This window comes from Stylophora pistillata, chromosome 2, assembly GCF_964205215.1.
Source record: "Stylophora pistillata chromosome 2, jaStyPist1.2, whole genome shotgun sequence".
Classification (NCBI taxonomy): domain Eukaryota; kingdom Metazoa; phylum Cnidaria; class Anthozoa; order Scleractinia; family Pocilloporidae; genus Stylophora; species Stylophora pistillata.
In genome coordinates, this window is record NC_142520.1 from 20,838,128 (window position 1) to 21,126,485 (window position 288,358).

At 38.3% G+C, this 288,358-nt stretch overlaps 9 protein-coding genes, 2 long non-coding RNA genes and 6 pseudogenes across 13 annotated transcripts; 7 read left to right on the forward strand and 10 right to left on the reverse strand.

Annotated features, from left to right (window-relative positions):
- Nucleotides 1-79,768, reverse strand: part of LOC148737703 (uncharacterized) — a 90,415-nt pseudogene extending 10,647 nt beyond the window's left edge.
- Nucleotides 21,601-24,796, forward strand: LOC148737704 (uncharacterized; annotated as a pseudogene).
- Nucleotides 25,643-27,947, forward strand: LOC148737705 (uncharacterized; annotated as a pseudogene).
- Nucleotides 55,406-56,158, reverse strand: LOC148737706 (uncharacterized; annotated as a pseudogene).
- Nucleotides 68,705-69,790, reverse strand: LOC148737707 (uncharacterized; annotated as a pseudogene).
- Nucleotides 79,769-95,800: 16,032 nt separating the features above from the next.
- LOC111346618 (uncharacterized) lies at nt 95,801-114,820 on the reverse strand. The gene is made up of 15 exons (XM_088747367.1): nt 114,695-114,820; nt 114,271-114,393; nt 113,901-114,023; nt 113,306-113,431; nt 112,737-112,862; nt 112,273-112,398; nt 111,520-111,639; nt 111,079-111,204; nt 107,346-107,465; nt 103,475-103,600; nt 102,309-102,434; nt 101,917-102,045; nt 100,395-100,517; nt 98,937-99,311; nt 95,801-98,696 (listed from the first exon to the last, which is right to left on the reverse strand). The coding sequence occupies exons 1-15, from the start codon at nt 114,801-114,803 to the stop codon at nt 98,506-98,508; spliced, it is 2,169 nt and encodes a 722-aa protein (XP_088603493.1). The 5' UTR covers nt 114,804-114,820; the 3' UTR covers nt 95,801-98,505.
- A 1,155-nt stretch (nt 114,821-115,975) lies between these two features.
- LOC148737708 (uncharacterized) lies at nt 115,976-120,110 on the reverse strand. The gene is made up of 3 exons (XM_088747409.1): nt 119,954-120,110; nt 117,263-117,525; nt 115,976-116,579 (listed from the first exon to the last, which is right to left on the reverse strand). Exons 1-3 carry the CDS (start codon nt 120,024-120,026, stop codon nt 116,454-116,456), a joined length of 462 nt encoding a protein of 153 aa, XP_088603535.1. The 5' UTR covers nt 120,027-120,110; the 3' UTR covers nt 115,976-116,453.
- Nucleotides 120,111-126,239: 6,129 nt separating this feature from the next.
- On the reverse strand, nt 126,240-127,554 carry LOC148737709 (uncharacterized; annotated as a pseudogene).
- A 4,441-nt stretch (nt 127,555-131,995) lies between these two features.
- On the forward strand, nt 131,996-143,534 carry LOC148737710 (tetratricopeptide repeat protein 38-like). The gene is made up of 15 exons (XM_088748764.1): nt 131,996-132,152; nt 132,620-132,701; nt 133,428-133,599; nt 134,536-134,709; nt 135,129-135,204; nt 135,532-135,651; nt 136,499-136,558; nt 136,704-136,742; nt 136,924-137,002; nt 137,368-137,438; nt 138,843-138,937; nt 139,623-139,701; nt 140,725-140,802; nt 140,883-140,956; nt 142,082-143,534. Exons 1-15 carry the CDS (start codon nt 132,129-132,131, stop codon nt 142,167-142,169), a joined length of 1,311 nt encoding a protein of 436 aa, XP_088604890.1. The 5' UTR covers nt 131,996-132,128; the 3' UTR covers nt 142,170-143,534.
- LOC148737711 (uncharacterized) lies at nt 142,322-153,929 on the reverse strand. Its single transcript, XM_088748763.1, has 6 exons — nt 153,603-153,929; nt 147,051-148,006; nt 145,814-146,315; nt 144,627-144,820; nt 143,786-144,130; nt 142,322-143,017 (listed from the first exon to the last, which is right to left on the reverse strand). Exons 2-6 carry the CDS (start codon nt 147,971-147,973, stop codon nt 142,576-142,578), a joined length of 2,406 nt encoding a protein of 801 aa, XP_088604889.1. The 5' UTR covers nt 147,974-148,006; nt 153,603-153,929; the 3' UTR covers nt 142,322-142,575.
- An 8,494-nt stretch (nt 153,930-162,423) lies between these two features.
- Nucleotides 162,424-178,232, reverse strand: LOC148737712 (tetratricopeptide repeat protein 38-like). 3 transcript variants are annotated; one of them, XM_088749724.1, is made up of 16 exons: nt 177,952-178,232; nt 175,639-175,716; nt 175,300-175,381; nt 174,475-174,670; nt 172,573-172,746; nt 171,800-171,875; nt 170,738-170,857; nt 169,720-169,779; nt 168,197-168,235; nt 167,866-167,944; nt 165,934-166,004; nt 165,745-165,839; nt 165,413-165,491; nt 165,248-165,325; nt 164,574-164,647; nt 162,424-163,739 (listed from the first exon to the last, which is right to left on the reverse strand). In XM_088749724.1, the coding sequence occupies exons 1-16, from the start codon at nt 177,985-177,987 to the stop codon at nt 163,649-163,651; spliced, it is 1,428 nt and encodes a 475-aa protein (XP_088605850.1). In that variant the 5' UTR covers nt 177,988-178,232; the 3' UTR covers nt 162,424-163,648. The 3 variants fall into 3 exon arrangements, with proteins under 3 accessions (XP_088605850.1, XP_088605851.1, XP_088605852.1); XM_088749725.1 differs by having other exon boundaries at nt 174,475-174,610; nt 177,952-178,230; XM_088749726.1 differs by lacking the exon at nt 169,720-169,779 and having other exon boundaries at nt 177,952-178,231.
- Nucleotides 178,233-178,672: 440 nt separating this feature from the next.
- Nucleotides 178,673-180,942, forward strand: LOC148737713 (uncharacterized). Its single transcript, XR_015996062.1, has 2 exons — nt 178,673-179,140; nt 180,303-180,942. It is a non-coding gene; the product is annotated as an uncharacterized LOC148737713 (long non-coding RNA).
- Nucleotides 180,943-192,412: 11,470 nt separating this feature from the next.
- Nucleotides 192,413-203,925, reverse strand: LOC148737714 (tetratricopeptide repeat protein 38-like). The gene is made up of 13 exons (XM_088748223.1): nt 203,579-203,925; nt 202,374-202,547; nt 201,446-201,521; nt 199,990-200,109; nt 199,198-199,257; nt 197,970-198,008; nt 197,580-197,658; nt 197,179-197,249; nt 196,985-197,079; nt 195,501-195,579; nt 195,100-195,177; nt 194,550-194,623; nt 192,413-193,915 (listed from the first exon to the last, which is right to left on the reverse strand). Exons 1-13 carry the CDS (start codon nt 203,707-203,709, stop codon nt 193,825-193,827), a joined length of 1,167 nt encoding a protein of 388 aa, XP_088604349.1. The 5' UTR covers nt 203,710-203,925; the 3' UTR covers nt 192,413-193,824.
- Nucleotides 203,926-218,633: 14,708 nt separating this feature from the next.
- LOC148737715 (uncharacterized) lies at nt 218,634-220,335 on the forward strand. The gene is made up of 3 exons (XM_088749334.1): nt 218,634-218,819; nt 218,939-219,419; nt 219,701-220,335. Exons 1-3 carry the CDS (start codon nt 218,634-218,636, stop codon nt 220,333-220,335), a joined length of 1,302 nt encoding a protein of 433 aa, XP_088605460.1.
- A 41-nt stretch (nt 220,336-220,376) lies between these two features.
- LOC148737716 (uncharacterized) lies at nt 220,377-221,963 on the forward strand. The gene is made up of 3 exons (XM_088749335.1): nt 220,377-220,496; nt 220,599-220,744; nt 221,075-221,963. The coding sequence occupies exons 1-3, from the start codon at nt 220,377-220,379 to the stop codon at nt 221,961-221,963; spliced, it is 1,155 nt and encodes a 384-aa protein (XP_088605461.1).
- On the forward strand, nt 221,272-228,388 carry LOC148737717 (uncharacterized). Its single transcript, XM_088748662.1, has 2 exons — nt 221,272-226,146; nt 227,828-228,388. Exon 1 carries the CDS (start codon nt 222,797-222,799, stop codon nt 223,826-223,828), a length of 1,032 nt encoding a protein of 343 aa, XP_088604788.1. The 5' UTR covers nt 221,272-222,796; the 3' UTR covers nt 223,829-226,146; nt 227,828-228,388.
- On the reverse strand, nt 228,032-229,911 carry LOC148737718 (uncharacterized). The gene is made up of 3 exons (XR_015996607.1): nt 229,818-229,911; nt 228,415-228,658; nt 228,032-228,129 (listed from the first exon to the last, which is right to left on the reverse strand). It is a non-coding gene; the product is annotated as an uncharacterized LOC148737718 (long non-coding RNA).
- Between the last annotated feature and the right edge of the window lie 58,447 nt (nt 229,912-288,358).

The window sequence follows — 288,358 nt, forward strand, 5'->3', positions numbered from 1 at the left end:
TTCCATGCAGTTTTAGTGATGTTTCCACCTCTTAATTTTCTTTTGACTGTATATGTTTCATGAACTTATTCAATTGTTATTTATAATTGCTCTCCTTGACATGGGCATTTGTATGAGAATTTCCTTATTCCCTTTTATGCCCCATGTAAGGAATGCCTGGAGGGTTAGGAAACCTTCACCTCGCATCTTTTATGACACAATTGGGCATCTTTTCCCGCGCTGCATTAACTTAGTCCCCAAGTTCCACTTTTCTGGCCTCGTAAACAGGGTCTTTCCAGAGCCCACACTTCTTTAGAGATCTCCAGTAAGTCTTATAATCTTTGCGACATCGCAAGTGATTTTCTATGTGCGCTTCTCTATACTAAAGAGCTTTTTTCAGTCGTTTATTTCACATTGGATAAAGCTTTCCAACCTTTTTTTTTTTTGTATTGAGTGGCTATGGCCTTTCACTTCCATGGCAGAAGAAAGAAAAATCAGGCTTTTCGACTGACTGCTCCATGAAACGACTTGTCTACGATAGGTAGGCTATTGTATGGGGCATGGGATTTTTTGGCTGCCAATGCAAGCTATGAAACCGTTCACCACTTTCGTAAATGGCTGCTGGATTAATATTCTTTTGTTTAAATTTAGATTAGCCTTTCTGGCCTCGCTTGAGATAATGTATTCTTTTGAATTTTGTACTGGAGAACGAGGCCAGAAAGGCTAATTTAAAATTTAAACAAAAGAATATTAATCTGACAGCCATTTATAAAAGTAGTCTATGAGGGGCCAATTTCTTCAGGGTATTTCTGAGAGAGCCACTAATGATTATCAATATTCAGAAGATGTACTGAAACAGTCCGTGCCACTTAAATATACAAATCTTGTCTGTAAAACACGAAGTTCATTTTTTTAATACTGAAAAAGAAGTCTGGCTGCTATGTAACATTAAATGTATTGGAGTTGACTTATGTAAGCCCCTCCACTGGTAAATTGTGGCAAGTAATGCGAAGTAATTATGTTCGCTCATTTTACCTCCTAGAACATCAAGCAATACCCTCTTCTTATACCTCACACTACCAATGACGTTCTCCACCACACTGCTACCAACCAAATGTTTGCAATTGTGGTGGAAATAAAGAGAATGATTTGCTCAGTTGTCAAGTTTGTTTGTCTAGTATTGACCTGGTGACTTGTGTAAGCAGCAGAGGCGCGACAGAATCAGTGTTGTGTGCACTAAAACCCATTGTCTGTAAACAGTGCAATACTCGCTTTGCTGATAACTTATCACTGTCGTCTCATTTAGAGTTCTGCAATGCTACTGAGGTAAGAAGTCTAGCTATCAATCCAACTTTGATGACAGTACCTGGTTTAAAGGAAGCTTTACATAGTGGAGGATTAAGCACTGCAGGTAATAAGGAAATTCTGGTTAAGCGCCTTGAAGGTGCATTGGCTTGGGAAGGGTAGTTGAATTATTTTTTAATCAACAGTTTAAATCTCCCAAAATATTTGATGTGAAGTGTATTTTTCTTGGTCAAGTTGGTGCACAATAAGGCATACTTGCTATGAGAATGATAACTAAGCTCTCAACAAATTCTGTGTACCAGTAATGTGAGTAATATGCCTACTTAATAAGCAAAATATTTCAAAATTGGTGCAAAATTGTTTAAATTAGCTATGTTTGCTAGATAGGTTAAACCTGTCGGAATACAAAAGTACTGTTGTCACTGATATCACTTGGTATGCACTGATATATTACATAGAAAACTTTATAAACCCATTTCTTTTTTAACTCACTTCCATTTTAGAGGCAGGGTTTCTGCTCTAATGTATTTATGGAATTTTGTACATAAAGGTTTGACCACTAAACCCTTTACATGCTAGTATGAATATTCAGTATGAATATTCTCCATACTGTTCACAATACATTTTTCAAGGTGCTGACAAGGAGAATTTGTTTAACAATCAAGAGCTTCTTTAGTTAGTAATTATTTCCTTCATTCTTGTGAAATTAGCTGCTGGTCAATGTTAGGGGTCAAAGGGTTAATAACTAATGACTCAGCAGTTTGCTTGTTATGTTGACAAAATGCATGTATTTTAGTAATGAATTTGTCTTAAATTGTCTTAAATAAAAGCTACAAAAGGTTGCAGCTTGATAGTTTTAAGAGCAGGATGAAGTCTTCATAGATAAATGAAATTTCTATTTAAAAGGAGTATAATTCTCTATACTGATAGGATAATTGCATAGATGAATCAGACATACTGTTAGTCAAATAGTTAACAAGCTTTTAGCTATGTTTACGTAAAACCATACTTCTATTTATTTACTTCAGTGTATTTCTTTCTACAAGATATAAAGATTACATTTTAAAATATATACTTGTATTAATAAACATATTTCCTTCAGAACTTTGTTTCAGATTACATTCAGGGTTGTCATTCTTTTGCTATATGAAAGTTTCGTGACAAGGTCTTACCAAACTTTAGCAAGTCTTGCTGTTACCTAATTAATTGTCAAGCTAGATCGTATTCAAATTCAGTAGCTTTTGTAAATTTGAGTCTTTTCCAAATCCTTCTCGATCATAGCGCAGCACGTAAAATGAGGTTGTTACCCTTTGATGTTTTACTGAATATATAATTTGAAGCGGCGTAGTTTGCGTGACAACAATAATTGACTCGCCGCCGTGACTTTGGAGCACGGGACCATCTTCTGGAATTTTCTCGAAGTGCCGCTTCTTGAGAAATTTCTCTCCTTTAAATCTCGCCGGAGACCAAATTTTCTCTGCTGTGTCGAGCTTTTGGAAACTGAGCGTGATTTTCTCACCATTCTTGGTCTCTCATCCCGTAGGTAGGTTTATTTTCTGTAAAACGAACCCTCCTTACGCATTGTTTCTCCGGAGAATACTTCATCTTGGTATTCCAAAACCGGTCTCCTCTCTCTGCATCCTCCATGCCGAAATGCCTTAAACACAGTTTGTTTGATGTGTTCACGCGGTCATTATTTGCCGCCACTTTTGAAAAGGACTTTACTTTTCGTGCCAACTGCCTGCTGACGATTTCTGCGCCAGCGCGCATCAGAGTTGCGGGAGGGATACCCTTGGCAACTGACCATCATTTGCTTGGGTGCTAGGAATTCATCTACAATGACTGATCTGCGGCTCCATATTCATAATTTTCATGCCCCATATCCTGAGCCATCTCTGCCGGATCTGCTATAATTCCAATGTGTTCTCCAATTTTAAATTTGTCTTCTAGGAAGGCCTTCTGGTTAGCACTAAAATGGGAAGCGTTTCTCGAAGATCGCAATGCCCAGCTCTGCGGTAACGCCTGAATTCTTTACTCTGCAATCGCAGAAGTGGCAATATAGGGCTGTGCACTAGATGTTTCCTGATATTTTTCAAAGGCATCTTTGCCTTGTCGAGAAGCGAGTGCCTTTCCTCTGTAAATATGCACTTGCCGTACTGTAGACGCCGCAACACTTTGCAGTGGTGCTGAAAAGTACTCACGCATCCTTCAACTCAAAAAGAAAAAAAGATCGGCGTGTTTGTTGGCAATGGATGCAACTTCTCTTCTTAAACGGTATCTTCTGTCTTGAAGAGGAGACTGCTTTTTGTCAAACAAAAGGATGTCTTAGAATTCTCCAAAAGAAAAAGTAACCGTCGGGAAAGACTGAATCCCTCTCTGAACCATCAGTTTGAACAAAAAAAATAAAGAGAGGATAAAAAGATGGCCGTAAAAAATGACTATAAATAACGCGGGTGAGAAATTAACATTTGGTAAAAGTGAGCCAGAATTATAAGGAAAGAATGCCAGTGTTTGTGGTAATTGACGTTTGCTTTGCACTTGTGGCCCAGGACATAGGGGTCCCCATGTCTGAGAGAAGCGGAAGGCAGTTCACGACAGCATATCGTGAAGCGAATGCGCCATCTATGTTTGGCGCCTACGCATGGTATGTACAAATTCATTAACAATACTCAAATAAAAGTGTAAATATGGCAAACATATTGATTTTATGGCTCGTTACCAGGTTCAAATTGTATCCGTATCGTACAGGACGCTTTTGCATTTTGGCTTGTTTTGTTTGTAAAATAACCGCTAACATTTTAAATATCAGGTAACCTGAGCAACAGAAACGACGAAAGTTGAACTAAATTAGCTTTCTATCCAGTGTAGAAACGATTTTTCGCCCCAAAACGACCTGGTGTATTTTCAACGTGCGTATTGTTGATTTTTCACCTCCGTTGCGTGACTAGGAATGGTGTATTTTGACCTCCGTGTCAGTTTTATTTGGGGTCCTAAAATTTCGTAGTCTTGAGTAGCCCAAAAATTCTATTGAATTTTTGTGAATAAGAAGCCTTGTTCTTCGCTGGATTAACTTGGTTTAACCCCATGCCATGTACCAAGGTGCGATTTGACCCTCTCAATTTTGCCATTTCTTTGTACGCCTAAATGAGTGGAATAATGAAAAAAACAAAAATTGCCCAAAAACTTAGTTCGCGATAGATTTGGACAAATAACGCTTCAGACTGTTCGTAAATACGCGTTCATTCCATTGAGAAAATCATTGGTCACATTTATTGTTTGGTTTATTCTCAAGAGACGTTCAATTTATTGGTTATCTAGACCTAGTGAAGCTGACATGAGAGCCACCAAATCGATTTTACCGCCGTTCGCGTAAAATCAAAATGCAATGGAACTTAAAGTATTTTGTCTAAAAATAATTCATCTAGACGTATATTCTGCCAAAGCTAGGGGATTTTCAATTTTTTCATATTGCACACCTCCAGGCGCTATTTAGGGAGCGCCGTTCTTAAGTAATTAAGTTGAATTTGATCTACGAAAAAATTCAGCCAAAGTCGCTCACCATGTAAAAGTTTGTTTAGAATGATGCTATTTTATTACTTTCTTTGTATTTATAACCGAAATTATCACCTCAAATTTCTGAAAAAAGGAGCTTCTTCCTGTTCAATGTTGTACACCTTTCTCATCCACAAAATATTTCTATCAGATTTTAAAAACAATTTTCAACAAAAAGACTTGAAAAAAGGACAAAATGGAAACAACACACCAGACCCCTATTGCACCCTAATTCTAGCCCACCCTTAATCCAGTTTAACAGAAATATAAACAACAGTAAATGATAAAATTCAAGTACGGTTTTAAGGAACCGGATTTCCTCTATAAAGGCCTTAGAGAATCCGTGGGGGTTCGTGAGTTATCTAATATCGTCCTGTATTTTGTGATAATGTGCAGAGAAAAGAGCTGAGGTGTTCACCACTGGTATTTTGTTACTTAATTGAGATAAAGAAACGTGGTTCAGAGACACTAGAATATGGGGTTTGGATTTAGGAAGGACTACTACACGGGATTCGTACCTCCTCCAAAGTCTTGAACATTTTTTTCAGATCAACAAAATTTCTAAATTTCGCGTAGACCGTGGCAATGTCTACAGTTATTGCACTGTAAGTTTAAATGACTGGCTCATTTAAATTGAATTGTCACTATAGGTGTCACCAAGCTGTTTTCTGTTTTTTTGTGTTTTTTTGTTTCTTTGTTTGTTTGTTTTTATCATTCGTTCGTTCGTGCAACGAAGAATAATCAGAAGAAGACTGAAACATAGCCTTAAACACTGAACTACATAGAACATTCTTGACTTGATATCGAGACTATTTAAGGAAGAGGGGAGGGGTCTAACAAATTCCTTTGCAAATTTTTCTTTGATAATCCATTTTTGCGAACGAATACAATGCATGTTTTAGAGGAAATTTCTTAGTCTATGTTTTAGTGCGGCTTTATTGGGACATAAGCAATGATATACATGAAATATGCAATATAATCCGCGCATTCAAATTTCTGTTTTCAAGGTGGGATTTGACTTGTTCCTCTTACACCAATATTAAGAAAGACTCCAAACTTACAGCACCATCAGCTGGGTATTGTTACTGAAAATGCTAGATGGTAATTTCTTCAACTGGTTGTTGTGCAGCCACCTGCCAAAGTTTAATATATTTAGTATAAATTACATAGTATTTGACAACAAAGGTCGGAGAATAAATATGCTTGAATCTATTCCTCATGTACTGATACGAGGGCCTAAAATATAGACTTCATCAAACCAATGTTGTCAATGATGTGATATCTCCATTTTAGTCTAACATCTCAAGGCACCAGAGAGGATAACAAGTTATAACCTGTGACAATATGAATTGAGATAAATTGGGTTTTTTTAGCTCTGAAAACAACTTGATTCATTCAAATGCTTTTTCACCCTCTTTCTATTACCTATTCTTGTAATACACAAGGCTTGACATTACACACTGTCATGTATTGTAGTCCTCATAATAATCCAAGCAACACGGAGTTGGGGATTAGGGGTGATTAAATTAACAGCAATGGTTTAGAGCGGGAAATATTGGATTAGTCATAATAAACGTATATTGATAATAGTTTGTTGAAGATTACATAAACCCTGTTTCATTGTGCACGCGCAGATCCATATGATACGATCAGGCTTATTTCGCGAGACAGGGAGGCCGGAATAAAATCTGTATCTCTGCTGAGAAATCAGCTGAAGCTTTTAAAAATCAAAAGAAACCTGACATAGTAGTCTTGCATTCAAGCTTTATTAGACAAACTTTGCATATTTTATGATTAGTGATGTTCGCTCCTTAGAGCGGACAAGAAGGATTATTCGCACACGGATTTGTCTAAATCAGAATAAGCAGAAAGTTTGAATGTTTAAAATAAGGCTGCTATCATATTCTGTTCTATCCTGGGTTTTTTTCCGCTATTGGTTTTGAACAATTTTCTTTAAATTTACACCTGAATCTTAACAAAATATTTCTGGTTCAATATTGAACACCTTTTTAATACGTTGAATGTTTCCACCGCCCCGCGCAAAATTAAAACTTAAAAGTAAAAGGCTTGGAAAACAACAAAATAACTTATAATAAAAGGAAACAAGATAACCAAGTTCTTCTTACACTGTTAGCGAAGAGTCTGAAAAAAATGTAATCAAGAAGCTCTCCTTTTGCCTGCTATCGTTTTTTCTTGACCAAGCATTATCGGGGCCACTATATTGGACTCTTTTTTTAAAACAAGTCACCTTTTTCTGCTCTGCCAACCGCAAAACTTCCCTCCTCCACCCCTTTCGAGTTTCTCGAGCCCAAATGATTGATAATATTTTTTTCCGTGTCTTCCGGAAACTCTGATACCAAAAACAACTAATCTTCTCACGCTGTATTTTTTTTGTCATCACTTTAAATATTTTTTTCAGCAAGTAAGGAACTATTATTGGAAAAATTGTTCGCAATGTAACCAAAACAAAATATCCCACGCGGTATCACGGCTCTAATATTTTATGAAAGTTGTAACATTTGATGATATTCTACTAGATATATACACTGTATGTGTCATTCTCCCTGATTATATACCATAGTCACCTTATTTCTTGTAGAATTGAAAGACTCAAGTACTTCTTACGTATATATTTCGTCACAATATATCTGAAGCGTTATTGATTAGCGTAATTTATTTTTTATTGGTAAGGATATCGGGCTACAGCCTCTTTTCCTTTCAACTTTCCGCCCATGCCCCCTACAAAATACTTTGCATCCACAGCAGAAAGAAGATTATCGTTCAATTCGTCTCTTGTCCTGGTAACACGTAAAGCTTTTTACCGCGAAAAGGACGCTAGGGAGTTCATGCCGGCACAATCAAGCGGAAGTGGACGAGCTTCCTTCCCCCTAGGATGGAAGAAATAAGCCTCCAGTGGCTACGCAACTTTCCATATCCCGCCTCCTTCCTCCCACCCTAAAACTCGAAGCTTATAACTAGGCTAAGAACCTATGGACTGGGTTGATATACATATCTTAACTATTGCCTGACTGACGACTACAAAGTGTGGCCTTGTCTATTAATATTCTATTTTAAAAAATAGTACATTTTTTTTTAACTTTAGTGAATATGTCTGACCATTTTAGTGTAGTAACTATTACAACTTCGTTTTCCCTGTGCATTGTCCTTTTACATTCCCTGCAGGATTAAAATTAGGATGAATAGGCTTCATTTTTTACTTACAGGTTCAGTAGGTTGGTATTGTTCATTAATATCTCTTTTGGCAAGCCCTCCAACTGGTTTTTGTCCAAGAACCTGTTAACAAATGATGGCAGTTAGTTTGAGTGTAACAAGCGTTCAGCTGCATTGCTGATATAAATGCATTATCGTTATCATCAATACCTTCAAGTGGTGAGAAATGTTTTGGTTAAGAAGCAAAGCTACTGATACTGCAAGAGATTCATATTTTGAGCCAGACGTGTCCACTGCATTATTACATTTCGTTGATCGCGCGGAGCCGATGTATCAGACATCCATGTAACATGTATTAGCCACTGGCTAATCCTATTTATGAGAATCCACAAAGCGTTCGTGCTTTCTTTGGTGGCATTTTCTTTACCATTAAGAAATAAACTGAGAACACAGTCGTTTTCTCAAGGAGCATTTGAAACAGTGTATCAATTTTTCGTAATAAGGTGCTGTGCAGTAATGCAAAATTAAAAGCCTAACTTTGTGGAAAGGAAGCTTTTTCTTTGCCATTATGAAATGTAAGGAGAGATAATTTTCTCGCAATTTTTGTAATTTTTGCAATTAATTTACAAATGTGATTATGGGCCAGCCAAAGACCAGCGCGTGGTATCGAGGACTGAAACCAGATCAGGTAGAACCTGTGAATACATCACAGTGTCGATGTGTTCATAATATATTTTTGTTTTGACATTTCGTTTAAGCCAATTTTTATCCCATAATTTAGAACATTAAGAAGTTTTCGGGGTTTTCATTTAAGCCGAATGATTTGGTTACTTTACTAATCGCTTTTTGGGCTCTTGATAGTCTGGTTAGATTGACGTCTCCGTGTTTAGTTAGTGCCTTTTAGATAGAAAATTATAGTTAGAGTTTGAGTCCAGGATAAGACACCATGTAATCATGATCCTTTTTGGAATGAAAGACAAGTCTAGATCGTAATTCTTGATAAAGTAATCACGATCCGCGAGCGACAGTTGACTTTTAGTAGGAAGATATCAAAACTCTCTGTTTTTTAACATAAATAATTTCTCCAGTGATTTTCAGATCAAGTATTTCTCTGGAGAAATGCATTGAGGCCTAAGTCGAAGACCTTCGACAATTGTTAGATCCAAACAATATATTAATTCCCGAAAGCATAGTCACAGAATCAGGTGACGAAAGAGATTAAAAAGCTGCGGAGGATTACCGTACGTGAACACAGGCTCGCGCCTGCACTCTCCTGCTCAAAAATTAATGGAAAATTAATGAGAGGGTTGAAAAATAAATAAAACCCGTTCTGGCTTCCTGGTATGTCGGATGATAATGTCCTTGGCTGAGAGATTATCCTCAAAATTTGATATTTGCTCTCGAAGCTTCGCTTCTCGGCTAAATATTCATTTTTCGGACAATCTCTCAGTCGCGGACATTATCAGCCGACATACCAGCCGCCGGCCGGAAGAGTTTATTTACTAAAAACCACGGGGATTTTTAAAATGAAGAATACAATGAGGGACGGTGAACGGTGTACATTTATGATAAATTCTGGAAAGAAAATGCATAAATGTTTCATATTTCGCGCACCGTGCACTCTCGTACTATCCCGGTGTCTATTTTATTCGTGAGCTTTTGTGCTTAAAAGATATTGGTGTGAAAAAAAAAATGGAATAGTTTTCAGAATCTGCAGCGGAAATATTGTAATCGTTGAAGACATAAAGTAGTAAACAATAGATATCTCATTAGCTCCTTTTGCTCGTCTACCAGCATTTAAATTTAACCCGCACACGTCAACGATGAGGGACAAATGAGCCTAGGTCTTCCCAGATAAGACTTCCTTATATAGCGCGCCTTCGTGTTTAAAAGGCCTTCACTTTTCGTGCCAACTGCCGCTAACGATTTCTGCGCGCATCAGAGTTGCGGAAGGAAAACCCCAGGCAACCGACCATCATTTGCTTGGTTGCTAGGAATTCATCTACAATGAGTGATCCGCGGATTCATATTCATGATTTCCATGCCCCATATCTTGGGGCACCTGTGCCGGATCTGCTTTGAATCCAGTGTGTTCTCCTATTTAAATCTCTCTTCTAGGAAGGCCTTCTGCTTAGCGCAAAAACGGGGAGTCTTTCTCGAAGATCGCAATTCCCAGCTCTGCGGTAACGCCTGAACACTTTACTCTGCAATCTCAGAACGTGCGATATACGGCTGTGCACTAGATCCTTCCTGATTTTTTTCAATGTAAAGCATCTTTGCCCTCTCGAGAAGCGAGTGCTTTTAATTTCCTCTATAAATATGCACTTTCCATACTGTTTACGTCGCTACACCGTGCAGTAGTGCTGAAAAGTACTCACGCATCCTTCAACTTAAAAAGAAAAAAAAGATAGATGGGTTTGTTGTCAATGGATGCAACTTTACTTCTACTTAAACGATGTCTTCTCTCTTTTCTTGAAGAGGAGGCTGCTTTTTGTCAAACAAAAGGATGTCTTAGAATTCTCCAGAAGAAAAGTAACTTTCGGGAAAAATGAATAAAGGCTGATAGTTTCGAAAGAAACTGTTTGGGGCTGCGTCGGTGGGGGTAACGAAATAATTTGGATATATCAACAAAGTTGAAATGGTAAATTGGCCACCGTAACGATTACAAAAGCTGACGTTTCGAGCCTTAGCCCTTCGTCGGAGCGAATAGAGGAATTGTGGATTGTGTGTGCTTTTAAAGGCAGAAAATGGAGCTACGTTAGTGGTGGGAACATGGCAACGAGAAAAACAAGAATAAATTAGTGGAATGAAAAGCGTTCGTTAATCCCTGTGGGATTTAGAATTCCGGTTTGAAAGATGAGCTTTTGTTCAAGATTTTTACGGTTTTCCGTGCTACCTAAGCGTAAGGAAATACCGCAGATTGCCATATGTTGCTTAGAATGATTGGGTAAGTTAAAATGCCTAGCGACTGGTTTCGATGTGTCCTTGTCATTCCTTTCCACGTCTCGAAGGTGTTCTCGGAATCGGTCACCTAGTCTTCTGCATGTTTCGCCGATGTACATCTTTTTGCAATAAGTGCAAGTTATGCAATAGATTACATTGGCGGAGGTGCACGTGAAGTGATCGGTGATCTTAATGGATCGTTTAGGTTCCGATATTTTATCAGTGTTGTGAATGAAAGGACACGTTTTGCATTGTGCACGAGCGCATTTAATGGGGCCCTCTGATTGAAATCCAACAATAAAGTAGGTCATAACTAGAACAGTCACAGGATCATAACCATCTCTGGTAAACTGCTGAAAATTGGTAGGAGGCAAGTACTCGACCCTACGTACCAGCCCACAGGTAGAGTTGACCAGATTTGTTTATTCCTAGCTAATAATTAACAAGCACAAAGACTCTATCACTTTAAACTGTTGTTCTGCCCCCTCAAATTTAAAACAAAATACATCCAATTGAGCTGGTTTTAAGAATCATGAATCTAATTAAAAAGCACTACAAACCTAGTGAGCGAAATCGGGTTTCAATCATTAATGTTGCCATGGCAACTAATTTATTCCAAGAAAAGATTAACTCCTCAAAACTTCAACACTTTTCAGTCAAACTGAGTTTTGCTCAATAGGTTTTTAGTATGTCATGTCTCAAACAACTGTGGCAAATTTGGTGTTGTTAGCTCAAATACATCCTGAGAAATATAAGGGGGCAGCACGATTTTCATGAAAAATCCACATTTGCGGGAAATGTTATTTAAAGGAAAAAGTGTATGGAAATATGGGCCCAAGATGGCTTTTAAAATAAAAACACAGTATGTTGGTAGAAATGTTTCAAAACAAATATGCTCAAAGTTATTTTTTGGTCTTCTTAGTATTTTTCCTCTTTTTGAGTGCATTCCAAGGTTCTGCTTCTTCAAAAGCCCCGGCTGCATGTTACAACCTTGCCATGGATCCTCAGATCTTCATTACACTATTTAGCCTGTCTCCTGGCAACTCTGTATTTCTTGTGCTGATGTTGCACTCTCTTCTCTGTTTGTTAAATCCTCTCTGAATCCCTTCTCCTGGCTTCCATCTTAGCAGTATCACTAATAGTGAGCCCAACCTTCTCCATGACAGCGTGCTTCGAAGAGGCAGCACCACTGTAATGTAAGGAAGCTGACGAAGCAGCCAGCTGCACTCTCCTTTTGCCATGCCACTTGTGTTTGGGACATTTGTTCCCCACCAGGGAGTTGATGAACTCATTAGCATTTTGGGAATAACCAGGCAAGCATCTTGCAAGAATTATTCTTGGAGTGGTATCATTGGGGGGGGGGGGGGAGGTAATGACCTGTAGCAATGAACTCTGTCATGCCACAGACTGCCACTTGACAAAGAATGAACTGCTTATTCCCATTCTGTTTACAGTGCTCTCTCACACTTCAACTTTACCTTGATGAGAAATTAAAGGAAACAATCTATTAATTTTCTAGTTTAAATCCAAATAAATTAGTGAATCATGGATTTGATTTCAAATTTTCCGGCATAATAAGTAACACTATGCAAAAATTTCACCAGGCTCACCTGAGGCACACGGTCCATGAGTATGTATTCTGTTTACAAACTTCCTTAGACTTTCCATTGTTATCCTTGAGTAATTTCCAGGTCATCTGAAATAATTTCATCCGAGGAAGACGTATCAACAGCACAAGCGCCAAGTTTTCGCGAAGAAACCGGGATTGCTGGCGTTGGAATAATTTCGCTGACCACATCATCTTCACCAACGAACGTGATACTTACACTTCGTTCTCTCGCTGCGCTTACCGCTGTTCTCGCTTGTTTTTGGACACCCTTTACACTTATTTGAAATACCTTGCTTTAAAAAAGACTGTTTTTCTCCAGCTTCGGCATAATTTACCTCGATGAGAACGGAATTTCTAAACTGCGAACTGAAACGCATAGATCAAAAATGGTGACTGTGTTGTAGCTCCTTGTAGCTTGTGTAGCCAGGCTTCTAAAGCAACTTTTAGAAATCTCGAATGAACTACGAGATGTTTCGGAACTCGGAACCGTGGAACAGGGTATTACTTTACGTTAACGCCTTGTAAATTCGGAAAAATCTTTTGTTTTGAACTGGTTACCATGGCAACGGAAAAACAACCTTAAAGACAAAGCCATTTTTTGACTATGTAAAATAATTAATGTAAAAAAAAAAACAATATATTCAAAACCTAGATAGATTCAGTAAATATTTTTCCAAAAGAGAAATTGGGGTGAAAAATTTTCCAATTTTACTAAATTTCAACCAGAGGGCCCCTTAAAAGTGCCTGGTTGGTCATAAGCCTGAGAAGAACTTCTGACCAAGAGATTGCCTATGTTTTTGTCGCGTTTGAAGGAAATAAGCGTAGGCTTCGAAAAGATAGTGCTTGTCTCTGGATCGTTTTGAAGTAATTTGAGGATTTTAAGAATGATGGATTTAACTGAGTGGTTGTGAGGGTGAAACGAGAGTGAATGGAATGCGGTCGGAATGTTCTTTATGCGACGTTTGGGGTGCTGAATGGCGATCAATAAGTTGGGCGCGGTGGTAACCCGCTTGAACGACAGAAACCACGTTTATCGAAAAACTGGCACATTGACTCTGATTTCTGGTTTAAATCAGAGTCATCACTACGTAAACGACGAAGTCTTAGAAACTGAGGAAAAGGAATGGAATTCTTAACGTGAGATGGATGCGAAGACGAATATAACAAGTAATTATGCGAGTCTGTAGGTTTGTAACACACAATAGTACATAAACCGTTACCTTCAATTGAAACTTTGATGTCTAAAAAGGATAAAGAATTGTCAGAAATTTCCGAGGTATATTTCAGAGCCGGGTGAAAAGAATTGACTACGGTTATGAATTGAGTGAGCTCCTCTCTAGTAGAGGAGGTAGCGCCGATACAGTCGTCGATGTAGCGACCGTAGAGTTCAGGTTTGGACCCGTTGTATTGGCTGAAAAATTGATTTTCGACAACTTTCGGGAAAGACTGAATCCCTCACTGAACCCATCAGTTTCAACAAAAAATAGAGAGCAGAAAGAGATGGCTATAAAAGATGACTATAAATAACGCGCGTGAGAAATTAACATTTGGTAAAAGTGTAAATATGGCAAGCATATTGATTTGATGGTTGGTTACCAGTTTCCAATTGTATCCGTATCGTACAGGACGATTTTGCATTTTGGCTTGTTTTGTTTGTGAAATAACCGCTAACATTTTAAATATCAGGTAACCTGAGCAACAAAACAACGAAAGTTGAACTAAATTAGCTTTCTATCCAGTGTTAAAACGAGTTTTCGCCCCACAACGGCCTAATGTCTTTTCAACGTGCGGATTGTTGATTTTTCAGATCCAATTGCGTGACAAGGAATGGTGTATTTTGACCTCTGTGTTACTTTTGTTTGGGGTCGTAAAATTCGTAGTCTTTAGTTGTCCAAATATTTTATTGGATCTTTATGAATAAGAAGCCTTGTTCTTTGCTGGATTAACTTGGTCTAACCCCATGCCATGTCCCAAGATGCGATTTTACCCTCTCAATTTTCCCAATTCTTTGTCCGCCTAAACGAGTGGAATAATGAAAATAACAAAAATTGCGCAAAAACTTAGTTCCCGACAATTGGGCAGATAACGCTTCAGAACGTTCGTAAATACGTGTTGTGTCCATTGAGAAAATCGTTGGTCACATTTACCGGTTTTTTTATTCTCAATGGACGTTCAAATTATGGGTTGTCTGGACCTATACTAGGGAACCTGACATGAAAGCCACCAAACCGACTTTCCCGCCGTTCGCGTAAACAAAAATGCAATGGAACTTAAAGCATTTTGTCTAAAAATAGTTCATCCAGTCCTATATTCTGGCAAAGCTTGGGGATTTTCGACTTTTTCATATTGCACACCTCCAGACGATATCTAGGGATGCCGCTCTTAGGTAATTAAGTTGAATTTGAACTGCGAAAAAATTCGGCCAAAGTCGCTCACCATGTAAAATTTTGTTTTGAATGATGCCATTGTATTATTTTCTTTGTATTTATATCCGAAGTTATAGCCTCAAATTTCTAAAAAGAAAGAGCCTCTTCCTGTTCAATGTTGTACACTTTTCTCGTCCACGAAACATTTCTATCAGACTTAAAAAAAAAATTTTCAACTAAGACTTGGAAAAAGGACGAAGTGGAAACAACACACCAGACCCCCATTGCACCATAATTCTAGCGCATCCCTTAATCCAGTTTAACAGAAATGTAGACAACAGTACGTAAATAGTCAAATTCAAGTACGGTTATAAGAAACCGGATGTCTCTATAAAGGCCTTAAAGAATCAGTGGGGTTTCGTGAGGTATCTAACACCGTCAAGTAGTTTGTGATAATGTGCAGAGAAAAGAGCTGAGGTGTTCAGCACTGGTATTTTGTTACTTTATTGAGCTGAAGAAACGTGGTTCGGAGACACTAGAATGTGGGGTCTGGATTTAGGAATGACTAGTACATGGGATTCGTACACCCTCCAAAGTCTTGAACATTTTTTTCACATCTACAAAATTTGTAAATTTCGCGTATACCGCGATAATGTTTCATAGACGCTTGGAGAGAAATTAAGGGAAATGACAAATTTTCGATTAGTCGTTTGCACCTATTCCACTGTAAGTTTAAATAACTGGTTCATTTAAACTGGGTCTTCACTATTGGTGTTCCTAAGCTGTTTTTTCTTTTTGTTTTTACATTCATTCTTCGTGCAAAGAAGAATAAACAGAAGAAGACTGAAACGCAGCCTTGAACACTGAACTACATAGAATATTGTTGACTTGATAGCGAGACTATTTAAGAAAGAGAGGAAGGGTCTAACGGTAAATTTGACCCTATAATGATCCCTCAACAAATTCTCTTACAAATTGTTCTGCGATAATCCATATTTGCAAACGAATACAATGCATGTTTTAGAGGAAATTTCTTAGTCTGTGTTTTAGTGCGGCTTTATTGGGACATGAGCAGTGATATACATGAAATATGCACCATAACCCACACATTCAAATGTCTGTGTTGAAGGTGGGATTTGACTTGTTCCTCTTACACCAATATTAAAAAAGACTCCAAACTTACAGCGTGTTTAGCTGGGTATTGTTACCGAAAATGCCTGATGGTAAATTCTTCAACTGGTTGTTGCTCAGGGACCTGTTAAAATTTAGTAAATGTAGTGTCAATTACATAGTATTTGACAACAAAGTTCAATCAAAGTAATTGTGCTTGAATCTATTCCTGATGTACTGATACGAGGGTCTAAAACATACACTTCGTTATCAAATCAATATTGTCATTGATCTGATATCTCCATTTTAGTCTGACATCTCAAGGCACCAGAGAAGATAACAAACTATAATCTGTGTCAATATAAATTGAGACAAACTCGATCTTTTTAGCTCTGAAAACAACTTGATTCTTTACAAATGTTTTAAACACCCTCCTCCTATTACCTTTTTTTTTTTATATAAAAAGAAGGCTTGACATTACACACTGTCATGTATCGTAGTCGTCATAATAATCCAAGTGAAACTGAGTAGGGGATAAGGGTGAGTAAATTAACAGCAATGGGTTGAGAGCGGGAAACATTGGAATACTCATATTTTGTAAAAATTCTTTTAAAGATTGCATAAAACCTATGTTGTTGTGCACGCAAAGATTCATATACGATCAGGCCAGGAGCTCATTACCCAGATCAGGCTTATTTCGCAAGATAGAGACAGGAAATAAAATCGGTATCTCTGCTAAGGAATCAGCTCAAGGTTTTAATTTAAAAATCGAAAGAAACCTGACATAGTAGTCTTGCATTCAAGCTGTATTAGACAAACCTTGCATATTTTATGATTAATAATGTCCACTCTTAAGGGTAGATAAGTAGGATTATTCGCACACAGATTTGTTGAAATCGGAATAAGCAGAAAGTTTGAATGTTTTAGATAAGGCTAGCTCCGCTGTTGGTTTTAAACAATTTTCTTTAAATTTACACCTAAATCTTAACAAAATATTTCTGGTTCAATTTTAAACACCTTTTAAATATGTTGAATGATCCCATCTTCCCACGCAAAATCAAAGCTTAAAAGTGAAAGGCGTGGAAAACATCACAATAACTTATAATAAAAGGAAACAAGGCAACCAAGTTCTTCTTACACTGTAACCGAAGAGTCAGGAAAAAAAACTGTTATTCAGAAGCTTTTCTTTTACCTACTATCGTTTCTTTTGCCCAAGTACTATCGGGGCCACTATATTACATTCTTTTTTTGAAAATCACACTTTTCTGCTCTGCCAACCTGAAAACTCCCCTCCCCACCCCTTACGAATTTATCTACCCAAATAATTGGTGATCTTCTTTTTCGCGTCTTCTGAAAACTCCGATACCAAAAACAACTAACCTTGTTACGCTGTAATTTTTTTGTCATCACTTTTAATATTTTTTTTAGCAATTAAGTAAATATTATTCGAAAAATTGTTCGCATTGTAACCAAAACAAAATATCCCACGCGGTATAACGGCTCTAATATGAAAGTTGTAACATTTGATGATATTCTACTAGATATATACACTGTAAGTGTCATTGTCCCTAATTATATGTGTTTAGGCTGACTTTAAGTTGACAAATGAAAATGTTATTATACAATATCTCTAATATTACTAATTATATTCTTCTCATGCGAGTCTCAGATAGGTTTATTCAATTTAAATTGATTCTCTTTCTACCATCGTCACCTTACTTCTTGTAGAATTGAAAGATTCAAGTACTTCTTTTGTATATATCTCGTCACAATATATCTGAAGCGTTATTGATTAGAGTAATTTATATTTTATTACTAGAGATATTGGACTACAGCCCCTTTTCCTTTCAACCTTCCCCCCATGGCCCCTACAAAATACTTTGAATCCACAGCAAGCGAAAGAAGATTGTCATTCGTTTTATGTCTTGTCCTGGTAACCCGTCAAGCTTTTTACCGCGAAAAGGACGCTAGGGATTTCACGCTGGCAGAATCGAACGGAAGGGGACGAGTTTCCTCCCCCAAGGATGGAAGTAAATAAGCCTCCAGTGGCTACGCAACTTTCCTCCCCGCCTCCTTCCTCCCACCCTAAAACTCGAAGGGTAACTAGGCTAAGAACCTCTGAACTGGGTTGATATACATATATCATAACGATTGTCTGATTGACGACTATAAAGTGTGGCCTTGTCTATCAATATTCTATTTTAAACAATAATACATTTTTTTTTAACTTTGGTGAATATGTCTGATCATTTCAGTGTAATAACTGTTACAACTATCTGTTCAACACTTTCGTTTTCCCTGTGCATTGTTCTTTTACATTGCCTGCAAGATTAAAATTAGGAGGAATAGTCTTTACTTTGACTTACAGATAACTTAGGTTGGTATTCTTCATGAATATCTCTTTTGGTAAGTCCTCCAACTGGTTGTTGGACAAGTACCTGTCAACAAATGATGGCAGTTACTTTTTGTAACGGGCGTTCAGCAGCATTACTGATATAAATGCATTATCGTTATCATCAATACCTTCAAGCGGTGAGAAATGTTTTGGGTAAGAAGCAAAGCTACTGATACTGCAAGAGATTCATATTTTGAGAATGTGTCCACTGCATTATTACATTTCGTTGATCGTGCGGAGCCGATATATCAGACATCCATCCATGTAACATGTATTAGCCATTAGCCAATCCTATTTCTGAGAATCCACAGGGCGTTCGTGCTTTCTTTGGTGGCATTTCCTTTACCATTAAGAACTTTTAACCTTGTGGAAAGGAAGCTTTTTCTTTGCCATTATGAAATGTACGGAGAGATAATTTTTTCGCAATTTTTGTAATTTTTGCAATTAATTTACAAATGTCATTATGAGCCAGCCAAAGGCCAGCGCGTGGTAACGATGACTGAAACCAGATCAGGTAGAACCTGTGAATACATCACAGTGTCGGTGAGTTGATAATATATTTTTGTTTTGACATTTCGGTCACGCCAATTTGTTATCCCTTATTTAGAACTTTAAGAAGTTTTCGGGGTTTTCATTTAGGCCGAATGATCTGATTACTTCACTAATCGCTTTTTGGTTTCTTGATAGTTTGGTTAGATTGACGTCTTCGTGATTAGTTAGTGCTTTTTAGATAGAAAATTATAGTTAGAGTTTTAGTCCAGGATAAGACACCGTGTAATCATGATCCTTTTTGGAATAAAAGACAAGTCTAGATCGTAATTCTCGATAAAGTAATCACGATCCCCGAGCAACAGTAAGCAACAACTTGTAATACACTCAGGACCTATGGATTTGCATGCATCTCTATCGCATGTATTTAATTTATCCTAGGATATGCAGTTCTTTTCTCGGTTAAGAGCAAGTGTGTAACGGACGCGAGTAAACGCTTTTCAATTTAAACGCGGTGTACTACACTTTGTTCGCACAATACTTTGGTAATTTCTTCAAGTATAGATTCCAGTTCTCCGCTTTTATATAAAAACGCTCCAAAGAACAGGATAAAAAAAGAAAGAGAGAAAGATTCTTTGTTTGACGGTCTATCGCATATGCGTGTATCAACCCAGGAATCGAGATTCAATTCTAGCTTGAAAAGAAACATTTGCAGCAAAAATGATTTTTCTTTTAACTTTTGTATGATATTTTCTTGATATATAAATCCGGAAAGTATTGAAACTACAGTGAATTTTATTTCAGGCCTACATGTATCTAGAATATAAATTTTCCTTTCGTCGGAGGGCTCATTTATGCAAGTGTATTTTCTTATATTTCCTGACGAGAATTTATTACACATTCTAAACTAGATGAAGAGATCATGTGCAAGAGTGTTCACTCCAGGTTTGCAGATTTAAGATAGCGCATACGGTTACGATAATTTCTACCCTTGTAATATGAACCCAGCTGCTGGCGATACATCTGGAGGTGAGCACATTCGAATAATCCCGCAGAGAAGCTCTTACGGTTCAGAACTTATCGCCGATCTTGTAGATCGAGTCTTTGACAAGTTAAAAAGCATTATTGATACTAAACTTGGTGCCTTTAAGAGAAGTATTCATTTCCAAAGTATCATTTCTGGATAAGGATATCGTATCCTTTCCGGATACCTGTGGACATTCCTTTATTTTTTCCTAAGGATTTATGATTGCTTGACCCGTAATTGATTTAGACAAACTTTATTACTTTGCGTCATGATAGACAACCAAAGTCTGTGGAATCCTGTCGTCTTTGTAGTACAAATGGAAATATCTCACCGAGTTTTTCTTTGGGCGACAAATTGTATCAAAGTGTTGTACTTAAGGGAGGGGGTGGGGAGACGATGTTAACTTTGACAATTTACGATGAATCGTTCTCGATTTTGATGGTTTATTTTTTAATTCTAGGTCCTTGACAGTTGACTTTTAGTAGGAAGATATCAAAACTCTCTGTTTTTTAACATAAATAATTTCTCCAGTGATTTTCAGATCAAAGACCTTTGACAATTGTTAGATCCAAACAATATCTTAATTCCCGAAAGCATAGTCACAGAATCAGATGACGAAAGAGATTAAAAAGCTGCGGATGATTACCGTACGTGAACACAGGCTCGCGCCTGCGCTCTCCTGCTCAAAAATTAATGGAAAATTAATGAGAGGGTTGAAAAATAAATAAACCCCGTTCTGGCTTGCTGGTATATCGGATGATAGTGTCCTTGGCTGAGAGATTATCCTCAAAATTTGATATTTGCCCTCGAAGCTTCGCTTCTCGGCTAAATGTTCATTTTTTCGAACAGTCTCTCAGCCGCGGACATTATCAGCCGACATACCAGCCGCCCGAAGGGGTTTATTTACTAAATACCACAGGGATTTTTAAAATGAAGAATTCGATGAGGGACGGTGAACGGTGTACAATTATGATCAATTCTGGAAAGAAAATACATAAATGTTTCATATTTCGCGCACCTTGCACTCTCGTACTATCCTGGTATCTATTTTATTCGTGAGCTTTTGTACTTAAAAGATATTGGTGCGGAAAAAAAAAAAAAAGATTGGAATAGTTTTCAGAATCTGCACCCGGAAATATTGTAATCGTTGCAGATGTAAGGTAGTAAATATCGTTTTTGTTCAATCAATTAATTAATTGATTATATAAGTGCGATGACCGGTTGCTACGTAAATTCCTCCCGTTACTATCTTAGAGGTCACGTGACGACGCGTTCGTGGCTTGAGCAGATTTAAACACTAAGGCGCGCTATAAATAGTTTGGCTCCGCCCCTTGATTTCAGCTCAAATAAAAGAAGCATCCAATGTTGCGACCAACGGTCGGACCATAAGTGAAACGGTGTGCATGGAAGACCCAGCAAAAGTATTATTTTGGATCAAAAATTAGAAGATAGTGATGAGTCTTGTTGACTCTCATTCCCATAATTTAGCTTCTATGGATTTTATTTGGCACCAAAACATTGTTCGGCCATTCAAAGTGCGATCTACGGTCGACTATGCAGTCGTACAGTTTTCTTTTCAAAACTCGCGCCGTGTAAATTCGGCTTACATCCCCAAGCCCCTTATACACATCGGTTGGCTGAGCCTTCAGATTATTCTTATTGAAACTAGCGGCGTCATAGATACTGCATGCGCAATATTATCGTTAACGATGCCTCTAAGTAAGTGCGATTATCAGCCAGAATTTCATAACTCTAGTGGTTGTTTCTTAGCTGTCTCTGCTCCAAAAATATTTATTGTGGAATTTGTGCGTTATGGCGGACGGAAATAACCCATAACCCAAGAAAAAGCGTCCAACAGATCGAGGTATTCAGTTTTCTTTCAATAGAGAGCTTCCTCGAGGTCAAGAGAGCAGGCCTCTTGGCATCAAAGACAGCGTCAAAATGGCAAAAGGCCCGTTAAATCTAACAAAAGCGACCTGAAGTACACATTGTGTGGATCTGATGGAGGCTCTTCTGTTAGCCTTTAAGGAGAAAATGGAGAGGAAAGGACTGACATCCAGCCAACTGAGCTTATCATCAACTGGAAGCACAGCTAGTTCGGACCCCTCTCTTGTTTCGACACCATCTACCACACGGTTTTCTTTTCCTTCACAGTCTTCCACTATATCTGCGCGTATTTCTTTGCCTTTCTCTGATCCTGTTTCTCTAATTTCCCTTCCACATGCAGAACATACACCACAAAGAATGCAGATCACTGCGCCTTCAGCAGAGAACGACCCCATATAATTTATCTCTGCAGCGGGGGAGCTTTCGGAACTCTGTATTCTTTTTTTTGTAGCACTCTCTCCACCGCATGCTGTTATTATGGAAAACTTGACGTTTGCGATGTACAAATCTTTAATCGACAAAGTCATTTTGTGTCCGTAACAGTTTCATGTGTATGTGGAGATTCATTCAAGTGGCTCTCCTCCTCTATCATGGGAGGATCTCCTCCAAAGTACTATGTAAATTTGAGGTAAGTACCTTTTCGTTTTCAGCATGAAATTTTCTTAAATTCGCCCTCTCAATATTCTTGAGTTTTGTTGTAACTGGTCACTTATCTGCCTCTCTTTTTCACAGATTGATTCGTGGAGCATTGTTTTGTGGCGTCATAGAGACACAGTACACAAGTTTCTCTGAAGCAGCCAACATTGCGTGAGAGGGAGAAAAAACCTTTAACGCAGGTTAGCAATGTGCTTTCTCTAATGCTCCTAAAATCATGTTGTATTTCTTCTTGCAAGCAAATGGCTGTCAACAACAAGCCAAATGATGATCTCTCCACCAAAATACCTCAAATGGACTGAACAGTTTCTTATTTGGTTTCTCCCTTACCTGAGTTCTAAAATAACTTTTTTTTTAAATACTTCAACAGTCTTGAAAAAGCATTGTTATGCAACCATTGTGAATAGGGTTTGCAATGAGTCCATGTCTGCTGCCCAGGAAGAAGTGAAAAGCACCCCTTGTTATGTTGTAAATGGAGAGGTACAGGTTGATTTCAATTTTATTTTGTCTTTGGCCACATACTTATACACCAGTCTTAGAGTATGGGAGGTGCATGCATGAGTTTTGTTCAATTATTCCTTTTTGCAAGCCAGGATCTCTGCAAGCAGTCCGTTTGATGCATGAGATCTTGTAGACCTCTGCAAAGTTCTGCTGACTAGCACATCTAAGCATAGTACAATACCTAATATCAAATTGTAAACCCTGAGAAATTTGTGAGTACAGAAAGGGGTTCAATGTTATGTTTTGATTTCTACAATTTCTTCCTGTAGTATGTTATTACAGATGCAACGCATGATTTGAGTAGATCAGCGGCACACACGACGGTGTCAGTCCTTTCTTTCTCGTAAGATGCTTTTGAACTCTTTGTATGATATGTTGAACCTAGATACACTCAATGCTATTCCTAAAAATATTTTTATTTTTACTGCTTCTGATTAGAACCAAAAAAGTTTTAGGAGTCGTAAACTGGAGTAGGGCTAGTGAAACTTCAGCAGTGAGCCGTGAAGTCCCTATGACAAAAGAGCTGCTGACTTTCTAACAGATAACCAAGATATGATACATTAATGTTGCATCCTCGATAATATCCTACCATTGATGTAATATGAGTATGGAGGGCAGAAAATTCCTTTATAGTGTGACTAACGTAATTCTTTTTTTTTTTTTGTTTATTTATTTTTTACGTGTACTTCTGCATGAAGAACAGTCCACTCAGTGAGCAAGAATTTCAGGCTAACCTGCTGATTGTTGCTGACCATTATCAGGTAATTTGAATGACTGTTTATTGAGAGAATGCGTAGCAGTCATAAAGTACAAAGAGTTTTTCTCAGGTTACTCCTTCAAAAGAACGATTTCATGAAACCAAAATTATTATTATTAATTTTTGTTGTTATGAACACATTGTGTTATGTAATTCCAACAACACATAGCATAATTCATGAACTCAAAGATTACACAATTTTTTTGTAAAATTGGAAAACCAGAAGCATTATACTTATTATTATTGATACTGATCTATTAATTTGTTTTTCCCTAATTTTCTTTATTTATGACTCAGGGAAATCGTGTCAATTGCCATTAAGAGTCATGGTGCAAGTAGAATGGCTACCTAATGAGCAAAAGGTTTTAATTAAACCTGAAGCTGTAGCTGCATATAGGAAAGCCATTATGGGCACCTCAAGATATAGACATGCATATGATTACATGCGGGTAATTAATTGGCACATGCTACTGTATGTTTTTGTTTCTTTGCGTGAAAAAGTTTGCCTTTCCCAAATTAGTGATGTTCCAGTAAAGGCCTTGAAAGAGTTGCAAAAAACTCATGTTCCAGTTACAGAAAAAGCCACTCAAAATCTGTTAACTTCTGCAGTGTAGGAAAACGTACTGGACTGAATCTCTCCATTCAGTCATGCTCATTTATGCTGCTAAGTGGATCCATTATGGGGATGACACCTACAACATGTACATGGAACTAGTCATTCTTGACTGGGTAAAAGACTTATGCTGTTGTTAACTCTGCACAATTGCTTTGGCACTTTTCGAATGCTATGCTTACTCTTTCTTATTGACTTATTTCTCTTGCAGAGTGAAAACGTGAATAGAGAAGTGTAATGTCTCTGGAGATGTACTAACATGCCAGGCATCCGAATCGTCCAGCAGAGATCAGGGTGCTTACTGCAAAAACATTCAAATTCAGGGAATTAAACCATCTGGTCTACCTTTTTTAATCTAAATAACTGATGTCCATTCTGCTTACCAGTGATTCTGACTTCTTGCGATAACTTTAAATGGGAGCCCAAATGTCTTGTAAAAGATGTGAGGTAACCAGCAAAGAATAAATACAGCAACTGCTGGTACTAAGTAGTGAAACTTTCATGAGTATTAGGTATTACTCAAGGGATTTTCCATGCAGTTTTATTGATGTTTCCACCTCTTAATTTTCTTTTGACTGTATATGTTTCATGAACTTATTCAATTGTTATTTATAATTGCTCTCTTTTACATGGGCATTTGTATGAGAATCTGCTTATTTCCTTTTATGCCCCATGTAAGGAATGCCTGGAGGGTTAGGAAACCTTGACCTCACATCTTTTATAACACAACTGGGCATCTTTTCCCGCACTTCATTAGCTTAGTCTCCAAGTTTCACTTTTCTGACCTGGTAAACAGGGTCTTTCCAGAGCTCACACTTCTTTAGAGATCTCTAATAAGTCTTACAATCTTTACAACATCGCACGTGATTTTCTATGTGCGCGTCTCTATACTAAAGAGTTTTTTTGTAGTCGCTTATTTCACGTAGGATAAAGCTTCCCAACCTTTTTTTTTTAATATTGAGTGACAATGGCCTTTTACATCCATGGCAGAAGAAAGAAAAATCAGGCTTTTCGACTGACTGCTCCATGAAACGACTCGTCTAAGATAAGTATGCGATTAGATGGGGCATGGGATTTTTTGGCTGCGAATGCAAGCTACGAAACGTTTGACCACTTTCATAGATGGCTGCTGGATTAATATTCTTTTGTTTAAATTTAGATTAGCCTTTCTGGCCTCGCTTCAGGTAATGTACTATTCTTTTGAATTTTGTACTGGAGAATAAGGCCAGAAAGGCTAATTTAAATTTAAACAAAATAATATTAATCTAACAGCCATTAATGAAAGTGGTCTATGAGGGGCCAATTTCTTCAGGGAATTTCTGAGAGAGCCATTAATGATTATCAATATTCAGAAGATGTACTGAAACAGTCCGTGCCACTTAAATATATAAATCTTGTGTGTAAAACTCAAAGTTAATTTTTTTTAATACAGAAAAAGAAGTCTGGTTGCTACATAATGTTAAATGTCTTGGAGTTGACTTAAGGTTAACCATGCTCAGTTTCTCAGATGATAATGTTGACAAGTTTGTTAAAAGTTTAGACATTGGTCCTGTCACACAGATCCCAGGGGCATCAGGTGTTTCTCGCACAGTCACTGGCCTGGTGTTTATGATTATTGATTTGCACACAAGAGTTCCCCATCTTCCTTGTAAACTTGTCTGGTTCAATGAAAATGAAAATCATTTAATATTTCAGTTGTCAGATGATGGAGCTCCAGAAACAAATGAGCTGACAATGTCAATTGGAAGTATGGTGTGCTGGAACTTTGGTGATCAGGTGTAAGTGTAAAAGTGAAAGATCAAATAATGCATAACCTCTGGAAGCAGCTCACTGAAGAGATGAAAATGTTTGAAGGTAATGTTTTGACTGTTTGTGATAAAGGGTGCACTATTGAATTTCAGCCAGGAGCAGGCATGTCCTGACAGAGCTAGGCTGCCAATGAACTCAACCGGGCAGCTACATATCCTTCCCCAAATGCAAATGTTCATAAAGGAAACATGAACACTATGGGGGGGTAGTTTTAGAATGGGTAAAGATGATACCTGGAAACCTTACACTAATGAAATGAGAACCTCTAATACTGAAAAGGTAAACAATTTTCTTGCCTCTCTTCCCCCAAACCTTTCAGAAAAAGATTGAAATTCCAGAAAGTTACAGTTCACGGCTGAAAATGGCATCCGCCAGTTTGGTCTTCCTAGGATTGGGCATTTTCCAGACAGGTTAAGGCCAGAACCCATGCATTGTAAGATCAATGCCTGGCAACATTATATTGATCTCCTGTACTTAGCGGCAGTGGGAAGAGGAGAGTTTGAAAGTAATACTTGCAAAAGAGAAGTTTTCCTCATGTAAGGCATGCATCAGGTGGGGGGGGGGGGGTGAGGTGTGGACTGGCATACTTGGCTTCAAGAGTAAAAGAAAATTTTAGTGATAAAGCTAACAGGTATAACAAGTTACCAGTTAGGCTTATTGGCAATCAAGCCATTGCATTGGCTTGATATTACCATTGTTTAGTTGACACTTAAGAAAGTGAAGATGAAACAGAGGCATAAACAATCCAACGACTGGCTCTTAGCAAGATAGGTGAGTATCTGAGGAATGCAGGGGGACTTTTTAATAGAATAAAGACCAATTTTGCCCAGGTTGCAGTAGGTATTTTAACTTGATGTCTTTGCTTTTTTCATCCAGTTGAACGGAAGTTGCGTAAACACACAGGAGACGCTTTTAGAGATGTTGCAATGCGAAAGTTGCATAAACACGTGTAGGCTGGATCACGAGGTTTTAACAGGAAATGCGTGGGAGATGATGAAATTAGTTTTTGTGTGTGAGAGCAGAAATTAAGAGAGACGTTGTGAAAACAAGGAGAATAAAACAAGATTTTTAAGGACAATTTTTGAGTACGTGAGTTAGAGTGTACCCCATAAGTTTGGTACATTTGTGTGAATGTCACAACATGGACAGTTGGATATGCCATTCCCTATCATGCAAATTTGCTGTTTACAAGGTATAGGGTGGGTTATGGGATTGTCTCTTTGCAAGCTAAAGAGGCCAAACATTTTGTGGTGAGGGAGGATTTGACCTTAACTAACCGGTCAAATGTAAGCACCACCACTGGTAAATGGTGGCAAGTAATGCGAGGCAATTATGTTTACTCATTTTACCTCCCAGAACATCAACCAATGCCCTCTTCTTATATCTCACACTACGAATGACGTTCTCACCACACTGTTACCAACCAAATGTTTGCAATTGTGGTGGAAATAAAGAAAATGATTTGCTCAGCTGTCAAGTTTGTTTGTCTAGTATTGACCTGGTGACTTGTGTAAGCAGCAGAGGTGCGACAGAATCAGTGTTGTGTGCACTAAAACCCATTGTCTGTAAACAGTGCAATACTCGCTTTGCTGATAACTTATCACTGTGGTCTCATCTAAAGTTCTGCAATGCCACTGAGGAAAGAAGTATAGCTATGAATCCAAGTTTGATGACAGTACCTGGTTTAAAGGAAGCTTTACATAGTAGAGGATTAAGCACTGCAGTTAATAAGGAGATTCTAGTTAAGCGCCTTGAAGGTGCATTGGCTTGGGAAGGGTAGTTGAATTATTTTTTTATAAACAGTTTAAATCTCTCAAAATATTGGATGTGAAGTGATTGTTTTTGGTCAAGTTGGTGCACAATAAGGCACTTACTATGAGAATGATAACTAAGCTCTCAACAAATTCTGTGTACCAGTAATGTGAGTAATATGCCTACTTAATAAGAAAAATATTTTAAAATTGGTGCAAAATTGTTTAAATTAGCTATGTTTGCTAGACAGGTTAAACCTGTCGGAATGCAAAAGTACTGTTGTCACTGATATCACTTGGTTTGCACTGATATAATTATTACATAGAAAACTTTACAAACCCATTTTTTTTTTTAACTGACTTCCATTTTAGTGGCAGGGTTTCCGCTCTATTGTATTTATGGAATTTTGTACATAAAGGTTTGACGACTAAACCCTTTACATGCTAACAACAGTATGAATATTCTCCATACTGTTCTCAATACATTTTCAAGGTGCTGACAAGGAGAATTTGTTTAACAATCAAGAGCTTCTTTATTTAGTTATCATTTCCTTTATTCTTGTGACTTTGTTTAATTTGGGGTTAATATTGGATTTGATAATAAAAATTAACGGTAAAAAACTACGACGTTTCGAAGTCTGCATGACCTCATTATCAAGTAAAATGTTAAAACTGATGTAAAATTGTAGCTCAGAGATTATATACAAATAAAATGTGATAAATTCATTAGAATAATGAGCGTTGATTGTTATTGGTGTTTAGCATGTCAGATCGTGCAGTATATGTTTAAATAAATACTTTTGCACGTATTGAGTCAGACTGCGTGTTTAGCTTTGGTTTTTGTTCGCGAATGAATAACATTTCGTGAATTAGGCAGTCCATTTTCCCGCGGCATTTCTTGAGAACGGAAAACATTTCTTCTAGGCTAGTGGACGCTACACTGTGGGCTTCTTTCAGATGCTTGCCAATGACAGAGGCTTTATGTTCTTCTATGCGTTGATGAAGATGGCGTGTGGTATAACCGATATAATCCGCATCGCACAAATCACATTTAAAAGTGTAAACAACGCATTGGTGGTTAATTAAAGCGGGCTTCTCTTCTTGTATCTTGAGCTTTCCCTCGATCTTACGACTCGTGAAAACTGGTTGTAGGTCAGTTCCGATTTTCCGGCCAAGATCTTTCAGCTGATGTCTTACTGTGTCGGCCGATTTTTGGTCTTTAAATGGTAAAGTTATTCTGACAGGTTTTTGTGTAGCCGCGTCAAGTTCAGTTGGGGTTTCGTGACGGCTTTGGATCGTAGAATTCGTGTACCAGTCGATAGCTGAGTTGATGAGTTTCACTGGGTACTTAAGCTTAGTAAACATCCGCTTGAGATGCTGGCATTCCTTCGTAAAAGATTCTTTCGTTGATGACAGGCGGTAAGCTCGGTTCAGCATTGTATTCAGCAGAGATCTTTTGTAACGCTGATCGACATGGCTCTGGTAATGTAAGAGCAGTCCTGTATCAGTTGGTTTATGATATACGCTTGTTGTCAGGTGGCAACCGTTTTTCTCAATCATAATACCGAGGAATGGAAGCTTGTTGTTTTCAGCAATTTCCATTGTGAACTGTATGGCAGGATGGCATTCGTTCAATGTTGAAAGGAAAGCTGTTGCGGCTTGAATATTTGGCATCGTGGCTAATGTGTCATCGACGTACCTTTTGTAGAAACTTGGTAACTTGTTGTTGCGATCCAGTTGTTCTTCAATGGAGCACAGGAAAACGTTTGCCATAAGGGGTCCCAGGGGCGAGCCCATGGCCACACCGTCCACCTGCTCATAAAGTTGACCGTCGAACTTAAATAGCTGATCTTTGGTTGCTATTCTTAAAAGTTCGGTAAGACCTGTCTTTGTGAGGTTGAGACCATGCGTTTCATTAAACCAGTTGTTTTTAAAGGCTTTTTCAGCGATGATCTCAATAGCCTCGTCGAGTGGCACGTTGGTAAATAAAGCACATACGTCATACGACACGAGAATGTCATTCGGGTTGAGTGGTGTTTCCCTTATCACTTCGGCGAAGGAGAAGATATCACAGATAGTGTGCTGATGAACTTCGTTGTGTCTTTGATGGAAGCATCACTTAGTAGACGGATGTACTCTGTCTTGCCCATTACTACTACGCCAGATCCTTTGTCGGGTTTTGTAATGACAATGTCTTCCCTTCGTCTAAGTTGATTTATGGCTTGTTGCAGTGCTTTGGGTGGTCTTGGGCCTCTCCTTTGAATATAATTCAGGGCAGTCGAGCGAAGAGTCGCGGCGGCTAATTCTTTTTGGTCCTCCGGTAATGTGGGTTCAAGTCGCCAGTAAGCTTTTTCAAAGCTGGCTTTTACATCACGAGCTGGCACAGGTTGAGCGATGGAGAATTTCAAACCACGGCAGAGAACTAACTTTTCAAAGAATGACAGTCGGTACGATGAGATGTTTGTAATGTGTGCGTCAACGTCAAATTCCTTGTTAATTAACCTTGCAATCTTGCTCGTGTGGTTGGTCATTACGTCTTCGTAAAATTTCTTTCGAAGATCTGTCATAACGCGTAAGGTAAGCATGTACTGTAGCGGTGAACATTGTTGGCGGATTTCGTCATAGATGGTGTTCATTTCCATCTTTAACATAGCATTCTGTTTCACTTTTGATCTTAGCTCCTCGGCGATGACAATTGTTGAGAACGCTTTCGATGATTGTTGCCAGTTCTTCGACTTCGTCTGGTCGACTTTGGCGAAGGTTGGTGTAAGATCTACATTCTGGCAAAGGCGAAGAAATTCAATGGCTCCATCACATTTGATTTGCTTACTGCTTAACTGTTCAAGACGCCTGAACAAGTGCAGTCGATTCTCCCGTTTTAGAATTCTAATCAGAGAATGTTTAGAAATACATTTGATAATAAAATCGAGGGAATAACATTTCGTAAGATCGAGGGAAAGCTCAAGATACAAGAAGAGAAGCCCGCTTTAATTAACCACCAATGCGTTGTTTACACTTTTAAATGTGATTCGTGCGATGCGGATTATATCGGTTATACCACACGCCATCTTCATCAACGCATAGAAGAACATAAAGCCTCTGTCATTGGCAAGCATCTGAAAGAAGCCCACAGTGTAGCGTCCACTAGCCTAGAAGAAATGTTTTCCGTTCTCAAGAAATGCCGCGGGAAAATGGACTGCCTAATTCACGAAATGTTATTCATTCGCGAACAAAAACCAAAGCTAAACACGCAGTCTGACTCAATACGTGCAAAAGTATTTATTTAAACATATACTGCACGATCTGACATGCTAAACACCAATAACAATCAACGCTCATTATTCTAATGAAGTTATCACATTTTATTTGTATATAATCTCTGAGCTACAATTTTACATCAGTTTTAACATTTTACTTGATAATGAGGTCATGCAGACTTCGAAACGTCGTAGTTTTTTACCGTTAATTTTTATTATCAAATGTATTTCTAAACATTCTCTGGTTAATATTGTAAGAAGAAATTAGATGCTGGTCACTGTTAGGAGTCAAAGGGTTAATAACTAATCACTCAGGATTTTGCTTGTTATGTTGACACAATGCATTTGTTTTAGTAATGGATTTGTCTTAAAAAAAGTTACAAAAGTTTGCAGCTTGATAGTTTTAAGAGCAGGATGAAGTATACATAGATAAATGAAATTGCATTTAAAAGGAATAATTCTCTATACTCATTTATGATTTTGTAGAGATCGTTGAAGTCAGACCACAGCTGAATTACAACATCTTTCGTTTCAGGGAAGAGGATATCTTTTTGTTGCAGTTATGCTGGCAGAAAGTCCATAAGCTTTTCTTTATCTGATCCAATTAAACTTGTCCAGTCATAAGATCCACTTCCTTTCCCATCTGCATTCTTCTTTTCCCAGATGGAGAAAGGAATTCCAATATTATTTATAGCCTCGACAAGGGACTCTAGGTACACACCTTTCTTCTCTCCCCTTCCCTTTCTGAGGTCACCATTGCTGTCCCTTTCCATAACTTCAGTCATTAAGTTTTCAAGTAGGAGGTCTGTTATTCTCATCATCAGGTGGAGTTCATCCAAAATGACATGGTCTAGTTCGATATTTAAAAGGGGCTGGTTTATAACAAAATTTCCGAAGGAGTAGCATAGATTTAATATTGGACAGAGTCCTTTTCATTTCTGTAGAGAGGTAGTACTCGACTGGTTTTTCAGTGTTCCATCTATCCAACTTGTGAATAAGTCATCAAAGACAAGCATAAGTAGATGTGGCACCACTAAGACCCATGGCCATTAGAAGAAACTTATAATCTCCCAGAAACATTTCAATTTTCACTCCTCTTCCATCAACCTCAATTGAGCCAGCTTCCAAAGTAGCGTTGATTTCATCGATGGCTGATCTGAAAGAGTTTACCGTGGTTTCATACTTTTCTGGGCCATTGACAATTGCTATGGTTCTGTTGCCTTTAGAGGACATCACCTTTTCACCAGTTTGAAGAAGACAGAAGGAGAGGATCATGAAATTAGTGCTCTTGGACATTTTTGCCCCATCACCACTGATCTTGACTTTCACAGGTTCATTTAAGTCATAATGTGGATCTTTTTTTAAAAGTTCTCTCACATGTTCAATCAGTGTCTCAGAGAAAGATATCTGGGCACCTGGGTACTGGCCTGGAACAGGTTGAATTGTGCAAATCTTGGAGCTCATCACACATCATTGTAAGTTCGTGATAAAGTTCATCACTTACACAGAATTTATCTAAGAGAAAGAGGACTTGTTCCAGTTTTTCATCTTCCTCATCTGTAATGCTGGTTGGTGTGAGTGTGGGTACGGCAGACTTTTTACTGTCAAAATGAAGCGTATATGGTGTGCCATGTTTGGCATCCGCACCTTTGAGGCAACTCAATTCCAATCCATATGACTTCATGAACCAGAGTGCCACTTCTGCTCTACTTTTTAGTGCTTTTAGTTGCCTGGACTTCTGCCTTTGGCAAAGATCACCCAGCTTCTTCCCAGTGCACCCTACCTCCCCCAGCCTCTCCTCGAGCTTATTTATGTGCTGAAACAACTCATCGTTTTGTCCTCTTAATTGAGCTATTTCCTCATCTTTTTCCTTCAGGTGTTCGTCCGTTTCTTTCAGAGCTTCATTTATTTCTCTCACTAGTTCTTTCTTTTGATCTTCCAGGTCTTCATTTTTTCCTTCTACTCCTGAATGTCTTGTATTGAGCCTATAAGTTCTTCTTCAACACCTTTGAGTGATACAAGTTCATGTTCAAAACTGCTAACTTTAAGACTTTTTTGATCGAGTTGATTCCTTCCTCGACTATTCTTAGCATTTCTGTACTTGCTTCTCACTGACCCGGCTTGTTTTGACAAGTTGTTATTGATTCGTTGCCCTGACTCTTGGTTTATTCGAGCGCAATGCCCGAGGATCAAATCATTAACAAGAGTGATGTAGTTACGAGTGTTCACTTCAGGATCGCTCTTGTCAACGTTGTCATGCCATTCTTTTAGGAGAAAATACGGTATTTCGACTGACAAGGCAATCTGAGATTCGTCACCATCCTCTCGGCTGCGATATTATTTTTTGCTGGGCTGCTAATTCGAAGATTGGCAGCAGCTTTTTGTTGCTCACGATCGCTTAATAAATCATACATGGTTTGAACTTAAAACAAGTAAATAAATGCGCTGCAGATGCTATAGCGATGTCGTAATATTTAAATATTAATTTCCAAGCAGAAATACAATCACGCACGCGACCCACGTGCGAACGGACTGAGATGGGAGCTTGGGTATTGTAAATAGTGGACTGCTGTTTTTAAGACCAGCGTACTTCCACATGAAAATGCCTCGCTATCGCTATATTCCTAAAATGGCTTCCAAAACAACGAAGGAAAAGTGCCGATACGGCGGACGTTTTCTATATTTTTTGCATTGTTATGACGCGTCTCTTCTTAGGGACATGTTGCATAAATAACTGGATTATCACTCTTCTTATGCGTTGATTTGTCCGAACTATTTAGTCGATCTACAGGAAATTTCTGGTGGTTATTGAAAGTTTGTTCTTAGACGATGACGTGGAGAGCAATGGAAAATGAATTCATTCAAGCTTTGATGTCCAAATTTGAACATGCCTCAGGTAATATTTGACGACATTTGAGAACTTATGAGACATTTTGGGTCTCTTTTAGGTCAAATCTTGAATCATCATTTGTCCGAACGTTTCTTTTAAAAATCAACCACTGGACAATATTTTAGTATCACAAGGATGTCCTCTTTGTTTTAGGAGCAATGGAAGATGGTCATCTTCTTTTACAGGTCAGCAATTCGGATATATATTTTTTATCCTATACATTTCTTTGTAATCGTTTCTCCGCCATCTTTAAAGGCTTGGTGAGGTGAAATATGATCGATCGATGTCTCCGATTTCTGGTAATGATGTAAAAGTTTGTTTTAAATGATGCTATTTTATTACTTTCTTTGTATTTATATCCGAAGTTATAACCTCAAATTTCTAAAAAAAAAAAAGAGCTTCTTCCTGTTCAATGTTGTACACTTTTCTCATCCACTAAATCTTTCTATCAGATTTAAAAAACAATCTTCAACTAAAAGACTTTGAAAAAGGACAAAGTGGAAACAACACACCAGACCCCCATTGCACGCTAATTCTAGAGCATCCCTTAATCCAGTTTAACAGAAATATAAACAACAGTAAACAGTCAAATTGAAGTACGGTTATAAGAAACCGGATGTCTCTATAAAGGCCTTAAAGAATCCGTGGGGGTTCGTGAGTTATCTAACAGCGTCGAGTAGTTTGTGATAATGTGCAGAGATATGAGGTGTTCACCACTGGTATTTTGTTACTTCATTGAGCTGAAGAAACGCGGTTCGTGGTTCCAAAGTCTTGAACATCTTTTTCAGATCAACAAAATTTGTAAATTTCGCGTATACCGTGATAATGTTTTATAGACGCTTGGAGAGAAGTTCAGAGAAATGACACATTTTCAATTAGTCGTTTACACCTTTTGCACTGTAAGTTTAAATGACTGGCTCATTTAAACTGGGTTTTCACTATAGGTGTCACTAAGCTGTTTTTTCTTTTTGGTTTTTCATTCATTCTTCGTGCAAAGAAGTATAAACACAAGAAGAATGAAACACAGCCTTGAACACTGAACTACATAGAATATTCTTGACTTGATAGCGAGAATATTTAAAGAAGAGGGAAGGGTCTAACGGTAAATTTGACCCTAGAATGATCCCTCAACAAATTCCCTGACATTTTTTTCTTCGATAATCCATTTTTGCGAACGAATACAATGCATGTTTAAGAGGAAATTTCTTAGTCTGTGTTTTAGTGCAGCTTTATTGGGACATGACCAATGATATGCATGAAACATGCAATATAATATAACCCACGCACTTAAATGTCTGTTTTGAGGGTGGGATTTGACTTGTTCCTCTTATACACCAATATTTAGAAAGACTCCAAACTTACAGCACTTCCAGGTGGGTATTGTTACTGAAAATGCCTGATGGTAATTTCTTCAACTGGTTGTTGCTCAGGGACCTGTCAAAATTTAGTAAATGTAGTGTCAATTACATAGTACTTGACAACAAAGTTCAATCAGAGTAAATGTGCTTCAAGCTATTCCTGATGTAATGACACGAGGGTCTAAACCATACACTTCGTTATCAAACCAATGTTGTCATTGATCTGATATCTCCAGTTTAGTCTGACATCTCAAGGCAGGATAACAAGAGAGGATAACAAACTATAATCTGGGACATTATTAATTGAGACAAATTTGAACTTTTTTAGCTCTGAAAACAACTTGATTCTTTACAAATGCTTTTTCACCCTCCTCCTATTACCCATTGTTGTACTACACAAGGCTTGACATTACACACTGTCATGTATTGTAGTCCTCATAATAATCCAAGCAACAGTGAGTAGGGGATAAGGAGTGAGTAAATTAACAGCAATGGTTTGGAGCGGGAAATATTGGAATAGTCATATTATGAAAATAGTTTGTTGAAGATTACATACAACGTTTTTTGTTGCACATGCACAGATTCATATGGTACGATCGGGCTTATTTTCGCAAGACAGAGACAGGGAATAAAATTTGTATCTCTGCTGAGGATTAATCAGCTGAAGCTTTTAAAAATCAAAAGAAACCTGACATAGTAGTCTTGCATTCAAGCTGTATTTGACAAACTTTGCATATTTTATGATTAATAATGTCCACTCTTAAGGGTGGATAAGTGGGATTATTTGCACACAGATTTGTCTAAATCGGAATAAGCAGAAAGTTTGAAAGTTTTAGATAAGGCTTCTATTATATTCTATTCTATCCTATTCTTTCCACTATTTGTTTTAAACAACTTTCTTGAACTTTACACGTAAATCTTAACAAAATACTTCTTGTTCAATATTGAACACCTTTTTAATACGTTGAATCTTCCTACTGTCCCACGCAAGATGAAAACTTAAAATTGAAAGGCTTACAAAACGATTATAAAAGCTGACGTTTCGAGCGTTAGCCCTCCGACGAAGGGCTAACGCTCGAAACGTCACCTTTTGGAATCGTTACGGTGGCCAATTTACCACTTCAACTTTGTTGATATATCCAAGTTATATCAGTCTGATAGTTGCCCCTTGGAAATTTGATGTTCTTAAAACTAGCATATTTGTTTTAAGAACATCAAATTTCCGCGAGGCAACTATCAGCCGATAGTTCCTCGACAGAAACACTCTATTGTTTAAATATATTTCGTTACAATATCTCTGAAGCGTTATTGATTTGCGTAATTTATATTTTATTGCAGTAAATGGTTTGCGTAATTCATGGCAATTAATTTATTGCAGTAAATAGTTTGCGTAATTTATTTTTTATTGCAGTAAACTGGGTAAGTAACATTTCTTCTCGTTCCTTAGACAAGACTGAAACTCAGGTACTATCATACGGACTAAAACACTCAGTAACACCTAAACGCATACCGACCGAGGCTATTGTATCTAGTGTTGAGGCGGCCCTGTCTCGGCAACGAGAGCTATCTGAGCCGACCAAGGATAACATCAGAAGCAGAATTGCCTCCGCTATACAATGAACGTCACTAAATGACAGCAACTTGAATAAAGACGAACAACGCGCACTGAAACGACTGAGAAACGACGAGAACATAGTCATCCTACCAGCCGACAAAGGACGAGTTACTGTTGTTATGGACAAAACTGACTATCACGACAAAATGGACGCACTAGTTAACGACAAACGAACCTACGAAGAACTCAAACGTGACCCAACTTCTGCACTTCAACGTAAACTCAACAGTAAACCACTGACACTCAAGAAAATGAACGCCTTTGACACACAACGGTACTATCGACTGAGGTGCTCGGTACCACAGCCACCGGAATTCTACGGTTTGCCGAAACTACACAAACTTGGTTTCCCGATGCGACCTATTGTTTCTTTCTGTGGCTCTCCCACATACCAACTATCCAAGTACCTGACGACAATACTACAACCGCTAACCGACAAATCCAGACATAAACTACAATCCACTGAAGACTTCATTTACGCTACCAAGACTGTTCAGATACCTGACGACTACAAAGTAGTGTCATTTGATGTGAAATCACTGTTCACAAGTATTCCACTTCAATTGGCATTACAATGCACTGAGACTGCAATCTGACAATCTACCGACCCACTACCGCTACCGACAGACGACATTATGGACTTGCTAAAGATTTGCCTAACGTCTACTTACTTTCAGTACAACGCTAAACACTACAAACAGTTACACGGCACTGCCATGGGGTCTCCAGTTTCTGTTGTTATAGCAGAAATTGTGATGCAGAACATCGAGGAACGCGCCCTTTCGACTTGCCGACAAACGATACCGCTTTGGTTACGTTACGTTGACGACACCTTCACCGCTGTTCGACACGACGAAATTGACGCATTCCACCGCCACCTTAATGAACAAAACACTGACATACAGTTTACCAGAGAGGTCGAAGAAAATGGCAAACTTCCTTTTCTAGACTGCCTGGTAAGCCACAACGACAACTCATTACGGACGACAGTTTACAGGAAACCGACATACACCGACAGATTACTAGACGAGTCATCCTACAACCCTACATCACACAAAGCCACAACTATCAGAACTCTAACACGACGCGCACAACTAGTATGCGACTCGACAGACAGCCTATCCGACGAGAACAAATACCTTCACCGTGTTTTTACGAAGAACAACTACTACAACGACTTCATCCGACGAAACACACACGGACCCACTACCACTACCGAAACAAACGACACCGCAACCCTTACGACTACAGCAACCATATCGTACATAAAAGGCATGTCTGAAAACATCTTGCGCATCTTACTACCCTTCAATATCCGCATCGCCCACAAACCCATTACCACACCACGTCAGTCACTAACCAACGTTAAAGACAAAGACGAACCGAGGAACAGACAGGGAACGATTTATAAGATCAATTGTTCCGACTGCCAAGCCTTCTACATCGGTGAGACTGGCAGAAACCTCACAACAAGACTGACTAAACACAGACGGGCGACGAGGAAAGGTGATCTCAGCAATCATATTGCTGAGCACCATCGACTTACCAACCACAACATTGACTGGGACTCTGCGCAATGCCTAACCTACAGCACTGACTATTTTCAACGACTGACTCTGGAAAGCTGGTTTACTAACTTAGAACAGACTCCCCTAAACAGATGTCAACAACTATCCGCTCCATATAAACGACTCATTCACGACATAAACATCACAAACGACCGAAAAAGAACGACCTAACTTTACCGACAGATCGAAACATAACAATCACGACCGACTTACGTCACTCGAGTCTTACAGCCAATAACATCACGGCAAAACCAACCGATCATTTCACACGAACTGAAATAAGAACATTCTACTGACAACAATCATTCACTTGACTCTGATGATGACTTCCGCACAGGTTGTCGAAACGTTAGTCACTTCGCAAGACTACACTCACCCGGACGATCAGACTACACCTTATTTTTTATTGGTAGAGATATTGGGCTACAGCCCCTTTCCTTTCAACCTTCCGCCCGTGCCCCCTACAAAATACTTTAAATTCACAGCAAAAAAAAAGATTGTCATTCATTTTATGTCTTGTCGTGGTAACCCGTAAAGCTTTTACCGCGAAAGGACGCTAGGGAGTTCACGCCGGCAGAATCAAGCGGAAGTGGACGAGTTTCCTCCTCCCTAGGATGGAAGAAATAACCCTCCAGTGGCTACGAAACTTTCCTTCCCACCTCCTTCCTTCTCTCCTAAAACTCGAAGGGTAACTAGGCTAAGAACCTGTGGATTGGGTCGATATACATATATCATAACGATTGTCTGATTGACGACTACAAAGTGTTGCCTTATCTATCAATATTTTATTTTAAACAATAGTACATTTTTTTTAACTTTGGTGAATATGTCTGATCATTTCAGTGTAGTAACTGTTACAACTATCTCTTCAACACTTTTGGTTTCCCTGTGCATTGTCCTTTTAAATTACCTGCAAGATTAGAATTAGGAGGAATAGACTTCATTTTTGACTTACAGAAATCTTAGGTTGGTATTGTTCATGAATATCTCTTTTGGTAAGTCCTCCAACCGGTTGTTGTCCAAGTACCTGTCAACAAATGATGGCAGTTAGTTTGTGTAACGAGCGTTCAGCTGCATTGCTGATATAAATGCATTATTGTTATCATCAATACCTTCAAGTGGTGTTTGGGTAAGAAGCAAAGCTACTGACACTGAAAGAGATTCATATTTGAGCCAAGCGTGTCCAATGCATGATTACATTTCGTGGATCGCGCGTAGCCGATATATCAGACATCTATCCATGTAACATGTATTAGCCATTGGCCAATCCTATTTTGGGGAGTCCACTGAGCGTTCGTGCTTTCTTTGGTGGCATTTCCTTTACCATTAAGAAATAGACTGAGGACACATTCATTTTGTCAAGGAGCATTTGAAATAGCGTATCAATTTTTCGTAAAAAGGAACTGCGCAGTAATGCAAAATTAAAAGTTTGACCCTGTGGAAAGTAAGCTTTTTCTTTGCCATCATGAAATGTAAGGAGAGATGATTTTTTCGCAATTTTGGCAATTAATTTACAAATGTCTTTCACATGATTTCATGATGATATTTTGGCTAATTTACGGTTAACAGATACATATTATTTTTATTGTCGGCATAGGAATCAACTGATTCGCATAATTGAGTTGCAAAGCACGAAATAAGAACCTAAGCCTTCGATCTTTCTTTTGGAAGTACGGAATGTGTATTTTTTTTCTTTTTTCCGCGAGCTTTGAAAATCGTGATGAATCTATTACAGTCAATCTCAAGTCTCTGCATCTACGATGATTTCCTTGCTCTATTCGGCTACGTTTATAGTATTTTCGACAATTTGAATATTTTCCTAAATGTCATCTCTCGAACCTTACTAAGGCGTAAATCTTCAGAAATGATATTTACTTTCTTAGCACACCGCACCAAGAGATGATAAACTGAGAAAACTTATCCCCGTGACCCATGATGTATTTGAAATGTCGCGCCATGCTGGTAAGTTGAAATGTCGCGCCATGCTGGTAAGTTGAAATGTCGCGCCATGCTGGTAAGTTATTCTTATTTATACGTCCATGATAGCGCGGTGAACGATCTCGCTATAATCTTTCGTTGCGGTTTTCGGTGTTTTAAAAACTGTAACTGAGCACTGTGATAACAAATTTAAAAATGCTTGTCTCACCGTTCGAATAATTATTCATTATTGACCAAATCTGTTCGTTCAAGATGGCTGGATATTGTCCTCGTCCTTTTTTAACTTTTGCGTTTTTGTGGACCGAGACAAAATTGAAATCCATAAAAACGCGAAAAAAAAAAATAAAATAAGGCCAATATCCAGCCATCTTGACCGCACAGATTTGGTCAATAACGAATTTGTTAAGTTGCAAAAAATGTTCGATATAATAAGAATAAGCAATGTCGTGTTTATTTCGAGAGCCGGAAAAGAAATCAAACAGTGTTTGTATCGCAATAAACCCATGAGAGTCGTTTAATGTTTTCTTTCTTCTTCACCTTTTTTGCACTCTCCAAGGTCGTCATTGTGAAAAAAAATTCATGAACTTTGTAGGTCCACTCCACGCAATCCTTTTCTTGAGCTGGACCATGGCAGGTGTAGACAATCTCTTTTGTTTTTAAATTTCAAATTCCGTATTCATGCATGGTGCATGTGATTTTAAAAATTAACCAATTACTTTAAGAGGTAGACATTGGGGTTTGCGGTATTGCGGTGTTGCGGTGTTGCGGTCTTGACCCTTTTTTAATGCTGTATTGCTGAGAAGAACAACTCACATTTCGGTTTTGCGGTGATCTCAAAGCTTACGATGTTCAATGTTTTTAATTTTAGATTCACGGTGTTAGGTAAAATAGAACATTTCCAGTGTTGCAATTTATTCTTCATTAGATTTTGACCCATAGTTAATTGTCGAACAAAACGGGATAATCTTTAACAAACGTTAATCGTCGGCTGATTAACCCCCGGGTTGTGTTCGTTAATATTTTACTTGACCTCTGGACCACTACAACACGCATGGCCACCAAAAGAGCAGCACGTGGTAACGATGAGTGAGACCGGATCAGGTAAAACCTGTGACTACATCATAGTGTCGGCGTGTTAATGACATCCCTTGCGGAGATGGGAGTTGTGAATACCGCAAACAGAATAGAGTCTATTTTGTTTGCGGTCTGGTGGTATTAAGAGCCCCACATTAAAATTAAAAACTGACGTGGACGTTTGCCGTGTTTCTTGATTATTGTTATTGTTGTTGTTTTTTTTTTATCACTGTTATTACGGAGTTGGTTTGGTTTCTTTTTCTCCTTTTGGCTTTTCGTTTACGCCAATTTGTTATCCCTTAATTTAGAACTTTAAGAGGTCTTCTGGATTTTTATTGAAGCCAAATGAACTGGTTACTTTACTAGTCGGGTATTTGTCTCTTGATGGTTTGGTTGGATTGACGCCTCCGTCTTCAGTCAGTGCTTTTTAGATAGATAATTATAGTTAAAGTTTTAATTCAAGATAAGACCCCCTGTAATCAAGTTCCTTTTTGAAATAAAAGAGAAGAGTAGACCGTAATTCTCGATAAAGTAGTCAAGACCCGTGGGCAACAGTAAGCAATAACTTAGTTTATGATTATGTCACATAGCTGTGATTCAAAGCGACACTTTAAGTTTCTTTTGGTTCCTTTAATTGTCACGTGTTCTTTTCCAAAATTGAGACTATTTTTAAATCTATGTGTAGTGTAGTCTGGAAAAAGCCGGAATTCCGCCGGAATATTTCAACGTAAATTTTTTGAATTCAAAACGACTCCGATGATTTTCCAAAGAGTATACGAGATTCGAATATACTCCGATGATTATCACGAAGATTATTCGATGATTTCCGAAATTACCCAGAGAGCCCTGAATTTTTGAAGGCTTGTTTTTTCAATTCTGCTCTTTTCTTTTTTCAAGATTTTTCCGGAGAGTGTACGAGCTCCGAATATATACTCCGAGGATTAACCGAAAAACTATCCGAGGGTCTCCGAAGTTACCCGGAGGTCCTCGAGGAACAATCGAGCCCCAGGCTTCATTTGTTTTTTATCGACTTTTTTTATTACATCTTTTGTTTATTTTTAATTATTAACTTATCTATTTTTTAACGGCCGTGAAACTAAACAGTAAACAGCAAATCATTAATCAAATTATAGTTTAACATGGTTAGCGTCCCTTTAATCGCATCTCGATTATTCATTAAAAGGGTACAAAGAAAATATAGCAATGCCCTAGTCAGTCTGCCATTTACAGAATTTCAATTCCGGGAAAGCACTGCTTAACGAAGCGATAAGCTCTTCCGTTAGAGACATAGAGACAGGCCTCCCTTATTCCTCCTCGACAGACCTAGCAGGTTTTCCAGCTTACCTCTCCGAAGAGCGTACGGGCTCCGAATAAACTTGAAGATTAACCAAAGATTTTCTGAAGGTTTTTGAAGTTACCCGAACATCCCTGAAGTTTTCAAGGCCAGTCTTTAATTTAAAACAATTCCGAAGATTTTCCGAGTGGTTTACGAGCTGTGCACATACTCCGAAGTTACTCGAGGATCCGGCCTGAGGAATAATGGAACCCCCATGAACATGGTCGAACACCTATGAGGAATTAAGAAAACGCTGAAGAATCTATTTTTATGTTAGTTACACGGAATTTTTTATAGTGAATTTTGTCTTAGCCACGTGAAAAGTGCTTGGATATTGGGTAAATTCAAATCAGTTTGTTACCGGTTGGACAGTTAACCACCCGATATCCCACTCCTTTTTCCTCGTCCGAAGAACAAAGAAAGATCGAAAACGCAGGCCTTGTGAAGACTTGGAATGCAGTAAAATACGTTAGTGACGCCATTGTCTAAAAATTGATCGCGAAATTATTTTTTTGAGTTCAACTTGAATTAATAACTTGAATTTTGAAAAAAAATATCAAATCTACAGCCACAGCATCAGACTTTTTCCCTGACCAGCAAGGTGTCTCACGTGGCTACAGCAATGGGAGGTGCTGGCCAAAATCATCCTTTTGGATACCCAGGGCCGTTACCAAGTCATTTAGGACATCTATGTTTAGCCAAAGGCTGTCGCCGGCGATGTCTTCTACCGGCAGCAGCATTCGTTTAGCGGTATGCGTCCACTCCAACCATCCATGCCCTAAGGTTTTCCTTTACTGCCGAAACCCATCATTTCTGAATCTTCTAATCCTTTCTTCTAAATGAAGCTAAAAGGAAATATCTCAAAATGTAACGGATGTGAAGGAAACTTTCAAAAAGACTCTCAACCTGTTGATAGCATGCCAGTCATAGGACGTTTAGAGGTGGACTGGTATCCAAGTCTCTACTTAGATGGCACAAAGTGCTGGAAGTTAGCAAGAGCACAAAGAAGATACTACCATATTAACACAGCTTGTCTGTGCATTCGTCGTTCCTGTTTCCATACAGGCCACTTGCAAGGACAGTTGAGGAGAACTGTGGGAGGCCTGTCTCTAACGGAAGACCTTGTCGCTTTCGTTAAGTAGTGCTTTCTCGGAATTATAATTGAATAAATGGTAGACTGACTAAGGCATTGCAATATTTTCTTTGCACCCTTTTAATGAATAATCAAGATCCGATTAAGGGGACGCTGACCATGTTAACCTATAATTTGACGAATAATTTGCTGTTCATTATTTATTTTCACGGCCGTTAAAAGATAGATAAGTTAATAATTAAAATTAGAACATAGCTAGCAGAACCGCGCAATGAAATTCAATATTTGTAAGCGTGCTCAAAATCCCGATAGTGCACGCTGACAGCGTCAGCAAATCGCTTCGCCAGAAATTTTTTTTTCGCGCGAGCGGCCGATTGTTAGCGCGGGAAAAATAATATATTTCGCGACAATAATGGATACAAACAGAAACTCGGCCTGCTAGTCCGAAAACGAAGACAATGTTTCGACCTTTTCCCTTGGGCTAGAGTTCTTAAATGAGGCAGAAAAAGAGAAAAACAAAGGAAAAGGGCACTCGGCATCAGCGCCGTCACGATTCGCTTCAACTGATATTGTTGTCCATTTTTCCCGTCGGATTTGATGCATAATTCTACCGGCTATGTTCTAAAACAATTGGTTCATGCTTTCAGCTGTGCACTATCGAGTTATCGAGCACGTGGGAAGTTTGGAGAGCACGAAAGAAGCTAGAGTTACCCTCGGCTATCGCCTCGGGCAACTCTTACGCTTCTTTCGTGCTCTCCAAACTTCCCGCGTGCTCCATAACTCGATAGTGCACGCTAAAGCATGAACCAATTGTTAAATAAACAAAAGATGAAATAAAAAAAGTCGATAAAAAACAAATGAAGCTGGGGTTCGATTGTTCCCAGAGGATCTCCAAGTAACTTCGGAGACCCTCGGATAGTTTTCGGTTAATCATCGAAGTATATTCGGAGCTCGTACACTCTTCGGGAAATCATCGGAGTCGTTTTGAATTAAAAAGAAAACAGATGTTGAAATATTCCGGTCGAATTCCGGCAGAATTCCGGATTCCGGCTTTTCCAGACTACCCTATAAGTAGTGTATAGAAGTACCCACGTGTGGAAAGGGATGTAATACACTTGGGACCTACGAATTTGCATGCATATATGTAGCATGTAGTTCTTTATTGGTAAAGAGTAAGTGTGTAAAGGACGTGAGTAAACGGTTTTCAATTTAACCGCGGTGTATTACAATATATATGTTCGCACAATACTCTGGTAATTTCTTCTGGCACAGTGCGACCGGAGTTTGAAAACTGGTAACGAGTGCATCAAAACAAAAATCTTTCACGTGGAGAGCGTTTATCTTGTCAAAGTTTGGAACTTTTATTATTACATCCTTTATAGCGCTTTGAATTTGAAAAAATCCACGCTGAAAGACTGAATCACAATGTTAACAACTCAATGTTTCCATTGATTGGAAAATGGTGATTGTTTCGTCGAAGCAATGCCTACGCAATACTGTGTTCCCGGCTGCACCAAGAAAGGCTATCTTGAAGAGTGTAAAAAAATTTCATATTTTTTTTCCCTACTGATAAGTCTTTACGAAAACAATGGACTCATGCTATAAAGAGAGATGAAGGGAAAAAATTCGTATAAGTAAATCCACTAAGGTATGCTCGAGGCATTTTAAAACGGAGGACTTTCAGAGATCGCTAGGTGGAAGTAAGATAAATCTGAAGCCTGGAGTCGTTCCTACAGTATTTTCGTGGCGCACGTCTCCTCGCAGACGAAAGCCCCCGCCATTCAGACATTTAACAGCAACAGGTTTTGACGATATCTCAGAGGCTGTTAGCGAGAATGAAGATAATTTGGAATTGATTAAACAGCCACCATATCAAGAGAGATCAACTCGAACGGACGAGACTTCGGTCATTGAAAATACAACTCAGACTGAAGACAAAGTATTCGAAGACAAAGAATCTCAAACATAACATAACGAGTTAATTGTAAGAATGGAAAAAGAGATTTCTGGATTGAAAGCCGAGATTGATAAACTTATGAAACAGACTGATGCACTGAAAGCTAGACTATTCAGCTTTGATAGATCGCATTCCAAGTCATCGTCGATCAGCTTTTACACAGATTTCCGGACTTTGAGGTGTTTAAAGCAGTATTTGACTTTCTTGATCCTGACGAATGTGGTCAAAACATTAGGTATTGGACACTTTTAAATACCGAGGAGCCATCACTTGATATTTACGACAACGAACACTACAGTAAATCAGAAAAAGGACGACCAAGAACTCTTAAGGCAAATGATGAGTTTTTCTTAGGGATGTGTAGTCTGTAAGACAAGACTTTGCTGAAGAGTACCTGAGTTATCTGTTCCATATTTCACTATCAACAGTAAGCTGTAGTGTTATATCCTGGGTCAATTTTATGTACCTTAATTTGCTAAGATTATATGGCCCTCAAGAACAGTAACTAACAACACCATGCCAGAAGCTTTTAAAGCAAAATACTCAGCAATAAGGGTTATTATTGACTGCACTGAGGTACGATGCCATTAAATGCCAAGCACTTTACAGCTTAATGGGGAACTATTTAGCAATTACAAAAATCACACAACACTGAAAGGTTTAGTTGGCATCTCACCAGGCGGTGCAATGGATTTTGTGAGTGAGCTTTACACTGGCTCAATATCTGACAGAGAAATTGTTGTTCGCAGTGGCTTTCTGGACTTGCCATTTTGATGACAAAGATCTTGTTATGGCCGATAAAGGATTGATGACCTAATGTTACTTCCAGGTGTGCATGTGAAACTGCCTCCATTTCTTGGTGGTTCAGACCAGATGGCTACAGAAGATGTTGTGGCAACACAAGAAATTTCCAGTCTTTGCATCAATGTTGAGCGGGCAATTGACAAGATTAAGAACGCTCACAGATGGGATGGTGTTGTCCCTGTTCATCAGATTGGCCTGGCAAATCAAATGTGGGCTGTTTGTGCATTTCTGTGCAATATACAGCCCAACATAATTTCAGTTTAACAAAATAAACCACTAAAGCACCTTAAAATTGCATTTTAAAAGGAATAATTACAGTTCTTAATATGACAAAATTGTTTTATACATTGTTACGATTTACAAAATTTAATAATGATAATAAAATATTTATAAATAACTGCAACCATTTGTTTCAAATTTAACTCATTTACATCATTATGTAGTACAATATTTCTGCTATTATGTTATCATATATTTATAATCAAGTTATATACAACTCAGTGTAAAGAGATTTAAGTCACAAATTGCTGGTTAATGTTAAAACTACTCACTCATTAGAAGTATTTTCATTTACTTCACTGTTGTTGTTTGTAGATGCTTCTTCAATAGCATACTTAATAAAGTTGTTAAAATAATATGATGTGAGTTCCTGTCTTAAATTTTTCCAAAAATCTGCATCAAAAGCCATTCGTTGTATGTATATGCCTTTTCTTGTGTAGAGTATAAAATCACACCATCTACAGCCCGTAACACCCATCTTCCCTTGTACTTGTGCATACTATTCATGATTTTTCTTTACTTGGCAGGTATCTGTGCCTGTTTTTCCATACAAAACTTTGTATCAGAGCAAACATCAATTGGAGCAGCATTGGCTACCTTATAAAGGCATTTTACTTGAGCTAGACCAAAAGTTTGTAAACAGCTAGGATCAATAACTTTTGCATCAGGAGTGGCACCAAGAATAGGGTGAGATTTGGAAATTACAAATCCAGAGGGAAAAAATTTAACTGGGGTTCTAGTATTTTTCATGTATTTTTGATACTCCATCAATGCGACCGGCTCAAAATTTCTTCCATGATCTACAGCTCTGTTGAGAAACTTCTCTGGATGCATCAGTGTTTCTGCCAATGTATTGTAGTTTCCCCAAGCTTTTTCTGTGGCTGATCAGATGAAATTTAGATGCCGTAAAACGATGAAATCGCTGTTTGTTCCATTCCTCACAATTAGCCTGGGCCCTGGTGTTAACTTAAATGTCATTGATTTAATTTTCATCCTTTTTAAGAGATGTGATATTTTTTTGTTCTTCAGTGGAAAGTGTATCTGGAATATTCATATTTTCTTCTTCAATGTGGGGAAATCTTGGAAATTTCTCACAATTGAGTGCTTCAATCCTACGTGGCACTATACTCAAGTCAGCTTTGGCTGAAAAATTAGATTCAGCTAATAAAAGCTGATAGGATCCAAAGGAACCTACTGGGCATTTACCAAATTTGGTGTCCACCATGTTGTGTTGTGTAGTATCTGATGCAATCTGAGATAGTCCCATGTTTGCATAAATTGTATTCAAATCTTGCTTAAAATGTTCAATTTTGTTCTTCATGATAAACTGCACTTATCCTTGCTTCATAAAGAAGTGACTTCACTCCTCCATCTTTAGAAGTTCTTGTAGAAGTAGTTTCCCATTTAGTTTTATATACGACCACATTGGAGATGGGCTGTGGAGATATATTAGAGCCTCCTCTTTTTCTCGCTGTGCCATTTTTGTAGTTCTGAAGTACAAGCTAGACCTTCAGTCTCATCTTTATCTTTACAAAGATCCTTCGTCGACTTAGTCATACAAGTATACTTGCAAAGTTTTAGCATTAAAGTTAAGATGTGATTGCAATATCCAACACTGCCAGCGACACAACTACAAAATTCATGCAATACTTTTCCAGATATAATGCATATTGCAAGTTTAAGGTCATGAGGGGCATCATTCTTTTTTTTTTCTTTTTTTTTCTTTTAGTACAAATTCACTCCACAAGAATACACAAACAGTTAGTATTAACTACAATTAAGGTTATTAAAACCATAATAGGAAAAATTATGGAGGAGACAACCAAAAGCGCTGACGCACCATACAAGGGATGCCCCCCCTCTAGTTAAAAAATTTAATATAGCAAAACTATATAGAAATATAAAAATAGATGCCCTAATTATCCTTATCCTTAATAAAACTTAAAACATTATTTTTAAAAGTCTCAATACTATCTGATTCTCTTATGCGATTAGGTAAGCTATTCCATTCACCAATGATACGGTTAAAAAAACTGTATTTGAGACCGTTAGTTCTGCTAAAAATTTGGGACAAGGTCCTGTGTGTCATTTTTCCTCAGATTATAAGCCATGCTTCTGTCCTTACAAAATATGAGCTTATCGGAAATGTCTATGTCATAATGGCCATGAATTACTTTGAACAAAAACGCAACATCCCTAATGAACCTCCTATCCGATAATAACAACAATTTCAATTTAGATAGTCTAGTACCATAATCACCATCAGACCTAGTGATCCATCTGGTAGCTCTTCGCTGAACAGCCTCCTATTTGTCAATGTTACGTTTAGTATAAGGGTTCCAAGTTTCACATGAATAATCCAGTAAGGGTCTCACAAGACTACAATAAAGTGTTCTCATGGTTTCAACATCATTTAAGTGCCTACAAGTCCTTTTTACCAACCCTAAAACCCTATTGGCCTTACCACTTATTCTATCTATATGCTGGTTTCACGAGAGACCACTATTAGTAAACAATCCTAAATCTTTATAAACATTAACACATTCCAAGGGTTGACCCTCAATGTTATACTCCCCAACTAAGGGTGCCTTTTTCCTGGTTATTCGCATGATCTTACATTTCTTAGAATTATTTGTCATCTTGTTCATCTCACACCAATCTGATATTTTATCTATGTCACTTTGAAAAGAGGACAGATCTTCTTGAGTATTAATAACCCCATAAATTTTGCTATCATCAGCACGTAATGCAATTGAGCTGTTCTTACTAATTACCCCTGGTAAATCATTGATGTTTTTTGTGAAGAATAATGGTCCCAACAAAGAACCCTGTGGGACACCAGAGGTTACGGTTAACCAATCGGAAGTCTTCTCTGAATACTAAACGCTGCTGACGTTCTGTTAAATAATGCCTACACCACTTGAGCAAGTCCCCGTGGACACCATATTTGTAAAGCTTGGCTCAAAGAATGTCATGACAGACAAGGTCAAAGGCCTTTGAAAAGTCTATAAACACTTGGCCACTCTTATCCAAAACCTTGAACAAATCATGATGTCCCAAGAGTAGTTGAGTGGTGCAGCTAAGACCAGTGAGGAATCCGTGATGGGAATCGTGCACAAAACTGATAACTTGATTGTAAATAGCATTATACACAATTCTTTCCTGGCATTTCCCAATGATGGATAGAAGCGAAATGCCTCTATAATTTTCTACAGGCTCACGATCACCACCCTTATGAATAGGTGTGATATTAGCTGATTTACATAATTTAGGTAGACAGCACTGTTTGAAAGACAGATTGAAAAGCATACTCAGAGAAACTGCAGATGTATCAGCAGTCTCTTTAAGTAAACGAGCAGGTATATCGTCAATCCCACAAGACTTATTAGCATTACGACCTTTGAGAAGTTTTCCAACTTCTTTAGTGTCACAAGCCACATAGTTGGTAATGACATCAGTACTTTAAAACTGTGAGAGCATTTGGCTTTAAGATGGAACCCTCGTTGATCCCGTGTTGCTATAATTTCGTGGAGATATTCACCTTGAAGAAAAGTCTGTGCCTTCCTCAAGTTGGTAGGAACGCTTGTGCTCTCTTTGTTAGCGATTTTATCAGAATTTACAATATACACGTCCATTTCAGCCTTTGTAAACAGTAGCATTTTCTCAAGAGAAGCACCCCAGTTTTCTTCAGGATATTTTAGCGATGGAACTTGAGGCTCGCTGGAATAGTTCTTAGCAGTAGACTTGGTCAAAGAAATTTTTCTTCGCGTGTACTGTCGATTTGGATCGGGATCCACGATTTGTTTATCTTTACCATTCTTGATGAATTCTTGGACTCTGTAATAAAATATTGAACCGTTTTAATTGCACTTACATCAACTACATTGAAGAGTGAAGCTAGAACTTGATTTTCAGGAGGCAGGCATACTATTTCACTAATCGAGCTCTTTGTGTATGTTACCTTTTCATGAGTTCTGCGTTTTTTTAAAGTCTTTTCCCAGAGTCGCCTCGACATTTCAACCAAACTTTTAGTTCATGGTTTTTTAATTCCGAAGCATTTCGACCTTTAAGGGAGGCAAAGGGATGTCATCTTCGTTTACGCTGATACTAGTTGTCATTTCTTAGCATTTTCACGATGTAAAGCAGATAAAAAGACACTAAAAACAGTACATATTACAGCCATGCTGAAGAGAACGGAGTGACGCAAAACAAAGACAACAAAACTTTATAAACAATAGCGTACAGCAAAACAATACCTCATGAAACAAAGAAAACCTCGATCGCCAGGTTCTTAAACCGAGGATCACGCAGCTTTTCAAGCAACGCTGCCATCGCCTTCCCACACTTGAAGGTTCACCATGTGGATCGAAGGGTTTCACACTCGTTAAATCGTCTATCTTTATTGACGCCATGGTCTGGGCACCTGCAACTTCTATCCTCGTCGCCAGATGTCACGTTCTGCAGTCAATGGAAATGGATATTCGCGAAGAGAGGACACAACACGCGAATCTAATCTAAACGGAAACCGCACTCCAAAATCCGTCAGATGGATGTCATCTCGGGCAGATTTCCAATTACGAAATCCGAGCTCCCCCGATGTTGTCTTCGTGATGAAGTCCCTATTTAGCATTTTTAGACCCACGATACAGAGTAGAAAGGAACATGTACTTCGTTTTTGGTTCTGACTTCGTATTTGTGTTAAGATATTTGAATTTTTTTCGTTTCAAACCTATATTACAGATGCCTCCTTTTCACGGATGGCCGATCACAACTACAACATAGTGAAACATCCACGATATCTGTCAAAAGGAGGATGCGAAAACACCAGAGGTCATATCGGGTAGATTACTTATGACGAAATCCGAGCTCGCCCGATGTTGTCTTCGTGATGAAGACCCTATTTAGCATTTTAGAGCCACTAAATAAAACAGAAAGGAACACTTACTTCGCTTCCGCTCATGACTTTTTATTAGCGGTAAGATTTTGAATTTAATTTATCGTTGCTAACCTACATGGCAGATTCCACAAAATACATTTCACGCCTCCTTTTCACGGATAGCCGATCACAACTACAACGTAATGAATCTCGACGAAATCTGTCAAAAAGAGAATGTTAAAACACCGGAGATGATGTTTTGAATACGAACTATCTATGCATGAAATAAGGCATTGTGAACAGAAAAAACCTTTTCTTAAACAAAGCTTTTCAGATAAAACATTTAGGTGTAATTATGGTAAAATCAGTAAAAGCAACAACGCCCAAAAGTACTAAAAATCTTCTGGATTTCCGATGAAATGAATTTAACGCAATTACGTTCAGGGCTTAAGCGAAATATTGTTATTTCTAATACGGCAATTGATTAAAAAATTGAACATTACCTCGATTGGACGGAGATTAAAAATCAATATAATGTAGCAGGCAATATTACTTTTGTCGACTGGGATAATCCGTGACTTGTCTCACCTATTACATGTTCTCTTTCGGCGTTGTGCCATGATATCATTGAAAATATTTTAACGCTACATTGCAGTGATGACAATACTTAGATGAGGATTTTCAATTCTAAACGCAAGAGCGTACTTAGGGAAAGATCTACAAGAAACAGTTTCTAATTAATACGTTTCAACAATTCTTTTCGCTAACTTGTACATGGATAATTATTACATACTTAGATTTAATTTACTTCGAAGATTATCTTAACAAACGGGAAGTTCTGAGAATCAGTTTTTTATGCTACATGTTCAATGAATGGTTATTTTTCTCTTCCTGCTTAAGGGCTCTTTCGCAGTTTGGACAACGCCAGTTTGCATTTGAACCTTCCAAAATAGTTGTTGAAATGCATTTCCTGTGAAAAAACTCCTTGTAGCTACAACATTTCACATAACGAGGAGACTTCGAGTCTGACTGTTCCCTCGGCATTCTAAACTCGCACATTACCGAGACCTCCTGAACCTGACCTTTCAGACAACCTTCTCTCGAACAATGAACTCACTTCTTGAAGTTAGTTTACGTGCCATCATAGAATTTGAAATTTTGTTTAGAAAGCGAAATTATCGATTGGGATACGGCCGGACGCTGAATACGAATTGAGTGAGCAAACAGATACTTTGATATCTCAGACGATAACAATGTTCAATATGTAGGTTCTACAAGTAATGAGTTTAAATTTCGTTTTCGCAACCACAAGTCTTCCATGACCACCAAAAAACGGACTTGTGAAGTTGCTATTCATTACAACCAAGAATCTCATATTTTAGCAGATTTCGAATTTTTAATCATCGAACAGTTGCATAACTCTAATGCTAGTAATAATAGCATGGATGAGCGTCTGCACACTAGAGAGGCATTTTGGTGTGCCCAACTGTGTACCCTCACACCACATGGTCTCAATAAAAGGTGTAAGTTCAATTCTAGGAAGAGAATTCGGTATAATTAATATCACCTCATCACCGGATTTCATTATTTTATTGTTAAATTTTAGCGTGTAACTTTAATTTCTATTATCCTTATCGTTGTATTACTCTTATAGGATTTTATGTCAAACATTTTTATTCCACGTATTTAAGACTTTTGCATTGCTTGAAAATTTTACTCCATATTGATAGTTAGTGCTGAAGAAGCCCGAATAAGCGAAACGTACACATGTTAAAGGCCACAAAAGAACAGTTTGCTTTTTCTTCTGTTTATTCCACTTGTATAGCTATATATTATGTATATATATATATATTTTTTTTTTTACCATCTCCGCTAATGCTTTCAACCTACTAGCTAGAGACAACAATAAGAACATATTTGTGGGGTAAAGGGGTAGGGGATTAAGCCCTCCAGTCACAAAATAGCTGACATAACATGCAGGTCAGAAGCTAGTTAATTATGCGACAAAGAGATAATAATTCTCTATCAAGGGTGATAATCCCTTGGCCGCCAGAGGGGTAGTAATCTCCTCTTGGAGGTGATAATCCTCCGGGATCCCCCAAGTTCCCATGGCAACATGTAGTGGCTAAGTGTACCGATGCCCAAAATAAATAGCTGTCATTAGTCTATGGGTGAAAGTGTGACCAGCATGGGAGCACTTAATTCCCACAAATACACAGGGTGTATTCCCCATAGACAGATACAAACAATGGTATAATATACTTCTATGACATGTTTGATAAATATCCTGCTTTAAAAACAGTACATAAACAGAGTGAAGACACAATGATACAGGGAAAAACCTATTTTTTTTTTTAAGCAATTGTAATAAAATTGGAATGCTCTACTTTCAAACAATATTATGAAACCACTTTATGAGTTCCTGTCTTCACTCTATGTCAGCAACCGTATTGGGTATAATATCAACCATGGTAAAGAACAACTAATTTAAATTTTTAAGTAGCTTGAAAGCAACCTCAGATAAAGTAGATTGAGGGCATTGAATATATCTCTCGTAACAGTCAGATGACCATCTTCCTAATGTTTTAACTTACCATAGGAGAAGACCTACTAATGCCGCGGCGGTGGCCGCACCAATTCTATAGCTGTGCCCTGCACAATCTGACGCCTTGAAACCCAGGAAGGAAAGAAGTTGCCTTTTCTCGGCAGTTAGGGCATCCTTTGTCAATGGACTTCCCGAAGCAAATTGAAAAAGTGATCCCTGTCTAGTTCCCCTTTTCTGTAGGTAACACCTCATTGCATTTACAGGACAGATACTCTGATTAGTTTTTCCAATAACAAGGGTATGCTCCACCCTGAAGGGATCTGTAATCGAAACCTTAACCCTTACTGAGATGTAACTAGGATTTGACTGGGATGGGTGAAAGATGACATCATGAGGGGTAAGATGAGTGTCTGGGCTAAACTTAGAGTTGCAGGTCAATTCTCTTAACCGCATGAAACCAAAGAAAGCCAACGTCATAGCAGCCCAGATCATCAGAGAGTCAAAGTTATATGTATATTCAATTGCTAAAATAGAATAGAAAAGATTGAGGTGAGTTACCGTAACTAACAACCGAGTTCTAATTGAGCTACCTTGAAATCGCTTAATGCCATGGCATACAAGATGTAAACGAAGGAATTTTCTAAGGTTAAGTTGATGGCCGCAACGAATGTGAGGGTGGCATACAGCTGCCAAGTAGCCCTTGATAGTGGAATGTTTGACAGATTTTGCCAGATACGCAGCATACTGTATCAAAGTATCTTCGTCTGTAGGTAGAGACTGAGCATTTAAAGGCCTGTAGAGGAAGAGGAACTCAATAAAACTTTTTTTTTCAGTACTATAGGTCTGCTTTGTAGATTCAGCAATTGACAGATTGAGATTAACGCTGAATATCAGCTCTTAGATAGTCAGGAGAGCTGGGGGGACCAGAAAGGGATCTCGATCTGCATGCGGCGCTAGCTCTCTGAACCGGTCCATCTGAAAGCGAGAGAGGGAGTCAGCTATGTCATCCCTCTTACCCTCTATATGCTTTGCTCTTATGTAGAAATTAAACTTTGGAGTCAAAAGAGTCAAATGACGCACTAGGTCCATAACCCTTGGAATACGGGACCTTTTTGTGTTAACAATACTGACTGATTCGTTGTCACAGAAAAACCTTATTCGTTTGTTAGAAAAAGAGTTAGCCCACAGATGACATGCAACCATAAAGGCAAACAGTTCTTGCCATGCAATGGAGATGCCGGGCTGTCCTAACATTTGGGTAGGTCCCCATGAACCCTAAAACCAGTGAGTTTTAAAAATCCCACCATAACCAGAGGAATTTGTGTAGAGACATAGGACGTCCGATGTAATCCAAGAGGAGAGCAGAAAAAAGCTTGCCCCGTTCCAATTGCAAATGAAATCCTCCCACATCTCCAGGTCTTTAAAGAAACCCTGGGTTAACTTAATATGATGGTGAGGTAAAAAAAAAACTCCTAGTGAGACTGATCATACTTTGCAAGTAGGGCCGGCCCGGAGGGATAACTTTCCGGGAAAATTCAAAGTGCCAATGAGCGACTGTAACTTTTGTAAAGTACAGGACTTCCTGCCTATAAATGTTGTAAAGCATGATGCAAGGCGTTTTACCTTGTCAGGGGGAAGCCGAGCCTCCATGCGCTCTGAGTCTAAAACAATCCCCATGAACTCGAGGGTTGTAGAGGGACCCTGTGTTTTATGGGGTGCAGTAGGAATTCCCAAATTTTTTAATGCCAATAGCATGCTAGACAGGCTCTGTTACCAGGACATGTGTTTGCGAAAAGTAGGGGACGGGGGCTCAATAACAAGAAAATCATCTCAAATGTGACAGACAAAGGAAATGCCACAATGATTTAGAAGGATCCACTCGACTGCATCTGACAGCTGATTAAACAAAAATGGTGCACTTCTCAAACCGAATGGCAGAACCTTATCAGAGTATAATTTTCCTTCCCATTGCATACCAAATAGCTCGTAGTCACAAGGTCTAAGGGGTATCAAACGAAAGGCAGAGTCTACATTGGTTTTTGCAAGGAAGTAGCCCGGAAAATTTGCTATAACTCCCTCTATAGCAGTGTCAATGGTTATATAATTGGGACTGAAATCTTCCTTATTTATGGCATAATTAATGCTAGATATACCCGACTTTGGGAAGGAGAGGTGGAAAATAGTGCGAAACCTATCAGAGTACTTTTTAGGTACCAAGCCAATAGGGGAGACTTGGAAGTTTAGAGGGGGGGGGGAGGGGGTGCTGAAAGTGGACCTGCTACCCGCCCCAGGGATACCTCTTTATCCAGATTGGCCTTCACGACGTCAGGCTGTGCCAAGGCAGTAGGTAAATTTTTTGAGAATCGAGCACAGCGTTGTCCGAAGAAACTAATATTTGCTCCCTGACGTAAATTTTGTGGTGAATTTGAAACAAAAATCCTGTCTGGGTTATCACCTAAAGCCATCTCAAGTCTATTTACATTAATAGGGGTGGGGAGGGACCCCTTGGACTCCTTAATTGTGTCGGCTGGAGGAGTTACTTGATTTTGAGTGGTGGGGAGGTGCTGCATTTTGTTTGGAGTGTCCCCCCTGTCCTGACTTCTGTTATAGAGAAGGGATGGGCAATCAAGCCCTTGGTGGGGGCCCTTGCATCTGTTACAGATGTGTTGGTATTCGCATGGATCCCTGGTACATTGCGCGACTCTGTTATATTGATGGCAGGTGCCTCTAACGCCCCCCTTTGAGGCACTGCTGTGGGGTCCATGTTTGAAAAGAGGATATTCCTCACTGAGTGCCATAGTGGATACAGTAAAAGTTGTAAGCCATAAATGCTGGTCAATCTGGGACCAGACCAGTGACTTATCCAAGCTGGCCTTTCGGCGGAATTTATGGTCATAAATCGCCCATCCCAACCCTGTTTGGACTCTAGTGGCATATCGAATAAGACTAAGATACTGAAGTAATTCCTGTGCCCTTAAGGGGTATTTGTGAGTAAATGCACTCATGTAAATCGAGAATGCTGTGGTCCATTGTTCAATCTCTGTAATTTGTTTCTCATTATTTTTTTCTTGGAAACTTTAATCACTGAAAATATCCTCGTCATCATAAACACTCAGATTTTTAGGTAGAAGCCTCGATAGGTAAAAAACTAACCGGTTTGAATTTCCTTCATGTAGGAGGCAGGTATGTCCTGATGAGGGACTATAGATGTCAGTTGTTCTGATTCTTGGGCTGGTGGTGGATCTCTATGAGGTGGAATTTCATGATAAGTAATCATAGTAGGTTCTCGACTTTGAATGGCATTTACAGCGGCACGAGCTGCTTCGTAGCGACGTCCCGACATGACTCGGCGACTGTTGTTTGAACGATGGTCCGTATCGTAGCCATCCTCGGAGACCCAGGGGTTGTGGGTCGATTTCAAGTTAGGGCATGAAGAGCCCCTGGGGACATTGTCTTACAAGACTAGTTCCAAACGATCGTAGTCATTCTGCCATGTGATTGGTACCAGAAAATCTTTGTTTTTCTGCCCAATCAGAGTGAAGTGTGCTTTGGAGTCCTTTCGTGTGTTGTAACACAGACAAACACTAGTTGCTCAGTTGCTCGCTATGTTTGTTTTGGGCCGTGCGACAGAGATTTGCTTGAGGTGAAAAGTTTCAGTCTCAGCACACAATGTAAGAGAAATCGATCAGATTGTCCGCGAAAATCTTACCGGAAATTATACTGAATACTTTCGCAGGTATCACTAGAGAACGTGTTCTAAATTTTGCGAGGTTTGTATACAACACGATGGTTGCAGTCATTGATATGTCGCTTTAAACGTTAAACGAGATTTAAGCTTAAATCTTTCTAGTTTATTTGCATAATTTGCTATGACTGAAACTTTGTCAATCCCGCAAAGTTATTTCGTCGCACGGGCCACGCAGGTATTTCGAGCAACTGGTACTTGCGCAACTTTCTGTGCGTGCTAAAATCTAATCTCATCTTCGCTTGAAAAAAAAGAAAAGCTAAGCGTGGAAACTTTTGCTTATTAGACGTGGGTAGATGACCCTGTACTATTAAGCTGACATTTGCAATAAAGCACTTCCGATGCCGGATACATTGTGGAAACCCACCCTTTCCATCCAATATTTCTTGGTCTTTGGTTTTGTTTTCCCATTGAAAGCAGCAACGGATCGATTCCCAATGTTCAAAGGTATTTAACTTGTTCTTCGACAATCGACAGAAGAGGTGAAATGACAATGACCAAGGGACTAAAAGAGAATCCGTGGCCTGCCTAGCTCAAGAATTTCAACACTTTAAGCAGCAGTTGAAGGATTAAACTCTTTCCAAACCCCTTCGATAACTCCCCGAATAAATCTCTCCTTCCCACGATGTTTTTGTTAATAAGTTTTTGTTCAGATTTTAATTAGCTAACCGGAAACACAGCTAAGCTCTCTGTAAACGCTTGCTGGAGATCGTCCACGAACTTAAGCCGTATTGTGAACGACTTTACTACAAAGCGAAGATTAGATTTTGCACGCACAGAGAGCAGAAAGCTACGTAGGCGAAAGCGCCAGTTGCTCGACATACCTGCGTGGCCCATGCGACGAAATAACTTCACGGGATTGTCAAAGTTTCAGTCACAGCAAATTATGCAAATAATCTAGAAAGATATAAGCTTAAATCTCGTTTAGCGGCTAAAGCGAAATATCAATGACTGCAACCATCATGTTGTATAAAAACCTCGCAAACTTTAAAGCACGTTCTCTAGTGATACCTGCGAAAGTATTCAGTATAATTTCCGGTAAGATTTTAGCGGACAATCTGATCGATTTTCTCTTACATTGTGTGCTGAGACTGAAACTTTTCACCTCAGGCAAATCTCTGTCGCACCGCCCAAGCAAACATAGCGAGTATTTGAGCAATTAGTATTTGTCCGTGTTACAACATGCTTCACTCTGATTGGGCAGAAAAACAAAGACTTTCTGGCACTAATCAGATGGCAGAATGACTACGACCGTTTGGAACTAGTCTTGTAAGACAATGTCGCCAGGGGCTCTTCATGCCCCAACTTGAAATCGACCCACAGCCCCTGGGTCTCCGAGGATGTATCGTAGCTAGTTGATCCTCCGAAAAAAGTTGAGCCGTCGGTTCTGATTCATGATTATAGTTTTCGAGGTCCTGGTCTTGTTGTTGATCGTTATTTTGGATATGTTGAGGCAGAGAATCGGCAGTACGTTACTCTTCACTTCGAGTTTGCCGTCGTCTCGATGGTCGTCCTCGTGGTCGTGGTATCGCTTGCGCTTGGCTGCGTTTCTTCGTTCTCGTCGAAGGCATCGCTTGGAACAAGCGTACTTAGAGGGATGTTAATATTTTGTGTTCACCAAGAACTCTTTGAAGCGTTAAACAGTGAAGGAACAACCAAGGCAAAGCAAATGATTTATCCTTGTGATCTTAGTTACTGTAATAAATCACTGAACCGAAGCAGGCATGCTAAGCACAGTTTGATTGACACAGAGAAAGAACAGTTGTGATTGGACAATAGTTGGCTGCACGTGCAATCAATGCAAGCTTATCTGACCTTTGTGCTCTTACTATTATTAGCACTTGACAATTGTTTTCTGTTTACTTTGCCCTTATATGCTAGTAGTTTCATCATTACTATAGTTTATAATTTATAAATTCGTGTTAAGCGCGGTGAGCGAAAAAAAAAGAAGTAACCATCACCCATAAGAAAGGTCAAATGGTAGCCGTAAAAGCTATCTCCCTGTTAAGACCTTCTTAGGTGAATCTGTCAACAATTATTCAATTTTGCTCATCTTTCATTTTCTTCTATTAAATCAGTAAGCCATTGGTCAACCCATTTCTAATGTTCAGCTGAAAGGACTTCAAGATCGTAATGAATTTTGCGAAACCATCTTATTGGAGATGATAGATTTTTTTTGCTGACACAAAATAAAACTATTTTTTAAAGATAAAGTGCATAATCGTATGTAGATAGGAATTTGAAATAGTATCCACTGCAAGAGGAGTGTTTGTGGAGGTCACCATTGCATCCGATACACTTATACTTTTGTTTTACAAAATGCTTAAGGATACAACTGTGACCTTCTAGAGCGAACAGCATCGCAGAGAGCTATACCTCTAGTGCCCGAAGATAATACATGCATCATATGTAGAGCTTCGAACAAAGTCCTCTTGTCCCTACTAGCTGCATAGAATATTCGATAAAAGATTCAGTTTATTGAAAATATCAATTTTCTCTGATCTTTTCTCTTAAAATTCAGGTTATTAATGAGCGGTGGTAACTTACAGGCCCTTGAGCTTGGTAAACTTGCCACTGAAAATGCCTCGTGGTGGGCTCTTTAGCTTGTTTTTGCTTAAGTATCTACCATAAAAAATCGTGGGATTTTATAGTATTGAAAAAAATTAATAAGAAGATAAAAGAGGAAAGAAAATAATTTTTGAGCAAGACCTACTTCTTATAAAAGAATAGATATAACGAAGCATTGCAACGCCATTGAAAAATCTTTCCCGAAGAATAACGGAAGGGAGGAAGCGTCTACGAAACCTGGCCATTGACACAAATCATGTTCTGTAACGTCAATCTAATCTATACAAAATTATGTACTACATAATTTTGCATAGATTAGACATGAGTAATTTGATAACATTTTTTACGAAGTGGCACGTTCTAGAGTGAAAGGTAATCCAGGTAATCAACAACACTGAAATGAAGTAATTTTCCATTATTTTTGGGGTGAATTTACGATTCAGTCCTTGCGTTCATGGACTTTGCTTTAAGGATATAGAAAAAGATTATGAGTGATTTTGGTACAGAGAAAGAAAAGACCAATGTTCGATTGGCTTCGCACTTACGCATAAAGATTTCAAAGTTCACGCAGTCTCTGCTTACATTTATGGTTGGTGTCATGGTTGGTGTCACGGTTGTTGAGAAACGCTGGACTATTTTCCGCAGAATCTCTTGAAAAGCAAGTGTTTAGAAAGAGCGACTCGTGTTTCGGTCTAAAGGATCGCTGCAAGTAACAACTAGCTTTATTAGCTTTGCATTGCTGTTCGCAAAGAGACCAACAGTAGAAGGCAAACAATTCTCTTGACCCAGGTCTATTGGGATAGTACAACTGGTCTTCTACGAGAGCTTTAACGGGTGGCGCAGGAAATATGGTGAATCGTTTCTTCCAGAAAAGAGAGGCGATCGGTTATTAGCGCGGCCTGATATATTGAAGATGTTCCATAGCTAGATGGCAGCAAAACGGAGACATCGTTACCTTCGAAAAATATACATATGGCTTTCTGCTTTCTTCTTGAAAGTTCTCTTTCCCGAAAGTCGCACAACATTTTCTTAAAAAACTCGTCGTCGATGGCTATTGTCAGTAAAGTTTATAACGAAGGCTTTCTGTTTACAATATCATTCGTCAGTATGGAAGAAAACTACCAACTTTAGCCAATTAGAATTCACGAAAGTATTGAACGATCAGGTTAACCAATAAAAAAAGAATCATTATACACTTTCTTTCAAAAGAGTCACATCACAGAACACGATTTGTGTCAGGTTTACGAGGGAGGGGGAAGGAGGGTACGGCTACACGTGGGCTCTTCTTTGACGCCCACAACTACTTTGATGTCTTCTTGAGACTAGACGCATGGTTGAACATCAGTTTGGAAATGATAACTTTCAGAAATAAATACTCTCAGCGTGTGTAACTCTTGAAAAAAAAATTGACTTGTTTAAACCCCAACCTCCAGTTTATTGAGCTGAGATATGTCTATATGAAACTTGTACAGCTGATGGTGTACTCAACACCACTTCAAGAAATGTTTCAACCGTGTTTAACACGTACGGGTTATAATGCTGATGAAGTATGATTGTAAGAATCAATGGATTAAAAAAGAGCGTCTTAGAACAATCACAATTGATTACTGTTCCTGGATATTTCCAACGGAAAGTCCCTTAGTTAGTTGTCACTCAAGTCCTAATTCCGAATTTGCCACACGTGTATTCAGTAGGCACAGTTTGTAATGCGAAGCTGATCACAATTAATGAAATATGGAAAGGAATCCCAGCTTACAGCCATTGCAGGTGAATATCATCCGAGTTCTTCCTGAAAATGTCTGATGACAATTCGTTCAACTGATTGTCTCTCAAGTCCCTAATAAGAAATCATTACAACTGTGTTGAATAGGCACGGTTTACAAAGCTAATGAGATATATGTTATTTATTTATTAGTAAACATAATATATAGATTTAGCCAAGCCTAAAAGCGTGTAACACATGCCTGTGAAAAGTCAAAATTTTTGCAGAAACCAAGAAGGTAAACGCAATTCGCAGTAAATTTTTAAAAATCATCTTTTCCAAAAAATAAGCTCCAGTGAAAGAAGACTGATTAAAGAACTTATTTCCGACGAAAAAAGCGATAGGTGCCTATTACCTTTTAACTAAAAAATCAAGATGAACAATAAAAATCGCTAAATATTTTCGCATGTGTGCAATTGTGCATATGGATCATATTTCAAAAGGGAATATGCGAATTTGTCCGTGATTGAAGAGATCTCAAGTTCCATGAAATCTATCAACCGGAAGCAATATCAAAATGGCCAAGAAACATTTCATAACGACAGATTTATTCAAAACAGTTCTTTATTTGCTGTTATAAGCGAAAACGGACGAATTTCTTACGTGTACAAAGCCCACGCGGTAAAATGCATGATGCTTAGATCGTTGTTTACCTGCCTTCAAGGCCAGAAATTGCGCAGCGATATGTTGAAAATTCTGAAAAAAACTTCAATTTGACGCAAAATGCTCTATTAAACAATACTTTTTGAACACATTGCTACTCGAACATAATATTTACCGGGCCATCGAATCGTCAAATTGTCGCTAGGCCCTGCTTGAAGTCCGAATGTTCGGTTTTCACTTTACGTCCATAATTCGCAACGTCTTAGAGAATCGTAGTGTCGTTGACTCGAGAGCTTATTATGTCACCTTTAAGACCTTGATATTCATTCTTTTCCCAGCAGAGTATTCTACAGCATTGTTAATTTACATTCTGAGTTCCACAAGGTCTAACTCGATCGCAAATGAACGAAAAATCCGACTTGGAAATTTTGAGGGTCGGCCACGCGGACGCCATATTTCAAATCTGATCATATAGTATTTTCGTGATAGCATACATGACAGAGGACACGTACGTACGTACGTACGCACGTTGGCTCGGTCAGTCACATGACAACAAAAAAAAAGAGGTTGACCATGTTTTATGGGAATGGGGCTCTGCTCCACGCGCGCTTCGCGCGCGTGGGAGCCCCGCTATCATTGTTACTCCGCCCTGTTACCATATCGTTGTGCCTAGTAAAGTATGCACAACATGAGATTTGTTTAATATCAGCTTATAGCTGCGCAGTTGAGTATTGTTCCTTGAAACATCTGGTGACAAGTGGTTCAGCTGATTGTTACTCAAGTCTTTGTTACGAAATTATGGTTTTCAAAGCTGATTACAAATACTGCTATTTGTTATTCAAAATATCATTTTGTTATTCAAAATATCATTGCCAGTACCTATTACAATATCGTTACACTTAGACTTATACACAATAGAGATGTGTTTATTCTTAGCTCGCAGCCAACCCAGGTGAGTATTATTCCTGAAAATGTCTTGAGACAAGTCGTTCAGCTGGTTGTCACTCAAGTCCATGTTTAGATATCATTACAACTGTGTTTGATAAGTACAGTTTTCAAAACTGATGACAATATAGTCTTTTTTTTTATCCATTGTACAAGTCATTATCGGTACCTATTACAATGCAGTTACAACTATGCGAAACAGATTTATTTAAACTGATCTAGAAATAGTTTCCACGCAGTTAAATGAAGAATGACACTCACTTGCTCCATAATCTACACTTCACTCTACAACTAACAAGCCACCTAAACATTCGATATCTCTCATTTATACTCACAAGTTTGCTGTGGCGAGGGGAATTTTCCATGGAAATGACATTAATTCTTTCCCTTTACAGTTCACCCGCAGCAGATTGTTGTTCGTTCCCTTTAAAACATTGCACTCACAAGGGCCTGGGCACTCTGGAATTTAGACATAAAGGACCCTTCAATAAATTTGACGGCTTAAGAAAGCATGACTAACATAATCAAAGAGTTTGCATTGCAATGGAAAAGGAATTATTTTAAAATCGAGGAAAACTTGATCCTGGACAAAAGGGAGATAGTCTACAAAGAAATACAAACACTACGAAAATGTTGCCCTAAAAATTAAACAACCAAAACAGTCGATGATTCATGATGGAGAAGAACGAGAGAAGAAGATTGAAAATTTTAGCAAGCTTAAAGTTGCGAGATCCCTTAAGGTGGCTGGTACCAGTTTCCTCGCGCGGGGAACAGGTCACTCTTGCGTGAAGCGCGAGAGAAACGTGCGAAAGAAGCGCGAGATCAAAGGATGAAAATTAAAAACAAAGATGGCGGCGCGTGGTTTCTTTTCTGCTTATGTGAGAAGTTTAAATAAGAGCGTGTATTTGATGTTTTGAGCGGCCACAGTGATGGCAGGAGATAAAAACTAAGATAAAGAAGACGATTTTCGGCGAAGCAAAGGTTGCTTCACTTCATATCTAAAAGAAATATTCAACCGAAAAAAGAAGAACTCAAGTGAAGGATAATCTACCTGAAGTGAAAGAAGACCTTGAAACTTCAAGGAAAATAATATGATGTAGCCAGAGGTCGTGTGTAGAATCTTTAAGATGAGCCCAGGAGGCTTTCTTTGCCAGCTGTTTAATCATTTTCTTAGCAGTAAACGCGAATTTACGCCTGTAAACATCAGATCGTAGGCGCTCGCGCGAGCACAAGCAACCGTCAGCAGTAGCTATAACAGATTATGAGCAAATGTCGATCTTATAGAATCCAGATTTTTAAATGCGCGAGGACGCGCGTGGAAATTCCTAAACTCACGAAAGCTATTGCATGAAAACAAGTCCGGTGACCCCTTCTTTTTATTGTTCCAATATGACAATAACGTCGTAAGGAATCATCAGAAATAAAACTAGAAAATTCTATGGAATAAAATTTGCGATGTGTGAAAATTGCCTTTTTTTTACATTTTCTGAAATTGTGCTTTGTTGAATTTTTTAAAAACGTTTGTGCATTTTCCTTTTCAAGTGCCAAAAGCAATCACTGAAAAAAAAAAAAAAAAAAAAAAAACGGGGTCACCGAGTTACTCTTCGAATGATTTAAGCCACAAGCTACAAAATGCGTCTGAATAAATGTCTCCTATGAAAGCGTTGCCATGGAAACTACTAGTGACCAAATGACAGTTATTTTTGAATAACCAATTATTATATAATTCAACCCTGTAAAAGTGTTCAACTGGCCTTGCTCAGTGTTTTTGTTGTATTCTTTTAAAGTTACAAACTATCAAAAAGATGAAAACTGGTACCAGCCACCTTAAACGTGAAGTATCCGCTTCATAATAGGTACGGGTTAATCATATAGGTACGGATTAATCATATGGGAAAAACAGATAGGCCTATAACTAAGGGAATTTTGTTTGTTTTTACTCGGTTTCCCTTTCCTCCTTGTTCGAGAAAACAATCTCTTAATTAATTAGCCTTTAGGGTAGACAGACTTCAAAACAGCATTCTCCTTAAAGTATATGGCAATACAGAGAGGTTCTTAAGAGACAAATGAACATCGAATGACTATGATAAACAGGTCTCAGGCTCAGCTCGTGAGATGTGGATGCGATAAAATCAGTGCCTTTAAAACATCTGATCCCAACTGATTGGAGGCAGGCCAGTTGGCAATATAATGCCATAATAAACTAAGGGGCAACCAAGAACAAATTTAATCAAAGAAAGTATGATCCTATCGAATAACTAATTAACATAATGTCATTTACAGGTTCCTGATTTATCGTAGTCTGGAGGACCAGGGTAGCTTGAGGCCGAGAGCGACTACATCACTGGAAACGACCCAGGGAGGAGAGATAATTAGAAATTTAACACGATGCTAATAAATTAAACAAGATGTTAAGAAATGAATTAAACAATACAGGTCAAGGTAATACAATCAATAGTTTATATGTTTCTATCACACTGGTGTACGAAAAATGCTTACTTTCAATGCTGAGGCTGATTTCTCTCGTTGATATCTTTTCATTTCTTCGCATCTCGCACCTGTAATTCACGTTATTTTCTGCAGCTACAAGAAACTGATATCTTACACTGGTACTATTTTGTATAACAACACCATTTTTCTTCCATACAACGTATGGAGCCGGCGCACCTTTCACCGGGCACCACAAGGTGGAAGTTCTGTTCAAAAATACAACCTGTGTCTTGAGTACCTCTCTCATGGTTGGTGTGACTGCATAAAGTAATTGATAAAAAAAATGTTTTAGGGCTAGTAACTGTTAGATTAATCTGTACGTACAGAATAAGCAAACTGTAGGCATGATACGTAAATTAAAAACATCGTGCGTGCAATTTTGAAAATGTCATTGCAATTTGAGAACAATTCATTATTCTCTTTCTTTTTTTTTTAATTAGTCTTTATTTTTTGACGGCAGTCTCGAAGAACTTTTGTCGTTCTCTTCCTCTGTCTATTTCTCCGTGTCTATCTATGGCTGTTTGTCTGTCTATTTTGATTGAACAAATAGAAAACTCCTGACTGTACTTTGTTCTGTTTTAGAGCACACAGGAAGCGGCTAGAGCACGAAAGAAGTGTAGGGAGAAACACGAGACATAATAAGCTAAGGATTAAAATGTTGGCAATTTTATTATGCTAATGCTTAATTTTTTACGGTTAGCTTCTCTTTTTTATGACTTGCGGTTAAAATATGTCAATTTTTACACCTAACGGCTGATTTTTTTTGCCGATTTACGGCTAACAGTTAACCTCATTGAGACCCACAAAAACTGGCACTTGGGAAGGGCAGTTGAACGTGATTTTGTCCCAGTGGGGCGGGAACCAATCTTCAAAAGTTAAATTCCCGGGGGAAGGCCGTGTCGATGCTTTTCCATTTAATTAATCGGCGCATTATTTTTTATTCTAGCGTAAAAGTTTCAGTATCCCTCCGTCTAACGATGTCATCTTTAGTCACCGAAAAAACCCGTGCCACAGTGTCTTCATTCACTCACAACGAGTTTAATAATTTTCCATCAAAAATAGTTATCAGAGGGGTTTTCAAGGAGTTGGGGGTGGGTCCTCCTACAGTTGTACAATGGATTTCAAAGTTTTTCAAACACGGCCGGCAGTAGATCGAATTGAAGCGTTAGTCGGAAACAACCTGTTACGGCTTCTCCTATTAGTTGACAGCAATGAGAACGCGGAAGCGTGGACTTCTCATTTTCGATTTAACTTCGAAACTTGACTTTGCACCCATGTGCTAATGGCCTGCTGACTACTCTGTCGTCACAAATTTGATTTTATACTTAAGAGACAGATATTCGAATAGAATCACACATTATGCTTACTACAAATACAGCATCAGTCTGATGGAGAATTCGCCGAGCAGTCATGTTGCCTCGCCAATCTAGCGCGTAACGGTAGTGATTTCTCGCCGACCGCAAATGATATATCGCCCAGTGTAAACGAGATATCGTTAGGCGGCAGCATCTCGTTGAATGTAAACGTTGAATGTAAACGATGTATCAGGGAGGCGAAAACTGCAGAGAATTATCTCGCCCCATGTAAGGTAATCCAAGAGAGTCTTGGATTCCGGATTCCACACTGTGGATTTCGGATTCCCTGTATGTGGATTCCGGATTCCACATTTGTGGATTTCGGATTCCATAAGTGGCTGGATTCTAGATTTCAAAATTCTATTTTCCCTTTGTTCTTGGTTTTCCCAAAAATAGCTTTTTCTTTTTTTTACCCGAAGTGTACATTGTGTTATATAAAATATAAGTATAAAATATAAATATTTTCCCAACCCGAGAGGATTGTGAATATATGAGCAGTTTCTGAAGTCCATTGAGTCAATATCGTTGTGGAAATACTAACGTGGAAGGGGTATTCTAATTTTAATAATAACAACAGCGTTAAAAAGAAAAAAATAGACACGGCACACATTGCCAAAATCAGTGCTTTTCATGTTGAAACATAATTCGTTTCCGAATAGTTTAATTGCCACACAGAAATGTAACACTTCAGTTACAGCTTACCAACAAATAGCGTGAAGATAGTCCAATTATGTTACTATAATACCAGCTACGCACGCGACAGAAAACATTTGTCTTGGAATAAACCGTGTCGTTCTCCGTCCTGATAAACTAACTCCCGGCAGTCTTATCGGGAGGGATACTTCTCCCTCATCCTGCAGTTTCATTCTCATTGTCATGAACGTCACCATAGTCTCCATTAGCAATTCTACAGCTTGTTATCCTCCTCCGTTGTTAAAATTATGTCTGATCCATGGAAAGAAAAGTCGAGTACTCGGGTTAGAATGCACTTGGGGGAATTCCCATTACAGGAATCACCGGAGGTGTATGTTAGTGAACCACTTGTCTGGTTTAGCCACTTTAGGAATACTCTTTGGTGCACAAAATTTACACCATTCACTTTTATTTGTACATCCTCCAGAAGAACTGCTAGCCAGAAAGGTGAGATCTCTCTTCACGGTTGTGTCTTACTGCCAATATGTTGTCTTTCTGGTAAATGGTTTGCACCCGTACAGCCGTACTCCGCAGTGCCATATTAGCATCCACGACTCGGCAGGCTGTTGTTACGTCTTCGCTTCCCTCTAATGAGACTATGATGGCAGTGGGACTCATACTAGGTGCATAAGGAAGGGTGCCAGTTAGCTCTTTCGTTTTTGAACGGATATTTTCCTGTCTTACGCCTCTTTCATACTCCCCAGCAAATTCTCGCATCACAGTTTCTCACCTTGAGTCTTCTTCTTTCCTACCTGTTCCTTCAGTGATTGCTGACTTCTTGTTTGGTCATTTCTTGATATTTGGCGGTTCGCCTTTGATAATTTTCTCTGGATAAAATAAATTGGGCCCAGCGAAGTATAAGAAATCCTTCTGATAAATACGCGGGATATCGTCTTCCACGCAGCGCGCTCTTCTGTAGGCGTAGTTAGCCACTGTAGGCATGTCGTGGTCTACTTGTATCCTTTTGAAGTAGCATTCCATGCCCAAAGTTGTCATGCTTTGGAAACAGATCCTGTCCAGAAGGTGACTACTGACCCAATCTCCGTTAGCGTGTTGGTAAGGCTGGTCAGCGATTCCAGCACTATGAGGAAGGACTGTCGGGTGCATCGAGGTATGGTCATGTCGGGACCGTTGGAATTCCACTTTCCCGTCCTCTCCAGGGCCTCCTCTTTGTTGTTAGAGAGAAATGCAACCAACTCCTCGACAAACTTCACATGATCTTCAAATGTGCTTGGTAAGTCATCTTCTTTGGCTTTCTTCTCGAGTCAGAACACTTTTGCATATTGGGACATCTTACTTTGCAGGGGGATCAGTCCCTTTGCTGTCGTCAACACTTTTACTGCTTTGTTACCGGTATCGCATACGAAAACAGTGTTTCGATATACGCACAAAGCAGTAGGCTTGTTCCATCAACTTTGGAAACCATCACAATGGCCTGCAGTTTCTCCAAGAACTTTTGTTAGGGTTTCTGTACCCCCAAGCATCTCCTCTTCCTTCAAGCTGAACATTGAGTGTTCTTTGCTGGAGGACAAGAGCACGGTTCCACCATCTGTCACTGCAATACCCATGAGGCCTGAAGTTACCGACACTGGAAATCGCCACCAAGATTTGTATTCCAATTTTCCCAAGCCGGTTCCAATCACTTCTTTCGTAAAAACTTACGAAGCCTGCAAAGTGGAGCGGAACTATGGTGCCTACTTTTGCTTGCCGATATTATCTGTCGTTTTACTTAGAAGTCAGTAGATGTGACCAATTCTGCCGGGGGAGAATTTATTGTCTGGAGCTTGGATATGATGTCAGGAGAGTTTTCTTGAAAGCTGGATTGCTTCCCATGTTGTGAAACCAATTATAAAGACGTCACGCTTTTTCTTCGCTTTTTTAGACACGTTAGTTCGCTTCCTGATGTTACAGTTACAGGTAAAATCTAACCAGATTTATGATCAAATATGAGCTTTATGTGGGTTCTTAATTTGATTCTTTGAAAACTGATCAGGTTTTTAAAAAGGAACTGGAATGTCCACGAGCTATTCACTACCTCACCCTTCCCCCCTCGATATATTTTTGAGGCAGTCGGTATCTTAAAAAAATGTTTTTTTTTTTAATCGTTTTAATATATTTTAGTTGAACTCGGTTTAATTTCTCTTTATCAAACAAAAAAAAAAGGTACTCGCCACCCTCGACAATTTTACCCTCGCGCTCGACATGAATCCCTCGAGCCTCGAGCCTCGACAAAAAGTTAGACATTATGTTCGTTTCATTGATGAACTGCTCGATTTCATGGCTAATTACTGAGGCATATGGCATTATGAGAAATATTGCGGCAAGCTGAGGGCGAAGGCCGAAGCTGGCTTCAATATTTCTCATAATGCCATATGCCTCAGTAATTATCTATTATAATTATTGATCCCCATAGAATCCTATTGTTCTGTGTCTGTGTTGGATCTTCGATTTTAGTCGCACCTATGTGTGATAATTGCAATATTTTTCATATTGCAACCTGGACACTCCAATATTTTTTACATTGCAGCATGCTTATTCAGCGCGTTTAGTTATATTACCCCTGATAATTTCCCTGCCAACAGAAGGGACCGCCTCCGTTTTCGTCATACAGTTGTTTTGTCATCTTAAAGACTACAATCGTTGACTTAATGCAGAGAGAGAACAATAGAATTTCATGAGGATCAGTAGTTATTTAATTATAATTTCTGTAAAAGGTATGGAAACGCTGTCACCTTCGAATACAATTTTGATCACAGAAGCGCTTCAGTAATAAGTGTTCGCACAACAAGTGTTGCTTGTTGAGCAGAGAACACGAACAGAACAAACAACGACAACTCCACAGACCTGGAACTTTTCTTTTCTTTCTCTACTTTTCTCTCTTTCTTTCTTGGACTCCTATACCGTAAATCTGTAACATCGTTGGCTCATGATTCTGATCATGATTGAAACAGACAGATAAGAGCTGCTCGAAGTTATTTCTGTTTCACACGCGCTGATCTATTCAAATCCACGCCGCCAAAAGATTTCGATCAAAGTCCCAAAAACAGAATTTATAGACGTACGTACCTTTCCGGCCCATGAATTTTCTTGCGCTACTCTACGCTGATAAAGATTGATAACGATCGATTAAGAAAATATCCCATGTGATCTCTCGAGATGCCTCATTTTGACTGATTGAATCTGGACTGAATGAAAAAGAGACCACGTCGACACCACGTGCAACATGTGATTCTTTGAGTGATAGTAATGACATGTGCCTGAAAGAAGCCAGTAACTGCAACCACCGCGACTATTGACACTACTATTCGCTCCGACGAAGGGCTAACGCTCGAAACGTCAGCTTTTGTAATTGTTACGGTGGTCAATTTACCATTTCAACTTTGTTGATATATCCAAATTATATTGACACTACGGCCAAAAATAAAGATACTTTATATTATTATTCTTTGAGTTACCTAAAATCCAAAAATTAATTCCAATTGAGCCCAAGCAGGAAAAGAATCCAAACCTCCGACTACAAAAGCGCAACGGGGAAAAAAGTCGAAAAGCCCGGTCGAAATGGTGTCTGACAAAGACCAATAAGAGGCCCTGGAACCATCACAACAGACTGAATTACAGCAACGGCCGTTTTTATACTAGAGGACGCATTATCCGTCCAGACGGATAATGCGTCTCTTGTGGTATGCGTCTAGTGTAAAGACGGGACGAATAAAAAGACGAACTACGAAAGACGAACGAGATATTCCGCGCGGCGAAAAAAAAAAGAATGGGCACTAGTGTGCCTTGTTTGGCGGTAAAATTTAAAGATGGCGGCCGCGCTTGAACTTCTCAAATTTTTTTCCCGTAAGAGAAAGGCAGAACAAGAGTTTTTAGGTGACCAATATAGGTTAAAGGAAGAAATGGCAAAGAAACGTTTTCGTAGGGAGATGGAGTTCGAAACTGAAGCTTCACAGCCCGCTGTTATGTCAGCAATCGTGATTACAAAAAGCGACAGAAACGAGCGTGGTCATGATAAGTTGAGGAACGGAAATTGGTGGACAAACGGATATCAAAACTGGGATGAAGAATCTTTCAAGAAAAGGTTAAGGGTGTCTCGAGACACTTCTGAATTTATTCTAAGCGAAATTAAAGACCTTATCGTGAAGGAGCCCACTCGCATGAAGCCTCACCCTACTCCGCCTGCTACCCAGTTGGCTTTATGTCTATACAGACTAGCACACGGGTGCACGTTTTTGACCGTTGGAGACCTCTTTGGGGTTGCAGAATCAACTGCTCACATCATTTTCCAAGACGTTTGTAAGGCCATTGTGGGATGTTTGTATGACAGATTCGTTTACCTGCCAAGAAATCTACAAGAGTGGAGTCAAGAACTGGAAAATTTTCTGGGAAATTGGGAGTTTCCTTGTGTTGGGGCGTGGGATGGGTTTCATGTTTACGTAAGCACTAAACTTAAGAACTTTTACAGTTACAAGAAGAGGTATTCAGTTACAAACATGGGATTCATTGGTTATAACAAGCGTTTTATGTGGGCTGCAGTGGGCGCCCCAGGATCCACACATGACTCTAGGCTTTTAAGAAGTTGTGGTATTTATTCTGACATCGAATCTGGTCACGTGCTTCCTAACAGGTCTTTGAATCTTGACCCTCATGGGGAGATTCCGTTTACCACTGTGGGTGATTCAGCCTTTCCCAACCATTCCTGGCTTCTAAAACCATACAAAGATGGGACAAGGGTACCTAAGCAAAGGTATTTTAACAGGAGACTTTGCTCTGCAAGGGTAGTTTCTGAACATGCTTATGGAATGTTAAAGGGGCGGTGGAGAATTCTCTACAAAAAGACAGAATGTCATTTAGACAACATTTCCCTCATCATCATGACCTGCATTGCTCTCCATAATCTTTGCATCCACCGAAGTGATCCCTGTAACCCCAGGTGGAGACTTCAGGTCAATGAACTTAATCTGATTCGAAATGGAGATGCCCAAGCTGATGATGGAAATACAACAAGAGAAGCCGTTGCCAATTGGTTGTGGGATATCAGAGAGGAAAGAAATGCAGCCCCTTGATTCTGTATTCAAATTAATAACAAAGGCAAAAACTGAGAAACTGAACTTTACTTGATCCTTAGCAGATTTGATGGAAAACAGGTTTTGTTACATGTAAATAGATTCAAATTTGATATTCAAAATATTTTTCAAACATTTTCCCTTCACAATAGATATAGCAAATAATATTTGTTGATACATTAAGTATGAACCAGAAGTTTTGCTTTCCTTTCATCCATCAGTGTAAAAATTACTGCTATTTCAAGTTATTTTAAGTAATCTGGAAGTAAAATACTCTTTGCTAAAGCAACCAAACAACTAGATAAACTGGTAAAAAGGGGGGAGTAGGACAAAATCATAGGGAGGGGGGTCAGGTTTATTTTTTTATATGAAAGGAGATGGAATATTCTTGAAGGCAGTATAAAATGACATGTATTAAGGCAAAAATAGGAGGACAAACAACAACAACAAAAATGAACATGAAGTTCTTATATCAACTAAACAAAAACAGCACAAAAGAAATACTTAATTGTCATTCTCAAAAACCGAGGTTGGTTAAAAGCTTGAGACTGCTTAACAGTCTGATATGAATTATTGGCTTGAAATATTATGATGAAAGACTTGAACTGGTATTTTTACCTACTTGACATAAGTTTTTACATAATTTCAAGTCTTTCAATGGTATTTCCAACCAATTCATGACAGTCCAAAGCAAAACAGCCTTGGTTTCAAAGAATAACAAGTATTTTTGCTGCTGTTTTCTTGTTTATTTGTTGTTGGAACTTCTTGTTAACCTCATCCTCATAGAGGGCATACTGGGGCGGGGGGTGGGGGGGGGGGGAGTCATAGCCTAAAAAATAACATTTATTTGAGGGGTGAGTCAAACAGTAAATGAAAAATTTTCAGGGGTGGGTCAAGAATAAAACTTATTGCTTAAAAAAAATTCCCTCCCCCACCCTTTACATAAATAATGACCAGTCCCTAACCAATACATCCAATTCTATAGAAGTGTTATAAAGTTGTACTTCCGTTAAACTTTGTAACAATGGTTTGTTTCAATTACAGAACAGTAATGATGTTAGTGTCTGGATTACTGGTTACATTTTGGTACCTTTATCACAACTGACAATAAATGGATTACAAGTAAACACAACTGCCTGTAATAACATGTCTGAGGTTTCAATACGCAAGAGGGAAGCTCATGCCCCCTTAAATTCACAGTATTGCTCAATAAAGATAAGTGTGATAGAGGACCCTGTCTATAGAAAAGAAAAGTCCCCCACCAACTCCTCCATAAACATGAGTCCCCCACCCTTAATGGAACTCTTGCTAATACCAACGCATGGATCTTTGATCATTCTGGCTATCCATGTCTAAAATGTGGCTATCTTGGCTATCACTTGCCACTTGATTGGTTGGAGGGGTATGGCTATATGGCATTGGATTGTAATAAGGTACAAGAGGCTGCACAGGTATTGTTTGTTGTTGGAGATGCTGCTGTGCTCCTTGGGGTGGAGGATTTGAATATTTCATGATGATTTGAAGCATCTTTAGCTCATGCTGCCTATTCAATTCGGCTTGCTCTTTCTGAAAAGCAAGAAATTCAGCATGCCTTTCTTTGTCTGCTTCCATCATCTTTTCACAACGCTTTTGCTGTGATTCTCCAAGTGCGTGAAAACTCTTTGCGATCTCATTTATGGCCTGGGACTGACTTCTTACTCGTTTGTTACGACCTAATGGTTTTACGTGCAATGAATTTTTTAAAACTTTCCTTTTAACACCTTCGGTTCCACTCTCACTTGCGGAGGTTAACTCTTCCTCACCATCATCTTCCTGATAACTGCTATGACTTGTTTCTGCCTGCTCTTCGTCACTGTCTGTGTCTGAATTCTCATGAGACAAAACATCTCTTGCTTTGGAAGCAATTTCCAGGTTACCATGGGTGTCCGAAAAAATTGGATTTATGATTTTGTACCACTCAGGCTCTTTTATTGGTGACTTACCACTACCTTTCTTGATGCGATCCGTGTATTTACGCCATTGATCTTTTATCCACTTAAATTTCACTCGAAGCTTTTCAACATCAATTCTCAGATGAGTTAAAGCCTTTTTCGATTTAGACTGACGATGTTCTCTGTCATTTTCTTCTTTAAATTCTTCGGAGGATATGCGCTCCTCAAAGGCTTTCTTTATATCCTCGAAGACAGGTTTGTTTGCAGTCTTCTTCAACGCAAGCGTGTCCAGTTTGTAAGCAAATTTGTTTGTTTCGTCTGCCAGAACAAGGGCGAAGTACTTGAGCTCTGTTTCTGTCCATGGTCGACTTCGCTCTTTTGCACTTGACTCCGCCATGTTGTTTTCTTGGGCGGATAACCGCTGGCTTTTTTCCGACACGGTCTCATTTCTTAACGTTATTCGTCCGTTGCCCGTCTTTACACACAAAGACGCATTATGCGTCCAGACGAACTACCTTTCGAAGTGCGTCGTTCAAGACGCACTTCAAATGAAAGTTCGTCTAGACGTATAATGCGTCTTATGCCCGTCTTTACACGAGAGACGCATAACCGGACGAACTACAAATGTTTGCCCAAGTTCGTCCAGACGGATAATGCGTCTCTAGTATAAAACCTGGATTGTGGATTACAATGATGGTTGGATTCCGGATACCATCAGCTGGATTCTGGATTCCAAAGCCATGGATTCCGGATTCCACAGACCAAAATTACCTGGATTCCGGATTCCGGATTACCTTACATGGAGCGATATATCGCTGAGCTCAAACCATATAACACTCAAGGAAACGATGATTCGCGAGGAGCTGAACGATTTATCGCCGATGTTAAAATAATACCACAGGATATAACGCCGATGTATCGTTTGAAACACTCTTCCAAGAAACATATTCTATACTATCTAATCAGCAAGTTAATCAAAAGTGTTATTTTCTTGGCCGAAAACAATAAAACGTGTTTTTGCGACTGAAATAGTGTCTGTCTTCCGTGACAAACGCTTGGGTATGTTAAATCTGGAGTAGTGTCAGACGCTTCCCGTCTTCGACTTCTTCGACGTCCTCGAATAAGAACATTCTACCCATTGGTATAAATGATTGAGTTGTCGTGAAATTGTCACGTGACACGAACGTAACGCAAAACCGGAAATAGAATTGAAACGGAAATGAAACGATAGTCACACGGATAAAAACCAATCTGCCGTCGTTAGCTATGCGAGGTTATCCTATTAATCAAACACGTGCTAACCGCTAAAACTTGCTTAGAAATCTGGAATTAACCACGGGTTACCCAATGAGATTATGTCGTAACATAAATAACGATGTTACGATTTTCAAAAAGTTCAGACTGGTTTTTCCGTACGGAAATGAAAAGCGGTAAACTGATTTTACATCCCTAAAACAAAACAATTTCCACTTATTATGAGCCGAACATGCATTGACTCTAAGTTATACCGCATAGGGAAAACGACTTTTGAAAGTCTGCTGGAATATAATGGTGAAATATTGAAGTATTGATGATTTTAAAAAGCGTTCCATGAGTTCCAAATTAAATGAAATGGTCCCGTTCAAGACTTGAGTCACACCTCAATCCTTCCTATACAAAAATATCAAACTGGTACGAGCTTGCTTTCTTTAATCTGCGTTTATTATGAACAAAGCTCATTTGCTTATATCCGAGGCACTGATTTCCGCCATTTTACGGCTACCCACGCTCATTTCAGTTTTCGTGAATAATCTTGAAAGAAGCAAGTCTAAATTTCTAAGTTCACTTTAAGGTATCTCTGCGAAAAATATCAAGGTTCTCGATTTTCGACTGTGTGCAACATTTTTCGATTTTCTCTCGGTCAACTCAAAACTCGGTCATAAGCTGTCAAAATGTCAAACCATCAAAGCTCACCATCTGCAAAAGTTCACAACCTGAAATAGTTTGGCAAGTCTATTGGTGAACGGCAGCTGAATTCACAGGAACATGAAGATTCTTCGGGATGACAGTGCCATAAAACTCAGCTACTGAGACCGATGTGGCCTTCCACTCATACACGTAGCAGCAAAAACGATATCAGAGCAAGCTCTTAGCTCAATTCACGCGAAGGGCGGACGACATATTTTCTGAGGCTTGCTACACTGCGATGATCAGAGACTGCCGTGATGAGGTAGCCGCGATAAACCTCAGCATGATCGCAGTCGCTCGAGATTGACGCCGACATGGTTTGCATGAATTTTAACGTTTCTGCGAGTTTGTTTATATTTTTCATCATTCCAGTTTTGTTCTTTTCTTTTTTTTCTAACACGAAGCTATCTATATTACTTGGGTGTTAGCTGTGTTTGATTTTTATTCCCGCACATTAGCTTAGGATCGAACTGAGCGTGAACATCTTCAAAACTCGGACTGTCCATTTCGTTTTCTCTTTGAGGATTTGCGTCTCCACTGACGTTATAAGAATGCAAATTATTGCGCATGGCATGTTTACAACCTCTTTTTGGCTCTTCTATTGCTACTCGCCGGCTCGCTTGTTCCGAAAAATTACTTTCATTTAATGAAATAAAAAACAAGACAGTACAAATTGGCAGGTGGCGAGACAACTTTTGCTCTGCTTCGTGTTTTAATCACAGAAAGAGCACGCTTTTTCAACCAAGGAGAGCGCGCGTTGCATCTGAACTTAATCATAAATATAAAGCTACTTGATTAGCTAATAGATACTACAACATGCTGCTAGGCCATCGTTGCATTTCCTGAATACAATTTGATCTATATCGCGACGTTCCAGTTGAATCTAGAGCTTTTGACCGTGTGCCTTATAGAGGAAATAAGCAAAAGAACATCATACCTGTTTGATTGAAGGATCTTGCCATGTAGTATGCTCGAAAATAATACCGGTCAGAAGGAAAAAATCTTAACCACATGTGTCGTCCACTAGATCGCACTACAGCGGTTTTTTGATCTCCACAAAGCACATCAAGAACACTGGCCGACTGACTAATGCCATCACGGATCTCAAGATAATAACCCTGAATACAAGGTTCCAAAACCCCTAGCCAGCTGTGTATGGTAAAGTTTAGTTCCACGTATTTTCCTTTTGGAACTGAAAGACCATGTGAATCCGGAAACCAGGGAACTCTTTTCCATCCTTGGGCTTCTTGAGGATACTTCAACAAAACTGTATCAAATGCGACAAGTAAATTTCTCAGTTTACAACAACAGAAAAGTGATAGACACCATAAATAAATGTTAAATGATATCAGCCCACAAGAAGAGAAAGTCTAAAGAGGAGGTCTACATGTCAAGTTCCGCCATGTTATTCCCAAGGTCTTCTGTCAGTGTACAAGCACTCTAAAACCACTAGTTAGACCCCACTATATTGAAAATATCTTATGTTACAATACTCTGCACAGTCCACTCCATACGTACGCAAACTAGCAGGAAAAGAACCTCCCCCATATGCCCTGACGATTCCAAACATTAACAGCAATCATTACTGTACCATTCCCAAACATACTACGAGGGTAGCCGTACAAATTAAATATTTAATACAGGACAAAATTAAATAAAATTCTCAAGTTGGTCGCTCCTTGGAGCATTTACCCAAAAGCCGAAAAGAATTCCTCTTTCAGTGTTCGAGTTCAACAATCTGATTAAGATTCAGCAAGCTTCTGCAGAATCGGGTTTCCCCTTCCAATTAGGAAACTTCGGAATTATTTTCGTTTAAAAGTAAGTTTCCTTAAGTGAAGTGTTTTAGAGGATAAAGGAAAGTGGTTTATTGATGAACATAACATAATAATTGAATGTCATACCCTTGAGTCCCCACTCCGTCCCACTCTTCTCTCTTCCTTTCCTCTTTTCCTTCTTTCGCTCGCCCTTTTCCTAACCTCTCAAAACATCTTACCCTTCCTCCACTCCCACGCTACTCATGGGCTCCTTTCCGTCCCATTAGACAACAGATTCAAATGCTCATTACTTTAGCTAAAACTGTAGACAACAGTCGTATATAGCTGTGGTTCTTACAGAAAAAGAGGATGAAACTCCACTTAGCCACTGAAGTTACCATCGTCACGTGTTTCAGTTTGCTTTCTGTAGAAGTAAAGTTAGTGTGTTTAGTTTTGTCTCGCTTTGCATTCAGGATTCAAATTCAAATTAAATTTCAAAACAATCAGGTTTTTTCAAGCTCTCTCGTATATTTATAGCGGAGATGATTTCATCACAAATAAACTGCCTCTCACTTTCCGTCTGTTGTTTAGCGGCCTCTAGACAAGAAATATAGTGTTGCATTTAGAGTTTTTGGAACACTCAACAAATGTCATATAGCTTTTTTTCTTGCTCTCATACGATAAGTCCCTCATCCTGCAATTATATTTTTCAACGTTCACAAACTGGCTGCTTCTTGTCTCCGACTGATAGTTGTCATTTAATTAACTTTCAAATTCTTGGTTCAAGGAGTTAGCCGTCAATGTTTCCTCTATTTTCTGTAGTTACAGCGTACGTTTTAAATGCAAAACACTTATTCAGAGAAGACGCTCTTCTGCACTCTAGAGACCAAAGATCTTACCGCTAAATTTCCATGCCTTTTGAAATTTTAACGATTTGAATGTGGTTCTTAATTCTCGCAAGTGGTCAACAAAACAATGTAGCAATGTTCATGGAGAGAAATGAAATTTTAATCAGTTTTACAGAAGTGCTATATTTCACTAATTTCATACCTTTTTTTGAAACCATGTAGGTAAATGCACAGTAGAGTAAATTTCTCTGTGATTTTATTGAACGGACACTAAACGGATCGAATATTAACGGACTATACGTTCCACAGATAACTAGCAAAGAATAAATATTCCGTTAGAGTACTAAACAGACACGTATTCACAAACAGGATCGACATTTGCGGCAGCAATGGAGTTTTTTGACAATACACAGAGTAAATTACTCGAATTTCGTTGCCAGTGGGATCAAATAATCAAGTACCTAGCGTAGACGGGAAAGGTATAAAGCTATTATATTAAGTGCCTGAGATTGAATATTGATTTTCCCTCTCCACTTAAAGAGTCTTATCGCATTTGTCCACCTAAGCAGCGGAGAATAAATGGAGAGAAAGGTAAATGTTTTTACAGCTTTTGTTAATTGTTTTTCGCGTTTTGTTTTGCTGTTTTATTTAATCAATTCAAAGTGAACACAAGAATTTCCATCTCGTGACTCGTTAAACTCATACGTCCAACTAAAATAGAAAGAAACTTTGCCTTTGAAAGAAGCGCTAATTATCACATGGAAAAATCACTGAAATAAATGGACAATTGATGGGATGATGCAGAAAAATGAAGACGTTTGAACCCAAATTTGATCCTCAATGACCGTATTGACAAATAAATATTATTCAGCAACAGACGTCTTCCTTAGTTAACACCAGAACTCAATTTACAAATATAGATGATCCCATCATTGAAGCACAATCTTTGTTTATTTCATTTTTTTAGACGTATCTCAAAAGTAAATGATATTTTCGTTTGGTTGAATATAATTTTGTATATAGATGAATACCCCCTCAATAATTTAGAATATATTGAAAACTTCCCCATTGGGTGCAAAGTGTAACCTAGTATGTTGTTCTATCGGAATTTAACACTGAAAAATTGTTAATGTCCCAACTCTTGGCTCACTATAAGAATCTTTAAAAGAAAGGGAAAAAAATCCTACTATCAAACCGTTACATCTCGCGTCTTAATTAATTGTTCGCCGCTTTTTTTGAATCAATGTATAAATGTAAAAAGATCAATTGCAATACAATGAACACAGTCTCATGTAGAGTTTTTCCTGAGTCCGACGATCTTACCACTAGTATTATGTGTATCTAAGCATTTGAACATTTTAACGAGTTTCTCGTCAGTAATTTAAGCAACATTGTGGTAATTTTCGTGGAGAACAATTAAATTCTGATCACTTTTACAGAAATACCATGTTGCACTCATTTCGTTATCCTTTGTTTAGTGAAACCACGTCGCAGCAAATGCATAATAGAGAAAATAAAACGAATCGTACAACAAACTATACCTTTCAGAAATAAATAGTGTATAATAAATATTCGGTTAGAATATAAAACAGACACAACATCATCAACAGGATCGACAGCTGCAACGGCAAGAATATTATTTTGCAATACACAGAAAAATTAAACATTTTTACCGCAAGAGGGATAAAATAATCAACTAAAAAGGAAAGAAGGGAAAGCAGAGAAGCTACTACATTAATTAAGTACCTGAAAATCGATTGTCCCTTTTCACTTTTACTCTTCGCCTGATCGAATTTATCCACGTAAGCAGCAGAAAATTAATCTGCAGAAAAGTTAAGGTTTTTACAGCTGTTGTTGAATTGTAGTTTTTAATACTAAATTCAAAGTTAAGACAAGAATTTCCGTCACGTAATTTGTTTGAGACACACGTCCAACAAAAATGGAAGAGAGAATTTACTTTAGTTTAGAAGTAAACGCTGATGACCACATAGAAAAATAACTGGAATGTCTGGACAATCGATAAAATGCTACATTAAAAATTAAGATTTTTTAACCCAAATTTGATCCCTAAAGACCATATTGAAAGATGACTATTATTCAGCAACGGACATTTTCATTTGGTTGGCACGAGTACCCAATTTATAAACGCAGAGTATCCCATCATTAACGTACAAGTTTTCCACATGAAATATTTCTGTAGCATTTAGCTGTTTTTATTTTTTAAAACAGATCTCAAATTAAAATAAAAATAAATAATATATTTCTGTGGTTGAAAAGATTTTTATACAGCAGTTACCTCTTCAATGATACAGAAAATTGAAACGACAGCGGACTGAGTTTGAATAATTACATCATTACCATTCTCATTATCATTTACGTTACTACTCCTTTGTTACTCTCTGCAGCGTACCACGTATTTTAAAATGCTTTTAAAAATTGCCACATTGGGTGCAAAGTGTAACCTATGTTGATCTATAGGAGTTAAACGCTGAAAAAGTTGTTGTCTTAATTAACTCTTGGCTAGCTAGAACCATCTTAAGAAAAAAAAAAATCCCCTCAGTCACACCTTTACGTTTCGCACTTTAATTTATCGATAGCCGAGGTGACATGCCTGTCACGCAGCGAAGATAAGCTTCACCAGCCAACCAATAAGAGATAAAAACAAACAATCAAACGCACAAACGAACAAAAACCTTAAGGGCCTTTTCATACAAAGGGATGCTGTTTGTATTTTTATAATGCGGTCAAGAACCTCAACAAAAAGTAAAACAGAAAGTATTTCAGGAAGTTAAAAAGGTATTCATTTACATTTGAATTAATCGATGGAACTTTCACTTATTTAATACCTGAACTCAATTATCTCTATCAATTTGTTCGTTGTAAAACAGTGAGCAAGTTTTCTCCGGAAATTCACTTTCGGTAGGCCTTTTGGAAAAACTGTACCCTCTGTCTTCGAGTGTCGCCCTCGGGCAAAAACCTCGACCTCTCCTTGGGAATAACCCTAACGATTCGATACTTTGTACAAAGCCATCATCATTCGAGTTTCCACCAGTTAAACCGGAGCAATCTACGCCACTGCAATGAAAGCCTTCTCTCAATCCAGTTTGTTTTTCGTGGGTTCCACGACCTCCCCTGAGCACCCAACACCTACGGGGAAAGGCCAAAAATATTCATTGCCTCACTACCTCCCCTCTCCTTTTGACCACCACTCGCCCGCCCCCTTTGTAAATATTTATTGTCTGCCCAGGCTTCCGATGCTATAAAAAAATCAAAGATGGCAGCAATAACTTTCACCTGGATAACACTGAGCACTCGTCCGCCAAAATTACGCCTGTTCTGCTAGCTAAATAAAATAAAACAGTGTGAGCACATTTCGTTGCTCTTTCTTCGCGCTTTCCGACTCCTGATATCTAGATCTAGATTTAATTCCCTGCCATGTACCGCTGACTTCATTACAATGGGCCGCAATTTTTCCGTTGTCTTGTGCAGTCATTACAAGTGTAACAGTTAAAGGAACCTAGCACACTAAAACTGCTTTTTTTTTTCTCCTGGAATGTCTTATTTGCACAGTAAAGGGAGGGATCTTGACGTAAGTGAAGAATGTTAGGTTTTATCGAGATTTTGTTCACACGTCAGTCAACGTTATGCACAGTCATGGTACACTAAATAGCTTTCCAGCGGTCATTTGATGTAGGTAACTTTTATAAGTGTGTCCTACCTCGTTTATCATTGGTTGGAAGATTTTGGTAGGAACAAATTGACGACAAGTTGAATAGACCTAAACTGAATGCGTTATTGAATCCCCGGTTCAGCGTGACCTAGCTCCCCTAGGAACTCGGAGCGAATATTTTTTGTTTTTGTTTTTGTTTTTAAAGCGGCACCTGTTTGGTTAAAAGTGTTGTTCAAATTCTACCCTTCGATATATATATCTTATTGCATCTTACCCTTCACAGTTTCACTATAATTTATTTTACAATGTGCTTATCATGATGTCCATTCTAATTTCCGAAAACTTCTTTCAAACTCCTTGAGAGACTTGATCAGATGGCTGTCTTAAGAAGTCAAGGGATCCCAAAAATCTTATTCGGTGTTTTTAGCTCAAGAAATGTCACAATTTGGGCATACCATACAACCACTGATGTTAACTTGCCTAGTTTTCCGTGCGTGAAGAATTTGGGAAAATTTGTCCTCTGATATAGTTTTTAGAATCCCCTTGCATAATTTAAACAAACATGGAATACTATTATTAGGTTTGCAGTTACAGGCATGTAGCCTTTTAGGACTATTTGTTACACCAATGCCTTATGTAATCATTTCAAAAGCACCTTGTTCATGTTATTTTATTATTTTTTTTTTTTTTTTGGATACAGACAGGCAACTGTTCACTGCATTAGTATTGCCCACTTAAATGATTGACTACTAATCTGACCTGCTCCATTGGCTTGTGAAGTTCAATTACAATACTCATAGTTTTTATTAGTTTAGCATTTTGATGGAGTGTCCAGATAACAAAATCAAAATAATCATAACAGAAAATCAGAATATTCAGTTAAATGATTTAAAATAGACCATTTTTCAGTTGGGTACTTAGCTGCCAAGCCTTTGATTTGTGATAGAGACCAGTATCTAGTTGGCATGACAACAAAGTAATTTCCATTTGAAAAGCAACAATGTCTGTATCATGACAAGGTCACCCTTAGCCTCATGACTATTATAAGTTAAACATAACCACAGTAAAGTGCGCGCTCTGATTGGTCAACTAGGTATGCACCATTTGCGGGTACACTGCTAACGTGAGCAAATGCAAAGACCAGTTTTCCGCACACACTTGTTAATTTTTGGGCTACACAAGATTTGCTAGCTGAAAGGAGACTCTTTGCTGAAATGTATCAATTTTATGCTATAAATTAAACAAATAGTAAACACCACTGTGTACATACATACATACATACATAAACTTTATTTATCCTCGGATTTTAGATTAGCTTATAAGCTAGTATCTCCGATCCTAATTACTACTTTAAAATTACAGCAAGAACAGGTTAAAAGATAAAAATAATTCATAATATAATAATATAATAATCGTTAATATAATGATATGTGATATAAATGTAATATTAACAGAATTTGTGCGCTGACAGTTTGCTCTTAAATTCGCTATAGTCTACAGTTTTCCTAAAGTGGTCAGGGAGGGAGTTCCAATACTTAACAGATGAATAGCTAAAAGAATTTAGACCATATGTGGTTGTAAACGGCTTAGGAAGTGATAAAATACTGTGTGCATGTTGGAGGTTTGCCTAGCACTCAAGAGCCCAGAGTCTCTCTCAGCTATCACCTCTCGTGACTCTTATGCTTCTTTTGCGCTTAGCAATCTCCTGTATGCATCAATAACGAGAGTGTATGCTGTGGTGTTTACCATTTGTTAAAGGGAAACCAACTATTAGCTAAGAGTCGATGAGAGCTCAAAGTAAAAAAAAAGTCAGTTTCCTTGAGGGCATGGAAATGGGAGTGGCTGAGTTGTGAATGCTTTTGTTTATTTTTTTTAATTCTCGTTGGTGGAGAACATGGAACAAGTCTCTAAGCGAAATCAAAGTGATAGTAGATTGAAACTCGACACTCACTTGAAAACTGCCCCATTTTTATGTATCACTTTTTAAAATAATTTCTGGGAGGAGGTGTGTTTCCTTACCACTGAAAATCATGGAGTGGTTACTAAGAATGAAGATGTTGGTCACCGAAAAAAATAGACAGTACTTGAAAACTGAGCCACACTGCTAATAGCCTCGAGTGAGTTAAGTGTGGCTGGGATTTTGAAACTTGGAATTAGGAAGGCTTGAGTAGTGAATTATGAGCATGGAGATAATAATGAATTGTTTGTTCTCTGTTTTTGTAGGCTTGGAGAAATGAAGGATTACCTCTGACAACAACTAGCAATGATGCAGCAGAGATGTTTGATGCTACCCTAACGCAGGTTGGCTTCGGTTAAAAATTTAATATACAGATATCAGGGCTAAAGTGAAATATCATAACAATCCAATTGTTAATTTTAGCTGATACAGATATCTTGTTATTTATTGTGCACAATTCTAGTGTGGCAAGATATGAATTTTTTTTTATGATCAACTTGAAAAACTCTTAGTTATGTATGATTATCAAAGTGAGAGTAATCTAGCTTCACCCTGCCTGCTACCAGTAGTTTATAGCTACAAAACATATGTATTTCATATGTTTGTTGTTTAAAATGAATGACAAGGAAAATCATTATGAAGATATGAGCAATAATCTGTTCATGCAGCATTCTTGAAATATATACAAATAAATCGAATGAAGCCTTACACTGCTGTAAAAAGTAAAATGTTTCATAAATCCGAGCTTTCGCCAATCAATGGCCGTTGATCAGCGAAAGCTCGGATTTATGAAACATTTTACTTTTTACAGCAGTGTAAGGCTTCATTCGATTTATTTGTATATATTTTAAGATACGAGCAACTCTATTATTGTTAAGATAAATTAAGTTTAAATTGGGTGAAAGTCTGAAAATTAAAGCCCCTCCATGTATAAGCTCCTCCGTGTCGAAGTCCCCAAATCTGAAATGCAAAAATACCTCCTATAATAAGCCCCTCCAAATATAAGCCCCTCCAAATATAAGCCCCTCCAAATATAAGCCCCTCCAAATATAAGCCCTTCCAAATATGAGCCCCCAGGACTTGTATTTGGAAATTATCCTTGATAATATAAACCAAAAGCAAACGGCACATAATCACCATTATCAGGAAGCCTTCTTTAGTCATAAAAGAATGATTTCGAGCACTAAAGCATTGTTTATTGTCTTTCATGCAGTTCGCTCTTCACTCACGCCTTGAATTCATTTGGTCCATGCATAGACAAAGTATTCGCAAGAAAGTTCAATCTTGCCACCCTGAGCTCAAACTCCCTCTGGTGCTCCTCACTTTTCATAGTTATCTTGAACTTTGAGCCTCAGGAGCTACATTACTCTTTTCACCGTATTTCCATTCTAAGAAAGTTTACTGCCGTTGACTGTTTGAACTTGGCATTTTCAATGTTATTAATTTGTTATGAATTCCTAGCCAAAACCCTTATATTACCAGTTGCACATTCAAAAATTTTGACACAAATCTCCCTCCAATTATAAGCCCAGCCAACTTTGAAATGCAAATTTTCCTTCCATAATAAGCCCCTCTGAATATAAGCCCCTTCCAAAAAGAAACTCTTTAAAAGCTGTCCTTTGAAAAATATAAGCTCAAGGGCTAATTTTCGGAATTTTACAGTACTGTAATTCTCATAACCATGCATTGCTGAATAGCAGTGATGAGTTTGTAAATAGTTCATGGTGCTCTTTTGGTGGCGGCTTAAAATTACGAGATAGATTGGTTTTATCAACTGAGTTAATCACAAAAGGTAACTAATGACTGGGGTCATACCATAACTTCCTTGTAGCTTTTTCGTGTGAGATATGATAATTAAGTTTAGTGACAACTAATGTCCTTGTACGAAAAATAGTATCTGGTTTATTTGTTCGCTTGTTTGTTTGTTTGTTTATTTTAGTACACGGTAGGGTATGATGACAGCAGTGTAAATGCAATTGAGGGCTCTGTATCGAAGATGTTAGCAGCAGATTCCAACTTTGGTGAGAAGTTTTCTTTTCAACATTTTATTGGCATTGACTGCAGACAATTCTGGGCAGAATAGTCTATTGTTTATTGAAGGTAGATACACTTGTCGAGGACATTGAATGTAAAAAGAAATGTGAATAATTATCATAATCATTTAAAAAATATTGAGTGGAGTTCTTGAAAACTAATACCTCATAGGCAAAACACTCTTCCTTGGATCGCCCCCCCTGCCATTCTAGGGATTAAGTCTTTGCACTCGTTTTAGTTCCTATCAATACATTTGACTGCTTGACCAAAGTCACTATTCTTTTCCAAAAATTTGAACAGCTTAGATTGTCTATTACCATATTAGTGACTGGGTGAGTTAAAAGTGACTTGTGGTGACTTCTAGAGAACAGGAGAGCTTGGTTATAAAGGAAGATCTTCCTTATTTTTTCCTTATGAGGGTGCTTATAAATTTGATGATCCTAATCGGCTAGCAATATGCTCGGTGGATGTCATATGTGAACCCAGAAATAGCGTAAGATATTAGAGAAAGTTTCTGTGGTTCAATGGTAGAGAGGTATTTGATAATCTGGCTTGTCCAGACCTTCATTCTGAAAGAGTATAATAGTATCATTTTTGTGGAGTGCCCCATTTGATTGACATCACCTATTTTTGTTTCCGTAATGGGTCATGTGATCTTGTATGGCTTACACCTTATCTCATCTGGAAAAAGGAATCCACATAGATCAAGAGCTGAAGAGCAGCGTGCTGTTCCTTGAAGGGTTAGCTGCCAAGAGTAACATCACAAACAGAGAGAGACTGCATGTCAAGGCAGTCAAAGAATGGGCACAAGGGTGAGTGTTACCAAGATGTCATGTCAATCACTGAAGACAAAATTTTGACCTGTACTAAGTATTTTTCTGTTCCTATAAGGCGCGTCTATTTAAATGGGAGACTAATCATTTTTAATGACTGTGAGAAGAAAATCTTTTTGCGAAATTTTTTTTTCAATATGAGATGAAAATCATATGCTTGAAATGCGGATAAGTGTATATGTGCCCTAACTCGTTTATCATTAGTTGGAAGATTTTGGGAGGAGCAAACTGACGACAAGTTGAATAGACCTAAACTAAATGCATTATTACTCGTTCAGCGTGATCTCCCCCAGGAATTCGGAGCAAATATTAATTGTTTTTGTTTTTGTCTAAAAGCGGCACCTGCTTGGCTAAAAGTGGAGTTCAAATTATAAAACTTCAGAAACTTGTATGTCAACAAGCACGCGGCATTTGAATTTAAAATATCCTCTCCTGTTACAATCTCTTGATTGTAAACTGTGATAAGAAACAATCAAATTAACGACAAATAAATGTTTACTGCCGTAATCAAGCCATATTTGCCTATTTTTAGCAAATCTCCAAAGTAAGCGACAGAAGGGAGAAACGTACGATTCTGCCATCAATAAATCTTTCTAAACGTGAATTTCCAATTTCTACCAAGATATGGAAAAGTGCTAACATTTCTTACCTTCCTTGATTAATTATCCTGTTTAACGAGCTATAAAATGATGGTTTACTTGCCTTAAGAACTTCTTACAGCTAGAATTGCGTGACAGGTGTAGTTGAAAGAAGCTTTCAAAGTCGCAGATTTCAAAAGGCATCCCAGACAAAAATATAGCTGTGGCCAAAGTTTTTTATTTTGTTATTTTTTTTTTTTATGATTTTCATAGATGAAATAATGGACTAGAAAGGGGTACTCAAATTAGTGTTGTAGCTTTCTGGCAAGGGGAGATATTTGACCTCAAAGTTACCAAATATTTGAGTGAATTGAAAAGTTTAAAAACACAAGTACTAATTTATTCACCTCTGTTTATTCACAAGCTGTCAATCAAATCGATTGAAACTTGTATCGTATGGTTATTAAGGATGTACCAATATGTATGCGAGCCGTCACAGTAATTTGTTAAATACAGTTGCAGTAAGAGCTTCTTACATTTTTACTTATTTTAAGGCCACTTCTTAGTGAAAACCTAGAAAATCTTGGGGGGGTGGTCTATCTCCCCCCCGGAAATAACCAAAATAACCAAAGCAGAAACCAGTTTGTCATTTTGAGTTTTGGGGTAGATCCTTTGAACTGGCAAAGTTTTATTGAAATCGGTGAGATGGGATGTATCACGAGTGCCTGGTGCTCTCGTGGACACGTTTTTAACACCTTACTTCTGATTGCGATTACTTTGTTTTTTGTTCACGACACTTAATCGAGAATTGCTCTCTTTTCTTAGGTGGTCTTGCACTGTGAATCTTACAGACAATTGCTTTCGCCTGGAGCTCTTTTCACCCGGAGTCTAGGTCGTTGACCAAGTGCCAATCCACTTCCTTCATTTATCCGTTGATTATTGAGATATTTAATATTTATTGAATTATTTATTTTCATCTCAGGTTTTCAATGAAGTTCATATGTTAATGTGTACACTGGGAGCTAGGAAGGAAGATGCTACACTAAATATAATGATGTCACTCAGAGACTTTGGTAGGTAATATGGAAAAAGCGTGCCAGAACACTCAGACCGAAACACTGCCAATCAGTAAAAAAGTGTTTAATGATCTCTCAAGCGTTGGTGGATTTGTGGCATCACTTATTAGCTCCTTCTTTGTCTTCAGAGACGGCTCAGGAAAAAATTGCGAAGTATCTAGAGAGATTGGTTTCAGTGAAGCATTTGAACAGGCTGACAAGGTAGATTCACCTCCATTACGGTCTCCTAACCTCACTTCATTAAACACTTAACGGACTAATGATTGGAACAATGAAATTCTTCAGGTTTAATTTTGTGATTTTTTTAAAAAATTATTTTGAGAGGGAAACTTCGACAAAGCCATGGACATTTTAAAACCCCTACGTTATGACTGGAACAATGAAATTCTTGACGTTTAATTTTTTTTTTTTTTTTTCAAAAGGGAACCTCGACTAAGCTGTGGACATATTAAAACCTATCCATTATGAAGTTGTCAACATACAGGTTTGTGTATTTTATTGCAAATTCATTGTCATTAATGAATGCAACTTGTGGTAACATCCCTTTGGTTTCTTTCTTTTTACACAGCGGGACATATTCAACTTGTTCCTTATTCACGCTGCTCTGCATTCCTCACGTAAAGAGCATCATCATTTGGTAAGGTAAAGTGCACTTTCTTTCTTTTGAACCTATATCCTCTCCATATATAAATAAGATATCTATTTATCCCAGTAGAAGAGACGACGACATATATTATAGGTTTTTTTTATATCCTGAAGAATTTGGTAGCCTGTTATTCGCCCCAGACCTGTTTGAGTCAGTGCCTTTAAATTGTAAAACCCCACTCAGAGCTCGACACTAACTTTTCAACTTACTAGTCAAGTGGCTAATAACAGGGTAGATGTCACAAACTGGTCAGTGGAAATTGAAAACCACTAGCCAAAACTGAATTTCTACTAGTCTGTGGCTATTTGGCTACCGTTAGTATTGAGCCCTACCATTGAAGCCAGTTAGAGTAAGGTCGACACGTAGGAGTGACATGTAAAAGATACCACTTCTTTGTAAAATTCACATTTTATGCGTGAAATTTAACCCATAACTGAATACTATTAAGCAATATCTAGGCTGGGTCTTCTGCAAAGTGAGGTAATGTTTGTTGACATAAACGTCAAGCTGTACGTCCTTGTTGAGACCCTTGGGCTAAAAACAACCCTTTACATAAAGATTCCCCGGCAATAATAATTGTGTCCATTCAGATGAACACGACCCAGCTCCCATTTCAAAATCGTTGGCTAAAGCTGAGAATGTGACTGTGTACATATCTAGAATCAATTAAGAAAGACGGGGGATCAATTGTACGCGGTCACGGGGTGAAGGGTGGGGCACCATTTGTGTCTCAATTCCTGACCTCGCTGAGAATGTGATTTTTCCCATATCTATAATCAATAAATAAAGATGGAGGAAGGGGGGATTAATTGCATGGGGTCATGGGGAGGAGGGGTGGGGCACCATTTGTATCTCAGTTTCTGACCTCGCTAGTGCATTTTCAATAGTTTACTTTTTCATCTTAAAACTCAAAGACAATTTTTTTTTCACCCATGCTAGCGTTTTGTTTAGCTCTAGACAGCTCTTCTCACTGGATTTGCAATTGATAACGCATACATTTTGGAGTGTTATTGCTTATCGTTCCAAAAAACAAAATGAAGAACGTCCGAGAACGCAGGGGGGCAGCCATACGATATGTTTGGGACCTTTCGTCAACGTGTTCAAATGCCGACTTGTGTACTTGTTATTTTTCCCTTGTGTTGATGCATCCATGGTCACGAAACATCCGAATATTCCAGAAGTATGACTTTTCTAAATAAAAGCCTGCAACATTAACCCGCGAGAGGCCCTTGTTTTACATGTGGAGTAAGGTCGGAAACAGATTCATAGAAATTCAAAGTCGGATGGATAACACCAACAAAGTCTGCCTCAAGATAATGACGCCATATTAAACGTTTCAGGAATCCAATTCACAATAGCAATTCACCAGCTGGCCTGTAAATTCGCTCTACGTTCACTCATGTGTAGGAATTCTCGATTGAGTAAGTCGAAATTGGTCCAGCGTTGGGATTGGTTCCCACGATTCTCAGCTCATTGTTTGCCTCTCATTGGTTCTCAATGGTTTCCTCGTGGTCACTTTCCTTCCCAGGATACTCTATCTCACCAGATGACCCTGGTAACAGGTTTGCTCTTGGATTTGATTTCTCGAAATTCAGTCGAAAAGTACTCTTACGTCATAGCTCAAACTTTGTCGCACAACCACAACTATCTGACACATTGTGTAGTTTCCTGAGACAAAGAGAAGTTAGGTTTTGGTTGTGAAATCAGTAAAATCGTCGTATAAAGATGATTAGACTAAAAGGAAACAACACCTCTAACTCTGCCAACATATGATAATTGGCTGGGTAAACCAGAGAATTAAACCCGAAAGTTCCCATGCGTCCCATGGAGCGTCGTTTCAAGATATTTTGAGCACCTGTTAATGGAGGTCTTCAGCCAAAGTCTAAAACTTGACTTGCTTAGCTATGGTTTTATTGAGACCTTATAACAAGGATTTTACAACTTTGAAAGGGATAATAATGCTAAAGGTAAAATTCCAAGGTGCGTTCAAGTTCCGCATTTAATTAGCATCATGTGAGAAACTTCTCTGTAATGCAGTTTTATTAACTGTTCGCCACTGTAGTTGATTTAGCTAGGTTACTTATTTACTTATTGAGAGACATAGCGTCACTGATATCCTCATGAAAACATCATAGTGCTTCTTAAGACGACTATGGCTAGTTTTCTTTTTTTCGGTGAGGAAAAACAATGAACCCTTGATAAGTGTAATTTAAAAATTCCACTGTGGTTTAGCGTGGGCTGTACTCTTACCGACTACGATATTGGTCATCACAGCACAATGTTGTGGACTCACGAGGCACAATCAAGTAGGTCCGCAACAAATTTTGACCACTGTGATTACGAATAACGCTATCGACAAGAGTACAGACCACTCTAAACCACTGTAGATTTGCTTTTTACCACAATGTCCACTTCAAATAAAACAATTCTATCACTGCGCGACATGTTGCAGCATCAGGTCGCGACATCACTCTCAAGTGTGGTAAACATTTGTCGTTTTCAGTCACGTGACCAAATTTTGTTACTTAGGTCGCGTCCGCCATGCTGGTGGACATTCATTTAGTTAACATATATGGCTTCGGCAGACGCGCCTTCGAGTGAAAGTGTTTTTTTGTTTTTGGAGTATTATGGTCGTCTTACCGGTTCTGCTAAGGCGAGGTATCGAGAAAAAGTTTTTATCTGATCCAAATACGTTAAAAAAATCGGGGTGTGGCGAGAGTTTAGTGGATTATCCTAGCGTGGAATATCCTGGGATTATAAGTTATCTGGTAATCCAGACCTCGCGGATTACCGGGCAGAAAATGAAAGCGTATAACTCTATGGACGCATACAACCTTTTCATTTCTGGTCGGGTCAATACAATACCCAGCAAACCAGTAGCTGGTACGGAAAAATCTTTATTACAGCGAGAGTAATCACTCACAACGAGCCAGAGAAACCCCATTGAGGACATAATTCCTTGCTGAAAATAACGGTAACGTATGCATGGCGCACTAATTGCATGACAGAAATTTGCGACGCCTGCTCACACTAGGGGCGATTCTTGAAGCAAGAGGTAGAATGCGAGATTCAGATACGTATACCAATGAAAAAAAGAAATGGGTAATGCCTTCATACGTAAAGGAAACTCCTTACCTTCCACTTGGCGAAATGGATCTCCCTTCCACAAAGAAGCGGCACGGTACATTGGGTGAACAAGCATATGCCACGCCGCGTCGTAATAGAGCGAATGTCCCAGAAACATCTGAAGAAGAACAAGCTAACTTTTTCATAAACGTCTCCAACTATAGGATTCAACCTACCATTCTCTCCTTAAAAGCACCTCATAATGCTGCATTTTATCTCGAGACCAGATCCCTACCAAAGCCCCTAACAGAGCTACACAATGATGAGAATTTGGAGAATGACTTGGAGGAACTACTCCAAAGGTCAAAACAGTTTATTGAGTGAGCTGCTTATAAGTGCTGAAGAAGCAGAAAACATTGAAGAATCAACGAGAGGCCAGTGGAATAGTAAAGTTTTTTTCGACAGAGGACAGGACGAGTGACTACTTCAAAGTTTAAAGCTGCTTGCTTAGCAAATCAAGAGAAACCATCAAAGAGTCTCATGAAGACGATATGCTATTCCAGTTCGCACCGCTTTTCGAATGCGGCAACTACATGGGGCATATCAAATGAAAGTAAAGCCCAAAAAGCTTATGAATTCTCAATTGCCAACCACCGTTCATATTTTCTCCATGGTACCTGATGGAGTATTGATATAACCCGAAAGGGTCCAAATACTTTGATGAAGAGGCACAATAGACTGATAAAGTATTAAGTGCACAACAAATTATTGCAATTTTATCAACTGGAGCCAGGTCATCATTTTTCCGGGCTGTCACTAGCTGAATAGGGAGTACTCCTTGCAATCTAGTGTACTTTCTGCGGACAAGACATGTCACTCTTTCTACATGGACTCGGACATCGGTAATTTTTTCTGGTTCCCTCCACTTCTTCTGCAGACAATTTATTTTTACCCCTAGTAAATGCTGGTATATGAAAGCGGGCTTAATGAAAACCAACCTTGTCGGCAACATCGAAGCCCCTGTCTGCGAGTACTATGTCCCCAGGTAAAAGCTTCCTCAAAAAAACAGACTTGTCTATAAGATATTTTCCACTCGCCCTCCCACTCTATGCCTTAGAAATAAACGAGATAACACCTTGTGGTGTTACATCGATAAGAAACTTTAAGGTATTGTAATGTTTATAATTAGCAATTAGGCCAGATGGTCTTCCATAAAGATCTCCAAGCAGTCAGTTATGATTGAAACTTTCTGCCAAAATTGCGTTGGAAAACTGCAGGCATGGCGGCTTGCAGTTCCTCATGTTCTGGCAACTGGATTAAAAATGTTAGTCTGATAGACATTACATGTGTCCACCCGTCAAAAATTTTAGATGTGGTTGACACAGAAAACGAAAACGAAAACGTAAACCCTGCAATGTGGAATTAAGTTAAAGTCTAATTAAAATTAAAAGAAACTCCTGAAACTGACCAAGTGCATTTTGGGTGGTATTTTTTTTATGTGAGGAGTATTAAGATTAAAACTTGGTTTTTTGATTTACTCTTACCATAAATACTGTTTGCAAAAAGAGATAAAGGGAATTACTGATTTATTTACAGTTCTACTTATCTCCGTAATGGATGGTTTTCCATTTTGAGACGCCAATAAAAGATAAAAAGTTGACATCTCAAAATCGTAATTAGTTTGTGGAGCCCTAATTAATCTTAAGGTTAGGCTGTCGATTTAGGATGAAAAACTTCAGATTGCCTTATTGCAGACTCCCTTTCTTCGTCAGACTTTTCTACATTAGTTAGAAAAATAGAAAATACCGATATCATATAAATCTTAGATTTATTTATTTATCTATTTATTGTTTCCGCTTTCAAGGTTTTTGAAATAAAGTACTTAAAAACTTGGAGGTGTAAAAGATCGATGTCTAGACACTTAAAAAAGCAAGTTTGCAACAAAATGTGGCTGATTTATTACAACGTTCGTTATGTTATTCTCGCATAGGAGAGTTAATGATCACCTTTATGTCAACATCCAATTAAAGCTTGTTTCTTCAATGGTTCGTACTTTCCACCCCTTGTTAACTATCTAGCAACTGGTTTTGCAATATGTTGACATCATTTATATATATTACATATAAGGTGACTATGGCAATATCAGAGCCTCTTGGAAAAACCATTACTTTTATAGCTTATGGTTACCTTATTATTTTGGGAAAATTTCAAGTGTAAAAGTATCGAGCCACCAAACATTGGTGGTTAGAACACAATAAACCATCAATTCAATTTATAGCCTCCTTTACTGATTAAGCGCTCGATGTATTGAAACACAAACAATGTTTTTGGGACCTTAATCACTCTCAAAACCGTGATATATACTAATACGTAAACAATTACAAGAGTAGTTCAAATGGCCAATAAATACCATCACAGCCACGCAATACTACTGTAACTTGAGGGAGAACTCCTGCTTCAATCCATTTATTATTATTGTTATTATTATTATTATTATTGTTATTAATATTATTATTATTATTATTATTATTAATATCTGTTTTATTTATATATTTATATATCTATTTATTGTAATTTTTTTTACATCAGCTCAATTAACCTCAACCAAAATACCAAAATTCTAGGCTAATCAGACAAATTGCCGTGACACAAAAATTAATCGCTCTGAAAACTGCATTATATTAAACACACTACATATCTAGTTGTTCTTTCGAATGGCCAGTACAATTGTGACTAAACAACATAGAATTGAATGAAGAACCTATCAGGCCTATTCGCCTTCTTTAACTACACTTGAGTATACGTATTTTTGTTAAGCTATCAATGGCCTGCATCTATTACAATGTCGAAATACAGAACCATTTTGATATAAATCGAGACCCTAGTTTAGTTATAGTATTTTCTCCCTAAAACCACAGAGACGTAAAAAGCAAAGTTTTGGGCTTTTATCGTAAGGAAAATGTGTATCGTAGTGAAGCTAAGCTGTAAGGGACTAAAAAAAGACGTAAGAAGGAGGGGACAATTACCTTAGCCCTGCGACAAAATAATTAAAATGTCTATCCTTTAAAAAGCCAAGATACAGGGAAAATACTAATCTCATGTCGTGGAGGTTTTTGTTTGGCAAGAAGAAGTTTTTTAAGCATACCTGTACTTTTCAGAGAACTCGATCTATTTAATGTCCCATTATGTTTGAAAAAACAAAGAGAAACAAACGAGAATACCTTAGGGTACTACAAGGTCACTTTTACTGAGATTCCCCTTTTTATCAGCCAAAAGAGAAATATCATACTGATCTTAGGTGATAGGGCAAATTTATAAGTAAAGTTCGTCATAAAAACAAACGTTTGTTCTGTTTGCACTTTGGCTGACCGCTGTGGTGAAACAGCTCTAGGCTCGAGATCCTGTGTCACAGCGGATTTCGACCCTCGGTCCAAATCCGCAGGCGGATTTGGACCCTCCCCGTTCCAAATGTGCCAGCGGATATGGACCCCGGCCTGTTCTTAGATTTAGCCCCCCCCCCCCTACCAAATTTTCCTGTTAAACATCGTTTGTATCATATAAGGTAACTAAATCTAGGATGACCGTTTCTCTGACCAGTGAAAAAGAGTGCAGCATCTTTATGAACGAGTTTTTAAGCTTTCTCACGTAAATTTCTTTTCTGATATTTCAAAAACTCGATCAGATACCTTGTATCGCGGACAGTAAAAAACTTCGTTGTACACTTTCGTTTCGGCCATGGTTGACGGAAGGAATCACGAGGGTTATGATAAAGGAGAATAATACCTTTGCAGCAGGCAGAGCAGCTCTACTTTATTGCGGAACACAGTAGCAATAAGATAAATTACTCAGTGCTGATAACGAGTTCCACGCACATGAACTTTTCTCTATCCGGACGATTATTAAGCGCGTCAAAGCGACTCAGTGTATATTACGTATTTATCCCTTTATCACACTTCATAGCAATCATTTGTCAGGGGTAAAAAAGCAGTATTGGTAAATTAGTTTAACGGGCTTACGCTGCTTATGGTGTTGCTTTTATCAAAAAGAAAGAACGGACCAAGCACAACAATAACTGTGATATTTACACTTTGAGCGTCGTGAAAACCTCTCATTGAAAGTTTCAAACATAGTTTTTGCATAGCAATGGACTTGCGGTAGATACTTTTGGCGAAAAGTGCTCGATTTCAAGTTCTCACATAGCTGAGCTCAGTTTTGTTGGGGTTTCCATATCCGCGGAGAGGGGTCCAAAACCGCTAGTGGATTTGGACGGGGGGATCCATATCCGCTAACAGATTTGGACCGGGGGGTGCAAATCTAGAGGAGTCCAAATCTGCTAGGACACCAGCATGGATAAAAACATTATGACTTCATCAATCATTGTTTTGAACGTGGTTTTGAGCATCTGGGAGGCCATTGGTGGAGAAGCGCACTTATTTTTTTTTAATCTTCATTTCAACTCTTTTAGTCGAGTTATCCTTTCCTATGGGGCAGTCAGTATCAGGAATACAATCGTCTGTGTACCACCACCCCATCTTGCAGACCTCTGCACACTTTCCTTTATCTTTCCTATCTCTTGTTCTGAAGTCATGTTCGCCATTTTTCAAGGGATCCCAGTGGTCTCCTATACAAATAATAAGACAGGATTACTATGGACAAAAGAGTAGATGAATGAAGCAATGCTTGTAAAAGTGATCAGACAGATAAAGTCACAAAAACAAACATAAATTACAAGTCTGACTGAGTTCGACGCTTTTTAGCTATGAGGGCATTATAATTGTGTACGAGCATTAAAGAGGTGACACAAGCCACAACAGCTTTTATGAAGCTCCTTTGCATTTGGAAGATTATATGATGAATTCACCTTTAAGTTGGTCTTTCACAGAAAGCCTGTGGTCAGATAACACTTTAACGGAAAATTCGACAAAGTGAGTCCGATTATCTTCCCATTTTTCCCAGTCAACTCGAATTTGCCAGACACCATGTTTTGCTAGGCGGTGCAGTTTTTTCGTCCCGAGCCATAAGTCTCCAGATAGATTTCCAAAGCCTTCTTTGTATTTATCCCAGACTTTGTCGAAGCTGAAGGAGCTAGCTAATTTCCTTTGAAATACTGTCCACCCGCCCCCTGCTATCGTTTGGTTGCAGAAAACATCAAAGACGCGTGAACCGGAAGGTTTAATCGTGTAGACTCCACTGTCTACCTTTCCAGAACTGTACACCTCAGCACAGTCCCTAGGATCTGGAGGCAAAACATGTACTCAGATAAACCTTGGAAGTGATAATGAGTGATTTGAATTAATTTTGAGTTTAAAGTTGATATAGCTTTAAAGGATGTACTAGTGACCATGCATTATTTGCGAAAAAAGAAAACTATCAAGTTACCCTGCTGGGATCCATAATATTATCGACTCTTGAACATTCAAACTGACTCCATTCTAGCAAAATTGTTCATATAGTTATGTACTTTCTTTTGTTTTATTCCATCTCATTTATTATAATTTTAGATTCACACTTGCCTTTCCTCTTATTTCGTCACTGAACCTATCATAATTTACATTTGATAACGGTACATGTCGTCGCCGAACCGTGATGTTTTTATCGTGCTACTTGTTATGATGAAATGCTTTCCTAAATCTTTTCTTTTCAGAAATTATTAGAACAAACAAATTTTAAGCGTTACCATTGCGTTACGTGTGACGTCACTGTGCGTGCGCAGTGAAGTGTAGAAAAAAAGCATGGTCGGTGCGAGCGGTGCTCGAGCTTTATGTTAGCACTAAGTTATTTTGTAAGATTTCTGCTACCTTCAACGTTGTTCAACCAGAGTCGGGATAGAGGTACGTAGAAGTTGTTGTTATCGTTTTCGTTGTCATTAGATTCGTTGATTGTCTGGCGCCTCAAAATAGTTTGTAGTTTCATGTTGTTTATAATCGCTCAATGACTCCTATCTATTTTCACTATAAGGCAGTTAAGGTCAGTCGCCCATTGTAGCCTTCGTTTCAGTTTAACGTATTGGATCATTAAAGTTACGTCGTGGTTTATTGATGACTCCGATTCAGTCTGAAAATCTATCGCCGTAACACAAACATTCCTGTGGTTAGGGCTGCGTCGTTGAAAAGAACTAGTTGTTGCCCGTTAGAATTTCACGATAAGTAGTATCCTTGTCAAGAAAGTTGAGATTCTGTATATAATCAGATTTGTTATAATTAGCAATTAGTATTTTTTTTTCGCCCAGAATAAGTTAGTTCTTAAGTGTGAGATTTGATTCCAACTAACGAAACTCTTCATAATGTTACAGTATGTACTCATTCTTTAGTCCTCTTACATTTACTGCATGTCTTTCCGTCACCAGTATAGCCTGCTTTACAGGAACAATAATAGGAGCCTTGCGAAATCCAGCAGTGAGCATTTGTGTCACAAGGACGCGTAGACGAGCACTCTTCAATAGCTAGGGAAAATAAAATAACTGTGAAAATAGTTTCCCAGTTACTCTCAATACCTTGAAAAATAAACACACACACATACACACACACTATGGAAATGAATTAATTTTACAATAACATCAACGATTTAACTTGGTGTTTAGTTCATTTGAGTTATTTTATCAGGAATTACAAGTTTGGTTGATCCCGCGGTATTTTTGTGTGAACGGAATAGTAATGGATGTACATCAGTTGTGGATAATTCAACGAACTCTTCCATGTCCGAGATGAAATAAACAAATTTCACCCATAAATGAGCTTAGAAAACTTTCAATTCAACCTCACTCGTGTGTGATCCCCGACACTTACTTATTGAATTTCTTATGTCCATGACAAATGAGGGTTGGAAGATGGGATTGGATGACAATGCACGAGTTTAAAGATAAAAACCTGTATTTTGTTTTTGACATCATCTATTCGCTCAGAAAAATTAGTTTTACTGTTTTTGAAAACTGTTATGATGGGAAAATTTAGTGATTTTTCCTTGTCGACGTTTGGGCATATTAATTCGTTGTTGTCGGAATTTTAGCGTTCACAGTTAATAAAACGCTAGAGGTAAATTTTGAATAGTCAACTTAAAATTGTACAGCTGCATATCGGTACTCTTCTTGTTGAATTCTAGTGAAAGACTTGTCAAATAAGAGTGTTAAGGGTCTTTCTGGCAAAATTTGTTCTCACTGTAGTTGGCAGCTAAGGTTATACACCTAATTTTAATTTCCTTTTATACGATAGTTTCCACACCAACCTTGCATAGATAAGCAGAAGCTTTTAATTACTTTTCCACTCTCATTTCCTTAGCTGCGCTACTGCAATTCAGATAGGTATATTTTCTATACCAGAGGTGTGAATTCTCACCTAAGTTTCCAATTTTTAATGACCTCGAGTTTTCGTTTAACTTCAAAGAAATCTTCACCGCTTCTTTTGTTATGCTGTTCCATTATGGTCGATTTGGATAGCACTTCACACTAGTTAGTTCATAAGCAGCAACCTTATACAGTTTTGAACATTACATTCTTGATTACTAAACTGAAGAGGCTAGAGGTCATGTTGCTTGTTGACCTGACCTTGAATAAAGTTTACTGTGGAAACAACCCTGTCTCATCCTTAACGTCCGTATAAGCTCGCTCAAAGTAGACTTTTGTGTACCAGGAAATCGTGACGAGTTTCTGTTCTCGCTGCCGAGTGGTCTCTACCGAATTATATTCCCCCAGTTATTGTCGTGCCGTCCGCGAAGGTTCAGTTTCCCTGTTTGGGCGCGAAAACTTATCGCCACAAAACGATAATATGAGACATTCCGCACCCTCGCTTTCAACGAGTAATCCAGATTCAGTCAATTGCCTTGTTTACTGGGAAATTAGATTCTACCTCGACAGTTGTGTCCAGCTCTGGTAAATCCAGGTCTGCAAGAGCAGCGGAATGATCCTTCAGTATTTTCACAAGTTGCCCTATCCTCTTTTCCACAAATGTAGATGTTTTCATCGCACTCGTCAATGTCTAAAACGCAATCATTTAGATTTAGAATGAATAAGACAGCGAGTGCTAGAGGGGCTGGTATGAGGGGGCCTCAGAATGCATATGCCAAGTTAAGATGCAGTGTAAAATCGACACCGCCCGCTGATCTAATTTTAGGAGGAAAAGAAGTTAAGCTTATTACTTATTACAACTAGACGGCTGACCAAAGCCAATTAAATCTTATCCCCCGCTAATTCTTCTCACAGGTACTCCTTTATTCTAGACAATGCTCTGTAATATTTTACATTTGCATTTGTTTTCATTTCCAGTGAATCCGTGATTGCATATGCAGCGGTATGATCCTTCGGTATTTTTACATGTTGCACTGTCCATGCTGCAGTTGTGGATTTCGTGAGCACATTCGTCGATGTCTATGACGGAATCAGCGAAATTTTTAAATGTGTAAGAGGGTGCACAAGGAGCACGGTAGAAAAAGATGAGACGCGATTTAAAATTGGGAAAGATATCACCCTTAGATCACCCTATGTCAGCTAACATACAAGATTGCATGAGTATGTATAAAACAAAAACAGGTTTCAAAACTTGGAATTTTGTTTTCTTAGCTATAATTGCATCATTCCATCGTCCAGTGAATAGATATTCGACTATTGTTTGCGGTAGGAGGGTCCCTTTCTTAAGCGAACAGATATCGGCAACAGCGAAGTTCGTCTTGAAAACAACCGTATCCATCCCTATTGAATTACATCCAGGATTACACGACCAAATGAACGATCTTATGGTGTTATTGCAAATGGCATTTTCATTGCAGCAGTTATGGGTACTTTGAGGGTACTCTTCTATGTTTAGAATTAACTGAACAAACTGCATCATGATCGTAATAACGAGCAACACGGTTGGAGAAGGGAAAGCCAATCCGGTAAAATAAAGTTAAAATATTCTTCGACTTCTAAAGTACCAAATGGCGGTGGAGCGAAGAGAAGTGAAGAGAAGACAAGGTAATGACATCTCGTTTTTTCTTCATATCGCTTCGCATTTGTTGCACATGTAGCTATCAACAACATACTGAAGATGAAAGGAGGAGTGAGTCGGGGAAGGAAGGTTTTAACACATAATGTTAAAAATACAGCATCGCCATCTCATCTTTTTTTGAAGGCATGATAAAAGTAAAATATCAATAAGGATTCTGGGACCCGTCTCTGTTTTAGGGCTTGTGTTAGATCGTTCAATAAAGATTAACAGGTCCTGAAAGATACCCTGCCTTTGTAAGTTTCACCTCCTGATATGTTAAACCATCATGCTGTAATTAGTTAAGGCGTGTTTTTTAATATTGTTGATTTATACTATTCCACTATTCCGTAACAGAGCAATTGACTGCTGCTAAAGAACCGTAAGGAAGCAGAAAAAGGTAACAGGGAACTTAATTTGTTAAATAAGACAGGCTGTGAATTACCTTGGCAGATGTGTCCATCTCCAGTGAATCCAGGATCACAAGAACAGTTGTGGGATCCCTCAGTGTTCGTACAAGTAGCATTGTTCCTGCTGCAGTTGTGGGTATTGTGAGCGCATTCATCGATGTCTGAAATGAAATCAGAAGACCCTACTTATGGTCATGATCACGAACACAAAAGCTAAAGGGAAAAATGGGAAGAGAGGTCCCCAATAAGCTCTGAATTATATCGAGTTACCATATGTATTGAATACAGGGGGAAGTTTCTAGAGAAGCTGTGGTGCTGCGTAGGTGGAAATAACAAGGTAATTTCGTTTTATCAACTGAGTTGATTATGTCAATTAGCCGCCGTGAAGACCTCAAAAGCTAACATTTCGAGCTGATAAAGAAATCTGAAACTATATAATACTCTTAAGGAGACTCGAAAGGGTTCTTTGACCGCGAGGAGAATGGATTCCAAGATACACGCAAGCTTGTTACTCGCGAGGGAAATAAGCGATGGCGCGCGCGATCAGATCCGCGGGCGAGTTCTAAACAAACATGGCCGCCATGATCGTTTCAAAATTTCCGGGTACCTCTAGCTCTATTGTTTCCTGCGGAAGTGGTTATTTGAGAAACAAAAAATGGAAAGTTTACTTCTTGAAGGCAAGTAGGAAAATGTTCGGATGGCAGGATTCTTGCCGAAAGTGGTCAAAAAAATTTTATTTAACAAGCTAAAGGAGGATTTAAGTGGATACCAATGGGTGTTACGATTTGTTTCGCATTGAATATTATTCCTAATAAAATGAAATGACCGAGAACTTTCCTGAACAACTCACTGGAAGATGAAAAGGAAAATGAAGTCATTTTTGGATCCAGGATGGTAAACATTGACAGTTTTACGTATGATGGACGATCCTCGCAGTAGATAGCGCTATTTGAGCAATAGCGAAATTCAGACCTGAAAAAAATCAGGCCTGTACGGGACTCGAACCACTGACCTCTGCGATACTAGTGCAGCGCTCTAACCAATTGAGCTAACAAGCCAACTGAGAGCAGGCCGTTAAGTTGATTCGTAATGAACCCGTGAAAGTGATAAATGAGATAGAATAAATATATGAAAATCATATATTTTGAACTGCGGTATTTGATACGTATGATGGACGATCCTCGCAGTAGATAGCGCTATTTGAGCAATAGCGAAATTCAGACCTGAAAAAAATCAGGCCTGTACGGGACTCGAACCACTGACCTCTGCGATACTAGTGCAGCGCTCTAACCAATTGAGCTAACAAGCCAACTGAGAGCAGGCCGTTAAGTTGATTTGTAATGAACCCGTGAAAGTGATAAATGAGATAGAATAAATATATGAAAATCATATATTTTGAACTGCGGTATTAGCGCTATCTACTGCGAGGATCGTCCATCATACGTATCAAATACCGCAGTTCAAAATATATGATTTTCATATATTTATTCTATCTCATTTATCACTTTCACGGGTTCATTACGAATCAACTTAACGGCCTGCTCTCAGTTGGCTTGTTAGCTCAATTGGTTAGAGCGCTGCACTAGTATCGCAGAGGTCAGTGGTTCGAGTACCGTACAGGCCTGATTTTTTTCAGGTCTGAATTTCGCTATTGCTCAAATAGCGCTATCTACTGCGAGGATCGTCCATCATACGTATCAAATACCGCAGTTCAAAATATATGATTTTCATATATTTATTCTATCTCATTGACAGTTTTATGAACGGAAATGGAGAAGTGTAAACGTTGCCATAAAAATAAACATAATTTTCAGTAAACAAGAGATCGTAAAAATGTGGATGAGACTTTAATTCTAATTCAACAACAGACAGTAAAATTGAAATAAAATTTTCATCTTAAACTTGGGAGAAAGATTGTTGATATTTCGCTCGATAAACTGTAAATTACAACTACGAAAAGGCAAACTCGCATTTGTTAAGAAAGAATTGCAAAATTTGTTTTGTTTTCCATTTAAAATGGAATAATGAAAGTTCACAGTTATAGCAGTGGCAAAGAGAAAAAAAAGAAAAATTAAGCCAAGGCTTGTTCATACCTCTAGTCCCTCAAAAATTATAGAAATTCGCGAAATCTGTGACGACCAACAAATTACTAACGTACATGAAACCTTAGTTTCCGCTGAGTTTGACGCCCATGACAATCTGGAAGACGTCAAAGCAAATTCTTTTCACTCCAAATTATTTTCACTCCTCCACTTCAAATTGCACATAAAGAATAATTATATCGGTCAATCATGGTAAATGCATGTGCATCACCGAATGAGGCCTTCGATCAAGCCATCTTCTCGGAAAAACGACAAGATACCATCCAGACGTTCCATGGAAAGCTTCATCTTTCGACAAACATGGTCCAGAAGCTGGCAGATGCTGATTTGTCTCATATTACACTACAATCTGTGTACGAGAAAGTCAACATTAACAGTCTCAATGGAGTGCTGGCATTTGCGCCATCTGCAAAATCAACTTGTCATCATATATCGAATTCCGCTTGAGAATTCTCTCCGGAGTTCATTTCCAACTGTCGTAACGGTACGCAGTCTGAGTCTCAAATGATGACTTATTTCTCAGGAAGGTGTAAAATCACAAAACAATGTGAATCCATCTTCAGGATGAACAATTTTTTCCGCGCTGAGGGCATCCATCGATTAATCGCGCGGACACGAACTCGTCCTCGCGAAGATGAACCCGTGAGTCAGCGGTATCGTTTAAAACGCGTGACCGGATATAAAAGTGTGAGCTAAAATTGCAAAAACCGGAAATAAACCTTGCTAAGTTGATAAACTAATATCTCGAAAGTTAGTTCGGCAACCTACCCTGATTTTTGTACACAAATTATTTTCATCATCACGCATTCCTGAAGAAAATGTTAAAAAAATTTATCTAGTGGAAATTTTTTTACATTTTAAAACAGCATTTTCCTAAATAATTCAAGTTCCATTAGGTATTTTTTTTTTTATATCACGTATACAGGTAGAGAATGTGATCATGTCTAAGAAATTTGAAAAAAAAAACTAGGTCACCGACTTGGCTTTTGTGATAACTTTCAAAAACTGAGTTTTAAAGGGTCTTTTAGCCCTACTGTATTGTTGCCATGGAAACAGATAATGCCTGACGAACCCCCTAAACAGATTGCCCTAACATAGTGTTATGCATATGTCGAGTTATTATCCTCATGATAAGTTTGATAGTCCTGATATCTTTTACTGATTGGCGCTTGCTGATAATTGTGGAAAACCCTTTCGAGCCTCCTTAAAAAAGAAAGGAGTTTCTAACCTTACTCCAAATGGTGGCCGGCTCAAACTCATTCTGACCACTAAGACAAAGCCATAGGATGTATTTTTCTTAAGCCATGCCATGTCAGGAACTCAGTACATGAGTTTGCAACCGACAAGCGTTATACTGTTCAGGGACAAAACTGAATAATGATATGCTACGTCAGAGGGTATGCGGTCAACAACGCGGGCTCAAGTGTCCTAGGTCTAAAATTTAGCGAAATCAGCGGAAAATAATAAGGGCTGACTTTTAAAACCGAGGAACCTTGTTTTCGTGGAAGGCACTTTCCTCTTTCCAGAGTTTTTAAGGAGAATATTAATTTTTGAAAAGTTTTAGGGAGTGTACCAAGTTTTTGGAGGTTGTTCTGTAAACGAAAAGTGGCGAGGAAAACGACGCCTCGAAGCAACAGAATAGGAAACCAACCATGCGAACGACTCAAAAACCGTGTTTCTGCGGCAAAACCCAGCGCATGTGTATATGTTATTCAGCTCTGTCCTGTTCAGGGGCGTTCTTAAGGAGAAAGGAATACCGATGGATTGTATCTGTCTAATAAGATCGTGGTCTGCAGCATATTACCTTCACATTTATGTCCATCCCCGCTGAATCCAGGATTACAAGAGCAGTTGTAAGATCCCTCGGTATTTGTACAGTTGGCATTCTCGCTACAACCGTTGTTTTGAACACATTCATTAATGTCTGAAATGAGATCTGCAGACTGTTAAAAGAAATGAAAAAGCAGCGAAAGTGTCTTAATATTCAGGCAACATGTACAAGCTGTAAAACTTACTCCTCATAATACTGAAGAAAATGCTAATAATAATGATAATACTGTTCTAATGCAATACTAAAACTTTATTATTATTATTATTATTATGCATTTGTTAAAATTCTATTCCTATTCTATTCCTAGTTTCTTGCTACATAAAAATAGTTTTCCATCTTGGGTCATAGACTAGATCATTTACAGGTATCTAGCTAAGAAACATATATCCTTCTACTGGGCAGAGCGCTTCTAACTTCGGTAAACCTTCTTCGCACTATTATAAACTCCATGTTGGTCGCTTTTCAAAATATCGCTCAGACTAAGTTAAGAAAACTACTAAAACGTCATTGTATAGCTGATTAGATGTTAAGTTAGTCTTCAGTACGTTTAAACTCAGAAACATGTTCAGTGTGAAAGATTCAGTACCGCTAGGTCTACGTTCGCGTGTCGTTAATAAATTTTCGTGTGCTGGCTGTAATGTCAGTTATATTGGTGAGACCACTCGCCACATTTGTACACGAGATCGTAAACACCTCTTGTCGTTCAAAACTTCGCATATTCACAAACACTTGCAATCATCATGGGCCTGTCTTGACTCTTGCGATACTGAATGTTTCACGATCTTAGATTCTGCCGCTTCAAAATACCAAATTAAGATCAAAGAGGCATTGCATATTAAGTGGGAAAAACCAATTCTTAATCAGCAACTGAAGCAACTAGAATTATCTCTTTCCTTTTAATTATGTTGTTCCTCGGTCTTTTTTTTTATTACTATTATAATTTTTTTTAAATCTAGTTAAGCGCGCGCTATTTACATTCTTCGCGTATTTAACATTCAAATTGTAACGTAAACCCTGACCCGTAATTTGTAACGTACCTTAATATAAATTCAAATGTACAAACGTTAAAAGCTCATTTGCAACTGAAGATGACATGACAATGTCGAAACATGTCTTGTAAATTTCAACTCAGAGTTGTCGTTTCTTTTTTGAGAGTTATTCCTACAATATAGTATAAGCTCAATTAAAATAAAATCTGTCAGGTCTCATTTCAAATACTTATCTCACTCTAATGATTACATTCTAATTGATTACATTCTATTACTTCCTAATCCTATCCTTAACTATTTCCGAGCTCAACCTAACTCAAGAGAAATATCATGGAAAATCTTCTTTGAAAATAAAAAAAAAAATTAAAAAAATCCATCTTATATATTAAAATAAATCTAAAAGTATTCTTAAAATGATAATACTAGTTATAATAACGATAATGATAACAATAATAGTAATAATGATAATGATGAAAAAAACCTCTGTTAAACCTCAAATACTACCTCACTGTAATCCCAAGATTTGCAGTCGTTTTAAACTTGCATAGCTAAAGCAAAATAAGGTTTTACGGTAAAATAATTACAAATTATTATCATAGTTAAACATGATGATAATGACGATGTTGATAATAAAATAATAACAATGATAATAATGATAATAATAATAATGATAATGATAATTATAATAATAATAATCTTTATTTAGCAATAATTTCCATAAAATCCTCTACAATAAAAAATATTAACAGCGTAAAAACCGATCCAAAATAACTCACTTTCGGCTCACATCTACTTTTTTTTTTGTCAAGGTGTCTGGAAAACTATAAATAAAGGAGTCAAATCTGAACAGATTCAAAGTCTAATAGTCTGATAAGTAAAAGCATATATAAAACTATACAGAAAAGAGAATGGTGAAAAGAAAATCTAGAACCCCATATACAGGGCTGCTAAAAATCATTCAACAATGTCAATGGCTCCCTCGGCAGCTGCGATTTCAACGTCACAGTTATTATAGTCATACGCAGCGCGTCGCTTCACCAGCGATCTTCGAAGGCAAACTAAGGCCGACCGAAGGAGGGCAAAGGATGTCTTTGCTCGGATACAGGAAATTGTTTGCGAGTATCGTTCCCCTTTCTTGGCGGCTATCAGCTCGGCCAATCGGCTGTGGTATCTTACGCATTCCATCCCCATCCCTCCCGTAGTTGTAAATACAAGCGGCGTAAACGAGCCATGCTCAACATCCAACACTCTCCTTGAGTACAGCCGCTTCTTGTCGTTTTCATGGATGCGATAAAACTGCTGCGGTTCCTGGTCCTTGTAAGACTCGGCATTAGGGTGACAAACCCTCACATCGAAGAATGCCGAGCTCTGGGGATACCAGAAGCCACGCGCCCGAACGTCCAATCCTGCGTCTTGTGCTATATCATACCCTCTGCTGAGTTGTTCTTTGGTGATGCCTTGGAGAACTGGCTCGACCTCGACATCGGTACACACTATATTCAAAAGGTCGGCCTCGAGGTCTCTCAACTCATTATGCCGTTGAATAACAAAGCCCCTTCGTTTGCAAATCATTGCGTGGTCTATTGTGAGGTTTTCTCCACTCGCACACACTGAAGGAATGTCATCGAACGGCCAATCATAGCGTAATTTAACAGCATCGCGAAACTCTTTCTTGCTGAGGTTTAAAGCATGTTCTTGAAAGGGGAAGAACTGTGAGCCATACAGAGGAGCCTTTTTCTTGCGCTAGTTCCGGAGCTCGCTTGGTCTTCCGTGAAACAATTTAGATTATCTGCAATCTCTGAAAGTTCTTCAGCTTTTCCATGTTTGACAGCCTGACGCCCTGACGCGATGAGGGACTCGTCGGGTAGTTGATGAGTTTGAGCCATGATATTTTCGACAAGAGAAGATGTCACATGAATAGATGAGGCATGTTCGCGTGCCGCCTCGTGACATGGGTTGCTCAAGCTCAGGCCGCCTAGGCCCACGAGTAGTGGTAGAATGTCTCTATCCAGTTTGCTACATTTGCGCCCTGCGATTGCTGGTATAAGGACCTGGGGAATAGCCTATTCAAGTGGCTCTAGAAGATCTTGGACATCAGGGAGAGTTCTTAGGAAGTACGTCCAACGATGCTTTAAACCAAACGTGTATGCGGCATAATAATTATAATAATAATTACCTTTATTGAATCTAACATGAAAGTGCATAAAAAATAAAAAAACCTCGCAAGTTACGATTCTCCTTTTAAAGAAAAATATCACTAACCTACACTACATAATTATAATAATAATAATAACAGTAACATTACCAATAATAATAAAAATAGCCAGAAAGAAAGCCAACTCTCTTTGTAGCACAACAAAGCCACGAAAGTCGTTTCCATATTTTCTTTGTTTTGACTATCTTCTGCCGCTTTTTGCGTGTCCATTGGCGACATTGTCCAAGAATTAAGAATTTAGTTGTAATTCAAGTTTCTTCTTACGCGTGATCGATGCAGGCAGTCCCGAGCGAGCAAGATGGGCCCATTTTGTCCGCTCGGGAAGTCAATCAGAACACAGAATTCTCTTTTCATCTTGCCCACGGGCGCTGGAAGCAATGCAATAAAAGAGCATAATATTCCAAATAATATCAGATTCCTATTTACGGTAGCCTTGTCAGGACCAGCGCTATAGGTTTTTCGCGCTATGACAAAGCATCATGTTTTGAATAATATTTGGTACCTGTGCAGTTGTGTATCTCACCACTGAATCCTTTTTTACAAATGCACTTAAATGATCCCTTTGTATTGTTACAAGTGGCAGTTATATCGCTGCAGTTGTGGATGTTTCGAGAACACTCGTCAATGTCTAAAATGAAATCAGCAGTCCGTATCAATCATGCTGATAAAGAATAATAATGAAAAGGGGCTGAAACTGGGCTTCCAATCTGAAAACCACAGGTTGCTGTTAAGATAAGAGACCTAACGTCACTCCAAATGGAGGCTGGCTCAAACTCTCTCTGAGAAAGCCATAAATTGTACTTTTCCTAAGTCACAGCATCTCAGGAACTCAGTATATCAGTTTGCAATCGAAAAGCAATATACTAGTCCGGGGTATTCCTAGGGAGTAGGGAATACCAATGGATTGTATCGTTTGATAAGATCGTGTTCTGCAGGGTATTACCTTCGCATCCATGTCCATCCCCGCTGAATCCAGGATTGCAGGAGCAATTGTAAGATCCCTCGGTGTTTGTGCAGTTGGCGTTCTCGCTACAATTGTGGTTTTGAACACACTCGTTGATGTCTGAAATGAAATCAGCAGACTGTCAAAAGAAATGACAAACCAATAACAATACTATTTACAATAACAATAATAATAGTAATTATAATAATAATAATGAAGAAAAAAACTCGGCTATAATTCAAACACTGCCTCACAATAATCCTAAAATATGCATTAATTTTAAACTTGCATATATAGCTAAAGCAAAAATAATAATTGCTTAAATAGTAATAAAAATAAAGAAAGAGTTAAAAACAAAAAACAAAAACAAAAAAACCAAAAAAAATTAGGCTCGCCCTATTTTCCTTGAAACCACAATATCACATCTCCGTCAAATTATTTGGTTTTATGTAGGGAGGTTGGTAAGTTTAATTACGTGCTAAAAATCAAGCAAATGGCAATGATAATTATAATGATAATAATGATAATAATAATGATGATAATAGTAATATATAATACTAAGAAAAATAACAGTACAGAAATAGTGAAAAATAGTTAGAAAAACAAAAAGCAAAAAAAAAAAAAAGAAAAATACAAAATACAGCTTGCCTTCATTTCATAGAGACCACAATATCACATCTCCCTCAAGGTTATAGCTTTTATGTAGGGAGGTTGATAGATTTACGTACTCGCACTCTGAAGAATATGACATACCTGTGCAGTTGTATCCATCCCCTTTGAAACCAGGATTACAAGAACAGTTGAATGATCCCTTGCTGTTGGTACAGGTGGCGTTGCTCTTGCTACAATTGTGGATATTTTCGGCACATTCGTCGATGTCTTAAATAGAATCAACAGACCATAATTATAATAATAACAATATACCATAATAACTATAATGATAATAATACCCATAACTATAATAATGATAACTCGGCTGCAGCGCTGGTAGGAGGGGTGGGGCGCAAGGAGGAAAGGAGACTTTAAAGCGTTTTATGCTTAAAAAATTTTGCAAACTTTGATGGTAAAAGTGAACATTGATTATGATTTTGAACGCGACTTCGGATGATAGACATCGCGAGTAAGGCTTTTTAAGTCCAAAATGTACATTGTAATTCTCAGATGTAGATCTGTACGTTGTACACGCAAAATATCGCGTTTTGAATAGTATGAAATACCTGAGCAGTTGTATCCATCCCCTCTCAAACCAGTATTGCAAGAGCAATTAAACGATCCCCTGCTATTAGTACAAGTGGCGTTGCTCTTGCTACAATTGTGGATATTTTCGGCACACTCGTCAATGTCTAAAATAAAGTCAACAGTTGGTATCCAATACCGTAATAAAATATAACGATGGGGAAGTGTGGGATATCGCTACAAAAGCTATAGGAAAGTTGCTCCTTTTAAGAATCTCCTAGGTGCAGCTAAGGCTCGTCTTAGTTCCATAAACAGACGAGTGAGATAGGTGAGTCCTCGCTCCGATTAATTTTATCCCGAAAGTACACGAAGACTGAATAAAGCCTTTTAAACCCTTTTAAAGGTGTGCATGGAGTTTCAGAGTTTTTGCGGTTTTCTGCGTTGATCAAAAGCATTCAGTCGTCCACTAAGGAATTATCTACCGGAGCATCATCTTCTGAATCATATCAGGTTACCATTTATGGTGCCTCAGTTCGGCCAGTTGTAAAGGTTTTTTTTAGAGGTTCGCTCTGATACGACACAGCATCATGTTCTGAATACTATTCGGTACCTGTGCAGCTGTATCCGTCACCACTGAATCCTGGTTTACAAATACACTTGAACGACCCTTTGGTATTATTACAAGTGGCAGTTATATTGCTGCAGTTGTGGCTGTTTTGAGAACACTCGTCAATGTCTGAAATTAAATCAGCAGTCCTTTTCAATTACAGTACTAAAGAATTACAAAGAGGAGGGCATCAGTATTGGGGCTTCCGATAAAAAAAAAAAAAGAAAAAAACCACAAGGTGATGTAAGGAAAATAAACTTTAACCTCACTTCTAGTGTGAGAGGTGTGGTGGACTCATGGTTGGTGCGCTCGAATCTGACTCTCATGGTGCCTTTCTTCACCCAGGTGTTTAAATGGGTACCGGCGAATTCAAGGCTGGGGAGTAGCCCTTCATCCTATCCATGGGGAGATAGTAGTACTCATGGTTGCTTCATGCTACGGAAATTGGAGCCAAGTGCAGGTCTAATGGGCCATTTGGCTTGTAAACAGACTTTACCTTACCAATGGAGGGAGGATCAGACTTATTCTGACCCCAACGAGGAAGACGTAAAATGTACTTATCTTAAATCATGTTATGGAATGCTCTGCTGTATTATACCTTGGCATTTATATCCATCCCCTCCGTATCCAGGATTACAAAAGCAGTTGTAGGATCCCTCGGTGTTTATACAGTCGGCGTTCTTGCTGCAGTCGTGGGTTTTTTTAACACACTCGTCGATGTCTGAAATGAAATCAACGAACCATAGTCATGATTGTTATCTTCAAAAGAAGGAGGTGGGTGGGGGAGGGGTATTGCTAATTTGCAAGGGAAAACTCACACTGCCGCATGTTAATCCAGATCTGCAGGAAGAAAGGCTTGATAGTTGAAATCTGATAGTCGAAATACCTTAAAATTAAGATTTTATAACGCGAATTCCTACCATAGGTTAGTTAGGATTAGGCATCATGCTCTGAACAATGGTCATTACCTGTGCAATTGTTCATATCCCCGCTAAATCCAGGATTACAAGAGCAGTTGTAAGATCCCTCTGTATTTGTACAGTTGGTGTTCTTGCTGCAGTTGTGGGTATTTGTAACACACTCGTCGATGTCTGAAATAAAGTCAATGGATCGTACCCATGATTGTTTTCATCTCAAACAAGGAGGGAATTGAAATCAAAGAGCCATACCCATGGTTGTTATCATCAAAAGGAGGAGGGGATGGGGAAGGGGGGGGTTGCTAATTTGCAATGGAAAACCAAGTCTGCTGTATGTTAATCCAGTTCTGACGGGAGAAAAGCTAAATTATCCAAATATGATACTCGAATTTCCTCATAATTAGTATTATAAAACGCATGTTTCTACCATAGGTTAATTTAGACTATGCATCATGCTCTGAACAATATTTATTACCTGTACAATTGTCGATATCCCCGCTGAATCCAGGATTACAAATGCACTTGAACGATCCTTTGGTATTTTCACAAGTAGCATTTTTATCACTACAGCTGTCGGTATTCATAACACACTCGTTGATGTCTGAAATAGAGTCGACAGAACTATGACCAAATACTAAAGAATTAATGTGGTACGAGGGTAGTGATGTAAAGTGTTATGCAATTTCTCATTAGAGGCGTGTGATGAATACGGATACGAGAGTTCAAGTCCATCGCTTTACTTTTCCACCGAAATAGGTCTTGATGAAAATGACCTGGGCTCCTAATAATATCGATTAAAGCGGGCAAGATGGGCCTCTTGCCCATTGTGATCCCAATGCGTGAATCCCAATGCGTGAATCAAAGTTACCGAGTTGGTGTTTTTTAATTTTTTCGGCCATGAAGACGCAAAAAGCGGGAGGAGACAGTCAAAACAAAGAAGACACAAAAGACTTTTGTGGGTTTATCGTGCTACAAGAACAATTGGTTTCCATTCCTGACTCTTAAGAAAGACAATTCATTCTTGATTCTAATAAAGCGAAACATTTTTACCATACGATAAATCCTTTATTGCCCAAGCTTGTTTGGTCAATATGCCCGGACGTTAGCCCCGTTTTGTTCGTTTTAATGGATCTTGAGTTTGTCTCAGGACATAAAGCGCAAAAAAATGAACCCGACCAATCCTAGCAGTATGCAGGACGCGTGTCATATATGGACTCCGCTCCCCACAGAGTCTCTGTGGCTCAGTGATCTGAGGTTTGATTCCCCAGGCGGGCTCGCAGTTTTTTCGTTGTCCCACGCTCGTAACGAGACAAAAAACATCTTTCTCTATGTCTTTACCGGGCTCAAAACGTACCACCTTTTCATTCCAATCTATTCTTGTTTTTCTTGTTGCCATGTTATCCATGAAAGTTTATTGGATCGAAAAGATCATGCTCTGCAGGATTATACCTTTGCATTCATATCCATCCTATCTGAATCCAGGATCATTACAAATGTAGCTGTTCATGTAAGATCCCTTGGTATTTATACAATTGGCATTATCGCTACAGTTGTGAGAAATTAGAACACAGTTGTCCATGCCCTAAATATAATCAATGGATCGTGTCCATGATCGTTGTTGTCTCTAGAAAGGAGGGGAGGGGAACGAGGGGCTAATGTACAATGTAAAACCAATTCTACCGCTTGTTAATACAGTTGTGTAGGGGGAAACTTTTGTTTCTTAGATGCGATGGCATGTTCTTCACCTAAGCAATTATGTATATCCCCGGTGAATCCACGTTTACAAATGCACCTGAATGATCCCTTGGTATTTTGGCAAACGACGTTTTCATTGCTGCAGTTTTGGGTATCTGTTGCACACTCGTTGATGCCTAAATAAAGTCAAAATACTGAATGACATAGGTCGCAGGAAGTGGGGGGGGGGGGAAGGAAATATGACGTGTAATGCTTTTTGTCAGCAATGGTGTGTGAAGAAGCAAGTAGGAGCAAAAGATGCGGGGCTGTGGAGAAGAAAATTCGTCACCCCACTTTTCCCTGCACGGAATGCCTGTAATAGGCTGGAGTGACATGCCAACTTAAAAACACATAATGGGGCTCGCATGAGTTCCTTTCTAAAGAAAGAGCAATAAAATTGAAATTTCGTTTCATAAGTAGAGCCGATTTTGAATCTTAAACCCTCCGAAGGAATAGGCCCCCTTGTTGTAATAAACTGTACAAAATTAATTTTAATTATTTTAAGTCTTGCCTTTTTCACAATCGTGGCCAGTGAATCCAGACGCACATAAGCATCGATATCGTTTTCTTGTGAATCCCGACTGGCAGGTGCCGTGGTTTTCGCATGGGGATTGAGCACAAAAATTCTTATAAAATAAAAGGAAAAAAGGAAATGGGATGTCACAAGTAATTGCTCAATACCTTAACAGCATTCTCCGACATCTCACCGAGAACTTGAGTACAAAAAAAAAAAAAAAAAGAAAAAGAAAATAAAAGAAATCTGGAGGGGGCGCCTGTAGATAGGATTTAAAGAGTATAGTCACGTTCCTAAGAACAGCATTTAGGAACTCCGGTCGTAGCTCAATTGTATCTTTCTGCCTGTTCTAAGCATCCCCTGAGCCATCGGATGGATCAAATCATTGCGATTGTTTTCCAGCTTCGAAAACAATGGAATAAAACTGCCTTTTGCAGAAATGCCTTAAAATGACCATTCCAGTTATCTTTGCTCACGAGAAAATTCTTTTTAGAAGCGTGGTTGCGCTTTCGTTAATAGAACAGCGATCAATTGTTTACTCAAGGCAGGTGAGCATGGTTCCAAAATGGATGCGACAAATTACTCGCTTATGTTAACAGTGTTAGGTGTCGTCAAGGCACTCAAAGATTTTTGTTTTTGGTAATTGCTTATCTACAAATGATTCGTAACGACGCTAGCAGGTGTTTAAAATTATGTAAAATAACAAATAATGGATGAAAGTATCCCTCAGTTCTCATGAATAGCTTAAAGAGAGAGAAGCGCGATTGACATTTAATTAACAGCTCGTCCATGTACCTTAGTTCCATGGTACACGTAGTTCGCTGCTTGTACCAGATCCTCATCATACTCTTTAGCCGTTGAGTTATTCAGATCACAGTTGTGTGCTTCTGCTCCATTTTCTCCAAAATAAAAGTTAACACTAACGCAGTTATCGTCCAGGTAGCAACGATATTCGCACGTGTCCCTGTCAATCACACTGATATTTGCTATGGTGTGGTTAATGAGACGTTCTCCAACGAAGAACAGAGTCGATGGAAAGGCTAATATACGGCATTGATCTAAAAATACAAATCATTAAAAGTTAAATGGCGACAGGGGTAATGAATTTTAAAGGTCTCAGTTGCTGTTAAACTCGCCTTCCAAGCGCTTGGTAATTATACTGATAGATAGATAGATAGATAGATAGATAGATAGATAGATAGATACTTTATTACGCACAGAATTTATAAAGCTAAGTCACTTATTTACACATATTCATTAAGATACCAAGATCAAATTAAAAGTATTCTTTATTTTTTTTTGAGCCGAAAAGGTCTCTAGAAAAAGATTGTATGACCTCCACGAGCCAGAAAAGTCTTTTCTTTCTTTTCTTTTGACCCCTGTTTCCCCAGCTTACGTCAAACAAAGTATATTTCTCTTTGTTTTTCCTGGCAATTACTTTCTGCGGGACACCTGAAACAACTAGCTTCACAGTTGATAAAGATGATACCGAAAATTGCAGAGTGTACCTTGACGAGCCCAAACCCCGAAGATAATTCGTGCTCAGAAAACTCAATAACTTCAAATGTTCAATGATAAAAGAGGCAAGAAATTTCAATCATGAACTCCCAACTTGTGCCCAATATTTCAAATCACATTTTCCTCACCTATCTTTAAAGTTACTATGATAACGCGCGCGTGCAAATCCTGCTTAACTTCTAATGAGCCACTCTGATGGACATCTTTACGCAGGCATGGCCGTGTATACATAACACGACGTGTGCAGTTCAGTTCAGTTGGTAAGTTCCCGTCTAGCTTAGTCGAGCTCTCTTTCTCCGATTGAGGTACACTGTACATCTTTCGAAGCTCAACAAAAGTAGATATTTGCATAAAAAAACAATGATTTTTAAGCTCTGTGAATAGACGAAAATAGTTTTGGAGTTGACGTTATGTTATCCCTAAACGCAGGACGATTTATGGCCGTAGCAAGAAATCTGAGCTTTCTTACCCTTCTTTAAAATAGTACGAAATATTTGAGTGTTGTTGAATCGATTACTTGTCTTAAAAGCTTACAATTTTCAACACAAACAAATTCTCGTCGTAAATTCTAGCAAAAACTTATTAAAGCATGCTAAATGCATTTCGCAGGTGTTGTAACTAGGGGAAATTCGTTCGGTTTTCGCTTCCAAGCAGAAAATTTAGCACTTCCTTGTCAAAAGTTTTGGTCTTGGAATATCTCTTGGCTTCACTTCATTTAACTCTTATGCTACCCACGTGCTCTGAAAACTTCCTGCTGCGGTACATCCATTTTATGAAATGCATGCGCCAAGCACGAACAAATTCTTAATTTTGCATTGTGATCTTTATTTTGTTTTTGTTCTCATTATCCATATCGAATAAACTTGGTTTAGATAAAACGTGTCCATGATGATTTGATAAAAACCCTAGGAAACCGCTATTGAAGATTAAAATCTCCCCATCGCTTCATTGTGCATAAATTTTGATTGAATTATGAAAATGCACTAATAAAGAGTTGCTAAATAAAACTAATTTCAGTATGTTCATGGTTAGACATCCATATCATCTATCTCTTAGCCACCTGTCGAGTGAGAAGTTTTGATGTTCTCGCTCATTCGCAGTCAGCATTCCTTTTGCATTATTGGAAACATAATTACTCTGCCTGCATTTCAACAACTTTCTCGCTGTTTTTATTAGCTTTGAAAAAACTTACTCATTACGCTTCCAAAAATTGCGTAATTCTGTATGTACATAACACAGGAAGGCTGCTATGACGAAGATAATATGCCTCGAATGCCGAGTTCTAAAAATTACAAGACACTCGTTTTGGTATATGTTTAACACCTGTCGGCAATATGTTTTCGAGGTGTATAAATTTTTACTACGAAAATTTTCTGTAATTAAAAACAAATTATGTCAACTAAATATGAAACCAGCGAATAACTAACTACCCAAAGAGAGATTCTTATTCTACAGGAGAAAGTAAAAAAAAGGAAGGCAATTCTTCGACTTAAAAAAAAATATGCTCTCCAACTGGCTAGTTGATATATCAATTCTTATTTCCTTGAGTGCCGGGCTAACTTTAGGCTCTTCCTTCAGTTTGTGCAAGCATTAAAATAAAGGATTTGTGAAAATATATTCATTAATTTTAGATGACCTTGATAAAATTTTAGTGGACCTTTATGAGTGTCTGAAAATAATTCAGTAATTGCGGATGTTGTTCGGTTATAACTAAAAAACTTTGTAAGCACATTTCACAAATTGTGAAAAATAATCTAGAATAGTTTTGAATGAACAAAAGACAACAGCACATTAAAATGGACGATGAGTTTCACTACCCATTTTGTTAGTTAGGCCTCTTTATACGAGAATTTTAGTCCTCGAAAAAATGCGTTTCCTTTTTTTTTCCTTTGATATATCGCTTAGCTGAACAATTAAGAGCAGAATAATAAAGGTTTCTTTTCAAAAAATGCCAACTTAAAAACATACCATCTGGGCAGGACTGAAATTGTCCGAGAGAAAGAACCACAGAGATAGGGAACAAGAGGAGAAAAACTCCCATGTCCGCGAAAAACAAGCTGAAAAGAAATCCTTTGGATGTTTTGGAGCTGGTGAGCAAACCGAAGAGCTTAACAGCAGTTTGTTGACTGAGCTGTACCACCAATTAAGGTTACACTTCCTAGAAACGCGTTAGCCAATCACATGTGGTCGTGATATATGAAGGATGTCTCGTCACCCGTCACAGAGACGCTGTGAGATTAATTAATGTGTGCTGAAACAGTAAACTTGGTTACTATTCTCCTCAGGCAGTTATTTCCAACTTTCATTCTCTATCCGGACCAGCACTAAAGATCTTAAAACAAGTGCAGTGAGAAGAATATGCTACCTTTCTATAACGTCAAAAATGGTTAGATACTCTAGTCTTCTCAGATAGGGACTAATAAATGGAGGTCCCGTCTCCTGCAGTGTTAGGGGTAGGAGACATAATTTCCCATGCACGAGATTACTGTGTGATAGCTGTCCTCCCCTGGGATGGTTGCTGGGTGGGAATTGGCTCTGAAAATCCCCCATGGGGAGTGGCAATTAACACATGTATGTATGTATGTATCCTTAGGGAATCGTCGTGTACCTGTTTTAGTAATTATAAGTAGCATCAAACGAGAAAAGAAATTTTCAGTTAAACTGTGAAAATTAAAGCGCATAAAAAAGCCTAGATATTCAAATTGATGTCTCTGTGGCATTCTAACCAAATTTCCTGAGAAATTTTAGAACAAAATTTTAGAGATCATAGCCTCAATGAGGCATATTCTTTTGTTAAGTGTCGCTCTCGCTGAGAGTTTTTTTCAGCCCGATTGCACCTGCAGTTTAAGTATTCTTTCTCCAAATTAGTGAGCTTTTGATATGCAAATTAAAGTCGAACAGAAGGTTCTCCTCTGATTCCAAGTGAAGTTTCCATATTTTGTTTGTGAAATGACTAAGTACGTCTTTTAACTTGTAGCAAGAGAGAATTTCGTGAGCGCGCTCGACACTTTCGATCGCTGTCCACACGGGCGGTCTGGCCAGAAATCAGTTGTAGCTTGTGGCGACACCAAAAGAGGAGGATTGGAGAACAACCAAACTATGAATGTTCAATATTGCCCTAAACAATTTTCACGAGGAAAGAAAAAAAGGAAAAACTTTCTCTCGACGAGAAGTCGTACATTTCCCCACCGATATATGGAGAATGCACTCTCAAATGCCTCAACCCAACGATTGCTTATAACAATTTTTAAACCAGAATTTTCCGCATCTTTTCTTAAAAAAACTGGTTTAGACGACAATATCTACCACAATAAAATCAACTTGTCCAGAATAAAACTTTTGGATATGAAATGAATAGTTTTAAAAAGGCCTTTGAAACCTCTATAGATATTCCTTTCGCTTTATTGTGCATCAACAATTATTGAATTATAAAACTCTACGTGGAAGGTTGTTTTATGAAACTACGTACGCGTGATGATGGTAAACATCGCATTTGAACTCATGGTCTACCTATCAGATGAGCATATTCTATGCCTCCACTTATCTGCGTTTAAAACCTGCCTAATCTTTTTTTTTCTCATTCAGTTGGCCTACACCGTCGTAATGTCGCTAAATTTTGCTAGTGCTTGTCACCCTTATCCGTCAGGTTGCCCAGCAACAGTAAATATGGGAGCCTTAAGTCTCTATGAAGACAATTTTCGAAAGAATAGGCTACTTTTTGAGATCCTATAATTTAGTGTACTTTTTGCCAAATGATGCATCCTTCAACTTGCAAGTTTGTACCGTTAAACATTGCTCAAGTTTTTCCATGCAAATCTTCTTCGTCTTAAGTCTTATTTCTCCCTAGTTTGCAACCGACAAACTTTTCATCAGCAAATCGTTGATGAATCTGAATCTTACGGAAGACATAAAACGAAACTTATAATGTCACCGCCGCAAACACTATTTTATTTTTATTAAAACAAACAAGTGCTATTCACGAAAATTGAAAATTCGAGGAGCCTACAGGCCTGATCGAGAGTTGTTGTTCAGAAAACCTCATAACTGAAGTTCATCTTTAATTGTTTTTCAGAAAAAAAAATAATTTCGTCATTAAGTCCCAACTGCTTCATATTGATAATTAAAATAAAAATTTTCCATGAGTATTTTCAAAGTTGCGTTACATAACAAATTTTCCCATTCTTATTATTCATATCAGTTAATCTTGTTTAAGTTGAAGCGTCTACACATCGAATAAACCATGCATAGGGAGTCCTTTGATTAAGTTCGAGATCTTCTCATGGCTCCACTGGATATGGGCAGTGATCGAGTTATGAGAAAATTCCTGTGACTGTTTCCATAATGCTTGTATAGCATCTGCATCGTTTATTGGCGCTCAATATTACCGTTATTCCAGGTATAACGCAAGAGAGACCCAAGTGCATGCGCATGCGTTTCACAGCAGATCAATGATAGTTTGCATGATTCTGGAAAGAATGAAAAAGAAAAATCACAAGGATCTAGAATTACCGGAGAAAAGTCTTTTCGAAGGGATGGCAGAGAGAATTAACTAATCCAGTACACAGAAATTATTCTGACAGCCTTTAGCTCGCTTGCATGCGATAGTTTTTGTTTTCAAGTGCTAGATTCAGCGCGATGAATATTCGGTCGCCATATTGGACGGGTAGAGATTTGGTACGAGTGACAAAGCGCGGGGAAGGGAGAAGGGGAGATAGCCAGAAAAACCGCCTGCCCGAAACCCATGATTTCTCACAAACCGTCCCATGTCCACTGCGTGACATCCCCGACAAGTCACACATTCTTGAAGGAACAATCAAATGGGATGGAATGGAACCTTTTCTCAAAAACTGACTGGCGTGTCATGTAGCAAAACAAAACGTTGAGCGATCGCGGATGGAACGGTGGATTGATACACCAAATAAAGCGGTAACAAAAGTTGAAATCAACAGAAATTTGGAAAACGAGGAATGTAGAATTTGCAAAGCCAGACTACTCTTCCTATACGGGAGACGGCAACTTACATTTGAACGGAAAATTTATTTTGATCCCATAAAGAAAGGAATACAAGGGCCCTGAGATTCACGATATAGCGAACAAACCTTTGTACGGTTATGCAGTAAATAACTTGGGAATTTGAATTCATTCAGATTATAACTACATTCTAAATGTAACCAAATAACTAAATCATACAGAACTGACTAACTAACAAACTAACTTATTTTAAACTAACTAGATATTTCAACACGGCAAAAAAACTAGCGTTCACCCTACGGAAAACAAAAGTTGAATTCACGGAATACGTGGCAATTTATTAAAGTTTACCCGCGTTTTGCCTACGGAAAATTCGACGTTTTCTGTGCGTTTTCGCATCAGTGAATCCTAGCATTCGTTCCATTATTCGGTAGTTTTCCTTCGCGGTAAATGCATGCAGGTAAACAATTTATTTTCCGGCATTAACCGCTCGGTTAACGCAGTACCGCAAGCAGCGTGTTTTCCTTTTGTTCATTGACATTTTCCGAGTGAACAACAACGTATTCACCAGAGTTAACAGCGGAAAACACACATTTTCCGGGAAGGTTGATATGTGTAAATACGGGAAAACGTAATGTTTTCCAAAGTTTGCAGTTCGTATAATGCATAGAAAATGCTATGTTTTCTTTTGTTCGCAACCGTTTTTCGCCCGGTGAATGAAATGTTTACAAGAATTATCCAACGTTTTTCCGCGATAGCGAAATCGACGAAATTCATGGAAACGCATTTTCCGGCGTTTTACCTTTCATTGTTGTTCAGTTAATCTATGGAAAATAACAATATGTATTCTGCCATTTGCTGCCGTTCTGCGCATTCGAACGCTATGTTCACTGGAATTAACCAACCAAAAGCATGCATTAATTTTCCGGTATTTTCTGCAAAGGTGAATTCGTGCAAGGGATGCATTTTCCCGCGTTTACCGCCGCTCGGTTAATCGCTGTTCGTCAAATTTCACTTCTTAGACTCAACTCTACTGCAGGTTCTCAAAGCATTTTGTCCTATTTCCCTCTTCCAGACAGGATAAGCACTCTTTAATAATTCTCGTCAAGTTTATTAATGCACAATGATATTAGCGGTACAATTTATTCAGAGTTCAAAATAGAGCCTGATAACAATCGTGTTTCTTAGCCTTATTTAACTTTACACATTTCTCTGTCTAAAGCCAAGAAGAGGCAAAACTTAACCTTTACAGTACAACTGATATGATAAAATTTGAAGGATGTACCGTCTGAAAAGTCATGTGTGAATCAATATATACAAACTATGACCAGAAAAGTGTGTTAAGGACATTAGCCAGAAGGCTCGTTCTTTGATTGATTATTGATTAGTTCACTAATTTTAGAATGATCTTAGATAGCCACATAGTTACAATGCTTATCTGTTTTTCTGTATTTCGATTGGTTTTGTAATCGGACCTTTCAGCGTCACCACGCGCATATAAAAGGCAATTTTAGCGTCCCTTTAATCAGTTCTTCGTAAGTTTTGAATAGCCTTGGTAAACTTTCGCCCTTTCGTTTTTCTCAACCTCTGGCACAAGCGGGACCGATATGTGAGTACCTTTGTAACTTTGTTTTTCCCTCTCCAGTCTTTTCAGTGTTGGGCGATAATATACAAACAAATATTGCAATGATCTGTATAGATTTAAGATTCAAAGGCCAAATTCGTGCCAATTTGCGAGTCAGTAAACGCCCATCATTTAGATAGAACAATGGGCTGTTTATCAGTCATCAAACTCTTTTAATTTGTTTCCAAACTTTTTTTCTGTTTCACTTGTATTGTTAATCTCGTTATAGACTTTAGAGCCCAGTATTTAACATGCGATTCTTTGATCATGTATTCCGCGGCTTTTCGTTAGATTGATAGAACTTCGTTGTATTGTTGTTTCAGTTTACGATCGATCGTTCGATAGATTGATTGACTGTCAGAATAATCGTTATTTTCGTAATTGATTGTGGTTCGTGGTCGATTGCTTTTCAAGAATAAAGATTCGTGCAAACATTCAACTTTGGGTTGTCATTTCGATCAGTAAAATAGTCCCAAACACCTCGTTAACCGCGTTTTGGAGCGACACGCCCTTGAACTTTAGAATTTAGATTTTGGTGGCCGTAAACGCTACAAAGTGATTTGTAGATACATGTTTAAATTTCTAAACTTCTATCATAAGCATTTTGCAGAAATGAGTGTCAAGGTTTGAGGAAAAAATAATATGTGAACTTCATGTGCCGAGGGAATCAAGGCAACATGCTGAGAATGTCACCTTACATTTAATCTTACATCTGCATTAAATCTATTTGAAACACTTCTGATGTTTAAAATTGAGACACTACTCCATCTGATGGAGAGCTAGAGAACTATAAAAGAGAGAATGAAAATTTTAGCTTCCTCTAAAATAGCAGATACATCCAGGATTTTGGGCTCTTTAAAATGAGCATGGCAAACTGTCCTCACAGATAAAAGCTCACTGGAATGCACAATTTAGTCAAATATGAAGTAGTGTGATAATGTTCAAATATCCATTCATATATATGTGAATTATTTGCCAAAAAACACCTGTATTCAATCCTGGACATAAGTGCCAAATAGTGATCAGAGAAGGGAAAATATTCTAGAGACTGAATTCACTTTCCATTGACAATAACTTAAATCGAACAACAACAAATATATGAAACATATGAGTGAACTGCGGTTATGAGACGTATATAAGAACGATCCTTCGCAGTAAAGCACTATTTGAGCAATAGTGGAAATCAGACCTGAAAAAAATTTCAGGCCTGTACGGGATTTTTTTTCAGGCCTGAAATTTTTTTTTCAGGCCTGAAATTTTTTTTTTTTCAGGTCTGATTTCCACTATTGCTCAAATAGTGCTTTACTGCGAAGGATCGTTCTTATATACGTCTCATAACCGCAGTTCACTCATATGTTTCATATGTTTGTTGTTGTTCGATTTATCATCTACGGGTTTATATCGAATTAATTTGATGACCTGCTCCCAGTTGGCTTGTTAGCTCAATTGGTAGAGCGCTGCACTAGTATCGCAGAGGTCAGTGGTTCGAATCCCGTACAGGCCTGAAATTTTTTTCAGGTCTGATTTCCACTATTGCTCAAATAGTGCTTTACTGCGAAGGATCGTTCTTATATACGTAAATAACTTAAATGTAGGCTGCTCAATAACTTTAATTGCTCAAAATATTACATTTTAGACATGTATAAGTTTACAGTCTTCAAACTCTCTTGTAATCGACCATGATTGTACAAAAGTCTCACTTTAAATTTGCCAACTGAGGTGGTTTCATGTGAGAAAATTGAAATCAGCAAATTGTCAAATTAAAAGCTTAAGTCAGACAGAATAAATGAATGGAGATGGCAGACCTACATTATCTGTATCATTGGGCAAAAATATAGCAAGTTTATAAAAGATGGTCCCTAGAAGAGAATTGAGTGACTGTATACTAAAGTTTAAATTGGATTAAAGTGGTGGCCCAGTGCAATTTTTCTGGGATCTCTCTACTATTTCTATGAATTGGTCTACCAACCCTTCTTTTCACTGACTGCCTCTTTTGCTGATTCGTCATGGAAGACTTGTACCGCTGGTCTAGTATATGGAAGAAGTTGGTAGCTTCTTCTGTCCTCCAGGTAAACAAGGGGAGCCTCTTCACCATTGATGTGGGATCTTCTTCATCAGACTCATCCGAGGAGACAAGACTAGGATGCTGGGCCTCGAAAATTGGTTCCCTAGTCTCTTCTTCACTTGCCACTTTGAGTCTCTTATCCAGTTTCTAAAAGGAAAAAATGTGAAAGAGGTTTTATAATACTGAATGGTGAGCAGTTCCTACAATAAAGCATTTATAAAGCTCTTGAATGAATCTCAGTGTCACTGGTTTAAGTTGTTCTTGGCATAAAAAAGTTTTTTTATCACCAGATCTACAGTTTAATTTGAACCTTAACCAGTTTTTAAATCAAACTTGAATTCAAACCTTCTGAAATTTATTCAAACATACAAGCTGATAAGATAGTTGAGTGTTAAACAGCCAAACAACTTTTTTTACCCTTTCAATTCTCTGTCGCTTCTTCTGCTCCTTCTAATACTGCTCGTACCATTTTCTTCCTGTTGTCTACGTTTCTTTGACGATGCGAAGTTTTGAGAAAGAGCATCTGAAAGGAAAGGTAGGTATGCCAAAATCAGTTATACCAAAAATATTTTCAGTTTGCAGGACTGTAGTGAGCAAGGGGCAAGATGGAGCACTTGTCCCATTTAATTTCAACCCAAAGTTAAAGAGAAATTGTGTTTACGTTTATTTGGCGAAACAATCCCCGATTCAACAAACCCAGAATTCTTCTTTCAGTACAAGGAGAATCATTTTGAATCTGCTCTATTTCTTTGACCTCTTTCAAGATGGTGGCTAATACAGCTTCGTTTGGTGGTTCATCCTCTCTGTGAGAAATTAGAAGAACTGCATCCATTAATAATATGACAATGAAACTAAGAAAGATAAATTTCAAGTTAAAACAGGATAAAACAGAGTTCTTGTGCTCGAGTATAAAGCGCAAATTAAAAACCTCTGGAAAATTACTTGAGCTTTTGGTTTTGCAAAGCCGAAACGCGCCAAATTTACCTTGTTTCAAAAAAGACTTAAAAAAAAATCCAAAATTAGAAAACAAAGACTACTAGTGAAGGTTTAGTCTGATCGTCCGGGTGAGTGTAGTCCTGAGAAGGACTGTTATCGGTGGTAGGGACTGACGTTTCGACAACCTGTGCGGAAGTCATCATCAGAGTCAAGTGAATGATTGTCGTTAGTAGAATGTTCTTATTCCAGTTCGTGTGAAATGATCGGTTGGTTTTGCCGTGATGTTATTGGCTGTAGGACTCAAGTGACTTAAGTCGGTCGTGATTGTCCTGTTTCGATCTCTCGGTAAAGTTAGGTTGTTCTTTTTCGGTCGTTTATGATGTTTATGTCGTGAATGAGTCGTTTGTATGGAGCAGGTAGTTGTTGACATCTGTTTAGGGGAGTCTGTTCTAAGTTGGTAAACCAGCTTTCCAGAGTCAGTCGTTGAAAATAGTCAGTGCTGTAGGTTAGGCATTGCGCAGAGTCCCAGTCAATGTTGTGGTTGGTAATTCGATGGTGTTCAGCAATGTGATTGCTGACATCACCTTTCCTCGTCGCCCGTCTGTGTTCATTCAGTCTTGTCGTGAGGTTTCTGCCAGTCTCATCGATGTAGGAGGCTTGGCAGTCGGAACAATTGATCTTATAAATCGTTCCCTGTCTGTTCCTCGGTTCGTCTTTGTCTTTAACGTTGGTTAGTAACTGAAGTAGTGTGGTGATAGAATTGTGGGCGACGCGGATATTGAAGGGTAGTAAGATGCGCGAGATGTTTTCAGACATGCCTTTTATGTACGGTATGGTTGCTGTAGTCGTAGGGGTTGCGGTGTCGTTTGTTTCGGTAGTGGTAGTGGAGACTACTAGTCTCTGCGAAGTCCTATCGTTATCGCTATTGTTTTCATTGAACAAAGACTGAATGCATAATTAATATATGGGGTTATATGGTACTCTTGCGGAAACAACTTCTAAAGGAAAAATTTTGTATAATTATAGCCTGGGCAATTCCTTCTGATTTTAATAAAGTTTTTTTTGTTATTGTTGTGTTGATATTAGTTGCGAATATGACCGTTATAACAACATAAACGAGCAATTTGCATATACTAGACTATCGAAAATGGCCAGATTGCCTTGAATTTTTGGCTTCAGGAAAAAATTATATGTATGTTGAACTTGAAAGTGAACCGTCTCGAAGTATTTGTAGGATATAAGAGGGAATTCGAGTGTTTTGGTAATGTTTTTCTTAATGTGACGTGCAAGTCATGTTGGTCACGTAATGCGCTTCTTGAGCTCAAATACGCTTATATAAATCGCTCTAAAAATTCGAAGTTTAAGTAGCCCAAAAATTTTAAAGCAGTTTCTGAAAGAAAAACATTGTTTTTGACAACGGTTATTGTCTCAGTTTATGCAGCCATGTAACAATGGCCGATTTTAGTCGCCAAAGTTTAGCTATCTCTGAATGGGTGAAATTTTACCTGAATTATTCGTAAAAAATAGTTTTTTGGGAATCCTAGAAAAAACTCTTTAGAACCTTTGAAAAACATCTTTTGTTTTAGAATTGTTATGTGGTAATCGAATTGCTGGCGAAATAAGCTTTTTCGGCCCGTTATCTTGAGATGCACTATTTCACCGGGAACCGCTTGACCTCCAAAACAAACGTCATTTGTCATAATTTTGAGGCAACAGAGTATGCAAAAGGAAACCTTTCCCGAAAAATAGAGGTTCATAGTTGACAATATAATAATAATAATAATAATAATAATAATGATAATAATATTAATAATAAGGATATATACATATTGAAAAAGGTGAGAAATTCTTGCCTATTAAATAAAAAAAATTTAAAAAAAGATAGGCTTAGTGCAGGCGTCTCACAAGGGCGAGTGAAGCGTGCAATTGTTTATTAAACTTGCCATGTTTGATTTAGAGTTAAAGTCAACGTTGGGAAAAGGGGCAGGGAAAGGTGAAAAATATTCATTGCCCCACTACCTCCCCTCTCTTTTTGACCGCCGCTCGCTCGCTCGCCCCCTTTTGTACAAATTTATTTCTTTGCCCAGCCTTCCGTTGCGGTGAAAATCAAAGGCGGCAGCTATAATTTTCACCCAGATAACACTGAGCACTCGCCAGCCAAAATTACGTCTGTTCTGCTAGCTAAATAAACGGCAACACTGAGAGCATATTCCGTTGTTCTTACTTCACGCTTTCCGACTCCTGATTTCTGGTTCCAGATTTTGGTTCCTGCTTTGCACCGCTGACTTCATTACAGTGCGGCCGCAATAATTACGTCTAGTGTAACGAAGTGTATCAAGTAAAGGAACATAGCACACTAAAACTGCATATTTTTTTTCTCTCGGAATGTCTTATTTGCACAGTAACTGGAGGGATCTTGACGTGAGTGAAAACTGTTGGGTTTTATCTTTAGGCACGAAATTTTGTTGACATGAGTCTACGGTATCATTGTACAGTCATGTTACTCGGTCGTACAGTTTCTTTCGACCTCCTCTCCACTAAATAATGTTTCAGTCGTCATTTGATGTACGTAGCTTTTATAAGTGTGTCCTAACTCGTTTATCATTAGTTTCAAGATTCTGGGAGGAACAAACCGATGAAAGGTTGAATGGACCTGAACTAAATGCGTTATTACTCCCGGTTCAGCGTGACCTCCACTGGGGACTCGCAGCGAATATTTTTTGTTTTTGTTTTTAAAGCGGCACGCACCTGCTTGGCCAAAATTGGTGTTCAAATTCTACCCTTTGATATATAGATTATAGCATCTTACCCTTCACAGTTTCTCTATAATTTATTTTACAATGTGCATATTATGATGTCCATTCTAATTGCCGAAAGCTTCTTTCAAACTCCTTGAGAGACTTAATCAGGTGGCCAGTTGTCTTTAAAAGAGGTCAAGGGATCCTAAAAATTTTGGCGGTGTTTGTAGTCGAAGAAATGTCATAATTTGGGCGAACCATGCAACCACTGATATTAAATTGCTTGATTTTCTGTGTGTAAACAATTTGGGAAAATTTGTCCTCTGATATAGTTTTTAGAATCCCCCTGCATATTTTAAACAAACATGGAATACTATCAGTATTAGGTTTGCATTTCCAGGCATGTAGCCTTTTTGGACTATTTGTTGGACCAATGCTTTATGTTATCATTTCAAAAGCACCTTGTTTGTGTTATTTTATTTATTTATTTTTGGATAAAGGCTGAGGCGACTGTTCACTGCATTATATGAATTAACCCACTCAGTTAAATGATTGACTACTAGTTCATTTTGACCTGCTTCATTGGTTTGTGAGGTTCAATTACAGTATTCATAATTTTTATTAGTTAGCATCTTGATGGAGTGTCCAAACAACAAAATCAAAATAATGATAACCGACAATCAGAACATTCAATTAAAATAGCCAGACCATTTTACAATTGTGTACTTAGCTACCCAGCCTTTGATTTGAAGTGAGGCTGAAGGTGACCTTGTTGTGATCGAGATCAGTATGTAGTTAGCATGATAACAAAGTTATTTGCATTTGAAAAGCAGCAAGGTTTATATCATAACCAGGTCACCCTTAGCCTCACCACTGTTCAAAGACTATTATAAGTTAAACTTAACCACAGTAAAGTGTGTGCTCTGATTGGTCAACTTAGTGCTGCCCGTGGGTGTATGCTGCTGACATGAGCAAATGCAAAGACTAGTTTTCCCCACACACATGTTATTTTTGTGGTTACATGAGATTTGCTAACTGACTAAAAGGGGACTGCTGAAATGTATCAATGTTATGTTATAAAACAAATGTTAAGCACAATTTGGAGGTTTGGAGATTGGAGGTTTGCTTAGCACTCAAGGACCCAGAGTCTCTCTCAGCTATTGCCTCACGTGACTCTTATGCCTCTTTCATGTTTAGCAACCTCCTGTGTGCAACCATAACAAGGGTGTATGGTGGTGGTGGTGTTTACCATTTGTTAAATGGCAACCAACTATTGGCCGGGGGTCAATGAGAGCTCAAAGTAAAAACAAGCCAGTTGCCTTGAGGACATGAAACTGGGAGTGGCTGAGTTGCAAATGTTTTTTGTTTTTTTTAAGTCTGGTTAGTGGAGAACATGGAGGAAGTCTCTGGGACTTATCATAGAGGGCGGCTAAGCAAAATCAAAGTGATACCGTGGATTGAAACTCAACACTCACTTGAAAACTGCTCCATTTTTATGCTTCACTTTTTAAAATAATTTCTGGGAGGAGGTGTGTGTTTCCTTACTAAAATCATGAAATGGTTGCCAAGAATGAAAATATAAGTCACCCAGAAAAGTAGACACAGCATCAAGTATTACTTGTCAACTGAACTACACCACTAATAGCCTAGAGTGAGTGGTGTGGCTAGGATTTTGAAACTTGGAATTAAGAAGGCTTGAGTTGGAAATTGTAAGTATGAAGATAATAATAAATTGTTTGTTCTCTGTTTTTGTAGGCTTGGAGAAGTGAAGGATTACCACTGACAACAAGTAGCAATGATGCAGCAAAAATGTTTGATGCTACCCTGACACAGGTTGGCTTTGGTTGAAAATTTATATGGATATCAGGGCTAAACTCTAATTCCCTCCCTATGATAAAGTCCCACCAAATAGAAGCCCCATCCCAAAATAAGCTCCTTCCAAAAATAAGCTCCTTAAAAAGTCCTTTCAAAATTGTATTAGCCCGGCCCAGGACTTGATATCAAAATTTTACAGTAATTCTCGCAACCATCAATGAATAGCAGTGATGAGTTTGTAAATAGTCTATGGTGCTCTTTTGATGGAGGTTATTACAAGATGAATTGGTTTTATCAACTGAGTTGATCACCAAAGATAACTTAAATGATTGAGGTCATACCATAACTTCCATGTAGCTTTTTCCTGAGAGATATGACAATTAACCTTGAAAATTAACCTAGTGAAAACTAGCATCGATACTTGTGAGAAAATTAGTATCTAGTGTTTATTTGTTTCTTTTTCTTTTTCTTTTTTTTGGTATTAGTACACAGGATGGTATGATGACAGCAGTGTCAATGGAATTGAGGGCTCTGTCTCAAAGATGTTAGCAGCAGATCCCAACTTTGGTGAGAACTTTTCTATTCAGGATTTTGAGTAACAATTATGGTGCAACTTTTTATTGGCATGGACTAATGACAATTCTGGACAGAATAGTCTACCGTTTATTAAAGAGATAAGACTTAGTTGAAACGTGTGTTAAGGAGATTGATTGTAAAAAGGAAATGTGAATTATTATCATAACCATTAAAAAAATATATTGAGTGGAGTTGTTGAAAACTAATACCTAACATGCAAACTACTCTTCCTTGGATCTACCCCTTGCCATTTTAGCGAGTAAGTCTTTGCACTCCTTTTATGCTCCTATTAGTAAAATTGACTGCTTGGCTAAAGTCACGATTCCTTTCCAAAAATTTGAGCAGCTTAGATTATTTATTGCCACGTTAGTGACTGGGTGATTTAAAATGACTTCTGGTGACTTCTAGAGATCACTAGAGCTTAGTTATAAAGGAAGATCTTTATTATTTTGACTACATACATGAGAGTGCTTGTGACTTTGCTGATCCTAATCAGCTAACAATATACTTGAGGAACGTCATATGTCACTATCATGCAGGTGAACCCAGAAATGCCATATCATAATTATTAGAGAGTTTCTGTGGTTTAGTGGTAGAGAATTATTCGAAAATTCTGTCTTACCTCAGGCACAAACCAGACCTACATTCTGGAAGAGTATTATGGTATCATTTTTGTGGAGTGCCCCATTTAATTGACATCACCTGTTTTTGTTTCAGTAATGGGTCATGTGATCTCGTGTGGCTTAGACCTGATCTCATCTGGAAAAGGAATCCACACAGATCAAGAGCTGAAGAGCAGCATGCTGTCCCTTGAAGGGTTAGCTGCCAGGAGTAACATCACAAACAGAGAGAGACTGCATGTCAAGGCAGTCAAAGAATGGGCAGAGGGGTGAGTGTTACCAAGATGTCATGTTAATCACTGAGACCAAATTTTGACTCTTATCAAGTATTTGTCTGTTCTTTTAAGACGTGCCTATCAAAATGGGTGACTAATCACATCTTTAATGACTGTAAAATGAAATCATATACGTGAACTGCGGGTGAAGAACTGAGCACTAATTAAGCAGTAATGAAGTATAGAGCCTTAGAAACATTTTTCAGGCCTGTACGGGCTTTGAATCCATGATCTCTGAGGTACTGGATACTGCAGTGCTTTTAAACACAGATTGTTCCCTTTCCCAGACGAGCTGTTTACATTATCTATGGTGCAATAGTTTATCTCGTAACTTTATGGTTGCTACCAAGAAAACAAGCAAGCACATCTTTCACACCAAGAATTCGCTGCTCATTTTTATGCTTAAAAGTAAAGGTGGTCTGTATCATCGCCGCCTTTGTCACTTCTGGACGACTAAAACTATCTTTGAAGGAAAAAATTTCTCATTTTTTTTTTTACCTACTCACCATTACACCTACCCCTGTAAGTACAAAATTGTCGTGTAAAAAACAATTTGTGAAATTTCTGCTGCAATGAGTGGCTAGTGGCAAATCTCTCAAATAATCCCTCTCCCCTCCCCCCTCCCCCCTCTCCCCTCATCATCAGCGCTACGCCATAAGAGGGTGAGCGACAAGGAATACAATTTGGTTGGACAAAGAGGCCGTACTCACCATATCTCTTAGTTTCACTCTCCTTGCTTTATCTCTTCTGCTGCAGTTTCTTGAACAACACCTAGTAAGCAAGATGGTATGATGGGAATTGAGGGAGGGCGATTATAATTCTTGCCAAGGCTTTCATGTGTACGTCCTTTCCCGGCTTCATAGAGGTGCCCCCTATAGACCGCAATATGAACAGTTAATGACAATATACTTCCATTCTCATTTCTTTCAGAAATACTGCCCAAGCATGTCTAACGTGGGAAGATATATTAATGGAGAACCCAACTGACATGTTTGCTTTGAAGATGGCTCACGACTCCTACTTCTATCTTGGATACCAGTGTCAGTTCAGAGATTCCATCGCAAGGGTGATGCCGAAATGGAAGGAAGACTTGCCACTCTATGGGTAGATGGCTTAGCACTAACTGTTCTAAGTTCTTTCAGTATTCAATCAGTGTTTAGTCAGTCTTGTGTGGTGGATGCTGCCTTTCTCTCCGAAGTAAGAGGCTAGGCAATCAGAGAACTTGATCTCATAAACATTCCTGTTTGTGTCTAAGTAAAAAAGTTGTTAGTTGTTAAGTTAAACTTCAATTAAATACTGTTTTTGATAACCGTAATTACTCGATTTAGAGCCCATGGCGCTTATTTACTTACTGTACTTCAAAGGGGGGGGGGGGGGGTGCTTATTAGAAACAGGGCGCTTATCCAAACAAAAAAAAAAGGAATAAAAAAAAAAAGGAAAAGAAAACAGTGAATGAGTTGAGTGTTAATCTGACAGTTGTAAATTTTTGAGGAAACACGAAATGACCTTTCTATCAACGGCAGATATCTTCACGGAATGTACGCGTTTGGCCTGATAGAAACGGGATTTTACAGAGAGGCGGAGAAGCATGCACTAAAGGTTAGCTTTAAGACTTTGTTGATAGCGATTTTGTGATAATTAACTTCTTAAACAATTTAGAAAGAGCTTGGCGTTACCTTCATTCTGAATCGTGGCTGAGTAGCAGGCTTGCAGTCCATAATTCCTTGTTGAACTTTACATAATACTTCAATGATGTGGTTGTGTTCATTGCCTGAAGAGGCAGACCTCACCATTTTGCAGTCAAAACGTAGCGATTATCACATCGGAAGTGGTTACATCCTAAAACGAACAGTAGTATTCCGATGGTAGTGTTTTATTTGTTTGTTTTTATTTTTTTTTTTCTCGCGGTAATTTTATCTTGCGAAGGGTCTTGAATTGAATCCAAGAGATTGCTGGAGCACTCATGCAGAGGCCCATGTTATAGAAATGGAAGGACGTCAGGATGAAGGAGTTAAATTCCTCAGCACGACCTTGAATGACTGGACTGTAAGGCCCACATACAGTGAATTTCACTTAACGCTAGCATTGCTGTCTTGCGCGTAATATATAAATTTTTCGAATTGTACTTAACGTTAGCACCGCTTTCTTACGCATAATATATAAATTTTCTGCTGATGCTGCCGTCTAGATCTGGAGATTGAAAGTAATTGGAACGGCTGTAATATGTTACATTTAGAGGCCTTGGGCTCACATACCAAGATAACAGTTAAGTTTTTCTTTTTTTTTTGGCTTGCGTTGGCTCGTTATATCAAGAGTAAAGTTACATGAATTTTTTCTTCAGGGGATTTACAGCAGAATGCGCCTAACCGCTGGGTTTTCATAATGTCACGCGTTTTAATAGCCAGTGTAAAGTTATCACAGTAGATACACACACGCACACGCATGCACGCTTACATATCCATACAATAATTCCGCGAGACACGTCCTTCAGTTTGAACCTCATTAAGATTTTTGGCAATTGTCAGAAAACCCTGACTTCAGATAACGTTACTACAAAATACTATCAGGGGTTCGTCTCTTTTTTTCGCGTGGTATGCACTACGCCCTCAGTGTTCCAGCACGTGCTGTGAAATGCATCGAGCCGTTTCAACAAACTTACTTCTCTCTGCCCTCCGATTCAAGCTTCCCCAGCAACAACAACAAAACGGCCACATTATTCCGTATGAAACTGCACAGACCCGAAACCGGAATGATTAGTGAGAAAACAGTTGAGAGAGGAAGGGCTGGGGTTTATGGCCAACGTTCAGTTCTTCGTTTGTAAAAGTTAAAGATGTTCGTATTTCTTCCTTTCTTTCTTTCTTTCTTTCTTTCATCCTTCAATCACCCTGTGTAGATGGGAGCTATGCTAGCCTGTCACAATTACTGGCACTGGGCGCTATACCACATCGAGAAGGTTGTTATCTCTTTCTTTAAATTTAATGTTATGGTTTTTGTGTTTGTTTGTTTGTTTGTTTGTTTGTTTGTTGCTTTGGTTTTCGCATCTGTGGTAATTTTTTTTTAACCATGTTTGCTATTAAACGCCAGCCTTTCTTTATTAGGGAGAACATCAAGCCGCAGTGGACATTTATGACGAGGAGGTGTAGTGTAAACGTGATCGATAACCTGTGATTTATTTTTGTTATGACTAATTCTCATCAGGTCACATCTGATAGGTCCATACACGACGTACATGTCAAATTAAAGTGATTTTATGCCAATTTGTTTTTTAATTCGCTTATAACTGATTATAACTGTGTAGCTTTTCTCTCATGGTCAAAGGTTGGGAAGCGTTGCCATTCTGGTGCCATGCTTGACTTAGTGGACGCTTCCTCATTGCTCTACAGACTTCAGATGGAAGGTAATGAGATAACACGTACCTGCAGATGTGTTGTGAATATCATTATTTGTTTTTTTGTCGATCGATCGTTTGATCTATCGAACGATTCATAAATCAATCCTTGATACAATCAATCCTACTAATCATTTGGCAGTCAGTCTACTAATTATTCAACCATTCAATCAATAATTTATTCAATATATAAATCAAGGTACTATTCAAATGATCTAAGTATCAATCGAGATAAAGCCTTAAAATTAAAGCATTATTAATCATTGTAATGCAATTATTGTATACTGAAATTATTGGCATGGCTGAATTAAACGCACAAATTGATCTATTTTGTTTTACGATGTTTTTTGTCATTGTTTGCTTTTTTCCTTTAGGTGTTGATGTTAATGATCGGTGGAGAGAGCTGTTTCATTTGTGGGAGTCACACACAGATGATCACATTCTGGTACGTGTCATCGTTACGCGGCGGTGTAGCATGCAATAAATTATCATCTTCATAATTAGCAAGGTGAGGACAGTCGCAGGTGCTTACTGCGATGTCAACAAACCTTGCAAAATGCCAATTACAGTCTCTTGAGAAAGCTTCGATGTTACATTTCTTAATGGTTAAAGTGCACATGACACTAAATTTTTTTCTCTTGTTTCTTGTTGTTGGATATCTATAGAAAACGTTTCGAAACCTCAAAAGAGCTGGAAACATCTAAAAATAGTTTTTTTTGCTTTCAAAATACGCGCAATTTGCCTTCAAATTTGTCCCGGTCATTGCGCGGCCAAAATTGCACGTGACGTCACATTGTGTACCCAGATTCTTCGAAGTCAGTGGAACTTTCAGAAGAGTCGGACACAAAGGAATCACTAGAATCACTGGACATCTGTGCCTTACAATGCATTATCTATCTACTACGAAGTACTGCAGAATCCTCTTAGCGACAACAGACCTTCGTGGCAAAGGTATACAATGTGACGTCACGAATAACTTCGACGGCGATAAACTAGGTCCCAGTCTCCAGGACAAATTTGAAGGCAAATTTTTCGTATTTTGAAAGCAAAAAACATGCTTTTTTAATTTTTTGAGCACTTTTAAAGCTTCGAAACGTTTCCTATAGATATCCAGCTACAAGAAACAAGAGAAAATGATTTCGTGTCATATGCACTTTAAAGGGAACCTCCACTCTTCTAACAAATAGCGCTCAAACTATTCCAAATGTATTTCTCAATACATCTGGTTTGAAAAAAATTGTCTCACCAAGCATTTTGTCTTTTTTTTTTCTCTTTGTGCTTTACATGTATACTACGTGGGAAATGTCTATGACATAGTGTCACTTAGTCCTAAAGGGATGTTGGCCATCTCCTGGAACTCCTTGTATATGTTTGAGTTCCCGGCTTCTGTAATTTGTTAGTAACTGTTGATTTCAATTTTCAAGAGTTTTAAAAGTAATCGGGGATTGCTTAGATTTTGCCTCACTCTGTTAGGTGATTGGTCTAGAAAACCCATAACACCTTTTAAAAACCAATCAGATGCAGACCTTGAACCAATGGCAAACTGGGTACCCCCGCGTTTTCCCGTGCTTCGGGCAGTTCTGATTTTGAGTCCTCATTGGTTTTTAGTGATAGCTTAATTTCTTTCGTTATAATTGGCTGATGTGATTACTTTGGTTTTTGTTCACAATACCCAATCGAGAATCGCCCTCTTTTCCTGGGTGGTCTTGCACAGTGAAAAATACAAGCCATTACTTTCACCCCGACCTCTCCTCACCCAAAGCCCAGGTCTCTCACACATCCTTCATTAGCTATTGTTTAATTAATTTTTTTTACATATTTTATTTAATTATTATATTTTTCAACTCAGGTTTTCAATGATGTTCATATGTTGATGTGTACACTGGGAGCTAAGAAGGAAGATGCAACACTAAATCTATTGATGTCACTTAGAGATTATGTTAGGTAATATGGAAAAAAGTGTAGGAGAATGCTCTGATCAACAACCTGTCATTCAGTGAAAGAGTGTTTAGTTATCTCTCAAGCGTTGATGGATTTGTGGCATTCTGACTAACTTTCTACACTTCCTTCGATGTAAAATACCCGTAGATCTAAGTTATAGTTATTTATAACTGATTATATCACCAAGTACTTTCCCAGGAACTGAACAGGAGACTATGACAAGCGAGCAACAATTTTATTATCACTTTCTGCAAACGAGATTTGGTTGTTCCAGCTCGTGGTCGTAAAATTATTTGCAGTGACAGGTTCTCAGTGAGAGGATCTGAAAAAAAGAAATCAACTGATAACGGCGATGTATTCAAACCGCAGAAAGATTCATGAACTATTGTAAAAGAAGCACGTTTCGTTAATCTTAGGTTAACGTTTGTTCACGTATTTAAGTGGGTGATTTCCGTTTCTAGTAATATAATTATCTTGAAGTTCTTTGTTTTTATACGAGACGTTTTCAAGGCAAGGAGGGAACTTGAAAACGGGGGAATCAGGCGCTAAGTTATTTGTCTTCTCAATTATTTTTTTTTATTAATGGATCATGTTCTACTGAGACATTAGCTCAATCATTATTATGACTTAGCCTTATAATGTCTTTTTTTTTTGTTTTTGGTTTTGTATTTTTTCTTTTGTTTTTCAGGGATGGCTCAGGAACAAATTGCGAAGTATCTAGAGAGGTTGGTTTGGCCCTTTGTGAAGCATTTGAACAGGCTGACAAGGTAAATTCACCTCTTTTACGGTCTCCCAACTTGACTTCACTAAACACTTATTTGGATATATCAATAAAGTTGAAATGGTAAATTGGCCACCGTAATGATTACAAAAGCTGACGTTTCGAGCGTTAGCGCTTCGTCGGAGCGAATAGAGGAATTGTGGGTTGTGTGTGCTTTTAAAGCAGAAAATGGAGCTCCGTTATTGGTGGGAACATGGCAACGAGAAAAACAAGAATAAATTAGTGGAATGAAAAGCGTTCGTTGATACCTGTGGGATTTAGACTGCCGGTTTGAAAGATGAGCTTTTGTTCAAGATTTTTACGGCTTTCCGTGCTACCTAAGTGTAAGGAAAGACCGCAGATTGCCATATGTTGCTTAGAATGATTAGGTAAATTAATATGTCTAGCGACTGGTTTCGATGTGTCCTTGTCATTCCTTTCCACGTCTCGAAGGTGTTCTCGGAATCGGTCACCCAGTCTTCTGCCTGTTTCGCCGATGTATATCTTTTTGCAATAAGTACAAGTTATGCAATAGATTACATTGGTGGAGGTGTACGTGAAGTGATCGGTGATCTTAATGGATCGCTTAGGTCCCGATATTTTATCAGTGTTGTGAATAAAAGGACACGTTTGCGAAACAGGCTCATATTTCAAACCGGCAGTCTAAATCCCACAGGGATCAACGAACGCTTTTCATTCCACTAATTTATTCTTGTTTTTCTCGTTGCCATGTTCCCACCAATAACGTAGCTCCATTTTCTGCCTTTAAAAGCACACACAACCCACAATTCCTCTATTCGCTCCGACGAAGGGCTAACGCTCGAAACGTCAGCTTTTGTAATCGTTACGGTGGCCAATTTACCATTTCAACTTTGTTGATAGATCCAAATTATTTCATTACTCTCACCGACGCAGCCCCAAACAGTTTCTTTCAAAACTATCAGCCTTTATTCACTAAACACATGACGGACTTATGACTGGAACAATGAAATGCTTGAAGTTTAATTTTGTCTCTTTTTTTTTTTGAAAGGGAAACTTCGACAGAGCTGTAGACATTTTAAAACCCCTCCGTTATGACGTTGTCAACATTGGGGGCAGTAACGCACAGGTTCGTGTATTTCATTGCAATTCATTGTCATTAATTTGTGCAACTTGTGGCAACATCTCTTTGGTTCTTCTTTGACACAGCGGGACATCTTCAACTTATTCCTGATTCACGCTGCTCTGCATTCTTCACGAAAAGAGCATCATCACTTGGCAAGGTAAAGTGCAGTTTCTTTCGTTTGAACCTATATCCTTTTCATACCTGAATTAGATATCTGTTGATCCTAGCAAAAGTTGAAGTTGAAGTTTAAGTTTAATTTATTCGTCACAGGAATGGCAGGAGAAAGGAACAGAACTTTCGTTCTAGTTGACACCTAACCACCATTTTACCCACCCATCCCACCCCGGGGAGGACATCCATCACACAGTAATCTCGTGTGTGGGAAATTAACGTCTCCTACCCCAACCCTACAGGAGACGGGACCTCCATTTATCGTTCCTATCCGAGAAGACTAGAAAGTCTAACCATTTGCAGATATTATTACAAAGGCAGCACGTTCTTCTCAGTTAATTAAAGACCCTAAGTGTTGGTCCGGCCAGATTTCAACTCACGACCTCCCGCACAACAGTCCGGCGCTTTACCAATTGAGCTAACTGGGAGGCGGTTTGAACTAACCATTGGCTTGGCCCCATTGGGGCCAGGTAAAGTGAGGTCGACACATAGGCGTGATATACAAAAGATATCACGTTTTTATAAAATTCAGATCTAATGCATGAAATATAACCTATAACCGAATTGTAATGACTACTGCTAAGCAATACCTGGGCTGAGTCTTCAAAGGAAAGTGAGGTGGTTTTTTGTGAACATAAACGTCAAGCTTTACGTCATTGTTGAGATCCTTGGGCTAAAAACAACCCTTTACAAAAGATCCACAGCGAATATTAAGTGTGGCCATGCAGATGAACACCACCCAGCTCCCAGTTTAAAATCGTTGGCTCAAGCTGAGAATCTGATTTTTACATATTTATAATCAAGTAAGAAAGACGGGGGGATAAATTGCACGGGGGAAGTGTGGGGCGCCATTTGTCACGGTTCCTGACCTCGCAAATGCATTTTCTAAAGTTTACCTTCACGTACGCTAGCGTTTTCGTTTTGCTCTAAAGAAGCTCTCATTACTGGGTCCACCTTTTAACTTGTGTACTCACAAACAGCTTTTTATTGTTATTGTTCCCTTGTGTTGATGCATCCATGGTCACGAACTATCCGAAAATTGCAAAAATACGACTTTTCTAAATAAAAGCAGACAAAATTAACCTTTAACGAAAAGTGTGTCTTCTTTCAGGAGCTTATTGACAGAGAGAAAGGCAATGAAAGAAAATGCTCCAATGACAGACCGACTCATGGGGCAGGCCCTTGCTTTACATGTGTAGTAAGGTCAGGAGAAGACTCTTTGAAATTCATAGTCGGATGTACAACACCAACGCGGTCCGCGTCAAAATAATGGCTCCATGATATACGTTTAAAAAATCTAATTAACCATAGCAATTCACCAGCTGGCCTGTAATCCAATTGAATAAAACAGTAAGGAAAAGGTTTTTTATTATCATTACTGATGCATGGTGAACTTTCTAGAATGTAAGCGAGTTAAAAATCAAATGAATGCAGACAATGTATCCCACAAAAGCGAGAGAAAAGGAAATTAAGCTGTGGACATTCAAGGTGGCTTTTTTAATTCACCGTTTACTGGTCGAACTGGAATTTGGAATGTTTTTTTTGTTTGTTCGTTTTTTTGTTTTTGCTTTTAACAAAATAAGTTTTCAGGTTATTCATATGTAATTACACAAAGATAGTCCCTAAAGCAGAGGGTTGCTGCCTATTGGACACAAACTCGGCTACTCTCGCCTCCATACTAGCGCGATATCCCTCCCTATGGTAGGCGGCGAACATTGTTGGTGTAAAGAACTGATGATTGGTAGAGTGCTGTGGGAAAACCCCACATAACGCCTCAGACAAGCTGCGACATGTATTCCCATGGCAACATTCACAGCAACAGAACGTCAAGCGATTAGCTTCCTCCGATGACAGCTCGGGACCAGCCCCCCAAAGACCAGCCTCCAGGTCTTCATCCATGTCACGTAATGCTTCTTCCCAGGTCACATAAGGTGTAGTTTTCACTGCTTTGTCAGGGTGCCTGGGGACTATGTACAGAATTTCTCCTTCTCCAACTTTAGTCTTACCGTCGCTGTTAACGTTCTTGTCATAATAATGTACTTTGAATCTGGAAAAAAAAAAAAAGAAAAAAAAAAGAAAAATAAGACACTACAACAGCTGTCGGTGCGGTGCATTTCCAGACCTATAATTTGCCTAACCGTCCTCTAGCCGTGCTTATTCCAGGCAGCGAGTGCCCTATCTTTTTTATAAAAAGGATTAGGCTAGATTGGGCAAGAAAGAGAACAGATAAATTTTGCCGTTGCAATATTATTAAATCATACAAAAAGTTTTGTTTGTTTTTTTTTAAAGTTCACACCCTGATAGCTCCTCAGTCATCTGCAATTCAGTGGTATACGCTTAGTATATATTCACTATACAGAAAATTAGGGAGATTACATTGACAACAGATTTCTGCACCTGAGGAAGTCTTTCTCCTCTGTAAAACACATTCTCTCCTTATGTTAAGTTCCATAACGATTTCATCATTTGTTTGGTTTCTTGGAAAATGGATCTGTTGCTAATCACCCTATAGATACTAGTTAAAAAATTTGGAAGGTTAATTAAAATACATCTGGCCGATTCTATTCGCTCCGAGGATTGTTTTCTCATCGCCAGCCTCGCCACCAAATTAAATTATCCATAACATTTCAAGTTGAGTGTCATGCGCTTGTGGCGGTTGCAAGGATTCAGGAAACACAAACATGGATTGTGAAACCGTTGCACTGTATGTTATAGGAAGAATTTGGTATAACTTATGGTGGGCAAACTGATTAAGTTTTCGCAGGAGCGAAAAAAAAAACAGCAGAGATAGCTTGTCTTGCTTTATATAGCGTACTTGTAATTGCTCGGCTGTGACCCGGGGCTCCTCTCCACGAAGTTATCACGAATATCCTCTGCTATATCTCGTCCATCCACAGCTGAAAATGAACATCCTAGCTTTTCCCTGGCCAAATTCAGAGCAATCAACAAGGATTTTCCATAGTCTTTGTCTAAAATAGAGCGTCCTCCATCCACTACCACGATCTTTCCCAGTCTCAGTTTCAATAGGGGAAGAATACCAAGATTTTCAACGTGGCCGCCGTCAGTCAAGGATAAAACAGGTGGGGGTTTGGGTCCTATGTTGGTGGTATTCATCATTAAACGATGGTAGTGTACGGAAGAGACGTTGATCGTGAACCATCTGTCAAATGGAATAAAATATAAATAACTAAGGTGGAGAAGAAAATAAGTAATTACTATCTAGGATATCATGAAGTGAACCTTTTTTACAGAATCACTGGGAAAGATATAAGAGATTCCGATATTTCGACTGGAGTCGAGAATTTCGAACGTAGAGAATATATCTTTGAGTAATGCTTCGCCCTCGAATGTCCGTAACAGATATTGGGTTATCATGAGTTCAAAGTGTCTAGTTCCCAAAACTCTTGTCCGTTAAGTGTTCTCAAACTTTTAAGATGTATAGACCACTTTCTTAAATGGCAGCCGGATCAATTTTCTTTTGTTTAAATTTCAATTAGCCCTTCATGCCTCGCTTGAGATAATGTATTCTTTTGAATTTTGTACTGGAGAACAGGGCCAGAAGTGCTAATTTAAATTTAGACAAAAGAATATTAATCCGGCAGCCATTTATAAAAGGGGTCTATAATAAACTATTATTGTATTCAGCAAGCTGTTACCTGGCAAGTCGTTCAAGTCTTCCGACATTTTTTCCTCCAGTTGGTACCAGCGCCAGTAAGGAAAATATCAGACAAATACCAAAATGAATCAACATTCCAGCAACCAAGACGGTTTCTTTGTCAATCTTCGCGAACAGGGTAAGAATGAGAGCCAAAGGAACCAAACGCACAAACTCTATTAGCACAGTAAGATTCTAGAATGAAATATGTGATAGTAAAGGTTATAAAATAACTGAGATAGTACGAGTGAGCGACCTAATTGGTCTATAATCTGTCGTCTAATGCACCGGTGAACGCGTAGAAATTTGAAAAATTAATAAAAAATTATAGGGAAAAAAAATCAAAATTTAAAAAAAAAAAAAAGGGGGAATTACAACTAGTTTACCGGCTTAGTAACCCACGCGGGATGTTGGAGGAACATTTGAAAAATTTTTTAACCACTTGCCTCTCGCTCGTGATTTACAAATTTTCCTCGTGTTCTCCCAAAATCTCTTGTTGGTTATTAGGCCGGTAAGCCTATGCAAAGTGAGGTCTATTGGTTGAATAACGTATGTGAAGCGAACGAAGAAACAAATCGTAGGTTGAATTTGGAATTAACAATATTATTTTCTGTTTTTTTTTTTTTTCCTAGCGTGCTGTCGCTAATGTTATATCGAATTTTCCTGACCTTTGAATTCCCATGAGTGACCAAAAAAGAATTTCTCCTTACCGTATCAATAGATTATCAATCAAACGAGAAATGAGAATAAAGAAAAATATCAATTAGGGGATTATTAGTTGATCCAATACCGATTTCTCCAAACTAACATCATAAGAACTGTAAGCAGACAGTAAGGAGAATTACTAATGAAATCTTGGTAATGCAAGGGTTAAGGCGAGGGGCAGCAACAACGAAAGAGGTTATCAGCTATTTTGGCTTCTATTAGTTAACAAATAGATTCCATGTTGTACGTCTGTTCCGTAATAAAATCACAGATGATTTCAAAGTATGGCAAGAGAAAAACAGAGGCAAACGAAGTGCAGCAACCAATCAAAATGCGTGCGTAATTGAGCTTATCATAGAATTTTCACTGCATCAATCATGCAAGAAATCTGTCACTTCTCATGAGATGTTCGCTCGATGGATGTGTGGGATTCTCCACTACAATCCGATTCTGTTCCCTTAACCAGTTATGCATCAGGATCACCTTTACGCAGAAGTGTCGTTTGTTTTCATGCCTCTGATCAGCCACAATAGACGCCCCGACGGAGAGTCCCAAGATGACCTTTAAGTCCCGGGAGGGTGCCTCGTCACTTTGCTGTACTCCCATATCATAGCTGACCGCGGCATTCGACGTTGCCGCAGCATCGGAAAGGTATATGTCTTCGGGCAGTAGCTTACCGTGAAGCTCTTGCTCGTCAAGACAGCGATCAAGTCGTTCGATACCATGTGGGGACATGGTAAGGACTTCGTAATGGGGTTCGCTGGCAGAGGGGGTGCGTCGCCATCTGTTGACGGTGGTACAAGCGATGTAGATAGGTGTCAGGTCATCCATATCATCTAACGTCAAGGCTTGTCTGGAAGTTGTGCGCTGGACTCCAGAAATACTGGAAGCTGGGCAAAAAAGGATGAGGTTACGCCAAGAGATTCCACTGCAGCCGTATCTACCAACAGTCTGTGGATAGTAGAACCCCTTTTGGATTATCCATCTTAGAAAAATGATAGAGACAAAAATAATTTTAAGAAAAGGAAAAAGAAAACAGAGGTTATTTAAGCGACTGCGGTGCACTAAGTTTCCAAAATCACCCATCTTTTTTACAAGCCTTTTTGAAACGTTTTTCAAAAAGGGACTTCACTCTTGCTAACCTCGTGTCTACTAAGCAGAGTCACTTTGTGCATTTAAGCGTGGCCGGTCTCAAGTTATATACAGTCGAACCTTCCGTCAGCATATGTAGTCGTAAGTGGGGGGGGGGGTTCGACCGTAGTCATTCATGAATTTTGTCCGATGTTTCTACTTTTGTTTGTATTTTTTCCCATTTTTTGGCCATTCACTTGACCGTCTCATTCATTTCTCAGTACAATTTAGGACCATTCTGTAAGGCACTTCCTGTAACGTGGTGTCCTTGTCTGAGGTTAGATTACAATTGATAAAGATCACGATACTTTTACTATTCTTTCTCTCACCACCCACCCCTCCCAGCTGACTGCTACTAATCAAGAACGTTTGTAATAACACGATGAAATACAACCTCGTTCCCAGGGCCCTTTTCCTTGATTGGGGGTGGAGTTGGGGATGGGGCGCCCCACCCCCAGCTAAGGGAAAAGGGCCTGGGAACGAGGTTGGATGAAATAACCAAAATGAAATGAACGAATAAAATAACTAGTTATATAATTGATCAAAAGTCCCATTGCATTCTTAGTAAGAAAAATACGTATATTTTTACCTGACACATATGTGGGGAAGACTTCGTTGAATGTTTTCAATCAGAGGATTGAACCACAATAGAATTATAGACACAGCTAACAGATAATTGAAGCTTTTTTTAGTGTAGGAGATTCCAAAGACACTTCGGCGAAATACTCTGCTGTGAATAGTAAACGAATAGAGATAAATGACAACCATCAGAGTAGCATTTCTGCGCACGAGAGGAAATGAAATCCAAAGAAAGAGAATCGGTATCACAAGAACTATTTTTACCCAATCTGGAAGGAAAAGAAGAGAAACATAGAAAAACCATGGAAGAAACAAGATACCGAAGAGTGATGCACTTAAAAGTAAAAGCCAGTTCAGAAGCTTTTTTCCCCTTTGGACGTAGCCTTTCAATACGAAGCATATGAAAGCAAAGCCAACAGGCACGGCGAATAGAACAAAACGGCTGTTATTGATGTAAGACGTTTGACGGCTCTCTTCGCAGTCTTCGAAGGTAATATTTGGACTTTCTCTTGCAACTTCATGACACGAACGTGTGCCTCCCCTGAGAACATCACCAAACACATAATCGATGAAGAAGGCTAACGGATAGGCGTATGAACCCCAAAGGAGGAAAGGAGCTATAACGGAAACGAATAATATCATGGCACAGATGACAACAAACTCCACAAATCCACGGCAAGGCTTTTGGAAGTTGCACACCAAGCCGGCATTTTCTCTCAAATGGTTAAAAAATTCCTGATGCCATCTCTTATTGTCTTTCTTTCCATGTCGGTATTTCCAGTCCACGTACGCGGAGCCTGAGCAACCGCCCCCTGATACACAGCTCAGATAATCTATTTGTATTTCCTTCTGTAGCAATCTGCGTAACACTCCTGAGCAGAATGCCGCTGACCGAGTACCGCCACCAGAAAATGAAACTCCAAATTTTTCCATAAGAAGGAGCTGGGATGGGTGGCACTGTTTTATCTGAAAGAAGAATATTTGAAAAATCGAAAGGGAGTGTAAACTTGTATTCGGAAATGTAAGTGGAAGCTCTATTAGCTGAGTATACGTTAAGTCTTTACACGCCCCATTAAGCAAACAAATTGATACAAAGCAAAGAGAAACGAAGAGAAGCAAAGCGAAGCAGTAAAAGAAGATTGTTACTGAAACAGGCAAACGAACATCGGCCAATTTCTTTTAACATGCCCAGTGGTAATGATTCAAGCTGGTTCCATGATCACACCGAAACTTCGGCCCTACGAAAAGGCTAGTTACAAAACAGATAAGTTGGGGTTTTTTTCTTTGAATTAAGTAGGTATGAGATATTTAGAAGGGTTCTTAGAACCAAAACCAATGAAAGCAGTTGGCCGGACAAAGGCAGAAATCTCAAATAGCGAATGAGAACTCGGGCTAAAAACAAGCATTCTGTCTTTGGCCATGACCATAGTGATCAATCCGTTTTCGCAATTAGTTTACTTTTATTAATCTTAATCGAAATAAATAGAAAATATATCTTTCACAAAGAGCTGCCCTAAACAAAGACACACAAAATGTAAGATAAAACCCAACATAAAAAAAAAACAACAACAACAAAGGGAGTATACAGTAAAATACTGATTAAAGCGAAACCATGTAAAAAACGAAAAGCTCGACCAAAGACAACTAGACGCATATCTGCGTGAACTCGGGCTTTCAATATCACACATCTGGAGTTATCTTTAGGGGACTGCCATATTACCATCGTTAGTGTCGTGACGCAATTTCATCATTGCCGGTCACAAATACGTCTACTTGTGTTTATTTTTGTCCGCTGGAGTGTAATAAATGTTATAGTACGAGACAACAATCAAAATAATATATTACCATATAGGCGTAAGTTCCTGTAGATGCCAAAGGTTGAAATTCAAGGACTTTTCAATGACTTTAAAGGCCAAGTTTTAGAAAATTGAAGGAACACTTTAGAAAGGTTTGCATAAGCATTTTTAAAATCATTTTAGTAAAATTTTTAAAATCATTTTTAAAACCGTTTTAGTATGTTCAATTAAAGGGATTCGACTTTCATTACATACCAAGAGGGAATACACATATTTTGACCTTTTTGTGGGTTTCAAAATAAATATACAAAAATCTGAAAACCACATCAAAAACCCTGTGCATTCAACTATTATTTCTCACAAGATTTTTGAGAATTGATTTGCTGTAAACTGAGTCAGACAATATTCCTTCGCTGTAATCACTTTTAAGATCTAAACTTGCTTTAGTTCAACAAAAATCAGTTTTTGGCAAATCATCTGACAGTAAATACTTGTTCAAAGATGAATTTACATAATCTTTTGCCATACTGTATAACATTAGATAAGGTGTTTGAATTCCAATAACTACATGATTTTATTACGGAGTAGCAGAGTGAATAGACAGCCACAGCACAATTCACATTGAACTTTCTGGTTTCACAGGCATGACTGAAAATGGGCACTATTTTGAACTTTATCAATTTTAACCCCTTTCAACTCAAATATATCGTTATGTATGCTCAGAAAATAATGTACTAAGCTATTCAGTGATGATACTTCAAGCAGCACACATGTACCTTGAGAAAGGCTTCTACCATAAATATCCCTGGCATGAGAATCGAATATTTTCAAGCCCACATTGCCTTTACAATAGGTAGCAACAGCAGTACATCCTATTGTCAAGACAAAATTGTTGAAATTTTTGGCTATAAGTGAAAAAGGCTCTATCTAAGGAGGTAAATTACTGTTATCCTTCTATTGTAGCTTCTTGATGAATAGTGCCAGTGTAACTTTCACTGTATTGAAGTTCATAGTCAGTCTTGAACACGTTTCAAAGTGTGGGTAATTCTGTCTGCATTAAAAATGATTTGGATATATCAAAAAAGTTGAAATGGTAAATTGGCCACCGTAACGATTACAAAAGCTGACGTTTTGAGCGTTAGCCCATTTCTTTCGCGTACATCCGTCCACGAAGGCAGGCACTGCTTTACCATGCGCTCTAGAGTTCATTCTACGCATGCGTTTACAATTCACGCATGCGCCGTAGTGGAACTCCGTTTTGTGAACGAACACACAAAAAACAAAAACAAAGCCGAATGTATACTTCGGGCGTTTCCTTCGGAAAGCCCGAGTAATTACATCATCCCGGTACCAACACTGACTAAAGCAGCATGTAGTTGTACGCTTTTAGCTAAAGAAAAAGTCCTGTTATTACGACACTGTGCCGTCGGAATAGAGCTCTCCTTATATCTTGTTTATAGCCGTAAACCTATTATTGTACGATTGTGCGATTGTGATTCTCATGATCATGAAACCAAGTGAAAGTGATGAGACCATCACTTATGACCTCTTGATGACAGTTATGTTAGCTCTGTAAATCTGGGTTTTTTAAGATTTCAACTTTCAACTAATTAGTTTAGTTACATCCAGACTGAAAGACTCCATACTAATTAGGTAATTTGCTTATATCAACTCAGTTGAAATTGTAAATTGGCCCTTCATTACTGTGGCCAATTCACAATTCCAACTGAGTTTATATAACCAAATTACCTTGCTACCCCCACCGACGCAGCACCACAGTTTCTTTAGAAACTTTTAGCCTTTATGCATACTAATTAGTTTTATTTTACATTGTAGTGACCATCTGTCTTCTCATGGGCTAAACGCCTACAGTTAATTCTGGGAAACAGCGCAACCTACAGAATCACAGAATAATCTGTGGGTTGCGCGCGCAATGCATGATTTCCGGTGGAGCGATATCAGGCACAGCGAAGTAAGAATGACTTCTCGATTCGCTTCATCGACCCAGCGAGAAATTGAAAAATTACTTGAAGATAAAGATTCGGAAAATACTAAAAGAATTTATAATAAAACAATTATTGGATTCGGTTTTTGTGATATTCGGAATAATCAAGGTCTCGGCTAGTGTTGTCGGCCTCAGCCTTCGGCTTCAGCTGATAACACTTACCCCGACCTTGATTATATAGAAAAATTCACTGCCTGACGAGTGAATTCCACATTAAATTTCACGCGAAAAACCGATATCGCACGAATCGCGAAGCGATTCGTGCGATATCGATTTTTCAAGTGAAATTTAACGTGGAATTCACGAGTCAGGTAGTGAAGTTTTCTTGAATCGCATAACAGAATAAAAATAAGAAAATAAGAAATTAAAACGGCAATGTTATTGTTTGTTTTTATTCCGTACGCGCGCCCTTAAGAAAGCCATTTTAAAGTCAACTGTCAGATCTGTCATTGTTAAGGGAATGGAAAGGAAGGTAAGTCGTTCACGTTTGAACCGTCTACAATTTTAATTGTACCTCGTGAATTTTTCTTGCATCACATAGCTAAAGCCACCAAATCACTGGGCGAAACCAGATGTTTTGTATTTTTGTGCGCCACGCCAGTGCGCAAACGATGGAAACCCTTTCAAAGTCAGGTGTCAATATCTGGCGAATGGAGGGAACAAGATATTTTTAGAAAGAAAACCACTTTTATTTCAAACTCGTGGAGAAAGCGGTGCCTCACATTTTACAATTTTCAGCAAAAAAACTAAAAGTACACAATACGGAGTTATTTAAGACAGAGATTTGCCGGCTACCACTCAACTTGGCAGAATGTGGCGCCGACAATCAACAACTGAATGGTCAAATCCTCAAGCGAAATGAAAATTTCAAGCGTTCCGGTATCAAAGCAAGATCTACAAAAAACCGGTAAGTGCTTTACAGTTGTAAAAAGAAGTGTATTCAATGATTTAAGACTCAAATTTCTCGGTAAACTCTGGCGAAAAACAGTTCAGTTAAAAGTCACAATTTCAACTGTTTTTCTTTCATCGCAGGGAATCGCTCGTTGGTGTCAATACTGGACTGAAAGTTTATGGAAATATTTACTGGAGAATTATTAAAAGTTACTCCTGTAAACATTCCGCCAACTGCTCCTGCCATCAGGTAACTAGAACGACTGGCATTGCCGCCAAGGTCACTAGTAGCTGCTGTGTTGCTTGGTGTGGCTGAGCTGTACTCCCATATCATAGCTGACCGCGGCATTCGACGTTGCCGCAGCATCGGAAAGGTATATGTCTTCGGGCAGTAGCTTACCGTGAAGCTCTTGCTCGTCAAGACAGCGATCAAGTCGTTTGATACCGTGTGGGGACATGGTAAGGACTTCGTAATGGGGTTCGCTGGCAGAGGGGGTGCGTCGCCATCTGTTGACGGTGGTACAAGCGATGTAGATAGGTGTCAGGTCATCCATATCATCTAACGTCAAGGCTTGTCTGGAAGTTGTGCGTTGGACTCCAGAAATACTGGAAGCTGGGCAACTTGGCAGAAGTTGCGACCACTCGAATTTGTGAATTTGCCGTCTAGTGTTTTTTGAAACCATGTTGTATCTAAAAGAGGCCAGTTCGTGTATAGGCTACAATGGTTTGGATTTCGGGAAAAGATGCTTGACCTTTTTCGGCATTGATACCTGTTTTGGTTTTCTTTCGTAACGCTTGTTTGGTTTTCCTCGGCGAGAACTGTCCTTTGGCTTTCTTCCCTCGTCTTTGGCATTTTGATTTTTTTCTATGCGTTTTCTCTCACTTTTGAGCGTGAGTGGTTTCCTCCAATTTTCTAAAAACTTCAATTTCAATTCAAAAGTTGGAAGACATTCGTTTTCTATAAATTTGTTCATATTTGTTCATATTTTCATAGCACTAGTTGTATTTACGTTTTTACGTTCGTAACAATAATTTTTGCTCGCGACCACGTCAGCAATATCGCTTTATGCGTCAGTGCGATTCCACGCTAAATACCCTCTCTTCCGGTTGACGTATTGACCAATCAGAGCGCGTGTTTACTTTAAGCTATGCGATTCGTCCGGATATCACAAAACCGCATCCAATGATTGTTTAGACCCTGACTGAAAGACTGCATACTAATCAGTTTAGTTATACCCTGACTGAAATACTGCATATTAATTACCTTAGAGTCATTTTTTGAGTCATCATGACCCAATCTTCAAACTAAACCTACTTTTCCTGCTGTTTTCTACAAATGATTCGTCAATTTGCTGAAACTCCAGATTGTGTTTATTTGTCACGAATGAGTGACAATATACGACGTACTTCATAGTCACGCTTTTTAGCGAGACAGGAATTTATGTTAATACAATTTTCTCTTATTATGAGAAAGGCACGTTCATTATCCATAACTTGACTCTTTTGATGCAGCATTAAGAGAGAAAAAAATAGTTTTCTAGCACAAGATTTAAGAGCGATACAAGCTTTGATCCGTAGTGGTTATCAAATCAGAATTTAGTGTGTTAGTAAAAAATTTGAGTTCATTTCTACCTGCAGACTGAGTTCTCACGAGGCTCTATTCAAACCTTACCAACGTAAATAAATCACCCATTTGGGTTCTGTCCTGGTGTACCGGTTCACAAGGGAATTACCATTGTTCTTTCTTTGTTTAGGAGTCATTGATTAGCTGTTGTGTATTGTTCGGTCTTTTGTATCGGCTCTCGTGAACCGGTACACGAGGACAGAACCCCCATTTGCGTTGTCACGAAAATAGTTAGGTTAACCTTACCTTGATTTGAATAAACAGATCTGCCGTTGCCTTACAACTGATTGATCCAGACCTTAAATATTTGTAATCTTTGAGACCTGCACTGACTAGTAAAATATTCGTGTCTTATATTTTCAATTTTCATCGAATTAAGCCAGTGACTACTAGATTACAGTCATTGACAGTCGCCTAAAGTACTGTAGATGCACATCTTACTGAACTCTTCTTCCAGACACTGTAAACCAACCTTGGTATCTCAACAGTGATTTCAATTCAGTCCCACTGCGCGATAATAATAAAAGCTATGCAGCCTATGGGGTCGTGCATAAATATTAAACCTAAAAACAAAATATATGCCTAGTAAGTAACAATATCAAACCATCTAAGAATTTAATTGTTAAAAACTATGACGTAACCTAAATATAATGGAAATCTTTACGTCTAAAATTTTTGGTTGAAACGCCCTACAGGTCACTGTTTACGAGCGTCAGACTCCTTAGGGGTGCCACGTTTCAGCTCTATTTATGGTAAAAACTCTATTGTTTATTGGGGCACTGTATTGTGGAATATTTTAATTTCTAAGGATAAAACTTTCCTAACACAATATCTACGACCCCATAAGCTGCATAGCTTTTATTACTATCGTGCTAAAATAAAGGTTCTCTGTCTGTCTGTCTGTCTGTCTGTGTGAACCGATTTAAGAGAAAAACATTTAAATTCTAAAGCTTAGGTGATGAATGAATGACCGTGTGTATTTGACCTCTTTAAATATTGCATTTCTAATGTCCTCAAACAGGAACTTATGCTAATTCAGGCTCCGTTTAGACTAGGTGCTTATGCAGGTTCTTGGGAGCGGGCACGCGGGTGTCTAAAAGTAACGTCCATTTTGTTGCCAGGGCACAGTGCCTCGGAATGGGTACCCAGTCTAGACGGGGTACATAACTACTTGAATTAATATGATGGGACATCTGGGAAAGAGAGAATTGTAAGGTTTATACACAATAACATGAGCTCTTATCCTGTTTGAATATTTCTCACATAGCGGAGCTGTGTGCAAGTGTGCCAGTATTTCAAAGTTTGCCTTACCGGAGCAGTTAAAGAAAAAATTACCCATATGCGCAGGAAAAATTTCAGGTGGGTCAAAGAACAGCCTGGTTGGGACTTGCAGGAGGGACTTTAAGAATACAGAATAGCAACACCGGGGGAAACATCGGAAAATAAAATTGAACTTATTGTTTTCTTGACAAATTTCCCGAATGCTGGCATTTTTTCTGCGTCTAACGGCGCCACACTATAACTTAAGAAACGATGAGCTCCAGTGAAAATGGAATCGGAAATATATAATTCGCCGGCATTTTTAGACCTCGCAGGCTCTTTAGCTTTGCAGAGAACGGAGAGAAAATGTACAGTGCCTTAAACGCACGTACCGAGCAATCGTCACGCTCATTATATCTTTTCGTTAACGCCCATGAAAAAAAAGAAAAAAAAAAGTTAAATCGAGATTCGGGGAATTTTGGTGACAGATCGTAAATGACTGAAAATGCTCTTCCAATTTAAGTTCAGTTAATTAATATGTCTAAACTCACAGCGATATTTGCAGCTTTCTTTTAAACTTCTGGGGAAACCAGCCTAAAGCGCTGCGATATCCTTCCTCGTTCTACGAACGAAACTGTCCGAAGGGCTCGGCGTCGATTAACTTGAATTTACCCGCCTCTTAAACACGAAGGCGCGCTATATAAGTAAGTCTTCCCTGGGAAGACCAAGGCTCATCTGTCACTCACCGTTGACGTGTGCGGGTCAAATTTAAATGCTGGTAGACGAACAAAAGGAGCTAATGAGATATCTATTGTTTACTTCCACCAGCATGGGCATGAGGTAACGTGGGAACCACCTACTTCGATCTAAAATTTACCGCCTCAAATAAAGACAGTTTCCAGTGGAGAAAGGAAATACGAATCTCAAAAATTCTTGTATTGTGATGAAGACATAAAACAATTTTGAGGAGTGCGCCGCTGTTCACTGCTTTGGAGTAGCTGTAGCTCAAGCTGACTTGACTCTAAGAGTTCTACATCACACGACGATTGATTGAAAAATGGTCCAGTGGGACCTAAGGCTCGTTTTATAGCGCGCCTTCGTGTTTAAAAGCACACACAACCCACAATTCCTCTATTCGCTCCGACGAAGGGCTAACGCTCGAAACGTCAGCTTATAATCGTAACGGTGGCCAATTTACCATTTCAGCTTTGTTGATATATTGAAATTATTTCGTTACCCCCACCGACGCAGCCCCAAACAGTTTCTTCAGAAACTATCAGCCTTTATTTAAAAATAGTTTATGCAGAAAAAAACTGAACGGGGAAGTCGTTGTTTGAGGAAATACTTTTCGGAGTCGATTAATTTTGCTTTGTCGGTAGCACTTATTCACCAAGGAACAGAAACTGTCAAGTATTTACTATCACCTCAATCAAAATTTCCGGATCATGATTTGTCCAAATGCGTTAATTAAAATCGGAAGGACATAAAAAATTATTTAGTCCAAGTAAGTTAATTCAAAGATGGTGTCTATGAATTAATCAATAAAAATATAGATTGCTTCAGTCCATATCCTTTTACCAAAGCTATATATCGGAGGATAATTTCAAAAAATACATCTCGTCTAAGGAGTAGTTTGCAGCTTTTCATGTATAACAACGCTGCTTAGCCTTACTTTTTCCCATTGTTATTCGAATATCCAACAACTCTCGAGATTTTCACGTGCAGGTATTTACATGCTTTTATTTCCATTTATAGTTTTATATGGGGTTCGTTACAGAAAGAAACTTGCAAAACATACCGATTCTGTAAGTTATCTTTTTTTTTTCCTTGGCTTTCTCGTGAAAAATTTGAACAAAGTCGTCCTGTTAAGGACTTTGCGAATGCACTGGCGAAATAATTCAAAAAAGAAGAAACTAAATTTACGAAATTACTGAATGTGAACTCCATTCTAATCTCAAAGGAACTGATAGCGAGCATTTTAATAGACAAAGTGAATCTTAAACTTTCATCTTCGCGTTTCTAGTGAAAAAGTCTAATTACGGCCCGAAACAAAAGAAGACAAAAAGATTAGATCTTAAATCTAACACAAAGTCATTTCGATGACATTAGCACAACAAAACTCGTCGAATTAATTTTAATATTAATCAGAGATCGTATTGCATTTATCGTTGAATCCAGGTTACGTTCATTCGTATATGTATTGTTACAATTACTTAAAGATGTCAAGACGATTTTTTGCTCGTTCAAAATTACAAAATTCGAGTTCCTGCGACAAACCAATACTGGATTATTAGTTATCGCATGAGAAAGCAAGGTTCCATATCTATTGCGCTTGTTAACTTTTGTTTTCATCACTTTTTATCTTTTTGACAGCCGACTGGTAAATAGCCTGGCTACTTCAAGCGTAAGTCAAAAGAAAGACGATGATCAAAGTGAAAGACTTTCACTTCTGAAGTATGCAAAACAAATGCAGCGTATTTCTTTCACCAATATTACGGGGTAGAGCTAAGGTTCATTCACCCGATGACTGAAATTTTCATTTCGTGGTTTTCCTCGTTTCATTTCTTGTAAAGGGGTGTTTAATCTAAAAACTTTTCAAGCGTACGTTGCGTATGCGTTAATTTTTTCCTTCATTTATTCTGTAAGTAACATCTGTTTAAGTGTGGGCAATTTTCCCGTCAAAAGACTTAGGGAAAAATACGAAGCACAAAATACTCATGCGCCATTAAAAAAAAATATTTAACAATTATTCCTCTCGCACTTGTTGGATATGAGATGATTATAGCCAACGAGGCGCGTAGCGCCTCGTTGGCTATAATCATCTCATATCCAACAAGCGCGAGTGGAATTATTGTTTTATTAAAAACGTTAAATCAAATTATTAAATTTTATTAAATTCTTAGCTCCTGTTTAATTTTAAGCTGACACTTACGCTTACCATATTTGTAGATTATGGTATATTGGCTGATGTATCATAATGGCTAAGCCAATAAAAATTCTTGAATTGCATTATCCAGTGATCTAGTCACTTTTAATAAATATGTATATACCGATTGCCAATAAGCTGAATACTTGTTGTCTACTTGTTAAACACTTCTACTCTATGAGTAAGCAATTTAATAAATTTGAATACTCAACAGTTTTTTTATTTCCTTTATATTCCCTCTAATCACAAGTTAATAAATAAAGTAACTCTAAATGAAATAAAGATAAAAAGGTGTCATAAAAATGTTTTTGTGAATAAACTAAGACTTTTGGCGGGAAAATTTGGAGCAATTTGCACAAAGTTTCCCTTTGTAACATTTTCGGCAAAAAATTTAACAAGTGTTTTCTTACAAAAACTCCCGCCAAGAAACATTAAACAGCATGTAGTGCTAAAAAAAAAAAAAAAAAAAAAAAAAAAGGAGTGATCGACAATTTTTCTTTTCCTCTCAAAAAAGCCAAGAAATTCCATTGCTTTTCTTTCAAAAGAAACTCTAAGTTGATTATATCTTTCTCTTCACCTTTTTAGACTTTGCACAAGATGATTCTTGGAAGTTTCTTACCAAAAGCACAGTGGCAAGTTTTAAAGAGGCCAATCCGAAATGTTAAATTCATATCGACGAGTGCGATCGATTTAGATCCAATTTTTTTGTAAGCCTATACAGCTTGCCATGATGCTTTTTGGGGTAATAAATCTTTAAAGCCGCCAATTCTCGAATGCAACACAGGACACAGGTTAAAAAGAAAAAATTAACTTACAAATTTTAGGTAATTGGTCAATTTGTGGCCAAATTTATTGCAGACGAATTGCACAACATAATGGCTGGCAATTAAAAAAAAAATTAAATGATCGCTGAATATCTGCATAACGGTCCGGGGTCACTTAAAATGTATTCTGTTTTATCCATTCCAGTACTGAAGGAAATTAGTGAAAGAATGAACACTACGTACAAAAGTTAGACAAATTACTAGCCACCATTTTTTTTACTATTACTCAATAATTTCAAAGTTGTTATCTTTGCACCAAGAATTCAATCTTCTCTTGACCAGAATCTTTGTTCTTTCCTTCTTTTGACATTATTGTTCCTCCTGAAAAATATAAATGTGAATGTAATCAGGGAATGCTTACTTTCCATGAAGGCGGAAACAAAAATTAAAGTTCTGCGCAGTTGTTTTGCTTTTTAACATAGTTAAAAAACGAATGGCATCAAGGCCTCTCCAAATGTCATTTACAATAAGGCAAATTAAGACAACTAAGAAGAAGAGTCGTCACACCTCCACGTGGCAGCATTCCAACAAAAAAAAGTTAAGCCCCTAAAAGATTTAACCTGCAAAACATCTTATTTTGAGAGTTTGTGTTAAAATACTTTATAATCAAGAGTTTTACTTTTCTCGAAGCCAACACCAAAATTCGTCGAGTTTAGAGTTGAAGAACCACTCAAATGAAACAACCATGGAAGTACTAAGTCAACATGCTCCAGTCAAGAGGGTTAAAATTAGATCTAAACCTAACCCCTTTATAACACCAGAAATTCGTCAACTAATGAGAACGCGCGACCAATGGCGCAAACTTGCGGGAAAAACAAATGACCCTTTCCACTGGAACGGATACAGATTTTTTCGTCAAGAAGTGAAAAGGGAGATTCGTGTGGCCGAAAAAGTTCACGTCAGGACTCAGATCCTGGATAGCAATGGAAATTCTAACTCAATTTGGAAAATCATTAACCGGTGTCTACCACGTAAACAACAAGATAGTTTTATGGCTTCTGAGGATCCCACTGGGTTAGCTAACGAATTAAATGATTTCTTCATTTCCGTCGGCAGTATTACTGCTCAAAAAGCCAGGGACTTATCTTTACATCATGGACTTAATGTAAATTTGGATGTGCCGACTCCTTTACACATATCCACCGACGTTAGCCCCGAATTATTCGTTCTCCATCAAGTCACGGAAAATCAGGTAGAAAGGGTGATTAGAAGCCTACCATCTAACAAAGCTCCTGGAATGAACAAGATATCTTCTAGAATTCTTAAAGACAGCTTACCCAGTACGCTAACAACAATTACCCACATTGTGAATAACTCCTTTGTTACCAACACATTTGCACGTGCATGGAAAACAGCAGAGGTTACACCTATTCTCAAATGCGGTAATCCAGATGTCCCTAACAACTATCGCCCCATCTCATTATTACCAATAGTCTCAAAAGTCACTGAAAGGTTGGTACATGGACAACTTATGGACCATCTAATTAGAAATAATAAACTGGCAGCACATCAGAGCGGATATAGAAAACTTCACTCGACAGAAACAGCTCTGTTGTACGTTACAGATCAGTTGCTCCAGGCTATGGATAACAAGAAAGTTTCCATCATGGTCTTATTAGATATGTCTAAAGCATTTGATAGTATTCGACACGACATCTTGTTATCCAAGCTACAAAATCTCGATTTTTCCCAGGGTGCGTTGAATTGGTTTCAGAGTTACCTTTCTAACCGACAACAGTGCGTTCGAATTGGTGACGCAGTTTCTAAAGTACTCCCACTTGAGTTCGGAGTTCCGCAAGGCTCTATTTTAGGTCCGGTTTTGTTTACAATCTATGTTAACGACCTCCTTTCTGTTCCTAAACGTTGTCTATCTGCCTCCTATGTTGACGATCGTAAATTGTATTTGTCCTTTTCACCTGCCGAATTACCCACGTCCATCCTCGCCTTAAACGAAGATCTTACGAGAATATCTCAGTGGTGCTGTAAAAACTCTCTTTTGATTAATCCGGACAAAACTAAGGTTCTAGCTGTTGGATTACCACAACTTTTAAAGAAACTGTCATCATTCAGTATAACACTTTTTGACAAGGAAATAACACCTGTGCCTGTCGTTAAGGACTTGGGTGTTCTTCTCGACACACACCTCAGTTATAACCAACATATCACTGAGATTGCCTCTAAATGCCTTTTTAAATTGTACCAAATTAACAGAATCAAGCACCTCCTGGATAGGAAAACACTTCTGTTAGTAATAAATTCATTTGTCTTTAGTAAACTCCAATATTGTTCAACTGTCTGGAGTAATACCAGCAGCAGCAATATTGACAAGTTACAAAAAGTCCAAAACTTTGCTGGGCGAATTATTCTGGGACTAAGAAAGTATGACCATATTTCGGATGGGTTGCGATCGTTGAAATGGCTTCCTATTAGAGAGAAACTCATTCTAAATGACGCTACTATGATGCACAAATGTATTAACAAGCTTGTTCCAGACTATCTTGCTGATATGTTTAAATCACGTTCTCAAGTCCATAATAGACAAACTCGATCATCTGGTGCTTTGGATATACCTTTATGTCGCCTGTCAACAGGGCAGCGCTCCTTTGCTTTCAGAGGAGCCAAACTCTGGAACTCCTTGAATGATAAAATTAAGTCCTTAAAATGCCCCAGGAATTTTAGACGTCATCTTGCTAATGTTTTATTAAGTTAATATATTATATTACTGATATAAATTTTGTAATTATAATATTATTGTATTTACATTCTCAATTAATTTATATATTTGTATTTTTTTTTTTTTTTTTTATTCTATTGAGCTGAAAAGCCCACTTAGGGAGCATCAATAAAGTGTATGTATGTATGTATGTAACCATCTCGTGTCACGTCATTTAAATGAGATAATACGACACGCTTAAGTTTCCGAATGAGCTCGAAGCGATATCTTCCAAAGATAATGATAAAGCTCACCTGCTGTTGCGGTAACATAAGATTGCTTTCGTTGCTCTTCCTCACATTCAGGCCCAGCTTCTTCTTCATTCCAGAGGGCAAATTGATCTTCAGAACAACGGACAACGTGGTTTGCTGAAAATTCTAAACTTCTGATGAATATGGATTAACGACTGCAGTCAATCATCGACTGCTACGTCACGGAGTTGGCACGAAGTTTTGTTCGCACGCTCACTTAGCTGATCAAAAGTAAGCTAAATAGGACGCATTATGAGTGACATGTTCACTTGCTACAAGAGGAAGGAATTCACAGTACCTGATTCTCAGTGACACTAGTGTAAGACCAGGAAAATGCTCTTACACTGGAAAATAACTCAAAAAGGGCGCCAGTAAGAACTGTGCCACTCAAATGTTTCAAATTCATTTCAAAGACTGACAGAATTGAATATAGTAGATTACTTTTACAGTAACAAACAGAAATATTTCAGGCCTCATTTTGAAATCGCGAAAACGAATACATGTGCGCAATTCTCTTATGCAGGGAATAAAATAGTAAAAAAAAACACAAATAAGCAAAACGCTAATTAATTATGTAATTCTCACTAGTCGGGCCGCACGTCCAGACCTCGAGCCAAACATTTTCCTTTTGATTCTCCCACTTACAGACTCCCCCCCCCCCCTGAATTAAGAGGAGAGGGGCCCAATAGATGGGTAACCTTGCAAGATTTGCTAGAGGGGAGTAGTGTTACACCTAGTAGCTTCGCTTTCGCTGAGGAAACTGGGACAAGCTGCGGCTAGGTCGAGTACAGATTTCATCATTTCACCTTACAAATAGCGTGTTGTTTCTGTTTTTTTGTTTGTTTGTTTTTTCACTATTTTACACTCCTTGCATAAGAGATTTGCGAACACTTATTCAATTTCAAAGGCAAGATAAAGACTGTTCACGAGCCATCAGGCCGGTGCTTAACTTCGGTTTCTGTAGCATGAAGTGACCAGGAAATTTTCATGAAATTTGCCGGTACCCATTTAAACCTCCACAAAACAAGGCTTGAAATACTTCTGTTTATTAAGAAGGGCGCGCGCTGGAAGACTACACGAAAACATTGCACTATTATCATAACAACTTCTCCTTTATTTCTTCGAGCAGAAAAAGAAACTCGCAATTTACAGAAAAACGCAACTTATTTGACAATTTATGCTTTGTTTCAGGTTTAAGTTCTCAATTACAATTAACGCTTTCACTGAGCAAATGCGCCAGAGCCGTGCCAGAAGCGGAGCCCGAGGGCTTTTTCCAGATAGTTTCAATATATCGACAAAATTGAAATGGTAAATTGGCCACCGTTACGATTATAAAAGCTGACGTTTCGCGCGTTAGCCCTTCGTCGGAGCGAATAGAGGAATTGTGGGTTGTGTGTACTTTTAAAGGCAGAAAATGGAGCTACGTGATTGGTGGGAACATGGCAACGAGAAAAACACGAATAAAATAGTGGAATGAAAAGCGTTCGTTGATACCTGTGGGATTTAGACTGCCGGTTTGAAAGATGAGCTTTTGTTCAAGAGTTTTACGGCTTTCCGTGCTAACCAAGTGTAAGGAAAGACCGCAAATTTCAATATGTTGCTTAGAATGATTAGGTAAATTAAAATGTCTAGCGACTGGTTTCGATGTTTCCTTGTCATTCCTCTCCACGTCGCGAAGGTGTTCTCGGAATCGGTCACCTTTTTCCAGATAGGCTCACTTCGAGCCGACCACACCCACACGTCAGCTTTCATGGCAGTTCTGATCTACTAATACGTCTGATAACTTATTTAATATCTTATTCCTCTACTGTATAAGCATTTTTTCTTACTCGGGAAAAGCGAGGCAGACAGGGAAACGGAGAAGGCGCAGAAGAACGACCTATGAAAAAAACATGGCATATTTTTACTCTATTCGCCCGTTATTTATACTCTACTTAGTAAAGTTGAATAATAAAATCGCAATACTTTACTTAATTTTTCTAGAGCTAACACTGACAAAATACGTTTATTCTTGACACTGTCAAAAGAGGATGTGGTGGAACACTGCGTGGCACTCTCAAATTGTATTCACGACCTAATCCCGTGTCAATTCGCCTATGAATCGGTTCTCCTTTTTTGGTTAACTTTTCGTGAAGAAAAAGCCTTTAGGTCATAGCGTGTCGAGAAGATCCAACTGGACTAACCTGGCTGCAAGGCGCTATCAAATACTGGCGTCAAAAAATATTTTATTAACAGTTTCTTTCTGTTGTGTTTCGTATAACGTAAGTATTGGCGAGGTGAGCTTAAAATCCATATTTCCGTACACAACCATTTGCAACCTATTCCAATTGAAGAGCAAGAGCTTGTGCCATCAGTCTGTCCGTCAACGGAGCTTTATCCTTTTTTGCTTTCTTTTCGGCGATAAGACACCTGGGGGAAAAATAGAATAAAAAAAGCAGACACACGAAGAGTAAACAACATAAACTATTAATAATAATCTTTATCATTATAAAAATTATAATTATTAAAAACTGGAGAATTGGATGCCGCAATTCAAGAGTTTTCATTGGCTTAGCCATCATAGGTCATGAGCCACTAAACCATGCGCGAATTAAAGTGTATTTGTATATTGAAAACTTCCATTCGTTCATACAAATTAAAGTTAGGAAGATTTATCTATATTTAGGGGCATTTTTGAAAACACAGTTATTCCCCTCGCGCTTGTTAGATATGAGATGATTATAGGCATCTCGGCCCTTCACACGCGGTTTCCCCGCGCTTCAAGCAGTTCTCTTGTTTTTACTTCGAGGTCTCCTTGGTTTCCCGTGATATTTTCCTTGCCACGACTGGTTGTAAGGATTGCTTTGGTTTTGGCTTTACGACACTCAATGAGAAAGCTATCTATAATTATGACAATAATCAACCCTTTATGACCGAACATCAGTATGCATTTTCTCCACACTGTGCTCTTCACATTTCCTATGCTACTGTCAAAGAGAATTTCATCGACAATCAGGAATGTCTTAAATAAGTGATCAAATCGTTTAAGTCGTGACAGGTGCTTGGATATCGGATCGTTTCTGGTACCGATTTGAACAAACACGAACGAAAGACAGGCCTGGAGATTTGTCATAGGCATTTTGGAATCTGTCCATGGTCTTGGAATCCGGTAAAATACTTTCTCCTGTTTTGATATACATAACGACATGTCACTTCTCAATTATAAAGCAGGTGATAAATTAGTTGAACAAGTGCTATGAATACCTGGCAAATTGGTGATCCTCTTTTCGCTGTGAGTGCATGGCAGCATTTATCAAGAACAACTCGTACACATCTCGCTATAACAAAGACAAGGACAGAAACGCGAGCACAATTAGAAAATATATCCGGAAGAAACTCATGCAAAGAAAGCCTCGACTTTAGGAAGCTTCAATTAAGCCTCGATTTAATGTATTCGACCCCTTCCTTGGCTCGCGTCTAAGTGTGAACAGTCATGAGATACTTCAGTAAATAAAAAAAAAAATTACCAATGACCGGTCAGCTCATTTATTTTTCTTTCTTTTTCTTTTTTTTTTTTTTTTCGATCACGTTACAAAAAGAAAACCATATTTCATTTTCAAGGTTTTGGTGATAGACTATTTCGAGTCTCCCTAAACGTTTACAGATACGAAAAACATTCTCATAATTCAGTTTTACCCTTTACACCCTAACATCAGTATGCAAGTTTTCCATTTCTTTTTTTTTCTCAGTATATTTCCTATGGTGCTTACAAGGGGATTGTTTTTTCGATTAAGAGCTTCTTGGGTTCGCGATCATTTCCTTTACTCTCTCGACCTTAATGTTTAATTCAGGGACGATAATGTCGGGAGAAATAAGATGCTTGTCCCTCTTAGGGGTGACTGATCTACACAATGAGTGAAGAGATTAGTAACCCTCACCTGAGCTCTACTTGAACCTACAAGATCCACTTTATAACGAAGAGGTTTCAAAATCGTCACAGCCTTATCGAAGTTCCCCTAAGAGAAATAAGGTGAATACGCGTTTTCACATGATTTCACGCAAAATAAAATATTTACACTGATAAATGATAATTGCAAACTCACTTTATCAGCTTCCACAAATGCCTCGCAGATTGCGAGACCCACTACACGTGATATTTCACAGTTGGGGCCTGAGCCTTCCCTAAAGTGGAGACATCAAATGCACCGCTGTTAGGCTTGCTTTTGGGCGAATCTTCAGTTGACCCTCTGCTAAACTTTTCCAATTTTATAACAAAGCCCAAATTCCTATCCAGGCCTCTTACAGAGTGCCAGGGTAAATATAATTCGAACTCTTCAGGACACTTTTCAAAGCTTCTAGAATGGGAGACTACCTTCTGATCGTAGCGAACAGCTTTCAGAATCCCCTTAGCCATCAATGAAAATAGAACCCATACCTCACAAATTTTCTCAAGGAATCCAACAGCTTCATCGTCAAAGCCTCATTCTTTGCACCAAGTGTGGTCATGAGCATGTGACTGTCATTGAATGCCTTCAGACACCATAAAAAGAATTGTGTTACTTTCAGTTGTCATCGCATGAAAAAACAAAGCAACAGCGCTGGCTCTGTTATTCAGTCCACTTACCAGAAAATGCTCTTCGGCGTGGCTTTCCCAATACTGACAAAGTTGTTGCCACCTGTCACCAACATCGACTCCTGCAAAAACAACACTTGATCGTCCTTCCGTTTCTTTAATATTATTCATTTCGTTTGTTGTGTTCCTTGTTTCCAGAAACAGTTACAAAACATTTCAAATTTATAAAAAGGTAGGAGATGCCTCTAGACAGTGCCTAACAGCATTTCGTACCTTACATCACGTCTGTGAAAACCATAAGTTATAATGTTTCTGTTGCAGTGCAACTGAAGTGCATGACGCAGATCTTACTCAAACACAATACCCTCATCAATTTAAAAACTAAAACAAGTTACAGAAATGAAAGCAATAGACCTATGTCTTAAAATAATTAAAGAATACTACTCCAAACAACAAACAATACCACTACATCCAGACAAGGATACCTAAAAAGTTACATGATTAAGTGTCTTATGTTGAACAAACGCCTGCAGTTATCGGTCACTCGGGTTACTACTACTACTGATTTGAATATATCGACAAAGTTGAAATGGTAAATTGGCACCTCCGCCAAAGTAATCTAAAGCACAACTTGCACTTATTGCAAAAAGATTTACAGCGGCAAAACAGGCAGAAGACTAGGTGACCGATTCCGAGAACACCTTCGCGACGTGGAAAGGAATGACAAGGACACATCGAAACCAGTCTCTAGTCATTTTTAATTTACCTAATCATTCTAAGCAACGTATGGCAATCTGCGGTCTTCCCTTACACTTAGGTAGCACGGAAAGCGGTAAAACTCTTGAACACAAGCTCATCTTTCAAACCGGCAGTCTAAATCCCACAGGTATCAACGAACGCTTTTCATTCCACTAATTTATTCGTGTTTTTCTCGTTGCCATGTTCCCACCAATAACGTAGCTCCATTTTCTGCCTTTAAACACGAAGGCGCGCTATAAAAGGAGCCTTGGGTCTCACTGGACCATTTATCAATCTACCCTCGTGTGATGTAGAACTCTTAGAGTCAAGTCAGCTTGAGCTACAGCTACTCCAAAGCAGTGAACAGCGGGCGCATTCCTCAAAATTGTTTTATGTCTTCATCACAATACAAGAATTTTTGAGATTTGTATTTCCTTTCTCTTTATTTGTGGCGGTAAATTTGAGATCGAAGTCAGTGTTTTGCACGTTACCTCATGCCACCATGCTGGTGGAAGTAAACAATAGATATCTCATTAGCTCCTTTTGTTCGTCTACCAGCATTTAAATTTGACCCGCACACGTCAACGGTGAGTGACAAATGAGTCTAGGTCTTCCCAGGGAAGACTCCCTTATTTAGCGCGCCTTCGTGTTTAAAAGCAAACACAACCCACAATTCCTCTATTCGCTCCGACGAAGGGCTAACGCTCGAAACGTCAGCTTTTGTAATGGTAACGGTGGTCAATTTACCATTTCAACTTTGTTGATATATTCAAATTATTTCCTTACCCCCACCGACGCAGCCCCAAACAGTTTCTTTAGAAACTATCAGCCTTTACTATTACTAACATTAGAGATATTAATTCCCCATTGACACATTTTTATAAACTACAGAGGAGAAGGGTTGAAAAGGTAATGGCACACCGATAAATGAGATTTAGAAGTGGTGATAAATATTATTATTATTAGACATTTTGGTGTGTAGTGTCGCTGAGTATTTTTAACGAGTTGCGCCGGATTTGGAAGAGCATGTAAGGCAAGTCAAAATACAAACAACGAGGAAAAATACTCAGCAATACTACCCAACAAAAAGTCTACCAAGAGATTTATTTCTGGAGTATAAATATCGCATGATATTTGTATGCGTTTCGCGCGTTATTTGTACTCTGCGAAGCACAGTTGGATAATAATAGACAATAATAGTTTTAATTACCAGACAGGACTTCAGCGGCAAATAAATTAACCAACCTTCTGGTTGCACTCGATACAACAAAGATGATCCATCCGTCAAAGGAAAAACGTTACTAGCCTTAAATCTTGGTAACATCTGTGAATAAGAAAATGAAAGTCGTCACGCACACATAAGGATGTCATGACGTAAAAGGTCACTTGCCCATTTCCGAATTACCCTTGGCCTCTTTTTCAAAAGGAGGCCTGGTGCTCAACCATTCCTGTGAAAATGAGTTTAATTTGCATGTGAATGAAAACTTATTATCATATGAAAGGATGAGCACCAGGACTCGTTTTGAAAATGAGGCAAAGGGTAATTCGGAAATGAGCTATTCACATGTAAATTTACCTCCGAATCGTAGATATCCAGGGCTGCTTCGTACTCTCCCTTGGGGGATGAGGAATTACACGGTTAAATTCATAACGTAAAAATATTAAACACAAAAAGAATTGCGGATGAAACCACTTCAGGGGGTACAAGTTTCTGTTCTCTTATCTTTTTAACCTGCCTGTTTTGAGGGATTTTGGTGTCACATAGTTTTGATACATTTGTCTTTTCTCTTAATACAGTTGTCGGTACATACTTAAGCTGAATAAGGAGCACAATGGCTTAGCTGCGTCGTTGCTGTACTTTGCGACGGCGATTAGCAGTGTAAATTATTTTTATTTATTTTTTTTTAATTTTTTTTAAAGATCTGCAAAAAGGGTGGCTTTATTATAGAGCGCCCCAACGAACTTAGAGACTTAGAAGCTGAGCTTTTAGGAATTGTCTGCAAAGATGTGGAAATCGAGCCCCAACTCCAAGACACGACAGGAGAGAAATTAAATAGTGGTTCCAACATAGTGCAAGATGCAAGGCTAGACATTCATGCTCGTGGTTTCTGGGAACACAATCGATCTGCATTTTTCGATATTTGACTTTGTCATCCAAACGCTGAATCGTACAGAAATCTGAAACAGCAGCAGATTTACCGCATGCATGAGAATGAGAAGAAGCGTCCCTACTCAAGACGTGTTCTAGACATCGAACAGGGTTCATTTACGCCGTTTGTGTTTACTTCGAATGGTGGAATGGGCCAGGAAAGTTTGAGATATCACAGTCTCATTGCAGACAAGAAAGGAGAACACTATTCAAAGACAATTTCCTGGATCAGGGCAAAAACTTCGTTTGCATTATTAAGATCCGCCCTAATCTGCCTAAGAGGATCCAGAGCAATTAGAAGGCCTAAATTGGATTTTACTAGTGTAGACCTAGATATTCAAAGTTTAGAGACTGCCATTTGTTAGTTAGTTTCTTTTTTTTAGATAGTTTGTTAGTCAATATTTTCATGTATTTTTCGACTTTTTAAGGATTTTATCTTAATTTGTTTGTAAATATTTTTGATGATTAGAGTGAATTATCGTTATCATAGTGTATATCCTCTAGTTTTTCTTACATTTTTATTAGACATTTTAACACATTTTTTTCGATTTTCAAGCATTTTATCATAATTTTTGTTCTAATTTTTGTGATTTTGGTGAATAAAATTATTATTATTATTAGTACTATTATTATTACTATTAGTATTATTATTATTATCGTTATTATTTTTATTATTATCATTATTATTAGCTGGGCCGCGTGCCCGAATATCATTATAATTGTGTCTTCAACTGAATTGTGGATACAAAATGTGATCATATTCACATCGTTCCTACGAAGCAACGTATTTAAAAACTCACTGCTCAGATTTGTTACAATTGCTTTTATTACCTCTTGTTTCTATCAGAATTTTTCTTTCATCGGAAAAAAAAATTCATATTTCACCTTTGGAAAGTGTCATGTCAAACCCGAGATTGGTCTTTACCAGCAAATGTTGACTGATAGCATACCTTTTCAATATGATACAAAGCCCAGTGCCAGAAATTGTGGCAAGTTAATGACTCACAAGGCTGGCAGGTGTAGAAATAAGCTCTGTTAGTCGTAGTGAACTAAATACTGACTCAAAGGTCGTAAAGGCTGAGATACACTAGGGAACTCGTCGCTGCGTACAATTCTTACTATTGCACCAAAATTTTGAAGCAGAGACAAACATTTCTTTAAAAAAAAAATAAAACAATTAAAACAATTATAATGATGATAATAATAGTAATAATAAAAATAGTAATAATAGTAATACTAATAATTATAATACATAAAATAACAATGATCTTCATTTGCCTATCAAAACTAGAAAAAAGGATAATATCAGAAAAATCAACTAACAAGGGTAGTTCTTGAAAATTATGTATGTACAAGATAAAACTGTCTTGTTAATAACTAATAAGAACAGTTTTCAATTCTAAACTTCTACAAAACAAGAAATGCTTCTTTGCACATGATAACAATAATAATAATAATAATGATAATAATAATAATAATAATAATAATAATAATAATAACAACAACAACAATAATAAAATGAAATGCAAAAATTCCTTTCTGGCCTGTCTTCTTTTTAAAGCACTAGACCTAACTGTTCCAGTCCTGATCAGTAAGCACTAAGCTTATTGAAAAATCTTCACATTTGCAATGGAGTTTATTTACGAAAATCAGTCGCTGGAATAAGGTTAGGATGAGGGGTTAGGGTTACGGTGAGGGGTTAGGGGTTAGGTTTGGGTTTTGAGATCAACTGCAGCGACAAAATTCTTGTCACACAGACAAGAATTTCACTTAAAAATAAACCCTCTTCATGTCACAAGCGGCACAATCGTCGCTTCGCGCTGCCTCCGAGACGAGTCGCTGCAGCTTGTAACGGTGCAGTACACATGGAACGATTTGTGGAAAGAACAGACACTGACTTGAGCACTAAAAAAAAAGGTGGTTGATGCCTTGAAATGAAGCAGTCTAATAAAAATGTATGTGACATACCTTCCAGTTTTCTATGGTTTTACTCATGAATTCAATCCCTTCATCCTGGCGGCCTTCCATCTCCAAAACATGAGCCAAAGCATGTGTCGCCCCTGTGTCTTTTGGAATTAACTCCAATCCCTAACAGTAAAAGGAAGGTGCATAAACACCCAGATATTAGATGCCATAGACTCTTGCACAAAACAGCGACGAAAGCTTAAAACAATGTATTGATATGGGGCCTACGATAAGTCGTGAAGTTACTTCACTCTTGATTTAGTTGTTGATGTTGCACTTTTGTTCAGCATTGCTTTGTTTCGTTATCTTTGAGCGCATTTGTTTTTCGTTTCTCTTTCTGACGAACGGTCAATGCTCAAGACGTCATCCTTGGAATCTCTTTTTCGAAGGCCAATTTGCACGTCATTATCGACTCAGTTGTCGGTTTTTTTGTACTTCTTTTGTGTTTTATTTCTTTTTTAAATTTTTCTGTTCAGTTGTTTCTTTTTTGCCTTCTTTTGTTTGTTTGTTTGTTTTGTACTTATTTAACCAATTAAGCTCCATTACACTTAAGTACATTCTGCGGAGGTCAAAATAGAAGTCAAAAGTCACGAAGGAAACAAGCACGTTAGACAAGCGCCAGCTTCCCATTCTCCTACTGATACCACATCCCCAACCTTGATTTCTGTTTTCACTGATGCAGTTTTGGACAAAATTAAGAAAAAGTGATATCACGGTGGCCTCATGGTTAGTGCGCTCGACTCCGGATCGAGTGATCCAGGTTTGAACCCTGGCCTAGGACATTTGTTGTGTTCTTGGGCAAGACACTGTACTATCATAATGCCTCACCCAAGTGTTTAAATACAGCTTTAGGTACCAAAGAATTTCATTTTGGGGGAAACCCTCCGATGGACTAGCATCCCATCCAGGGAGAGTAGAAATACTTCTAGTCACTTCATGCTAAGGAAACCGGGATAAGGCGCCCGTCTGATGGGCCACTTGGCTCGTGAACAGACATTACCAAATGTGAATCCACCCCCCCCCCCCTTCCCCCCAAGTTTTCACTCTTTTTTTTTTTAAACTTACCTTACGAGCTTGTTTCTCTGCCTCTCTGTAGAAGTTTGTTTCTTCCAGACCAAAGGCGTGCAAGCCAAAGAGATACCTGTACTGAGTTGATGCATGTATAAATGCTTTTGTACTTGTAATACATGTAACGTAAGTATACGTAAACTGTACCATCAGTTGAGTTTAATGTGTGAGTAGATAAGGCAGGCATAATCAGCAGCTCGATCTATAATAGCAGAGCACTAAATTAAGTAGCGCACTGACGAAACCTCCATAAGTAATAAAATACAGTAACCTAACAAACTGACAAAATTTGGTCGAGGCGCTTCCGTCCATCCATGGCTTTCCGAAATGATTTCGCGACATTACACGCTCTGGTGCATTCCATTTTAAAGTCCTGATATGCTTAACCATGGTCCAAATGAACATTTCATGTTTTATTCCAACAGGCTATTAATTTCAAACAGAATTGATCTACGGCAGAAACTAGGGAAATTCATTTATATAACAAATTTGACGATGACTATTAATCACTTTGGAAAGTTCTCAGCATTGGTCACCACCATATAAGTTGCATCAACTCATTACATTATATATTATATTTATTATCGAAACGCTTTTTTTTTAACATTTTATATACATAATGCTTTTTATATTTTCTCTGTCAATCACTTTGTCATGAGCCTCTGGCTCGGGAGATCTGGGCAACCACTCCCTGTGTAATTGACCTTAAATAAATTACTAAAATTACTTACTAAATGTCGCCAATATTACAAAACTAGCCATAACTGTACCCATATAATGGTGTTTCTTGCTTCCAATGTGGAAAGACCCTTGCCACACTGTCTCTGACCCTCTCCTTGGGACCATAAAATGTACTGTAGTCAGAGAGCATCTTCAATGCTAGTATGTCTGTAGGGTACGCCATCACAATGTCATCCCAAATGTGTTGTGCTTTAGGGACATTTCTACAACAATGTAATTAAAGGTGTCATGAGCAGCAAGACGTGGGGGGATACTTGAACACACACCTGAAAAGTTCTGCTAATTCATGTCGATATGTATGATGGAAAGCAAGAGTTAATTAGGCACAATGAAACACAAGATACTATATATTTAAATTATTTGATTGCCCATGTAGATTTGCCAACTCGAGGAACTAGACGAGAAAAAACCAGTGAAAGATAAGGGGGAAGGGAGCTATTGGATGATAGAAATTGACTGAAAAATTCTCCTCAAAGGAATTGATTTTCAGCTCAAGCAAACAGGAACTTTGGGTTACAACTGACTGATTTAGTTTATGTGCCAGTTCTCACATCATGGATGTGATCGCAGGGGCTTTAAATTAAACCTTGATTCAAAACCACTCACACAGGCTGATCAAACTTTTACACCCCTTAACTTACTCCCTTCAAAACCACCCACACAGGCTGGTCAGACTTTTACACCCCTTAACTTACTCCCTTCAAAACCACTCAAAACCACTCACACAGGCTGACCAAACTTTTACACCCCTTAACTTACTCCCTTACAACCACTGAGAACCACTCACACAGGCTGACCAAGCTTTTGCACCCCTTAACTTACTCCCTTCAAAACCACCCACACAGGCTGGCCAGACTTTTACACCCCTTAACTTACTCCCTTCAAAACCACTCACACAGGCTGACCAAACTTTTACACCCCTTAACTTACTCCCTTCAAAACCACAAAACCACTCACACAGGCTGACCAAACTTTTACACCCCTTAACTTACTCCCTTTAAAACCACTCAGAACCACTCACACAGGCTGACCAAACTTTTACACCCCTTAACTTACTCCCTTCAAAACCACCCACACAGGCTGGTCAGACTTTTACACCCCTTAACTTACTCCCTTCAAAACCACTCAAAACCACTCACACAGGCTGACCAAACTTTTACACCCCTTAACTTACTCCCTTTAAAACCACCCACACAGGCTGGTCAGACTTTTACACCCCTTAACTTACTCCCTTCAAAACCACTCAAAACCACTCACACAGGCTGACCAAACTTTTACACCCCTTAACTTGTGTAGGTGATCCATATAATAAATTCCCTCATTTTTCTCTCCCTCGATAAATCCTGGTAAGTTAAAACTTGCAATCGTTTCACCAGAGGTAACCCAAGCTCAAATAATCACCCTTGGTACTTTTATCTACTAAATATGCAACTGTTGTTCTGACATGGTAATTTGGTTATATCAACTAAGTTGAAGAGGTAAATTGGCCACCATAAAGAGTTAAAAGCTGAGGTTTTGAGCATTAGCCATTCACTCTGACTTAAGGCTAATGCTCAAAATGTTGGCTTTTCAACTCTTTATGGTGGCAAATTTACAGCTTCAACTTATTTGATACAAACAAATTACCTTGTTAGCCCCACCGACTTAGCACCACAATTTCTTTAGAAACTTACTTCTTTGTTCTGACACATGTCAACTATGAGGATTTGAACAAGACTGAACCCCTGTCAGTATAATTTTGACCAAAAACTCTGAATTAGTTTTCAAGAAAAACATGTTTAGCATGCTTTTTAGCTTATTAATTTGACTCCCCCACATTTTCTGATCTGATTTATAACTGTTCACTTCACTTTTTGTCCTTCCGCTCTCCCCTCTTTATAATCTTTAACATAGCTGGGCTTAACCTTATTTCCTTAAACAGTGTATCTTACCCAGAGGCCAACTCTTTTGCAGCACTGAGATGTAGTGTTTCCCTGTGAGTAAGTTCAGTTTTTGTAGCATGGAAGGGAGCAGCATCAGAATGCTTCATATCAAAAAGACAGGTGGATGCCAAGACATGACCCATAACTGTATGTGATGAGTCAAGACAGAGACTACAGATCAATGTGGGAGGTTTCTTGTGCCAAACTAACAATGAAACTAAATATCACTAATTCTAAAAAATAAATTCACGTAACAAAAGTCTATAAGGAGAATGATAAGTGCCTCTTCTTTGTTGTCTAGTTTGTTGTTTCTAATTTGTTGCAGACTCACTTGGCTGCACCTTTCTTTTCACATAGATTATGATCTGCTCTGCCCATTAAGGAAAGGAAAATTTCTGCTGACATACAATTTTCCAAGAATTTCCAAGGCTTTGGCTGCACCTCATATAACAACACAGATCAAGACCATGCAAAGCAACAAAACCCTTGAAGGACCTGGTACAGAGTTGGCCAATCCTAACATTCATTTGACTGTGTACAATTTTAATATATGATCTACTCATCATAAAAAATATATATAATTTATCCAGGTTTTGTAACAATTGAACTCTCACTTGAAAATGCAGTCTAATCAAACATGAATGAATAGTTTATCATTGCCCATTGAGAAATTGTCTGTTGAAGTGGCTGGTTGAATGCATGCCGACTTTCTTGTTTTGATTTTGCGTGGGAGGTCTTTAAAACATAGAAATTTACTGAGTCTCAAACACTGAATGACATGTGAATGACTATTTCAAATAATAATAATAAAATTGTGCTTGAAAATAAATTTACCAAAATCAGGATCTGCTTGCAACATCCTAGTTATTGAGTTCTGCAGACCACCAACACTGTCATCTTCAAGATGAGCTACAACCTTAAAAACAAAACATCAGCCCAAAAAACTAGATATAGCAGTTGAGAAAACAAAATGAATAATTAACGTAACAAAGTCAACCAATGGTAGATCAAAATAAAAAACTTGGTATCTTTGTTTAGTGGGCATAATGTGACACAATCGCTAACTGCACAGAACATTTATTTTAGTACAAGTATATCTGGGTGGGCAACAAGGTCTACTACAATTATTAATGCAGAACTTTACAACATAACTGCCTCAATGTAAATCTTTACCTGTGTGAGAGAAGCATCAAACATTTTGGCAGCTTCATTACTTGTTGTTGACAGTGGAAGACCTTCTTTCCTCCATGCCTACAAAACATACAGGTTAAACATCAGTGCACTTGCAGAAAGGTCCTCTGCACAAGTATAGCTTATTCTTGATGGGATCACTCAATTATTGGTAGGGTCTGTCTACTCTCAATGGTAACCCACTTCACACCCCCCTCCTTTCAACCACAGAGAAAAAAAAGAGAAACCCCGAGAACAATATTACATGCTAAGTCAATTCTCATTTATTCAGACTTTTTCTCTGGTCCCAATTTTTTTATGAATATTTATTAGTCATGATCAAGATCTGTAGCCACATTCTTTTTAAAATCACAGCATTCTTCTTTAAGACAAATTACTTCATCATTTTAGGCTAATGTAAAAAACATTTTTCATTAATTTTGATTGTTATTTACACATGTGTAGTCAGGTATTCAAGTAGGACAGTGAAGATGTAGACCATAATTATCTTTTACAAAACAATTTTGTAAATGTTTTGTTTTAGGATTAAATATTGTTTTCTTACTTTGATACGTTTTTGTTCCTCATTAATATTTATATTCTTAATTATTCAGGCCTTTGATTATCTGGATTATTTCGTCCAGTCCCAACAACTCTGGTTAATCAAGGTTCAACTGCACTTGTTATTTGTCATTTCCTTATTTATTTATTTACCTCCTTAGTTATTTATTTATTTATTCATCTGTCTATTTATTCATTTATCTTTTACTTATTTATTCACTTTTTATTACTCAATTTACTATTTTTAAGGTTTTGCTTATTATGCACGTGTAAACTAGTTTAGTGTAAATTTAAAATTAAGTTAACAATTTAGTCTTATTACAAATTATGTTAGGATGTTCTTAAATTCAAATTGGATTTGATTATTGTAAATATAGATTTAGATTCAATTTATACCTCCTAGTATAGTTCTTACTGTTTTAGGAGCACCCCCATTAAAGATTAAAGATTTAAGACCCCCTCTAGGATTCTACCCTATGTCCTCCTTCACAACCCTTCTACATAAAAGTAATGGCTCCATATTAGGGGCCAACCATTTAACTTTTGAAGGGGGTGGGTGATTCTAAAAAAAAATTTCCGGCAAGCACTTGTTGGAAGAAAACAATTACATGCAGCCCAAATGTTTCAGAAAAAGTGTACCAAAAAATCGGAAAAAAATATCCTGCAGAGCAGATTGCTAGAAAAAAGAAAATCTTGATGACCAGAAATCATCCACCCCCACCCCCCTCCTCAAAAGTCAAATGGTTGGTCCCTTAGTCAACTTTCTCAGAAACCCATTTCATGAGCAAAACCATCTCATTGCCAGTGACATGCTCAGCTTATCAGGATCCAGTAAAGTACCCTTGGGATTAGGAAAATGTCATCTGCCTCAGCCAATCAGCATTAAACAAATATTTCTCGAATATTCTACACCTCATCAAACATAGAACTTTAAAATGCTAAATAATGCATGATATTAAATTAAATCAAAATTATGACTATAATTAACTCCTATCAAATGAACCTTCTGCACATATAGTGTAAGGGGTCAATAAAAACTTATTTCTAATTTGTCACAGTAGAATGTCTCGTGTAAGTCATGTATATTTCATGTTGTCTTACATGATTCAAACGGTGCACAGAAAAGCAGGTAGGTATATTGGATTATTAAATTCGTTTCGTTGTGGTTGAATCTGTGTCCATAGAGTGATATCTTATTCAAGAACTCTACATGTATAGTCACTATCTTTTTTTTCCATCAGTGGCATTTCTCAAACTAAAAGGGCATGGGCATTTGGTGTGTCATACATTTATACCCCATTCGAATCTTTTTTTGCAGGGATGAAGGAAGGACTGCATTATCATATTTCTAACAAAGACTTATAGACTTACAGAACTTACAGAAAAAATATAGACTTATAGACTTATAGACTTACAGAAAAAATACTTTAACAAAAGAAACATTAGGAAATTTATACTAAGACCCCCGTGTATCGTTAATTTATTTTTTTCTGGCTGTCCTACGTGGGCCTATTTAAGGTTGAAACAAAATTGTCAAAATTTTCAACACTTCATATGATAAAATAATTACTTATGACTGAGTTTGGTCGAGCCATAGTTAGTAGAGGGGTACTGGCCAGTCCCCCTCTACTAACTATTGCCGGGCCATACGGACCGGATATCTGGCCTAAGACCCAGCGAGGTTCGTGAGTCATGACCTCGAGCCAAATTTTTCCCGTCCGGCGCGATCAAACTCAGTCAATAAGTACACATTACCTCAACATCTCTCCAATGAGTGTGTAGGTATGACATGTTTCTCGCTAGTACGACTGAACGCAAAATCAAATCTGGTCCGGTTGATCAAGGCGATTAAACCCTTCCTTGGCAATAAACCAAAGCCTTACATCTCCACCTGCGTACATAGAGCTGCATTTGAGGATGCTCCAATAAAGATATTCTTGACGGTTTCCCAAATCTTTGCGAAGAAAGTCTCTTGAATCTTCACAGAGTTTTCGTTTACACGAGTAGGACTATAATTTTTTTAGGGGATAACTTTCTGAAGGAACTTAGACACCAGGCTCAATTAGGTAACCACGCTTTTTGATGACATGTAAAACTTTTCACTCACCACCCCCGACTGGTTGAACTGTAGTTGGAGGGGGACAGGGAAGGAGACATTTTTGTTACTTGCGCAGGAAGAAAACAATGGAAAGTTATCTATTACCTTTTTTTTTTATAATTTTTGCGGGAAAAACAAATGGCAAGCTAACTATTACCTTTTTACCTCATGGTATGACGTGAGTCATGCTATGAGGTATAAGGTTTGGGGACGAAATTCAATAAAAAATCACCCACTCACTCACTCACTCTGTTAGACATTAAACCTGGATTTAAACACTTTTTCTCCCCCTCCCAGACAAGTTTCCCTGTTCAAAGTCACAGTGTACGTATACTTGGGGAGGTGGTACAGAGGTGAGAATATGCTGAACTACTTTGGACAAATTTCAAATGGCGTCCAGTCCCTTGAAGCGTGATAATTTTATTTTATTCCAAACTTGATGAAAACATACCTTTGTGGAGCAAAAACTGAAAAGGAAATATGCAACAGAATACTCGACTGCAGAAAAATGGGCGCCTGAGTCCTAAAAGTGGCGATAACATGAACGGATTCGTGCGTGAAGACCTCAACACCGCGAATATGAACTGAGCTGAAAGCTTACTGTAAATTGTTTAGCGTGAAATTTCGTAGATTTTATCTTGTTCCACCCACGACCATGAGAACCTCGCTATGGGGCCTCTCAAGACTTTTAGGAACAAAGTGATAGTTGGATGGAGGTTTAGTGTTAATTTTGGTAAACCGTGAAGAGCCCCAGCTAAGAGGACATCGTATAGACGACGACCAATCGACTGACGACAAGAAGAAAGCAGTATGTTGAAATAAGCGGTTTATCATCTGGGACAGAAGGTAACCCCTCTTCCTCTTATTGTATGGCATTAAGTGTAGAAATTGCAACATATAATTATAATAATTTAAAAATAAGCACCCTTTAAGATTTGGCCATCCGTTCGGAAAGTGTTCGGAAAATGTCACATGCGAAAGCACATCGTCTTCTAGGTGAGGTGAGTTCTGGTGTTCGCCATATTTTCCATGCGATGACACATACAAGCTGATTTAATCTGTGCAGAAATGACTTTAGTCAGTCTAACATCAGAACTTGCTATGGAACTGCTGAGTACATAAAGAATGATTTAAATTATACTGAAATTACATAGTGTATAGATTTAATGTAAATAATGTGGAAATTACTGTAACAGTTCTTAGCCATCCAGTTCCAAATATTCATGTGGTTGGTATCTATCGGTCAAAAACTGTTAGAATTTCACTGTTGATTGAGGCTCTTACTCATCTCCATAAGTCAGTATTAACAAAACCCACAGTTCCTACTCTATTACTTGGAGATTTCAATATTAACTTGATGCAGGAAACTGTGGAACAAAAAGCTCTCAGAGCATTTCTAATCACAAACAGAGGCTACACACAGTTGATTAACCAGTATGCTACTGACTTCCATACACAAATAGATCACATTTATACAAATGTACCACAACATGTGCAATCTGCTGGTACACTGGAGTCATACTATAGTGATCACAAGCCTATATACATTTTTCTTCAACCTGTGTAAATATAATATAGTTTATGTAGAAAACTTTGCCTAAACACCTGAACCACAGTGATACAACAATTAATGTAAGACCTATAAGACTAGAACTGAAAAGGTACTTTTTTATAAAGAAAAGGAAAAACAAAAATATTAGATACCATGCATACATATTGCTATCATTTGCATAATAAAGTACAGAGATTTGAGAAGCAAATTCATACATATGTCTAAGAAAATGCATCTTTGGGTGTAAGGATGGAAAACTACTACAATATTGCCAAAAAACCACTGAAAATGACAAATCCAACCTCAAGCACAACACAGAACAAGGTAAGTTATTAACTTCCATTTGCAGGCGAGGCATTAGGGAAGAAAAGGGGAGAGTATCCAAAATAATACAACCAGATGATTAAATATGTTAAGTTAAGTTACATTGTAACCCATTATTTTTCTGTGTTATAGACATCTGTATTTCCTACTCTCAACAACTGATGCTCAAGAATGGAAACAGCATCGACTCTGGAGTATCTGCAACCACAATGATTATGCAAGTAATAAAAACAAGATGGTAACAATGCACTTGGTGTTGCTATGTCTATAAATCAGGTTACAGCTGCAATAAACTGAAACACTTCATTAGGAAATGGCAAGGCCACAAGTAATCAAGTGCTTACTTCATGCAAATGTGACAACAACAGATAGCTATACGAATTTTCCTAAAAACACCAAGATACCCAACTGTTAATCTTCTCTGAAGACAAAGAGAAGAAAAGGAACATTGTTGCCCACAACTATATCAATGACTATCTCAACAGCATATAATAACAAAGTTGGAAACTCATTTTACAACTCCAGCTATTACTATACAGGTGTACCCACAAAAAAAACTTTAGTAGACCTCAACATCTCCTTGGAAATGAATGGGCCTTGGAATATGAATATACATGGTGATTCCATGTTGCGGACATTACATTCAGAGACTTAACATTCTAAACCCCAATTTAAATATCAAAATGTTCAACAATGGTGTTAAAACATATCTAGAAAATACCTTTAGTGTGCCCTTTACACCAAATAAAAAGATGCTTTAGTGAGCTCTCAAGACCTTGAAGATATGAGTTGAACAAAGTGTGTTGCGGACATTTCATTTCAAACAATCACTTTTTAAAGTAACGTTCTTTAAAGAGAGTTTTTTTGTGAATCTTTAACCTTGAACAGAAAATAAGTATGCTTTCAAAACATGGCAATAATTAAATTTTTCACCTATCAAAAGAAAATTCCTTGAAACATCGTTCCAGTGATCTACAAACAAAAGTTTTGAGTTGAGGACATTACATTTTTGGGAACATAATTTTTATCGTTTCACTTTCCAAAGAAAGCCAGATGTTACCTCAAGGGCGCCAAAAACTCATACCATGAGGTTGCTCTAAGGAGCCTTTGATTTTGTGTAATTTTCGCGGGAAATAATATTACCTTCTCTCGCTACGCCCCGTACATTTACGAATCTTCTGCCTTTGGCTGAACTTACGCTTTCTTCGTTAATTCTAAACATTACTCATGGTTAAATGGAACCAAAGGGAACCTCAAACCTTGGAAATACTTGCTTTCTGAATAGTGTCTTGGAAGGTCTGCTCTCAGTGACATGTTTTTCCGAAGGGCTCGCTAGAGTGCAGCACAATCGCAAGAAGTGCACCTCATCCAAAAACATAAACTAGTGGCCAGACACAGGCATGCTACCCATGCAGGAGTTATTTTTTTGGATGTGTGGGTTGAAATGGGACGCTTAGTAACTAATTCTGGTGTCAGAATAATTGTTGGTAATAATAAACTGCATTGACACCACTCTTCCAGCAGTACCCTCCACAGCCCTAATTTGAACTCATCACGCAACGCTCTTTCTAACTTTACGGGACGAGACCACGTAACGAACTGCTCGTAGGCTATAATAATGATCACTGCCGCCTCTTCACCAGAGACAAAACCGCAATCATTATTCTGGCCGTAAAGGGCCACAATCAGTCATTCAGTTTGGTTTTTCCGGGCAGAAAGATACAAAATAGGCGTTACGTTGCACTTTTTAATTGGCTTAAAGCAATCTGGTGGACATAGCCTAGGAACGAGGATGAGTTTTGTTTTCCGAGCGAACTTAAATATATTTATTTAAAGCACAAACCTGGTACTGTAAATCACTGTCTTCTATTGTTATCGTACTGATGAAAACAAGAACCCTCGGGAACAGTAAAAGTTCATTGTCGTATGTAACCTTTGGCGATTGGATCTATTAATAGATTAATATAGGAGTGTATAGCGGACGAAAGAAATATACTTTTCTGACAAAAAAAAAACTTTTGGAAATCACTGCCACGTACCTTAGCTTTCAATCAGTCAAAAAACTTGCGGTGCATAAAATGCCTTCAGTGATATATCGTTCTGGGGCAGAAAAAACTTCTGAGGTTTGTTATTAGATGTAAGCAGCAGAAGTACTTATAAACAAAGTCATCGCGTTCACATGCAAATTTTTATTGAGCGACCCCGCATTTCCTCTAGCAATTTTAGTATTTCCAAATTGTTGATGTCATGGATGACATCAACTTGTTCCAAAGTCTTAATCTCCATAACTCTCCATGTTAACAAATAATGAAAAGCTCACTGAGACAGAGATTTAGCTAAAACAGCAACGCCTTCAATTCGAACCAATTCAATTCAATCCGCTGAACCGCAGGTCCGGCCAGAATATAGGCTCCGTGTAGCCTCTTCAACAGATAGTCGCCTCAAAATATTTTTCCATATAATTTTGCAGTGGAAAGCTCTATATTATCTCCAACATCCTCTGGACAAGGATTTTTTCCGGTCTCCGTTCTTCGAACAAGTGAAAATAGACTGAGCGAAGAAAAAGAGTACCGTTTTTCAAAGCATAACAACGCGTGCTTCATAATTGGTTGTTGCCTACCTGGACTTTGCCCTGTGCGCGCCAATGAACAATTGGTTCATGCTTTAGCGTGCACTATCGAGTTATGGAGCACGCGGGAAGTTTGGAGAGCACGAAAGAAGCGTAACAGTTGCCCGAGGCGATAGCCGAGGGCAACTTGAGCTTCTTGAGTGCTCTTTAAACTTCCCACGTGCTCCATAACTCGATAGTGCACAGCTGAAAGCATGAACCAATTGTTTTAGAACATAGCCGCTGGAATTGTGCATCAAATCCGACGCGAAAAACGGACAACAATATCAGTTGAAGCGAATCGTGACGGTGCTGATACCGAGTCTCCTTTTCCGTTGTTTTTCTCTTTTTCTGCCTCATTTAAGAACTCTAGCCCAAGGGAAAAGGTCGAAACATTGTGTTTGTTTTCGGACTAGAAGGCCGAGTTTCTGTTTGTACCTATTATTGTCGCGAAATATATTATTTTCCCCCGCGCTAACAATGGCCGCTCGCGCGAAAAAAAAATTCCTGGCGAAGTCGGATTTGCTGACGCTATCAGCGTGCACTATCGGGATTTTGAGCACGCTTACGAATAATGAATTTGATTGCTCGACTCTGCTAGCTATGTTCTAAATACGTGATAAAGTGCAGGTTGTTTACAGGGAATTGACACGCGATGGGGTAAAGTCATAGGTAGCTAAGAGCGAGTTTTATTGGTACAAAACGTCTGAGCACGTGAGAGTTGCGTGGAAAATTGACCCACTGTACTATTATGTTCCTTGTCAAATATTTTTCTGTAAAGCAGAATTATGTCATAAAAGTTACGTTATTTACTGGAAAATGGCATTTCACCTGAGAAAGTCTAGTCCACATTGGCGATTAAAAAGTAAACACGCAATTGTAGCGGGAAAGTGTCGTTTAAACAATATTTAATTCGTGGAGAACTTTTAAAAGCAAAAGAACGGATATTTAACATGGCAGTCGACGCAAAAAATAAATATAACTTGGTGGTCTTTTCAACGTTTCCCAAGAGAGCAGTCACGGGGCAAAAAACAAGATCATCAATCCAAATTAGTTTAACACAAACATGCACGTTTTAACTTGCAAGTGGTAGAAAAAATTCCCTGACGACCTTTCTAATCCCGTCAGATCATAGCGATAGTCCTCACGAACGACAGCCATTACACTGGGTAGATGAGCTCATAATTCTTGTAGATGTCATTCTTACCGTGTTCTTTCAGCGAAATTAAAAATGGAGTTTACGTACAGCAATGAAATATCCCTCAGTCGAGAAAACGAAATAAAGTAAGCGCAGAACTGCGTCAACACTTAGTAAACCTCACCTTTTCTTTAATTATTCTTCGACTTCAAAAGCGCGAAATTACGAGAGCACTAGTTTAACGGCCATCTCGTTATGTCATTCTTAATTCGACTCTGTAAGCGCGGGATTTCAGATGCTCTAGTTAAACGACCATATCATTTTATCATTCTTCGACTCCAGGAAAGCTTGAATGCAGGACCGCTGGTTTAAATGTCCTCTCTTTTAACATTATTTTTCGACATTGGGATCGCCGGAGCAATCCATTCTTAAAAGTCAATGGCGACCGGATGTTTTGAAGTTGCTCCCATCAACAACTCAAGCAATATTTGATTCAAAAGTTTTCTCATATTCCACTCAGTCCCTTTTAGAACGAAGAATAACCATAGTCGTACGTTGATCTCCACTACACCGCTTTCGCAACAAGACTAATACGTTTCCTTGATCCTCGAACCGCTCTCCCCAAGTCACGCGTTGATTCGCTGAAATTTGAAGACCTGTCAAACCACAAAAAATACTACAGTCTGATTGGTTTGTGATACACCAAATAATTGCGCCAATCACATTGCTTTGAGATACACCAAAACAAAGATGCGCCGATCAGATTACTTAGAGATACTCCAAATTGCGCTGATCAGGTTACACTACACCAAAATTAATACACCAATCTATACGTTAACGTATAGTTTTTTGTTTTTTTTTCTAAAGTAACTCAAAAAGGTCACGCAAGCAAGCAAAGGCCTGGGCACAAATTCAGTAGGCTTGGCTACTGAGTTGAGCCTGGTTTCTAAGCCCTTCAGAAAGTGATCCCAAAACATTTTCGCGTAGCGATTATACACTGAGCCCGCTATACTTCTGGTCAGAATCGGGAAAAAAGTAGCAAAATCATGGCAGAGTAATGCACTACCTTCGTCATATTCGTTAGTCACGTAGTCTGAAATGTTTGATGGCTCGCAATCTGGTTAAGTCTCCCTCGATGTAGCAATTAAGTTGATTCCTCACTAAAGAAAAAAAATATATATTAATTATCTTTTTTCAACATTGCTTAAAAGTTCTCCAGCAATGTCGAAAAAATACAGTAAAAAAGATAGATCACAGTGGATATTTAAACTAATTAATGAACTAGGCTCTAAATTAGTTATCCAGTTAGTAAAATAATTACAAATGTTTTCTTTGCTAATTAATTATTTACAATATTTTCCTCACAGGCGGCGCGAACAGCGCACAGGCTACAGCAGCCCGGAGTAAGAGGCCGCTTGTAAAGATTTAAAAATTAACAGGTTTAAGGTAAGTTGATAATTAAGACTTATGGCGTAGCAAAGGCGGGGAAAAAGGAAAGATCTTCACCGCTGTTGATTGAGCACAAGGCATTTTTTGAAAGACCAAAAGTTTTTCTTCGTATCAAGGTCACTCCCAAAGATTCTGACCTGGACATCTCTTTTTTTCAGGTTGATGATTTGATTAGGACTACAGAGAGAACACCAGAAGGTAGCACGGTTTCTATTAAACCGGCACCAGTACATTATAGTTGCTTTTAGGTAGTTTGAAAGGGAATTGCCCGTGGAGTGATGATTAGTGGAGAAGGGGAAGTATATTGATGTCAGAGAGACAGAAAAGGGAGATTCAAATAGGGTGGTGAAATTAGGGGAGAAATAATTCCAGATTTTCACTACCCTGTGGCATTCTAAGAAACAATGTTCGATTGTTTCATGCTTATCACATATTGCGCGCGCATTTGTCGCTATTTGTGTAGCCCCAGGATTTTAACTGACATCGAACTCGAATTACTCAATGAATCAATAACCAAATAATATCATTTTCTTGTTCTCGATTAGCTTTAGCCTAGATCTGCGCCACACCCAGGCTCAACGGTTGATGGGACGGCCTACAGCGGACTCCCAAAAACCAGAGGACGTGGGTCAGTGCCGGGTGAACGGGATCGAGGAGTAAGAGATAAAGATTCTTGCTGGTCAGGAGGTCGGGCAAGGTACCGGCCTTTTGATGCAGAGAGCGAAAATTATTCAGGTAGATTCGATAAGAGTTAGAGGAAGAAGCTGAGCAGAGGTAAGAGTTGCTAGGGAAGCAGAAACGAGGATCAAGTGTAGTAAGTTTGTGACCTAAGAAATAGCGAGCTAAGTAAAGTCATTTACAAGTGCCAAAATTATCCCAGAGGCTAGAAAAGGTAAAGAGGCGTAGACTAGCGCATTTGACTATAAAGTAAACGATGTTGAGGCCTGCAGATGTTGGGGGCGCACAACAACGGTCACGGCTAACATTTTTCATTTTGCCTTTGCAGATAAATGGCCAAACGGGTGTCTCAAACTTATCATGCACCCAGTGGGACGGAGGAATAACTTTGGCAACATGCCACAGGCGGCTGGCACCTAAAACATTTACAATTAGAGCTCTACCCAGAAAAGAAAGACCTCTTTGCTTCCAAAGATTTAAGACTGTGCTAAGTTTGTCAAGCCTAGCACGCCAATTATCATGATCGACACTGACTAGGCCGTTAGAAAAGAATACCCCTAAGATTCTCATCTTACCCATTTTATACCGAAAGGGGAATCTATCCTCGTTCACCATCTTCCAAGCCACATAGCTTCGGTCTTGGAAGTGTTCAATTTGGCACCCGAATCTTGTTCAAATTTGTAGACTACCCTAAAAAGGTACACAAGTCGTATCGTGGGTATATTGAGAAACTTTGTATTGAAGGCCTCCAGCTTCAATAGAAAGCTTCAAAAGATTTACATTTACGGATCTGAGTGGCTAGAACTTCCGCAACTAAAACATACAAAACAGGGGAGAGGGGGCAACCCTGTCTAACACCCCTCTAAAGAAAAACAGGGGTGGGGACAAGGAGCCGTTAATAATAATTCGGGAAGAGGCTTTAGAATAAAGAAGGTTGACCCAGCCACAGAAGGAGGGGCCAAAACCAAACTTCAGCAGAACGCGCATCATAAATTCGGAATTGACACGATCAAAGGTTTTTTCTTGGTCTAGAGAAACGATGATAGCAGGTTCATCTGTCTTACTTATCATATCGAGGGTATCGCGTAACAGCCAAATTGGAAAAAATAGTGCGGCCGATAACGCCACATCATGTTTGGTCTTGGTACAATGGTACTCATAACTTTCTTTAGTCGATTTGTAATAACCTTAGATGCTAGTTTATAATCCGAATTCAGACAGGAAGTTCGGACGCCAGTTTTTCGCAAGGCGTTGATCGTCTTTTTTATGAACAAGGCGTAGGAGGCCCTCGTACTGGCTGTCTGCGAGGGAGCTAGCAAGAAAGGCCTCGAGTCTTGTTGTGAGGTTTCTGCCAGTCTCACCGATGTAGGAGGCTTGGCAGTCGGAACAATTGATCTTATAAATCGTTCCCTGTCTGTTCCTCGGTTCGTCTTTGTCTTTAATGTTGGTTAGTGTGGTGATGGGTTTGTGGGCGACGCGGATATTGAAGGGTAGTAAGATGCGCGAGATGTTTTCAGACATGCCTTTTATATACGGTATGGTTGCTATAGTCGTAGGGGTTGCGGTGTCGTTTGTTTCGGTAGTGGTAGTGGGTCGGTGAGTGTTTCGTCAGATGAAGTCGTTGTTGTAGTTGTTCTTCGTAAAAACACGGCAGAGACTGGCAGAAACCTCACAACAAGACTGACTGAACACAGACGGGCGACGAGGAAAGGTGATGTCAGCAATCACATTGGTGAACACCATCGACTTACCAACCACAACATTGACTGGGACTCTGCGCAATGCCTAACCTACAGCACTGACTATTTTCAACGACTGACTCTGGAAAGCTGGTTTACTAACTTACAACAGACTCCCCTAAACAGATGTCAACAACTACCCGCCCCATACAAACGACTCATTCACGACATAAACATCACAAACGACCGAAAAAGAACGACCTAACTTTACCGACAGATCGAAACAGACCAATCACGACCGACTTACGTCACTTGAATCTTACAGCCAATAACATCACGGCAAAACCAACCGATCATTTCACACGAACTGGAATAAGAACATTCTACTGACAACAATCATTCACTTGACTCTGATGATGACAGACAGGTTGTCGAAACGTCAGTCACTATCACCGACAACAGTTCTTCTCAGGACTACACTCACCCGGACGATCAGACTACACCTTCACATGTTACCCCCGGGTTCAAACCATTTACTGAATGAAGACTATATTCAAAAGCAAGATATTCAAAAACAAGACATACCTTGGAACACCGTGGGGCAGTTCTTACCCCAGAACTTCTCCTCTCTCCTCTTCCTCTTACCTTCTCCTCCCCCCTCCCCTTCCCTCGCCCCCTTTCTCCGGCGTAAACCAGTTAGGCATTGCCCATGTAATTGCCTGGGTACAAAGTTCATCCATTCACGCTATACTTTGTCATTTCAAAAAACAGTTAGTTGATTTTGTATTAGACAGCAAAGAGTGTTTTGAAAATATTCACAATTGTAGCAAGGAAGATGTCACTTAATAACCAGTAGCCATGGCAATGGTATTTGTCGTATGGATTATGTGCTTCTTCTCGGGCGATGCCATTTCTTTGTTAAGATAGAGAGAGTGATGTTTGGGGACCGGAAAAGTAAATGACAAACTTCCTTTACTCCCCATTCTCGAAAACAGTTTGAACTCTTAAGTTCACTGAAGAAGTTCTTGGAACATTTCCGTTCCTCACGAAAACCACAGCATTAATTTTTTCCTCGAGAAATCTTTGTAACTAAAACAACCTTTCGTTATCATTCTTTATTCATTAGCAGAGGCACGGCGACCAGTCAATTACTTAAGCGGAATAGCATAATAGAAACGCTGAGGCAAATAGACTGTTTCTATTAATGCTGCTGCTAGTCCTTAAAACGCTGAAGGGGACTCTCACTGTGAAGTTACACTCTGTAAACCATCTTAAATGACATAAGAACGAGTGTAGCATTTACTAACAATAATAAACAATGTCACCATGCTTTGAAGGAATAACTTACAATTGAATCTACGGCAAGGTCCAAAATGCTGACTTTAGTAGTGATTTGTTTCGTTCTTTATTTGAATTTTACTTCATAAAGTGGAACTGGGTCGGTTTTTATTTCACACTTGAAGACATTCCAAACAATAATAATGATAATAATAATAATAAAAAACAAAAAACAAAACCAAAAAAAAAAAAACAAACATACAGATGTGTTTGTTAAGTATCCCCTTAGTTTAACAGACTCAAGGGGCATTTTGTACTGATGTGGGTCTTGCAACTGTTTATCTCGCTTACAAATTTACCCAGTTGCTGGAGAAGCGATGTGAAAGACTTTACCTTGAATGGGCAGTGGTTGTTTGCTTGTCGTTTTGTTAAGATATTTACCTAAATGATGTGCCTAAATGATGTGCCAAATTGATCAAACTCACCCCGTATAATTTTTGCCACTAGTCGCTCAAGTCAGTATAGGGTAGTCGTATGACTTGAAGGGCTGGATGTTCTCTTTTAATAACCAGCTTAAGACAATCTCATTAGATATAAAAAGCGGGAAAATTGATCATTGCTTTTTAGATGAGATCTCTAAGCTTTATTCGGCCAGTAAAACCATGAAATGTCTCTTGTTGGCTCTTTGATCTTCTGCCAAACTGCTATGCCGCGTAAACAACCCCCAAAGGCGATTTTCTAATTGCAACTATTTGCAAAAAAGGACCCCTTGAAATAAAATAATGGGCACAACTTATCTACAAGATGCCAAATAACTTTATTCGTATCTTACTCAAAGCAATCACGGACAACCCGTTACCCGTGATCAACTACATTTCCGAAATGGTCTATTCTCATCGGCTAGGTTTCCTGTTAATTTCGGTTTCCCCAAGTTTAATCTTTATCTCTCCCTTTTGACGCTACGTTTTAAGCACTCCTTGCTGAGTTCAAACCACTTAATTAATTTGGAGGTTTTCTTGCATCACTGTTTTGTGAACTTATTGTACAGGTTAGATATTGCTATGAGCACTAATGAGTCCAGGCCCCGGTTGTTCTTAGAGTGGATAACGCTATCCGCAGCATAAATCGCGATTCGGTAAGAGAGTGCAGTAATTTCGGCCAAAAATTATTCAGCTGGTTAGTCATTCGTCCGTAGCAGCGTTATCTGTCCTTTGAATATCCATGGCCGGGTCAATGCTATTGATGGAAATGAATCCGTCGATGCGTGCAGGATTACTTAAAGTACGTATTTTTGATTGTGGGAAGTGAGTTAAAATATTTCGACTCAGCGTGGGTAGGTGAGCAAGATATGAGATCATACATTACAGCAGTGGCCTCACTAAAATTAAAATTGCCTGTTTAAAACTATGGAATCATACGCCATTTGAGTAAAATTACCTCTCTCATAATTCTTTGCTACGTCTTTGCACAAGCAAGTTACAGGGCTGACCAAATCTTCAGGCATATAACACAACTGTGAAATGATTTCGAAAATTCCACCCAAACATGAATAAAAAAAGCTTATGCACGAGAATTCATATCACAATCCCTAGGTTGATGCGTGAATTGAGCACTTTAACGCTTTCTTTATTCCTCGTGATGCCATGGAACAGCAGTTAGCAGAGAAAAATTTCCACTGATGCCCATTAAGAATGATACAGCCGTAGAAAGTTGACTTTTTGCTCTACGGGATCTACTGTCTTGTTTAATTTATCACTTAGGCATGGGGAAAAATAAATTATGGAAGATTAGGATAATAGAGAAATAGTCAGGTTATTTTATCCAAAATATTTCCTGTTGTTCATTATGAAATTGTTCGTGTATATTGAAAAATAAAATCGGTACTTGTACTTGTTTAATTTCAGATTGGAAAATGTAACCTGTAGTATTATGACAGTGCGCGACATAAACTTAGAAAGGTCCTTTCTCCTGAGTTTATGAACCTCAGCTTTTTAACATTTTCATACTCCTCTACAGTATTTTAGTTAGTCTGAATAAAAAATGTCTTGAGGAAGAAGTTGGAAGTTTGCTCCGAGCCGAGAATAAAAACTGGGCCTTTCTGCGCCAGAAGCGATTTTCACTCGTAAGAAGTTTACTTTATTGTTTCGAAAAAAAAAAAAAAATTAAATAAAAAAAAAGGAAGAAGGGGCTTTCGTTTACTTTTACACTATAAAAGATTCATAGGCAAAATTGAAAAGAAATTCATGTTCTTTAACCGAAATGCACTGGGTCGCTTTTAGAGAGACTTGCGGATTTAGTGTCCAATTTTCACTTAGAGCACATCGTGAAAGCTCGCCGGCCCGCCAACCATCTTTAGAATTCATGGAATTATAAATTTCTTCTTTTTGATTTAGTAATTGACACACGATTGTTTGGATAGTTATTTTGATGCAGAATATATGCTTTGAAAACTCATTCATGCAAATTCCAAGAAAGCTTTTTCTCAGACTGAAGCGGTAATAGACTTATTCAGCGAGACGTGAACACCAACAAACGGAAGGAACCAATAGTGACCATCTGTGCTGGCACGAATCACGCGCGTCATTTCATCGGCTAACACTACATTTTACAGTAATTGGAAGCAAGGGTTAAAAAAAAGTACACACGCATGAGAAAATCTGAATCGGTACCGTGTCGAAAAAAGTTTGATTTATAATTTGTGGAAAAATCATGCAATTTTACACAACTTCGACTCAAAACGTTCCTCTAGTACCTGCTTTTATGGTCATAATTTGCATGATCGAGTAACAGACTTCGTATACGCTTTTAGCTATATCTATCTTTCCTTTATATTAATGTTTATTAAATTTCTCCAACTCAAGGGGATAAGTGTATATCAAAATTTAAGCGATAAAAATTTCGGTCATCGTGGTAATTCAAGAGCACGGACTGTGATGGTACCTCTTCACTTGGTCCATAGAATGAAAAACTGAGCCGTGTTCTTAGAATGCACATACGATTATTCGCCTGAAGAGGTGGTTTTTTATAAATAGTACAGGATGCGCAATTCAATACTGAGGAATCACTTAAATCCTCGTACGTGGGCCACCACGGCTGAGATGGCAGCAAACATCTTCAGAATTTGTTTTGATTTGATAATCGATTGACCAATTGGTGAGATACATCATAGGTGGTTTATTTGATATTTTTTACTTTTTTTTTTTCTTTGTCGTTATTTTGATCTTATTTTTGGATTGTTTTGACTGGATTTTCCTTGGATTTACTGTTTTCGCATTTTTTTTTCTTCGTACAGCTCTGTGAACCGGATCCCATGCACGCTAAATTTTTGGTCTAATTTTATAGTTTTAATCTCTCTGAGATCTTAATTATCATTTTTTGGGAATAGGGGGGTGGGGAGGAAAGGGCCATCAAATATTTTTACCATTTTATTATTATATTACTTTGTTATTATGTTTTCTTTTTAGATGTTCACAGCTTTAGTATAAGAAAAACCAATAAGGTTTTACGACTTCAACGGCAATAAAATTAGACTAAGTTAGACTTCTTCTCCTATTCTTCTGCCTTGATGAATACCTCCACCACTGACAATATGAAAAATTGTCAATTGTTGACTTTTTAAATCTTAAGGTCTGATTCTAATTTCTATATTTTTGGCTTCGGTACATTTTCTTATCAAAAGTAGACACAATTTAGTGTTGGAATAAAAAAAAAGATCCCTCTCAAGCTAGTACGTTTGTGTATTCTCATCACTTAATAGCTGTATAATGTGTTGATATCAAACAGAGAAGGTATTTGTTGATCATCCCTGGCAATTTCGGGTTAATTAGTTGAAAATTATTTTCGACATTTCGATAAATCAAATTCCTTATTTTATGACTGTCTATATATATGAGAAGAAATTGTGATGGAATATGTCATATTTAAATGTCGCAATTGCTTGAAGATGTTTGGCATTGTGTAAAAAATATATTATAACAAACCTAGCCACAGCAACGATTATTTTTCAGATGAAAGTCAGATCGAGGCTCAAATAAATATTCCTGTGGGTCAATAGTAATGATCGTTCATCGTCAAATTCCAACTGAGACCAGGGTCATTTTTCAAAAATCTCACTGCGCAAACAAAAAAAAAATGATAGACCGTTTTGCAACATAGGTTACATGCGAAGGCTTCACGAAGTCTGAAATGCCCGTTTCCTGATGACTTTTTACACGGCCTGAGGACGAGTTTGAAGTTGAAATTCTCAAGACACTCTTTTCTAACCGTTGCAAAATCAGCTAGTTTCCCAGTCTGTAGCGAAGAGTGAAGAAGGCTCTATAACCCTTTCTGTATCAATAGCGGAATTAAGTCAGGAAGGTCCGTGCCCACCGCCCTCGATCCACTCCCCTCCCCTCCCTACTGACCATGCACCGACAAGATCGCACATTACTACCGTATTGGTTCTAGTTCGTTTTCTTCTTCTATGGAGATGTGCATCTGCAGCGAGTAAGAGCGGGAAAGGGAAAGAATGGCGTGGGCTGGTCGAGAAGTAATTGGCAAAGAAATACTTCATGTTTTCTGAATCAAATTTTGGATCAATTAATCTCGTGCCCAGATCCTACCATGTGATTGAAATATTGAACTGCTTGACCGTGGAAGGTCTGGGCAAGAGACTTTGCAATTACTGGATCCGAGCCTGATTAATGTATCGTTTTGTATCAAAACGCGTATAGTCCATATTGAATGGCTTCTAAAAGTCGTAGCTCAAAATCGGTTGAATGTTTGAGTCTAATTCAATAAAAAAAAATGTTCCTCTAGGTGTAATATCAATAACCTATTTACATCCTATTCCGCATGAAGAGCAAGGGCTTGTGCCATAAGTCTGTCCGCCATCGGAGATTTATTCTTTTTAGCTTTCTTTTCAGCAATAAGACACCTAGGAAAAAAGAAACAAAATCAAAAGCAAACAGTTAAAAAAACAACAACAAGAATGCAAAAAATAACGAAAAAATTAAACAAAAACGCGAACCGACGAAGAGGAGCTATATTCCACCATGTTTATTCAGATCAGCGTTTTCCTAGGAGTCCCAAAAGTGCTAACACAGCGACTCTCGATCCCAGTCTATCGCTCTCTTCCAAAGTAAGATGTAGATGTACCTAGCTGGGATTTACGAAGAAATCATGCAATCAAACAAAATGATGGTAAACAGAGTGCAATCCAAAAGCCTTTCAGCAAGTTGGAATTCGAAGACGCCTTGGTTAACGATTGCTTGTATTGGTCGTTTTAGTATACTTTAAATTTTTTAATTTCACAGGGGACTCTTGAATTCTAGATCCGAGCATCTTTTGAGAAAATGAATTAAATTCTATGGGCAGTAACTGACCATACTTCTAGACTCCTTAACTTGGCAGAAACGGAAACATAGCCCGTTGTGCTCTTTAATTCCATTATAGCTTTCTCCGAGTTTGATACTCTATTGAAAATAGTTTTTACAAATATTATGAAGAGATGTCACTTGTACTGATATAAAAAAAGTCCAGGAGGTGAAGAAAAAAAACTAAATAGTTACCTGGCAAATTGGTGATCCTCTTTGCGTTTAGAATGCATTGCAGCATTGATCAAGAACAACTCGTAAACATCTCGCTACAAATAGGCAAAAGCACACACATATTTCATGAATGCCACATCATCACTTGACTACAAGTAATAGAGCAATTTTCAATTGAGTGTTGAGAGGAATCCTCTATTGCATTGGCTTTTCTTTACCTCGCTCCGGGATTGGTACAGAAAACTCACACCACTCTCTCAACCAATCAGATGCAAAACCAACCAATTACGTCTTGTTGGTCCCCCGCGTTCTCCCGCGCTTTAGAGCAATTTGGTTGGTTTACTTTCAGTTCTTAGTGACTCCTAAGTGTATCTTGCCTTCTTCTGATTGCAAATTGTGATTACTTTGGTATGGCTTTACCACTCTCAATCAAAAGCGCTCTGATATAGTAATACTTAAGTGACAAAACACGCTTAATTATATTTGTATGGCAAATCACCATCAACGAAACATTTTTAAATTTGTTTTCTAAAATTATATTCATTAAGAGAATGGGCGTCTTGATTCTTACCTGAGCTCTACTGCCACCCATAAGGTCCACTTTATAACGAAGAGGTTTTAATAGAGCTACAGCCTTATCAAATTTTCCCTGGAAATAACAGGGAAAAAATATGCAATTTTTAATTCAAGCAAAGCACTGTTTACAGTAAATGGTTTGAGCACCATGACATCATGTAGTCTGGTCGTCCGGGTGAGTGTAGTTTTGAGAAGGACTATCGTGGGTAGTAATGACCGACGTTTTAACAACCTGAGCAGAAGTCTTTATCAGAGTCAAGACTTACGCCAAGGTTGTTGAAACGTCAGTCAGCAATACTGACAACAGTTCTTCTCAGGATTACACTCATCCAGGAAGAACAGACCAGTTGATCACAAAGCACTGTTTGTAATGAAAAACTGTTTTCGTACACTCACTTTATCAGCTTCCAAAAATGCCTCACATATGGCGAAACCAACCGTACGTGATACTTCACAGTTGGCTCCCGAGCCATCTCTAAAGATAAGAAACCAGAATAAAATTTAAAAAAAAAAGAAAACAAAAAAAAAAAAAAAAACAACAACTGGCATATTATAAAAGTGATCGACATGTGGTCGAATGGATATAGTTCAAATTTCCATGCTGCTCCTGACTAGGTGTTGACTTCAATTTGTTTTGTCCATTCGATTCCACCAGCGGTTTCTTTACCCTCCCCCCACCCCCCAGCAGACCACTGCACCTGTAGTTCACAGTACCAGTAGTGCACTGCACTCGTAGAGCACTGCATCGGTAGAGCACCGTACCCGTTGATCACTACAACGGGAGAAATCTGCATCAGTAGAGACCTGCATCGGTAGAGCACTGCATCGTTAAAGCACTGCATCGGTAGAGCACTGCATCGGTAGAACACTGCATCGGTAGAGCACTGCATCGGTAGAGCACTGCATCGGTAGAGCACTGCATCGGTAGAACACTGCATCGGTAGAGCACTGCATCTGTAGAGCACTGCATCGGTAGAGCACTGCATGGGTAGAACACTGCATCCGTAGAGCACTGCATCGTTAGAGCACTGTATCGGTAGAGCACTGCATCGTTAGAGCACTGCATCGGTAGAGTACTGCATCGGTAGAGTACTGCATCGTTAGAGCACTGCATCGTTAAAGCACTGCATCGGTAGAGCACTGCATCGGTAGAACACTGCATCGGTAGAGCACTGCATCGGTAGAGCACTGCATCGGTAGAACACTGCATCGGTAGAGCACTGCATCTGTAGAGCACTGCATCGGTAGAGCACTGCATGGGTAGAACACTGCATCCGTAGAGCACTGCATCGTTAGAGCACTGTATCGGTAGAGCACTGCATCGTTAGAGCACTGCATCGGTAGAGTACTGCATCGGTAGAGTACTGCATCGTTAGAGCACTGTATCGGTAGAGCACTGCATCGTTAGAGTACTGCATCGGTAGAGTACTGCATCGGTAGAGTACTGCATCGGTAGAGCACTGCATCGGTAGAGCACTGCATCGGTAGAGCACTGTATCGGTAGAGCACTGCATCGGTAGAGCACTGCATCGTTAGAGCACTGCATCGGTAGAGCACTGCATCGGTAGAGCACTGCATCGTTAGAGCACTGCATCGGTAGAGTACTGCATCGGTAGAGTACTGCATCGTTAGAGCACTGTATCGGTAGAGCACTGCATCGGTAGAGCACTGCATCGGTAGAGCACTGCATCGGTAGAGCACTGCATCGGTAGAGCACTGCATCGTTAGAGCACTGCATCGGTAAAGCACTGCACCACTGGTATCGCAAAGATCACCGGCGGGTTCAATTGAAATTTTTTTTCAGACGTTACTGCTTTTAAAAAGTAGTGTTAATTATTGTGAAGATTACTATCATAATCATTTATAAACTTCTTTCTTACCTAACATATTTTCTCAAGGAATCCAATAGTTTCATGGTCAAATCTTCATTCTTTGCCCCTAGCGTGCTCATAAGCATATGACTGTCATTAAATGCCTGCAGAAACCATGAGCAAGACTTGCGTTATATTAGATTGCCATCACTTGACGCGGAATACAAAGCAACAGCACTATCTCTTTCATACAATCCACTTACCAGAAAATGGTCATCGGCGTGGCTCTCCCAATACTGACAAAGCTGCTGCCATCTGTCACCAACGTCGACTCCTGCAAAAAAGAGGAAAAAAAGAGGTTTTGCGCTTTTTTGTTGTTGTAGTTGTTGTTGTTCTTTTTTTGTTGTTGTCTTTTTTTCAGGAGGGGGGTGTTTGTTTTTTCTTTGTTTCCTTGTTTGGTTGATCTAATACACTAGAACTAGCACCCTTTCGTTGCTTACTTAAAATATATTACAGGCCCATTAAGAGCGCTTTTCGATTTTATAGTGCCTTAAGACCAAAACCTAACTACAATAACCAATCAAAACAAAGTAAATTATTAAAGAAAGCCAGTAAAAACACAAAGTAAAAACAAGCAAACTCCCCAACCTGTTTAATTACTAACCTTCAAATTTTAATCTGTATAGGAGGGAGGATCCATCTGTCAGCTGAAAAGTGGCACTTGCTTTAAATCTCGGTACCATCTGCAAATAGGATAATTTTGTGCAATTTCCCAACGAACAGGACAAAAGCGAGGTAACTTTGGGTTTATCAACTGAGTTCATAATGTTAATTGGCCACCGCAAAAAAGTTTCAAAGCTGACGTTTCGAGCGTTAGGCCTTCGCAGAGCGTAAGTTTACTGCAATAAAATAAGAAAATAGATATCTTCTCCTAATGGCAGGTCTAAAACAAACGAACAATAATCACGCCAGCCAATATGAAAGACATCTTTAAAGGAAGGAAGGAAGGAAGGAATTAACCAAATAATAAAATTAAAGTTGCACTTGGATTTACCTCAGTGTCAAAGATGTTTAATGCTGCTTTGTAATCCCCCTGAAGAGTGACAACACAACTATTTTAGCGCAAAATAAAGGAAGAAAAAACAGGGTGCTTCTACGGTGGAAAGTACTCCTTTGCGTCATCACATTTGGTCGTTGGGGTTGCGTCATCAAAACGAAGTTCTATCTCTCCCAACAAGGGGGCAACTGCTTTGATCGCAAATCAGTAAGGAACTAAACTGTGACATAATGAAAATGCAGTTGCTCTCTGTCCACTCTATGGCTTCCTTGCAGAATTTCAAATCCCGCCTAAAAAGGGGAAAGCCATCAGTAATTCGAAGTTCATAGTTCACCGCCTTTTCAACTAAAATACAAACAGGACACAGACGTCGCCATTTTTTTTAATATTCCCCAGCAATTTGGCTGCTTATCGTGACCTTTATTAAGCTGGTCGTCATTAGAGAGATTTAGCTCCGCGTTTACGTGAAACGGAAAACGCCTGCTTGCCATCTCACGTTTCACGCAATTTAGCGCGAACCTTGTTGCTCATTTTAGCTTCGTGTGAGGTCACATCATGGTGGATTTGAAGGGGCCCTTGTATGACTTACGAGAAATACTTTTGCGGCCCTTTATCCACCAATTAACTTCTACATGTAAGAGGAAAAGGGGAAGAAAATCTAACGTGCACGGCAAACGCTAAACAGGTTACTTTCACATACAAACGGCAAAACGCAACCGGCAAACGTGAAAAAATTGCGGATAAAACAAGGTCACGGGGTCACTCTTGCCGTGTCAATCTTCACCTCGGGGTGCATGTTGAATGGAAATGATAAGCCGATGGCCACAGTACAATGTAATAGTTTTAAGCAAACCGCGTGTTTTGGGTCTCGGCATGCGATTTCAATTCTGGGAGTTGTACGATGACTTTGATTAGAGAATCGCTACCATAATGGCAGTATCCATACTCGAATTTTTAGCATTTTTTTTTCGAAAGGTTACGTTGCTCTTTCGAATCTGTATACAACGTGGACAGTAAATATTTATGTAACTTTTAACGGATGAGTTGATATTATATGATTTTCGTGGTATACCTCACCTTCATGCTAAACAGAAAAAGTGTAACCTGAAACCAGCTTCATGCACCATCTCTAATATTTCCTGTGGTTGTTATAAGCCTCAAGAAGTGGTATCTTTACTTATCAGTTACAAATACACGCCGCTGTTCGCTTTTAGTACGAGCATACCTTCTCAATATAGTACAAAGCCCAGTGCCAGAAGTTGTGACAGGCCAAAGACTCGCATGGCTAGCCAGAAAAAAGAGAAAGGTTAATCTCACTTTGTATAAAATGACTAGAACGCCACTCGATGCTTACGAGTATCGAGTGACAGCATAAAATCAGATGTTAGTCCATCTTTAAAATTTAACAAGTTTGCGGACGGTTTGGAATTTTTTGAGCGGGATTTGTGGGGCAACATCCAGAAATTTATCCAAAAGAAAAAGAAGATATGGAAGATATTACACGGCCGCGCGAGTGCTGTACGTATCTCTCATGAGTGAGCGAAGCGAACGAATCAGAGATACTTTCAGCACGAGAAGATAAAATTCGTATCTCCAAGCGGCCATGTACTGTTCTGTTTATTTTATAGATCCTGATGGAATTTCCACATAAAAGTGCAATTAAAGTGGTCACTTATCGAAATTGCCTGTCACAAACATGTTATGAAACTCGGATATGGAGTTATAGAGGAAAAATAAAGACAATAACACTTATAATTTCTGATCCAAAAAATGTCAAAATTCTAATGAAGAAGAGAAAATTTCCATAACAGCAAAAGTAGCCACGTTAGTAACCATGGCGACACCAATATCCTCACACGTGAAAGATAAAAGTATCTTCCTTGCGCGTGATAAAGATATGAATTTTTAGTAAAAAAGGAAAAATCCAGGTATTTCATCAGTATCTATATAATAAATTACCTTCCCTATCATCTAATAGATCAAGAAGTCAAATAAATTAAGTAAATCAATGTCGTACCTTCCAGTTTTCCATGGTTTTATTCATAAATTCAATCCCTTCATCCTGACGGCCTTCCATCTCCAAAACATGAGCCAAAGCATGTGTTGCCCACGTGTCTTTAGGAATTAGCTCCAATCCCTACGGTTTAGATATACATGGCTTTGTAGTTGATTTCTATCGCTTCGTGATTGGTCCAGAAAACCCGCGCCACTCTCTCAAACAATCAAATGCAAAAATAAAACCAATCACGACTTGGTCGCTAACGTTTACCTGCGCTTTAGGCAGTTTGTGATTGGTCCAGAAAGTTCGCGCCACTCTCTCAACCAATCAGATGTAAAGCTATAACCAATCACGATTTGGTCGCCAGCGTTTTCCCGCGTTTTTGATTTTACTTTGACTCCTCGTTGACTCATTGGCTCATTAGTTTCGCAGTGGGGTTTTTTTTTTTTCTTTCTTCTGTTTGGCCGTTGTATGGTGTTTCGACACGCAAATCGAAAAGCGCTCATTATGAAACCAATGAGGACAGAATGTATTGCATATGATACCACAAGGTTTATTGGGTTCCATTTTCGTATCCACGGATATTCTATGCCAATATGTGGATACATGCAAACGCGCATCTTTACTTGGGGGGTGGGGGGGGGAAGGGTTATTACAAGATTGTTTCGTATTATCAACAGAGTTCGTTATTAACAATTATTCGCCTCAGGTTCGGTGAATATCGTCGAATAATCCTCGAGACGAAGTCTCGGAGATTATTCGACAATATTCACCGAACCTGAGGCGAATCATTGTTTTTTACCATAAACTAGTTTCAGAGCTGAACAACAGAGAAAATTTCTAAAATCAACATCTTTAGTAACATTTATTAACATTTTATTTTAACATTTTATATAAACCGCGTGGAGCGGTTTATAGAGCGTCATATAAGAAACCGCGCGACCAAGCAGATTACTGGAAACTCTTTGCTCAGCTCTGAAATTATACTAATGTAAATTAGCCACCGCAAACAGTTTTTTAAAGTTTGCATTTCGAGCTTTAAACCTAACGTCAGCTTGACAAGCTCTTTACGGTGCCCAACCTACGCTATCAACGAAATCGATAAAACTACATTTATCGTTGCTTGATAGCTTATTCAATCTGTATTTTTCTCATAGTTTTTGTATTTCTTAATGACATTTCCATACTCCACTGAAGTGTTTTGTCTGTCTGTCTGTTTGTTTGTTTTGCTGTATTTGTCTTTTTTCTTTTTTGTTTGAGTTTGAGTCCAACTCTGGTCTATCAAACTCATCAAGATTGTACCTCACATAATGAGTGATCAATTCCACTTAAAAATTGTGCTGTTCTTGTGACACTGTACTAACAACACTGTGCTAACAAGTTTTCCCAAGATCCCAACTCGACAGAGGAAATTCTTTTAACAGACACTTAACAATTTCTAACTTCTTTGTTCTCACTTGTTTCAACAAATTACCTTACGGGCTTGTTTCTCTGCTTCTCTGTAGAAGTTTGTCTCCTCTAAACCAAAGGCATACATACCAAAGAGATACCTGCAGTTAAAGTAAATGCTATATATCAGGAAAATCACGTGGCTTATCATAAATGGCTACAATGACATTGCTTTTTGTTTTCAATTGTTACCTAGCACAATCAAGATACTAGATAACAATTTCCAACCCCCTAAAAAATTATTACACCAGCCATCAGAGTAGGACTAATTAAGTATGGGGTTTTATAGTTGCCTCATGGGTTACCAGCATTTATGGGTATTTTCTTAAAGAGCCTAGATGGATTTTAACAGAATTATAATGCCTATCACACCATAAAATTAGTCCAATTAAAGAGCTTACAAGGAAAACCTCAAACCATGTGATTGAACACCGTAATTTAACACATTAATTTTTATATTTAATATTTTCATATGTTACAAATTACAAGTACATTTACAACTGCCAGAAAAATATCAGATTTCATTCCCACAATTGTAAAGTCAATTTACATAATACTATGTAGGATTACTCATAGACAATATAATAATTTATTACATGACTCGGGCAGTAGAGGGCCAATAACTAAAATCAACCAATCAAAATGCTCTATTGCTGAATGGTCAATATTCTCTCAGTATTGGACCGGGCACTGTCCCAAATGGTCCCAAATGATACCACACTGAGTGTCCTTTTGAACTTCAGTTGTATAATAAATCTCTTATTAACCAAGCTTGCTCGGGACCGTACTGGAAGAATATCGGCCCTCGGTCTTTTTTTTACGGACCTCGCTACGCTCGGTCCGTACTGTCAAGACCTCGGGCTGATATTCTCCCAGTACGGCCCTCTCGCTTGGTTAATAAGATATATGAATCCAAATCATAGCCAAGTATATATTGTTATGATTTAATTTACCCATATAAAGGTATTTCTTGATTCCAATGTGGCAGCACTCTTGCTACACTATCTCTTATCCTGGCTTTGGGACCAAAAAATATGCTGTAATTTCCAAGCATCTTTAGTGCCAGTATGTCTGTAGGGTAGGCCATCACTATGTCATCCCATGTGTCTTGTGCTTTTGGTATATTTCTATAACAGTTATTAACAACAGGGGTTGGTAGGTAAAGTCTAAGGATTAAAATGCTAAGAGGCACAATTAAATTCTGTTTTGAGCTTTAATCCCAGTTTCCATAGCATGACGCAGCTAGGAGTATATTGTATTTATTGTATTTGACTACTCCCCCTTGGATGGGATGGTGGTCCATCCCAAGGTTACCCCCCCCTCCCACAGGGTTTCAACTTAATAACAACAGGGTTGTTATTAAGCTCCAGCTGCCTACAAAATTCAACGGAAAAGTTGAGATCCCCGCCTGGATTTTTAGGTGGCTATCAATTGGAAAAGCACAACAGGCACTTCTGAGGATACACAATTACAATCATTCACCACCTTTGAGCCTCCTAACTTAGAAATTTCAGCCAGCAGCATAGTTTCTTATCTACAACCTTGCATGTAAGCTTCCCTTATACTTTTCCAGTACATCATACCCATTAAGACTCCTTGGTGAAGAGTTAGGCACGGTATGAAAAGAAAGTGTTTTTAAACACTTAGGTTTAAAAATTTTGTGAGGAACACTGGTTAATTTACCATCATGATGCCATATTTCATGGTACCGAGCCCACTACATTAAAAAAAAAAAAAACTTTGGAATGAAATATTCCATTCCCCCTCTAGTTAAACCTAAAGATAAAATAAAAATCTCACTATGTACAGTGGAACCTCAAATAATGACGTTCTTGGTATAACAAACAATGCTGCAGCTTAAATAGCCCCGCTAAAGTTACGTTAAAATGAATGCCACAAAACCTTGATATAATGAACCCTCGATATAGCAAACCAATTTCCCCACAGTCCCTTGGCACTTTGTTAGAGCGAAGTTCTACTGAAGCATTGTTTTCTCAGTCTGTACTGTGAGTCATGGAAGCTCTCTTTCCCACTAGAATTATCACACTAGAGCCATGAATCCAAGCAGAAAAAATTGGTCTGTAACTTACATTAAAGACTTCAAATTTAGATATATGAAGTCATCAAACATTTGAAAGGAGAACTAAGCATATCTTACCCTGCAGCCAGTGCTTTTGCAGCATTAAAGTGGAGCATTTCTCTGTCGTTAAGTTTACCCTTAGAAGCTAATGACTGAGCAACATCCATAGAATTCTTAACTTCAAAGATAGACGCCACAACATGACCCATAGCTGATGTGAAAAGACAAAAGGTAAAAATCGGTACGAAGTCAGTTAGTACTAGTAGGCAAAACTGAAAACTATGAGCAATTCCTCCTTTTCTGAAAAGTCCATTCTGGGAGTGAAAATAAAAATAAGCTGTTCATTGATTTAGAACTTGTAATTTCAAGTAACTTAGTAGAGATCATTTACAACTGAAGATATTTGTTTATCATGTTGAATGGATGGTTGTTGATCACCCACTAAAAGGACACAATGCCAAATTGCAACTATAATCATGAACGTACGCGCCTGTGACAGCCAGACACTGATAATCTCGGCTATTACAGCCCTTAAGTATCTTCTGACACTTCACTTTTTGAAGCTGCTTTGCGTCGAAAGCAGCGAGTGGGATAGTGTCTACGAAGTCCTTCCAAAAGAACGTGAAGCGTACACGAGGGGTTACTTGGCGCTTCGCTCGCTTGTTAGGAAAAATTCAGCTTGTGTTGATGCGGGAAGCAGACAGCTTACGATCACAATTAAGGCTCTTAACATGTATTTTAACCACACTTCAAGTAACATACGCAGCAATGGTAAAGTGTTGTTTTCTAAAGATATATGTCTCTTGACATCACAGCAAAAGGTGCCAAAGATCGATCAATGCGTTACTTCTTTTGTGAACGCGCTCTAGTGCCTCTATCTTTTGCATTTGAAAGAAAGCCCCATGCGATTAAAACGATTAAGTAGACGTTACTTAAGATGAGAGATTTAATTTTACTCGCTAGGACTTCCAGAGTGCAAGTTAACTTCGTGTGAAGCAATAGTAACCCAATCAAGAAATTCAAGGGTGCGACATCTATTCATGGCGACCACCAATTAATCTTATATACGGCATGGCTTTAAAAACTTTTAATGTTTCCACCTTTTTACTCGTGTTCAATTGACCTGAATTTACAGTGAATGGTTTGAACCAGGGAATAGCAGTCAGTGGCTTAGGACATTTGAAATAAGAGTCAACTGGCTCTTCCTTTCACTCAAATCTTTAAGGGGTTGGTTGCCATCACCCAGAACAGTCTATCCCAGAGCCACCGTTATTCAGATGATAACACTTCATACTTTTATTATGCAACTGTCCAAAACTGTTATTTTGGATTTACTGTCTAGAACCTTGTCTGGCTCTTTGAGCACATTTGAGTCTCCACAAAATGACCATGGTAAGGTTTCCATGGATTAAAAATTAATAAGAATAGGAAGTTTGGGATTAGGAGGAAAACAACAAAAAAGACACCTTTTGATCAAACTGTGATATTCTTACTTTATTAAAACACAGGAATCTTTTGTAATTAATTGAATTGAAGGGAAACACACACCACAACATTTTAACTCAGCAAGAATGAAATTTTAACTTAAACAGAACTTAGGTGCTAATTTCCTTTAAAGAATTGGAAACAGTATTGAAAGATTTACAAGTAATGACTCAAAAAGTTTCAAATTGATGAAAAACACAGAAGTGAATTTGAGACAACTCAAACATTCCACCTTATTCCTAAATAGGAACCTTAACGCAGTCTCAAATCAATGCCTGCCTGCCTGCCTGCCTGCCTGCCCACCAAAACTCCAGCCAAACACTTACGCACCATCTCCAAACACCATAACAACCACCCTATTCCTCTTTACCCAAGTTAAAACCCTCACCCTAGCCTGTAATCCTCCCTGTCTCTAACCCAAACCCATTTAATCCCAACCCATCCCAACATTTTACCTTCCCAACCTGCCATGATCCTTTTCAGTTATAGCCGCATTTGTAAACCCCCGCCCACAATACTAGCTCTCCCTCCGTCCCAATCTGTTTCTTAGTCCTTACCATCACCACCACTCCACCACCCATACCTTCCACCCAAAACATTTGAGTTATCTCAAACCTACTTTGCTTTGACATCAGTCTGTTATATGGGAACAACATTCTAAATTTCCTCCTGAATGTCTGACAACCTCTAAATTAGTGTAATATGATATGATATATTCAAATATAAAGTTTTTACTTAATATATGCTTTTTTGGATCTAACTACATGCAGAATTGCTACAGAAGTCATTTATTAAACCTTTTCAGCAGTTTTTAGAGTTGAATTAATCTATATAACATGTTGATTGAGAAATCTGAACTTTAACCCCAGCTAAGTACTTCAAGAAAATTGTAATGTGCTATGACTTGAATCATTTTCCCCCCCAAAAAAAAACCTTGTTAATTTTGGATTTTATCCCCTGACCTGAAACACTCAGATTTCTCTTTAGAAGTAATTAGTGGATTAAAAGGTTAGTTGTTAGATTATAAGCTTTAAAGAATATTATAGAGAGCTCAGAATGTTCCAAGTGCAAAATGCCCAAATTTTGGAAATTTCATGTTTTAATTTCCAACACCCCTGATTTTAATTCAAGTCTAAGCATGTTTTCTTGGACACAAAAAATTATTTTACACCAAGTTAAAGTTTTTGATAGTTGTTGATTGTCATTCAGCTAGGTGAAATGTGTGTTACATTGTACAACATATTGAGAGCATCTAATTAGTTCTTGCAGTATCAATTTTGGATAAAAAATTTTGGCAAGGAAGCTTTGGTTTTTATTCAAATTCTCCTGGTCAGTGCCTTTGGAAATTTCAAGAAAAAAGTATGGAGAATATGCACACTAATCTTAAGGTGTAAGAGGTGATTGCACCATGGCTGGACATGTAAACCCAAAAAAAACCCGCATGGGGAAGAAATGGGGACCATGTTCCCCAAACCTGTGCTATGGTGATTAAAACTTTGGGGTTTGAAGGTTGCTTAACAGTGTTTTACCCTAAAATGTTTTACTACTGTAATTACACAGCCTTTGTTTGTTAGCGTCCTTTATAAAAATGCCTTATCTTCTTCTTAGTCACCAGTAGTTACATTTGTAGAGGCTGAAAAGATAAAAATAAAACAGCAGATAATTTTAATAATGTTGTAAAGACAGTAGTGTTAGTTAAGTGCTAAATTTTTGTAACCTATTTTGAACTATTTAATTGGAATGTTAATTTTGCCAACAATCAAAATTTTCACACAGTTATATCTTTTAATGTACATTTGCTGCTTGGGTTGATGTACTGTATTGAGAGTATCTGCAGATTCTTTGAATTCAAAGTGGAAGAACACACTAACACTCTGTGAAGTGTATGCCAATGATAACAATACCTCAAGGTACCCTTGCGAATTAAAGGTAGGAATTCCTAGGAATTCCTAGGATTTTCCTAAGAATTCCTAAGAATCTATTCCTAGGAATTCTTAAGAATTCCTAGGAATTCCTAGGAACAAAGGTGTGAATTTTCACGGTAATTGGAACATGGAATTCCTAGGATTTCCTAGGAATTCCAAGGTTTTCTAATCTTGCTTGGTGTGGGTGCGTAATTCCCAGGAATTCCTAGGAATTCCCAAAAAAACCTAGAAATTCCTAAAAACTCCTTGTTTATAGCCAACAGGACTTGGAATTCCTAGGAATTCCCAGGAATTTCAAGGAATTCTTAGGAATTCCAACTCAGAGCACCTGAATGACTTCCCTGGAATACTGTGAATCTAAAAACTTGCTGGAAATTCCTAGGAATTTTTAGTAATTTCAGGAATGTTTAAGAATTACTGGGAATTTTAGGAAAACTTCAAGGCAACTAATATTAAATAAATACATGCATTATCTATGAAATTTATTTACATGTTCAAGTCAGGTTTACAGTTAATTATTTAGTTTATTAGCTTCGCCGACCAGCAGGGACACCGCAACAGCTTGTGCCAATTACTGCAGGCCTAGTAAACCCACCCATCCCAACCCAGGGGATAGGACATCCATCACGTTCAGTTATCTCATATGTGGGAAATTAACGTCTCCTACCCTCAACCCTGCAGGAGACGGGACCTCCATTTATTCGTCCCTATCAGAGAAGACTAGAATATCTAACCATTTCTTGATGTTCTAGAAAGGTAGCAAATTCTTGTCAATTATTTTAAGACCTTGAGTGTTGGTCTGGCCGGGGCTCGAACCCTCGCCCTACCGCACAACAGTCCAGCGCACTATCCATTGAGCTAACTGGGTGGCGGTTAAAAATTTGCTATTATATATTAACATGAACATGTAGTAATATTAGGAAGAAATTTCTTTTTTTTTCTTGAAAACTTCATAAAAATTGTCCTCAATTACAGCTATTCATTTAAAATAGTCCAAGTGAATTATTAAATTTGGTTTGACACAAATTGTGAATAAAATCTGTTGATTCTTTTTCATGAAATGCAATAACTTGGGTTATTTTTATTGCAATAAATAGTAGTATCACTCAGCTTTGACTTAATTTAATGTAGTTGTAACTTCTTTGGATAAGTCTTGTGTGTTAAAATTCAAATGTAAGCTGTCAAGCAGCATCTTCATGCTCTGCTGTTTGTTTTTGCTGATTCTGCAAGTTGAAATTGAGAGATTTCTTCTCAATTTTGACTGAACACTCTTGAGGGTGAAAGGCTTAATTACAGTTAAATAATTGATTTTTTAATCAAATTCTTGTTGTAATTGTAATAATTAATTGCAATTAAGTTATCCCAAACTGCAGACTAAGCAGCTGTAATTGTCTTTTTCTGCTGGGCTCGCAGCATGCTTAAAACGCGACTCAAATAATCCTGAAACCTTTAGCTCACTGATAGATTTATTTAATTGTAAAGCGTAAGCTTAAGAAACTGTGGCATGCAAGTGACCGATTCGATTCTCAGTTTTGATCACGTACCAAATATTGCAATTTGTACTCACCACAAACTTTCAGAATCATTAGCTTTATAAATGGCCGCTCGACCCTTGTACCGACCAGTCGATAACTGTAATGTCCCTTCTTTTAGCTTCACGGCGCCGACAACTTGCTTTTCATCAATTTAACACTCGCGCTATTCTCGTTTTCCCATTGAACGACGGTAAAACCCATCTTTAGAGATGTCGTATTTGCGAAACAGTCGAGAAAAGAAATAACTTACGCACAAGCGATCGACGGATGAAAAGTACATTCAAAGATGAGCACCAAATAAAGGTTTCTTTGTCTACAACCCACGGGCATGATCACGTGGATATTTTGGGAATTGTTATTGGCTTGTAAAGAGAATCTGCTGGCTTGCCCGATTGCAGTCTTAAGAGAACGCGCAGGGTTCGGCTTCTTGACGATGGTTTCATTTAATAGATCAATGGTTTGAAGATGATGTAAATAATGATATGAACTCACTCAATGTAGAAATAATCGAGAAGAGTCGAACGTAATACAAATGCACGATTTGTGGCCGAAAGTTGTCGAGGAAACAAAGACTCGAAACCCTGACTTGAGCTGTGTTCACGGCAAAGGTGAGAAACAACACAAGGCAATCACAAGTTCTTTGAATGTGATTACAAACGTGTTTTACCTTCATTATTATAACCGATGGATACCACCTTATGAAGTATAAGAACTACCTAGATGATCATAATGTACCAATACCCAAATCGATGAAGTTGGACCATAACAAGCATTCATCGACACCGTCCATTTCGCGGCCATCTCGATTCCTTTAAGTCTAGATCTTTGACGCTAATCCACTGAGCTTAAAAGCGGTGCCAACAGTCAAGTTCATCTCATAACGAAGAAACATTTGTACAAGAGAAGGAAGCGATTAGAGTATGTTAGAATTCTTGCCTACAAACGAATGTGCATATTCCGAAGCATTGACCCCTGCTTATGATTTATGTTTATGTTTTATGATTTTGGCACAATTCTGCGGACATGAGTCATTTTGCATCGCAATAAAAACTTTTTATGATTATGGAATCCAAGAAGCCTTTGAGGTTAGAAAGCAAATCTGTGGTATGAGTGCATTGGATTTAAATTGACAATTTGTACTTAATATAATTGACTTCTGCTTTATGAAAAAATGCATGTTAATGTTAGGATTTACTAAAACTTACTTTAAATAATAAATTCCATGATAAACAAATTGTTCAGGTATTTATATCTCTTGGTACATTCTGTTTAGCACATCTTTCATTGAACCAAATTTTTAAGCCTCTAAAATTACTCCTTATCTTATAACCTTCACATTCAAGGTATTTAGAAGTTCTTGGAATTATTTGGATTTCAGGGCTATTAATTTGCCTCAAATTCAATACCCAGAAATTCCCAATAATTCCACCCTTGTTAACTTAAGGGTAGTTGCATAGCTGAGAATTCCTAGGGATTCCTAAGAATTCCAAGTCCTCACAAAACTGGAACATTCCTTTCCCAGAAGTTCCCAGTAATTCCAAGCTTTTGAAACCAGAGCTTATTTGCATAGTTAGGAATGTTTGAGAATTCCTAGGAATTCCAAGTCCTCACAAAACTGGAACCTTCCTTTCCCAGAAATTCCCAGTAATTCCAAGCTTTTCAAATCAGAGCTTATTTCCATAGTTGGGAATTTTTGAGAATTCCTAGGAATTCCCAGAAAACTGGGAATTCAGTTCACAAGGGTACTGTGCCAAAACTCTTTTAAATGTTAAAATCACATTATCTAATTTTTTCGTTAAAAATAACGTAGCAGCAGTGTAAGGAATATATGATTTGTTTTGTTTGAAGACGTAGATTTTTGTTAAAGGATGTTACAAGAGATTTGAAAGTTTAAGTCCTAAGCAATGAATCTGTATGATTGCTGGATACTTTCTCTGAAATTATTTTGTCTTATGAATAGTGATTGTCTCTTCCTTGTTCTTGTAGTGCAACTTACATCCTAAAAATTCAAAGAGAAAGGACCAACCTTTAAGTTTTTTTTTTCCAGCATGAGGCTTTTTAGCTGCTAAGGACTGTTTGCTCATGACTGGTTTGATAGGCTGTCAAATGGGTATGACCAGAACAAGAATTATATGCCATTTTGGGATTCATGCAGTCTCTATATATTTCAAGAGTGTGATAAGTTTTTTTTAAAGTTCCTTTGCCTAACAACTTCTATCTGACAAGTTTGGGTCCTCTCATTACCTGTTTGCTGGATATTGTAGTGATATTATTTGGGAGAGTTATATGTTGATAATTTCCTTGAAGTAAAGGGTTCAATGCTGACCTGGATAGGATCTATGAATTCCTTCTGGTTGATTTTGGTGCTTTCAAATGATCAGATTTCCTGGAAACTATTTAAAGCCTTCAGGCTGTTCTGCATACTGTATTTGTGACAGTTAAGCTTACTTACCTTTTGAATTGGCTGAGAATGAGTATCTGAGCTGGAAAAATAATAAGAATTTGTTTGTTTGTTTGTCTGTAGTCTGAATTCCTTTTCCTATTATTAATCTAGTTGTTTGCCCTGGAAATAAGACTTCAAGCTCCCAATATAAAAATGTTACCAAGACTAACCTTGTTTTGATGAGAAATAGACAGAAATAAGAGGCATAAGTAGCACTCACCTTTTTTACTGTTAAAAAAATGTTTGAGAACATACTGCATGGTTAGTAATATGATGAGTTATAGAATATATAAGAGGTATTATTGATACTCAACTTTTTTGCTGTTAAAAAAAATGTTTGAGAACATACTGATTAGGAACATGATGGGTTATAGACTGATACAAGAAGTATTATTGATAATCACCTTATTTGCTGTTTAAAAAAATGTTTGAGAACATACTGATTAGGAACATGATGGGTTATAGACTGATATAAGAAGTATTATTGATACTCACCTTATTTGCTGTTTAAAAAAATGTTTGAGAACATACTGATTAGGAACATGATGGGTTATAGACTGATATAAGAAGTATTATTGATACTCACCTTATTTGCTGTTTAATAAGATGCTTGAGAACATACTGATTAGGAACATGATGGGTTATTAAGACTGATATAAGAAGTATTATTGATACTCACCATTTTTTCTGTTTAAAAAAATGTTTGAGAACATACTGATTACGAACATGATGGGTTATAGACTGATATAAGAAGTATTATTGATACTCACCTTATTTGCTGTTTAAAAAAATGTTTGAGAACATACTGATTAGGAACATGATGGGTTATAGACTGATATAAGAAGTATTATTGATACTCACCTTATTTGCTGTTTAAAAAATGTTTGAGAACATACTGATTAGGAACATGATGGGTTATAGACTGATATAAGAAGTATTATTGATACTCACCTTATTTGCTGTTTAAAAAAATGTTTGAGAACATACTGATTAGGAACATGATGGGTTATAGACTGATATAAGAAGTATTATTGATACTCACCTTATTTGCTGTTTAATAAGATGCTTGAGAACATACTGATTAGGAACATGATGGGTTATTAAGACTGATATAAGAAGTATTATTGATACTCACCATTTTTTCTGTTTAAAAAAATGTTTGAGAACATACTGATTACGAACATGATGGGTTATAGACTGATATAAGAAGTATTATTGATACTCACCTTATTTGCTGTTTAAAAAAATGTTTGAGAACATACTGATTAGGAACATGATGGGTTATAGACTGATATAAGAAGTATTATTGATACTCACCTTATTTGCTGTTTAATAAGATGTTTGAGAACATACTGATTAGGAACATGATGGGTTATTAAGACTGATATAAGAAGTATTATTGATACTCACCTTATTTGCTGTTTAAAAAAATGTTTGAGAACATACTGATTAGGAAGATGATGGGTTATAGACTGATATAAGAAGTATTATCACATGACTCGGGCAGTCAGAGGGCGAATAACTAAAATCAACCAATCAAAATGCTCTATTGCCGGTCAATATTCTCTAAGTATTGGACCGGGCACTGTCCCGAATGGTCCTGAATGATACCGCACTTGTGTCCCTTTGAACTTCAGTCTTATAATAAATCTCGTATCAACCAAGCTTGCTCAGGACTGTACTGGAAGAATATCGGCCCTCAAGCTTTTTTGTACGGACCTCGCTGCACTCGGTCCATACTGTCAAGATCTCAGGCTGATATTCTCCCAGTACGGCCCTCGCACTTGGTTAATAAGATATATTTATTGATACTCACCTTATTTGATGTTTAAAAAAATGTTTGAGAACATACTGATTAGGAACATGATGGGTTATAGACTGATATAAGAAGAATTATTGATACTCACCTTTAATACTATTAAAAAAATGTTTGAGAACATACTGACTAATAACTTGATGATTATCCACTGATATCTGCATGTACATGTTGGAGGCATTAGTAGCACTCACCTTTTTTGCTGTTTGAAGAAATGTTTGTTGACATGGTGATAAATAACAAGTAAAATGATGTATGTATTTGTAAGAGAATGATGGTGCAACCAAAATAGGCTAGTACACTTATCTTGTCCTGAAAAGAAATGCAATAAATTAAGTGTCAGCCCCAAATAATAGCACTTACCTTGTTCCTGAAAAAATTTAGTTGTTAGTAACTATGACTTTCTAAGAAAGTGACACACAGAGAGAGAGTCTTTTTTTATTTTTTTTTTCTATGAACATCGTTCTTAAGTTTTCAATGAATTTGCATGTGTATATTTTGGTGACACATTAATTTTTTGTTATGTTATGGAACCATCAATCTTCAGGTCTGCTCCAAAAAATGGGCTCGGAGCTGCTAGAATTAAATCCCTGAAAAGTAAATAAATTAGTAATCTTGTAGTTGAAGTCTAAAGTTAGGTTTCTGAAGTTGGAAGAATGACAGACACACAGGTTGTTTTTCTCTACTTTTTGAAAATATTACAACCAGTTGCTCGTTAAATTCTTGCTAAGGGTGGGATGCACTTTAAATTTCCTAAATGAAAACTTAAGCATCTGCAGAAACCTCAAGTGTTCCTGTGTCAGTAAATGTCAACACCCCGATTGGAACACTCAGGGTGTCCCAGATCAGGTTTAAGAGGTTGGCTAGTTAACGAGTAAGGGTCGTTATCAAGCTCTTAGACAGTAAATTTGATGCCAATTGATGTTGAAATCGAAAGACAGAATGGTAGCCATAGTGAATTTCAAACCGAAAGCCGAACTCGGAATAGAATAAAACACACCCACCTGGTGACAACTTGGAGACCTTGCCCTACCTTTGTAAGGGTTGGTTGCTGCACACATCAGGCCTCTGTGATCCAATTTGTCAAGAGAAGAGTATTCTATTCCCCAACATTACGAAAACAGCTTGAAAGCTGAGTTTTTAAGACAATTGCTTTAATGTATGAACCAAAAGCAAATATTTTAACTGGGTCATTTCTTAAGACTAATATGAGGTTTCCTCTCCATTGTGACTCCTCATCTGCTCCATAATGTTAGTTGATGTGTTCTATTTTTGCCCAGAATTTGAACTGACAGCTGTTATGCTATCAAACAATTATACAAGTAGTTTATTGTCTGTCACCTAAGCTGGTGTGTTCGGTTCCCTATTTCCCACTAAATGAAGTCTTGTGTCCAAGTCTTGTTATTCTGCATTGGAGCTGATGTAGAGGTCTAAATTTTGCAGTTCTTGCCTCGTAGCTTTAAGTGTTTTAGTCTTCCATAGAAGCTGTAAGGAGGGATAAAGGTTCCAGTTCCCCTCCTAGTCTTCAGTCTTGTTGGTCTTCTAAAGGGGAGACGGAAGGACTTATTATACTAGTTCTTGCCTCTTGGGCTTAATTTTGTTGCCTTCCACAGGGGTTGAAGTGAAGGACTAGGTGGTGTTTGATGGACTTCGTATAGTTGCAGTTGATCCAGAGAAGGGACATGGTGTTTTAAGGGCTTTAGGCTGGTTTATTCCTTGTAGTAAGCAGCTGTAATGTTGTATTTCAAGTTAACATTTTCTCTCTAGTTGCAAAGGGCCAAGTAAGATTAAAACTATGCAAAGGTTTAATAAGAGATTTCCTTCTACAGCATGCCAAGTGTACTTTAACTTTTTGCACGTGATTGACTAGTTGGATAATTTGTTTTGTTTTTTTAAAGCTAACTGTTGATAACTTAGTCACTGAATTTTCTCTAGTGGCTTAATGCCCCCCCCAAAAACGTTGAATTATTTTTTTTAAAATGAGACCAATACTCTGTCAATTTATTCTGAAAAACTGCCTTTAAATGCTTTGTTAACTACCTTCTATAGTAATTTACCCCTTAAAGGTATTCAACTGTTTGAAATCTAAATTGTCTATTAGCAGGTAAAACGGTTACAAATATCTTCATGCTTTTGTTATTTTTTACCTGATTTTCCGTAGCCTTGTGTTGATGATCTCACTAAAAGGATCACCTGAAAATACCAAAGCAAGCATGCTGTTATGTACACACACAAAGTTACAGTCAACTGCAACTTACCATCTGCAGAAAGAGCTTGAGATGAATAGAGTTCTCTTCTTCATATCTATCTTAACTGGTCCATGAGATGAGCTACAGCGTCATCTTTCCTGGAATTAGTAACGGTTAGTAATATCATCTTTTATCGAAGTGGAAATGTTAGCTCCCGAAAATGAGCTAGTCTCTTAAAGTGGTTTCTCAAACAGAGCGAGGGTCATTGAACTGCCAAAAAGCACATTTGCCCCCGAAAATGGGCTTCTTCATGCTGCCCTAGAAGAAAAGTTGAGTGCAATTTTGCCTCCAAATGGGCCCAGAAATCCTGAAATAAAAGATGTTAGTAGCACTTACCTTCTTTCTGGAAAAAAATGTGGTATTAGTCAATGTTATGTTAATTGTACTTTGTAGCCAATTTATTTCAGAGTAAGACACAAAAACACAGAGTTTTGCGATTTTTTTATTTTTGAAAATGTTACATGAATCGTTTTATTATTTAATCGTCTAGGGTAGGATGCGCTTTCCTACATGAAAAATTTAGCATCTGTGGAAACCTCAAGTGTTCTTGTGTCAGTAAATGTTGACATCCCGATTAGAACATTAATGGTGTCCCAGATGGTAGCTAGCTAACGAGTCAAGGTCGTTACCAAGCCTATATACGGTAAATTGGATGCCAATATGTGTTGAAATCGAAGGCTGGAGTGATAGCCGAAGTGATTTTGAAGCTGAAAGCCGAACTCGGAAGAAAATAAAACCCACTCACCTGGTGACATCTGGCAGACCTTGCCCTACCTTTCTGTGGGTTGGTTGCTGTGCACATAATGCTGGGATGTTGAGTGAGGAGTTGATTTTGCAAAATTTGGTGACAGCCTGTAAGCTGACTTGTCAAACAATTGGCTCAATGTATGATTCAAAAGCAAATATTAATAATGGGCCATTTCTTCAAACTATATTATGTTGTCTCCTCTCCATTGTGATTCCTTTTCTGCTCCCTGATGTTGGTTGATGTGTTGTATTTTGGACATTAATTGGCCCGCAATTTGGACTGACAGCTATTATGCTGTCAAAATACAGCATACACTTAGCCTAGTTTATTTTCTCTGTGACCTAAGCTGGTGTGTGCAGTTCCCTATTTCCCACTAAATGAAGCCTTGACAAGCGGCTTCAACTGGAGTTAAACCACTAAACATGATAGAAGTGGCAAATGAGCACACTTCCCAGTTGAATGGCCTAATTTATCCAGTTAAATATATAGTAACTAAATCGATGTCTGGTTGAACCTTTGGCCAAAATGGGTTGCCGCAATAATTTTTACAATATAATTTGGTTGAAAATGCTTCACTAGATTGCAGTCTATGGAATTGCTGCTATCGGGTGAAACATTATAAAATTGGTATTTGAGGCGCTACTAAGCAGGGAGCTCCAGCGCGGAAGAGTGGATGTTGATGTCCATGGTTGAAGAGCCATTGTAGTCCTGGAGGATATGTGCACAGTTGATGCAGTCGTGATGTAGAAACAAGGCCGAAATTGTCTAAAGAAGAATCTTAAGCCGAAACCTAACCTAAGCCGAAAGTACCTGAAAAGGAACCCTATTAAAATTAAGGGAAGAAAAAAGGGAGGCCCAGCCAACCCCAGGGGACCCAACTAACTTAGCTAACTACATTAAGTTAAGCCGAATGAGAAGTTTCTAGACTTCTGTCTGAAATTTAAAATAAGGTTCAACCAGTGCTTTATATTATAGTCCCTCTCGTCCAACCCACAAGGAATTCTCTGACCTGTTGTGTTTGTCTTCCATCAGTGTCTTCTTACTGACTCATTCCCAGATGATCATCAGAGTGAATGTATGTAACAAGATGTAGCAGACATTGGAAAGAAGTGAAGAGAAACTCGATTTGTGGTCTCATCTTCCCAAACAGTCCAATTCCCCACATCTTTGTATTTTCTCCATCAGAATCAATCTGGAAGGAGTCAGCCTTGACTTGCTATGTGTTAGCTGGGAAGCAGTGGGAAAAGGAAAGGAGACTGGAACGGACTAGATCAGACTGGACGGGGGTGGACTGGAGTGGAGTGGAGTGGACAGTTGGAACTGGAAGTGGACCAGTTTGTGAGGATTGAGTCAGGAACCGCATGATATGGCCAGTAGTCAATGAGAGCTGAAAATTGATTAATGAATATATTGAGTTAGTGATATAAACTGTAGTACTGTTATATTTTGATTGCAAGAAATTGTTTGAACATTGGCAATGGGAGGGAGAGCATTAGAGAGAAATTCATGATTAGGGTAGTTTCTAAGGTTTTCTTTACACACTAAATAGAGCATGTCAATTTGTCACACAGGATAAGCAAGGAATGGTCTTTTTAGGAGTAAAAGTCACTCTGAAAACTTCAAGAATGTTGTGAATGTGAAAACTTAAAGTTGTAAGGAATTCCTTGGGAATACTTTCATTGGGACACAAATGGAAACTTGACTGGGATCTTCAAAACTCCTTGTTATGCACAAGGGAACTTTGTCCTGAGAGGCTCTTTGTTCGAATACGAGGTTGTTGCAATGCTATAGTCATCTACCCACCTTAAATGTGCTTGTCCAGTGTAGTTTCCTTGTGGCTGACTTTGGGATGTTGTGCTGATTGATCCCTTCATCACATGTGTCTGGCCTGTTGACTGTCTTCATCAGCAGCATTAATTTAGTTCTGACATAGTTACAGTTGCACTAGTGCACAGTCTTGCCTAAAGGCTTTTAGCACTTACTTGAATGGGTTTGAATCCCACTGAGACCAAAAGATCTTTAACTTTTTTTTGTTCTTGTTTTTATTGTTGCAACTGTTATGGGTTTGAATCCCACTAAAGTTTTAAGTGATACTCACCTCTGTTGATTTTAAGTCTTTCCTTTGTCGTTACAGCAAAGCATGTCTTGTATTAAATTGGATGATCTATTGTAAAGCTGTTAATCAGGCCTTGAAATCTTTTATATTTCTTTATTTGGTGGTTGTTCTGGCCCGGACCCGCAGTGGGAGGATATCACGCCCCCCAGTGAGACTGGACTTGTGATGAGACCACCCTACTAAGGACATTTTTGTTTTGTTAGTATTATGGGATATAGGAACATGTGCTTTTCGCTTGAAGTTAGCAGTCTTTTCGTTGGATTAAAAGGAGTGATTTAAACCGTTGTCAAAAGTTGAAGTTATTTAGTAGTCTGAACAAAATATTATGGTCCTTCGGAGCCGGATCTGAGAAACCTTTGGGGAAGCAAAGCACTAAGCAGAAAAGTAAACATCGAGATAAACGATTACAGGATTGAATATGGCAGACAACTGTGCATCGTCAGAGGAGGAAATTGTGAGTGAAATGTCTCTTTCCCAAGTCAAAGCCGAGGTACAAAGGAGAGGCTTACCGGCAAAAGGAAAGAAAACAGCTCTCATGGCCCGACTTATCGTTGCTATAAAACAACAAGAATCTAATCCTCCATCTTTGCAAAACAAAAGTAAGGGATCGACTCATGTAGGCTCTAAACAGGCCTTGCTAGCTGACAACGTGCCTGCAGCATCAACTGGTGAACTTTTGTCGTCACAGTCTCCTAATCATCAGTTAAGTAATTTTCAGTAGTTAAGAAGGAAAGAAATGATCCTCAAGATGGACATTAATGCTGTGATACAAGTAATACTTGAGACAAGCAAAAGCCCAGCAACAACGTCATAAGAATGGAAAATCGTGTTCAAAAGTTGAATGGTTACAGGGAGAGTTGCAGTGAGGTAAGAGAGGAAATTATTGCTCTTATTTCTGATGATGAAGTAGCTGAAGAAGCTCAAAGGTGGATTGACTATCGAGTGATTGATAATGCTTTAGACATAGATCAAGAGTATACATCAATTCAGGAAGTTTCCAAGGTAGACGAACAAACTGCTTCGGGTTCAGCGGAGCACAAACAGTCACATTTAAAATTACCAAAACTTGAGTTACCCAAGTTTGATGGAGATGTTTTAAAATTTTTTGGGACCAAATCGAGGTTGCCATTCATGATAATGACAATGTGCCAGCTGTTCAAAAGTTCACCTACCTGCGTTCAGTGCTTGAAGGGATTGCTTATCATACAATCGAAGGATTTGAAGTCACTAGTGCTAATTATAAGCATGCTGTTGATGCTCTGAAACATCGCTTTGGTAGGAAAAGAATAATTATTTCATCTCTAGTCAAGTCAATTGTCCAGCTACCAAGGTCAAACGAAGGAGTAGAGTCTTTGCGAGATCTCCATGATACTCTAAAGAATCGGATTAGAGCACTGGAGGCCCTAGGCGAAAAGCCAATGACCCATTCTTGTATCCTCCTTCCAATATTAGAAACCAAACTTCCACCTGAGTTATCCGAGAAATGGGAATTAGAACTAACTGACACCAAGGAGGAAAGTGTTGATCTTGAACTTTTCTTCAAGTTCCTGAATAAACAAGTGATTTCCAAGGAGGCCGGAAAAAGGAATGCTAGTATGATTGGTGAGAATGGTGGGACAGCTAGAGGAAGTGGGGGACGAGACAGGATGGAGCTGGGGCAAGGAACACCCGGGAGAAAGTGTTTTCAGCAGCCGCTCTACTAGCAAGTGAGACAAATCGGAGAAGTTATGCAGCTTGCCATGTGTGTAAGGAGCAGGGACATGAAATATTTAAATGTCCAGAGCTTGAGCGAAAGTCAGTTGACAAACGTTGGCAGTTAGTAAGGGAGAGCCGGCTGTGTTTTAACTGTTTAAAGCCTGCAAATACTTTCCACTATTCTTTAGTCTGCCGCCAACCCAAGTGCAAAGTTGAAGAATGTGGCGGGCGTCATCACAATATACTTCATGGTGACTGGGATCCTACCATGGAAGAAAAGGGACATACAACGTTAAGTGGATTCGTGGCTTCGTACAACTCCAAGATGCAACAAACCTTATTACAGAATGGGACAGCCATGCTGGTTTCAGAGGATTTCCAGAGAGCACCTGTAAGGGTTTTGTTTTACTCAGGAAGCCAGAGGTCTTATATCACCAAGAACGCTGTGGAATCATTTGCCCTTGATGGACCTTCTGAAGTCCTTAGTGTATCCATGTTAGGGGGAGAAACCAGTCAAACGAAGAGAATGAAGAAAGTCAGGCTCTCACCTGCCTCTGTTCAAGAAAACGTTTCAACGCCAGTTAGCATGGAGGCCCTCACCATTGACAAGATCTGCACACCACTAGAACCAGTGGAGATCAGGCTAGAGGATTATCCCCATCTGCGGAACTTGATACTTGCCGACTCGTACCCTCGTGGACCAGTTAACGTCGATATTTTGATAGGGGCAGACTTTTACTTTCCATTTATGAGTGGTAAATGCAATAAAGGGGAAATCACTCATGCTCCCACTGCAGTAGAGTCAACACTTGGATGGATTTAGGAGGACCCATTGAGGTTCTTCCTTCCAAGAACACTCAATCCATGCTGTCTACCGTGTGCATTGATCCAGTTACAGACATTCTTAAGCAGTTTTGGGAGCTGGAATCTATTGGAATTGTAGATAAAAGGAATACACCCATGTCCTTAGAGGAAGAAGAGTCTGTTAGACAGTTCAACTAGGGACTGAAGTTTGATGGTGAGCGTTATGAAGTACTGCTGTTATGGAAAAGCGATGCTCTGCCATTCAAGTCAAACTACCTCCAGGCAGCCAAGAGACTTGAGAGTGTCGAAAGACAGCTTAGAAGAAACCCAGCGAAAGCCAATGCTTACAGAGATACCATCAACCAATACGTAGATAAGGGATTTGCTGTAGAAGTAAAGGAAGCTGTTGATGATAACGAGAAGGTCAGGTATTTACCTCATCACGCAGTCTTTTGAGAGGACAAGAAAACTACAAAATGCCATGTTGTTTTTGATGCTTCAGCATATGACGAGCATGAGGTATCTCTCAATGACTGTATTCTGTCAGGGCCAGCACTTCAACCTAACCTGGTATCAGTATTACTTCGATTCCGAGCACGTAGGATTGCACTTATGGCTGATGTTGAAAAGATGTTCCTCCAGATCAAGGTTGACGAACGAGACCAGGACGCTCTATGATATCTTTGGAGGGGTCTACAAAGTGATAAACCACCGGGAGTGTACAAGCTGCAAAGGTTGGCATTTGGTGTTAATTGTAGTCCATTCCTGGCCATTGCCACAGTTCAAAGCCATGCGAAGAAATGCAGTGAAGAGTTCCCTGATGCATCAAGGAAAGTCCTGTCGAACGTGTACATGGATGACTGCCTTAGTGGTGCTGATGATGTTGAAGATACAGAGAAGTTAGAGCAGTCCTTAAGTGCGATGATGGAGCGAGGTGGATTTAATCTGACAAAGTGGGCCAGTAATTCGGAGAAGGTCCTTAGCCACATTGCAGAGCAAGATCAGGCACAGTCCTGTGCTGTTGATTTCAATGCAAGGGAACCACTGAAGGCACTGGGAATATGTTGGAATACACTAACTGACTGCTTCCTCTTTAACGTGCCACCAAGTAGGCTGGCCGTTCGTGACCCTGAAACGAAGAGAAGTCTGTTGAGCATTGCGTCGAGGGTTTTTGACCCTATGGGACTAATCACACCATTTACAATCAGAGCGAAAATGTTGTTCCAAGAACTATGGCAGAAGGGTTTACAGTGGGAGGACCAGTTAGGTGAGGATATTGCTAAGCAGTGGAGGTCGTGGAAATCGGAACTTTCACAGTTAAGTTGTATCACCATTCCCCGCTATTTCATAGAAAACATTGGATCAAGTTCTAGAATAGAGCTCCATGGCTTCAGTGATGCTTTACCTAAGGCATACGGTGCGGCAGTCTATATCAAGTGCTTGGATGAAACCGGCCATGCGTCAACACATCTTGTCATGTCCAAATCAAGGGTGGCTCCCGCAAAGGCTGTATCGTTGCCGAGGTTAGAGTTACTTGCAGCTGTTGTTAACGCAAGATTGCTGAAGTTTGTTGTAGAATCCCTAACGTTAACACTCAAAGTAGAGCAGGTAGTGTGCTGGACTGACAGCATGGTAACTCTTCAGTAGATCAGAGGTGCAAGTAGCCACTGGAAGACATTTGTAGCAAACCGCGTTGCTGAGATTCAGTCTACATGGGACCCCCACAATTGGAAACATTGTTCAGGGGAGGACAATCCTGCTGTCTTACTTACACGTGGAGTGCCCGTAAAGGTCTAAGCTGATAGCAAGTTCTGGTGGAGTGGACCGTGCTGGTTATCTTCTCAATGCCTGCCCGAACAACGAGAGTCGCCAAACGAATTGACCGAGTCTGTGGAGAAAGAAAGAAAACAAAGGCTGACAAGAACATGCGCGTTGTTTACTATGGAACCAGTAATTGATCCAACTCGATATGAGCAATGGCTGACGCTAATCCGGGTAACAGCATTTGTTCTTCGAGGTGTTCGAGCTTTTAAGTCAGGAATAAGTGCAGGTTCCAAAGAGCTGTCAGCCGAGGAGCTGCAAGATGCCAAGTTGAGGTGGTACCGGGAGATACAACAAGAGGTGTACCAAGCAGAGTCTGAAAGGCTGGAGGAGGACCTTCCTTTACCAAACACCAGTGCTATATTAAAATTGGACCCTTATTACGATAAGAGAGATTGCTTGCTGCGGGTAGGAGGTAGATTACAGCACTCAGACTTGCCAGAGGGTACCAAACATCCAATAATCTTACCACATAGGCATGCAGTAGTTGAGAAAATAATACAAAGTGTGCACAAGGAGTTACTTCATGCTAGACCTGAGGGCACTCTTTTGGTTCTACAACAAGAGATTTGGCTCACCAAGGGACGTCGTGAAGTAAAAGAATCCTGGAAAAGTGTATTGTTTGTCGACGTCAACGAGTTGGTCCATGTTCACAGAAAATGGCGCCATTGCCATCAGAGAGGGTGTCATTGTCTCCAGCCTTCACTCACGTTGGTGTAGACTTTGCAGGGCCATTGTTCATGCGAGGGAGTGCCTCCCCAGAAAAGGCTTACATATGCATCTTCACTTGTGCCTCCTCCCGCATGACCCATCTAGAGCTTACGGGTGACTTGTCCACTAAAGAGTTCTTTCTGGTATTTCTTTGTATGATCAGTAGACGAGGGCTCTGTAGAACCATCTGGTCTGACAATGCGAAGACGTTCAAATGCGCTGACCCTGAGATCCAACAGTTGTTCACACAAGGGTCATCTGACAATAAAGGATTGTGGGACAGGATAGATCAGGAAGAGCTCCAGACCAAATTGACCTCCAAGGGAATCAAGTGGAAGTTCATTGTCGAGCGCTCTCCTTGGCATGGTGGCTGGTGGGAAAGGCTGGTGCTTTCAGTGAAGGAACCTCTTCGCAAGATCTTGGGCAAAGCGCTGTTGTCCTATCAAGAGTTGGCCACCATCCTTGCCAGGGTTGAAGCCGTTATTAACTCGAGACCGCTCACCACAGTAAGTGACGACATAAGAGATCTAACGCCTATAACACCAGCTCATCTTGCTATTGGAAGATCCCTGTTTAGCTTACCGGACTTCGTAGACGAACTTTCAGCAAACAAAAGCACAACGAGGCAGCGATATCTGTACCAGCAGAAGCTTATTAACCATTTCTGGCAACGGTGGCGGGGAGAGTACTTGCATCAGTTATCCGTCAGAAAGAAGTGGGTGAATGAACAACCAGCCCTCAAGATTGGAGATGTAATGCTGATTTCTGAAGACAAGGTGTCGAGAGGAAAGTGGCGGATGGGAAGAGTTGAAAGACTGCTTGCTGGAAAAGACGGCTTGATTCGTATGGTGAAAATCAGCATGGCTATGCTTGGAACTACATGTCAGTACTTTGTAATTAGCGCTTATAGAGAGAATAATTATGTTGGGATATGTAGTAGCTGGTTTAAGAACCGTTACAAGGTCAATCACTTAGAATGATTGCCGAAAACTTTGTTGGAGCTTTTTTGATGACTCACTACGAAACCTGATGCAGATCTTCATTGCTATGTGTGCAAATTTGAATTGCAGATCTTTGGCTCATAGCGATAAAACATGTAAGCACTTTGAAGAAAGTGCTGGGGATGTACATGTACATCGTGTAAGGTGGTTTTGTACAGCTCACTATACTTAATCTAGAAGCTAATTTATCTCTTTTTAATTCTGATGAGTGACCAGGACAGAATTTTCCTTACATTATCAACACAAAATCAAGCAGACAGGTGATGAGGAATAAAGAAACATATCAACCAGGGAATTATTAGTTGATCCAAAACCAAATTCTCCAAGCTAACATCATAAAAACTGGCAGACAGTGAAGAGTATTATTCCACGAAACCTTGGCAGTGAGAGGGTTATCGGTCTGCAATAATTTCTGTCAGCAGTTGCCCCCTTGAAAGCGAGCTGCACATATGAGAATGTAAAAGAAAGCTTTTAAACAATGGGATAGTATTCCATACTGGCAAAGATTTAGTTGGCTGTAATAAAGAGAGAAATGACAGAGATGAAATCAATATTTATAGAACAACAGGATAGAGTCTATTTCAGTAAGATAGCGGTCATTAAGGAAGATAACTACAGACCCTAGCAACCTTGTTAGAGAAAGAATTTCAGGTAGGGATATAACAAGTAGAGGTACAACACAATAGGGTCCATAGATTTTCCTTGTAATACTTTGGCAGCATTCTTTTTTGTAGGAGCCAATTGAAACCACTGGACATTCCAGCTTTTGCTTCTTAGCTTCAAGTCTTGTCTCCTCGTCTTCTCAAGGAGCTGAAGTTAAGGACTACATTATCCAGTTCTTGCTTCTTATCTTCAAGTCTTGTCTGTCTACCAAAGGAGTTGTAGTAAAAGACTGAATATTCCAGGCTTTGCCTCCTAGCTTCAAATCTGTTCCCTCCCATTTATGAGGTGAAGTAAAGGAGTAAACAAGGCACTCTTTTCTTGTAACTTCAAGAGTCTTCTTCTATAAGATCTAAAGTGAAGTTCTGAACATTCCAGTTCTTGCCTCTTTGCTTCAAGTCTTGTTTTTTTATATAGAAGCTGAAGTATTCCTTTTCTTGCGTAATAGCTTCAAGTGTTGCTGTGGTCTATAGGAGCTGAAGTAATGTCTTTTTTTAAGAGCTGAATTGAAGGACTAACTATTTCATTTCTTGCTGCTTTGCTTGATGTCTTGTTGTCTTCAGTGAAAATGAAGTAGAGGACTAAAATATTCCATTTCTTGTCTGGAAGCTTTAACTGTTGATGTCTTCGGAAGGAGCTGAAACGAAAGACTCAAGATTCCATGTCTAGCGTCCAAGTCTTGTTATTCTGCATTGGAGCTGAAGTAGAGGTCTAACATTTGCAGTTCTTCCCTTGTAGCTTTAAGTGTTTTTGTCTTCCATAGAAGCTGTAAGGAGGGATAAAGGTTCCAGTTCCCCTCCTAGTCTTAAGTCTTGTTGGTCTTCTAAAGGGTCGACGGAAGGACTTCTTATACTAGTTCTTGCCTCTTGGGCTTAATTTTGTTGCTTTCCACAATGGTTGAAGTGAAGGACTAGGTGGTGCTTGATGGACTTCGTATAATTGCAGTTGATCCAGAGAGGGGACATGGTGTTTTAAGGGCTGTAGGCTGGTTTATTCTGGGTAGCAAGCAGCTGTATTGTTGTATTTCAAATTAACCATTTTCTCTCTAGTTGCAGAGGACCTAGTAAGATTAAAACTATGCAAAGGTTTAATAAGAGATTTCCTTCTACAGCATGCCAAGTGTACTTGAACTTTTTGCACGTGATTGACTTGTTGGATAATTTGTTTTTTTCTAAGCTAACTGTTGATAACTTAGTCACTGAATTTTCTCTAGTGGCTTAATGCCCCCTAAAAAGCTTGAATCATTTTTTTAAAATGAGACCAATACTCCGTCAATTTATTCTGAAAAAGTGCCTTTAAATGCTTTGTTAATGAACGTGTGGCATAATTTACCCCTTAAAGGTGTTCAACTGTTTGAAATCTGAATTTTCTATTAGCAGGTAAAATGGTTACAAATATCTTTATGCTTTTGTTATTTTTTACCTGATTTTCCATAGCCTTGTGTTGATGATCTCACTAAAAGGACGACCTGAAAAAACCAAAGCATGCACGCTGTTATGTAAACACACAAAGCTACAGTCAACTGCAACTTACCATCTCCAGAAAGAGCTTGAGATGAATAGAGTTCCCTTCTTCATATTTATCTTAACTGGTCCATGAGATCAGCTACAGCATCATCTTTCCTGGAATTAGTAACGGTTAGTAACATCATCTTTTATCGAAGTGGAAATGTTAGCTCCCGAAAATGAGCTAGTCTCTGAAAGTGTACTTAAAGTGGTTTCTCAAACAGAGCGAGGGTCATTCAACTGCCAAAAAGCACATTTGCCCCCGAAAATGGGCTTCTTCATGCTGCCCTAGAAGAAAAGTTGAGTGCAATTTTGCCTCCAAATGGGCCCAGAAATCCTGAAATAAAAGATGTTAGTAGCACTTACCTTCTTTCTGGAAAAAAAATGTGGTATTAGTCAATGTTATGTTGATTGTACTTTGTAGCCAGTTTATTTCAGAGTAAGACACAAAAACACACAGTTTTGCGATTTTTTATTTTTGAAAATGTTACATGAATCGTTTTATTATTTAATCGTCTAGGGTAGCTAGGATGCGCTTTCCTATATGAAAAATTTAGCATCTGTGGAAACCTCAAGTGTTCTTGTGTCAGTAAATGTTGACATCCCGATTAGAACATTAATGGTATCCCAGATGGTAGCTAGCTAACGATTCAAGGTCGTTACCAAGCCTATATACGGTAAATTGGATGCCAATAGGTGTTGAAATCGAAGGCCGGAGTGATAGCCGAAGTGAATTTGAAACTGAAAGCCGAACTCGGAATAAAATAAAACCCACCCACCTGGTGACATCTGGCAGACCTTGCCCTACCTTTCTGTGGGTTAGTTGCTGTGCACATGAGGCTGGGATGTTGAGTGAGGAGTTGATTTTGCAAAATTTGGTGACAGCCTGTAAGCTGACTCGTCAAACAATTGGCTTAATGTATGATTCAAAAGCAGATATTAATAATGGGCCGTTTCTTAAAACTATATCATGTTGTCTCCTCTCCAGTGTGATTCCTTCTCTGCTCCATGATGTTGGTTGATGTGTTGTATTTTGGACATTAATTGGCCCGCAATTTGGACTGACAGCTATTATGCTGTCAAAATACAGCATACACTTAGCCTAGTTTATTTTCTCTGTGACCTAAGCTGGTGTGTGCAGTTCCCTATTTCCCACTAAATGAAGCCTTGACAAGCGGCTTCAACTGGAGTTAAACCACTAAACATGATAGAAGTGGCAAATGAGCACACTTCCCAGTTGAATGGCCTAATTTATCCAGTTAAATATATAGTAACTAAATCGATGTCTGGTTGAACCTTTGGCCAAAATGGATTGCCCAATAATTTTTACAATATAATTTGGTTGAAAATGCTTCACTAGATTGCAGTCTATGGAATTGCTGCTATCGGGTGAAACATTATAAAATTGGTATTTGAGGCGCTACTAAGCAGGGAGCTCCAGCGCGGAAGAGTGGATGTTGATGTCCATGGTTGAAGAGCCATTGTAGTCCTGGAGGATATGTGCACAGTTGATGCAGTCGTGATGTAGAATCAAGGGCGAAATTGTCTAAAGAAGAATCTTAAGCCGAAACCTAACCTAAGCCGAAAGTACCTGAAAAGGAACCCTATTAAAATTAGGTGAAGAAAAAAGGGAGGCCCAGCCAACCCCAGGGGACCCAACTAACTTAGCTAACTACATTAAATTAAGCCGAATGAGAAGTCCTCAGACTTCTGTCTGAAATTTAAAATGAGGTTCAACCAGTGCTTTATATTATAGTCCCTCTCGTCCAACCCACAAGGAATTCTCTGACCTGTTGTGTTTGTCTTCCATCAGTGTCTTCTTACTGACTCATTCCCAGATGATCATCAGAGTAAATGCATGTAACAAGATGTAGCAGACATTGGAAAGAAGTGAAGAGAAACTCGATTTGTGGTCTCATCTTCCCAAACAGTCCAATTCCCCACATCGTCAGTATCTTCTCCTTCAGAATCAATCTGGAAGGAGTCAGCCTTGACTTGTTATGTGTTAGCTGGGAAGCAGTGGAGAGGACTGGAGTGGACTGTTGGAACTTGAAGTGGACCAATTTCTGAGGATCTAGTCAGGAACTGGAAGTTATGGCCAGTAGTCAATGGGAGCTGAAAATTGATTAATGAATACATAGAGTTAGCGATGTAAACTGTAGTACTGTTGTATTTTGATTGCAAGAAATTGTTTGAACATTGGCAATGGGAGGGAGAGCTTTAGAGATAGTTTCATGATAAGGGTAGTCTCTAAGTTTCTTTACACATTAAAAAGAGCATGTCAGTTTGACACACAGGATAAGCAAGGATTGGTCTTTTTATGAGGAAGAGTCACTCTGAAAACTACAAGAATGTTGTGAATATGAAAACTTAAAGTTGTAAAGAATTTTTTAGGATTACTTTTATGTCCACTAGATCGCACGATACCAGAAATGTTTCTTCCACAAAATCTGCCAAGGAGATTGGCCGACACGTTGTATCCATCACGAAACCCAAGGGTACATATCACCACTGCAGGGCTTTCTATCTGAAATCTTCAAGGTGAAATTCAGCTCCACATAATGCCCTTTTGGAGCTTGTAAAAGTTGGCTTAAGGGAAACTGTGGCACAACTCTGTGAAGGCATACTTCCGCCATTAGCCCAGCTGCTTATGAAATCAAGAGAAAAAGATAGGACAGTCAGTAAGGTTCCTAACTGAGATCGTGAAATATGTCAATGTCGCCAAAGCTATGAAAAAATAGCATCTCGACTAGAAGCTCTTTTCAAAGTCGTTTCAGGGAACGCTCAATATGACGTTTTGATGAACCCTAATTTTCCCCCCTACACTGCCACCCCCCTGAATCAAACATGGAGGTCACGAGAATAAAGGAAATGATCACCAGCCATTCGGAGACCATTACATTAAACGATTGAGAAATCGGCCGACGTAACTCAGACGGATTACTCACTGAAACCTAACTGGTAAATATTCAGATAAATCTAGATGTCTTTAACCACCTGATTTTGAAATTAAGCACCCAAAACATATTGCAGATTCTTTCTGAGTGCAAAAAAAAAATTAAATTAAATTAAAAGCGAGAAGACATCGTAGCCGGCATCCGAAGCTCTTGTCTATTTTTATTACGATAATTCAATTCGTAAGATACACTCTCTTTTTCTTTTGTTGTTTCATGTTGCTATCAAAATTTGATGAATGGAATTTTTAATTAAGCGCCTTTTGGGCAGACTGTTCTCGTATAAAATGTAAATGACATGACTACGCGAGCGCGCGTTTGACGCCAAACAACAAAAGTGAAAGGTTAAAGATTCTGAGCGCAGTGAATGGGGCCCTTTTTCTTTTTTGTACAATTTTGGAAATGATCGTTTTTCAGTATAATGTAGGCAAAAATTGAAACAGTAAAACCGCTAATGCATTTTTTTAGTTGACTTTAGGCGCCGCATAAATTACGACACAAACATGGTCGTGATCTGCTGCGAATAAAACCAATCAGACTCGAGAGAGAAGCAGAAATCAACTTGAGTGCTGTGTTTTCTCGTAATCTCCCAAGGAGCAGTAACTCTATTTTCTTAATGCTCTCCAGCCGGGGTTATCCACAGTGTGTCTCACGTGCGCATATCACTTACTTTCTCGCGAGTTATTTAATGCGCGCCTGGATATTTAAGGAATTGACATGCGGGCTATTTTCATGAGAACAAAAACCGAGTGTCTAAAATTAACTAATTCCAATCCTATTGAATAGGTTTAAATAACACATTTAGTCTCTTAACTTGATACTCCATTAGATAAAGAGAACAGTGCTTACAGAAAGCAATAATGAAAGCCCAGAAGGTCCTTTTGGACAACATCTTCCTGTTTTCTGCGGATGGCCTGAGGGGAAGTTTGAAGATCGAGTAGAGTTTCTGAATATACTCAAATAAATATATCTTATGAGAAGTTTTGTTGTGTGGTATTGCTGATTGTGTTTACGAATTGTGCCGTATTTTGACGAGCCCGCAGGGCGAGAGATTTATTATCCAACACGCCAAATTATTATTTCAGTGCGGGCGAATTTCGCGGATATTTCTGGCGTACAAATATCGCGTGATCTTTGTACTCGTCTCGCGCATTATTTGTACTCTATGAAGCACATTTGGATAGTAAATATATCTTATTATTAAAAACTGGATCAATGGAATTCAAGATTTTTTATTGGCTTAGCCATTATGGTATATCAGCCAATATACCATAGTCTACAAATATGGTAAGCGTACGCGTCAGCTTAAAATTAAAAGGAAGCTAAAAAATCCAGTTTCTTCTTACAAAATAATAATTTCTTGAGGGCGTTTTTAGTAAAACAATTATTCCACTCGCGCTTGTTGGATAGGAGATGATTATAGCCAACTCGGCGCTACACGCCTCGTTGGCTATCTATCATCTCCTATGCAACGCGCGCTCGTGGAATAATTGTTAATTAGACGTTTTGTTGTGTGGTATCGCTGAGTATTTTTACGAGTTGTACCGTATCTTGACGAGCCCGTAGGGCGAGTCAAAATACAAATAACGAGTAAAAATACTCAGCGATACTACAAAACAAAACGTCTAATAGGTTATTTGTTATCCAACAAGCCGAACTTTTATTTCAGCGCGGGCGAATTTCGCGGATATTTATTTACGGGGAGTGCGTGACAGAAGTATGCGAAGCGGAACGGAATTGGCGCGTTGTTGTGTTGCTGTTTCTATTTTCTTCATTAAATGAAGAAATTTTCTGGTCGTCAAGCTGTTTTTCTTCGTTGGATTCATCTAATGAAATTGGATCTATATTTGCCAGCCATTCTGACTCTTCGTCGTCGGAAATATGATTCAAATAGTCCGCCATTTGTTTCTTATTTCGTAGCTACAATCCAATTCTTCGCTTGCGCGATGCGAGGAAACCTGGTTAACCGGTACTCTACAATAGACGAGTACAAATACCGCGTGATATTTGTACTCGTTTATGGCGTTATTTGTACTCGTCTAGGTGTAGTTGGATAATAAATACATCTTATTGGACGTTTTGTTTTGTGGTATTGCTGAGTATTTTAACAAGTTGTGCCGTATTTTAACGAGCCTGTAGGGCGAGTCAGAATACAAACAACGAGTAAAAATACTCCGGCGATACTACAAAACAAACGTTTGATAAGAGATTTACTATCCAACACGCCAAATTGTCATTTCAGTGCGAGCGAATTTCGTGGGTATTTCTGGAGTACAAACATCGCGTGATATTTGTACTTGTCTTGCGTGTTATTTGTACTCACGAAGAGCATTTGGATAATAAAGTAAAGTAATGGATAGTGCATTTTTATCCAGGTGAAGCGCACTGTAAATTTGTGGAATCTTGTAATACACGACAGATCTCAGATTCCGCGTCTGTCTTCCTCACAAAGAAGTTAAAAAGGATAAAATGAAGCCATATCATAATCGTCATGTATTATATAAATTTTTGAAGACACTGCTGTACAGAACTGAAGCTTTAACGGGGACTTCTCTGAACCATATTTTAGCACATTTGACTACTGAACAAAAACGATTTATGTTGTCACAATATTATGAAATTGTCCCTAAACTGGAAAAGAAGGTTGGTAAAGAAATTCTTGAAAAAAGTAATTTCTCCCCTATCTTGCGATTACATTTTCTCCAGTGATGTAATGTTCAAAGTTGTCTTATTCTTCTACGGTATTTCTGCTTTATTCGAGCGCCAGAAAGAACGTGTCGCGGTAAACAATTCACTGTATAAAAAATGTGGACATATTGTTGTTATTATCCCTGCGAACAAATCATGAATAACTACTAAAAACGTAGTATGGGAAACAGCGTTAATCAGCTTTAAAATTTCTGAACTTCGATTTCTTTTCTGAGGATTGGGCGAAGTTTTTGATGACAGAACTGAGTAACTATGAATTTCTCTATCAGCCCTTTAAACGAAAAAATGGAGAGGTAGTCTGAATAAATAATTGCCATGTTTAAATTCCATGGACGCAAAAAATGTTTTTTTCCCTGCGGTTTTGAAACATCATCCTTCACTCGATTCTTTGGATTTCATAATTCGGTGTCATTTAGAATTATCTTTCTTCGTACATTTTAAATATCAAAAAGAAATAAATACCTGAAATATATTCTCGCTGCTCCCTCACTACGATTGAGATCGAGTGTCTTTAAAACAGCAATGAAGTCATATGCAAAAAGCAGGCTGCATACTGCTTTTCCAGATCATTATCATAAAAATACATTCTAATTAGTGAGTTTTCCATTCATTTCAAGTCACAATGGACGACATCCTCAAACATATGTGCTATAACGTCGGGAATTGTGCCTTCAGCTAGTTTTGCATTTCTATAAATATAAAAGGTTCTGTCAATTTTAATAATTTGAATATATCAACAAAGTTGAAATGGTAAATTGGCCACCGTAACGATTACAAAAGCTGACGTTTCGAGCGTTAGCCCTTCGTCGGAGCGAATGTAGAATGACTCACGCCATGTAAAATTTGTCAATTTACATTGCGTGAGTCACCAGCTTATTACTGTTTGAGAACGAAAAAAAAAACCAATAACATTTTATCCAAAGGAGGCTTCTTAACGAGTTTTACAGTAATTTAGAAAACATATATCAATAGACACAATACAGCGAAACCAGCAAACTTGGAAAATTGAATTGATCACTTTGAGGTATGCTGTCGCCATGGAGATAAATTTTACGTCTTTTATTCTAAATTATACTCAAGAAGTTAGCCGAGTTTATGAACTCGACCCAGTTTTCTTGCCTTAATCCAAACATATTCAACAAAGATTTTGAAATCACATGTATGATTTGGGACCAATTTACACTCCACTTCGTTCGCTTACCACTATTAGGCAAGATGCGGCACAATGATCACGAAAGAGAAAATGACAAAACAGTTTACATCTTATTGCTAAGAACTACAATAACATAAAATGACTTACACTTAAAAGTCTTTGAAATCACACTTGGACAACAGATATTATGCCTCGATCAATTCAAAGCTTCAACATCGCCTCTTGTGGGCCAAAGCATGTACTGATGCCCGACCCAACTGCCGGATATCATAGTCATTTTTATTTTTTTTTGCGGAAGGAGGGGGGGGGGGGTGAGGGAAAGAAGGTAAGATTAGCGACACCCACCCAATCCTCCCTCGTTTTTATACTCCTCTGCTACTGTCGCACAGTTTATTAGCACGTTTTCTTTTACTAATTGAACACCTTAAACCGGCCATCTTTTTTATATGATGCTCTCTAACATAAATGAACACAGTACGCATCTTCTGATTGGTCAGTTCAGTTTCCAAGCGGATGCTTTATTATAGGGCCCGCATTTGATCGGTGACAGCTAGTTATGTCATAACAGCAATGAAAAGCGTTTTTCCTGGCTCCAAAACACAATAAAATAACTGGAGACGTTGAGAAGTGAGGAGGGCGAGTGATTTTAAAACTTCTTATTTAAAGTTTTTTTATTTCGTCTCTTACAGCTTCTTTTGAAAGCCTCTCTTTTTCAAAGCTTTGTTTTCCGTTAAAACCAGCTTATCACATATTTGAGAACTGAGATATCTCAGCGCTACATCGCTTATCACTTATTTATGTAGTTAGAAAACACTTCTCGAAACCGCGTTTGAAATCAGGGCTCTACAGGACAACATCGAATTGAACTTAACAAATAACTTACACTATCTTTGAAGTTTTTCCTGGTACTGAAAAAGAGTTATCACACAAAATAACTAGTGTGCTAGACTAGTAGGATACACTTGAGTGAAGCAGTACTTTTGGCCTCCTCCGCAGCCATGGACAACTCTAAATCACCAAGAGATTCTTCATCTAACCACTCAGAAACTTCCTCTTTTGATAAAAATTTTTCGCAATAATTCTCAGTTAATACCCCGCGACACATATATTTTTCACTCATCCGGGCTTCTGTTTCATCCTGACAAATCCGGCATAATTTGGTGAGAGGTCCATTCCAACCGTTTTATTTAATTTGGTTTTCTTGCTTCCCTCGTCTGATGACTTCCATATTTGGTTTGTATAATTCTCATTATCCTGACAAGATTGTTACGAATGCTTGTTGTGATCCCTAAGCCTTCTTGTATGTGAAACTGCACCCTCGCTATCCCAACTGTGGTGTGGAACCTGAAGCTCAAGCAGTAATGCATCGTCCAAGTCATTACCGAAGTCACAATCACCAACTTTAGGTTGCGTAACACAACCACTATTGTTAATTTGCGTTACAGCTTGTTTATTTCTTGGGACACCATCTTCGTTCAAGTTGTTCTCGTTTGTATTAAGCATCTCTTCCATTTCATCTTTCCTAGAGTCATTTAGCCTCTGCTCGCTTTCAGATAACAACTTATAAAGCTCTTGATCATCAAAATCATTACTTGAAAACTCGTCAAACTGAAAAATGAAAATACACGCTTTTCAAAGATTTTTAAATGAAGTAACAAAAGAGGTCATGATGAGATTAATAAACTACACTTCATGAATCGTATTCAAATCTTTTACACAGGAGAGTGATTATTCAATTACCTCACAACTTCACAACGGATTGATTTCCTGTGGCTTTTCTTAAAGTAACCAAACGATAGAGGGTTTGCAAATTCCTTTTTTTGAACATACGACAGTAGGCTATGACTAGTTTCTATGATAAAGAGACTTTTACCCCTTCAATGCTTCCTCAAATAACGCAACCGATAAAGCTTTCCCAATGTTTGAGTAATTAATGGATGAATCTGAAATTTAGTTAAGTACTTCTCGCTGTTAGGAATATACAACAGACTTCTCCCTGTTTATCTTTTAAGGCTCCAGTTTTCTTTCGTACTTTTGCAAAGTCTGGAAAATTTTTCGCAAAAATCCATACCTTTCGTATAATTTTAAGAGTGAGCGTCTCCTGACTATTTTGACCATCTTGTTGAAGGATTGTAAAAGCTAGAATAATGCTGGTAAAGATCTGAATATAGATAGATAGATAGTTAGATAGATTGGATAGATTAAATAAATTAGATAAATAGAGATTAGGTAGGTAGGTAGATAGAAACTGAAGGTTAGTTCTCCAGTTCATAGAAAAAACCCTGCCATACTTTGCATTTCAATTGGAATCTGTGCGAGAACTCTCCCTGAATCGTTCTTCTGCATTCTCGAATTTAAGTCTGCTCCCCGACAAATCCTAAAAAATGATGTGTTTTCGGCAGCCAGAACATACCAGGGGAACGATAGTCAATCCCTCTACAGTTGGGGTCGTGACATTCCTGGTAGTAAACACAAAGTCTCAAGTCTGCCACAATCCTAATATAAAAAAAAATTAACTGCGTGTTGGTGCATTTTTCATAATCATTGATTCACCTTTCTTATAATTCATGGATGATACTTTGTTTATTAACCTCATTTTCTTTCAAGGAAGTTTGGATAGCCTCCATCATTCACCACTTGCAACGAAATGTGGGTATAAGTTGACTACTGTAAATCATGTCAACAACATAAGTGCCATGCAGTACAATCGTCGTGATCCAAACTGGAAGTAAACACATTGTAAGGCAAAGAAAATACATGCACTTTATATGATAAGCTGAATAACACGTGCAGTCTGATTGGTTCTTACTTATGATCCATTAGAGGAGAGACGCATAGATGACTTCACCATTTTCATTATTTGCTTTATAACAATATAAAATAAAAAGATTTCAAGTTGCAGTTATAGATCACAAAAGACGTTCAAATGTGGAAAGACTTTGTTCTTATCACATTTTGACGTTACCTGTGACCTACTACAGAACAGATGTACGGAAACATGGAATCTGCTTGTTCATCATTGCTAAAAGAGTGGCTTTTTGGCTTACACCACGTTGTTACTCTTGTAACAAATTTCCTGTTACAATCAACATCATAAATATTTTCCAGGTGGTGACAAACATACTGAAAAAGAGAAAAAATATTCATATTTATTCCATGATATGTGGTCAAGTGAACCTTCCAGAGTTGTCATAGGAAGAAAAAATAGGTTGTAAAGGACAATAACTATAATTGAAGAATGTGCCAAAACACTAGATACTTTTGGAAATGGAAAGACTCCTGGTAATGACGGCAACCTGCCAAATTTTACACAACTTTTTGGAGCTCTGTAGGTGAGCACATGACAGATATGCTTTTACCGTATTTACCCCTGTATAATGCGCGCCCATGTAGAATGCGCACCCTTGTTTTTAACTTAATTTATCAGAGAAAAAAAGTTTTTCACGGCAAAAAAGACAAGTTAAATATTCGTACAATTATTTATTAAGACAACAAGAATGAGAAATTTACTATATCGTGAATATCAATATCTTTATTTTGCTACTTAGCTATTTATGACATTATTGAAATCAAACTTAAGATCTTCAAGCGAGGCCTAGCTAATTTGACGATTTCATGGCCCGGTAAATATTATGAGTGAGCAACAATATGATTTTGTGTCATACCATCGTACCTTTAGAATTTTCAATTTTTCTGGCCGTAAAGTCAAGCAAAGAACAACATAACCACGATGATTTCCAGTGCGTGCCCTTAGTACATATAACAAATTTGCGTGTTTTCGCCTATAGCAGCAAATCAAGAACTGCTTTAAATAAAGCTTTTGTCCTGAAATGTTTCTCTCTCACCTTCTTCTTGCTTCTCATGGAAAAATTCCATGTAGCATGAGATCTCTTCACATGCGGCCAAATTTGCATATTCACTTTGAAATCTCATTCACGTGCCTGTTTGCACACTTGCGAAAATATTTAGCGATTGTTGTCGTTCGTCTTGATTTTAAAGTAAATACTTAATAAGCACCTAGAGCCTTTCATTGAAAATAAGTTATTATATGAAAGCTTTAAATGTATTACTTTTTTCGTTGTGTTTCTAACATATGGAAATTGGGACGTGCGTGACAAACAACGGAATTCGTGTATAATACGCACCGCGAGTTATTTGATGGTTACTTTTGTAGAAAAAAGTGCGCATTATATACGGCTTTTAGCGGTAATTCTTCTTTTGACTCACGAGAAATATTAAATTCACAAGAACAGACAATTATCACATTAGCTGATAAAACAGGTAAAGATCAAATGTATTTGGAAACTTGAGGCTGACTTCATTAGTCAATGCTAACTCCAACTTTGCTTCTATGGTCATTACCATCACAATCAAAGAATTCCTTCCTCGACTAATCCACTACAGTCAGTCGAGTTTTATCCAAGGTAGATTTATTGGAGAGATGGCTCACTCAATTCTCGACATTATCGATCATGCTGAATTGTTTAAGATGTCTGGTATTCTACTGTTAATAGATTTTGAAAAGGCCTTTGACTCTATTGACTGGGATTTTCATTATCAATCACTAGAGGACTTCAATTTTTGTCTGACCCTAATTAACAGGCCTTCCCACAGGGTGCGCGGGTGCGGAACCGCACAATTCGGTCAAACCCGCACAATCCCGCACAATCTGTGAAAATTCGCAAAATCCCGCACAATACGGAAATTTTTACTTGAAATCTCAATCAAAAGGGGTATTTCTGTGAGTATCGAGATTTCTAGAATATTTTAGACTATTTTCAGACTATTTACCTTCAAAGATACTCTAGAATTTCCACGCTTTCATCAAACAACTCGTCGATTGCGTTATTCAAACAACAAGGCGTTCTTACCGTAGCGTGCGCTTTCCTGGGCACTACTCTACTTCTAACTCTATTTTTCATTGGCGGTTTGTGCCTATGCTTTTGAAATAACGAATCAGAGGTGTTGTTGAATAAGGCCGCTGGCGTTGTGGCTTTCTCGTTCAAAGTGAAAAAAAGGAATGTTTATTCTTGGCATTTACAGGACGAATGGGTTGTCAGATATTAAGACCTTCGTAAATCGTAGTGGAATAAGAAAACACGGCTTCCATCGACAGTAACTTTTACTGGCGAACTCAAATTATAAGGCGATCTCCTCGAGTGTTTTCGTTTAGCTCTTTCGATCGCTTTGACAAACAAAGAATTGCTTCAAAATAGGTCCTAAAGTTCAGTCAATAAGATAAAAATAATTCAAAGTAAAATCTAGAAGTCATTTAGCCATTACAGGAGGAATTTCACATTGTTATTACAAGAAAAGGTGTGCTTTATGAGGAGAACCCGATGTTTACTTTAACAAGGAGTGGGATACGAAATATTTTGTTCGACGCAATATTACGCAATCCTGCTCAATTACTCGCACAATTAACATTTTCTCTCGCACAATGCGCCTCTAAAAAAGTGTACAATTTTCATTTTTTTCCCGCACCTTGTCAGAGGGTCACCTAATAAGATGGATTAAACCTTCAATAATAAACTCTTGAGTTGTGTTTAAAATAATGGGATATTTTCCAAGCCTTGGTCTTCTCAGTATAAATTATTCAATCGCATCTTGTTCACAAATAGCAAAATATTTAATTGAGTCAGAGATGTGTTCCTTCCGTGCAATTTACAAAGAAGACTTTTAACATCTGTTTTATGACTGCTCAGTATGCATAAGCCTTTTGGAACAGGTTTTGCAATTGGTGGTGTAGTTCTCATTGTGAAAATCTGAACCTATCTCTAAAACAAGTTTTAATTGGCATTTTAAATAGAATTGAACTACTAAATTATCTGACAATGCTTGGTAAACTGTGTGTATGGGAGTTTAGGAGAAACAAGTCAATCCCAAATTTTAATTTTTGTACCGAAAGCAGTAGCCAAGAAAGAGAGTGAAAGACTTATTGCCTTAAGATATAAGAAGCATCAAGAGTTTAGGAAAAGATAGGAACCCTTGTGAATTGAAGTATTTTCACTATGTCTGTGATGTGTTTTGCTATGACTATCCCTCTAGTATGATATATTATAAGTTAAGTATTAACTGTAATAGGGGATTGTGAGTAAAGTAAATTAAAAAAATTAAAATATATATATTTTACAGCAGGTTCAAAAATAATTGTGGCAAACTTAGTCAGGAATTAAATGTAACAAATATTCAGCACCATCAACTCCATATCACATCCGCAGGACACATCCATGTCCAAAAGACATTTGGGGATAATGGACATGCAGATAAACAATTCAGGTCTTTTCCTTAAGGTGGGAACTTGATGTGTTGTAGGGTATAGGCACTGCCAATTTTTATTAGCTTTTCTAGACATTTGGTACAAAAATGTGCATAGGTGTTTGTGTATAGAATTCATCTGAATAGAGGAACAAAATATTAATGTTTTTCAAGAGTGAAGTTCAAGAAAAAAGGTGTGGGCTTGTAATATTGTCAGTATGCTCTATTATGAGATACAATGAATATATGAAGTTCATATATTTTGAACTGCGGTATTAGATACGTATGATGCACGACCCTCGCAGTAGATAGCGCTATTTATGCAATAGCGAAAATCAGATCTGAAAAAAATCAGGCCTGTACGGGACTCGAACCATTGACCTCTGCGATACTAGTGCAGCGCTCTACCAATTAAGCTAACAAGCCAACTGGGAGCAGGCCGTTAAGTTGATTCGTCATAAACCCGTGAAAGTGATAAATGAGATACAACGAATATATGAAGTTCATATATATTTATTGCATAAATAGTGCTATCTACTGCGAGGATCGTGCATCATACGTATCTAATACCGCAGTTCAAAATATATGAACTTCATATATTCATTGTATCTCATTTATCACTTTCACGGGTTTATTACGAATCAACTTAACGGCCTGCTCCCAGTTGGCTTGTTAGCTCAGTTGGTAGAGCGCTGTACTAGTATCGCAGAGGTCAGTGGTTCGAGTCCTGTACAGGCCTGATTTTTTTCAGGTCTGATTTTCGCTATTGCATAAATAGCGCTATCTACTGCGAGGATCGTGCCCTATTATCTTCAAGTTTTTTCTCAAATCAAATGTTAAGTTTGAAAATTTATGAACATGAGAAAGATCACCAGTACCCCCCAGTGATAGTTGGGGCACTCTCAGTCATGTGATGCATTTAGACCGACAGAATTTGTGTGACGCTACTTTATGGATTACAATGAATAATGAGTAATTTCCACGTAGATACTTACACGAGGAGGAAGAGAAGGAAAGTACATTATGAGAAAAATTTAAAAAAGAAGTTTTGCATTGGTAAATTGAATTCATTTTAATACATTTTTATCAGAATTAAATTTAAAACTGACAACCTGAACAAAATTGGAACATAACAAAAAAGAAGTTCAGACTTTCTCCTTGAAGCTCATCTTTTCTCTTAATTATCAAAAATTTAATGTCTTATTCACAGCAGTGGTGCTTCCAACCTTATTATAATCTAAACAAGAAAAGCTGAAGAAGGGCTTTAATATCCAGGGGGTCAGTGGGCTTGTAATAATCAGATTTATGTATTTTCTTGTTCACAAGTAGATGGGCCAGTAACCGGGGGCCAGGGTTAAACATGTGTATGTGGCAGTTTACATTATCCCCTCCTCCTCCTCCCACTAAAGAATTTTTATTCTTACCTGCATGAAGCCACTCCTTTAAACAAATCCAGTATGTTGTCATTTGCACCAAAACTTTCCCTGCTGGTCATCTCTGTCAGCGGCATGCACTATTACTTCAATCTGCCATGAAAAATATCAGCATGTAATTATCTCCTGCTGTACAAAAACAGTCACTCAAGTGACTGGAATTGAGGCCACTACATGCATGTACCCTGTTATTTATTATAATCACAGAGGGGAGTGCTGTACCAGCAACTAAAACATTGAATTCTGTAGAATCAATATGACCATCCTACACAACTATGTAACACGAGTGGCGAGATTGAGCAACCCTGTCACCATTCCCGCTTTCTCAAACTTTGATGAATAAACTTGCTTTGTTTCTTGTTTGGAATAATGGCCGCAAGATTTGTAATAATGTGGTGGGCGACGAAGATGTAGATGCATTTTCCAAACAACAAGAGGAAGAGAACACAAAAGTTAAATTAAATGCTGTACGATTTAAACATTTTCAATTAATGAATTGCTTGATGCATTTTGTTTCTCGTTCGTCAATCTACTATACTGAAGAAGGAAACAATTAAATTTTATCCATTTCACGCCTCATTTCATGACCGACATTGAGGGTAGTAAAATGACTTTGCGCTATATTTCAAAGGAAGGATTTTGAATGTTTAAAATAATCGCAAAGATTTCTCGGTGTTTGTACGTTGTGACTGACGAAAAAGAAAACCAAATAGTCAAAGTGATGGTCCATTTTTGAGTAGTCCAACAAGGTTCTGTCCGTGGACTTGAGGTCATTGTTTTGTCCACCAACCCATTGCTTGGTGATCAGTTCTTTCAACATATGTTAGAGAGTACGTAATTCTCCTAATAAGATACATTTCATAGACATTGAATCGGTTGAAAATCTTTTCAAGAACTCTCACCTGTCGAAGTACAAACGAGAATTTTCATCGAGGCGGGTGGTAGCTATTTCACACATTCGATGTACAAAATAAAGAGAATACTTTTTCTTTAGAACAGGTTACCAAATGTAACACAGCTGTCCAAACGAACAGTCCAGACTAAACAGCGCGACATCAGTTCTTTCACGACCAGAATAAAATTCCGTCCACCATTTTGAATGTGGTTCTAAGGAAACTGGGTCAAGAGGTAATCACGGCCAATCAGGAATAAGAAAGTGTCTTCAAAGAAATCTTCGCTTTTGATTGCAAAATGTGCATTTTGACTTTCAAATCCAGATTTCGGATTTTACGGTAAAACATGAAATCCAAAAACGGAATACGACGTTGAGAAAACCGTCCTCAAGATGGATCTGAAATCCAACTCCAGATCGCATGGATTTCTATGTTTCACTACTTTTGGGAAATCTAAAGAGGGATTTGCAAAACTACAGCTGTTGTAGGAGAGGTCTCAGTAAGATTCACCGGGAGCTGTAAAACGGCAAAGACATTAGCTTTCGTTCATTAGCTCTGGATTTGAAATACAAATCCATCGTTAAGGACGGATTTTCAGCATCGAAACCCGGTGGTCCTTTTCATGTTCTAGTGAAAAATCCCAAATCTGGAATTCCAAATTTAAATCCAAATTTCCCAATGGGAAGCACGCCAAGGTCAGAGTCGTTTTCCCAACATTCCACTTGTATTCGCAGCTTTTTTGGACTCTTAAATAGAAATAAGATTATTCTCATGAGGTCATCAACTTAGGGCAGAAACAATTAAAATGCCTTTGGCTTTTCGGATATCAAGGCTATCTTCGGCTGCAAGTTTCTTTAAAGTTACTTCCCACTTTCAAAAGCCGAAAAAATATTTTTTTTCTTTTATTAGACTAGATTGAAGTTACACATTTTACCTAACGTTTACAAAAAGAAAAATTTAAAAATCTCAAAAAGCGTCCGACTTATTTAGGAAAACTTATTTTCAAATAAAAGTTATTAAATAAGGAAGGCGTCATAATCTGGTAAAGAGGCGAACCCCCGGCGGGGATATTGGCGGCAACCTCATGTTATTTCCATATTTTGTAAACATCGCGCACTTATCAAAAGCCACACGTGGAAGTCCTCTACTAGTGGAAAGTATTTTCTCAAAAAACATAAATCAAAATTAAAGAGGAGACTCCGAGCAAAGACAAAAAAAAAAAGGTCCAAAGAAGAGAGAAATGGCACCATTTTGTTAAGGGAAAAGAAACAGTCACGGCAATCCTCTCCACGCTGGCATCCAGACTGCAAAGAAAACAAGAAAGCGCCATCACATCTACATTTGTCCTACATAAGGTTAAAAACGAAGTTCCTTTAATAAGCAAGTACCGGTCTTGATACCAAACATAGGCAATGGCCTCGAATCGTATGAAATCATGAATGAACCTACCCAAAGGAACTCATCTCAGCGATAACGGTATAAGTTAAGCTGTCTTTCGATTTGCTGATTTGCTTTCAGCAGTTTCTCCAACCTCACTTTTTTTTTTTGCCGCGGGTTTTTCCCTCGCCAATTTTTCCCATTACTCAATGTTCAACAGAACGAGATAAAAAAAAGCGTGACTGCTATGCAGTACTTTTCCTGGGAAAATTTCGATCCGACTGTCATTGATGCCAGGAGGTCCCGTCTTCCCATTGGTTCGCTGTTTCAGGAGATAATCTCTTGGTTTGGCGCTATTTGTTTACAAACCTTTAGGAACTAAAATCTCGCATTTGGTTTTGAGAGGAATAAATACACTTTGAGCGAATTTATAGGTTATGTAGATTTGACCGATTTTCCTGAAATCTCGCCAAAACATTACAGGGATAATGACAAACGAATGTGTGACAGAAAATTTTAATATCTGAAATATTTTTTACGTGGTTCATTCATGCAACACGTTTCGCATAATTTACGCTACTCTAACTTTAGATGCAGATATCTAGAGTTTATAATCTCTTGATTGCGGGCTATCAAGACGCCTTTGATTGGTTACTTGAGAATGTGGGTTTTGGTGATCTGCTTTAAATCAAGTCAAACGTTTCCTTATATCCTCCCACACGTGAATTCACTGTCGGGTGAATAGAACTTTATTAAACTGTAACATTTCTAGATCCACCATCACCTCCGTATAATCCGCCAGAATACTACTTCGTCATTGTTACATTTATATCCTGAATTAGGGGCGGGCGATCAGATCAAATGAGAAAATTTAGGATTATAATGGCAGTTTCTTGAGGCACTGGAAATTTTCATTAAAAAAAAATCCACTCATGACCTCTTAGCTGATAGATGTACATCTAACATCAATATGCATATTCTCGATACTGTCTTGAGGAGAATTTGTTTAATAATTGAGGGCTTCTGAATTTTGCGATTATTTCCTTTATTCTGGTGACCTTCCTGTTTGATTCAGGGGTGATATGGTAAGGAGAAATCAGATGCTAGTCATTCTTAGGAGTCAATGGGTTTATGGGTTAATGGATAGTTATCCAGAATAAATCACAAACTTTTTTTAAATTTTATTTATTTAGGCAGATATGCTTGACAGTATACAGTGACTTCACTGGATAGTTGACAGTTTACCAACATAGGTTTGACTGATACATATCACTCAGTTGATGTTCGTCTTCCTGTCTTTCTGTATTACGTCAGTAACACCCTTTTTTTCTTTCAATTTGTACGAGCTTCTGCAAAATTTACTTAGGAGTAGAGTGAGCAAAAAATCCAAATGAATAAATATGTGAGCCAGATACACATGCATCATCTGACCTGAGCACTTAGTACATGCGTGCCGTGGGGTAAATAAAATTTATGGCATAACATTGTCAAGTAATGCTGCCATCTACTAATTACTTAAGATCTTGCATTTTTTTTGGAGCAAATCATGAGTAAGATATCGAGAGCAACTTGAAATTGGATAAATACAACTCAAGGCCTTGCATTGTTAAACTACACAACCTTCTGCTAAACATAGCGGAAGTTACAATTGCGATGAAATAAATCGTGAGTAAGATATCATTAGTAAATTTAGACTGAATAATATTTCTCATTTGGACATCTCCAGACATCGAGAATATTTCACTGACTTACGTTGTTATTAAATTATTCATGTTCGAGAAGAAACCGACCGGTAGTTCTCGCATTTCGTTGTAATGGAAGTAACTGCAAATTAAAGGAAAGCGTTTCGATTTAACATCACTCGCTAATTATAAGTCGAACAAAAGAAAATATTTCGACTAATATTCTGGCCCGCAATTTTCGTCAAAATCTGACAAAACTACATACCCTTTGAGTTCGTTTAATTAGAGTTAACTCGCGTTAACTAAAACAGATATCAAGTTTGTGGCCTCCAAATAAATTGAGTTTAGGTTTTTGTCGAGAGTCAAGAGTAAAATGTCAAGGGTTCAAGAAGAGAAATTGCTATCTATTATCTATTCATTTCCTTTTTTTTTTTCTTATTTTTACACGTACCTTGTGGTCGGAAATGTCCGGAAGTTAGCTCACGCGTCTCTTATTTTTTACTTGCACATGTTTCAGCGCGTTACAAAGCTCGTAGGGGAAGGATTTTTGACAGCGTATTACTGTCTAAGTAATCTTTTTTTCGATTTTTTGGATGTCTTTTGAAAGCTGGAATGCTAGATATGGAACAGAAACTAGAGAATTTAGGGTTTGAAGTGATATTCAATCCGCCTGAATACGGGGATTGCTTCTATACCTCGGCTGCATAGGCTCTGGGCATTGAAACCCAGAGCTTAAAGAACATGACGCTTCTATCTCAATGTTTTGGGAAATGTGAAAAATCATGATTCACTTATTTTGTGCGGTGCAATACAGCTGTTAACGAAATGTGCAAATCGAGATCTTAGACGAAAGTCCGGAAAAACCCTCAGAAATTGCCAGACTCAGTCCCAAAGAAAAAAAAACAATGTTTCACTGCAAACGCATCTCTTTTGGATTTACGTTTGTCCAAAAAACAAAAGTGAGGAAGGGAAATCAGTGAAACTATTCACTCCGACGAAGGGCTAACGCTCGAGACATCAGCTTTTATAATCGTAACTTTGTTGATATATTCAAATTATTTCGAAACCTACTTAACTCTCACTTTTATTTGCCCAGTTAAAAAGGAATCATCAAGTGAGAAAGTTTGAAATGCGCTGTTACATAAAGCTTTCAATTTGCCCCCACCTGCCCTCCTCCCTCGCTTTCTTTAACGCAAATAAAACTTGTTTCTATCACCACTTTATCCACAACTATTTACAGCTGAATCTGCACAAGCTAATAATTTCTTAATAAGTTGCCACTCCTATAAAGCACCCTCATTCCGATAAGCTCTCTATTTTTCAGCCAAGATTTTGAAGAAGTGCTCAAGCGTTTATTCGAGGAAGTGCCTTAAACAGAATTGGTTGACCAGGTTTGACAGTGGCCATGCAACTTCTCAAGATAAGATTCCCTGATGAGACTAATACATTTACAAATAGGTCAAGATATCACTGACTTTTTGCAACCCAGTTTGACACATTTATGCCCAAGAATTTATTAGTAATTATGCCAGAATCATGCTCGCTCCTCTAACTTCGGTATTATACACAAACTTATGCCGGTATAATTCATTTCGGCCTATCCGTGACCGTCAAATAGCTTCAAATAAGGTCTTTCAGATCTAATCATTTTTACTGGTCGTCAGTTCTGGATCTCAAAGACTCTTTGGATCTGAAGACTGGGAGGCCAGTCTCCAAATGTTTCTAAATATGCTAACTTTAAAATCATTTTTCGTATTACAATTTTCGCCCAAACGCATATTTCATTGAGAAACACACCGTCTCTTCGCTTCTTACGATTAGAATGTTCTCTGCCTAGCATACGAGAGAATGGCTCAGACTGGGTGTATATCATCCCTTCAGGGAATAAAGTGACGCGTGTCTCTGGGATATTAAAATAAACGTCTTGCTATCTAATTTTTAAATTGAATCAGCTCTTGCTAGGTTCAAAATCCGAGACAGTCACGTCGGACAAATTCCAAGAATCAGCAAGATTCTTTTCGTAGGATTTCTGATTTTAGCAAACTAGAGGCCTTAACTAATATTTCGGTAGGGATGGGTGTCAATCAGCCACATTTTAAAAACCAGGCGGCGACAGTGTATTATGAAGGACAATGGAGTTAACGGCAGTTTGAATTCTCCGTTCTATTACCTCAAATCGCTTCTATACGAATTTGTGGCTGGATAAATGGCGATCGCTAAAAGTGCGAGAAACACTTGTACAGATGTAATTAAATGAAAAACTCTGATCTTTGAGACCCAGTCTAAGACTTCAATCGATGTCACTGTCAGGTTATATTCGTACGGCACCCGAACTAAATCATTTCTGAGATAGCGATCGAGAACAAGAGATTATTCAAATACAACTGAATCAATTCACCCTTTTTTTGGCCTTCACATATCGGACTGTCATCGGAATTTCACTGTGAGATTATGGTTTTAGCCAGCCAAATGATTCAATTTGGTTTAAACCAGTCCTTCTGACATATGGCCAAGAAACAAACAGTTATTTTTTAAAAAATCATAACAATAGAGTTGGCAAGGTGAGAAAAATGATCCACAGCTCTATCAAACCTTCAAGGTGTTCTTTTTCAAAATCTTTACGTCTGTTTAAACGGTATTTTTCGAAATTCCTACTCTGGACATTTAGTTTCACATAGAAAATAGTGTCTAACAGATTTCACTTTCGTCTTATTTTAGAATTTATTGATATTTCAAGGTGTTAATGATAACGATCTAGAATAGGGTCGTAAAGGTAGTTTTTGACGTAAAACGTATCTCAGAGAATAGTAAAGTGGTCAAGATAGGCACTCGTCCTCTAGTTTCCCGCCATTTCGAATACGAAAATGCTCTTTGTTGCGTACAATGATCTGACTTTTATCTCTCTTTGGTCAATATTGAAAGCGGAAATCATTTACACGTGGACGTGCTATTTCAGTGAAACAGCCGTGAAACAAATGTGAAACAAACAAGAATCTCTGAGTAGAGTGACGCTTGACGCTCCGATTGGGTGGTGTGAATACGGAATAACCGAGGAATATCGCTCACAAGTTCAAGATTAGAGAATAAAGCCCGAGTTTTAGACTTAACAATTATTCGCCGAAGGCGAGGGAATATCCTCGACATTATTATCCAACTACACCTAGACGAGTACAAATAACGTCATAGACGAGTACAAATAGTACAAATAATCTCTAAAAGTGCGAGAAACACTCGTACAGATGTAATAAAATGAAAAACTCTGATCTCTGAAGCCCAGTCTAAGACTTCAAGGGATGTCACTGTTAGGTTATATTCGTAAGGCACCCGAACTAAATTATTTCCGAGATAGCGATCGAGAACTAGAAATTATTCAAATACAACTGAATCAATTTACCCTATTTTTTTTTTGGCCTTTACATATCGGACTGTCATCGGAATTTCACTGTCAGGTTATGGCTTTAGCCAGCCAAATGATTCAATTTGCTTTAAACCAGTCCTTCCGAGATATGGCCAAGAAACAAACAGTTACTTTTATAAAAATCATACGAATAGAGTCAGGCATGGTGAGAAAATAATCCACAGCCCTATCAAACCTTCAAGGTGTTGTTTTTCAAAATCTTTACGTATACTTAAACGGTATTTTTCGAAATTCCTACTCTGGACATTTACTTTCATATCGAAAATAATGTCTAACATATTTCAATTTCATCTTATTTTAGAGTTTAGTGATATTTCAAGGTGTTAATGATAACGATCTGGAATAGGGTCGTAAAGGTGGTTTAAGAGATGGCCCAATCACATGCTAGCTTTATTGACAGGCTAACATGTGTGCTGGCGCGTAACAGAAATAAGCACCACCCACTTTGGTTCGGAATTTCTGGCTATGACGATCTGGAATAGGGTCGTAAAAGTGATTTTAACGTAAATGAATTCTATCTCTCTTTGGTCAATATTGAAGGGCGGAAACTCATTACACGTGGACGTGGTATTTCAGTGAAACAACTGTGAAACACACAATAAATAGCCGAGGATTATCGCTCGCAAGTTCAAGATTACAGAGTAAAGCTCCAGTCTTATATTTAACAATTATTCGCCGAAGACGAGGTGAATATCGTCGAACAAAGCCCCGAGACGGAGTCGAGGGGATTATTCGACAATAATCACCGAACCTGTGGCGAATAATTGTTTTAGTATAATTTCAGAGCTGAACAACAGACAATTTTCTAAAATCATAACATTTTAGTAACATTTATTAAAATTTTATTTTAACATTTTATTCAGAAAGTCGTGCTGAGAACTGAACACAGTCAAGAGAGGATAAAGTGTCGCCCCTTGGCCCATTTTATAGATACTAAGGAGTCTTGTGTGGATTGTCAAGATGGGAGTTAATTAGATGAAAAAGATGAGAAATATGGCGGCTTATTCCGTTCGCTCTATCTATTTAACTTGCCATTAATCAGATAAGCGTAACAAATTCAAATCCGTGGAAGACTTACTCTAAACAAGGCATTCTGTAACTTGAAACGTCAGGAGAGAAAGCACAGAATAAGAAATCTAAGGAGATCATCGGTCGTTGCTGATCTTGTGACACTCTAGGTGCTAATTAAATCATTCCAAATATACGTCGACTCCAGTAACTTCCTTCTTCGGTGAGAGATTTGCTGCTGATTCCGGCGGAGCTTCTAGAGTTTACTAATCCTTTCAAAAACATGACTTAAGGAGTCCACACTCGAGATATCAGCATGCACTCAGCAACTTGTCTAAAACTGCGTTTTCCTCGCTCTGGTAGCCTCAGCATCTAAATTGTGACATTTCTGTCTTTGGTGATCGAGATGGCTTTCTACAGTATTCAGCATGTAGCAGCATAATCGCACAAAAGTCATGCGGGTGATCGGTGAGCCCCCTGAACAAGATGGCATCCGAAATGTTCAATCAAACAAACTATTTTAGTCACTTAGGAAAACTATCGTGATTCAGCATTCCAGAACAACGACCAGGCTCTCACACGTGTAACCTCGAGCACATAGTTCGTAATGCACGCACATATATTGCAGGCATTTCCTTCGAAGAGCATGCAGGAGAGTGTATTCTCAAAATAAAGGTCATACGAAAATCGGAAGAGACTTTTCACAAATCCGAGTATCAAGGTTACAACACGATCAACCTTCAAGGTGTTGCTTTTCAAAATCTGTTCGTCTACTTAAACGGTACTTTTTAAAATTCCTACTCTGGACATTTAGTTTTACATAGAAAATGGTGTCTAACAGATTTCTCTTTCAGCTTCTCTTAGAGTTTATTGATATTTCAAGGTGTTAATGACATCGATCTGAGATAGGGTCGTAAAGGTGGTTTTAACGTGAAACGTATCTCATAGAATAACAAAGTGGTCAAGATATGCACTCGTCCACTAGTTCCCGCCATTTCTAATACGAAAATGCTCCTTGTTGAGTACAATAACTTGACTTTTATGTCTCATTGGTAATTATTGAAGGAGAAGATTCTTTACACGTGGACGTGCTATTTCAGTCAGACAACTGTGAAACACACAAGAATCTCTGAGTAGAGTGACGCTTGAGGCTCCGATTGGATTGTTTAAATATGGAGTGACGGAGGATTATCGCTAACAAGTTTAAGATTACAGAATAAAACCCGAGTGTTATCTAAGGTGCTAACCCACACCAGGCATAATGGAACATGATTCCTGTTGTTTTTCAGTTTTCAGTGTTTAGGAGATTGAAATGCTTCAGATGCTGATAGATTTTCACATCGGTAAGATCTAAAGCAAGGCTTTTCGTGGACTCTGCAGGCATCAGACAAAGCAGAAAATTCCTCTCTCAGTGTGTAATCGACAAAGACACCGGTCCATGCTTTTGTATCTTCACACCTTGATTACTGCAACTCAATCCTTTCTGTTTCAACTAATTATCAATCTGATCGTTCACGGAATGTTCAGAACACCACAGCTGGGATGATTTTTGCGATTACGAAATTTGGACACATTACACCGACTCTTATAGACCAACAATTGCTTCCTGTATCATTCAGAGTTCAATTTATTTTTGCTAACAACATCTTCTGTTCATTCCTTTGTCACCTGCTCTACACTTGGGGACTGCGCTTTTGCTCATGCTGCTCCTGCCCTATAGTACTCGTTGCCGTGTGTTACCAACCAGATCCTTTAGCCGCCTAGCTTCATTCAAGAAAGAGCTGAAAATCTTTCTTTTTAGGAAAGCGTTCAGTACCAGTTTATCATACACGATAAAGCGGTTTTAAATGTACACATAATTTTTAGAGTTATTCAAACTTTTTTTTTGGTTTATCTTATTAAATATATTCAAAGAACTCATTAACAATACGGACAGAAGAAAGCTCATCAGAAGCAAAGTTTGTTTCACCCCTTCCTGCTTCTTTTCCTTCTTTTTCGTTCCTTTTTAATGGAATTGTCAATGCACCAGTTGACATGTACCTTGTATGGGGGTAGTTGTCTGCAACCTTATAATTTGGCGACTAGTTACGTCGCTCATAAATTACTTTTGACACCGCGTGAGTTCCCTTCCAGTTTACTCAATAAAAGTGCCGTTCCTAGTCTGTTACAACGCTGGTGACATAGCTAACACTGCAAAGCTGACCTTAGGCAATTTTGTTCCTCTGGATATTGTTTATCCGACATCAATCCGCGGAAAATTATGAACTAAATATAACTGTTAGTTGTGAAAACACCATTTCACAGGAGCGGTTTTGGAAATTACTCGCTCCGCGGACCGATAATGTCGATGGCGTTATGTCTTGTACAATGTAAATAGAATAATTTTGCTTGGCCGTTACCATGGCAATCAGCCGCAAAAAAAAAAAATCCACTCTTCTGTGTAGCTCTGTGTTACAATGTACCTACGTCCCCCATATGCTAAAGTTCATTCCAGACTCCATACTGTTGGGTTTTTTAGGCCGTTAGGATCTGATACAACCATTATACACAATGACCCACGCGCTCCTGTTCGCAGGCTGAATATTTAGTTCATAGCGAGATAGATTTCGTCGAAGTTAGGAAGAAACAATGAAATTTGAAGAAAGGTATATCATGTGTGTGATTGACACTTCCCAATTTGGTGATGCCATGTGCTTAGTGATCGCTTGTTGAATGTGAGTGAGTCTGTAGAAAGGAAGCCCTTAAAGACTGAAAAGTGAAAGTGATGGATCATTTCCTGTAAGTCGCCGTACAGGTGAATTTGAATTTTTTCAAAGAACAGTGATTAGAATCAAATCTTGCCAACCAACGCCTTATTGCTTACACTTAGTCCAGCGTAAAATGAGCGTTATATATAAAAGTTATAAATCTCCTCAGTATCGCGGAGCCGTTCCTCGTCGATAGGTTAAATTTTGGATGGTATGGGTTGCCTCAGTTTCTTAACATTGTCGTCATTTTCGGAACACCAATCATTTTCAGTTACCATGTACATTATCGCTTTCGCGTTACGCTGTATTTCTCCGTAAATTTTCATCGGTCGCACTCCAAAAACGACGAGAATAGGACATATTTCGATATTTCTTCACATTTCTGTGCAGAAACATTAACATTCTGTTAACGTACTGTTAGCACTCTTTCATTTGTAAGGACCTCCTAAGGTAATTGTTTGTACTGTTCTCAAGAAGTGTTTCATAAACTAGGCTTTTCTCAAAGTGCCACGGTTTGCAGTCAAACTCAATTACCAAAACTCTTAATCTAATTAACAGAAATCATTGTCAAGAGTGCAGCGTTAACTCATTTACTCTTTAAGCAATTAACACGCGACTCCTTGAAATGATTTCAAACCCTTTACAAAAGCTCACGAGCTAGTAATGAAATTGCAACATATGAAAATGGGTAAACTAGCTGTGTGGGTTCATTGGTGATCAGACATCGACATGGAGAGGGAACCATATCACAATCATTTGCCTTGAAAAGCACTTCTAAGGTGTGTGTGCTATGTTATTCAACATGCAAATGTATCTAAAACTGTCAAGAGAGGTTTTTTCTACTCCCTGTAAATCCGTGTGGCTCCCAAAAGCCTCCACAATTTTTCCTGGGTGGTGTATATGGAATCAGTAAACAGCTTGAAAAAATTGTTGTTGGGATTCTAGACAAGATTTTAAAAGTTAAAGTAAAAACTTTCGACCCCTTTCTTTATTGTCTGCTAAAGGATTTCAACATTTTGAGAGGTGACCTGTCTTATACCTCTCCACGGAACCGTTGAAAATGAGGTTCAGAACAAAAGTTTAGTTTTAGAAATACAAATGGTAAGACATGTGTAAAATGAATAACCAACAGGTGGGCAAATTTAGTACAATTCAATTAGTATTACATATGTGACAGACCTCTTGTTGTAAGATCATGAATTAATCAGATACATGTATTGAATATATTTTTCTTTCTTGGTATATAAATCAGAGCGAGTTTGACAATGATCACTTGAATGATGGTCGAATGAGCCTGCGATGCTCCTCATTCGGAGCCTACACTTTATTGTACACAGTGATTAGGTTCTCAGATACATTGCGTTGATAAGGCAACTTAAAGAAATGTTGAAATGATGAGAGAGGATTAAAATAGTTTCACTTCTAGTCATAAAATGTGAAATAGCTGTTAACCCTATTCAGACAGACAAAAAAACCTTATAATTTGGCCATACAAAACTTAAGGTAACTTCGTTTGTCGTTGTATGAAGTTTAAAAATATTTGCGGTTTTGAGACACCGTGGGCTCAGACTATGGGGTCACGGGACCTAGATCATGTAGACTGGAGCGCCAAAATGCTTTCATGCAAGCTTGGCGAGTTCACAAGTGAAGCCGTGTCTCTTGCCCATCTGTGGATGGCTACCAGGACCTCCCAAGGCTTTTTGGGCGAGTTTTGAGTGGCAAAAGTCTCGACCGATGTGATATTTTTCTGGAAGGACTAGGTGGCCCGACACAATAATTTGTTAAAATGGAAATGTGAGGTGTTCCCCTCTCGAGTTGTAGTGGAATTTCCCAGAACTCTTTTCGGTCATAAACGAGGCAAAGGTTGTGTTTTAGACACTAGCTTTTGTGAAATGGAGGAAGGAGGGCTAGCGGACAAGAAAGCCGTTTACACGGCAGAAAAATTTGGTACGGACATGTCAAAAAAGTAGTACGGACTGCATAATTTTAGCCGTTTACACCGATGATGTTTTATCACGGGTCGGACAAAAAGAGACAGAAGGACTAAGCTAGCAAGGTTGCGTTTACACTGCAGTTTTTTGGGGACCGGACCAATTTCTTGCATGATGCATGAAATTGGTCTGGACCCGTGTTTTTTCTGGCTTTGGGGCCATAAACGTTTATGACCCCGAAAAACACGGGTCCGTGCCCATCCCCCAAAACATGGTTCGGATTGTTTACACGGGCAAAAATGTGAGGTCCGTACTCCTTTTTTGACACGTCCGCATCCGATTTCTCTGCCGTCTAAACGGTCTTAAAGTGAGAAGGCATTTTCCAGCCGAACAGGAAGATCTGGCCCTGAGGTGTGTTTTGAACGTAAACTTTTAATTTCTTGAGCAAGTTTTGATCTTACACGATCGACACTTTTTCAGTGTTGTTCTTCGAGCAGAATGCTGGATTTTTAGGATTTGTTATTATATGAACGGTTCACTGCAATGGAAATCGGGAATCATTGTGGGTGTTTTAGGTTGCAATAGGTGTCACATCAAACAGCCTTGCAATGTACACACTTAAATAATGTTGTTTCTTAATTTGAACAAGAAACAAATAACAACAGTAATAGTAACAATTACTACCATGTCTGCGTGGCTTGTCGACTAAGCAATTAATTAATAAAATCTTCCTTTTGTCACTATTCTGCTATTTTCATGTCTCTAACTATGAAAACTGCTAACTAGTTAAGAATAGGGATTTAGAAAGGGAGGAAAGCTGTCAAAAGCCTTACAGCGCTCAATTTGAGATTGGAACACAAAGTGCAGGAAACAGGTTTTAAAATATCAAACTGGTGGAAACCGTTTTGGGCTCAGCAGGACCAGTGCCATCTGGCCATTTGCCCCAGGGTGCTGGAGAGCAATGAGAATGCTTGTCACTTGACTTGTCCTATCCCTAACCCTAAAACCCAACTGTAACCCAAACCCAACTGTAACCTAACCCAACTGTAACCCTAACCCAACTGTAACCCTAACCTAACTGTAACCCTAATCCAACTGTAACCCTAACATCAAATACTGGAAAAAGGTCAATGGAACTCAAGTGATTTCTACAAACCCCAACCCTAACCATAGGTTTAAGTCGAGACTCGCCATAGCTGTTTCCTAAGGGTGTCAGATACCTTAGTCACGTGATGTTAATTTTTTTCAATTTAAAGGGTTGTAACAATTCTAGTAAAGACCAAGGCCGGATCGGGATGACAAAAAAGCGATAGACATTACAGTAGAGTGCACATTAAGCTGACGCACAACTGAGGTTGAATGATATCAATTAACGATTATCTTTAGCAAAACAGAAACTTTTGCGACCAAGACGAACTAGACCGATTCACATAATGATTAATGCGCCCGACACTTTATCTACAACTTTTTGCAGCTGAATCAGTACAAGTCAATAATTTTTTAATAAGTTGCCACTCCTATAAGGAACCCTCATTCCAATATGCTCCCCTTTTTTCCAGCCGAGATTCTGAAGAAGTGCCCAAGCGCTTATTCGAGGAAGTACGTTTGACAGACTTGGTTGACAGAAGCCATTGAACTTCTCAAGATAAGATTCCCTGATAGGATTATTGCATTTACAAATAATTCAAGATTGCTCTGAGTTTTTGCGACACAGTTTGATACATTTACGCTCAAGAATTTTGGTAATTACGCTGGAATCATGCTCGATCATCTGACTACAGTATTACATACAAACTTGTGCCGGTTTAATTAATCTGAGCCTATCACGGGTGTCAATCAGCTACTATTTAAAAACCAGGTGTCAGTGTATTATTAAGGACAAATTACAAGAGTTGCCGGTGATTTGCATTCTTTACTCTGTAACCTCGAGTTGCTTCCATGCGAATTTTCTGTTAGATAAGTAGCGATCGTTAAGAGTGCGAGAAACACTCGCACAAGTGTCATGAAATGTAAAACTCTGATCTTTGAAGCCTGGTCTAACATTTCAATGGATATCACTGTCAGGTTATATTCGTATGACACCCGAACTGAATAATTGTTCAATTAAAAACGCCCCCAAGAAATTATTATTTTCTAAGAAGAAACCGGATTTTTTAGCTCCCTTTTGATTTAAAGCTGACGTGTACGCTTACCTTATTTGTAGATTATGGTATATTGGCTCATATACCATAATGGCTAAGCGAATAAAAAGTCTTGAATTGCATTATCCAATTATCCAGTTTTTAATCATTTCTGAGATAGCGATCAAGAACTAGAGATTATTCAAATACAACTGAGTCAGTTCACCTTTGCATATCGGACTGTCAACGGAATGTCACCGTAAGGTTATATTTTTAATGCAACCGTGCTTAATTATTCCTGAGATGGCGATCAAGATGAGAAAGGGATTTATTAGACTCGATAACTAGAGATTACTCAAATACAACTAGAACAGTTCCCTTTATTTCTTCACTTTTGCATGTCGGACAGTCATCGTGTATTAAAGTTTCTTATGAAATTCATAAGGTCGTCAATTGGAGGTTTCACTTACCTTAAAAGCAATTATTGTGGATTCGTTCCCATCTATAACTATCTAAATATTGTCCATAAAATCAAGAGAGCTGTCGAGGCTCCGTGTCTCAGTGCAATTGTTTCCATCAGATTCTTTATCGAGTTGAAGTGATGTTTCGCTTTAGCCATAAATCGTAATAACGTGCTCTGCACTCTGTTATATATTGCCTGAGATCCCAAGATCGCGATCCACATATACCGAAAAAACGGTGTAATTATCATTTCTAGTGATGGTTATATCCAGTGTATGGTTACAATCAGTAATCGCTTCCGGAAATTCTACGTTCAGCAAAACTTGGTTTTAGAAACTGCAAAACTCCATCAAAATCACTGTTTGATATTCTTTTAACAAACCAAGCGAGAAATACGATACTTTTTTTTATCGATTGCTCTCGTCTTAATAAAACCTTAAAAAGTGCTAACTTTCTCCACCAAAAAACGATTGTTTTCAGGCAAATTTAACCATCGGGATTCAAGAAACCAGAACTACCAGGCTCTAAACTGTTGCATACAGTCCGTACTGCGTGCCTTTATAGTGCAGAGTTTCTTTCCCGAGGCATGGGGGAGGGGATGTAGAATTAGACCGGCTGTGTCTTGTTTCTCACCATAGATTGTTTTCTCCACCGAATATACATTTTTCCTTTACAAAGAGTGGAATTCTGCGTGAAACTGCTTCAGTCTTTCCCATTGCTTGCATAGATGTTACAGTAGTAAATAATGAATAAAGTTGGTACTTACAGTCTTTTGAGGAAAAAATTGCTCCGGAAAACTTCATGGGATAGGTCCTTTAGCTGATTATTGGACAAGACCCTGTAAACAAGAAATCATTTCATCGGATAGTTAGATTTGCATTGTTAGATAAAGCTTAGAACTTTGTAGGATTCTTACCGGGTGGAGGGGGCTCAAAAAGTTGCTGATTTGATTTTAACCTCAAAATACATAGGTAAGAATGGCCTTAACGTGAACAAATATTTGTTAACTTTGGTTTCCTATCTCATCGGAGACAAATAACATCGGTCGATGAGGTTTGAACGAAGGTTTCTTCGATGAATTCTGAAGTGGGACTCTCCATACAACTAGCCAAGATAAAACTCTTTGGTAGAAGTATACAGAAAGATTATTCAAGATTTTTATGGACTGGTGCAACAAAAGGTAATAGTTTAACCGACTCTCGATTACCCTCCTCCCCTCCCCCCTCATACGTGATCGACGACTGTTTTAAAAAGCTACAAAAATAAGTAAGTCGACAACGTGTTAGAGATCATAGTCCACTTTAAAAGCCACTCCCTCCTTTGTGAAATATTTTATTGCCATCAATTTCGCTAGAATGGTTACAATCCCATCGATAAAATTTACGTCACTGACAATGAAATTAAACCAACACTATCTAAGGCTTATCAAAAACTTAATAACGGATTATTAGGTAAACTGAAGCTTTCACACATTGTTCTGTTGATTTTGCGTCCATTTTCCTCTTATGAGGGTCACTTTATTTTTTCATATTATATGAATATACCCAACGTGAACAAGTGATTCTGAATGATCCAAGCGAGTCCGTTATTAAAGCAGAAGACCACACTTTCTATTGGTTTACTGGTGTAATAACTCGTGCAGGGTGTAAGAAGTCGTAAAGAGGTTTACGTCAGCGGTCAAAATTAAAGATACCCTATGCTCTCTGTTTTTCTCAGCCTTTGCAAGTCTTCTAAAGTTAAACAGTCAAGACTGACAAATACCTAGAATAAGCGAGTCTTTTTTTCCATAGGATTGCTGATTGGAGTAAACAAGAGACTCCAACTAATATTTGGGTAAGGAAGGGTGTCAATCAGCCACAATTAAAAAAAAAACAGACAATGAAATTGCGGTGGTTTGGATTTTCCATTCTATAACCTCAAATAGAATGAGTTGCTCGATAAATAGTGATCGATAAAATTGTGAGAAACACTTGCACAAATCCGGTCTAACATTTCAATAGATGTCATAGTCAGGTTATATTCGTACGGTACCCGAACTTAATTCTTACTGAGATATCGATCAAGATGGGAAAGGAATTAACTGGACTTACTGCAATAACTAGAGATTATTCTAATACAACTGAATTCATCCTTTTTTCCTTTTAATCATTGGACTGCCATCATGTATTAAAGTAACTTATGAAATTCATAAGATCGTCGATTTGATTTTCCATTCACTCTAAAAAGCATTTATTTGGCATTGGGTCCAATTTATACGTCATAAGTGAAATCAAGAAAGCCGTCGAAGATCCTTGTCGCATTGTAAGTGTTCCCATCAGGTACCTTATCGAGTCCAAGTGATAAATTTCGCTTAAGCTATGAATCGCGATAAGATGCCTTGCGCTCTTAGCTATATTGCTGCAGAGATATGCCAGTGACATATATCGCAAGAAAATTACCTTTACGCTGTACTTTAAATCGTCTTAGTTGATCGATCGTCTCTTACCGATACATCAGCTGACGTAATTTTTTGCCCTTTGGGCTATTTCCCTCATAAAGGTTTTATGATCGGTTTTAATTTGACTCCCCTTCAAGAAGACTTTTTTATTCAGTTGCGGCACGAACGATGTTCACATATCCCATGTAATGCACCTTTTCGTGTAACCAATTGTATCTATTTAAGCTGGGAGGCCTTTTCCACAACTAAATATAAAATTCGAGTCCCGGAGTTTCCGAACAGAGCATTCTGATGAGCTTGAAGGTTAATATCGTTCTAGACAGATTTTAAGGAAAAGTTTCAGCTGTATTGCGTAACGGTCAAAGATCCCAAGATCGCGGTCTACCTAAATATCAATTTGATCGTTTACAGAACGTTCCGAACGCCACAGCTAGGGTGATTGTCCAGATTACGAAATTTGAACATATTACACCAGCTCTCATGGACCTACACTTGCTTCCTGTATCATTCAGGGTTGAATTTAAAATTTGCTTCTCTCTGTTTTTAAGTCGTTAAACAATCTGAGATGTGTTATCTTTAAAACCTGGCACCAACTATGCACTTCGCTAGTCTACTTAATCTCTTCTGTTCGTTCCTTAGTCACCTGCTCTAGACCTGGGGACCGCGCTTTCTCTCATGCCGCTCCTGCCTTATGGCACTTGTTGCCGTACGTTACCAATCAGATCCTTTAGCTGCGTAGCTACTTTTACGAAACAACTCAAAACGTTTCTTTGTAGGAAACCGTTCGTTTCTAGTTTGTGATAAATAATAAAGCGCTTTTAAACGTGCGCATGGTTTTTAGCGTATTTAAATGTTTTTTTTTTTATGTTAAGGGCAGAACAAAGCTTATCAAGACTAAACTCTAAGTTTTACCCCTTCCTGCTTTTTTTCCCTCTTCTTTTTCGTTCCTTTTAATGGATTCCTCGATGCGCCAGTTGACATGCGCCTTACGTGAGGGTGCTTGTTTGCAACCTTATGATTTGGCGATTAGTTACGTCGCTCATAAATTACTTTTGATAGTGCGTGAGTTCGCTTACCCTTTATTCAATAGAAGTGCCGTTCCTAGTCTACTACAACGCTGATGACATGGCTAAGGCTGCAAAGTTGACCTCAGACAATTTTTGTTCTTCTGGATATTGTCTATCCGATAGCTAAATGTACATCTATTTGTGAAAACACCGTTTCACAGGAGCGGGTTTGGAATTTGCTCGCTCCGTGGATCGCAATGTTGATAGCGTCATGTCTTGTACAATGTAAGAACAGTTTTGTTGTGCCGTTAACATGGTAATCAGCCGCAAACAATAGTCCTGTGTCTCCGCGTAGCTCTGTGATTCAGTGAGCCGAGGTCCCTATATGCCAAAGGTCATTCCAGATCCCAGACTGTTGGATTTGAAGAGTTTAAGGATGCTGATACAACCATTTTACACAATGACCCAGACACTTCTGTTTGCGGGTTGAACATTTTTTTCACAGCGAGATTTCGCCGAAGTTAGGAGGAAAGAACCAAATTTAAAGAAAGGTATATCATGCGTGTGATTGACACTTCCCAATGTTGACATGCCATGTGCTTATTGATCACCCTTTGAATGTGAGGGCATCTGTAAAATTGAAGCCCTTGAGACTGAAATAACTCAGTTTATAATATACGATAAAGTGCTTTTAAATGTATGCATAGTTTTTAGCGTTAATTAAATGTTCTTTTTGGTTTATTTTATTAATTATAAGAAAGAACCCATTCACGATACGGGCAGAACAAAGCTCATCAGAACCAAAGTCTGTTTCAGCCCTTCCTGCTACTTTTCCTTCTTCTTTTTCGCTCCTTTTAATGGATTTGTCGATGCACCAGTTGACATGTGGTTGTCTAGAACTTTATAATTTGACAATTAGTTACGCCGCCCATAAATTACTTTTGATACCGCGTGAATTCACTTCCAGTTTACTCAATAAAAGTGCCGTTCCTAATCTGTTACAGCGCAGGTGACATGGTTAAAACTGCAAGGCTGACCTCAGACAGTTTTTGTTCTTGTCGATATTGTCTATTCGATACCAATCCGCGAGAAAGGATTACCTAAATGTAACTCTTTTCTGTAAAAACACCGTTTCACAGGAGCGGGTTGGAAATTGCTCGCTCCGAAGATCGACAATGTCGATAGCGTCATGTTTCGTACAGTGTAAATAGAATAACTCTGTTGTGCCGTTACCGTGGCAATCAGCCGCAAAAAATAGTCCTTTCATCTGTGTAGCTCTGTGTTACAATGCACTAAGGTCCCCTAAATGCTAAAGTTCATTAGTCATTTTCGCAAAACCAATCACTTTCAATCACTATGTACATTATCGCTTTGGAGTTACGCTGTATTTCTCCATAAATTTTTCAACGGTCGTGCTCCACAAATGACGAGAATAGGACATATTTTGGATATTTCTTCTCAATTCTGTCCAGAAATTTTAACATTTTGTTAGCGTTCTGTTAACATTCTCTACCTCTTGAGGTAAATGTTTATACTGTTCTCTAGAAGTGTTTCATAAATTAGGGTTTCCTCAAAGTGCCAGGGTGTGCAGTCAAAATCATTTAACAAAATTCTTGACGTAATTAACAAAAATTACTGATAAGAGTGCAGTGTTAACTCATTATTCTTTGAATGATTGACACGCGACTTCTTCATATAATTCCAAACCCGTTATAAAAGCTCACGAGTAATGAAATTGCAGCATATGAAAATGGGTAAACTAACTATGGGGGTTCAGTTGTGATTAGACATCGACATGAGAGAAGGTACCATATCACAATCATTTTCCTTGAAAAGCACTTCTAAGGTGTGTGTGCTATCTTATTCAAAATGCAGATGTATCTACCCTGTAGAGAGAGCTTTTTTCGACTTTGTAAATCCTTGTGGCTCCGAATAGCTTCCACAATTTTTCCTGGGTTATGTTTATGGAATCAGTAAGCAGCTTGAGAAGATTGTTGTTAAGATTATAGACAGGATTTAAAAAGATAAAGGAAAAAGTTTTGACCCCTCTTTATTGCCTGCTAAAATTTTTCAATATCATGAGAGGTGAATTGTCTTATACCTCTCGGAACGTTGAAAATGAGGTTCGGAACAATATTTTGGTTTTAGACATGTATTTAACAATTATTCCAGGAGCGCTCATTGGATATGAGATAATAGATAGCCAACGAGACGCGTGGCACCAAGTTGGCTAGAATAATGTCATATCCAACACGCGCGAGAGGAATAATTGTTTTATTAAAACAAAAACGTCCCCAAGATATTAGACAAATCTTCTCGACTTTATTTTGTAAGAAGAAACCGGATTTGACAGTGTACAGATATTAGATTATGGTATATTGGCTCGTATACGATCGTGGTTAAGCGAATAAAATGTCTTGAATTGCATTATCCAACGATCCAGTTTCTAATAAAAATGAATAGCCAACAAGTGGAAGAATTTAGTGGAATTCAATTAGTATTACATACATGACAGACCTCGCGTTGTAAGATATGAATTAATTAGATGAGCATATCGAAAAGAGTTCTCTTTTTTGGTTTATAGAACAAAGCGGGTTTGACAATGATCATCTGAATAATGGTCGAATGAGCCTGCGATGCTGCCCGTTCGGAGCAAACACTTTATTTTACATAGTGATTGAGTTCTCATATATATTGCGTTACCAAGGTAACTAATTAAAGACTTCTTAAAAGGGGAGACCTTTAGCTTCTAAGAACAAACTCCTCTCAAATATTCGAGGAGAAAATTACAAATGAAGCGCATTTACTAAAGAGAGGCTACCCAGAGGACCCTCATTAGCACAACTCTCTTAGAAGTGAATTAAAAAACATGAATTTAGCTCTTCAATAGAAACAAAAGACGAACCAACGAGTGTTGCCTTTTGTTACACAATAGGATCGGGATGACTAAGACCGATAGACATTACAGTAGAGTGCTAATTATGTGGACGCGCAAAATTAAATGATGTCAATTAACTATTATCTTTATAATTAGCGAAACACAGACTTTTGTGACCAAGACGAATTAAATCGATTCCTATAAAGTTGAATACGCCCGAAACCTATTTATTTCTCAATTTTATTTACCCAATTAAAAAGGAATCATCAAATGAGAAAGTTTCCAATGCACTGTTACATAAGGCTTTTAACTTCCCCCCCCCCCCACCCCCTCCCTCGAAATAAAACCTGTTTCTATTGCCACTTTATCTACAACTTTTTAATTACGGTTGAATCAGAACAGGTTAATATCTACTTAATAAGTTGCCACTCCTATAAAGCACCCTCATTCCAATAAGCTCCCCTTTTCTCAGCCGAGATTTTGCAGAAGTGCCCAAGCGTTTATTCGAGGAAGTACATTAAGAAGAATTGGTTGAATAGGTTTGAAAGAGGCCATGCAACTTCTCAAAATAAGATTTTGTGATAGGATTATTACATTTACAAATAATTCAAGATTTCATAGAGTTTTTGCAACGCAGTTTGACGCATTTACGCCCAAGAATTTTGGTAACAATGCCGGAATCATGCTCGATCTTCTGACCACAGTATTACACAAAAATTATGCCGGTATGGTTTATCTGAGCCTATCAGTGACCGTCAAATAGCTTCAATGAAAGTCTATCAGATCTCACTATTTTTACTGCTCGTCAGTTCTGGATCATAAGGGTTTTTTAGATCTGAAGACTGGGCCAGTCTCCAAATGCTTTTAAATATACTAACTTTAAAATCATTCTCCGTATTACAATTTTCGCCCAAACACATATTTCATTGAGAAACACACCGTCTCTTCACACCTTACAATTGGAATGTTCTCTGCCTAGCATATGACAGAATCGCTCAGACTGGGGGTATATCATTCTCTCAGCGAATAAAGTAGCACGTGTCTCTAGGATATTGAAAGAAACGTCTTGCTATCTAGTCGAATCAGCTTTTTGCTAGTCTCAAAAACCGAAACAATCACGACGTACAAATTCCAAGAATCAGCAAGATTCCTTCTGTAGGATTGCTGATTTTAGCCAAGAAGAGGCTCCAACTAATATTTCGGTAAGGACGAGTGTCAGTCCGCCACAGTTTAAAAACCAGGTGTCAGTGTATTATGAAGGACAGTGGAGTTGCTCGCGGTTTTGATTCTCCATTCTATTACATCAAATCGCTTCTAAATGAATTTGTTGCTGGATAAATGGCGTTCGCTAAAAGTGAGAGAAACACTCGTACAAATGTAATTAAATGAAAAACTCTGATCTTCGAAGCACGGTCTAACACTTCAATAGATGTCACTGTCAGGTTATATTCGTGCGGCACCCAAACTAAATTATTTCTGACATAGCAATCGAGATTATTCAAATACAACTGAATGAGTTCACCTTTTTTTTTTTTTCACCCTCACATATCGGACTGTCATCGGAATGTCACTGTCAGGTTATATTTGTACAACTCTGCGTGAGACTTTTTCAGTCTCTCCAACGTTACAGCGATAAATAAAGATTTTATGTCGTTTGGTATTGACAGTATTTCGAGGTCTGTAGTCCTGTCGAAAACTCCCAGGGATAAGTTCTTTAACTGATTATTGGACAAGTCCCTGTCAACAAGAAGTCACTCATCACGTCAGATGGTTAGATTTGCAATGTGAGAGAACAGGTAGAACTTTATATGACTCTTACCGGGTGGAGACGGCTCAAAAAAGCTGCTGATTTCATTTTCACCTTGAAATATATAAGTAAGGATGGGCCTTAACCTTAACAAATTTCAGTTGACTATGATTACCTATCTCATCTGAGACAAATAACACTGATTGATTAGGTTTGAAGGAAGGCTTTTTCGATGAATATAAAGTGGGACGCTAGAATGGTTACAATCCCATCGATAGAATTTACGTCGCGGACAACGAAAATAAAGCAACATTTTCTAAAGCTCACGAAAGACTGGATAGCGGATTATTAGGTAAACTGAAGCTTTTCACACATTATTTTTCCCACATTTAATTTTTTCATATTATATGAATATACCCAACGTGAACAACTGATTCTAAATGGTCCAAGCGAGTTAATTATTAAAGCAAAAGACCACATTTTCTTTCGCTTTACTGGCGTAATAACCCACGCAGGGTAGAAGAAGTCGTAAAGGGGTTTACGTCAGCGGTCAAAATTAAAGAAACCTTATGCTATCTGACTTTCTCAGTCTTTGCTAGTCTTCAAAAGTGAAACAGTCAAGACGGACAAATCACTAGAATAAGCGAATCTCTCTGTTTTTTTTCTTTCTTTTTTTTCTTTTTTTTTTCTTTCCAAGGGATTGCTGATTTCAGCAAGTAACAGACTCCAACTAACATTTCGGTGAGGAAGGTTGTAAATCAGCCACAATTAAGGAAAAAACAAAACAAAACAAAATACAACAAAAACAAACAAAAACAAAAACAAAAAAAAAACAAAAACAAAGAAAAACAGTAACAAAAACAGACAATGAAGCTGCGGCGGTTTGGATTTTCCATTCTATAACCTCAAATCGAATGTGTTGCTCAATAAATGGCAATCGCTAAAAGTGTGAGAAACACTTGCACAAATGTAATTAAATGGCATACTCTGATCTTTCAAACCCGGTCTATTATTTTAAAAAGTGTCATAGTCAGGTTATATTCGTACGGCACCCGAACTTCATTCTTCTTGAGATATCGATGAAGATGGGAAAGGAATTAACTGGACTTACTGCAATAACTAGAGATTATTCCAATACAACTGAATTCACCTTTTTTTTCCTTTTAACCATCGGACTGCCATCATGCATTAAACTAACTTACGAAATTCATAGTCGTGGATTTGATTTTCCATTCACTCTAACAGCATTTATTTGGAATTAGGTCCAATTTTAACATCAAAAGTGAAATCAAGAAAGCCGTCGAAGCTCCTTGTAGCATTGCGAGTGTTCCCAGCAGGTACCTTATCGAGTCCAAGTGATATCTTTTGCTTAAGCCATATTTCGCGATAACGTGCTGTGCGCTCTTTGTTACATTGCTGTAGAGATATATTAGTGACATATATCGGAAGAATATTACCTTTACGCCATACTTTTTTAATCATCTCAGTTGATGGTCTCTCGCCGTTAACTGTGGTGAAGTAATTTTTTGCGCTTTGGACTATTTTCTCCTTAAAGGTTTTTGTGAACGATTTTAATTTGACTCCTCTTCAAGAAGACTTTTTTATTCAGTTGCGGCACAAACGATGTTCATATTTCCCATGCACTGCACCTTTTCGCGTGACCAATTGTATTTATTTAAGCTAAGAGGACTTTTCCATTACTGTGTATAAAACTCGAGTCCCGGAGTTGCCGAGCAGAGCATTATGATGAGCTTGAACCATTTTTAAGGCTGACAGCGTTCTAGACAGATTTTAAGGAAAAATTTCAACAGTATTGCGTAACGGTCTAAGATCCTAAGATCACGGTCTACCTGAGTATCAATTTGATCGTTAACAGAAAGTTCAGAACGCCACAACCAGGGTAATTGCACAAACTAAGAGATTTCAAAACATTACATCAGCTCTCATAGAACTACGTACTCTTGCTTCCTATATCATTCAGAGCTTAATTTAAAATCTGTTTCTTTCTATTTTGAAGTCGTTAAGCAATCTAAGATCTGTTATCTCTATAACCTGCCTCCAAATATGCTCTTCGCTAACCTACATAATCTCTTCTGTTCGTTTCCCAGTCACCTGCCATAGACTCGGGGGATCGCGCTTTTGCTCATGCTGTTCCTGCCTTATGACATTCGTTGCCGTACGTTACCAACCAGATCCTTTAGCCGCGTAGCTACTTTTAAGAAAGAGCTAAAAACGTTTCTTTTAGGAAAGCTTTGGTTTCTAGTTTTTGATAAATGATAAGGCGCTTTTAAACATGCGCATAGTTTTTAGCGTTATTTAAATGTTTTAACGTTAACAAATTTCAGTTCACTATCATTTCCTATTTCATTCGAGACAAGTAACATTGATGGATTAGGTTTAAAGAAAGGTCTTTTCGATGAATATGAAGTGAGACCCTCCATACAACTAGCCATGATAAAACTCTTTGGTAGAAGTATCCTATAGACAGATAATTGAGGATTTTTCTGGTCTATGTAACAAAGTGTGATACTGAAAATTTAGACTTTTTTGATTTTTAAAATACTAATTAAAAAGCAAACTAAATGTCCACGGAAAGAGTGGTATGTCATTCGCAACAATCAGATTGCCGCATTTTTGTTCTATCACAAACCAATCAGACTGCCGCGTTAGGGTATGAATCACGTACCACGTACCAACCAGGGGTATGCTTGCACAATTTAGAATGGTGTCCCTCATCTCAGGAAATTAGGGTACCAGGATAGGATGCGATGGAATCAACCCGACATTGACACACATCAAGAGTGGCATTAACAAGAATTGTGAGCTCATTTACCCAGTGTTATGGTTCATGTCCTTCTTGAGAACTTTTTCGATGTGACTGGTCAAGATTAGAATAGTCGTCAGGACGGAATTTGTCCACCATTAGTACAAGTAAAAACGTGTTTTGTGCACTGTACGTCCTTCACTAACAGTGCAGACAACGTTTTCGAAGGGCTAGTTTTGCTAACTCAGGTAAAAGTTGCAAAAAGCATTTGCATAAACGATATTTGATTGTTAACCTTATTTTTGCCTCGTGGTTTCTCTTGTTGCAAAGGTCAAAAAGACCACCAAGTTATTTTTAATTTCTGCGTCGACTGCCTTGCTAATATCCGTTTTTGCCTCTAAAAGTTCTCGGTGAACTAAATATTGTACTTTCTCGCAACAATTACGTGTTTATTTTTTACTCGCCACTATGGACAAGACCTTCTCAGATGAAGTGCCATTTTTCAGTAAACATCGTACGTTTTATGACACATTTTTCTTTTGATTTGTGTCCATTTTTCTCTTATGAAGGTCACTTTATTTATTCATATAATATGAATATACCCAGCGTGAACGACTAATTCTGAGTGGTCCAAACGAGTTGATTATTAAAGGAAAAGATAACCCCCGAGGGCTGTAAGAGGTCTTAATGTGGTTTACGTCAGCGGTCAAGATTAATGAAAACCTTATTCTCTCTAACTTTTAAATTTATCTCAGCCTTTGCTAGTCTTCAAAGGTGAAACGCTCAAGACGGACTAATTCTTAGACTCAGCTGGATTTTTTCGCTGGATTGCTGAGTTAGGGTTACTGTCAACATGAGAGGGTGCCCACCCGGAAACATCGTTCCACGCGCGCTTCTATATAATAAACCATGATGCCTACATACATAGACTTTATCTGTACTCGAATTTTAGAGTAGCTATATATAGGTAATGTATAAATATAAAGGTAGACTAGCTATATATAGGTAATATATTAATGAAAAGGTAATTTATAAATATGTGTATACAAAATAGTGATAATAACGATACTGATAATAAAAAGAACACATAAAAGTAAAGAAAAAGAAAATATTATTCACAAATTCTCAAACCTAAGTCTAAGTATGTCAAACAAAAAGTAATCCGCTTAAAGGTAACATGCTGTATTTTGGTTTTAAACTCTGCAAAGAAACTATCTCGAAAATAGTCTGGCAGTGCATTCCACTGCCTAGCTGAGAAGTAAGAAAAAAAGTTAAGACCAAAGGTAGTTGTTTTAAGTTTACTATGTGGAAGAACGTAGTTGCCACGAAGATCATAGGAAGAGTACCGGAGTGAGTAACATATTCTTCGTATAAGCAAGAAAATGAGCGAAAAACAAACTCTTAATAAACAGTATAAAGAAATTTTTAACGCGCTTACAAAAGGGTATAGATTTTAAAAATAACAAGAGTTTTTATGAGTTTTATTTTTGGTTCGGCCCGTGAAAACCTAATAAAACTGACGGCGTTTGTTTAACTGAATTACCAGTCTTCAAGCTACCACGGACATCCAAACAAACTGAACTGTATACCTTAACAGATGAAAGGCTAAAAAAGATCTGAGGCTTTTTTGATATTCCTATTGGTTCCAGAGAGAATCGATCGATAGTGAAGTCGGACAAAAGAAAATATTTCGACCAATATTCCGGCCCGCAATTTCGTCAAAATCTGACAAAACTACATACCCTTTGAATTCGTTTAATTAGAGTTAACTCGCTTTAACTGGAACAGATATCAAGTTTGTGGCCTCCATAGAAATTGAGTTTCGGTTTTTGTCGAAAGTCAAGAGTAAAATGTCAAGGGTTCAAGAATAGTAATTGCTATTTATTATCTATTCATTTACTTTTCTTTTTCTTATTTTTACTCGTACCTAGTGGTAAAAAATGTCCGGAAGTTGACTCGCGCGTCTGTTCTTTTCTACTTGCACATGTTTGAGCGCGTTACAAAGTTCGTAGGGGAAGGATTTTTGACAGCGTATTACTGTCTAAGTAATATTTGTTTCGATTTGTTTCATGTCTTTTGAAAGCTGGAATGCTAGATATGGAAAACAAACTAGAGAATTTAGGGCTTGAAGTGACATTCAATCCGCCTGAATAGGGCGATTGCTTCTATTCCTCGGCTGCATAGGCTCTGGGCATTGAAACCCAGAGCTTGAAGAACATGAATCTTCTATCTCAATGTTTTGGGAAATGTGACAAATCATGATTCACTTATTTTGTGCGGTGCAATACAACTGTTAACGAAATGTGCAAATCGAGATCTTAGACGAAAGTCCGGGAAAACCCTCAGAAATTGCCAGACTCAGTCCTAAAAAAAAAAAACAATGTTCCACTCCAAACGCATCTCTTTTGGAATTACGTCAGTTCAAAAAACAAAAATGAGGAAGGGAAATCAGTGAGACATTGTATTTCTTTAGGATTGACTCTGACAGTTTCCAAAAAAGTAAAGCCGAAGCTAGAGGAGAGCGATGCAAGTTATCCATGCCTGAAATGATTTTATCTCATCCATTACCACTCTCCGTTTCATCTGTCGCTCGCTTATAAACATATGTTTCAGCTTCGCAAAAGGCTGTTTTTGGGGAGCATTTGACCTATTTGGCGGTCTACATTACAGTAGAGTCCACATTAAGCTGATACGCAAGATTGAGTGGTATCAATTAACGATTATCTTTAGCGAAACAGAAAATATTGTGACCAAGACAAACTAAACCATTTCACGTAATGATTAATGCGCACGAAACCTACTTGACTCTCAATTTTATTTACCCAGTTAAAAAGGAATCATCAAGTAAGAAAGTTTCAAATGCGCTGTTACATAAAGCTTTCAACTTGCCTCCACCTCCCCTCCTCCCTCGCTTTCTTTAACGCAAATAAAACTTGTTTCTATCACCACTTTATCCTCAACTTTTTACAGCTGAATCTGCACAAGCTAATAATTTCTTAATAAGCTGCCACTCCTATAAAGCACCCTCATTCCGATAAGCTTTCCATTTTTCAGCCAAGATTTTGAATAAGTGTTCAAGCGTTTATTCGAGGAAGTACCTTAAACAGAATTGGTTGACAAGGTTTGACAGTAGCCATGCAACTTCTCAAGACAAGATTCCCTGATGAGATTAATACATTTACAAATAAGTCAAGATATCACTGACTTTTTGCAACACAGTTTGATATATTTACGCCCAAGAGTTTTTTAATAATTATGCCAGAATCATGCTCGATCCTCTGACTACGGTATTATACACAAACTTATGCCGGTTTAATTCATCTGAGCCTATCCGTGACCGTCAAATAGCTTCAATTAAGGTCTTTCAGATCTCACCATTTTTACTGGTCGTCAGTTCTGGATCTCAAAGACTCTTTACATCTGAAGACTGGGAGGCCAGTCTCCAAATGTTTCTAAATATGCTACCTTTAAAATCATTCTTCGTATCACAATTTTCCCCCAAACGCATATTTCATTGAGAAACACACCGTCTCTTCGCTTCTTACAATTAGAATGTTCTCTGCCCAGCATACGAGAGAATCGTTCAGACTGGGTGTATATCATCCCCTCAGCGAATAAAGTGACACGTGTCTCTGGGATATTAAAAGAAACGTCTTGCTATCTAATTTTTAAATTTAATCAGCTCTTTGCTAGGCTCATAAACCGAAACAGTCACGACGGACAACTTCCAAGAATCAGCAAGACTCTTTTTGTAGGACTGCTGATTTTAGCAAACAAAATGCTCTAACTAATATTTCGGTAGGGATGGGGGTCAATCAGCCACATTTTAAAAACCAGGCGGCGACAGTGCATTATGAAGGACAATGGAGTTACCGGCAGTTTGAATTCTCCGTTGTATTACCTCAAATCGCTTCTATACGAATTTGTTGCTGGATAAATGGCGATCGCTAAAAGTGCGAGAAACACTCTTACAGATGTCATTAAAATGAAAAACTCTATTCTTTGAAGCCCAGTCTAAGACTTCAATGAATGTCACTGTCAGGTTATATTCGTACGGCACCCGAACTAAATTATTTCTGAGATAGCGATCGAGAACTAGAGATTATTCAAATACCACTGAATCAATTCCCCCTTTTTTTTTTGCCTTCACATATGGGACTGTCATCGGAATTTCACTGTCAGGTTATGGTTTAAGCCAGCCAAATGATTCAATTTGGTTTAAACCAGCTCTTCTGAGATGCGGCAAAGAAAGAAACAGTCATTTTTACAAAAATCATTCGAATAGAGTTAGGCAAGGTGAGAAAAATGATCCACAGCCCTATCAAACCTTCAAGGTGTTGTTTTTCAAAATCTGTATGTTTACTTAAACGGTATTTTTCGAAATTCCTACTCTGGGCATTTAGTTTCACATAGAAAATAGTGTCTAACAGATCTCACTTTCATCTTATTTCAAATGTTTATTGATATTTCAAGGTGTTGATGACAACGATCTGGAATAGGGTCGTAAAGGTAGTTTTAACGTAAAACGTATCTCATAGAATAGGAAAGTGGTCAAGATAGGCACTCGTCCTCTAGTTTCGCGCAATTTCGAATACGAACATGCTCCTTGTTGCGTACAATAACTTGACTTTAATCTCTCTTTGGTCAATATTGAAAGCGGAATTCTTTACACGTGGACGTGCTATTTCAGTGAAACAACTGTGAAACACACAAGGATATCTGAGTAGAGTGACGCTTGAGGCTCCGATTGGGTGGTGTGAATACGGAATAACCGAGGAATATCGCTCACAAGTTGAAGATTACAGAATAAAGCCCGAGTCTTATACTTAGCAATTATTCGCCCAAGACGAGGTGAATATCGTGGAATAATTCCCGAGACGGAGTCGAGGGGATTATGCGACATTATTATCCAACTACACCTAGACGAGTACAGATAACGCCATAGAGGAGTAAAAATATCACACGGTATTTGTACTCGTCTATAGTAGTACCGGTTAAACAGGTTTTCTCGCATCGCGCGAGCGAAGAATTTGAATCATATTTCCGACGACGAAGAGTCAGAATAGCTGGCAAATATAGGTCCAAGTTCATTAGATGAATCGAACGAAGAAAAACAGCTTGACGACAAGAAAGTTTCCTCATTTATTGAAGAAAATAGAAACAGCGACACAACAATGCGCCAATTCCGTTCCACTTCGTATACTTTTGTCACGCACTCCCCATAAATAAATATCCGCGAAATTCGCCCACACTGAAATAACAGTTTGGCGTGTTGAGTAATAAATAACTTATTAGACGTTTTGTTCTTGAGTATCGCTGAGTATTTTTGCTCGTTATTTGTATTTTGACCCGCCCTATGGGCTCGTCAAAATACGGCACAACTCGTAAAAATACTCAGCGATACTACATAAAAAAACGTCTAATAAGATATATGTTCACCGAACCTGAGGCGAATAATTGTTTTAGTATAATTTCAGAGCTGAACAACAGAGAAATTTCTAAAATCATAACATTTTAGTAACATTTATTAACATTTTATTTTAACATTTTATGTAAACCGCGTGGAGCGGTTTATATAGCGTCATCTAATGAACCGCTCGACCAATCCCATTGCTGGAAACTCTTTGCTCAGCTCTGAAATTATACTAAAAGGTGTTAATCCACACCAGGCATTATGGAACATGATTCCTGTTGTATTTTCAGTTTTCAGTGTTTGGGAGATCAAAATGCTTTAAAAGCTGATGGATTTTCACATCGGTAAGATCAGACGCAAGGCTTTGTGGACTCCGCAGGCATCAGACAAAGTAAAAAATTCCTCTCTCAGTGTGAAATCGACAAAGACACTGATCAACGCTTTTGTATCTTCGAAACTTATTACTGTAACTCACCTCTTTTTGTTCTAACTAAATATCAGTTTGATCGTTTACAGAAAGTTCAAAACGCTACAGCTAGGATCATTTTCTAGATTACGAAATTTGAACACATTACACCGGCTCTCATAGACCTACACTTACTACCTATATCGTTCAGAGTTCAATTGAAAATCTGCTTCTGTCTGTCTTTAAGTCGCTAGACAATCTGAGATCTGTTATCTCTAAAGCCTGCCTCCAACTATGCTCTTCATTAGTCTACACAATCTCTTCTGTCCGTTCCACGGTCACCTGCTCTAGACTTGGGTACCGCGTTTTTGCTCATGCTGCTCATGCCTTATGGTACTCGTTGCCATGTGTTACCAATCAGATCCTTTAGCCACCTAGCTACTTTTCAGAAAGAACTCAAAACCTTTATTTTTAGGAAAGCGTTCAGTACCAGTTTATAATACATGATAAAGCGCTTTTAAATGTATGCATAGTTTTTAGCGTTATTTCAATTTTTGGTTTTGGTTTATTTTATTAGTTATAAGAAAGAACCCATTTACTATACGGGCAGAACAAAGCCCATCAGAACTAAAGTCTGTTTCAGCCCTTCCTGCTACTTTTCCTTCTTCTTTTTCGCTCCTTTCAATGGATTTGTCGATGCGCAGTTGACATGTGGTTCTCTGCAATTTTATAATTTGGCGATTACTTACGCCGCCCATAAATTACTTTTGATACCGCATGAGTTCACTTCCAGTTTACTCAATAAAAGTGCCGTTCCTAATCTGTTACAACGCTGGTGACTTGGTTAAAACTGCAAGACTGACCTCAGACAGTTTTCGTTCTTGTGGATATTGTCTATCCGATACCCGATACCAATCAACGAGAAAGGATTACTTAAATGTAACTCTTTTTTGTAAAAACACCGTTTCACAGGAGCGGGTTAAAAATTGCTCGCTCCGAGGATCGACAATTTTGATAGCGTCATGTTTTGTACAGTGTAAATAGAATAATACTGTTGTGCCGTTTCCGTGGGAATCAGCCGCAGAAAATAGTCCTTTCATCTTGTAGCTCTGTGTTACAATGCGCTGAGGTCCCCTAAATGCTAATGTTCATTCCAGATTCTAGACGGTTGGGCTTTTAGGCCTTCAAGATGCTGATACAACCATTTTACACACTGACCCATACGCTCCTGTTCGAAGGTTAAATATGTCGTTCATAGCGAGACAGATTTCGTCGAAGTTAAGAGGAAATAATCAAATTTGAAGAAAGGTATATCATATGTGTGTTTGACATTTCTCAATTTGGTCATGCCATGTGCCTAGTGATCGCTTATTGAATGTGAGTAGATCTGTAGAAAACAAGCCCTTAAAGATTGAAACATGAAAGCGATGGATCATTTCCTATAGTCGCCATGCAGGTGAATTGGAATTTTCTCAAACAACAGTGACTAGAATCAAATCGTGCCAACCAACTCCTTATTGCTGACACTTAGTCCAGCGTAACCTGAGCGATATATATAAAAGCTATAAATCTCCTCAGTATCGCTTAACCGTTCCTCGTCGATATGTAATAGTTTGGATTGTATGGGCTGCCTCAGTTTCTTAAACTTTCAGTCATTTTCGTAAAACCAATCACTTTCAATCACCATGTACATTATCGCATTGTCGTTACGGTGTATTTCTTAGTGAAGTTTTCATCGGTCGCGCTCCACAAATGACGAGAATAGGACATATTTCGATATTTCTTCACAATTCTGTACAGAAATTTTAAAATTTTGTTAACGTTCTGTTAACATTCTTTACCTCTTGAGGAAAATATTTACACTGTTCTCCAGAAGTGTTTCATAAATTAGGCCTTCCTCAAAGTGCCAGGGTGTGCAGTCAAAATCAATTAACAAAATTCTTAATCTATTTAACAAAAATTACTGATAAGAGTGAAGTGTTAACTCATTTATTCTCTGAATGATTGACACGCGACTTCTTCATATAATTTCAAACCCTTCACAAAAGCTCACGACTACTGAAATTGCAACATATGGAAATGGGTAGACTAACCATGGAGATTTCGTTGTGATTAGACATCGACACGAGAGAATGTACCATATCACATTGATTTGCCTTGAAAAGCACTTCTAAGGTGTGTGTGCTGTCTTATTCAAAATGCAGATGTATCTACCCTGTCGAGAGAGCTTTTTTCGACTTTGTAAATCCTTGTGGCTCCGAATAGCTTCCACAATTTTTCTTGGGTTATGTTTATGGAATCAGTAAGCAGCTTGAAAAGATTGTTGCTGAGAATATAGACAGGATTTAAAAAGGTAAGGTAAAATCTTTTGACCCCTCTCTTTATTGCCTGCTAAAGGATTTCAACATTATGAGAGGTGACTCTCGGAACGTTGAAAATGAGGTTCGGAACAAGATTTTGGTTTTAGACATGTATTTAACAATTATTCCACGAGCGCGCGTTCGATATGAGACGATAGATAGCCAACGAGACGCGTAGCACCAAGTTGGCTAGAATAATTGTCATATCCAACAAGCGCAAGTGGAATAATTGTTTTCTTAAAGAAAACGCCCCCAAGATATTAGACAAGTCTTCTCGACTTTATTTTGTAAGAGGCAACCGGATGTGACGATGTACAGATATTAGATTATGGTATATTGGCTTGTATACCATAATGGCTAGGCCAATAAAAAGTCTTGAAATGCATTATCCAATGATCCAGTTTTTAATAAAAATGAATAGCCAACAAGTGGAAGAATTTAGTGGAATTCAATTTGTATTACATATGTGACAGACCTCGCGTTGTAAGATATGAATTAATTAGATAAGCATATTGAAAAGAGTTCTCTTTTTTGGTATATAGAAAAAAGCGGGTTTGACAATGATCATCTGAATGATGGTCGAATGAGCCTGCGATGCTGCGCTTTCGGAGCCAACACGTTATTGTACATCGTGATTGAGTTCTCCGATATATTGCGTTGCCAAGGTAACTTAAAAAAGACTTCTTAAAAGGGGAGACTCTTAGATTTCTAAGAACAAACTCCTGTTAAATATTCGAGAAGAAAATTGCAAATGAAGCGTATTTGCTAAAGAGAGGCTACCCAGAGGACCCTCATTAGCACAACTCTCTCGGAAGTGAATTAAAAAAAAACATGAATTTAGCTCTTCAACAGAAACAAAAGACGAACCAACGAATCTTGCCTTTTGTTACACAATAGGATCGGGATGAAAAAAACCGATACACATTACAGTAGAGTGCTAGTTAAGTGGACGCGCCAAATTGAATGATGTCAATTAACGATTATCTTTATAATTAGCGAAACAGAGACTTTTGTAAGCAAGACGAAAAAAATCGATTGAATGTGCCCGAAACCTATTTAGTTCTCAATTTTATTTACCCAATTAGAAAGAATCATCAAGTGAGAAAGTTTCAAATGCACTGTTACATGAGGCTTTCAACTTGCCCCCCACCCCCTCCCTCGCTCACTTGAGCACAAATAAAACCTGTTTCTATTGCCCCTTTATCTACAACTTTTTAATTACGGCTGAAACAGAATAGGTTAATATCTACTTCATAAGCTACAACTTCTACAAAGCACCCTCATTCCAATAAGCTCCCCTTTTCTCAGCCGAGATTTTGCAGAAGTGCCCAAGTGCTTACTCGAGGAAGTAAATTTAACAGAATTGGTTGATTAGGTTTGAAAGAGGCCATACAACTTCTCAAGATAGGATTTTCTGATGGGATTATTACATTTACAAATGATTCAAGATTTCACTGAGTTTTTGCAACGCAGTTTGACGCATTTACGCCCAAGAATTCTAGTAATCATGCTGGAATCATGCTCGATCTTCTGAGTACAGTGCTATACACAAAATTATGTCGGTATGGTTTATCTGAACCTATCTGTGACCGTTAAATAGCTTCAGTTAAAGTCTATCAGATCTCAGTATTTTTCCTGCTGGTCAGTTTTGGATCTCAAGGGTTCTTTGGATCTGAGGACTGGGAGGCCAGTCTCCAAATGTTTCTAAATTTGCTAACTTTAAAATCATTCTCCGTATTACAAATTTCGCCCAAACACATATTTCATTGAGAAACACCCTCTCTTCGCTCCTTACAATTAGAATGTTCTCTAACTAGCGCCTAAACGTTAACAAATATCAGTTCACTATGATTTCCTATCCCATCTGAGACAAATAACATTGGTCGATTAGAGGGTGGTCTACCAGTTTGAATTACCTTGAACGACAGATATTCTTCCATGGAGTTCTGTGGCAACAAACGAGGTCACAACTCTCCCATACAGGCTTAACTGGCTCAGTTGATGATATGGTTATCGTATGGCCAAACAATAAATACAAAGTGTCCGTTCTAGTAACCCCACGGGCGAAATAAAAAGAGAGAAACAAAACAAACGAACAAAAACACTCCTTTGCTCTAGGTGAACTCTCTCTCTCTCTCTCTCTCTCTCTCTCTCTCTCTCTCTCTCTCTCTTTTTTTCTGCCTGTTGCATTTTTTAAAACATATGTTAAAAGATATCGCTCTAGATGGGAAAAATTTAAACGGTGATCAATATCGGTTTTAGCCAGCCAAATGATTCAATTTGGTTTAAACCAGTCTTTCTGAGATATGGCCCTGAAATAAAGAGTTATTTTTATAAAAAAACCATACGAACAGAGTTAGCTAAGGTGAGAAAAGTGATCTACAGCCCTATAGCAGGCGAAACACACGTTTATTCACAGTTCGTGAATATACAAATTACGAAAGAAAGCTCCTGAAGGTAACTTTTCCAGTTGGTTGTAGGACAAGTTGCTACAGGAGAGTAAATAAGGAATATCCAGTATTAGGAGATATTAGGGATATGAGAGTCAAAGACGGAATAAAATCATCGTTTGAAATGAGCTTCTAGATATTAAGGAATTATATTTTCAACTTTGGGAAACAGGCTGTCTACGAATATTGAGATGCAAGAAAGTGATACAAGAAGAACAAAAAATTGATGGGAATTTGTTCATTACAATCAAGTGAATGAGGGCAACAAGGGTAAAAAAGAGACTGCGTTCGCTATGATTTAGTTATAGTGGAATATATCCCTGAAGTGTTATCTATTCAAGTATACTGCCTGCGAGCTACCTAAGGCCAGATTGAGAGGAAAAAAATTTCCAATTTAAAAAGACGCTACTGAGAGGAAAAAAAAGAAAACAGGACGAGTCGATTGCCTTCTCTTCAACCCATCACCCCATTTTCCCTCATTTTTCAAAGGTTTTCTTCGCTTCGATCTTCAATACTCCTTGTACCGTTATTGTAACCCAGCAGTCCATCTTCTTTGATAGCCATTGAACAAAAAACAAGTCATCTTTTTCATGACTTAAGCTCTCCAGCCTCTCTCATCTTGAATGGTCACCCAATGTACGTGGTATGGCACGCTTCGCCACCTATTTACTCCTGTATCAATCAGTTGACTCTGGATCAACCACAAGTCCCGGTAAGTTATTTGGGATAAAAAGTCGTATTGAGCCCGAAACATATCACACCTTTTCGAGACATTTCATTTGGTCCAAATGTTAACGCTTACAGCTTGTATTTTTAATTGAAAATAATATTGCCTAAGAAACAAGCCTAGGATGGCTGAGCTATATGTCACATTGGAAGTTGATGATATATTTTGAAGTCAGTTCTGTCGTTGTCAAAACTGGTCGGTGAGAATGACCCTGTGATGAGATATTTTTAAGGAGAACTAAACCCAGTTAACTAACCTCCCTTCTCCCATATAATAGATGCGAGGGAGTCCTGTGTGGATTGGCAGGATTTAAGTAAGTCATGATCAGATTAAAACAAATGTGAATTGTTGCATCATATACTGCATTAATGGCCACTAATCAGATCAGCATGACACAGTCAGCTGCGTTGAGGAGTCACTCCAAACATGGCATTCTGTGCATTGAATAGTCAGGAGAAAAAAACTAAGGATGAAAAATCTGAGCAGACCATCGCTGATTCCTGACATAGGTGGCCTACTTCCGGCAGAGTTACTATTCGAGATGAAGGAAAGGTATCAGCATGCACAATAACTTGTTTAAAATTGCGTTACCCTCGCTCGTGAAGTCTCAGCATCTAAATTGTGAGACTTCTGTCTTCGGTGATCGTGATTACTTACTGCAGTATTTATCATGCAACAACCAAAGCATCTAAATTTCATGCAAGTAATTGGTGTGCCCCCTGCTCTTTCACACAGAAATGTTTCATTAGGCAGTTTTTTAATTACTTCGATTAGAAAAACTGCAAGTTGAACCATCGGATGATAAAGCTACTCATACTTGTTGCTGCGTACACTGAATAAGCTCCGAGTGGGTGGTTTAAATACGGGATTACCATAGACTATTGCTCACTACTTCACGACTACAGAATAGAGCTCGAGTCTTATATAAGATGTTAATCCACACCAGGTATAATGGACATGGTTCCTGTTGTATTTTCAGTTTTCAGTGTCTGTGAGATTTAAAATTGCTTCGGATGCTGATGGAATTTCACATCATTAAGACTTGAAGCAAGGCTTTTCATGGACTCTGCAGCATCAGACAGAGCAGAAAAGTCCTCTCCATGCAATCGACAAAGACACTGGTCCTCCCTTTTGTATCTCTGCACCTTTATAACTGCAACTCACTTCCTTTTCTTCTACCTAAAAATAAATTTGATCCCTTACAGAAAGTTCAGAACGCCAAAGCTGGGGTGATTGTCCAGATTACGAAATTTGAACGCATTACACCGGCTCTCATAGACGTACACTTGCTTCCTGTATCATTCAGAGTTCAATTATAAATTTGTTTCTTTATGTTTTTAAGTCGTTAAACAATCTAAGATCTGTTATCTCTAAAGCCTTCCTCCAACTATGCTCTTCATTAGTCTACTCAATCTCTTCTGTCCGTTCCACGGTCACCTGCTCTAGACTTGGGATCGCACTTTTGCTCATTCTACTCCTGCCTTATGGTACTCGCTGCCATGTGTTAAAAATCAGATCCTTTAGCCACCTAGCTACCTTTAAGAAAGAACTCAAAACGTTTCTCTCTAGAAAAGTATTCGGTAGTAGTTTATGATACACGATAAAACGCTTTTGAACATCCGCATAGCTTTCAGCGTTATTTAATGTTTGTTGCTTATTTTATTTATTTTAGGCAAGAACCCATTTACGATACGGGAAAAATAAAGCTCATCCGAGCCAAAGTCTATGTTTCACCCCTTTCTGCTTCTTTTCCTTCTCCTTTTTCTCCCCTTTTAGTGGAATCGTCGGTGCGCTAGTTGACAGGTGCCTTGTATGGAGTTGGCTGTCTGCGACTCTATAATTCAGCGATTAGTTACGCTGCCCATGAATTACTTTTGATACCGCATGCGTTCACTTCCGGTTTACTCAACAGAAGTTCCGTTCCTAGTCTGTTACAAAGCTGGTGACGTGGTTAAAACTGCAAAGCTAACTTCAGACAATTTTTGTTCTTCTGTATATTGTCTATCCGATACCTAAGTGTGCATTTATTTGTGAAAATACCGTGTCACAAGGGCGGTTTTGGAAACTGCTCCCTCCGAGGATCGGTAATGTCGATAGCGTCATGTCTTGTATAATGTAAAAATAATTTTCTTATGCCGTTACCATAGTAATCACCAGCAAACAATAGTCCTTTCCCTTTGTGTAGCTCTGTGATTCAATGTGCTGAGGTCCTTATATGCAAAAGTTAATTCAAGATTCCAGACTGTTGGATTTTGAGGCCTTCAGGATGTTGATACAACCATTTTACACAATGACCACACACTTCTTTTTGCAGGCTGAATATTTCGTTCATAGCAAGATAGATTTCGCCGAAGTTAGCAGGAAACAACAAAATTTGAAGAAAGGTATGTCATGTGTGTGATTGACACTTCCCAATTTGGACATACCATGTGCTTAGTGATCGCCTGTTGAATATGAGTGAATCTGTAGAAAAGGAAGACCCTGAGATTGAAACAAGAAGATGACGGGTAATTTCCTATAAGTCGCCGTTTAGGTGAATTTAAATTTTCTCAAAGAACAGTGATTAGACTCAAATGGTGCCAGCCAACGCGTTATTGTTCACATTTAGTCCATCGTGAACTGAGAGTTATACATGAAAGTTATAAATCTCCTCAGTATCGCTTAGCCGTTCCTCGTCGATATGTAAGAGTTTGGATTGTATGGGTTGTCTCAGTTCTTAAATTTGTAGTCATTTTCGCAATATCAATCAATTTCAATTACCATGTACATTATCGCTTTGGCGTTACGCTGTTTTCTCCGTGAATTTTGCAATCATCGTGCTCCGAAAAAGACGAGAATTGGACATTTTTCGATAGTTCTTCTCATTTCTGTGCAGAAATATTAACATTCTGTCAACGTTTTGTTAACGTTCTTTCATTTTTAAGGACCTCTTGAGGAAATTGTTTGTGCTTTTCTCAAAAAGTGTTTCATAAATTAGGCTTTCCTCAAAGTGCCAGGGTAAGACAGTCAAAATCAATTAACAAAATTATTAATCTAATTAACAAAAATCATTGAGTGCAGTGTTAACTCATTTACTCTCTTAATGATTCCCATGCGACTTTTCCATAAAATTTCAAACCTTCACAAAAGCTCACGAGTAATGAAATTGCGACATGTGAAAATAGGTAAACTAGCTATGGGGGTTCAGTTGAGATTAGAAAGTACCATATCACAATCATTTGCTTTGAAAAGCACTTCTAAGGTGTGTATGTGTGCTACTTTATTCAAAATGCAGTTGTATCTATCCTGTCAAGAGAGGTTTTCCCGACTCTGTAAATCCGCGTAGCTCCCTACAGTCTCCAAAAATTCTCCTAAGTGACGTCTATGGTATCAGTAAACAGCTTGAAAAATTGTTGTTGAGATTATAGACACGATTTAAAAAGTTACAGGAAAAACTTTTGACCCCTCTCTGCATTGTCTGCTAAAGGATTTCAACATTATGAGAGGTGACCTGTCTCATACCTCTCCACGGGACCATTGAAAATGAGGTTCGAAACAATTTTATTTTTAGAAAAAGTTAAAACCTTTGTAAATGAATAGTCAATAAGTGGGCAAATTTATTAGAATTCAATTAATATTATATATGTGACAAACCTCTTGTTGCAAGATCATGAGTTAATTAATTAAATAAATATATTAAAGAAATTTCTCTTTCTTGGTATATAGATCAAAGCGAGTTTGACAATGAACAAAGATCTCCTGAATTATGGTCGAATATGGGCCTGCGATACTGCGCATTCGAAGCCAACATTTTACTCCGCTTAGTGACTGAGTTCTCAGATATATTGCGTTGCTAAGGTGACTCAATGGAATATTTTATTGAATTATTTATTCATTTATCAACAATATTTTAGCAGAGATACCCAGTTCAGCATATGCTGGCTTAAATGGTTTAAATGGGGCTCTGCGTACCCACCCATCCCACCCCAGGGGAGGACATCCATCTCACAGTAATCTCGTGCGCGGGAAATTTATATATTGGACTGTCATCGGAATGTCACTGTCAGGTTATATTTGTAAAATTCTGCGTGAGACTGTTTCAGTCTCTCCCATGTTGCAGCGATAAATAAAGATTTTTATGTCGGTTGGTACTTACAGTCTCAGGAGCTCTCCATTCCTGTTGAAAACTCCCAGGGGTAAGTTCTTTAACTGATTATTGGACAAGTCCCTGTCAACAAGAAGTCATTATGTCAGATAGTTAGATTTGCACTGTTAAACAACGTGTTTGGACTCTTACAAATAACTTGGTCGATGAGGTTTAAAGGGAGGTTTCTTCGATGAATATGAAGTGGGACTTTCCATACGACTAGCCATGATAAAACTCTTTGGTAGAAGTATTTTTAGACAGATAAATCAAGATTTTTCTAGATGATGCTTCAAAAGTTGATAGTTTAAACGGCCCTCGATTACCCTCCTCCCCTGCCCTTAACTCATGATCGACGATTTTTTTAAATAATTACGTAAATAAGTAGGTCGACAATGTGTTAGAAATCATAGTCCACTTTAAAGCCACTCTATCCTCCCGGAAATATTTAATTGCCGCCACTTTCGCGCAAGTATTCAGTTTTGTATGGAACCACAACACCAGACCCCTTGTCGGGTTTCGTGATAACTATGTCGTCGCGCCCCTTGGCAGATTGTCAACCAACAACGCGTCGTTTATCAATTTCAACGTGACCTGTGTGATGCGGGTTATGTGGGCTATACACGCGGACACTTACACACACGCGTGGATGGACATAAACGAAAGGCATCTTCAATATTTAAACACTACCACGAACGGCACAGCGAAGTCCCGAAAGACCTACTGAAACGTTTTAGCATTCTGAAAAAGTGTAGTAACAAGTTCGATTGTTTGGTGAACGAAATGCTTTTCATCAGAGACTTAAAACCCACTCTAAACGTGCAAAGCGATTCAATTCGCGCAAGTATTGGTTAAATTAGCTCGTAACATATTTATGCTAATTTAGTGTTACACCTTGCCACAAACTTTATTTTTATTTCGCCTTGACAATGGCGTCATGATGACACCGAAACGTCGGTTTTTATGGTTATTTTTTGCTAGTCTTTGCATTTCTAAATCTTTATTGATAAAAGTCTATTCTAGTACAAATTTGGCAAATGGCGTGCAGTCAATCACTTAGCGGGAACATGAATATTTTACTTACAGTTCAGTCAACCTCCTGTTGTTACTGAATACTCCACCTGGTAGCTCTTCTATCTCATTGTCCTGTAAGTGCCTACAAAAAGATGTTTACCCTGAATTGAAATTACGGTCTATTTTAACTTAATATTTTAGCTTCAAAGTCAGTTTGTGGTTAAAATAGTAAGTATCAAAGGTTATCATAGAACAGAAACCCAATGGTGTTTAAAGGGTGGCAATTTCTTAGCGATATAATCGTTCCCATAACTACACTGACTCTTGCTACACGTCTTTATTCAATCTTGCCAATCGTTCTGGTTTTTACCAGTCTTACTGACGTATGATACCAGAACAAGATGTTGCGAGCCAATTTTCCTTAGGGCTAGGTTTTTACTTGTTTTACAGGTTTATTTCATGAAGTTTTGTTGTGCTGTCAATGTTCTTTTTGTCAAAATGACCCTAGAGGGCTGTGATAGGTCATAGAGGGATAAAGGGGAGAGCAGGTGTCTGGGTTTTGTTTATCTGTGTACTGAAAAAGGGGAATTCCAGAGGTTAGCACTAGATTAAAGACTCTTACTAGAAAAGGGCTGGAGAACTTGAGTTGAAGCTATTGGAACTCCACTCCATTGGGAAGGGAAGTAGCTTTTTCCTTTCGTTTGTTGTCAAAATGCAAGATTTTTATTAACAATTCGGGGCAATGCACTTCGTTGGTTATTCATCATCTCACATTCGACTTGCTCTCGTAAAATACTTGTTAACTAACATTTGGACAACATTTCGCTCCGACGAAAGGCTAACGCTCGAAACGTCAGCTTTTGTAATCGTTACGGTGGCCAATTTACCATTTCAACTTTGTTAATATTTCCAAATTATAACATTTGGATAATTTTGGTGTCGTCATTGGATACTACAAAAGGTACCTCCATTATCCTGTGACGAAACAGGAGGCTAGAGTCCAAACTCCGCAGAAATATGTATTAAACAAACGTGTTCAAGTAACCACAACATTAGGATTAAATAAAAATGGAGAAAACTCTTGAATTCCAAACTGAGGTATTACAAATTTCCTTGAACGAAAATTCAAAACCAGTAACCAAAAACAAAGCAACATAGATGCGCGAGAAAAGTTGTCCACCTCGATTTCCAATGTCAAGGTTAAAGCTCTTTGACCTGATTGACTACAGTATTTGGTAAAATCACACGCGCTGCGCGTGAATGCAAAAAAAATACAAAAAGGATACAAATGTGTGGTGGTCCGTAGGGGACATGCCACATTTTTTTTATCGCGCGATGAGAACAAAATATCGCGCGATAAATGGAAATTATTAAGCGATAAATGGAGATTATTGCGCGCTAAGTGATAAATCATCGCCCGATAAATGGAAATTATCGCGCAATAATCTTTATTATCTTCGCGCGATAATTCGTTTTGTCTAATTTACTTATTCAAGGCCGGACTTACCAACAGAAACAGGCAAAGTTGTGATAAATTTAAAACGTGTAAGGCAAGGTGAGAAAAATATTTTATTTGATCTAATGTGTTTTCTAATATAGTAGACCCTGATGAAATTTAAAGAGGCCATAACATACTTTCATTACCCAAGTTAAATGGCGACAATTCGCTTCAAGGAAATTTAGTGTGGCTGCTTAGTCCTGGGTTTAAACCAATAAGTGCCGCATTGTTTAGGCAGTCGTCTGTTAAGATTCTTGCCAGAGTTTGTGAAGTAAGACCATTGAACACGTAATGTTATAAACCAGTTCTGTATAACGACTTCAATTTTTGTTTTGATGTGTTTCTCTGACGTTATCTCTGCATCAGTTGGTAACAAATTCGTGTTGTGGAACGCTTGATAAATCTTATTCACTTACAGCCACTGTAGTCTGACCAATGTAGCAAATGAGTCACCATACAGCCTCTTGACGTTGTTTTTGTATAAAAATCTATAAGTATTTCAAATTTTTTCAAATCACAATACTCTGCTCGCGTAAATAAGCAAGTAAAGTAACCCAAGAGAAAAAATACGTTAGCCACCAAGATTTTGTCACCCGTTTTATCATGGATAAAACAGAATGTAGTTTAACTTCCCTCATTAAATTTACGTTTTGTAACAAATGTCATTGTTAATGGATAGGTTTTCTTTATAATCTTTTTTCTTTTTCAGTTGGGAAAAGACAAGGAAGTGATGGGTAAATTGTGTCCTCTTAACCATTTTTTTTTATTTCGGTCGGATAAATAAAACGGCAAATTGGTCTAAAGATTCTGAAAACAAAAAAAGTGCAATGAAGTCCCTAACTGAGCAACAGAACTACATGGTTCCAAAAGCCACGAAATAGAAATTGAAGTCTCGAGTTGTTTCAGGAGTCTTCTCCGTCTGGAGAAGGTCCTTGGAATTTGAGTGGAAGCCCTCAGAAGTTTAGTTATCAGTTATCATTTATCCTCCCGGGGTGGGGGAGGGGGGGGGTGGGCGGAGGATTTTGGTTTTGTCCCGATTAATTCACCTGATCCCCCCATAGGAGACTGAAATATCCTTCAGATCCCCCTCCCCTCAGTGGCAGCAAATTGGCTATCAGCTCTCTATGGTTTCACGGCTGATTTCCCCTCTGTTCCCCTGTAGAAACCATGTTATTCCCCACGAAATCTTCCACCCCTATCCTTTAGGCGATAACAAATGGCTGATCCCTTACTTTTTTTTTGAGTGTGTTAGAAAGATAACAAACAAAACTGTATCTCTTTGATTTCGACATACATAAACAATAGCCCTTTTTAGCGCGAAAATGTGCACGGATATAAGTGATGTAGCCTCAATTTCAACTCTCTCCTCGAGTGACTTAGCGAGCGGAGGAGGCGGCTGAAATTCAGGCTATGAATGATGAAAAAAATTGTGACTTTCGAGGAACAGACAATGTTCAGGGGCAAATATACGACCATTTTTTGGGAAAAGTGGAGAGTAGTGTGTTTATTATCCTTCAAATATGTTTAAAACGCTCTCTATTGGCGGACAAATTCCCGTGTTTTGTTTTTTTTATTACGCAAAATGGATATGTACTCAAGAATGATTTGGTTATTTACAAGAGGGTTGGCTTGGTGAACATATTAGAATTAATCAGACCTGAATCTCGCCTTTAACAGTGCAACAGGACAACAGGGCTTAGTGTCATCCAAATCTGTTTGCAATCCCACTCATGATTACCTAATTGATTTGGTTAATCACTCACATGATTATGGGCCAAATTAGACTAAATATGGGTCAGTTATCTACTGGCGTCCAGTAGTGTCTATGATTTCCTTTTCTAGCTAAAGTTAAAAACGGTCGACTGCTAAAGGTATGAGAAGTAGGTGCGTGTGGTTCTTTAAGCCCAGGGACCTTCGAAAACCATAATATGCCAGTAAAAAAGAGAGGCATAATTTGTAGAGAGTGTGTGAGCAAAACGAAAGCAGGTTTCTCTGTTTTGCAATTACCTTTATAAGATTTCTCAGTTATCAACGGATGACCAGATCCGCCTTAGCAGGGCTTTGATTTCTTTTGGAAAACACAAAAAGCTTAATTACTAGTGATTATATTCTAAGACAAAGTTTTTTAAAATCATCTATAGATGGTCACACGAAAACAACATCAACAAATTGCATGGAGATTTATTTTCTCCACTGGTCAAGCTGCAGTGGTTGTGAGTGAATGACATCGATTGCCAATTCTATTACACGCAGCTACCTCACAACGCGTAAAAAAAGGAAAAGTTCAAACACACACACACACGGATAGATATAGATGTATATATATATATATATATATATTTGGTTATTAAAGGTTTTATTACGAGAGCTTTTTCTCCCATTTCAAGGGATCATCGACTGCATTTTTTTAATAATAAAAGGAAAATCAAAGGAAATCAAAGACACAACCAGATAACTATTCCAATTGTAATCTTATTTGGCCTTTAATCATGTCAGCGATTAGTGAGATTAGTAACGATTGAAATCGCATATCTGGTAAAATACAGAACCGCGATGCGATGGTTAAGGCAAATTTGTCCTCCAGAACAATTTTTTATAGGTATTGTGGTTCATGTTATAATCTTTGACTGGGTGATGATATGGGTTGAATAAATTAGATTAACAAAACGTAAGTAACGTCCCTTAAGCCAACTTTTTTTAATCCACTGCGACCGATGACAATGCAAATGGGATTCCTACCAAAATTTGGAACCGCGTTGTTGGTAAAAGAGCGCGTTGAGATATAAGATTTGCATCAATTTCCATGCTTCAAGCCTCAGTATTAGTCCCTTAAAATTTTGTGTCGTGGAGCACACAATAGTTTTTTTTTCTCACGTACAACTCTTACAGCTCCAAAAATCGGGTAGATAGATATTACGCAGTTTCTTGATGTTGTTTAAGTGTAACATTCATTGGGGTTTTGAAATCTTTCTTCTGGAGAATAATTCATTGTCACTAGTCTTACAAGATATATACGCTTATACAGACGAAATAGATGCCTTAAGAAGGCGGAAATGGTCACCTGCTATAGTTAAGAAATCTTGTTCAAGTATCCAGTAACTGATAAAAAAAAAAGTTACTCGCCTCTGTTCAACTCACACGCTCAAACAGTCATGCCACTCTCTTTCAATCGCATAGCAAGGTTGTCGAAGACCCCTGAGCTCAAACACCTCAGACTCAGCTTTTACAAAAATTGCAGCCTCACAAACTCTTTCTGATGCAAGAAATCAAAGAAGTAGCTTAGTACCGAAGTTAACGAGACTGCGCTGTTAATAAAGAGATTTTGAGCTCATGTTCTAAACAATCCATCAAATATTAACTTGTATTAATGTATTA

Coding starts and splice junctions, on each gene's coding strand:
- LOC148737711 (XM_088748763.1), bottom strand. CDS start 147,973: ATGGAAAAATTTGGAGTTTCATTTTCTGGTGGCGGTACTCGGTCAGCG. Junction 144,821..145,813: donor AACGACACTTCTGCGTAAAG/GTGATCCTGATG, acceptor ATTTCATTCTAG/AATCTTACTGTGCTAATAGA. Junction 143,018..143,785: donor TCACAGCCGAGCAATTACAA/GTACGCTATATA, acceptor TTTTTTTTCCAG/ATTCAAAGTACATTATTATG.
- LOC148737710 (XM_088748764.1), top strand. CDS start 132,129: ATGTTTGATGCTACCCTGACACAG. Junction 135,652..136,498: donor CGACCTTGAATGACTGGACT/GTAAGGCCCACA, acceptor CACCCTGTGTAG/ATGGGAGCTATGCTAGCCTG. Junction 137,439..138,842: donor ACACAGATGATCACATTCTG/GTACGTGTCATC, acceptor TTTTCAACTCAG/GTTTTCAATGATGTTCATAT.
- LOC148737717 (XM_088748662.1), top strand. CDS start 222,797: ATGGCGCCATTGCCATCAGAGAGGGTGTCATTGTCTCCAGCCTTCACT.
- LOC111346618 (XM_088747367.1), bottom strand. CDS start 114,803: ATGAATACCGACAGCTGTAGTGATAAAAATGCTACTTGTGAAAATACC. Junction 100,518..101,916: donor AGCTGGACACAACTGTCGAG/GTAGAATCTAAT, acceptor TATTTTCCCTAG/CTATTGAAGAGTGCTCGTCT. Junction 98,697..98,936: donor TGTGAAAGACCAACTTAAAG/GTGAATTCATCA, acceptor TTATTTGTATAG/GAGACCACTGGGATCCCTTG.
- LOC148737716 (XM_088749335.1), top strand. CDS start 220,377: ATGCTGTCTACCGTGTGCATTGATCCAGTTACAGACATTCTTAAGCAG. Junction 220,497..220,598: donor CCTTAGAGGAAGAAGAGTCT/GTTAGACAGTTC, acceptor AACTACCTCCAG/GCAGCCAAGAGACTTGAGAG. Junction 220,745..221,074: donor GATGATAACGAGAAGGTCAG/GTATTTACCTCA, acceptor TGTTAATTGTAG/TCCATTCCTGGCCATTGCCA.
- LOC148737714 (XM_088748223.1), bottom strand. CDS start 203,709: ATGGGTCATGTTGTGGCGTCTATCTTTGAAGTTAAGAATTCTATGGAT. Junction 195,178..195,500: donor CATTTTTGGAAGCTGATAAA/GTGAGTGTACGA, acceptor TGTTATTTCCAG/GGAAAATTTGATAAGGCTGT. Junction 194,624..195,099: donor TGGGTGGCAGTAGAGCTCAG/GTAAGAATCAAG, acceptor GCCTATTTGTAG/CGAGATGTTTACGAGTTGTT.
- LOC148737712 (XM_088749724.1), bottom strand. CDS start 177,987: ATGTCATACCTACACACTCATTGGAGAGATGTTGAG. Junction 172,747..174,474: donor GCAAAAGAGTTGGCCTCTGG/GTAAGATACACT, acceptor ACATTGTTGTAG/AAATGTCCCTAAAGCACAAC. Junction 165,326..165,412: donor CATTTGTGGAAGCTGATAAA/GTGAGTTTGCAA, acceptor TATTTCTCTTAG/GGGAACTTCGATAAGGCTGT.
- LOC148737708 (XM_088747409.1), bottom strand. CDS start 120,026: ATGGGAGTTTTTCTCCTCTTGTTCCCTATCTCTGTGGTTCTTTCTCTC. Junction 117,526..119,953: donor ATTTCAGTCCTGCCCAGATG/GTATGTTTTTAA, acceptor TTGTATTTTTAG/ATCAATGCCGTATATTAGCC. Junction 116,580..117,262: donor ACGTGTACCATGGAACTAAG/GTACATGGACGA, acceptor TTATTTTATAAG/AATTTTTGTGCTCAATCCCC.
- LOC148737715 (XM_088749334.1), top strand. CDS start 218,634: ATGGAAAATCGTGTTCAAAAGTTGAATGGTTACAGGGAGAGTTGCAGT. Junction 218,820..218,938: donor CAATTCAGGAAGTTTCCAAG/GTAGACGAACAA, acceptor GACCAAATCGAG/GTTGCCATTCATGATAATGA. Junction 219,420..219,700: donor AAGGAATGCTAGTATGATTG/GTGAGAATGGTG, acceptor ACTATTCTTTAG/TCTGCCGCCAACCCAAGTGC.